Source organism: Wyeomyia smithii, chromosome 2, assembly GCF_029784165.1.
Source record: "Wyeomyia smithii strain HCP4-BCI-WySm-NY-G18 chromosome 2, ASM2978416v1, whole genome shotgun sequence".
NCBI lineage: Eukaryota > Metazoa > Arthropoda > Insecta > Diptera > Culicidae > Wyeomyia > Wyeomyia smithii.
The window spans coordinates 151,210,552-151,498,909 of NC_073695.1; the positions used below are offsets into that span (position 1 = coordinate 151,210,552).

A 288,358-nucleotide genomic window follows, 5' to 3' on the forward strand; every position below is an offset into this window, starting at 1 on the left:
CCAACGAATCTACCTCAGTGTCATCCAATCGACAATTTTCTTTGGGACTTTGAGTTCCTTCGGTACAAAAATAACTGGAAATCAACGAACTGCAAACAGTTTATTGGTAGAATCAAGAGAAGTATTAAAATATGTCGACGTAAAGGTCGTACAACGCTCTTGTTTCGACATCGTAAGAAAGCTTTGTCGGGAGGCCCGTTGCCGACCTTTCTCAAATGTTCAATATTTTTGTCTTTCTCCTAGAAAGGTATAGCAATCACTGCAAAAACTGAAGGTAGGTATAAAAGTCCTCAAAAGGGCCGAATGTCGTATATCCCTCGACTCAGTTCGACGAGCTGAGCATTTTTTGTATGTATGTGTGTGTGTGTATGTGTGTGTGTGTAACGCTCTCCCAATCCCTAGTCTAGTCTAGTTGCCCCATTAGACCCTATTGAATTTTATTGTAATCGGATTTTAGTTTAGAGGTTATGTATCAAAATGTAAAAATTACGAAACAACATTATATCAGAAACTACACAACCGATTTGAACAAAATTAGTTTTAAATGAACGAGCTACCTAGAAAACCCTTAACTTTTGAATTTCATAAAGGTTGAACTTCTGGTTCACAAGTTATTTAAAGAAACGTGTTCTGGAGACTGTTTAATCTCACTCATGTTTCTCAGAGATGGCTGGACCGATTTCCACAAAATCAGTGTCATATGGAAGGTATAGTTACCCCATAAGACCCTATTGATTTTTTTGGAATCGTATTATTACTTTGCCTGTTATGTTTAAAAATGTGAAATTTAGCTATGAAAAGAAACATATTCCGAAAAATACTTAAACTCACTACTGACTTTGATTCTGGTCATCTTCCTGTAACATTTTCTATTTCCCATGAAACTATTTCAAATCCCACTAGATCTGTGTTAAATTATCACAAGACTAATATCGTTCTACGATCGAAGAAAATTTGAATGATGATATTATTTTACAAAATAGTGTTGACATTGACAGAGCATTAGATAATTTTATCAGCTTAATTCTCAATGCCCGAAATTTATCAGTTCCTAAGGCTCGAGTGAAATTAAATGCACCAATTATTGACAGTGAACTTCAACTTCTTATACATTTGAAGAACATACGGAGACGTCAATACCAAAGATCTCGTGATCCTGCTTTGAAAATTATTTTTCAAGAATTACAAAAGGAAATTAAACATAGATTCACTCTCTTGCGAAATGAGAATCATGAGAGAAGTTGAACAACTAAAACCTTATTCAAAACCTTTCTGGAAGCTCTCGAAGGTTCTTAAGAAACCTTCGAAGTCCATTCCAGTTCTTAAAGATGGGGATTGCATTTTTCTAACGAATGAACAAAAATCTCAAAAACTTGCTCAGCAGTTTGAGAGTGTTCATAACTCCAATTTGAACGTAATAAGTCCTATTGAAAATAAAGTAAACCAAAAGTATGACCAGATCACCACCCAAGAATTTTTTTCTGAAGAGGTATTGGAAACAAACTTGAATGAGGTGCGAACTATTCTCAAAAAATTCAAAAACATGAAAGCACCAGGAAATGATGGGATTTTCTATATCCTCATCAAAAGACTTCCCGAAAACTCTTTAAATTTCTTGGTAAAAATTTTTTACAGATGCTTTGCACTAGCACATTTTCCTACGAAATGGAAAAATGCCAAAGTCACTCCAATTTTAAAACCCGAAAAGAATCCAGCTGAGGCATCAAGTTATCGACCAATTAGTTTACTTTCCTCTATTAGCAAACTTTTTGAAAGAATAATTATTAATAGAATGATAACACATATTAATGAGAACTCAATTTTTGCAAATGAGCAGTTTGGTTTTCGCCATGGGCATTCCACTCATCAGTTAGAGTAACAAATATGATTTGAACTCATAAATCTGAAGGCTATTCGACTGGAGCTGCTCTTCTAGATATAGAAAAGGAATTCGACAGTGTTTGGCATAAAGGTTTGATAGCTAAAATGATACAAAGTTATTTAACTGACCGCACTCTTCAGGTTTATTATCTAAATGGTAAATCTAATAGATTGCCTATTACATTAACTTAACTGCGAAAGCTAAAAACATTCAATAATATAAAATATATATATATATATATATATATATATATATATATATATATATATATATATATATATATATATATATATATATATATATATATATATATATATATATATATATATATATATATATATATATATATATATATATATATATATATATATATATATATATATATGTTTTTAGCTTTCGCAGTTAAGTTAATGTAATAGGCAATCTATTAGATTTACCATTTAGATAGTTAACCTGAAGAGTGCAAACTAGCATTGGGCGATACGACGGAGAGTATCGATACTTCAGTATCGATACCCGAGAAACCAGGAGTATCGAGATACCCCAAATATCGGTCAAAAAGTATCGATACCAGAAGTATCGATACAATAGCTGAGATCATTTTTTGAATTTTTGATATTTACATTTACTGAAAACCAGTAATCGATTCAGTGATTCGCGAAAATACAGCAAAACTATTTGCTGAACAGAAAACAGTAAATGAATGTTTGCTGGAATCCAGCAAAAGAATTGATATGGCAAAAAATTTACGTCAAGCTGTCATTAGTAAAACGCGCCAAATCGCTGTGCAGCTGGTACGGGATCATCGCTAAGCCTCTGATAGCGAATATGGGACCATAGCTAAGTCCTTGTTGGGCTAGATGAACTTAAAAGTTGAAATGATAATCATACATCTCTAGTTCAACAGTAATTTGCCTATCCGATGGGCGGATGGAATCTGGTGCCTAACGGAAACATGGTTCCCTTGAACTAACTGGTTAACCAGCAAATTGATTTATGCTTTGCTGAATGAACAGCAAATTGTCATAGCTGACAACCAGCAAGTTGTATTTTGTTTTACTGAACATGCAGCAAACGACCTGTCACTTTTATGCAATTGAGCATTACTGAATAATTAGCAAATTTCATTTTGCTGAACAGATTGCTGAAAGCACAGCACACCAAAAATCAGCAGAATTTTGGTGGTTTCCAGCAATAAAAATTTGATGTGCCGACTTTTTGTTGTTTTTCTGGTATCTATCCGCATTCTCTAGAGCAGCGTGAATCGAATGACTTCACAAACAAATACATACAGGTAATGCAGAAATTCTGAGCTTTGGCAAACAAATGAATTAAACAACTTATATCTTCAAGATTTGTATTCACTGGCTCAATGGGCTGTGAAGCTCCCGTCTTATTTGTATAAATTATTGACACACTTCTTTATTAATTGATGAGGAAGATGATGACATAAAAAGTTAGATATGTTAGCGAAAATAAGATAGTGAAGTCTACCGCTGAATTTTTCTAACTAAATAATATTGCAATTTTATTTTTCACTTGTACTCTAACTTGTGTCGACGGAAAGCATGAGTTAGTTTCCGCTTGCCAATATTCGATCTGAACAGTGTAACCAGAAAACTTATATTTGTTTTTGAAATACAGTCAAATTTCGCTGGTTGGGCTATGTTTAGTTGGGCTACGTTTAAGTTGGGCTCCCGCTCGTTGGGTTATAGCCCAACTAAATCGAAGGCAAACATCATTTCTGATAACGTTGAATTTCGTTTGAGGAGTTTGTGGATGCATTTTAACGCAGAAAGTAGAATTAATTCAAATAAAAACTAATGAAGCTGAGTATAAATGTAAACAAACAATATTTTAATCAATTGTCAGAGAAACAATATAAGTTTTGTGGCTTAATAATGCAACGTAGAGCTATGCCTATTTTTGGAAGTATTTGAGAACACGTTATTATTGAGCACTCCTTTTTGGCTTTAAATGTGTGGCTTAAGTAAAACAAATTTCGAATTTGGCCCTATGCTGCGCTTGGCTCAGATTTTGACAGTTCGTTTGGCTCACAACATTCTCTCTATCTATTTCTCCATCTAAGTTTTGCAAGTGCAAATAGACTTGTGCGATATTTATACTGACAGTGGCAGCTTTTCAGTGGTTCCAGCTCGTATCAACTAGCTGGCATCTCTATCCGATTTGCTTTGCTTTATCGCAGCAAACATCGCAGCGGTTCTACGATATGTGGGCTCCACTGACACTGACAGACAGCATAACATAGCGTATGAAAAGTGGCGGTGATCTCGTGTACACATTGAGATGTTAGCCCTTGTAACATGGCGCGATGTCAGCTAGCTGGTCCGTGTACATAAAAGAATATCGATACAAATATCGCGGTTTTCAGTATCGATACGGTCTGATATCGGACGCTTGTGTATCGATTCAAAAAATCGAAATATCGCCTCGAAAGTATCGATATTTCCGATACCGATACAATATCGCCCATTGCTAGTGCAAACAGTTTGCTAATAGAGGAAAGTAAACTAATTGGTCGATAACTTGATGCCGATGCCGTATATATATATATATATATATTAGAGTGGCCATATTTTATATGGCCGTTTTTGAAACTATCGATCTTAATGAGCGCCGGGCTGAAAAAGTTTCCTTTTGACCTCTACAATAAGCCACGAAAATTTGAAGTTGATCGGAGTTTATTTAATGGACCCACAAAGCGCTTATATTTAAGAAATCGATTTACATGAAAATTGTACGGAGTTTTATTCTTTTTTTAACATATATCTCTTGATAAACGTATCCAAACACACTTGTATTTTTATAAAACCATCATATTATTGTCCTAATTTAAGTTTAAAATAATCTAAAACTTTTGGTGTTTGTTGAAAAGTTCGGATTTAGAATGAGGTGGGTATTTTTACGGTATGAACCAACAACATGCAATATAAACTGAAGTTCGTCTTCATTATGTGTTGGAACACGGTTAAAATTTTTCATGAATTTAACACCATGTTTTGTGGCGTCGTTGAAAGCGAATAATTTTTGAAAGAAGTTTGCTATTCCTCATTATTTTTCTACTCGGCTGGGTCACGGTCGAAAAAATCAACATGAGGTTCAAAACTCGAAAAGAAAGCATTGGTATTGTATAAAACGAGATGGGATTAATTACATACTAGTAACTGTTCAGCATTTTATTGCTTGCGACATTCGACAGCAGCTATTTAAGGCCCAACGGTATTGAAGCCAAAAATGGCCGACTTCGAGCCACCACTTTGAATTTTCAAAGGCACAAGACTCGGTAACAGGTAATGCGTCATCTGTGAAAACGCTGATTTATGTTTGCTGTGGTGAAGCAAACATAAAATAGCGTTTTCACAGGGAATGCATTATTTATTTCCGAGTCCTGGGCTTCTAAAAGTACGAAGTGGTGGCTCGAAATTGGCTGTTAGTGGCTTCAATACCGTTTCACCTTAAGGACCATTCGCTTTTAATCGCCTGATCATTTTTTGTTTAAATTCAAGCTTAAATACCACAAGTGATTCTTCATCTTTTCAGTTACAGCGTCTGAAACGACTATTAATTTCGATATATGCGAAAGAATCACGTAAAAAAATCATAACTTGAATCATACATTGGATAGCATTCGTACACCCGAAAAACACCTGAATGTGAAGTTTGACTATAAAAAGAAACATGTCTCGAATGCGATTTATGGTCAATGATCAGAGCAAATATTTTCTCAGGCAATAAATGTTATTTTTAACCATATAGCGTGTGATAAGTGAAAAAGGGTCACTTTACAACCAAGAAATGTGAATGCTAACTCCAAGAGCACTTCATAATCGCCGCGAACTTGATTGCATAAAATTGCTTGATTTGATTGCAATCTTCATCGTACCATTTCGAGCGAACTTTTGGATCATTGAAGCTGTGAATCATTTCGCTTGATGCTCTTGTAAAATAGTTGAAGAAAGGTGTTTAAGGTCCGATGCTTTGCCATGTAATATATTTTGCATAAAAGTTCATAGATATGAAGAGGACAAGTAATATTGGTTAGTTTTCGAAACTTTTCTGAAATATTCCAATCCACTAGCGTATTATGAACTTCTTAGGTGATATTTTTGCCGGAGATTTAAAAAATTTAAAGCGCGCCTAAGAACTTTGCTGTTCAATCGTAACTCATAAGAATTGCAATTCGATTAACATGAGATATACCGACTATATTTGAAAAAAATCACCGTCCTGGTGAATTTAGATAACTAGTGCTGAACTGTTCCATAGAAAAAAAAATAATAATAATAATACTAAAACTAACATTAAATCCATACAAAAAGCTCTTAATAACTTTAATAATTTTGCTTCACCAATCCGATTGTGACAGTTCACTAGGGATATAATCACTGAATGGCAGCTTCAAATCTTCTAACAAATACAAGAGGTCATTCATTTATTACGTAACGTACTCAGAAGAATAAGATATTCAATGAAGAGTTCCATTGTGCGAGGCCCCCATGCAAAATTGTGTTATTCAGGAATAGAAGGTATTCAAAATTGCTAAAATTAAGCGTTACGTAACATGTGAATGTCCCTTACGATATGGTTTTATGTTTAAAGAGTAATTCGACACAAAATATACAACTATTTTAAGAAACTAAGGCAAAAAACTTCATGAAGAGATGAAAAAAAAGCAATTCTTATGAGAATCTATTTTTTTAAATATAAGCGTTTTGTGGGTCCATAAAATGAACTCGGATCAACTTCAAATTTCTATGGCTTATTTTTGGAGTAAAAAGGAAACTTTTTTCGCCCGGCGCTCATCGAAATCGCATGATGTTACAAAAATGGCCACTCTAATATATATATATATATATATATATATATATATATATATATATATATATATATATATATATATATATATATATATATATATATATATATATATATATATGCAGAGCTGTGGGCCTCTCATAAAGTGCTTGGCGTCCCGTTTTCCAGGACATACCAAGCACTTGAGAGGCCCCCTCAGTCTTTAGCTTTATGGCCAGCACCACTACAACGCCTACATAACTGGCTCCTATCGGGCCCCTTGCATGTCCAGGACTCCGCGCATGCACAAAACGAGGGCACACGAAGAAGACATGCTCAGCAGTCTCTTCCGCATCCGCGCACTCGGGACACATGGGGGACCCCGCATGCCCGAATCTGTGTAGATACTGCCTGAAGCAACCATGACCTGACAGAATCTGTGTCAAGTGGAAGTTAACTTCTCCATGGCGCCTCCCGACCCATCCGGATACGTCCGGAATAAGTCGATGCGTCCATCTACCCTTTACGGAATTGGACCATTCCTGCTGCCATCTGATCATCGAGAATGACCTTCTGGTGCCTCGTATACCCCTTGTGTCACGTTGATCGAAGCATTCTACGTCCTTCTTAATGGCTATGCTGATAGGCATCATGCCGGACAGGACGCAGATTGCGTCGTATGACACTGTACGGTACGCGCTCACAACCCTCAGGCACATGAGCCTGTAGGTACTTTCCAGTTTACGACGATGACTGTTGGTACCTAACGCTTTGGACCACGCTGGCCCACCATACCTAAGTATGGACGAAACCACTCTGGCAAGAAGTTTACGCTTGCTGCCATATACCGCTGAGCTATTCGACATCATTCGAGATAGTCCTGCAGCGGCCGTTGAAGCCCTCTTACAGGCATAGTCGACGTGACTCTTAAATGTGAGCTTATCGTCAACCATAACCCCCAAGAGCTTCAAGGAACGCCTTGAGGTAATGGTGCAGTCACCGACTCTGACCACCGCCTGTTGCTCTAATTTGCGGTTGTTCACAACCGTAACCTCCGTTGTATGGTGCGCTAACTCCAGTTTCCTAGAGTGCATCCAGTCTTCGACCTTGCGTATGCAGTGCGCGGCCGTCAACTCGACCTCTTCGATCGACTCGCCGTAGACCTCTAGCGTGATGTCGTCTGCGAAACCGACGATCACAACTCCTACAGGGAACTTTAGTTTCAACACCCCGTCATACATGACATTCCACAACACCGGGCCCAGGATGGAACCTTGCGGTACCCCTGCGGTGATTGGGACGCACTTCTGACCCTCCTCCGTGTTGTAAACTAGTACCCGATTCTGGAAATAATTTTCCAAAATCTTGTACAACGACACCGGTACGTGGATGCTCCTAAGCGCGAGCGCTATGGAGTCCCAACTGGCGCTATTGAATGCATTCTTCACGTCAAGCGTGACGATTGCGCAATAGCGAATGCCCCAACTCTTACGCTGGAGTGCTACCTCTGCCGTCTTGGTGACAGAGAGAATAGCATCCAGCGTGGATCTACCTTTCCGGAAGCCGAACTGGTTACTTGCCAGACCGTTTACACCCTCTGTGTACTTCACCAGTCTGTTGAGGATAATCCTCTCAAGCACCTTGCCCGTAGTGTCCAGCAGACAGATAGGTCTGTATGCCGATGGGTCCCCTGGCGGTTTCCCAGCCTTCGATAACAGCACCAATCTCTGTCGCTTCCACCTGTCCGGAAAGAGGCAGTCATCCAGGCACTTCTGCATGACTGCTCGAAATAGATCGGGGGCCACTTTCATGGCCGTCCTGATGGCCAAGTTCGGGATTCCATCCGGTCCCGGTGCCTTGCTCACCTTTAGGGAGTTGGCGATCACGATGAGTTCCTCATTCGTAACCCTCACCTCCTCCACAACCTCGGCACGGCTGCTGTCTCTCACGGATTGGATGCCCGGCAGGTTGGCCGACCAACCCTGGTCTGTGTCTGAGATACTGGAACTTCGGACGTGAGACTCAGCAACCGGAGGCCAAGGATTTGGCTCGTGGCGTGGAAAGAGTCCCTCGATGATACGCTCCAGCAGCGCTGGTGATCGCTCTGCAGGCGCCAACACGCCTTTGGTCTTCGCCATTACGTCTCTGTAGGCGTTGCCCCACGGATTCGTACTGGCACTCGCGCATAGCCTATTGAAGCAGGCCCTCTTGCTCGCCTTTATCGCACTTTTAAGCGCCGATCTTGCAGATCCGAATGCTACACGGCGCTCTACTCTCTGTGCATCGGTACGTGCACGTTGCAACATCCGTCTTGCACGGAGGCACGCGCTACGGAGGTCCGCTATCGCGTCGGTCCACTAGTATACCGGTGACTTACCATTCCTAGGTTGGCGGGTCCTAGGCATGGTGGCGTCGCACGCCCGCGATAATGTGGCAACTAATTGGTCAGCACTCGGGCGGAGCCAACTGCCCCCCCTCGCTCTCTCTTCTCATTGCTTCTGCAAATACCTCGGCATCGAAATGCGATGTCTTCCACCCGCGGACGGTCGGAGTATTGGCTCTACCCGTCGCCTGCCGCCTCACGTTATGGACTACGCTATAGCAGACCGACTGGTGTTCACTATAGGTGTAGCCATCGTCTACCCTCCAGTTCACGATCAGTCCTGGGCTGGAGAACGTCACGTCGATGATCGACTCCGCACCATTTCTGCTGAATGTACACTTGGTTCCAACGTTGGCCAGATCTAGGTTGAGCTTTGCCAAAGTTTCCAACAAGATCTGACCCCTCCGGTTCGTGCGGCGGCTTCCCCACTCAACAGCCCAAGCGTTGAAGTCGCCCGCCACTACTAAGGGTGTTAGTCCCGTCAGCTCCATAGATAACAAATCGACCATCTGGGTGAACCTATCGATAGACCAACGCAGCGGAGCATAACAACTGCAGTAGAACACTCCATCCACCTTGGCAACCGCGTATCCTTTATTTGAGGTTGACACAACCTCCTGAACCGGGAACTTGCTGGTCGTGCATATGGCCGCCGTACTGGACTTATCTGCAACCCAATTACCGTTTCCGGGAGGAATGTAGTACGGGTCCGATACGATTGCGATGTCCGACCGCGACTCAGACGCTGCTTGGTATAGCAGCTGCTGTGCCGCATAGCAATGGTTCAGGTTCAATTGTGTCACCTTCACGCCCGTGGTTTCATGGCCGCCTTACCGGCTGGGCACCGTGGGCCTCTCATAAAGTGCTTGGCGTCCCGTTTTCCAGGACATACCAAGCACTTGAGAGGCCCCCTCAGTCTTTAGCTTTATGGCCAGCACCACTACAACGCCTACATAACTGGCTCCTATCGGGCCCCTTGCAGGTCCAGGACTTGTGTCCTCCCTCGAAACACCTGAAGCAAACGTCCGGCTGCTGGAGTATGCTCAGGGGACATACTGACCAGCCAACCTTAAGTTTGGCTGTCTTCAGGGCCAGGGTTGCATCGGCCGATGCAAGCCGGAAAGTGGCCACCTGGGTCCCCGCTTGACCCTTACGGAGGCGAATTACCTCAGTGGCTACTTCCACTCCGCACTTCTCCTTGAGAGCCTGTGCAATATCGCACCTCTCGGTGATTTCATCCAGGTTTATATATATATATATATATATATATATATATCTATAGCACCGGCGAGATGATCCCAGAGCTCCGTAAGGATGCTAAAAACAAGGGCGCTGCCTGCAAGACGGTAGCCGAGCAGGTCCTCGGGAAAGATGTGCACGTTCGGACACTCATCTCAGAGGTGACTCTCCAGCTCAAAAACCTGGATGAAATCACCGAGAGGTGCGATATTGCACAGGCTCTCAAGGAGAAGTGTGGAGTGGAAGTAGCCACTGAGGTAATTCGCCTCCGTAAGGGTCAAGCGGGGACCCAGGTGGCCACTTTCCGGCTTGCATCGGCCGATGCAACCCTGGCCCTGAAGACAGCCAAACTTAAGGTTGGCTGGTCAGTATGTCCCCTGAGCATACTCCAGCAGCCGGACGTTTGCTTCAGGTGTTTCGAGGGAGGACACAAGTCCTGGACCTGCAAGGGGCCCGATAGGAGCCAGTTATGTAGGCGTTGTAGTGGTGCTGGCCATAAAGCTAAAGACTGAGGGGGCCTCTCAAGTGCTTGGTATGTCCTGGAAAACGGGACGCCAAGCACTTTATGAGAGGCCCACGGTGCCCAGCCGGTAAGGCGGCCATGAAACCACGGGCGTGAAGGTGACACAATTGAACCTGAACCATTGCTATGCGGCACAGCAGCTGCTATACCAAGCAGCGTCTGAGTCGCGGTCGGACATCGCAATCGTATCGGACCCGTACTACATTCCTCCCGGAAACGGTAATTGGGTTGCAGATAAGTCCAGTACGGCGGCCATATGCACGACCAGCAAGTTCCCGGTTCAGGAGGTTGTGTCAACCTCAAATAAAGGATACGCGGTTGCCAAGGTGGACGGAGTGTTCTACTGCAGTTGTTATGCTCCGCTGCGTTGGTCTATCGATAGGTTCACCCAGATGGTCGATTTGTTATCTATGGAGCTGACGGGACTAACACCCTTAGTAGTGGCGGGCGACTTCAACGCTTGGGCTGTTGAGTGGGGAAGCCGCCGCACGAACCGGAGGGGTCAGATCTTGTTGGAAACTTTGGCAAAGCTCAACCTAGATCTGGCCAACGTTGGAACCAAGTGTACATTCAGCAGAAATGGTGCGGAGTCGATCATCAACGTGACGTTCTCCAGCCCAGGACTGATCGTGAACTGGAGGGTAGACGATGGCTACACCTATAGTGACCACCAGTCGGTCTGCTATAGCGTAGTCCATAACGTGAGGCGGCAGGCGACGGGTAGAGCCAATACTCCGACCGTCCGCGGGTGGAAGACATCGCATTTCGATGCCGAGGTATTTGCAGAAGCAATGAGAAGAGAGAGCGAGGGGGGCAGTTGGCTCCGCCCGAGTGCTGACCAATTAGTTGCCACATTATCGCGGGCGTGCGACGCCACCATGCCTAGGACCCGCCAACCTAGGAATGGTAAGTCACCGGTATACTAGTGGACCGACGCGATAGCGGACCTCCGTAGCGCGTGCCTCCGTGCAAGACGGATGTTGCAACGTGCACGTACCGATGCACAGAGAGTAGAGCGCCGTGTAGCATTCGGATCTGCAAGATCGGCACTTAAAAGTGCGATAAAGGCGAGCAAGAGGGCCTGCTTCGATAGGCTATGCGCGAGTGCCAGTACGAATCCGTGGGGCAACGCCTACAGAGACGTAATGGCGAAGACCAAAGGCGTGTTGGCGCCTGCAGAGCGATCACCAGCGCTGCTGGAGCGTATCATCGAGGGACTCTTTCCACGCCACGAGCCAAATCCTTGGCCTCCGGTTGCTGAGTCTCACGTCCGAAGTTCCAGTATCTCAGACACAGACCAGGGTTGGTCGGCCAACCTGCCGGGCATCCAATCCGTGAGAGACAGCAGCCGTGCCGAGGTTGTGGAGGAGGTGAGGGTTACGAATGAGGAACTCATCGTGATCGCCAACTCCCTAAAGGTGAGCAAGGCACCGGGACCGGATGGAATCCCGAACTTGGCCATCAGGACGGCCATGAAAGTGGCCCCCGATCTATTTCGAGCAGTCATGCAGAAGTGCCTGGATGACTGCCTCTTTCCGGACAGGTGGAAGCGACAGAGATTGGTGCTGTTACCGAAGGCTGGGAAACCGCCAGGGGACCCATCGGCATACAGACCTATCTGTCTGCTGGACACTACGGGCAAGGTGCTTGAGAGGATTATCCTCAACAGACTGGTGAAGTACACAGAGGGTGTAAACGGTCTGGCAAGTAACCAGTTCGGCTTCCGGAAAGGTAGATCCACGCTGGATGCTATTCTCTCTGTCACCAAGACGGCAGAGGTAGCACTCCAGCGTAAGAGTTGGGGCATTCGCTATTGCGCAATCGTCACGCTAGACGTGAAGAGTGCATTCAATAGCGCCAGTTGGGACTCCATAGCGCTCGCGCTTAGGAGCATCCACGTACCGGTGTCGTTGTACAAGATTTTGGAAAATTATTTCCAGAATCGGGTACTAGTTTACAACACGGAGGAGGGTCAGAAGTGCGTCCCAATCACCGCAGGGGTACCGCAAGGTTCCATCCTGGGCCCGGTGTTGTGGAATGTCATGTATGACGGGGTGTTGAAACTAAAGTTCCCTGTAGGAGTTGTGATCGTCGGTTTCGCAGACGACATCACGCTAGAGGTCTACGGCGAGTCGATCGAAGAGGTCGAGTTGACGGCCGCGCACTGCATACGCAAGGTCGAAGACTGGATGCACTCTAGGAAACTGGAGTTAGCGCACCATACAACGGAGGTTACGGTTGTGAACAACCGCAAATTAGAGCAACAGGCGGTGGTCAGAGTCGGTGACTGCACCATTACCTCAAGGCGTTCCTTGAAGCTCTTGGGGGTTATGGTTGACGATAAGCTCACATTTAAGAGTCACGTCGACTATGCCTGTAAGAGGGCTTCAACGGCCGCTGCAGGACTATCTCGAATGATGTCGAATAGCTCAGCGGTATATGGCAGCAAGCGTAAACTTCTTGCCAGAGTGGTTTCGTCCATACTTAGGTATGGTGGGCCAGCGTGGTCCAAAGCGTTAGGTACCAACAGTCATCGTCGTAAACTGGAAAGTACCTACAGGCTCATGTGCCTGAGGGTTGTGAGCGCGTACCGTACAGTGTCATACGACGCAATCTGCGTCCTGTCCGGCATGATGCCTATCAGCATAGCCATTAAGAAGGACGTAGAATGCTTCGATCAACGTGACACAAGGGGTATACGAGGCACCAGAAGGTCATTCTCGATGATCAGATGGCAGCAGGAATGGTCCAATTCCGTAAAGGGTAGATGGACGCATCGACTTATTCCGGACGTATCCGGATGGGTCGGGAGGCGCCATGGAGAAGTTAACTTCCACTTGACACAGATTCTGTCAGGTCATGGTTGCTTCAGGCAGTATCTACACAGATTCGGGCATGCGGGGTCCCCCATGTGTCCCGAGTGCGCGGATGCGGAAGAGACTGCTGAGCATGTCTTCTTCGTGTGCCCTCGTTTTGTGCATGCGCGGAGCGACATGATGGTAGTGAGCGGGCCAGACACCACTCCGGACAACCTAGTTCGGAGGATGTGTAAAGACTCAAACATTTGGAGGGCGGTTTGTACAGCCGCCTCTCAAATAGTTTTAGAATTGCAAAACAGGCGACAGATTGACCACCGACACGCCAGTGTTAGCTAACGGCCAGTCTCCAGGTTAGTTAGTTAGCTAAGTTAGCAAAGAGACCTACAGAACCAAGAGGATGCACAGAGCACAAAAGCCGCTCCCCGAAGCAATACCTAGCGGTGGTCCCGGGGAGTATTATGGGCTGAAGACTGGAGGGGTTTTAGTGGGTCCGGTTACCGTTTCAAACCAACCCCACACTCCCTGAGGTTGGTCACCTCAGGGGTTTGGATGCAAATTTCCCCTCTACCTGAAACAAACAAAAAAAAATATATATATATATATATTATATATATATATATATATATATATATATATATATATATATATATATATATATATATATATATATATATATATATATATATATATATATATATATATATATATATATATATATATATATATATATATATATATATATATATATATATATATATATATATATATATATATATATTTATTTATATATATATATATATATATATATATATATATATATATATGAATATATGAATATATAAGATTTATATATATATATATATATATATATATATATATATATATATATATATATATATATATATATATATATATATATATATATATATATATATATATATGAATATATGAATATATAAGATTTATATATATATATATATATATATATATATATATATATATATATATATATATATATATATATATATATATATATATATATATATATATATATATATATATATATATATATATATATATATATATGAATATATGAATATATAAGATTTATATATATATATATATATATATATATATTTATATATATATATATATATATATATATATATATATATATATATATATATATATATATATATATATATATATATATATATATATATATATATATATATATATATATATATATATATATATATATATATATATATATATATATATATATATATATATATATATATATATATATATATATATATATATATATGAATATATGAATATATGAATATATATATATAAGATTTATATATATATATATATATATATATATATATATATATATATATATATATATATTTTTTTTTTTTTTTTTTTTTTTTTTTTTTTGTTTCAGGTGGAGGGGAAATTTGCATCCAAACCCCTGATGATTTTAATATTATTTTTAATTTGCAGAGAGTGATAATTTAGTTTGACATAATTAAGATTTCATAAAGATTTGTTTGCTGTTTTCTTTTTAACACGTATTTTTATTGATAAATTTTGTGATTTTTGCCCAAATTTTTATTTTATCCTTACGGATTGAATTCGATATCATTCATTTTCAATAATGTGATATCATGGTTATGATTAAAATTAATCCTGGACGAAATTTCAACTTGAAAAAAATGAAAAAATCTGCTATCGCTTTTTTCACTAAAGTGAAATTTGCGCAGTCTTGCGCTACAGTGGACAGTATGCATTTGAAAGCTTACGTTTTTACCTAAATTTTGAATATAGTCACAACCGTGGCAAAACTTTGAAGCTACTTTTCTACAAAAAATCAGAGGCGTCTCGTCCACCTGTTCAACCTGTTCATAGGACAGGTAGGCAATCTCAGAAAAAAAGGGATTCTTTTCACATTTGTAGAGTGGATGAAAAATCATCCAAGGTAATTTATTTGTAATTTCAATGTTATCCCGAACATCCTTATTTTATTTTATACATAGTGGAAATTTATGCACCGTGAAGAATGTAACCTGATGGGCTACACTTCAGACTACGCCATACAACTCACACGAAACGCAACCCACACGGCCACACACAATAATGACTACCGTTTGTTCAGACCTTTCACCTGAACTAACCGTCGTTCAACACTTCTCTGCACCTTCAAGCAGAGTTGCCGTTTCGAAATCTGTGTTTTGACGACAAAAATCTGTGAAAATCTGTGACCAGAGGATATGAACATTTGTTGGGATATGAACATTCGTTTAAAAACAAAACGAGATTGATTGAAATGCTTAATATTAACATTAAGTTTTCTTCCACTCGATTGAATTAACTATTTAGCTTTTAAAATTATATTGGAACTTGTTCCTCAACGAAGTGTTTTTCAGGTTGGTATTGAGACCAGATAAGCTTCGTATCAGAGAAAGCGGCCATGATTTAGTCAGAAGAAACTCATTCATACGTTAGATATGGTCAACGTCAAAATATCGTAAATTCAATCATAATGAGGTGATTCAAACAGGTCACCTCTCTGCACACTTCATTGAGTTAACTAAGCAGCATATACCGCGAAAAACTAGCATTCCTAGATGGAATCGATAAAAAGGCAAATGTCGGAATTGTAAACGAATTCGAAATTTGAGAAAAGAATGACTCCGGATAGTCGAACTATTTTCTACGGATGATTATTCGAGCTTCCGGAAAATCGTACGTTCGAATTAATGAGTTTGACCTGCAGAAAAAATGTAGGTAATTTGTTATTTCCGGCATTTATGGGAAAATCTGTGATTTTCCAAAAATATCTGACATCTGTGATCACAGATTCTGTGATTTGAAATAGGAAAAAAATCTGTGATTTTATAGAAAAATCTGTGAAAATGGCAACTCTGCCTTCAAGTGCGGCAGGGTAGACGCAGTCATTTATGCTCACCACTACTAAGGGCATCTTCAGCGGTGGTCTATTTTTGAAACAACTTTATACTAGATTTACACCAGCGAAACCTGAATAGAACCAGCTAATATAGACCAACTTTTCGTTCTCCGCACCGGTGTTGTATATCTTGTTGTTTTAAACCGCTAACATCCGTCACACTGTCAATAATTCAATACCCCATGCTATCAGTTAATGAGACTTGTTATAATAAAAAACACTCAATATTTACCAAACGGAAATTCGATAATTTTTACGCACATTAAGCGATTACTTTGGCAGGACACTTCATATCCACAAGACTTTGTGGATTTGACGGTTTGACCCGAGCGTCAGTGACATTTCTCAGCATGGATTGGTATGATCGAAAATTTCTGCTACAAGTAAGGTTTCGGAGGATAGCGAAAAATATTTGATCGCGTAGGTGTTCATCTTCCGTTTTCGTCTCATCAATCTTTCAAAATCTTGCAGTTCACATACCTAAAACGTGATTTAAATTTTTTTCTCTATTGTTGTCCATCGCCTTTTAAATCACGATTTAATACTGCTCGAAATCGCTACAATGACAGTTTGTCCATATACCAACTGTCATTGTAGCGATTTAGAGCGAATTTTTATTCTTCATTTAAAAATCGAATGATAATGATATAAAGTTTAAAAAATCACGTTTTACTCAGAAAAATACACTCTTTCAGAAGATATATGAAAATCGGAAATCCGTGAATCGCTAAACAACCCAATTTGAGAGAGACCACGTGGCCGCGAGAGTTCTTCAGAGCTTTCGTTGTGCAAATGAAAAACGAGCAAATTCATTCATTATTTCTGTCAATGTGGTGGAATTCTTCCGTCGATGTATAGTTTTATTCATACCTCTACACCCATTTCGTTCATTCGAAAACTTGAACCTCGCACAGTCCGCATAGTATACGTTTGTCTGTACGCGCTGCTTTCTTTTTAGTTTAAAATTTTAACATCGTCAAAGGAAACGCTTTAGCATTCAATTAAGATTTGATAAACGAAGATAGGTTTTTTACTCATGCGAAAAGTTTCGAGGCAGAAAGATCATAAACATAATTTTAATTATCGTTGGACAAAACCTGAATGATACTGACATTGCATATCACAACGCCATCCGTCGAGAGAACTTTTCTAGTTCTTCGACGGATCAAGAGTTATTTACGACTGAAACCGATCATTGAGAATCATGATGTGATAAATGTGGATGAAGATTTCCTCTATGAAATGATGCAGATATCATTATTCTACGAGAAAATTATCGGAAAACTTGCGGTCATAATAGACCGTAACTAGAATTTCTTTGCCATATAGAGATAAAAGTTTTCGAAACTGTTATCACGATACTGTTGTTTCAGTGTTGCAAATGTTTATTGAACAGGTAGCCCACTCCGCGTCGCCTCTGCAAAAAATCAAGTTTTTTTTTAATTTTTTTAGTGTCACAATATTTTCAACAACTTTTCCTTTGACTCCAAAAAAAATCAAAGCTATCATTGAAGCTACAGAGCGTTTCAAAGTAATGTACTTTTTTTCAAAAGAAAGACAAAAAACGTCAGTATGCCAAGCTTTGGAAAGTCATAAAAAAATCAGATTTTATGATATTGCGCCCAAATCTTGGATTTAGACACTTGAATATTATAGCAATAAAAGAAAAATATTATGAAACAGCTAACGACAAATTTTTTTTTTGGCTGATGGCCAGCGATTCCCCACTGTACGCCGAGGGGGATTTCGATGGATAACGCTGCTTCGCGACAATTTTATAAAAGGCTTTCGTTCTCAAGTTGATTGGCAAACAGGGAAGCCACACTTACAAATTATCTCTCAAATAAAGCTTTTAAACTTTAGTTTTATATAGCGAGTACATTTATCAGCTATATTGTTGTTTTTGTATTTCAAATATGCTCGATTAAAAAAACTTTATTTTTCAGTTTTCATTCCCAATCCGCATGCCCCCAGTTCGTTTTGATATTTGACATTTGTTGTCTTTTTAACTGGGAACTCTCCCAGTTAGTGAGCGCCCAGTTGAAAAGAGGCCCAGTTAAAGCATGCCCAGTTAGCGAATAGTTACTGTATTTACCATATTCCCCACACACTCGCAGCTACAAGCACCGCAAACAGCCAACGCCACTAGCACCCAGCAGCGTCAACAACAAATTAACAAAACATAAAATTACGCGAACAATAAAACACATGTACAAGTTCTAGTAATTATGACCTTAGCTTTCAAATGATACCTTTCTCACCTTTTCAAAGTTTATTGAAGTCATTGACGTTTCAGAGCTATCTGAGTGCGATACATTAGCGTTGGTGAAAATAACTCGATTTATGTTCTCCTCATTTTTATCAACATATGCTGTAGTATTTGCCATTGCAATCACTTCTTCAATTCCTCGGTCCTGCTCTACTTCTCGATCTATATCAAGTTGCGCAAAAAAAGATGCACTGTAATCCGCAGTTATTCCACTCGGTAGTTTTTCTTTCTCCTTCCGACGACCACGAATCTTCAATGATTTTCGAACCTGAAAATATTAAACGTATTGTAATAACACCGGGCGACAAAAGAAGGGCTTCTAAGCTCAACCTGAAAAAATGAAAGATTATAGCTGTTAAACCGTCTCTCTGAATTTTGATGCCCCTAGCGTATGTACAAGTGCGTCAAAAGTCTCAACCAAGTTCCCACCCACTTACCCGATAGTAAACCATGCGCTCTCTTTCATTGTCGAATCGATATGGAGACGCCAAGTTAACTTTTGCTTATTGTTTTAGAGACAAAATATTTTTTACAAATTTGATATATATGATGAGGCACTTATTTTTATGTTATCACAAATACAATATTCGTATCTTTGTAGACAGAATTGAAGATTGTTCTACAATGTCCTAGCCAATGTTTTGAGCAACTTCGAAGAGAAAAGATTTTTTTTCTATCCATATCATTGCACAATCGATTTAAAGCGCATTATTCATGAGCCATCCTGGCATCCCTGATTCTCAGTCGCCGCAGTGAGAAATGAGCGTGAGAGAACTACCGTTAAATTTGTTCGAACACGTTCGGGTTTTCTAATATTCCATCCTTGTAATCGACGCAAATCAGACGCCACAATAAAGTAGTTTTGTTAAGTTAGATATTAGACCATCCGGTGTTTCATTTCACGCACCTTAAATCATAATAAGGTGACAATGAAACTATTTTCGTTACTATCATCATTCAATTGTGTGGACCAGGGATGTTACGAATGTCATTTTTAGGCAGATGTTCCGCATTTACGGATGCGAATGCGGAAATCCGTAACATCTCAAATGTTTTATTTCGCTTATTTCGCACGACAAATCGCATCCCAGTGCAGTTGCTACAAAATTTTATACAGTGTTATTTTTTTCAACATCCGCATGATGATTCGTGATACATCATGCGGATGCGGATGTCAATTTTCCTGCGGATGTTCCGCATTTACGGATGCGGATATCCGTAACATCCCTAGTATGGATTATCGATCAGCTACGATTCATATTCGTATACCTAAAGTGACCAGACGTCCCGCATTTTGCGGGTCAGTCCCGTGTTTATACAAAATGTCTCGCTTATAAATCCGTCCCGCAAAATGTCTCGCGTTCATCTAGTGTCGCGCACGCCTGTGAAATGTCCCACGGTTTCAACAAAATTGAAATATCCGATAGCATATTTTTTCACTGTGCGGAAAAACAAATCGAACACCCCACAGAGATGTCACATACAGATTAGTTTGTAAAAATAAAGTTTTGAGCAATTTTGATGCAAGATTATTCATATATGAGCCGTTACGGAACAGAGTGGTCTTAATACCATTTTTTCCGAAAATAAGTTTTTGCATAAACCGCATCTACTCAAAAAGCTGTAGTTGGGGAATTACGAAAATTTCGAAAAATCGAACTTTGAAGCTGATTCATATCGTGTTGAAATTTCATCGGAAACAGAATGGCCATTCTGTTTCGACACAGACGTTTCTTTCTAAGTCTTTTGAACCACATAATAAATTAATTAAAAATATATTACTTGTTAGAGACAACCCGTTCGTATGACAGCTGTTTTGTTCAAATAAGTTATGTAATCTTCGAAATAAGTGACTTCTGTTATTTTTACAATTTGATACATAATGAATCAAGTAAAAGTTTGACTACAATAAAATAATTTAGAATCTTTGGGGCAACTTGACTTTTATTCGGCTTTAAGAACGCCATAACCGATCTCCGCGAAAATTGAGTGAGTTTAGAAAGTGTAATGTCGTTGACATTAATTTTGTGAAAACCGATCCAACCACCTCTGAGAAAAATGAGTGACTTTAAGCAGTCTATTTTTAAGCAGTGTGTTTGTTTTTCAAAACGTGATTTCACATTTTCATACATAACGGACAAATTTACAGTCCGATTACAATCAAATTCAATAGGGTTTTATGGGGCATCTAAACCTTTTATACAATATTAATTTTGTGAAAATCGGTCCAGTTATCTCTACGAAAAATTAGTGAGTTTCAATAGCTTCCGGAACACTTTTCTTTCAATAACTTTTGAACCACATTCAGTTTTGTAAAAATTGGTTGCGTAGTGTAGGAGATCATGAAGTTTCGTGACTCACACATTTTGAAACACAGTGCCTAAAATAAAAGTACGATTACAATGAAATTAAATAGCATCATATGGGGCCACTAGACCTTTTATTTGCAACTGATTTCGTGAAAATCGATCCAGCCACCCCTGAGAAAAGAGAGTGAGTTTAAGTAGTCTTTATTTTATAGACTTCGAAAGGCTCCAAAGTTCCTTTTCCAAAGGCTCTTATTCTGCGCTGTATTAGTGCACTGCAGTGGCAGAGCCAATGTTCTCCGGTTTCACATTCGAACCCGCAGAGACGACAAATTTCGTCATTTGACTGACCAATTTGTTTCAGGTGATACTTACTTGGACAGTGTCCTGTAAACAGCGCGGTAATTGTTCTTAGTTCCTATTTATTTGCATTTAGTGAATGGTGAACATGGTAGCTTGTGTACCACTAGTGTCAACATTAAAACAATGTGTGTGAAATCAAGTGCATTAGGTGATCTAGTGCTAATGATCCGACGGCCAAATTGGAAACCTAAACGGATAAGTAGAAGTGTATTTGCATGCTTCCGATTTATTCGTTTTTTATTGATTTAATTTGTGTCAGCGCCGATCATCGCATCTATATCACATAGACGCTACGGATGCTGGTTGAAACATTCATTGTTATATTGACGTATGACTACGTCTTTGTTTACTATACTAGATTACATTTTGTGAAATTGAAAATGAAACTGGCAAGCGAACGACTTAGCATCTTAGTCATGTATATGTCGATGGATAGATAAATTGTGTAACAATTTATTTATATAATGTTTAACATTGTTGCTTTACTGTTTAATAATGAAAAAAGGTGGAAAGTTCCAAGGTTAAGCATTCCCATACATTTTCCTCGCTATTGGCTTGCTTCCCGAGGACGGATAACGATAACATGGACAGAATAAATTCCACTGCCTACATATTTTGACTCAACAAAGTGTTGCTGTTCCGTTTGTCTTTCTCGAAACTGCGTGGCCACGCAGTAGAAAATTCAGCTTCAGAGCAAAATCATTTCAAATCGCCTGGAAATACGCGAAAATTTAATCGACCATTTTTGATTTGAATGAAACTTTGCACACGTATTTGGCTTAGCAAACTGAGCATTTTTCACAGGTGGAGAGATTTTTTACACCCATGAGTTACATTCTAAAAGGGCGTATGTAGCAAACTGAGCATTTTTCACAGGTGAAGAGATTTTTTACACCCATGAGTTACATTCTAAAAGGGCGTATGCCTTTTGGCATAGGTTTTATTCGAAGCATTGTAGCCCAGAAACCGTTGGTTGTATAGAAAAACTGTCTGAGAATGAGTTGTAGGGAATTGAAAATGCACCATAAAAAAATATACAGTACAAAAAAAAAAATTTTTGACCAAAATAAATTAAAAATAAACATTAAATTTCAATTTAAAAAGAAAAGTTGATTTTTTTTTTATTTTTTTTAAAGAAACTTGACGTTAAAACGCAACTTTTAAAAAAAATCCAGGATGGAGAAATGAAAAATAATTTTTTATGGTAGATTAATTTTTTGACGCAGAACTACGTTTTCTTTAGCCTACCACATAGGGATGTAAATAGGAAAACTATTAACGAACAGGGGACGAAATATGTCCCTTTTTAAATGCTTATAAATCGGTTTGTTTTCAACCGATTTCCTTCATTTTTGCAGCAATTGTTTGGAAAATTATACACGCATCCACCCAAATGTAGAAAATTGTTTATTGATTATGCAAACTATTGTACTATTAATAATTGTCGAGCCTTGTTTAAACGAAAATTACGTCCTCTGACTGGTCACTCGCTGCATTTCCCTAAACAGGTCGACAGAATAGTATAACTAGTTAGCTGCAGTAGCGGGTTGCGCCAGTACACAAATCACAGTACACAGCAGCAGCGAGGTAGCACCAAACGTCTCGATTTGCCAGTTAAGGGCTTAGGCCTTCTGCCCGCAATGAAGTTTTGCTTTATCTTAGCAACAGCACATTCTATGCTGAATCCAAGAAAACACAATCTGTCGCGGCCGTCCTATTTACTGAATGCGGTAACAGCATTTACAGAGTTTGAACAGCGAAATGCCTTTCTCAAGGCGAATAATCAAGTAATTGAAGGTTAATAATTTTTGGCAATAACACAATCATGCTGTGCTGGATTCTAGCAATCAAATTCTGTCGCGGTAAAAAAAAATCACTTTATTTACCTAATCATCACCACTGTTGGGGCAGCACAGAGGCATAACCGATATTAAGCAACAAACTGCCCTGTTAGACCGCATTCACAAAGACAGTTCGACGTCAAGTTGTAACAGTAACGTCAAGTTGCAACATGACGCAACACGCAACAACGAGCAAACGAAATCGCTTGATGTTACAAACCACAATAAAATACGGGTTAAAACCGTTGCGTGTGTGAGAGCACCATCGGTGTTTATTCGCTGGAAACAAATATCGAATGCGAATTGTGGAATAATTCGTCTAAAGAATATTAGAGAATTAGACAACTGAACAGAAAGGCGTGGCCTATTACGTAGCACCCTTCGGCTATAAAAGAGTGTTTCTGGGAAAACTAGCTACATCATTTTCTGGAACATTATTATCATTGTCTGCTAGCTTGTTGAGCAGTACAGTAGTTTATTTTCGCTCCGTTCGTTTTGTACGTTCGTTCGTAAGTTTGTGTGTTCGCGTTGGAAGCCGACGCTACGGTGAACCCTAATATGGGTAAATCAAAAACCAGTTCCAGTACGGGAAAAAGGCCTCGGCCCGACAATACGCCTGATCCTGCGGCTAAAAAGCTTTTGGCCAACAACAGATTCGCTGTCCTGGAAAACGCCACGGATCCCGAAGTAGTGAAGAAGGAGAAAATCCCACCTTTCTATGTGAAAGGCTTCCCGGAAGGACTACGTGTAGCAATGGTGTTTTATATCGACAAAGGACTGAAATGCACCATCCGCATGTGCACTGAGGGATACAAACTGATGGTTCCGTCGTTGAATCATTACAAGGCGGTGCAAGTGATACTGCAGAAACACGAGGTGGAATATTTCTCCCATGACATCGAAGCAGAAAAACCCCTCAAGGTTGTTCTCCGCGGTCTTCCTGACATGGAAGTTGACACCCTGTTGGAGGAACTGAAGGCAAAAGGACTCTAGCCAATCCAGATCCACAAGATGACGCGGCATAACGAAACTCGGAAGTACCGTGATCAATTATATCTCGTAAACCTGGAGAAAAATTCAACGTGCCTGGCGGACCTGCAGTCCATCCGAGCACTTTTTCACATCATCGTAGCCTGGGAGCGCTACAAACCAGTGCATCGTGACGTCACCTAATTCTCTAACTGCCTGCTGTTTGGACACGGGACTAAAAATTGCCATATGGCGTACCGTTGCATCAAGTGTGGCCAAACGCACGCCCCCGATGCCTGCCAGCTGATGGAGACCGCCGATACGGTGTGCGCCAACTGTGGGGCTGCTCACAAAGCAACCAGTCAAACGTGCCCGAAACGCGCAGAGTTCATCGAGATTCGTAAGCGGGCCTCTACCAACAAACAACCAGGACGCCGAAAGGTGCCGCCAAACAACACAAAGGAGTTTCCTGCCATTGGCTCCCAGCACCCCATATCTTGCTCGCCCCGCTACCGCTGAATCCAACCACCAAACCAGTCACAGCTGCCTCTACGTATGCTGAAGCAACGAAATCCGGTAGCCGTTCATCCCCACCAGGTCTCCAAGGGAACTCGTCCACAATGACTTTCTCCCAAGCTGCAACTGGCACAACTGAAAACGAACCCATGCTCACCATGAAGCAATACGTTTCACTGGTCGTGGAATGCATCAACGCTTTTCGCAATTGCAAAAGTAGAGCTGAACAACTGCAGTCTGCGATGATGATCGCTTCCAAATATGGACCGTGAAATCCATCAGGAACAAGAATTACGAGCTAGTTGACTTCCTCAACGCACACAAAATAGACATTGCAATCATCACGGAGACGCACCTGAGGTGAACATCTTCCTCCCCGATTTCCGATTTGTACGGCTGGATCGAGCATATTCTTCTGGAGGAGGTGTGGCTATTGCTCTTCGGCGTGAAATAAGCTGTCATCTGCTACCGAGTTTTCAACTTAAGGTCATCGAGGCCGTGGGATTGGAAGTAACCACTGGAGTCGGTCCCATTACCATCATCGCAGCCTACTGTCCCAAGCAAGTCAATGTAAGGGACGGGTCGGCAACGAACCTAAGAAGCGACATCATCAAACTGACTCGGAGGCAGGGGCAGTTCATTATTGCGGGTGAACTCAACGCAAAACACCAAGCCTGGGGTAACAGTCGACGCAACCAAAACGGCCTGATCCTCTTCAACGACCTACAAGTAGGACACTACAACATCCTAGGTCCGGCCGCTCCCACCCGGTTGAGCAGATCCGGAGTACACGCAACCATCGACCTGTTCATCTCCAATATGGGCAACATCACCGACCCGGTTGTTCCTCTGCTAACCGAATCCAAATCTCTCGGCGTAACTACCATCGAGTCGATTGGACGCGGTTCCAGCGACCAGTGTCTTCAGTCCATCGATGAGGCGTTATCCCAGGCTCGGGATCTACATGTGCCGGCTTCCAATCTGGTGAGTAACTCTCTGAACCTAGACAACACAACCAAACGATATATCCAATTCCGTAATACTATTAGACGACAGTACCAGCGCTCTGGCCTGCCTCACCTGAAGACCAATATCAATCGTCTTAACAAAATCATCAGAGCCAGGTTGGTGGATCTAAGAAACAAACATTTTTCTCAACATCTTCGCTCCCTCCCAGTGCGTGGAAAGCCGTTCTGGAGACTTACCAAAATTTTGAAAATCAAACCGAGACCTATTCCCCCTCTATCACCCTCACCCCCAACACCAATCCCCGGTCATTTCCTTCTAACAGCATCTGAAAAAGCCAACGCACTTGGTCAGCATTTTGTCAACTCTCACAATTTGGGTCATGCCATGGTTAGCCCGCACGAGCATGCCGTCCAGGAAGTAATAACTAGAATCGCCGATCTTTCCTCAGTCATTCCCGATGAATCTAAAACATCTGCTGATGAGGTGTTAGCTGTCATCAAGCGCACCAAGAACATGAAGGCCGCCGGCGTCGATGAGGTTCTCAATCTTCAGTTGAAAAACTTGAGTCGAGAATTTTTCGAACATCTGGCAGCGATCTTTAATAAGTGTCTGGAGCTCAGCTACTTTCCATCTCGCTGGAAGTTAGCGAAAGTGATCCCCATCCACAAACCCGGTAAGGACCCTACCAACGCTAAAAACTATCGTCCCATCAGCCTATTATCGTGCATCTCGAAGTTATCCGAAAAGTTGATTCTTAGTCGGTTATTAGAATTCGTAAACCAGAATAACATTTTCCTCCCAGAACAGTTCGGGTTTAGGCAGGGTCACTCCACCGTTCACCAACTGACTAGAGTTACTCAGATCCTAGGCGGAACAAGTCCGTTAGTAAAACATCTGCCATGGCATTGTTGGACATCGAAAAGGCGTTCGATAATGTCTGGCATGATGGCCTGGTGTTTAAGCTGCAGCAATTCAACTTCCCGATCTTCCTCGTGAAGATAATCAAGAATTATCTGTCGAATAGATCATTCCAGGTCTTCCTCAACAACATTCCCTCTGATACGTTTAACGTGGATGCTGGGGTCCCACAGGGTAGCCTTCTTGGTCCCATCCTGTTCAACATATTTACCTCAGATGCTCCTCCCTTTCTGGGTGGCGGCATCCTGTCTATGTTTGCAGACGACACTGTCATCATCTACAAAGGTCGAGTGATTAGAGGTTTGACGCGTAGACTACAAGAGGGTCTGGATGTTTTGTCCGACTATTTCAAAAGCTGGAAGATCTGCATAAATGCAGCCAAGACCCAGGCTATTATATTCCCGCATTCAAAATCAACTCGACTTGTTCCCCCTGCCAATGTGAGAATCCATCTTAATAACACTTCCATCGAATGGTCGAGTGAGGTTGTCTATCTTGGTCTCTCCCTGGACCAAAAGCTTCTATTTCGTTCACACGTAGAGAAAACTGTTACCAAGTGCAACATACTGACCAAATCCCTCTATCCTCTCATTCATAGAAAATCCACCCTTTCTCTCACTAACAAGCTTGCCGTTCACAAGCAAATAATTTTACCGGTCATAAAGTACGCTTTACCTGTCTGGGAGGGCTGCGCTAAAACCCACCATCACAAACTTCAGATTGTTCAGAATAAAATATTACGTATGATCGTAAACACCCCTCCGAGGACACGAAACTCTGAGATCCATCGCCTGGCTGGTCTTCAGGTGCTAGAGGAACGGAGAACAACATCGTTAACTAGGTTCAGAGAGTCCTGCGCCAGGTCACCTCACCAGATCATTCGTGAGCTGGTACCTTAGTTTTAAGTTAATTTTAAGTTAGTTATTAGTAGTTAAGTAGGTTATAAAAATTTACTTTTCAATTAAAAACAAGTCCTATAAAGGAAAAACTGTAAAATTCTACACAAATAATGTAAAACTATAGAAATAAGCAACCAGCAAACCTCAAAACAAAGATGCAGAGCCTTAAAAGGCTAAACAATTATTATGTAAACCATATGTAACCATATAAAAATATGAATAAATATACTTTGAGTTAAAAAAAAAAAAACTAGCTACATTGATTAGTCGGAAGGTGAACTGGATGGACCGTTCACAACGTCGACAGCAGTAGCAGCAGATATCGACACTCAGCAGTAACAGACCATAGCAGCGAGTCGCGCCTGTGGCTGCCTTCAAATTAAACACTTGCCCTGTGGTTGGTCACCACGTCTCAGAAGCAGTGCGGTTCTCCTCAGTGTGTGTCGCCAGACTGCCATTATTCCCCCACTGTTGGGGCAACATGAAGATTGCCATCAGGAAATTCAATTTCGGAAATCAAAGTGCCTTTTTCAAGGCAAATAAATAAGTCTTTGAAAGTTAATAATTTTTGACAACGCAAGCAAGCATTCTGTATTGGATCCTGGCAATTTAAATTTGTCGCATCCGTCTAATTTACTAAATGTGGAATAGCTTCCACATTGCATGTTGTCCGTGTCTCTCAATTCCCCCACTGTTAGAGCAGCACAAAGGTTGGCGATCAGTAACCGATTTTGAACAGCAAAATGCTTTTTTCAAGGTAAATAAACAAGTAATTGAAAGTTGATAATTTTCTGGCATCAACACAAGCAAACATTCTTTGCTGGATCCTAGCAATCAAATTGTTGTAGTTGTCTAATTTTACCTTATTTAGTTGATACCCTCACATTTGGGACAGCACAAAAGCTGCGATCAGCATAACCGATTTTGAATAACAAACTACCCTAGCTGGAAAGGCGTGGCCTATTTCTAAGCACCCTTCGGTTATAAAAGAGTGTTTCTGGTAAAACTAGCTACATTTTTGAGGCGGAAGGCGAACCGGATGGACAGTCTACACAACATTCCGAATTTGCATTCGGATTGAACATACTACTTGAACGGTTGGTCACATGTCTCTGTAGCAGTTCGTTACCTCTTAACGTGTGTGGTTAGAGTGCCGTTATTCCCCCATCAGCATATCCGATTTGGAAAAACAAAATGCCTTTTTCAAGGCAAATAAACAAGTAATTGAAGGGTATATTTTTATAAAACACAAGCCAGCATTCTGTGCTGGATCTAAACAATCAAATTTTGTCGCGGCCTTCTATTTTACAGCACAAATGTTGCGATCTGCAATCGATTTGGAACTTCAAAATGCCTTTTTCAAGGCAAATAAACAAGTAATTGGAGGTTAATAATTTTCTGGCATCAGCACAAGCAGACATTCTGTGCGGGATCCTAGCAATCGAATTCTGTTGTAGTTGTCTAATTTTTACTCTATTTAGTTAGTTCCCCCACTGTTGTGGCAGCACAAAGGCTGCGATCAGCATTACCAATTTTGAACAACAAACTGCCCTGTTCTGTTTGAACGCCTTAACAAAGGTGATTAATTCGACTTTACAGGAATAAATTGAAGTCGATTCAATCAATCAGCATGAACAGAATTTCGTCGTCTCCCAGCTGCTCAGTTGCAACACGATGCAACACGCAACAGCGAGCAAACTAAATCGCTTGATGGTTACAAACCGCAACACGATACGGTTTAAAATAGTTGCGTGTGTGAGAGCACCATTGGTGTTTATTCGCTGTGTACAAAAATCAATAAAACTGAACAAATAACTTGCCCGGTGGTTGGTCACCATACCTCAGGAGCAGCGCGGTTCTTCTCGCTTCTCAGCGTGTGTCGTCAGACTGCCGTTATTGCCCCACCACTGAGGCAGCATAAAGGTTGCCATCAGCAAATCCAATTTTGAGCAGCAAAATGCTTTTCTCAAGGCAAATAAACAAATATTTGAAGGTTAATAATTTTTTGACAACTCAAGCGAGCAATCTGTGCTGGATGGTAGCAATTTAAATCTGTAGCAGCCGTCTAATTTACAGAATGTGAAAAAGCTTTTACAGCTCGTGTTTTCAGTGTCTTTATTACCCCACTGTTGAGGCAGCACAAAGCAAGCATTAGTAGACTTTATGACTCATTAATGAAACACCTACAACAATGCATTTGTTACTAGTGTGCATAGTTCTACGTTAGTTATGCGGTCGTGTCTTGGATACAACCTCCTACTTTTTATGAAAATTCTAATTCAAACATTTTTCAAAATATTTGTATTCTGATGATTTTAAAAGATGCAAAGAGTCATTTTGAATCAAAAAACTCTAGGTAGTAAACATTCTAAAGGCATTTTTTTTTTTAATTAGACGCTTTAATTTCTAAAGGCATTGGTTTTCGAGTTATTTCTAATTTAAGCTCGAAAAATTATATTTATTGAGGAAAATACACGTTTTCCTTAATTTGTCCATGGTTCTCCAGCAAAAACCATACGTTCATTGGAATGCTTGATCAAAAATATACAATTCATTCTTTGACTACAAAATGATTGGGCGAACGGTTCTCAAGAAAAGAGTTAAATGTTCTAAGTGATATAAATATATATATATATATATATATATATATATATATATATATATATATATATATATATATATAAATATATATATATATATATATATATATATATATATATATATATATATATATATATATATATATATATATATATATATATATATATATATATATATATATATATATATATATATATATATATATATATATATATATATATATATATATATATATATATATATATATATATATATATATATATATATATATGAATCAAATATTTATTTTCGAGTTTTATTATCTTAGGAACATATTTTTTTATGACACAGATACTTTACAGAACTAGTTTCACCTTATATTTAATATACATCATAAGCAAATGATTCGTCATTTTTTGAAAGCAGCTTCGTTTGTATCTTATTTTCTGAAATCGGAACAAAAGAGTAATACTTTTGTGTGGCAGCTATTATTATAGATTTTTTTGAAAATATTGCTCCATTCTGTTACTCCTTGTTCATATTCTTCATATGATACCCAACTAAATGACATTGTTGATGAATTTTTATTACTTTTCTGATTAGACCAATCATACAATTCTTTTGCGCTTGTATTGGGATGTTAATGTTCTTTAGCTAAACTTGCATTTCCTGCCATTCGTTTTAATATGCCATCAATTGCATCGCATGGGAACATGAGAAGTCGCAAAAAAATGCCACTCTGCATCGACGTTATATTTTGTTTTGAACTTGCAAATACTTGCAAAGTTTTTTCTATTTTTATATTGTGAGGCAGCTCCATCAGACATTAATATCGCTTTTTTTAACTCTGTTGTTGTTTTCAAAAGACTCATTAATTTGGCAATGAACACCTGAACCGCAACAGTATCATGATGGAGTACTTCCGATATTATGATGAAGCTAATATTCTTAAGTGTTCCAGATTCTGAATAGTAAACAACGAAGGGATGAATGGTGGCTTGACTATCATTCCAATAACTACACGAATCACAAATTGATAAAGACGTATTAAAATGAGCTTGACTGTTCAATATTTTTAATTTTGCAATAACGTTTTCGTTTAATTTGCGTAAGCCTGATGAGCACCGATGATCAGGAAAGGGTTTACAGCATTTGGGCTTGGTGTATTCCATTTTCATTATATTCATCTTCGCAAAATGCAAACTGTTACTAACACATCTGGAGTAGTGCAATCGTATTTATATACGAAAACAGATATTATAGGTAACCCAGTAGTTATTGGTTGCGTACTTTACAAACAGTTATTATTAGTAAACAAGTAGGTAGTGTTGCACGACAAACATAGTTTATCATAAAACATTCGGCAAGGGGGAACGTGTAGGTAGGCTAATGTTTAGCGCTTGATTTATTTATCCAATCGTTTTGTTGTCAAAGAATGAATTGTATATTTTTGATCAAGCGTTCCAATGAATGTATGGTTTTTGCTGGATATCCATGGACAAATTAAGAAAAGCGTGTATTTTCCGAAATATTATTCATTTTTCGAGCTTAAATTAAAAATAACTCGAAAACCGATGCCTATAGAGTGTTTACTACCAAGAGCTTTTTGATTCGAAATGACTCTCTGCATCTTTTAAAATCATCAGAATACAAATATTTTGAAAAATATTTAACTTAGAATTTTTATAAAAAAATTAATCTACCATAAAAAAATTATTTTTCATTTCTCCATCCTGGACTTTTTTCAAAAAGTTGCTTATTAACGTCAAGTTTCTTTAAAAAAAAATTCAACTCTTTTTTTTTAATTGAAATTTAATGTTTATTTTTAATTTTCTTTTGTCAACAAAATTTTTTTTGTACAGGTTATATTTTTTTATAATGCATTTTTAATTCCCTACAACTCATTCTCAGACAGTTTTTCTATACAACCAACGGTTTCTGGGCTACAATGCTTCGAATAAAACCTATACCAAAAGGCATACGCCCTTTTAGAATGTAACTCATGGGTGTAAAAAATCTCTCCATCTGTGAAAAATGCTCAGTTCGCTAAGCCAAATACGTGTGCAAAGTTTCATTCAAATCAAAAATGGACGATATTCGACCATAGGTCGTTTGGCGCGATCTTGCACTTCAGTCAAGTTTGTCACACAATAGCGAGTGGAGTATACTGCCGGTAACCGCAAGTCAGTCCCATCTGTAAAAATGTTAAAACGAGAAAACAGCTTCGAAAGATATTTCATTCACGCTCAGTTATCACTTATTTAAGATGAATTATTTTGACAATATTCATGCTAAAATATAGTTTGCATACTAGCCCGCACTAATTACGTTGTAAAAACCATTGATATAATTGATTTTATGATTAAAACCTTGAGTGTGACTGACTTGCCGTTACATTCTACACCGAAGAGAAAAGTAACCGCAAGTCAGTCACGTTGCCATGTTGGAACTATAGTGCGTATTGACGTGTTGTTATTCGTTGCCGTGAAAAACTGTCAATCCTTCGCTGTTAGGAAGTGTATGTCCATGAGAACCTTTTAAGAAATGTCGACGTTGGAAAATCTCATGATGTACGGAACCGATGAAAGCTTATCCGGTGAGGACTCGGATAAAGAAACTGAAGCCGGGACTGCAGTTGGTTCATCCGACAACAAATGTCAAGATGATCCAAATCCATTTGAGGTTTGAGCATCACCTTTGGAGATTTCTTGGAACGATTCCCTGGATTCTGATGGAAGTTTTTTCGATACTCAAGATTTTGCGGATAGATCCATGAAGAAACGAAGCAAGAAAAAAAATTGACTTGAATTCGTATTAGCAGAAAATTGCTCCACATAAATTCATCACCAATTCAAACTAAAAAATAATCCCAATAATTGATAATTATTACTAAATAACTTATTTTCATCTAAACGGTCGTATCGAACTCTTTTTTACTCCCCATTCATTTTACTGTTGTATTATGCTTTTTTTTTTTTTTTGTAAATCTGGAATGACTTTCGGTTATTTTTCTTCTGGGACTGACTTGCGGTTACTTTGTCTAATGTGACAATTCGACTTGGTATTGATTTCCACTTTTGTTGAACAAACCACTATTTTTTATCGGTACATCTGAAAATATACTCAAAGCTAGGCCAAAATACGATGCTAACTCAAAATTGACAAAATTACAGATGGGACTGACTTGCGGTTACCGGCAGTATAGCTGTTAGAGGTACGCGACATTGAGAAACGAGAGCTGCATACGAGCAAAAACATCATATCAAGAAGACTGGCATCTCTGGATCGATCCCATACAAATGACAAGCGTCAAATCAAACAGCGCACTCCATCTATTTAAGGTGGAAATTTGCATCGCTGCGAAGACAGAGTGGGCTATGTGGTGGTCCAACCTGTGCGATCGGCTTGCATTCGCATCGCCAGCACACACACTAGCATGCCTCAGTTCCACTTTTACTAGTAAGACTGCGCTGCCAAAACTGTCGCTCAGTCTCAGGCAGAGTTCCCAGTCTTCTTGATATGATGTTTTTGATACGAGTCAACTTCCAGGCACTGCGGAACATGTTACCCTGCAGGGTATTTTGCTGGCACAGCTACTGGAGGGCACAGTGGAGAGCAAATTATATTATGGGCGACAGTCAGCGTTGCCACTAAGTTTTGAATGAAATCTGGCAAAACGAAAATAAAAAGTCTGGCAAAAATCTGTCACTCATTTTTGGATAAAATTCCTGCCAGAATTGAAAGTGATGACCTTTTTGCCTTTCTCCTAGAAAGGTATAGCAATCACTTGCAAAACCGAAAGTATAAAAGTGCTCCAAAGTGCCGAATGGCATATATCACTCGACTCAGCTCGACGAGCTGAGCATTTTCTGTATGTGTGGGTGTGTGTGTGTGTGTGTGTGTGTATGTGTGTGTATGTGTGTGTGTATGTGCAGATTTTTATTCTCACTCACTTTTCTCAGAGATGGCTGGACCGATTTTCATGAAATTAATTGCAAATGAAAGGTCTCATTGTCCCATAAAACCCTATTAAATTTCATTGTAATCGGATTTTTGATTTAAAGGTTATGTATCAAAATGTAAAAATCATGAAACATCATTATCTCAAAAACTACACAACCGATTTGAACAAAATTGATTTCAAATGAATTGGCTGCCTAAAATACCCTTAACTTTTGAATTTCATAAAAATTGAGCTTGTGGTTCAAAAGTCATGACAAGAAACGTGTTTTGAAGACTACTTAATCTCACTCATGTTTCTCAGAGATGGCTGAACCGATTTTTATAAAATTAGTGTCAAATGGAAGGTCTAGTTGCCCCATAAGACCCTATTGATTTGTTTTGCAATCAGACTATTACTTTGCCTGTTATGTTTAAAAATGTGAAATCCAGCTTTGAAAAGGAACATATTCGAAGACTACTTGAACTCACTCACTTTCCTCAGAGATGGCTGACCCGATTTCCACAAAATTAGTGTCAACTAGTAAGTCTAGCTGCCTCGTAACACCCTGTTGAATTTTACTGTAATCGGACTGTAACTTCGTCTGTAAAGTACCAAAATGTGAAAATCACGAAACTTCATTATCTCAGAAACTACACAACCGATTTGATCAATATTATTATCAGATGAGCGGGCTAGTTAAGGGTTAACTGATGAATTATGATTGATTGAACACGTGGTTTCAAACTTTGGCTGCCCTACACGTTCCCATTTCATTTGATTATAGTCGAACTTAAGCAACCGTTATGTATTAAATTGTTAATAAAACAACGAAAGTCTATTATCTCAAAGATTACATGACTTATTTGAACATAACTAGTGTCATACGAACAAGTCATCTCTCAAACTTACAAATAACAAACTTCATAACAATTTGATATGTGGCTCAAATGTTATGGAGAGAAGAGAAATTCAAAGACTATTTAAAACTATACCTGCTTTGATCGATATATGTGGCCTCAATATAATTGAAATGTGGTGTCGTACTATTTGAACGTTCCAAGTTCATTGATTCCTTGCGGTTTGTTTGAAGTCTGCAAATGCACGACGAATCGGCCATAGGATATGATCAAAGTCAAATAACAAATCGTTTGAAATGATTGGTTTTATCGAAATGACAACATCCTCGACTTTTGGCTTCTGTACATCGCCTTAATTCTGAATATATTCATATTGCGTGGTATTCGGTCATTTTCAGCAAATTTTATGGCATCAATCTGACACCGGAAATACTCATATTGGGAGGTATTTAGTTATTTTGGTTGTTTTCCACAAAAAGTGGTCGTCTTTAAATTCAAAATGGTGTCAAGGGTCAATGTTTGGTTTCTATGCATCATCTCGATTACGGAAATATCCATGTTGAGTATTATTTGGTCATTTTCGACTGTTTCCTATAAGTTGCCATTTAGCGATTCAAAATGGTGCCTGAGGTCAATTGTTAGTTCATTGCATCATTCTGGTTCCAGAGACACTCATATTGGATGCTATTTGGTTATTTTAGGCTGTTTTTCACAAACCGAAAGTCGCCGTCTTGGATTTCAAAATGGTATTTAAGATAATTTCTGGCTTCTGATTGATTACAACATCAATATTTCAGAACCTAAAGAGTGAATATACATTTATTGGATTGAAGCGTTCTTGTGAATCTATTTTTACAAATAAAAGTTTGAATGAGAAAGGCTGGGTCTGACCGCTAGGTGGATTAATTTAGGTTTTTTCTTGCTCTCGCCGGGCGTAGGTAGGTAAAGGCCAGGCACGGCCAATCTCGCAGTAATGACCTTTTTGCGAGACGACGCGGATAAAATCTGGCAAATATCTGGCTCATTTACAAATTTCTGGCAGATTATGAGGTTTATTTGTTTGTCTGGCGCGCAATCAGAATCTGGCAAAATCCAGATTTATCTGGCACAATGGCAACGCTGGCGACAGTGCGTCTTGAGCTGCCAGACAGGTCAGACGTGTTTTCGGTTGCTTGTGGACTGGTCATTGACTGCCTATAGTTTCAAAGTTTATGTTTTGTCAGTGTGTCTTTTAAAGATTACCTGGAAGTTAACCTACATCAGTCTTTCTTAAGACTACCTATTTCTTTCTCTCTCAAAACTTGCAAGTTGATATTATTTTTGAACTTTTTTCGTATCACCTGAAATGGCAGGACGAAAAAAGAAACCACGCATCGCTACGGGGAGGAAAAGAGAGGCATCTTTTTCTGATACTAGCTTATGCAGTGACAATTTATTTGATATTCTGCCTGAGCAAGAAGCCGGCGAAATTGAAATATTCGAAAGTAAAACTATTCAAAGTGAAATTTCTGTTAAAAAGGATTTCCAACTATTGTGGTAACTATTGCTTCTGAATTTAATATTTTTAAAAGCGAACTTTCTACGTTTCTCTCCGACGTCAAAGTTACTTATCAAATTGGCCGAAGAGGCGAATGCCGCTTACTGGCCCAAACATTGAAAGATTTCAATCGTCTTATTCAGTATTTAAATGAAAAGATGTATAAATTTTTACATATGACACTAGAGGCACCAAGCCGTTCAAGGTCGTATTGAAAGGTCTAACCAACGATCAAACCGTTGATGAGATCAAACTTACTTTAACAGAATTACTTGGCATAGCCCCTACCCAAGTAATTCTAATGAAACAAAAATCACAAGGCGAAAACAGTCAGAGAGCTGGTATTTCCCTTGTTAATTATTTAATTCATTTCAACCGCACTGAGGTTAACAATTTGAAATTTTTTGACAAAGCACATGCTATTTATAATGTGCGAGTGAAATGGGAATTGTATCGAAAGTTTGGCGGAGGTGAAAAGCATATCACCCAATGCAGTATTTGCCAACGTTATGGCCATGGTTCAAAATTCTGTAACAATGTAAAATTCTTCTCACAAAAAGGACACATGCCCTGTGAGAGAGAGAGAGTAAAAATTTTTGCTGTGCGAATTGTAACGGCAACTATATGTCAAATTTTTATCAATGCCTAGCCCGTTTAGCAATTGTTAAGGCAAGGCAAGGTGAACAAAATTCAATTTTCCAATCAAAACAAAATTCTCCAAGCGTGCCAGTACCGTCCACTTCTTCTACCCCTTTGCATACTCGTTTAACATATGCACAGGTTGCAGATAGTTCGAACATTCTACCGCCTAATGTTGGTAGTTCGAAAATGATCGTTAATATTGGAGGTAAGCAAAACACGGTAGAAAATAAAAGTACATCTATTACTAATATTACTACCGAAAATATTTTTTCTAATGTCAACTGCCTGGGGCCTATTACGGCAGGTAAACTTTCTTTTCTGCAACAGGCAATGTTCGATCTTATGAACGCCATGTTGCAGGCCAAATCCATGTTTGAAGCCATTCAAATTGGAACCAATTTTACAATTCAAATTGTTTCTAATTTAAAATTTAGCAATAATTTTAAATGAAGCAATTAAAATTAAAATTGGAATGCTCGCTCATTGAAGGGCAATGAGAATGAGCTTTTTAATTTTTTAACAGTAAATAATGTGCACATTGCATTTATTACTGAAACATTTTTGAAACCTAATATAAAATTAAAAAAAAAGCAAAGCCTTGATGCTACATTCCGATTCGGAACTCGACCTTCTGTTTATTATACACAGACTTCGCAGCCAACTGTTAAGTGCACAGGACAATTGCGGGGCTAGCGCTACGATCCTACTGACACAAACAGTCTCTCCCGAGCCGAGACTCGAACCTACGACGACTGGCTTGTTAGACCAGCATCGTACCTCGAGACCAGCTGGGAGGGTATAATAATACGTAATATAAAGTTAAAATATGATCCCAATTACGGGGTTCGTAGATATGATAGGATTCAGGGTTCCGGCGGTGGAGTTGCAATTGTTATTCATCGCCGAATCAAACATCGTGCTCTTCCTCATCTTGAGACGAAAGTTATTGAAATTTTGGGAATTGAAGTTCAAACTGAACTTAGGATTTTATTTATTGCCTCAGCATATTTACAATTCCAATGCACACGCGTGCACAAAAATTATTTTAAAGGTGATTTACAAAAACTCACAAGAAATCGTTCGAAATTTTTTATAATCGGCGATTTCAACGCTAAACATCGATCATGGAATAATTCTCAAAGTAATTCCAATGGCAAAATTTTATTCAATGATTGTTCTTCAGGATACTATTCTATTTTGTCTCCGAATAGTCCAACATGCTTTTCTTCTGTTAGAAACCCATTAACAATTGATTTGGTGCTAACAAATCAAAGTCATGTATGTAGTAAATTGATCACACATGCTGACTTTGATTCTGACCATCTTTCAATAACTTTTTCTTTGTCACATGAATCAGTTTTAAACCCTGTGAGCTCTTTTTTTAATTATAAGAAGGCTAATTGGGAAAGATACAAAACTCATATTAAGAATAATTTCAGTAATGAGCTGGATTTGCAAAACGAATTGAATATTGATTCTGCTTTGGAAGCATTGAAATGTGCTATTATTGATGCCAGAAATTATTCTGTTTCAAAGGCTCAAGTGAAATTTGATTCACCAATAATTGACGAAAATCTTCAACTTCTAATTCGTTTGAAAAATATCCGCAGACGTCAATATCAACGTTCTCGTGACCCTGTTTTCAAAACTATTTATAAAGATTTACAGAAAGAGAAAAGAGAAGAAGAAAGAAAATTTTGAGACTAAAGTTGAAAAATTGAAACCATATTCAAAACCCTTTTGGAAGCTGTCGAAGATTCTTAAGAAACCTTCAAAGCCTATTCCAGTTTTAAAAGATGGTGAACGTTTTCTTGTATCCAATGAACAAAAGGCTCAAAGACTTGCTCAGCAGTTTGAGAGTGTTCATAACTCAAATTTGAATTTTGTGAGTCCAATTGAAAATGAAGTCACACGTCAATTTAATTTAATTTCTTCTCAGAATTTTTTACCTGCAGAAATAATTGAAACAAGCTTTAATGAGATTAAATCAATTATTAAAAATTTCAAAAATATGAAAGCACCTGGTGACGATGGAATCTTTAACATACTAATCAAACATCTCCCTGAGAGCACAATGGAATTTTTAGTAAAAATTTTCAATTGCTGCTTCAAAATTGCATATATTCCCAAATTATGGAAAAATGCAAAAATTACTCCAATTTTAAAGCCGGATAAGAATCCAGCTGAAGTTTCAAGTTATTGACCAATCAGTTTGCTTTCTTCAATAAGTAAACTGTTTGAGAGAATTATTCTTAACAGAATGATGTCACATATCAACGAAAATTCAATTTTTGCAGATGAACAGTTTGGATTTCGCCATGGGCATTCCACTACTCATCAATTGCTCAAAGTTTCTAATATTATATGAGCTAACAAATCTGAAGGTTATTCCACGGGAGCTGCTCTTTTAGATATAGAAAAAGCATTCGACAGTGTTTGGCATAAAGGTTTGATTGCGAAATTACAAACATTTGATTTTCCAACTTTCCTAATAAAAATTTTGAAAAATTATCTCACTGATCGAACTCTGCAGGTTGTCTATCAGAATTCAAAATCTGATAGATTTCCTGTCAGAGCCTCAAGGTTCAGTCTTGGGTCCAGTCCTGTACAACATATTCACTTCAGATCTTCCTGATTTGCCTCCAGGATGCACAAAGTCATTGTCCTGCGATGACACAAGCATTTCCGTAAAAGGAAAAAGCCTTCGTGTCATATGCAGTCGATTGCAGAAAAGTTTAGATATTTTTTCTTCCTACTTGCAAAAGTGAAAAATCTCTCTCAATGCTTCTAAATTCAAATGATATTTTTTCCTCATAAGACTAGGGCTTCTTTCCTCAAGCCAAACAATAATCACGTTGTCAAGATAAATGGGGTTATTTTAAGGGGGACGGGACACGAGGCATATGGACGCTAGGCATATGGATGTTAGGCATAGTATGCTAGGCATACAGACGCGAGGCATAATGGATGTGAGGCATAATGGATACGAGGCATACTGCCACAAGGCATAACGGACGCGAGGCCGAATGGACGCGAGGCCGAATGGACGCGAGGCCGAATGGACGCGAGGCCGAATGGACGCGAGGCCGAATAGACGCGAGGCCGAATGGACGCGAGGCCGAATGGACGCGAGGCCGAATGGACGCGAGGCCGAATGGACGCGAGGCCGAATGGACGCGAGGCCGAATGCGATGTTGTACGATCGCATGAGATCCAATTATGTAGTTCAGGTGTTATTATATTCCTAAAGAGTTTAAGTTGGGTATAATACCTTTCTTGAAATCATGCGGCGAAGACGCATAATCGAGGGCAAGGAAACGAGGCGGCACTAAGCCGCCGTGGTTTCCGCAGTCCGAGCCGGCCGCCGACCCGCCGTCGGAAGCGGCGGCCTCTCGCACCCAAACGACTGATCTACTGGTTTGCTAGGTCTACTCAAACAGAGTTTTCTTCCCTTAGTTAAGTCCGAACGAGCGGTAGCGAGTAAGGACAGCATTCGATCGGACAGCGAGTCGGCCGAAGGCCGCGAGTGTATTGCTTTTCAAATGACACTTTGAAGCGAAATACATGTTATCGAATGCTGTGTTGATGATGACGATAATAACACATTCCATATCACTTCCCCTTGGCCTTGTGTCCTTTCGGCCTAGCGTTTATTCGGCCTCGCGTCCGTTCGGCCTCGCGTCCATTCGGCCTCGCGTCCATTCGGCCTCGCGTCTATTCGGCCTCGCGTCCATTCGGCCTCGCGTCCATTCGGCCTCGCGTCCATTCGGCCTCGCGTCCATTCGGCCTCGCGTCCATTCGGCCTCGCGTCCATTCGGCCTCGCGTCCATTCGGCCTCGCGTCCATTCGGCCTCGCGTCCATTCGGCCTCGCGTCCATTCGGCCTCGCGTCCATTCGGCCTCGCGTCCATTCGGCCTCGCGTCCATATGCTTCGTGTCCGTATGCCTGCCGTCCATTATGCCTAGCGTACTATGCCTCGCGTCCGTATGCCTCGCGTCTGTATGCTTAACGGGGTGTCATCTATTTTAAGTTGGTCTGACAAGGTTAAGTACTTGGGACTAATTTACGATAAAAAACTTATTTTCAAAGAGCACATTGAGAGTATACAAGCCATGTGCATCAAATTCATTTCCCCGAATGTATCATTTCCCCGAATGTAACATTTCCCCGAAATTTGATTCTCCGAGTGTGAAAATTTCTCGAATTTTATTTCCCGAAAGTGCGTTCTAAGCAATACTAGGATTTTCACCCAAGAAAGTCGGTTTATTGTTTCACGAAGCAGGTGCGAAATAATGTGTAACTAAATAATTACGCAGGTTTTTTTACGCGGATTTTGGATTTTACGCGGATTCCGAAATTCACGTTTTTTAGGCGTTTTCTTTTTACGCGGCACGTATCCCCCGCGTAAAAAGCGGCTTTAGTATATAAGACATTTGCGCAATTCTATCGATGCGAGAGCGACGCGTGACCATCTACCCAACGAGAAGCATACAACAAATGTTACCGAATTCCCATTCCAATAGGTATTCGTATTCCGTACCCATAGGTGTATACTTGATGCGGCTTTGCCGCATAATCGAGGGCAAGGGACTGTGGCGGCCCCCAAGGCCGGCACTGCTCCCGCAGCCCGAGCCGGCCGCCGACCCGCCGTCGGAAGCGGCGGCCACGTGCACTCAGACAACCGATCTGTTGGATTTCCTAGGTCTATTCCAAACATAGGGGTGATCCCCTAGTTCACGTCCGAACGAGCGGTAGCGAGTGTGTTGCATTATATGTAGTTTTTATTATGAATTTATATTTTAATGCAGAAATTGGGCTATTGAAAATTCTCATAGACCGGAAGATTTTTGGAGGTAAACATCGCATGGAAATATACAGACGTTGGCGCCAGTCTGATAGTCAACACAAATAATTCACACAAATGATGAAATCGAAAATAATGAACTTTTTGAATTTCCAGTTTTAAAGATGAATATAATTTAGCTCTAAGTATACAAAACTATACCAAACTAAAATATATGAACATTTCTAAGTAACCTTATTCATGGAATTTGATTATTATATAATAAATAATATAGCTTTAAAAATACAATTGAAAATGTAGATAATATCAAAATTAGACTGAAAACATAAACTACAGTAGAACGTTTCTGTTGTGGTTTCCGAAAAAACAGTACATATGAGAAACATCCTCTGGGAAAATGATACATTCGGGAAACGATACTGTTTACGCCTTCGTCAACACGTAGAGGCGGGTGGGCGAGCGGTGCCTCTAAAAACCGCTATCAGAATCGCTGCCGACTGAAAACTAAATAATCAGCGCAGCTGGCACGATGCTTCCGTACCGTCACACAGTACAAAGCGAAGAACGAAGCAAGCAAAAGACGCGGAAATCGCACACACCGCGCACACACGAAAGGATATTATGTCTAACATGAAACCAGAAGTAAAACTGCATGTCTATGGCAACTTCAACCAACGTAATGCAGACTTTATCGTAGACATTGAAAATGAATCTATCTTACACCCAGTCGTAGGCGAAAACGAAACACTGCAGTATCTTTTTGGTAAATCCTCAGAACTCGGTCTATATCAAATCAATCATGTCAAAAATAAGACTTCTGTGTAGATGCACCATTGACTCCCATCTGGAAAAATGAAGCATTTCACACAGCAATTGAATATTCAATAGTAATGAATAACAGTTCGTACCCTAGCGACTGCGAGTACGAGGATGTACCGGAATACCACAAAACTGACTTCGAACAAGTCAAACCTAGACTACGCATAATAAATTGGTGTAGTATTATTTGTAAAGAAGGAAATGTCAACGAAGAAGTATTAAAATTTTATGAAATAATCAATCAAATTATATCAGATAATGTACCACTAAGAAAAGAAGACGAACGAACACCAACAAATATCCAGTGTGGTTTAATCCACAATTGAAGAACCTAAAAAATAGAAAACAAAAAGCACATAAAATATACAAAAAAGACAACAATAGCGAAAATTTTCAAAATTACCAAGAAATTTGCCGTCAACTTGACGCAGCCATTAAAATTGCGCATGAAGAGCATAACCGTCTTGCCCTAAGAACTTCTTCAATTACGTAAAAACCAAACTAAAAAGTAGCAACTTTCCATCACGAATGCATCTTGACATTAAATTAGGACAAACTAATAATGAAATATGAAGTCTTTTTGCCACTTTTTTTTGAGAAATATACACCACATTTGAAGAAACAAATCGCGACCGCGAATATTTCTCGTATTTTCCTGAATTTCCAAATTCTTTATCTGTCAATCAAATATCCGAATTCGAAATTCAAAACGCACTTAAAAATTAGACGCTACGAAAGGTCCTGGACCTGACAGAATAGCTCCATTTTTTCTCAAAAACTTGGCAGAAGAACTATCTACACCTTTACTACACCTCTTTAATATGTCTCTGAAGAATGGAATTTTTCCAGAACTCTGGAAAACCTCATATTTAGTGCCAATTTTCAAATCTGGCGCTAAATCTGACATTCGTAATTATCGTGGAATTGCCATTATTTCATGCATTCCAAAATTATTTGAATCAATAATTAATGAAAAAATCTTTCAGCAAGTAAAAAACCAAATCACAACTCAACAGCACGGCTTTTATCAAGGCCGATCAACTACCACAAATCTTTTAGAATTCATAACTTTCACTTTGACTGTAATGGACAACGGCAACCACGTAGAAGCTCTTTATACGGACTTTAGCAAGGCATTTGACAGAATCGACATACCTTTATTGCTCTTCAAGCTCGAAAAATACGGAACTGAAACAAAATTCTTGAAATGGCTGCAGTCATACTTAACAAAGAGAACACAAATAGTCCGCTTTCAAAATTCCTTTTCAAACCCAATAAAAGTAACTTCCAGGATTCCTCAAGGTTTTCACCTGGGCCCTCTTATTTTTATATTATACGTGAATGACATTTCCTTTCTTCTTAAATCAATACGTGTGCTTGTATATGCTGACGACATGAAGCTCTTTATAGAAATAATCAATGCAGAAGACTTCGAAATATTCCAGAATGAAATTAATGTATTCTACACTTGGTGCAACAAAAGTCTATTGCAACTCAACATTAAAAGATGTAATTCAATAGCCTTCAGCAGAAAAACAGTAACACCACCTACAAACATTTTCTTAGGAAACCAACCAGTAGAAAAATGCAAAATCGTAAGGGACCTAGGCGTAATCTTAGACTCCAAACTTACATTCATAGAACATTATAATACAATTATCAACAAAGCAAATAGTATGCTGGGCTTTATAAAACGCTTCGGCCACAATTTTCAAGACCCATATACAATCAAACTATTATATATTACATACGTCCGACCAATTCTGGAATACTGTAGCATTGTATGGAATCCCTATATTGTGACACATGAAGAACGCATTGAATCTGTCCAAAAACAATTTCTTTCGTACGCGCTTCGTAAGCTAAATTGGACAGCTTTTCCCTTACCATCATATGAAGCATGCTGCATGCTTATAGACATACAAGCACTTAAAGAACGCCGCAAACTTTCAATGCTTTATTTTATCAAAGACATTATTTCTCAACGCGTGCAATCTTCTAAATTATTATCGCAACTAAATTTTTATGCACCCAGTCGTCAATTAAGAAATCGTAAAATATTTTCGGAAAACTCTCACAGAACTAACTACTCAAAAAATGGCCCAATAAATCGCATGATGCGTCACTATAATCAGCACTGCGAAAATATCGACATCACTATGGGCAGAAATCAAATCAAAAAACGACTAACTACTGGAAATAATGTATAGAATATAAGAAAACATTGTATTATTATAATTGTAGTCCACATTTGCTTGACGAAATAAATAAATAAATAACTGGCTCGGGAGACAGCGCGAATGCTGTTTATTCACAAGAAAAATGAGCCACCACACTAAGGTCAATGCGCACTTCTAGCGAACACAAATAAATACTTTCGGATTAATGATAAAGCACTGAGATCATTCACTTTAACTTTTAATTAAGAACACTTCGTTACAACTTGGATATAAACACTCGGTTCAAAATACACACTCTCGGTTCAGAATACACAATAGGTTCAAAATACACATTCCGCAATCAAAATACACAATGAACTAGCTTGCGCAGAAGCGCGGTATTTATAGTGGTTTAGTAGCGGCGCAGAAAGTTCTCGTTTCCTCTATCATCTTCCTCCATGCGGTAGAATTTCTGTTGTAGCGCAGTCGCTCACGAGTTGTGTTCCATTTAGCAGGAGAATATACCAGAAGCGTCATGAAATGCCCTTCGGTGTGTTCCTTCATTCGTAAAGGACATTATACGTTGACGTAGTGAATGGAAAGAGCATTGTCCTGCAGCGATGATGTAAATCGGTGTGAGATGCTCAAAACCTGTTCGCTGCGCGAACATCCTCCCCCGCGCAATAAGATGTTTCCTGGTCGAAGCAATCCACTTTTGTGGCATGGTTCTCCTATGAACGTACGTATGACCAAGAGAAATCGTCATTGTCTTCAACACGTGTCTGATTGAACGATTTAAGCAGCGAGGGTGGCTTTTTCAACCAAGCCAGAACTATTTGGCTGTCCAACCGAAGACGAATAACGGAAAAATGCATTTGTAAAGCTGGAAGCACTTTACGGGTTAACCGAGTTAACAGCAACGCGGCACAAAGTTCTTTGCGAGGAATCGTCAAATCTTTCAAAGGTGCGATTTTGGACTTTGAACAAAGTAATCGCGAAGTGCAGTAACCTTCGTCATTGATACTGCGAACATACATGCATGCCCCATAGGCATGCACCGATGCGTCAGGAAAGCCATGAAGTTCAATTGTACTGGAACCAGGAACGGAGATAAATCGTGGAATTTCTATTTTGTTAACATGTTGCATTGCAAAGCGCTATAAAACTTAGATCAAGTTTCGAGAAGCTCTCCTTCCAATGGGCAATCCCATGTCAGCTTAGCCACCCAAGTCCTTTGCATCAACTGCTTCGCAAGCACCACAATGGGTGACAGAAATCCTAAAGGGTCGAATAATCTCGCAACTATGGAATATAAACGCCTTTTTGTTATAGGCTTATCATCCGGTATAAGATCAATTCCGAATAGAAATTTGTCACTCGAAGGGTTCCATATAAGTCCAAGAGTCTTAATAACTTGGTCAGCTGATGTCTGATTGAGATAAACTAGCTTCTCACGTTCGTTATCTGGAATATCACTCAAAATTCTGGCATCGTTAGCACACCACTTGTGTATTGGAAACTGTCCCTTTGATAACAGTGAACGGATTTGACATTGGCTTTCGATGGCTTCTTCTATAGTATCAGCACAAATCATCAAATCATCAACATAGCAGTCTTGGAGAATAATGCGTGAAGCTAAAGGATACTGTGAACCTTCATCTTCGCATAACTGTACTAACGATCGGGTTGCCAGGAAAGGGGCTGCTGCTGTGCCATAAGTCACGGTTTGTAGCTCCAGGACTCGTAGACTTTCACTTGGATTGACGCGCCAAAATATGCGTTGAACGGAAGTTTGTTTCGGGTTTACAAGGATTTGTCTGTACATTTTGGATATATCAGCGGTAAACGCGAATGGAAAGCGGCGAAAATGAAGTAATATAGATATCAAATCATTCTGCACAACGGGCCCAACATGCATTACTTCATTTAAAGATTTTGCGGAAGCAGTCGACTTAGCTGATGCATCGGAAACTACTCTAAGTTTTGTGCTAGAGCTGGTTGGGCGCAGTACAGCATGGTGAGGTAGATAATACCAACTTGCCAGGCTGATCAAATTTCTCCTGAATTTCCTTGCAATGGCCGAGAGATTCATACTCATTAATAAATTGGGAGTACAAACGATGTAACTCAGGATTTTGTTGCAATCGTTTCTCGAGGAAAAAGAAGCGGCGGAGGGCTGATGATCGATTATTGTCCAACAGGTCAACGTTATCACGAAACGGTAGGTCTACTATGAAGCGTTCGGAATCATTTCTACGATAAGTTTTACGAAAGATTTCCTCACATGGATGTTCTTCTGCTTGAGGTAATACGGCATCTTCCAACTCTTCCACTTCCCAAAATCGTTTGATCATTTTGTTTAGGGATTCAATTGACACTGCATTCCCTGATTGAGAATTAACAACCGGATCATAAACGTCGTGTACTTCACCAGAGACGACCCGGCCTAATTCTGTTTCACGGAGTTCTGGTAAACCGTGATCGATAACATACTGTCCTGGTTTCATTAACGAGAAGAAGTGTGTAATACCGCTATATCGATGGATCTACACGGCAGATGACTAGTGATTCTGGGAACGACTAGGCACTTCAAGTTTGCTCTCAGTATGCTGAGAATTCATTCTGACTGTAACAAGTCGATTGGTATATATATATATATATATATATATATATATATATATATATATATATATATATATATATATATATATATATATATATATATATATATATATATATATATATATATATATATATATATATATATATATATATATATAAATATATATATATATATATATATATATATATATATATATATATATATATATATATATATATATATATATATATATATATGTATATATATATATATATATATATATATATATATATATATATATATATATATATATATATATATATATATATATATATATATATATATATATATATATATATATATATATATATATATATATATATATATATATATATATATATATATATATATGTATATATATATATATATATATATATATAAATATATATATATATATATATATATATATATATATATATATATATATATATATATATATATATTTGCAAAAAATTCTGGAAACATATGATGCTAGAACGAAGAGACGGGAGGAGACTCCACAGCCTTGGAAGGGACCGGTTAGGACCAGGTTAGGATTTTTGCCATATAATAAGATGGATAGGAGAGATAACTGGCATAGGTCTAATATAAAGCCAGCCGAATGGCGCAAAGGACAGATGTTAGTTAGGAAAAGCAACCCAAATATTATATGCGATTTCTGCGGTGTCAGCGGACACATTAGAAGGAAATGTTTCAAGCTTAAGAATTTGATAAGAGGGTCTGTAAAATTCGTAGATTCTTACGAAAAACCTACACAAAGCAAAAACCTGGAAGATATATTCAACGAGTTAAGGACACAGGATTCAGACAGCGACAGCGACAATGAAGGTGATATATGTTGTATGTTGGTTACTTCGATCAATAAGATTAACAACCCTTGTCTAATTACCGTTCTTATTGAAGGGAAATCATTCCAAATGGAAATTGATTGCGGGTCCTCTGTCACAGTCATGAGTAAATTCTCATACTGTGAACATTTTGAGACACCTCTGATTCATTCAGAGAAGAAATTAGCTGTGGTAAATGGGGAACGCTTGAAAATTGCGGGAGAGGCAAACGTGAATGTTGAATATAGGGGTAAGCAGGTTTGTTTAACCCTAGTCGTTTTAGATTGCAAACATGATTTTATTCCCCTCTTAGGTCGCGATGCATTGGATATATTTTTTTGGGGACTGGAGACGTTTTTTCACGGGTCCATTGAGTGTAAATAATCTAAGTGAAAAAGATGAATCTCAATTAATTCAACAAATTAGACAAAGATTTTCTAATGTTTTTTCAAAAGATTTTTCCTCTCCCATAATTGGGTATGAGGCTGATTTAGTTCTTAGGGACGAGAAACCAATTTTTAAAAAAGCTTATAATGTTCCTTATATATTAAATGAAAAAGACCTTACCTACTTAGAGAAATTGGAGGGAGAGCAAGTAATTACACCAATAAAGACCAGTGATTGGGCGTCTCCAGTGGTGGTCGTAATGAAGAAAAATAATGATATAAGATTAGTTATTGACTGCAAGGTAACTATAAATAAATGTTTAATACCAAATACCTATCCTCTGCCAGTCCCACAAGATTTGTTCGCTGGGCTGGCAGGCTGCAGCATTTTTTGTGCACTAGATCTTATATATATATATATATATATATATATATATATATATATATATATATATATATATATATATATATATATATATATATATATATATATATTTGCAAAAAATTCTGGAAACATATGATGCTAGAACGAAGAGACAGGAGGAGACTCCACAGCCTTGGAAGGGACCGGTTAGGACCAGGTTAGGATTTTTGCCATATAATAAGATGGATAGGAGAGATAACTGGCATAGGTCTAATATAAAGCCAGCCGAATGGCGCAAAGGACAGATGTTAGTTAGGAAAAGCAACCCAAATATTATATGCGATTTCTGCGGTGTCAGCGGACACATTAGAAGGAAATGTTTCAAGCTTAAGAATTTGATAAGAGGGTCTGTAAAATTCGTAGATTCTTACGAAAAACCTACACAAAGCAAAAACCTGGAAGATATATTCAACGAGTTAAGGACACAGGATTCAGACAGCGACAGCGACAATGAAGGTGATATATGTTGTATGTTGGTTACTTCGATCAATAAGATTAACAACCCTTGTCTAATTACCGTTCTTATTGAAGGGAAATCATTCCAAATGGAAATTGATTGCGGGTCCTCTGTCACAGTCATGAGTAAATTCTCATACTGTGAACATTTTGAGACACCTCTGATTCATTCAGAGAAGAAATTAGCTGTGGTAAATGGGGAACGCTTGAAAATTGCGGGAGAGGCAAACGTGAATGTTGAATATAGGGGTAAGCAGGTTTGTTTAACCCTAGTCGTTTTAGATTGCAAACATGATTTTATTCCCCTCTTAGGTCGCGATGCATTGGATATATTTTTTTGGGGACTGGAGACGTTTTTTCACGGGTCCATTGAGTGTAAATAATCTAAGTGAAAAAGATGAATCTCAATTAATTCAACAAATTAGACAAAGATTTTCTAATGTTTTTTCAAAAGATTTTTCCTCTCCCATAATTGGGTATGAGGCTGATTTAGTTCTTAGGGACGAGAAACCAATTTTTAAAAAAGCTTATAATGTTCCTTATATATTAAAGGAAAAAGACCTTACCTACTTAGAGAAATTGGAGGGAGAGCAAGTAATTACACCAATAAAGACCAGTGATTGGGCGTCTCCAGTGGTGGTCGTAATGAAGAAAAATAATGATATAAGATTAGTTATTGACTGCAAGGTAACTATAAATAAATGTTTAATACCAAATACCTATCCTCTGCCAGTCCCACAAGATTTGTTCGCTGGGCTGGCAGGCTGCAGCATTTTTTGTGCACTAGATCTTGAAGGTGCATACACGCAACTATCCTTATCGGAAAATTCCAAGAAATTCATGGTCATCAACACAATTAAAGGTTTATATACATATAACAGGTTGCCCCAAGGTGCATCATCCAGTGCCGCAATATTTCAACAGGTGATGGACCAGATATTACAAGGTATTGAAAACGTATCTTGTTACTTGGATGATGTACTAATAGCGGGAAAAAAATTACAAGACTGCATATTTAAATTAGAACAAGTCCTCACGAACTTGTCGGAGGCAAACATTAAAGTCAACTTGGAAAAATGCAAATTTTTCGTAAATAAGCTACCTTATTTGGGACATATTTTAAGCAAAGATGGGTTATTACCCTGCCCTGACAAAATTTCAACAATTAAGGAAGCAAGTGCTCCGAAAAATGTTAGTGAATTAAAATCCTTCTTAGGACTTATAAATTATTATAGTAAATTCATACATCTTTCTTCTAAATTATTTTACTTTTATAAACTTTTTAAAAAATGATACTCAATTTGTTTGGGATAACAATTGTGATAAAGCCTTCAAGAAGAGTAAAAAGTTATTATAAGAGAGTCAGATTTTAGAGTTTTATGACCCAAAAAAAACCCATTGTGATAGTTCTGATGCTTCGGGCTATGGTCTTGGTGGGGTAATGGCACATATCGTAGATGGAGTTGAGAAACCGATATGTTTCACTTCTTACTCATTAAACTCAGCACAAAAAAATCCAATCCTGCATTTAGAAGTCTTAGCTTTAATTTCAACAATTAAGAAATTCCATAAATACCTATATGGGCAGAAATTCCAGGTATTTACAGATCATACACCTTTAGTGGGGATTTTTGGTAAAGAAGGAAAAAATTCTATTTTTGTAACCAGACTGCAGCGATATATTTTGGAAATGTCCATTTATGATTTCGATATACAATACAGGTCATCTTCTAAAATGGGAAACGCTGATTTTTGTTCGCGATTTCCATTATTGGCGGCGGTGCCCAGGCAACTTGACGAGGAATTAATAAGAAGTATTAACTTTAGTAGAGAATTTCCGATTGATGCAGTGCGAATAGCCAAAGTAACTAAACAAGACGATTTCTCAATGGAAATAATAAATTTTTTAAGGAAGGGTTGGCCAGAAAAAATCAGCAAACGATTCGTTAACGCTTTTTAGCCAATCAGCACGAATTGGAAATTGTTGACGAGTGTTTGTTGTATCAGGGAAGAGTAGTTATACCACAGCTTATGCAAAGCGAAATTTTAAAGCTTTTACACGCCAACCATTTGGGTATTGTCAAAATGAAACAAATGGCTAAGCGCACTGTTTATTGGTATGGAATTAATATAGATATAGAAAACTATATAAAGAATTGTGATATTTGCCTCAGTATGGCTACAGTGCCTAAGCCCAAATTAGAATCCAAATGGATACCTACTACAAAGCCATTTAGTAGAATCCACATATATTTTTTTCATTTTGAGCACCGTACTTTTATGTTACTAGTTGATAGTTTTTCCAAATGGGTGGAAATTGAGTACATGAAAAATGGTACTGATGCAAGGAAAGTCCTGCAAAAACTAGTGGAGAGTTTTGCTCGGTTCGGACTACCAGATGTTTTGGTATCCGACGGAGGTCCTCCTTTCAATTCACTTGAATTTGTCGGTTTATTAGAAAGACAGGGTATTAAAGTTCGTAAAAGTTCGCCATATAATCCGTCGAGTAACGGTCAAGCGGAAAGATTTGTGAGAACAGTTGAAGAAGTATTTAAAAAGTTCATACTGGATCCTGAAACCAAACATTTAAATCTGGAAGACCAGATTAATTTATTTTTAATTAATTACAGAAATACTTGCCTGACGCCGGAAGGTAATTTTCCTTCCGAGAGAATTTTCAAATATAAACCAAAATTTTTGATTGACTTGACTAACCCAAAAAATCATTACAAACGACAAATGTCGTCACCGCACCCACCGCAGAGCTACTAAATTTTCTAACGAACATATCAATGACTGATTCGACAACCTGATAGAGGGTAACGTGGTATGGTATAAAAACCATAACCCTAACCATCATACACGCTGGCTAAAGGCTAATTTTTTGAAACGCTTCTCTAAAAACACCTCTCAGATTACGATTGGAAGCGTGCCAGTGCTGGCACATCGCAATCAAATTAAAATTTGCGACCGTAGACAGGAGGGACCAAGGTTGTTACAGTTGTGGCGACCTGTAAAAGCGGCAGAGGAGTTAAGGCGGTTTCCAAGTATGGAGGAGGAGCAACCCTTCAGAGGTTTCCCGGAGCGAAATGGTTCCAGGACGGATAGGAAGAGAAAAGCGCCGATGGAGTCAACTGATTCCGGTCTTCGGCGATCGAAAAGGAAAAAGCAATCAAAATTAGATGATGATTACATTTATAATTAGGCAAAGGCTTATTGTATAAGAATAAATTCAGATTGAAATTTCAATCATCAATTATAATAATTACTAGATAGATATATAAATATATCTTACGAATTTTATAAAAAGAAAAAGGGAAGTGCTGTTGCATACGCCCTTTCGAAAGGTCATACTATGTCGATTAAATTAGACATTCGAAAATCGATATTCTGGAAACACTGGAACTAAGAATAAACCGACGGCGGGACCGTCCCTTCTGGTTATAACGTTAACTTGTTCAGTTGTGATTTCTCGCATAGTGTTGAAGAATCCTCCTCAATCCAAGGAATTGCCTTCATCGGATCTGCCTCGTTTTGGTCATCACGCTTCGCTCTTTTGGAAACCCAAGCTTGGGATTAGGATAGCTCCTGAGTGATAGTAATTGCGGTAAGTGGGAATCATCCTGGGGTGGGAGAACCCCTGAGTAATTTAAAACAGAGCCCATATGTAGGGACTCTACAGTTGCAAGATAATTCCGTTTCGAGCCAGAAATTGCTTCAGTTTTATACTGGAGTATTCACCACCGCCGTTTGTACGTAGTACTTTCGGTATCTTTCCAAACCGATTTTGCACCAGGGCCACGTATTCACAAATTTTGTCGTAAACTTCCGATTTACGTTTCAGTAAATATATCAGCGTGTATTTACTATAGTCGTCGATCATCGTCAGCACATACCTGTTACCACTAGGCGTACAAACATCCATGGCACCACACACATCCGAATGTACCAAGTCTAGCACAGCGGACGATTTCGTTTCTGACACATGAAAGGGATACCTAGCCAGCTTCCCTTCACAACACACTCCACAAACTGATCGCACCCCGCAATCGCTTATTTTCAAGTCCATACCCATTTGCTTTTCAACAATTTTCTTCACTGCATCAATATGCCGATGGCCCAAACGCCGATGCCACAAATGTTGACATGAAACAGAATGCCCAACTGATGAAAGAAGCACTTACTGAGTAGGTCGCATCACGCAATATAGGCCACCTTTCCGTTCCCCAGCTATTATCACTTTATCATTTTTCATGATACGGCAACCACCATTATCAAAGCAAACACTAAATCCCTCATCGATCATTCTGCTGATAGACAATAAATTTCCAGCAAGACCAGGCACAAAAAGTACACTTTTCATGGTTATAGTTTTACACTCGCCATCTCCTCCTATCACGCGCAGCTTGCAATAGCCTACATTACTAGCAGGAATCATTTTACCGTCCGCAAACAAACGGTATCCGCCGACTTTTCTATTCTGTCGAGGCTCTCCATTTTTCCCGTCATATGCTTTGGCAGCCCGAATCGAGATACCAGTTGCTGTCTACCGGCTCTGCTGGACCGACTGAAAAACATTGCTCTTTATCCGCGGTAACCGAGAAACATATATCGGCTGCTTCTTCAGTTAACTCTGTTACAGTCACTTTGGCTTTCTGCTGTGGACTCGAATAGTTGTCCTTTTTCTGCTTATCAGCGTTCAACCTTGGGCAATCTCTCCGGAAGTGTCCCTCCTGCTTGCAGTAATGGCACGTTTTTCTATTTTTGTTGCTACCACTACTATGAGCTGAAATTTTCAATGCCTTTTCCGCCATGTTGTTTTCATTACGACGTCGCCACTCATCTAGAAGTTTGCCCTTTACATATTCCAGGCTCAAATCCTCCTGTGGCCGACTTTCCAGCGCCGTATTAATAGCGATGATCCAATGCTCACTCATTATTTTCTCACCCATGCCTACCAAACGATTCACCAGCTCTGTCACCTGCAGCAGATTGTCTGACATATTACCACCTTCCGTTAATCGCAGCGACAACAGCTTGCGTAGAACATGTATTTTGTTCGTCAGTGATCCGCGCTCGTGATACTTTTTCAATGCTTGCCACATTGCCATTGCTGTATCAGCGCCCATTACGTGGCACAATTGGTTGTTTTCCAACGCCAAACCGATCGTTGCCCTCGCTTTTCCATCTTTTGCTAACCAAACATTAGTCACCGGCTCCGGTTTCGGCTTCGTTGTCACATCGAACAGCTCCCCTTTCAACAACAGCAATTCCATGCGGAATTTCCAGCTGCTCCAGTTGAAATCATTCAGCCGCTCCAAGACGATTCATTTTACGACGATGAAACAAAGATGACGCAATTCGATAGAATAAAAAATCTTCGATTCGGGAATACTCAAACTTCACTCGCGCCGCGTTGCTGGACCGATAACCTGTGAGACGACAAGGAAACGGAGTATATCACCGAAAAAGAACGATAATCAAACTAGCAAGTACGGTAACAAAATGGTTTTTATTATTAGCGTCCTGATCACTCGAATGTTCGATTGGAAAGAAATGATTATACATAAGTATTTAAGAAAGTTAACTGTGCACGTCTTTTAGTTGTCAGCACTGCTGTGGAGGGGTCAACCAATGGATATTTCTACAGATGCATCCGATGGAATGAAAATAAGAAGGATGAGATTAGATAAACTTGGATAAGCTTCTGGAGCAACGAATAATGTGGTTGTAGGTACGAACGGATAATGTGGTTGTAGCATATTAATTTTGCGAACGATATTTCGATATTAACTATTCACGGATTTCTGGTGTTTTATATCAGCTAAAAGAGTGTAATTTTCTGAACAAACGTGATTTTATATCATTGTCCTTCAATTTTTTAATGAAGAATAAAAATCGCATAAACGACAGTTGGTATATGGGCGAACTGTTATTGTAGCGATTTCGAGCAGATTTCGAACTGTTTTAAATCGGAATTTTGAAACCGAAGGATAACGATAGAAAATTAATAAAAATCATGATTTTATTTGATAGAATATTTAAAAAAATCATGATTTTATTTGAATGTGTGAATGAACCGGTTCTTAGAAAAGAGCGAAAGAATGAACGGCTCACGAAAAAGAGCCACGGTTTTTTGAGCGCACCAGAACTGATGGATTCGCGCGAACCCGAAGTTTACCGAGAAAATACGCACTGTCAACGCTCGTGAATCATGAGCGGTTCATATGAGTCTGTTCGAAACGGTGAGTGAGCGGTTCAGAATCGCTTTTGCAAAAGAGCCGTTACGCACACCCCTATGTGAAGTCTTGCTCTTCGGCCTAAATAACACAGCTATACATTTTGCCAAAGCCAGTCGACATGTTGAGCAGGAGTGCGAATGAAATAGCTTGTCCCCAGGTCGTTTCACACCTCCTGATTTACTAGTCTTATTTCGAAAAATGCACACGAAAAAGCAGGTCTTCTTCACACAGAGTTCTATTCCACAAAATGAATATGCGTCGAAGCGAAACTAATTTAGAACACTTTTATATTAAACTAGCTGACCCGGCAAACTTCGTACCGCCGCCTTGAGTTTTATTGACTGTTGTATTGCAAAAAATGAAATATATAACTGATGCTAAAAACATATGTTTATGTTTCTTCTTTGTTTATGTCGGCTCTGATTTGTTTTTAGTTTTTTTTTTCAATCCTGCGCTCGTAAAATTCTACGTTTTTATTTCATTGAACATTATGAAGCACCTTTCAACCATAATCAAATCATTTCAATACATTTTTGAAAATAGTCATTCTTTTAAATATTCTGAAGGAAATCATTACATTATTTTTTCAATTATTCAAAAGCCTGGCTTAATGCAAATATAGTAATACCCTTCTGCCTGGTCAATCTCACTGGAATAGATTTTATAAAAAACTTCAGAATTCTCAATAATTCAAGCATAAAATTCGGAATATACGAAACATGTGAAAGTGGTCAAGGCGGTCCTAGCTACTAAATTCTATATATTCCACAATGTCGGGGTCAGGGTCACGTGAATATGCGACATAGAGCTGTCCATGTGAGAAGCATGAATACTCGAAGTTTATTTTTAATCTATTATGTTTATTACGTACCGACAGTGTCTTCTTTTTTCTTGAAAAACAGTCACAGCACAAATTAACAGAAACCGACGTTGAATTTAAGTGGCATCAACAGAAACCAATACGAAAATCGCATAGAACTATTCCATAAAATATTAAAAAAATAAAGGCTATCGTTAAAGTACGCCCCGGTGATGAAAACCTGTTTCGAATTTTTCCGATCAAAGGCAACAAAAAATCGTTACTCACTAAAACTCACAGAAAACCTCTCAGAATCTCAGAAGGGCGGGAAATATCAAGGGTTGGTTTTTAACGTTTTATAACTTTTCCAGTTGATTTTCGTTATTGCCATGGCATAGTGACAATATGGTTTTGTCCTGAACAAAAATTCTCGCAAAACCTAATGGCCAACCATTTTCCGGGTATCTTTTTGACGTAGAATACGTCTTACGGCAACAATTACAGGGACCCAATTTCAATACAGGGATCCAATTTCAAAACCGAAAACATCGAGAGCGTCACAAAAATTGTCCAATTTCAAACGTTTTAAACCCAGTCAGTTTCCAACCGATTTCTGTCATTTTTGTAGCAATCGATTGGAAAACCATTTAAGCACCCGTCCAAATGCAGAAAATTGTAATCTGATTGTCCAAACTATTGTAATATTGAGATTGTTGATCATTCTCGAAACGCAAATGTCTACTTTTGATTGGTCGCTTGCTGCCTTTCCCTAAAAAGGACGACAGAATGAAGTACCTAGTTAGCAGGGAATGCACTCTTTGGGCTATATAAGAGACTGTTTATCCTCAAGCAAATCAGTTTACTAGCAGCAGGCAGCAGCAGCGGACATCAACACCGATGGCAGTAGGCGATGTGGATCAGCAGCGGGCAGCAGCGGCGGTGGTAGTGGTTAGCTGCAGTTCCTACCTCTTTCAGTTCAGCTTCCCTTCGATCTGAGTTGGACCCCACCAGCGGTAATCCAATTCAGATATCGTTGGGTGAATACAACCCGAAACTGAAAGAGACTCGCACCGCCAGGTGGTTTGAGATGCCACCATCATCCAGCGTATGTATATATAGGGTGTGAGCACATAACGTATGTGAATATCTGTAGTGTGTTCCTAATATATAAGGTGTGTGACTTGCTATATAGCGTGTGTGGCTAGCGTGCGTGGCTTGCTATATAGCGTGTCTGTGCATGTTTATAGCTTGTGTGGCTTGCTATATGGCGTACGTGGCTTGCTATATAGCGTGTGTGGCTTGCTAAATAGCGTGCGGTGTTTGGTATATAGCGTGTGTATGTCTAGCGTATCTGTGCATGTCTATAGCTTGTGTGGCTTGTTATATAGCGTGCGTGGCTAGCTATATAGAGTGTGTATGTCTATAGCGTGTATGCATGTCTGTAGCGCGTGTGTGCATGTTTATATCGTGTGTGGCTTGCTAAATAGCGCGCGTGGTTTGCTATATAGCGTGTGCATGCCTAGCGTGTCTGTGCATGTTTATAGCATGTGTGGCTTGCTATATAGCGTGTGTGGCTAGCAGTATAGCGATTGAAATTTTTATATATACAGGTCGGACTCGATTATCCGGAGACTCGATTATCCGGAATTTTAGACTCGATTATCCGGAATTTTATTTTTTTGGTGTCCGTTTTCAATTTTTATTCCGAAATATTGTCTTTACCATCCCTTCTGGCATATTTGTTACCATTTAAGTCACTTCCGGCATGTTTAGGACATGTTCCAATTAGGTGAAAATAATCAATGTCCAATTTATTTTTTTTTTTTGCTTCTCAAGATTTTACCCCTTTTTGCCTCAGAAATAACTTCTGGTTACGCCACTGTGTCATACAAGTAAATAAAGAGAAAAAATATTTATTTTATGTTCGTTAATCGCCAAATTTCAGTATTTTTTGTGTGATTCGATTATCCGGAAAGCTATGTCACAAAATATCAAAAAATTGGTCGCAGTGACGAAAATACCCAACGCGGAAAAATCCGGAAAACTCGAATATCCGGAATGAAATTTATTTTGATGTTCCGGATAATCGAGTCCGACCTGTAATTGCTAATAAATCACCTCATGTAGAATTTAATTATCACTGTAAATCATTCAAAAGTAAATAAAAAATTTGCCATGTTGAAAAAAAAATTCAGTTGTCAATAAATGGCATTGACAAACATAATTAACCTCAAAGTTTATCTGAAGAATTTCTGAGCTGGTGAGCCTGAATCACAGAATTTTTCGCGCAAGTCTTACTAATTGCAGCAATCAGTTGTAAAATTATCTACGCTATCGTAAAATGCAGAAAATTGTTATTTGAACTGTCATATCATAGATGGGGAATGCACTATTTGCTCTTGTCTATAGCCTCTTCGTAGCCACTGCCTAAATCAAGATATCTTAGTGCAACTTGATACAAAAGACAGCCTCAAAACAATTCAATTTCATTCTTGTTTTGGATACGGCAGCAAATGAAACCGCGGTGCCGGCTACAGAGGTAGACGTCATCTGGAGCAAAGAGACTATTAAATAGACTACATTGCCTCAATAACGACGCTACAACAGCTTGTCTACCGCTCATAGCCTGCAATCATAGTAATCTAATGACGTTGTTTTTGGAGTAAAAGGCGGGAAAAGGCGAAAATGTATTTCAATTTTTTTAAACTTTATCAGTTGATTATTGTTATTCTTATGGCTTATTAACTCGTCGGAGATCAAGACAAAACAAACACAAAAAAAATCATTCAATGGAGTGAAACGCCGTTATACAGACACCAACTTATTTTTATTTAATAGATTGAAATAAGTCTCAGAATAATCTTTCACATTATGTGGATGTAACCAATCTTCTTTTCAATGGTAGTACAAAGGATTTAGCAAATAGCATATGCAATCTCTCTGGTGCAGCAATACTATGTAAATCGCAGATTCTAAAGCACAGCAAAGCCTTGCTACTACATTCTAAATCGGAACTCGACATTCTGTTATACACCGACTTCGCATCCAACTGTTTGAGTGTACAGGACAATTGCGGGGCTAGCACTACGATCCTACTGACAGTGTCAGTCTGACACTAACAGTCTATCTGAGCCGAGACTCGAACCTACGACAACTGGCTTGGTAGGCTAGCATCGTACCTCGAGACCATCTGGGACGGTTCGAGATCGCAGATTCAATAAGCATTCGAATCCTAATCACTTTTCGTGACGGACGCAATTTAAATATTGCTTTCATCCCCGTACCTTTCAGTAGTAAAAATTTGCAAATTTCCAGATCGATTATATTATTCGTACTCATTCGTCAAAAGTGTAATATAAAACATCTTTCAAATGCTTGTGATAACCATTATTGCTGGGAAACTTGAGAGAATTTAAAAGTAATAATATAGAATAAACACATAACCGCATTAAAAGAGTGCACCTGTAGTGTTTTCGCTTGGCAGATTTATACCAGTGTGTATGACAGATGTCAATAAAAGACGTATTAATTCTATTTATTTTCCATGTAAAATGCGTTCTTTCCACCACAAGGGAGCGCGGCAAAATTCACTGAGCACTCAGCAGTTTTCAAATCTCAGATGACCTTCCGTTCTGTGCTAGCCTCTAGGCATTGATTCATCTTGCCCCACCTTACCCTATCAAATAAATCATATTCAACATTACAAAAACGATAAATTTTGAAATTTCGGTAGTTGCTGGAGCTTTGATCTCTCTTAACAACACAGAATCAGGGTGCCTCACATTACCTAACGGTTATAATAAAATATTTAATTAGAGACTGGTGGTTTTAACAAATCGAGCTTAGTGGCAGTTTTCCTTTGGGCTGTCTGTTTGCAGAATTTGAATATATTTTTCAAGAAAAACGGTAAAAGTTGGAAATAAGTGACACAAATTGTGCATCACGTTGATAAAATTTGACGTGACCAACACTCAAAATATTTTTCACGTTATTGTTACGTGCAATTTCCTGTACTTATTCATTTTCTGTCAGTTTTCATGATTTATGTGACAAACATAACATCTACGTGAAAATCACATGCATACTATGTTTTATCACGTAGTATCTACGTGAACTTGGCAACGTCAAACAGAATGAACTCTCCGTGCGAAAACATACAAGAATTAAAATGGCGAAGCTGTTGTGTAATTCGGTCTCTGAACATAAAATTGATTTAACCCATTCGTTGTTTTGCTTTCGTCTCGATTAGACGCAAATTGTTCATCTCCGTTTGAGTTTGCAAAATAACAATACACGAGTTATCGTACGGGTGTTTTTTTGTCGATTAGTTCTTGTGCTGCGCGATAACAATAGCCGGTAGTTTATCGGCAGAAACATCTTCTGCACACTGGTAGGGGCAGGCTACCCCGCCAGTGATCCGATACGCAGCTGATATATCAGCAAGAATAATTCTCCCGCACCGCTGTTACCCCGCTAGCAGCACGGACCACCATACGATCGAGCGAGTGGAAGTCAACTACAAGTGGCATCTACAAGGTCGCGTGTAGGATACGGCCACTGTGTCACAACACGAAGCTGGATCGTCATTGTTTGTTCTGCGGAGACGCTCGATTAATCCTACTATCAGCCGTGAGGTCGTGACTTAGACGCTCGGTGAAGTATTCACTTTAGAATTTTTATCATTATTATTAATAGTATTATTATTATTGTTATTATTATAATTATTATTACTATTATTATTATTAGTATTATTATTATTATTATTATTATTATTATTATTATTATTATTATTATTATTATTATTATTATTATTATTATTATTATTATTATTATTACTATTGTTATTAGTATTAGTATTACTTCCTTTTTTTTTATTTTGATCCATTGTAGTTTGAGAAATTGTTTTTAAAATTTAATAGCAACTACTTGACCCCCCCCACATTCGAATATTTATCGTTTGTGTGCGGTAGAGCGTAACGCTCCCGCAAAATGGACGACATGCAGGTGCAACTATTCCTGGATGTGGAAACAACTGGGGAAGAGATTGAGATCTCCCCCATCAATTCCCCTCTACCTTCCCCGCTACCTAGCCCCGTACCAAGGGTACCGGCAACACGGGTGAAAGCTTACCCAGATGCTTCGAAAGGTCCGTTCGTAGTTTACTTCAGGCCCATGAAGAAGCCTCTAAATATAATTCAAATCGGCAAGGACCTGGCAAAACAGTTTTCGGACGTAACCGAAATTACAAAGGTTAGACCGAACAAACTGCGAATTGTTGTGAGTAGCTTGAAGCAAGCAAACGCAATTGCTAGCTACGAGCTCTTCACGAGAGAGTACCGCGTGTACATCCCTGCCAAGGACGTGGAGATCGACGGTGTGGTTACCGAAGGAAGCCTCACGGTCGATGACATTTTGCGTCACGGGGTTGGCTGCTTCAAGAACCCCCTGATTCAAGATGTAAAGATACTGGATGTCAAGCAATTGCATTCAGTATCCATCGAAGAAGGGAAGAAGAAATTCTTCCCTTCGTATTCCTTCCGTGTAACATTCGCCGGATCCGCACTGCCGAACTACATCTCTTTGGACAGGGTTCGTCTGCCTGTACGCCTGTTCGTACCGCGGGTCATGCATTGCCAAAACTGCAAGCAGTTAGGTCATACAACAGCACGAGGAAAAAATAAAGCGTTCCCTCAAGAAACGATCAAAGCGCTCTTTCGCAGAAATGCTGAAGAGTGCTGAGCCACCCTCGACAGGAAACATCTTTTCCTTTTTGCCAACCGATGAGGGTACATCTGACGATCCCGTCGAAGGGTGTTCTTATGCCATGCCAGAAGGATCTAGGAAGAGGAGAATGATCAACTCTCCTAATCTTTCTCGCCAAGGTCGCAAGATAACCCCTAGCGGAATGACCAATAAGCCAACACAAAAAGGAAGCGGTGAAGAAAAACCGAAGCAAGTACCTCCCGGTTTTAATTTTAAATCAAACCAGGAGTACCCACCGCTTCCTGGGACACCAAAAACCCCTCGTGCACCCATTTCTCGATCAGAAGATAAAAAAGAAACAGGGTTCATAAAATTTTCTGATATTGTGGACAGGATATTTAAAACATTCAACATACCAGATCCCCTACAAAATATTCTTCTTGCCCTTCTTCCTACAGTGAAAACCTTTTTGATGCAACTAGCAGCAACTTGGCCCCTCATTTCAGCTATCATATCTTTCGATGACTAATACGGCGAAAGAGGTTAGGAATTTTATCACTGTATTACAGTGGAATTGCAGAAGTATCATCCCCAAATTCGATCTATTTTCTCATTTAATAAATGCATACAATTGTGACGCATTTGCGCCCTGTGAAACCTTTCTCAATTCAAACGATCAACTCAATTTCCACGATTTTAACATTATTCGTCGAGATCGAGACTCACACGGTGGAGGGGTACTTTTAGGGATTAAAAAGTGCTATTCCTTCTTCCGAATCGACCTCCCCTCGATCTCGAATATTGAAGTCGTTGCCATTCAAACGAATATGAATGGAAAAGACCTATGCCTTGTTTCGTTATATATGCCTCCATCCGCGCGGATTGAACAGAAGCATCTCACTGATATAGCAGAGTTGCTTCCCGCGCCTTTTTTGATATTGGGAGATTTTAATTCTCACTGTTCGCTATGGGGGTCGCTGTACGACGACAACCGATCTTCTTTAATCTGTAACTTGATCGACGACTTCAATATGACAGTTTTGAATACTGGGGAAGCGACACGTGTACCTAATCCTCCAGCACGTGAAAGCGTGCTTGACCTATCCCTTTGCTCGACATCACTAGCGTTAGATTGCCGGTGGAAAGTAATCAACGATCCCCACGGTAGTGATCATCTTCCAATCGTTATATCAATTGCTAATGGTTCAACTCCCCCGAACCCAATCAATATTTCCTACGACCTTACACGTAATATTGATTGGAAGTGTTATGAGTCTATTATAGCGCAATCTATCGAGACTCACGAGGAACTTCCTCCGGAGGAAGAATACGCGTTCTTAGCTGGCTTGATAATCGACGCCGCGACTCAAGCTCAGACGAAACCGATACCCGGGGTAACGATTAGACAGCGCCCTCCCAACAAATGGTGGGACAAAGAGTGCTCTGAGCTGTACGCGCGAAGGTCCGCGGCGTATAAGGACTACCGGGAGTACGGCACTGTCAACCTGCTTCGAAAGTACGAGGCACTGGGCAGGCAGATGAAGAGCTTAGTAAAGGCGAAAAAACGCGGGTACTGGCGGCGGTTCGTAAACGCGTTGTCCAGGGAAACAGCGATGAGCACTCTTTGGGATACCGCCAGGCGCATGCGGAACCGTGACGTTTCGAATGAAAGCGAGGAGTATTCAGATAGCTGGATACTCGATTTTGCCAAAAAGGTCTGTCCAGACTCTGTACCGGAACAGAAAACCTTTCGCGACGCGTTATTAGTAACTACGGAAGAGCCTCCATTTTCGATGTTGGAATTTTCAATGGCTCTCCTGTCGTGCAACAATAAGGCTCCAGGGTTAGATAGAATAAAATTCAACCTGTTGAAGAATCTACCCGACTCTGCAAAAAGACGCTTGTTGAATTTGTTCAACAAGTTTCTTGAGCTAAATATTGTTCCGCATGACTGGAGGGAGGTAAAAGTCATTGCTATTCGGAAACCCGGGAAACCTGCCTCTGATCACAATTCATATAGGCCGATTGCGATGCTCTCTTGCCTCCGGAAATTAATGGAGAAAATGATCCTCTTACGGTTAGACAAATGGGTCGAAACAAACGGGTTACTTTCAGATACTCAATTTGGCTTTCGCCGGGGCAAAGGGACGAACGATTGCCTAGCGTTGCTTTCTACTGAAATTCAACTAGCCTTTGCTCGAAAAGAGCAAATGGCTTCTGCGTTCATGGATATTGAGGGGGCTTTTGACTCTGTCTCTGTAGAAGTTTTAAGCGCGAAACTTCATTCGCAGGGACTTTCACCAAATTTCAATAACTTTTTGCTCAATTTGTTGTCAGAAAAGCATATGTATTTCTCACATGGCGTTTCGACAACTTCCCGAATTAGTTACATGGGCCTCCCCCAGGGCTCATGTTTAAGTCCTCTCTTATATAATTTTTACGTCAATGACATCGATGAATGTCTTGCAAATTCATGCACGCTAAGGCAACTTGCAGACGATAGCGTTGTATCCATTACTGGTGGCAAGGCTAGCGATCTGCAAGGACCATTGCAAGATACCTTAGACAATTTGTCTGAATGGGCTCTTAAGCTGGGTATCGAATTCTCTCCGGAGAAAACTGAGCTGGTCGTTTTTTCTAGGAAGCATAACCCAGCTCAGCTGCAGCTCCTACTAACGGGTAAAACGATCTCTCAGGTTTTAGTCGCTAAATATCTCGGTGTCTGGTTCGACTCCAAATGCACCTGGGCTTGTCATATTAGGTATCTGACACAAAAATGCCAACAGAGGATTAATTTTCTTCGTACGATTACCGGAACTTGGTGGGGTGCTCACCCAGGAGACCTTCTAAGGTTATACCAAACAACGATATTGTCAGTTCTTGAGTACGGCTGTTTCTGCTTTCGCTCCGCCGCGAACACGCACATTATAAAATTAGAGAGAATACAATATCGTTGTTTGCGTATTGCCTTGGGTTGCATGCAGTCGACCCATACGATGAGTCTTGAAGTGTTAGCGGGTATTCTTCCGTTGAAACATCGTTTTTGGAATCTCTCTTACCGGTTGCTAATTCGATGCATAGTTATGAACCCATTAGTAATTAAAAATTTCGAGAGGTTGGTCGACCTTCAATCTCAATCCAGATTTATGACTTTATATTTTGACTATATGGCTCAAGATATTAATCCTTCTTCATACGATTCCTCCAATGTCGCACTTTTAGCTACTTCTAATAATGCTATATTCTTCGACACCACCATGAAACAAGACATTTCTGGTATCCCGGATCAATTGCGACCCCAAGAGATCCCTAAGATTTTTTCCAATAAGTTTAAACATGTTAGTTATGATAAAAGGTTTTTCACTGACGGATCTAATCTAGATGAGTCCACTGGCTTCGGTGTTTTCCACGAAAATTTTACCGCCTCCTACAAACTCGATGCTCCTGCTTCCGTGTACGTCGCAGAACTTGCTGCTATTCAGTAATTCCTTGGAATCATCGAAACCCTACCCATAGACCACTACTTCATCTTCACAGATAGTCTCAGTGCCATTGAGGCTCTGCGATCAATGAAGCCTGTGAAGCACACCCCGTATTTCCTGGGGAAAATACGGTGGTTTTTAAGTGCTTTAACAGATAAAAATTACCGGGTTACCTTAGCGTGGGTCCCTTCTCATTGCTCGGTTCCGGGTAACGAAAAGGCTGACTCTTTAGCTAAGGTGGGTGCTATTGACGGCGATATTTATGAAAGACCAATTGCTTATGATGAATTTTATAGCATTTTGCGTCAGAGAACACTCAACAGTTGGCAATCATCATGGAACTCAGATGAACTGGGACGGTGGCTACATTCCATTTTACCTAAGGTATCGGCGAAAGCATGGTTCAAGGGGTTGGATGTAGGTCGGGACTTCATTCGCGTGATGTCCAGACTTATGTCCAATCACTATACGTTAAACACGCATCTCTTTCGTATAGGGCTTGTAGACAGTAATCACTGCGTTTGTGGCGATGGCTACCATGACATCGAGCATGTTGTTTGGTCGTGTACCGAATACTGTGGTGTTAGGTCTGAGCTTATAGATTCCCTTCGGGCCCGAGGAAAACAACCGAACGTACCCGTTAGAGACATTCTGGGAAGCGGTGATCTCCAGTACATGATACAGCTATACGTGTTCATAAAACACGCTGGTATTAAAATATGAAACTCTTCTATCTATTTGTTAGATTACCATTCCCGCTACACGCTGAAAGAAGATGATACACTAAGCTGGAGACACTCAAACGAAGACTCGGCATCTTTATGTTCACGCAGACACCTCAGTCCAAACTGCTCAAATAGAACATCACTGCTTAGCCATGTACAAATAAATAAATCGTATAACTCAATATAGTTAAAATCAAAATTGTAACTCCCCTCCTCTCACCTTAAATCCCCACTAGCTCGTAGTCGGCCGCGAGAATAAAGAAAAGGCCTCCCTCTTTTCCCTGCTAATTTAGAATTTAAAAAAAAATGTACTTGGCTCAGTTAAACATAAATTGTATCGTGCCGTGTCAAATAAACTATTTAAAAAAAAAAAAAATTAAATTGATTTCATCGATGGCTTGCCAATGAGTGAGATTTAGAAAAACCATAATTCGACATGGAATCTTTAGCTTACAGATTTTGTACGGACTCAGTTCAAAGATCCAGGAGTTACCTGAACATAAACAGTAGCAGCTAACAGTTATTCTCGACGGTGAATGTCTTAATATTTGTCAGTTTTTATGTCGTTCAATCCATTTGCAAATTGGAAATTTGGCATGCCCGTGCGATTTATCTAGCAACATATTTCAAAAAATTCTGAAATCTAATTTTTCTCTTAAGAATTTGGGAAACCACAATCGAAATTAATACGTTTTATAAAACGTAGAAACTATCCGTTAATCAAATGCTTTTCACTTTACCGGTAGTTAAATTCTACGTGAAAATCACATGAAACGCATATGTCTACTGAATAATATTCACAGGATAAATCATCTCACCAGATCATGATGAACTCAAATGAAAATCACGTAAAATCTACGTGAAAATGACAGTGGAAAATATTCACATAACTTTTCCGGTAATCATAACGTGAAAAATATTTTGAGTGTAAAACTGCCGCTATTCGCATAATAGTCCTATGTAAAAGTTGCGAATCCTATGTAAATTTTGCGAAAATGGGTCCATTTTGGCATGTTTTTTAACCATTAGAAAAGTAAGGTTTGATTCCCACAACCTCGATTTTAATGTCTACTCTTGTAGAGCATGCCAGAATGGACCCATATCCGCAAAAAATAAGAAAACATAGGACTTCTACATAGGACTGTTATGCGAATAGCGGCAGAAAAGATCTTCAGTCAAAAAATGAGTAATTTTATTTTACCAAAATAATAAATAATAAAACAAAATTAGCAGATTATATATGACTAACCAATAGTGATATGATACATTACCTCATCTAATCTTAAGAGCTCCTCAGCACTCACGCTTCCAGGTACACCGAATGACTTAGAGTCTTTGCGCAACTTTTTCTCTTTTTTACGGCGTTCTTTTTCATCACGATCATCTCCCGATACTCCTTTTTTCATGAAATTAAACATGCCAAGCTTTATTCAAATGCAATTATTTATTGTAACGCCTGAGCAAAGATTCACGTGTGGAGAAAAATTCCGAGTCGAAGCCAGTTTTTTTTTATCGGAGATAAATCTGTCTCTCAGCAGCTTAGTTTAATGATTCAGTTGGATCATGATACCAGCCAGCAACTATACACCTATATAGCTAGAATGTCTCGCATTTTTATTTCCATCAGACAACTGCAATATATTTGATTTATTTCACAAGCCCTTCAATTGAAGTTCATCATAGACGTTAAAGTTTAACATTACCAAATTGTCTCTAAACTAAATGCAGCTCGTTTCAACAGTTTTCTTTAACATATGATAAGATATTTAATTTACACGACACACACAAATTGTTTCATTCTAAACTGCAAAACACTCTTGGCCCTGGCGACTCTGTTGATATTGGTTTGGTTTTTACTTGCGAAAGTGAAGGAAGGAAATATTTTTGTTTTTGTTTTCACACATAAATTGACAATTGCATATGAAAATTCACGTAGGTGCGAACAGCCTTAAAAATCTCTTTTACTTGTGTCAGGGCCAGCGTTGCCAACCCTCCAGTTTTTCCTGGATATCGCCAGTTTTTTTAAGAATCGCCAGCGAAACAGCTGAAGGTTCAATCTTTCCAGTGTTTTGAACAGGGGGGATCGATCTGTCAAACATCGTGTAACCAACATATTCGGCAACATGGTGTTTGTTTTGGTTTTTGTTCTTTTTGGTTATGAAATTGATCGATGTGAAATATTATAGAATTGGAACGTTTTTTTTATCAAAACTCGAGAAACCGCGGAAAACTTTTATGAATGTGTTGTGTAGTGATTTTTTCCTCATTATCGTTCATAGTTACAAACGTCACGGACCAACAAACGTCATGGACCAAAGCTGATCTGCGATAACGCACACATATATGAAATTTTACAGCAGTGAATCCCCTCTGGTTTTGAACATTGTTCCAGTTTTTTCCAGTTTTCTTTTCGCCACCTCATTTTCTGAACTCATTCCCCTTACATGTAGTGTTTTTACAGTATTTTGTGTATTCATGCCCCTCGGTTGTAAGATTTTGATCGAAATCCATTCAATTCCGAGTACGCCAGTGACTATAATCTCCACCAGTAAAACACTAGGGGTCTTCACATCGAGCTCGTATACGAATACCCAGCCGTAAACTGTGTATCTTCCATTACTCGTCAATAGAGGTGAGTATTTTTACGGCTGGGTATTTGTTTACGAGCTCGACATGAATACCCATACTATGGGTAGGTGAGTATTTTTACGGCTGGGTATTTGTTTACGAGCTCGACATGAATACCCATACTATGGGTATTCATGTCGAGCTCGTAAACAAATACCCAGCCGTAAAAATACTCACCTCCATTGACGAGTAATGGAAGATACACAGTTTACGGCTGGGTATTCGTATACGAGCTCGATGTGAAGACCCCTACTTACTTTCAGCCTTTTTGGTTACATGCAATAATACGGTTAATTCTAACTTGAAATTTTTTCATGAAACCCTTTGATATTATTACAGACTCGGAAAGTAGACAAAATTTCCTATAAGAATGATGTATAACATCTTTGTTTATATTACCTTGGGGAGTGAAAATGTAGCGTGACGTTACAACGCGCGAGAAATTGAGTTGTCGGGACTTTTCTTACAAAAGTCAAAAACTCTGCTCTGTTTGGAATTTTAAAACAATTTCTTCTTCCACGATTTGATGACAAATAATAATCGAACATTTTGCCATGTTTAGAGTGCCTATAACTGGTAACATCTACAGACGGTGTTATGAACAGATACGCAAAGAGTGAGGTCGAAAACTCCAAGTGAACCGTCAAATCGAGGCTCCAAGTGTGCAAAGTAAACAAACTCATGCGTGTTACTTTTCGTATAGAATGTGTGTTGCGATAAGTTTAAATTCTGTGAATCACGTGCAATTATGGTTTCAACGAAAAATGTGTTCGTCATGCTCATGTTATGAGTGATGCATTGGAAATTATTATAGTTGTATGAACAAGTACTGAAACTCAGTAATATATCCTCACAAAGTTTCGAAATTTCATTACACTTTCTAGTGCGTATGAAAAGTCATGCGAAAATAAATGTGGTTGCCAGAATTGTTTAAAATGAAATATTAGCAAAGGGTTGCCATATTTACTGCTTTTCTCTTTGCGTATCTCTTTATAACACAGTCTCTAGTAACATCTATATTTGAGAAGCTTTTATATGTCGTGACGTTACAACGCTCATTTTTCAGCAAGGGGTATTCTCACTCCGATGTATCGTCACGAAAATATTGTGATTTCAGAGAAAAATTAGAATTTTGCGCTCTAACTGACAACCGCAACTGACAACCGAAAATGACAATCTCAGACAGCACCGATAAAAATACCACTCATGAACTTGTTTGTCAAAGCGTATGCACTCTTAATTTACTTCAATTGAAATTGAATAGCATTGAAGCCCCCTTGATTCCTTGCCCTCGACTATGCTGCAGAGCCGCATTGATATGGTTTGCAATCAGAATGTTCTACGAAAAAACTAGTTATAATCCATTATTTGATGTTGCTTAAACAGTATGCAATATAACATAGTTTTCATTGACTGGTGAATGACCGCCGGCTAAAACCTCAACAAAAAAATGTGTCGATGAGATATATGGGAAAAAGACCTCTGAATTTCGTTCAGAGATTTAGAGGTACGGCACAAGAGTTTCGTCTTCTCGAAAAAAGTCACTATTCTAAATTTTAAATTTTTCATTTTAAAATCGGACTTCGGGAAGTCGTGCGGGTAAAATTATACTTTTTTACCAATAAAAAAATGTTCGATAAAAAAATTGTGATGCCAAATTCCTTAAAGATGCAACAAACGTTAAAATCTAGTGTTTTTTTTGTAAGATTTGGACCACTGCGACCATTATTTTGATCTTTTGTGGTAAAAAAAATATTTAAATATTTTTCAGCTGGGAACTCTCTCAGCTTTAATTTATTTTTACCATTGAGGACATTTTTCGAAAAACCGAAGCTTCTGAGCCCTACCGCTAACCGAAATTCGAAGGCCTAGTTTCCCCGTAACTTCTGTTGGTTCCAGCTTGAGAATTCCTATGCTTCAGAAAGTCTTTTTTTTTTTTAAATTTGTTTCCTGAGATAACATAAATGTCTTCCAGTACCGCAAAAGTCTACAGCGCATCGTTTCTATGTCTGTCTCCTGCATCTTCAAAATTGAGCTTTATAGACATAGTTGTCCCACGACTTTTATTTTATATATCATGGCATTGTTGTGATAAATACATCAAATCACCAAAAGCATGCGAACTTTAACAAACCCGTATCCGATGTTGTCGTATCATATTCACTAACCGATCTAAAAATAGGCGAAATGGTGCCCATCGCTGATGGCAATAAATCGTACATGCCTTTGATGATGAATATGATATTCTTTGCTCGATCAAGACAAACGAAAACCTAAGAAACAAATAAAAAGACTCTAATTAACTAATGAGGTGTAGAGAATAAAACTTATTCGGATATTTTTGTATTTCAATTACGAACATTTCACTATCCCCAGTTGAACGTGTATCGAGTGCTATTCCTTACAGCACTTTTTTACCAGTGTTTGAGATGTCTGTCAGTTGCGGGTGTTGCTTCTTCTTTTTCTTAAAAATACCCTACATTCTAATTTTTTTGTGACAGGACAATATCAGAGTCTATGTGTATATAGAGTCGCGCAAAGAGAAAATTTATCGTTTCGGCAACACAGTTTTTGTGCCGTTCGTTGCCAAGAACCTACACGCTCCTTTAATTTTACTCTAAATTGAGCATCTTTAACTCAATTTTACATTGTTTATTAAAACGTCAAAAATTGAGTAAGTTTCGTTTACCGAACTGAGTAACAGTTACTCAGATTGTCATAATTTTCTGCTTTACTCTTTTTTTGAATGGTATTGGAAACATTTAAAAATTTAAATTTTATTTGTGTATTAGAGTTCCTCGAGATATGAGAATGGTTATGGATTTTTTGGCATGTGTACTATTAAAAACCTAAAGTCACAGTTCCTAAGTAACAGTGAACCGCATTGCTGCGGTTTTTAATGAAACTGTTAAGGCAGTAGATACACTAGTGATTTGATAAGGTTTTTTTTTTATTACATATATGTATATGCAGAATACAGATTTGAAAAAAAAAAAACTTGTGATTTTGTTATAATTTTATGGAACAATCCTCTGGCAGTTTCATTCATCAAAGGGATAAAAAGTCAAAACGAGCAAACTGAGTAGCTTTTACTCAGTTTCATTTCAAAGCGGTTTTGAAGAGGGTGATTCCTACTCAATTTCTGACGCATGGTGACTCTACCCATAAATGAGTAATATCATAAAAACTCTGTTCAGAGTAGGTTCACTTTTAACGAAAGTGAGTGACATCTCACTCAGTTTAGAGTTAAATTTAACGAGCGTGTAAATTGTTCTGTCAGCCTTCCTGTCGATGTGAATAGCTTCACTGTGTATCCGAGAATCGAACAAATAGCATTTCAATTATCTGCACGCTCGTAAATAATAACTCATGAACTGAGCAACTCTGACTCAGTTTAGAACGATGTTCGTAGACGTCAAAAAATGAGTAGAAGTCCTTTTTGATTTTGAGTAATTTTGACTCACTTTCTGGGTTCCCTTCATATAACTTATTTCTGAGTAACGTCGCATATAACGACGTCCATTTTGAAAGATGATTACGATGTGCTTCAGTTTGTGACATATGTTTTTTAATTGTGTGCGCCTCAGCAGGCATTATAACTGTTTACTTTTATTACAAGGTAATTATTGATGAACATGTGGTGTCGTTTATTGGCCGTGGTGGTTTTCTAGCCAGTAATGAAACTGAACTGTACCCAAAAAATGAGTAATGTCGTACTCAAATTTTGAGTAATAATGACTCATTTTAAAGACGCCTAGTGTTACTCAGTTTTGAGTATTTGTGGAGTTACTCAATTTAAGAGTTGTTCCACTTTTTACGAAAATGCGTCAAATGTTACTCAATTTAGAGTGATTATTTACGAGCGTGTGAATTGAAAGGGGCTGCCTAAAGCCTCGCAAACCCCGAAATTGTCTACACCCAAAATAATTTTCATGTCATAATTACGGGAAAAGTTATGTAAATATTTTCCACTGTCATTTTCACGTAGATTCTACGTGATTGTCATTTGAGTTCATCATGATCTGGTGAGATGATGTATCCTATGAACCTTATACAGCACACATATGCATTTTATGTGAATTTCACGTAGAATTCAACTACCTGTAAAATGGAAAGCATTCGATTATCTGCTAGCTACTATGTTTGATACCACGTAAAATTTCCAAATTTTGTTCCCCCAATTTTTAAAATTGTTGAGAATAACATTTCACTCAGTCACTATGAAATGTAAATAAAAGCAATTTGCTATTCATCAGGCGCTTTACTTATATCAGTTAGTATGTAGATTGAGAATGTATCTTGATAAGCCAGCATGTATGCAATATTGCGTGTAAAGCTTTAGGTGGGAGGCTTAAAGCTGTACAACACGTGCGCGGCAGCTCAGGTATGTGTGCTACAAGCAATAGTAGGTAGACAAGTCTAGGAAAGAAAAACACAAAATAAATGTAACAATCGCTAGACGGTCGCTTATTGTGGCGCCAGCACCAAACCGAATAGCGCTACTTCGACTAGCGACACTTTTTTTACTTCCGAATTTTCTGTCACTCACCGTTCTGTCATTTTTATGTCATGTTCGTCGGCACAATTTAGTTGTTTATGATTGAAGAGCTTGTTTATCTTACATCAAAAGAAATTAATATTTCTGCTTTTATTTCTGTATAAAATGTCTCATTTAATTATCCAAAATGTTCGACAACGCCATGCAAGTGAGAATACCATCTACCATGCATTATACGGTTATTATTTTTTGGGAGTGGCAAGAAAAGATGTCGCTAGAATTTACGGGAAATCACTGTCTACCATATGTGAATGGATCAACGGATACGAAACAAACGGATTTTTCCAAAGAAAGAAACGTGAGCAGGTATACAAGAAATTCGGGATCCATATGCGGCAATGGTTAGTTGACTTACATTCCAAAGAACCAGTATTATTCCTAGACGAAGCCAAGGTTAGGTTCCAGTTACATTTTTTTACTACAATAAGTGTTTCGTCTATCTGTGCAATACTTCATGAATCGGGACTCTCTTGGAAAACCATCGAACGGAGAGCAATTCAAATTCGCGAAGATGAAATAGTGCGGTTCACTAGAGAAATGCTATCAATTCCGTGGGATCTCTTCAACCTCGTATTCCTTGATGAAGTGAGTTTTAACAACAAGGACATGTTAAGACGCAAGGGATATGGAGTAGTTGGACATAAAGTTATATATAGAGGGGAATTCTGCAGAAAACCGAGGGTTTCATTGTTGTGCTGTTTGGGTATGAATGGTATGATTGAAAGCTTTCATACTGAAGGAACTTTCAACCGGAAAACTTTTTTCAACTGCTGCAAGAGCTTCGCTTTAGTACATCCCCAAGTGCAACGGTATCCGGGATTTAATTCTGTTTGTATCATGGATGGGGCAAGAATTCACTGCGATCCAAATATAGTACGTTACCTGAGATCGATTGGAATTATTCCAATTTTCCTTCCGGCTTATTGCCCTTTTTTTAATCCCATCGAAATTGTATTTGGACTCATGAAAAGGGATTTCAAAAGGCACCATGTTGAACATAAGCCTGCTTTACCCGAGGTTTGTGAAACGTTGAACCGCTTTAAAGCATATTCCTGCGTCAACCTGTTCAACCATTGCGGATATTTTGCGGGAGGTACTTTCCTACCTGAAGAAGGCCTTTCTCAGGATCCCAAATACATGGATTTGCATATTGTTCCTAAATAAAATATCTACAATCTTTTTGGAATAAAAGTCAGTCATAGTTTTATTTTACTACTGGTACGCACACATAAAAATCATCATACACCCAAGGCGAATTGAATTAATTAAATCACTGATTCAAGTGAATGATCGATGTCGTCGCAGTCAGTCACAGATGCAGACAAATTTTCACTTAGTTCTGTCTCTTCTGGGCGCATTGTAGTTTCTAAAGTTGAACATATTTCAGTTCCATATAGTCCTTTCGATTGCATCGCTTCTACCTTTTGAATAGCATTCTGCAGTATTTTGCAAGCCAATCTCAAATCGCTCTTGACATCCGCAATGCCAGGCATCCAACCTTCATTGATTGTATTCGCCACAACCATTCCTCGATGCATTCGTTGTTTTGCTTTCGTCTCGATTAGACGCAAATTGTTTATCTCCGTTTGAGTTCGCAAAATAACAATACACGAGTTATCGTACGGGTGTTTTTTTGTCGATTAGTTCTTGTGCTGCGCGATAACAATAGCCTGTTATATATCGGCAAAAACATCTGCACACTGGTAGGGGCAGGCTACCCCGCCAGTGATTCGATACGCAGCTGATATATCAGCAAGAATAATTCTCCCGCACCGCTGTTACCCCGCTAGCAGCACGGACCATCATACGATCGAGCGAGTGGAAGTCAACTACAAGTGGCATCTACAAGGTCGCGGGTAGGACACGGCCACTGCGTCTCAACACTAAGCTGGATCGTCTTTGTTTGTTCTGCGGAGACGCTCGATTAATTCTACTATCAGCCGTGAGGTCGTGACTTAGAGGTTCGGTGAAGTATTACCTTTAGAATTTTTACTATTATTATCAATATTATTACTATGTTATAATATTATTATTAATATTATTATTGATATTATTATTGTTATTATTAATATTATTACTATAATTATTATTATTATTATTATTACTATTGTTATTAGAATTAGTATTACTGTCTTTTTTTTTATTTGATCCATTGTAGATTGAAAAATTGTTTTTAAAATTTAACATCAACTACTTGAACCCCCCCCCCCCCCTATATTCGAATATTTATCGTTTGTGTGCGGTAGAGCGTAACGCTCCCGCAAAATGGACGACATGCAGGTGCAACTTTTCCTGGAGGTGGAAACAAACGGGGAAGAAATTGAAATTTCTCCCATCAGCTCACCCCTACCTTCCCCTGTGCCCTCCCCTTTGCCAAGTCCTGTACCAAGAGTACCGGAAGTACGGGTAAAAGCTTACCCAGATGCCGCTGGCGGTCCCTACGTTGTTTTTTTCCGGCCCATAAAGAAGCCATTGAATATTATTCAAATTGGCAAAGACCTGGCAAAACATTTTTCGGCCGTAACCGAGATTACGAAGGTGAGGCCGAACAAACTGCGAGTTGTCGTGAGTAGCTTGAAGCAAGCAAACGAAATTGCTGGCTACGAGCTCTTCACGAGAGAGTATCGCGTGTACATCCCTGCCAAGGATGTAGAAATCGACGGTGTGGTTACCGAGGGGAATCTCACTGTCGATGACATTTTGCGTCATGGAGTTGGCTGTTTTAAAAAACCCCTTGATGCAAAGTGTAAAGATACTGGATTGCAAGCAATTGCATTCAGTATCCATCGAAGAAGGGAAGAAGAAATTCCTCCCTTCGGATTCCTTCCGAGTAACATTCGCCGGATCCGCGCTGCCGAACTACGTCCGCTTGGACAGGGTTCGTCTACCTGTACGCCTGTTCGTACCGCGGGTCATGCATTGCCAAAACTGTAAGCAGTTAGGTCACACAGCCACCTACTGCTGCAACAAGGCACGCTGTAGCAAGTGCGGAGGCAATCATGCTGAGAACGCTTGCAGTGGGGATTCTGAAAAGTGTCTTTATTGCGAGGGAACTCGGCATGACCTTCCGGCATGTCCCGCGTACAAACAGCGCGAGGAAAAAATTAAGCGTTCCCTTAAGGAACGATCAAAGCGCTCTTTTGCAGAAATGCTTAAGAGGGCTGAGCCACCCTCGACAGGAAACATCTTTTCCTTTTTGCCAACCGATGAGGGTACATCTGACGATCCCGTCGAAGGGTGTTCCTATGCCTTGCCAGAGGGATCTAGGAAGAGGAGAATGCTCAACTCTCCTAATCTTTCTCGTAAAGGTCGTAAGATAACCCCTAGCGGAATGACCAATAAGACAACACAAAAAGGAAGCGGTGAAGGAAAACCGAAGCAAGTACCCCCCGGTTTTAATTTCAAATCAAACCAGGAGTACCCACCGCTTCCTGGGGCACCAAAAACCCCTCGTGCACCCATTTCTCGATCAGAAGACATAAAAGAAACAGGGTTCATAAAATTCTCTGATATTGTGGACTGGATATTTAAAACATTCAACATACCAGATCCCCTTCAAAACATTCTTCTTGCCCTTCTCCCAACAGTGAAAACCTTTTTGAAGCAACTCACAGCAACTTGGCCCCTCATTTCAGCTATCGTATCTTTCGATGACTAATACGTTGAAAGAGGTTAGGAATTTTGTCGCTGTGTTACAGTGGAACTGCAGAAGTATCATCCCCAAATTTGATTTATTTTCACATTTGATAAACACATACAATTGTGATGCGTTCGCGCTTTGTGAAACTTTTCTCAATTCAAATGACCAACTTAATTTCCACGATTTTAACATCATTCGTCGAGATCGAGACTCACACGGTGGAGGGGTACTTTTAGGGATCAAAAAGTGCTATTCTTTTTTCAGAATCGACCTCCCCTCGATCTCGAATATTGAAGTTGTTGCCATTCAAACGAATATGAATGGAAAAGACCTTTGCCTTGTTTCGTTATATATTCCCCCATCCGCGCGGATTGAACAGAAGCAACTCCTTGATATAGCAGAATTGCTTCCCGCACCTTTTTTGATTTTGGGAGATTTTAACTCTCACTGTTCGCTATGGGGGTCGCTGTACGACGACAACCGATCTTCTTTAATTTGTAACTTGATCGACGACTTCAATATGACACTTTTGAATACTGGGGAAGCGACACGTGTACCTAATCCTCCAGCACGTGAAAGCGTGCTTGACCTATCCCTCTGCTCGACATCACTTGCGTTAGATTGCCAGTGGAAAGTAATCAACGATCCCCACGGTAATGGTTCAACTCCCCCGAACCCAATCAATATTTCCTACGACCTTACACGTAATATTGATTGGAAGCGTTATGAGTCTATTACAGCGGAATCTATCGAGACTCACGAGGAACTTCCTCCGGAGGAAGAATACGCGTTCTTAGCTGGCTTGATAATCGACGCCGCGACGCAAGCTCAGACGAAACCGATACCCGGGGTAACGATTAGACAACGCCCTCCCAACAAATGGTGGGACAAAGAGTGCTCTGAGCTGTACGCGCGAAGGTCCGCGGCGTATAAGGACTACCGGGAGTACGGCACTGTCAACCTACTACGAAAGTACGAGGCACTGGGCAGGCAGATGAAGAGCTTAGTAAAGGCGAAAAAACGCGGGTACTGGCGGCGGTTCGTAAACGCGTTGTCGAGGGAAACAGCGATGAGCACTCTTTGGGATACCGCCAGGCGCATGCGAAACCGTGACGTTTCGAATGAGAGTGAGGAGTATTCAGATCGCTGGATACTCGATTTTGCCAAAAAGGTCTGTCCGGATTCTGTACCGGAACAGAAAACCTTTCGCGACGCGTTTATAGTAACTACGGAAGAGCCTCCATTTTCGATGTTGGAGTTTTCAATGGCTCTCCTGTCGTGCAACAATAAGGCTCCAGGGTTAGATAGAATAAAATTCAACCTGTTGAAGAATCTACCCGACTCTGCAAAAAGACGCTTGTTGGACTAGTTCAACAAGTTTCTTGAGCTAAATATTGTTCCGCATGACTGGAGGAAGGTAAAAGTCATTGCTATTCGGAAACCCGGGAAACCTGATCACAATTCATATAGGCCGATTGCGATGCTCTCTTGCCTCCGGAAATTAATGGAGAAAATGATCCTCTTACGGTTAGACAAATGGGTCGAAACAAACGGTTTACTTTTAGATACTCAATTTGGCTTTCGCCGGGGCAAAGGGACGAACGATTGCCTAGCGTTGCTTTCTACTGAAATTTAACTCGCATTTGCTCGAAAAGAGCAAATGGCTTCTGCGTTCTTGGATATTAAGGGGGCTTTTGACTCTGTCTCTGTAGAAGTTTTAAGCGCGAAACTTCATTCGCAGGGACTTTCACTAAATCTGAATAACTTTTTGCTCAATTTGTTGTCAGAAAAGCATATGTATTTCTCACATGGCGATTCGACAACTTCCCGAATTAGTTACATGGGCCTTCCCCAGGGCTCATGTTTAAGTCCTCTCTTATATAATTTTTACGTCAATGACATCGATGAATGTCTTGCAAATTCATGCACGCTAAGGCAACTTGCAGACGATAGCGTTGTATCCATTACTGGTAGCGAGGCTAGCGATCTGCAAGGACCATTGCAAGATACCTTAGACAATTTGTCTGAATGGGCTCTTAAGCTGGGTATCGAATTCTCTCCGGAGAAAACTGAGTTGGTCGTTTTTTCTAGGAAGCATAACCCAGCTCAGCTGCAGCTCCTACTAACGGGTAAAACGATCTCTCAGGTTTTAGTCGCTAAATATCTCGGGGTCTGGTTCGACTCTAAATGCACCTGGGCTTGTCATATTAGGTATCTGACACGAAAATGCCAACAGAGGATTAATTTTCTTCGTACGATTACCGTAACCTGGTGGGGAGCCCACCCAGGAGACCTTCTAAGGCTTTACCAAACAACGATATTGTCAGTTCTTGAGTACGGCTGTTTCTGCTTTCGCTCCGCCGCGAACACGCACATTATAAAATTAGAGAGAATACAATATCGTTGTTTGCGTATTGCCTTGGGTTGCATGCAGTCGACCCATACGATGAGTCTTGAAGTGTTAGCGGGTATTCTTCCGTTGAAACATCGTTTTTGGAATCTCTCTTACCGGTTGCTAATTCGATGCACAGTTATGAACCCATTAGTAATTGAAAATTTCGAGAGGTTGGTCGACCTTCAATCTCAATCCAGATTTATGACTTTATATTTTGACTATATGGCTCAAGATATTAATCCTTCTTCATACGATTCCTCCAATGTCGCACTTTTAGATACTTCTAATAATGCTATATTCTTCGACACCACCATGAAACAAGACATTTCTGGTATCCCGGATCAATTGCGACCCCAAGAGATCCCTAAGATTTTTTCCAATAAGTTTAAACATGTTAGTTATGATAAAAGATTTTACACTGACGGATCTAATCTAGATGAGTCCACTGGCTTCGGTGTTTTCCACGAAAATTTTACCGCCTCCTACAAACTCGATGCTCCTGCTTCCGTGTACGTCGCAGAACTTGCTGCTATTCAGTACTTTCTTGGAATCATCGAAACCCTACCCACAGACCACTACTTCATCTTCACAGATAGTCTCAGTGCCATTGAGGCTCTGCGATCGATGAAGCCTGTGAAGCACACCCCGTATTTTCTGGGGAAAATACGGCGGTTTTTAAGTGCTTTAACAGATAAAAATTACCGGGTTACCTTAGCGTGGGTCCCTTCTCATTGCTCGATTCCGGGTAATGAAAAGGCTGACTCTTTTGCTAAGGTGGGTGCTATGGATGGCGATATTTATGAAAGACCAATTGCTTATGATGAATTTTATAGCATTTTGCGTCAGAGAACACTCAACAGTTGGCAATCATCATGGAACTCAGATGAACTGGGACGGTGGCTACATTCCATTTTTCCTAAGGTATCGACGAAAGCATGGTTCAAGGGGTTGGATGTCGGTCGGGACTTCATTCGCGTGATGTCCAGACTTATGTCCAATCACTACACGTTAAACACGCATCTCTTTCGTATAGGGCTTGTAGACAGTAATCACTGCGTTTGTGGCGATGGCTACCATGACATCGAGCATGTTGTTTGGTCGTGTACCGAATACTGTGGTGTTAGGTCCGAGCTTATAGATTCCCTTCGGGCCCGAGGAAAACAACCGAACGTACCCGTTAGAGACATTCTCGGAAGCGGTGATCTCCAGTACATGACACAGCTATACTGCTTTCTGAAAAACGCTGACATTAAAATTTAAAATTTTCTTTGTCTATTTGTCAGATTAAGGATACAAATATGCTATGCTGAAGACACGGAAACGAAGAGCCCGCATCTATGCTTACACGAATATTTTGAACCCACAACAAACAAGAATACAATTGCTCTACCAGTTGAAAAACAAAGTTCCAAAATAGTTTTAAGTCAAAATTGTATCTCCCCTCCTCTCACCTTAAATCCCCACTAGCTCGTAGTCGGCCGCGAGAATAAAGAAAAGGCCTCCCTCTTTTCCCTGCTAACGTAGAATTGATACGAATTGTACTTGGCTCAGTAAAACAGAAAATGTATCGTGCCGTGTCAAATAAACTAATTTAAACCAAACCATTCCTCGATGCACTGCCTGAAGGCGAGCTGCCTCAGAAACCGTTACCCAGCGAAAGTACTTTGCTAACTCAACAGGTGGTGCATCAGCCTGTTTCAATTGGTCTCGTTTATGTGCTGGCGAAGAGTTGATAAGATTTGCCCACAATAGCCAAGAACTAAAGTGTCCCTCGAGGTCACGATGTCTTCTACGCAATTCATTAGCCAGCTCCGTATCATCACGAACCGAGTGTGCACCTGAACGATCCGGTGTTTCTGGAGTTACCAATTTTCGCAGTAAGCTCTGGTACTGTGCATTAGTTACAACATTAGTTGAATATATATACACACATATATTAATTGGCTTTCCACTCCATTTTGTGATTGTTCGATGTTTTAAATCAGTAACAGAATATTTTTTCTTCTTTTCCTTATCCTGCAGAGTGAAAAACCGCTCAATATCGTCTATGTCAGGTTGCTCCTTCTCATCCCAATAAGGGACATCGTCACAAAAACTACTTCCCGACGTACATACTTCTCCACTTTCTGCCAAATCGAAAAAAAAACATCGTGCATGGTGTCTCCTCCGATGTCCTGTTTTGCCACCTCCTTAGGTCGCAGCTGGCTCCGGAATAATCGCTGATAAAAGATTCCTTTGAAGGAAAACAAGCTTTTCTCGCGCGCACTAGTCGGAGGTGAGGAACGAATCACATCCTCCTCCTCAAGATGCTCTTCATCTTCGTATGAGCTGAAACAAAACTTTAATAAAAAGATGTTATGACAAAACAAAAGTTTACTTACTCATCCATCAAAATAAGATTGTTGCGGTTTGTTATAGAAAGCTATTCACATGTATAATAATAATTTAAACGCGTATTCACATGCGCACAAGCCATAGCATATGCCTTAATGTTGCAGAGCTGCATGCCACCACGGGTCGGCGCGTGGCCACCGCCGAGGTCACGTTATATGAGGGCGACCGCTGACAGTACCTAACAGCCCTGGACCAGCAGCGGGAGATTGCCTAGGGGTGGTGAGGGTCGGACACTGGGCCGTCGACTCCTCGTAAATGCCACAATTACCCGGAAGCATCTCTGACGGAGCGAGTAGTGCCGCTCCCATCAACCAAATGCACTCCCTCGTCCATTGGGGCCGACACCAGTAAGGTCCCAATTATGGCAACTGGCAGCGAACGAAACGGATTCGAGTCGGATACGATAAGGAACCATGACCAAGGGCTGGCACCTGCATCGAGCTCCCTTAGTAAAGTCGCGTGACAGCGGCTTGAAACGGCGAGATGGTATCCGGTGCAGGGGTCTCCGTCCCGTAAAACCTGGCAGGCCTTCCAGTACGTTCCGCGTCCATTGCCTGGTGGGAATCAGGCAGAGAAGGATCAGATGGGGGGGAACTAGTCCTAGGACAAGATGCCCCTTTCCTGACTTACGCGGGCGGGGGCGTCATAGTGCTCATAAGGTACTATGGCGACCCCCCTTACCCATGGCCTCACTGTTTCGGCATAGATTACCATGGGACCATACAAGCGACTTCTCATCTATGGACAAGGATAGCGGCTGGAAGGGGGACCCAATTAACAAAAATGAGCTCGAAGAACCAAAAAGAGACGGGTGCGGAGGGGTTACCAAATCCCTTCGCACGAGGTGGCATCCAGCGGTCTCCGCAGAAGAAGGCGGAGACGGATGCGGCGAAGTCTGGAGGTGGAAAAACGGCGAATCCATCGGTGTCCACACCAGACATCTCGGTGGACGGTCCCTTGCTAGTCAAGGCCGTCGAAAGGTGTATGGACACGCGGCCAAGAGTGGCGGCGCTGTCTGAACAACTTGATGCCATAATCGAGTTCTCGGCGAACAGGCGAAACATCGCTGGCGACCTGAAGCAGAGCCTCCTCCTGCTTCGGAGCACCATTGATGAAGCCAGAAAGGAGCACGAAGAACTCGTAGCTCGGGTGAAGGCGGCCGAGAAAGCGGCCAGGACCGGGAGGGCGACTGCATCTAAAGAAGCGCAGACAGACGCCCCCTCGTTCGCGTTGGTCTGCTCCACGGGGCAGGTCGCTAAGCGAACGAAGCAGTCCCCGGGGGAAACGGCCCCCGGGAACACCAAGAAACGATTGGTCGTGCTACTCCCACGGGAACACACGCCAACCGGTTCAAGGTCCACCGCGGAAAAGGCACAGGTGGAGGCTACGGGCAACCCTTGGACTACCGCAGAGGGTAGGAAGCGTCGGGAAGGTGCGATGCGACATGATGGCGGAGCGGCCAGAGGACCAAAAAAGGTCAAAAAGGCGCGGAGTAGGGGTGATGCCCTCATACTCAAGACGGATGGGTCGAAGTACTCAGATATCTTGAAGAAGATGAGGGGGGAAACCCAGCTCAAGGATCTGGGGGCGGATGTGCGGAGTATCCGCCGATCTCGCACTGGCGAGATGATACTTGAGCTCCGGAAGGACGCCAAGAACAAGGGGGCTACCTACAAAACGGTAGCCGAAAAGGTCGTAGGGAAGGAGGTGCAAGTGCGGGCACTCACCTCAGAAGTGACTCTCCAGCTTAAAAACCTGGACGAAATCACTGAGGGGTGCGACATTGCACAAGCCCTTAAAGCGAAGTGCGGGGTGGAGGTGGCTAAGGAGTCAATCCGCCTCCGCAAAGGTCCGGCGGGGACCCAGGTAGCTACCTTCCGACTACCGTCGGCGGACGCTAACCTGGCCCTGAAAGAGGGCAAGTTGAAGGTCGGCTGGTCTGTATGTCCTCTGGGCATACTACAGCAACCAGACATTTGCTTCCGGTGCTTCGAGGGCGGACATAAGTCCTGGACCTGCAAGGGGCCCGATAGGAGCCAGCTGTACGGGCGATGTGGAGGTGCAGGCCATAAAGCAAAGGACTGTGGGGAGTCTCCCAAGTGCATGGTATGTTCCGGGAAACGGGACGCCAAACACTTTATGGGAGGCCCCAGGTGCCCAGCCGGTAAGCCGGCTACGAAACCACGGGCGTAAGGGTGACGCAACTGAACCTGAACCATTGCTTCGCGGCTCAGCAGCTGCTACACCAAGCAGCCACTGAGTCGTTGTCGGACATCGCCGTCATATCGGATCCCTACCGCATCCCTCCCGGAAACGGTAACTGGGTTGCGGATAAGTCCAGATTGGCGGCCATATGTACGACGAGCAAGTTCCCGGTTCAGGAGGTTGTCTCAACCTCAGAAGAAGGGTACGTAGTTGCTAAGGTGAACGGAGTGTTCTACTGCAGTTGCTATGCTCCGCCACGTTGGTCTACCGAAAGGTTCACCCAGATGGTTGGCCTCCTTTCCATGGAGCTAACGGGCCTAACGCCGTTGGTGGTGGCGGGCGACTTCAACGCTTGGGCTGTTGAGTGGGGAAGTTGCTTCTGCTTTTGCAAAGCTCAACCTAGATCTGGCCAACGTTGGGAACAAAAGTACATTTAGCAGAAATGGTGCGGAGTCGATCATCGACGTGACGTTCTCCAGCCCAGGACTGATCAAGAACTGGAGGGTAGACGATGGCTACACTAATAGCGACCACCAGGCGGTCTGTTTTAGTGTAGACAACAACGAGAGGGGGCAAGCGACGGGTAGAGCCAACACTCCGACCGTTCGCGGGTGGAAGACATCGCACTTTGATGCCGAGGTATTCGAAGAGGCAATGAGAAGGGAGCGCGAGGGGGGCAGTTGGCTTCGCCCGACTGCTGACCAACTAGTTGCTATGCTATCGCGGGCGTGCGACGCCACCATGCCTAGGACTCGCCAACCTAGGAATGGAAAGCCACCGGTTTACTGGTGAACGGACGCGATAGCCGACCTTCGCAGTGCGTGCCTCCGTGCAAGACGGAGGATGCAGCGTGCGCGAAACGAAGAAGAGAGGACAGAGCGCCGCGCAGCATTCAGTTCGGCAAGATCGATGCTAAAGAGTGCGATAAAGGCCAGCAAGAGGGCCTGCTTCGATAGGCTATGTGCGAGTGCCAATACAAATCCGTGGGGTGACGCCTACAGGATCGTAATGGCCAAGACTAAAGGCGCGCTGGCGCCTGCAGAGCGATCACCAGCGATGCTGGAGCGTATCATCGAGGGACTCTTTCCACGCCACGAGCCAAGTCCTTGGCCTCCGGCGGTCGAGTCTCACGTCCGACGTTCCAGTATCTCAGACATAGACTAGAGATTGTCGGCCAACCTGCCGAGCATCCAATCCGTGAGCGACGACAGCCGTGTCGAGGCAGGGGAGGAGGCAAGGGTTACGAATGAGGAACTCATCGTGATCGCCAAATCCCTAAAGGTGAGCAAGGCACCGGGACCGGATGGTATCCCTAACCTGGCGATCAGGCTGGCGATAAAAACGGCCCCCGGGCTGTTCAGGGCAGTCATGCAGAGGTGCCTAGATGACTGTCTCTTTCCGGACAGGTGGAAGCGGCAGAGACTGGTCTTATTGCCGAAGGCTGGGAAACCGCCAGGGGACCCATCGGCATATAGGCCTATCTGCCTGCTGGACACCGCGGGCAAGGTGCTTGAGAGGATCATCCTCAACAGACTGGTGAGGTACACGGAGGGTGTACACGGTCTGGCAAGTAACCAGTTCGGCTTCCGGAAGGGCAGGTCCACGCTGGACGCAATCTCTTCCGTCATCAAGACGGCGGAGGTAGCAATCCAGCGCAAGAGAAGGGGAATACGCTACTGCGCAATCGTCACGCTTGACGTGAAGAATGCGTTCAATAGTGCCAGTTGGGACTCCATAGCGCTCGCGCTCAGGAGCATCCATGTAGCGGTGTCGCTGTACAAGATTCTGGAAAATTATTTCCAGAATCGAGTACTTGTTTACGACACAGAGGAGGGTCAGAAGTGCGTCCCAATTACCGCAGGAGTTCCGCAAGGTTCTATCCTGGGCCCGGTGTTGTGGAATGTCATGTATGACGGAGTGTTAAAACTCAAGTTCCCTGTAGGGGTTGTGATCGTCGGCTTTGCAGACGACATAACGCTGGAGGTTTACGGCGAGTCTATCGAGGAGGTCGAGTTGACGGCCGCGCACTGTATACGCAAGGTCGAGGACTGGATGCGCTCCAGGAAACTGGAGCTCGCGCATCATAAGGTAGGTCACGGTTGTGAACAACCGTAAATCGGAGCAACAGGCGGTGATCAGAGTCGGAGACTGCACCATCACCTCGAAGCGGTCCCTGAAGCTCTTGGGGGTTATGATGGACGACAAGCTCACGTTCGGGAGTCACGTCGACTATGCCTGTAAGAGGGCCTCATCGGCTATTGCAGCACTATCTCGTATGAGGTCCAATAGCTCAGCGGTTTATGGCAGCAAGCGAAGACTTCTTGCCAGCGTGGTTTCGTCCATACTTAGGTATGGTGGGCCAGTGTGGTCCAGAGCGCTAGGTACTAACAGTTACCGTGGTAAACTGGAAAGTACCTACAGGCTCATGTGCCTGAGAGTTGCGAGTGCGTATCGTACGGTATCATACGATGCAAATTGTGTCTTGTCCGGCATGATGCCTATCAGCATCGCCATCAAGGAGGACAGAGAGTGTTTCGACCAACGTGACACAAGGGGCATACGAGGTACCAGAAGGTCATTCTCGATGCTCCGCTGGCAGCGGGAATGGTCCAACTCCACAAAGGGCAAATGGACGCACCGACTCATACCGGAGATATCCGGCTGGGTCGGGAGACGACATGGTGAAGTGAACTTCCACCTGACACAAATCCTGTCAGGCCATGGTTGTTTCAGGCAATATCTGCACAGGTTCGGACACGCGGTGTCCCCCATGTGTCCCGAGTGCGTGGAGGAGGAGGAGACTGCTGAGCATGTCTTCTTCGTATGCCCCCGCTTCGTAAGAGCGAGGAGCAACATGATGGCTGTGAGCGGGCCTGGCACTACTCCGGACAATCTAGTCCGGAGGATGTGCGACGACCCGGACATCTGGAACGCGGTCTGTGCGGCCGCCTCTCAGATTGTTCTGGAGCTGCAACGTGTGTGGCGGGTCAACCACCAACACGCCAGTGGTAGCTAATTACCAGTCTCCAGGTAGTTAGCTAGGAGATTATAAGAGTAAAGAGGGTGCATCACGCACAAAAGCCACTTCCCGACGTAATACTTAACCGTCGTTCCGGAAAGACCAGGGCTGGAGACTGGAGGGGTTTTAGTGGGTCGGGACAGGGATAAGTAGGTGTCTGGGGGAATGTAACTACCCCAGCATCTCTCCCCTAGTCTCATCCCCACACCCTGAGTTCTCTTCTCAGGTGTCTGTTTGCAGATTTCCCCGCCACCTTTAAAAAAAAAAATGCCTTAATGTTTGTTTTTGTTTTGACCGCATTCCGGTATTATGTTGCCAGAAAATTTTAAATTAACGTCGGAAGTAGTCAGTGTTGCTAGTTTAAAAGCGCTGAAATTTTGATTTAAATCTAGACAGACAATATAATGACCTGACGAGATGATGTTGAATGAAGATTACCTTTTAAACTGGAATTAAAACCGAGTAGTTTAATTTGGCCTTACATTCCAACATCTGGTTATGGGCCCAGGTTAACTGGTAGCAGCAGCATCACCAGTGATAAACTGGTAGGTGCAAACCAGTGGTGAACTGGTAGCACACCAGTAGTTAACTGATAGCAGACGCATCCCCAGTGGTGAACTGGTAGGTGCAAATCAGTGGTTAACTGATAGCTGCAGCTGTCCTTGGACGGGACTTGGAAAACCAGTGGTTAATTGGTAGCTGCAGCAGTCCTCGGATAGGATTTGGGAAATCAGTGGCTAACTAGAACCAGCAATACTCGGATCGGACATTGGACACCAGTGGTTAGCTGGTAGGACATCAGTGGATAACTGGAAGCAGCAGCAACCCCTTAATCGGATTGGAAATAGGACACCAGTTGTTAACTGGTAGCCGCAGCTGACCTCAGATAGGATTTGACAAATCAGTGGACAACTAGAAGCAGTAGCAGACCTTGAACCGGAGGTCTTAGACCAGTGGTTAACTGGTAGTAGCAAGTCTTGCTAGAGTCGTGATCAGTGGTATACTGATAGTCAGCGAGGACATCGCCTGACGCTCACCAGGACAAAACGACAACTTGACGTAGGAACGGTGGCTACGAAAGGGGAACTTTTGAGCGCACCTTTTCATATGCTACTATCGTTGTGTCAAGAAAGCGTTATTTTATTTGTACTGACGGATTAGAACCTGCACGAAAGTAAGAATACCACCGGAATAAAGCGTGTGCAAAAGCTGGGGAAGACAAGGCGAAAGAGAAGATTCCGTGGAACGTCGCCCTCGTATCGAAGAAGAAGAAGACCAGACGTTGTTTCGGCTGTGACGATACAGGGTATTTTTACAACATGTGCCCTGTCATGAAGAAGTTTAAAGCACAGGAAAAGGAGAAGTACGAGAAGGAACAGAAGAAAAAGGACAACAAGCGAATTCACGCGATGATGACAAAACTGAAGACGATGGAACAGAACAAACGAATTCGTTTCGTGGTCGACTCTGGACCGAGCGACCACATGGTCAACGACCAGCGCCTGCTGGATGACATTAGGGACTTTCCGCTACCACTGATATTCTCCACAGCCAAAAGCGACAAGAATCTTCGGGCCACAAAGATGGGTAAGTTGCGGCTGAAGTCAGTAGTCGGAAAAAATTTAATAAAGGTATTGGAATTGTACGATGTTCTATTAATTCCAAATCTTGCTTAAAATGTACTTTCGGTTAGAAAGGCAAATTTTCATGGGAAAAGGGTCACTTTTTCTGAAAAAGAGGTTATCTTTGAATATCAAAAGAAAGCAATCGGTAAAGGTATTTTCACATATGATGTATTCTACCTTGATTGCATTTGGGATGGACAATCCGAAGAATATGCAAACGGATTGGCATATTCTGGAAAACAGATGAGTCTCGAGACATGGCATAAAAGATTGGGACATCTAGGTACTACTAGTTTGGAGATGCTCATTAAAAGGGGTATGATTGAGGGAATCAACATATCTTCTGAAAGAAAAATCAGGCTGATGTATGCGATGGTTGTTTGGCAGGGAAGCAAGCTGCTTTCTAATTCAGGGTATGAAATTGCCAAGATCAAAACGACCATTAGAATTAGTACATTCGGATGTCTGTGGTAACATGGAGCAACAAACGTACGACGGTTATCGCTGTCGATGACTTTACGCATTTTGTCGTAGTTTACCTAATGAAGCATAAGTCTGAAATCTTTGAGAGATTCAAAGAGTATGAATAGGTGGGAAAAATGGTTCACTATAGTGAGTGGATCAGAGCGGTTCCGCTCACTAAGATGAACTAGTTCTTTTTAACAGCTCACTCGCTCTTTTCGTTCCTACATAATTTTTGGTTTTTATCAGTGTAGCTAATTATCAGACACCGCAAGCGGGAGCCAGGTGAAAGCTTTACACCCGATTTGCCGAGCGCAAGGTCGCGCGCAAAATTACAATAGAACTCCCAGAAACAAGCTGCCACCAAACGTCTGCCCTGATATGAATGACTTGCATTTCTCATCACCCAGCCACCAGCCAGCCGCAAGAGCATGCAAAAAAACAACTTGCAACAGTCCATACACAGGTACACGGGTTGGCTAACGCAGAGTACGCACACGAATGGATGTGCAACGAAAAGAACGAAAGAACTGATTCACTGATCTGGCAATCCGCTCGCAGGCTGATCAAAAGATTCAGTTCTTTGAAAGAGCGAAATCTTTCGCTCTCAGGAGAACTGGTTCTTCCGATGGCTCTATGTTCAGCTCGCAGGCAATCGGCTCGCGATCAGAAGATTTCGATCTTTTAAAGAACTGATTTTCTGATCAGCTCGCGAGCGGATTGTCTGCATAGATCAGATCAGTGAACCAGTTCTTCGCTCTTTTCGTTCCACTTTTCGTTTGCGTCCCGGCGTTAGCCAGCCCGTGTGCTGTGTGTGAACTGTGGCAAGTAGATTTTATTTTTTATTCCCGCGGCTGGTGGATGGTTATGCATAGGAGAGCAGGCAGCCGGTGGCAGCTATTTTCTGGGAGTTCTATTGCAGTGTCGCACGCCGCTTTGCGCTTGGGGTGTAAAACATTCATATGGCTCTCGCTTGCGGTGTCTGATCAACAATATCAGCTTCAGCTTTTTGCTTGAAGTAAGGGGTGAGTTACCGCTCTTTAAAAAAGAGCGATAGATCACTCACTCACTTTGAAGAACCAGCTCTTTAGATCAGTTCGTGAGCGGATTGCTCACCTCTAGTATGAATCCATGGCGTCAGCATATTTTGAAACCCGTATTTCAATGCTGAGATGCGATAATGGCGGAGAATACTCAAGCAACGAATTCCAAAGATACTATAAGGAAACGGAATTCAAATGATTTATACTGTTCCATCTACGCCTCAGGAAAACGGAGTCAGTGAACGGATGAATAGATCATTAATGGAAAAGGTAAGGCAATGCTTTATGAAGCGGGTTACCTAAAGATATGTGGGGTGAAGCATTGAATGCTGCAGCATATCTATTGAAACGATCTCCAACAAAAGGGTTAGCGTCAGATAAAACTCCATACGAAATGTGGTTGGTTCAAAAGACGACCCGGTTGAAACATTTGAGAATCTTTGAATGCAGAGCATTCGAACAAATTCCAAAGGAGAAACGTTAAAAATTGGATCCCAAGAGTAAATCATTGATTTTTGTGGGATACGCAAACAATGGTTTTAGATTGTGGAATGTCGAAACACGTTCTATTGAAATTATAAGAAACATATTCGACGAATCGGTCATAGTTTATCGGGGAAATGGAATGAATGAATTCAAACCTGGGGAACAGGATTTGACACTTTATACACAATTCCAATTCAGAGATAACTATGAAGATCTCGGTGAAGATCAGGATCATGAGAGTGATGGTCAGGAATCAACTTCTGAAGAAGAATGAAAGTCAAGGAGCACCATCCGATGAAGATCAAATAGAGGATGCTACCATAGTTGAACAAAATCCAGATCTAGGTGAGAATCAGGATGCATCGGAGGAATCAGTTGGCGAAACTGATTACGGGAGTGCAAATGATAGTCAAGCCGGTGGAGAGGAAGATAGATACCAACCAGAATTGAGATGAAGCCAGAGGGATAGAAGACCACCTCATAGGTTTTCGGACTACTCAGCGAGAATGGCTACAATCCAAAGTGGTGAACTTCCGGAACAAACATTCAGGACTTGAAGGAACCAGTGGACTGGGAGGAATGGAAGCAAGCAGTTGCATTGAATAGCAACAATACTTCGACAGTGGTTAACTGAAGTTGCATTGAATGGCAACAATATTAGGACAGTGGTGAACTGTAGTTGCATTGAATAGCAACAATACTTGGACAGTGGTTAACTGTAGTTGCATTGAATGGCAACAATACGTTGACAGTGGTTAACTGTAGTCGCATTGAATGGCAACAATACTTTGACAGTGGTTAACTGTAGTTGCATTGAATGGCAACAATACTTGGACAGTGGTTAACTGTATACCAAAAGGAGTAAAACCAATGTACTCAAAATGGATCTTCTCGTTGAAAGAAGATGGAAGGCACAAGGCACGGTTAATAGCCAAAGGATGTTCACAGCGACCAGGATTCGACTATTGTGAAACATTCACACCTGTTGAAAAGCTAGAAAGCGTTCGTTCAGCACTTGCACTTGCAAACGAACATGAATTAATTGTACATCAAAAGCATGTCAAAACAACATTTTTGAATGGACAATTGGAAGAGGGAATCTTCATGAAATTGCCAATCAATGAAAACGGACAAAGTCAGATTGTTCCTCTAAATAAAGCTTGTATGGACTTAAGCAAGCAAGTAGATCCTGGAACAAACGTTTCAGTGATGCTATGGCAGAACATGGATTTGTTCTTGCTGCATCTACAAATCGAAATCCAAGGGGATAATCCTAATACTTTATGTAGATGACATTCTGCTAATTGCCAAGAACATAGATGAGATATCATGGATTAAGGAAAAACTTGGAAGGTTATTCCAAATGAAATATCTTTCTGAAGTGAAGCATTTTCTGGGAATGTAATTCAATCGTGATTTTGAAAATCAAATAATCGAGATTTATCAGAAGAAATATGTTGAGAGACTTCTCGAAAGATATGGAATGGCTGAGTGTAAACCAGTGGGGACACCTCTGGATAGTAGTACTAAATGGTCAAAATCCGAAGGGGAACTTACTGATCAACCATATAGAGAATTGATCGGATGTCTTCAATGTCTCTCATTAACATCAAGATCAGATATCTGTGCTGCAGTAAACGCCCTTAGCAAGTATACAAACTGCGCAACAGATTGGCATTGGTCAGGACTAAAACGAATCCTGAGATACTTGAGGGGATCAAGTAACACGAAGATTGTGTATGCAAAACACAATGATAGACCGGCATTAGCTGGATTTGGAGATGCGGATTTTGCAAATGATCCTGACGACAGGAAGTCGGTATCAGGATATGCATATCAACTATATGGAAATCTGATTTCGTGGTCAACGAAACGACAGCCAACAATCAGCCTACCAACAAGCGAAGCAGAATTAATTGCACTATGTGCTGCTGCAAAAGAAGGGATGTGGATAACAAAACTTCTTAATGAATTGGATGTGTTTATAACACCATTCATTATAATGGAGGATAACATTCCGTGCATAGGCATAGCAGAGGAGCCGAGATCGCACCAGAGGATGAAACATCCGGACATCAAATATCTCTTCATACGGGATCTCATCAAGCAAGGACGAATCAAGCTGCAATTCATCCCGAGTGTAGATCAACCAGCCGACGCGTTCACAAAGGGGTTACCTAAGAACACGCATCGGAGATTATTTAATCTGCTGAATGTGCAAATTGTGGGGAAGTGTTGAGAACAACATTTCACTCAGTCACTATGAAATGTAAATAAAAGCAATTTGCCATTCATCAGGCGCTTTACTTATATCAGTTAGTATGTAGATTGAGAATGTATCTTGATAAGCCAGCATGTATGCAATATTGCGTGTAAAGCTTTAGGTGGGAAGCTTAAAGCTGTACAACACGTGCGCGGCAGCTCAGGTATGTGTGCTACAAGCAATAGTAGGTAGACAAGTCTAGGAAAGAGAAACACAAAATAAATGTAACAATCGCTAGACCAACACGGTCGCTTATAATGACCTGACGAGATGATGTTGAATAAAGATTACCTTTTAACCTGGAATTAAAGCCGAGTAGTTTAATTTGGCTTTTCATTCCAACAAAAAGACGGCAAATAGTTTTTAGAAATTATGGAAATATGTTGCTTGATAAATCGAACGGCCATGCAAAATCGCCGATTCATAAATGAATCAAACGACATAAAAGGCTCAAGGCTCGATGTCAAATTCGTAGGGTTTTTCGAAAGCTCACTTATTGGCAAGCCGTCGAGAAATTCTATTTTATTGTCAGAGACTGATTTAGACAACAGCTTCGCCATTTTGATTTCTGTTTATTTTCACAAAGAGAGTTCACGCGATACTTCTTCTATGACATTCTGTTTGACGTTGCCAAGTTCACGTAGATACTACGTGATGAAACATAGTATGCATGTGATTTTCACGTAGATGTTATGTTTGTCACATTAATCATGCAAAATGACAGAAAATGAATAAGAAGGCAATCCACGGGTGACGTTTAAATGCTTGTACGTTTGTTATTGTTGCTGTTTTTCAAGCTGCGAAACCAAAACACGACCAAAACCGAAATCTTCTAATGTCGGCAATAATATCAAAAGTGATTTGTTATTGTTGTATTTAGGATTGGCACCCGCAATACTAGAGCTACCGACCGGAAAACATTTGTTTTTCACGCTTCTGGATCCGGGTTGCATCCGAATTGCGACCGATCGAACATACGTAAAGCTGTCATAAGTTGAAAACAGACTGAAATCAGCTGATCGCAACTGTCTCGTGGATTGCCTTAGTACAGGAAATTTCACGTAACAATAATGTGAAAAATATTTTGAGTGTAGGTATACTAATTAACTGGCTGCAAAGATTGTATCCAATGAACAGAAAGGTAAAGTTTCAACAGGGACACATTCGTACTAATGCTTTGATTATGACTCAATCCTTTCAGTAAAATGAAATTACTTTCCTTAACATTGTTTCGTTAAAGAGTCCAACGATCCTGTTGACACTAACAGTCTCTTCCAAACTGGGACACTGTGGGGCAGAACCTAGAAAAGTCGCGACAAAACTCAAAAAAACGAAATTCAGTTTTCATGGCTATTTCATCTTGCAGTAGACAGTTTGGAAGAGACTGTTAGTGTCAACAGGATCGTTGGACTCTTTAACGAAACAATGTTAAGGAAAGTAATTTCATTTTACTGAAAGGATTGAGTCATAATCAAAGCATTAGTACGAATGTGTCCCTGTTGAAACTTTACCTTTCTGTTCATTGGATACAATCTTTGCAGCCAGTTAATTAGTATACCTACACTCAAAATATTTTTCACATTATTGTTACGTGAAATTTCCTGTACTAAGGCAATCCACGAGACAGTTGCGATCAGCTGATTTCAGTCTGTTTTCAACTTATGACAGCTTTACGTATGTTCGATCGGTCGCAATTCGGATGCAACCCGGATCCAGAAGCGTGAAAAACAAATGTTTTCCGGTCGGTAGCTCTAGTATTGCGGGTGCCAATCCTAAATACAACAATAACAAATCACTTTTGATATTATTGCCGACATTAGAAGATTTCGGTTTTGGTCGTGTTTTGGTTTCGCAGCTTGAAAAACAGCAACAATAACAAACGTACAAGCATTTAAACGTCACCCGTGGATTGCCTTCTTATTCATTTTCTGTCATTTTGCATGATTAATGTGACAAACATAACATCTACGTGAAAATCACATGCATACTATGTTTCATCACGTAGTATCTACGTGAACTTGGCAACGTCAAACAGAATGCCATCGAAGAAGTATCGCGTGAACTCTCTTTGTGAAAATAAACAGAAATCAAAATGGCGAAGCTGTTGTCTAAATCAGTCTCTGACAATAAAATAGAATTTCTCGACGGCTTGCCAATAAGTGAGCTTTCGAAAAACCCTACGAATTTGACATCGAGCCTTGAGCCTTTTATGTCGTTTGATTCATTTATGAATCGGCGATTTTGCATGGCCGTTCGATTTATCAAGCAACATATTTCTATAATTTCCAAAAACTATTTGCCGTCTTTTTGTTGGAATGAAAAGCCAAATTAAACTACTCGGCTTTAATTCCAGGTTAAAAGGTAATCTTTATTCAACATCATCTCGTCAGGTCATTATAAGCGACCGTGTTGGTCTAGCGATTGTTACATTTATTTTGTGTTTCTCTTTCCTAGACTTGTCTACCTACTATTGCTTGTAGCACACATACCTGAGCTGCCGCGCACGTGTTGTACAGCTTTAAGCTTCCCACCTAAAGCTTTACACGCAATATTGCATACATGCTGGCTTATCAAGATACATTCTCAATCTACATACTAACTGATATAAGTAAAGCGCCTGATGAATGGCAAATTGCTTTTATTTACATTTCATAGTGACTGAGTGAAATGTTGTTCTCAACACTTCCCCACAATTTGCACATTCAGCAGATTAAATAATCTCCGATGCGTGTTCTTAGGTAACCCCTTTGTGAACGCGTCGGCTGGTTGATCTACACTCGGGATGAATTGCAGCTTGATTCGTCCTTGCTTGATGAGATCCCGTATGAAGAGATATTTGATGTCCGGATGTTTCATCCTCTGGTGCGATCTCGGCTCCTCTGCTATGCCTATGCACGGAATGTTATCCTCCATTATAATGAATGGTGTTATAACCACATCCAATTAATTAAGAAGTTTTGTTATCAACATCCCTTCTTTTGCAGCAGCACATAGTGCAATTAATTCTGCTTCGCTTGTTGATAGGCTGATTGTTGGCTGTCGTTTCGTTGACCACGAAATCAGATTTCCATATAGTTGATATGCATATCCTGATACCGACTTCCTGTCGTCAGGATCATTTGCAAAATCCGCATCTCCAAATCCAGCTAATGCCGGTCTATCATTGTGTTTTGCATACACAATCTTCGTGTTACTTGATCCCCTCAAGTATCTCAGGATTCGTTTTAATCCTGACCAATGCCAATCTGTTGCGCAGTTTGTATACTTGCTAAGGGCGTTTACTGCAGCACAGATATCTGATCTTGATGTTAATGAGAGACATTGAAGACATCCGATCAATTCTCTATATGGTTGATCAGTAAGTTCCCCTTCGGATTTTGACCATTTAGTACTACTATCCAGAGGTGTCCCCACTGGTTTACACTCAGCCATTCCATATCTTTCGAGAAGTCTCTCAACATATTTCTTCTGATAAATCTCGATTATTTGATTTTCAAAATCACGATTGAATTACATTCCCAGAAAATGCTTCACTTCAGAAAGATATTTCATTTGGAATAACCTTCCAAGTTTTTCCTTAATCCATGATATCTCATCTATGTTCTTGGCAATTAGCAGAATGTCATCTACATAAAGTATTAGGATTATCCCCTTGGATTTCGATTTGTAGATGCAGCAAGAACAAATCCAAGTTCTGCCATAGCATCACTGAAACGTTTGTTCCAGGATCTACTTGCTTGCTTAAGTCCATACAAGCTTTATTTAGAGGAACAATCTGACTTTGTCCGTTTTCATTGATTGGCAATTTCATGAAGATTCCCTCTTCCAATTGTCCATTCAAAAATGTTGTTTTGACATGCTTTTGATGTACAATTAATTCATGTTCGTTTGCAAGTGCAAGTGCTGAACGAACGCTTTCTAGCTTTACAACAGGTGTGAATGTTTCACAATAATCGAATCCTGGTCGCTGTGAACATCCTTTGGCTATTAACCGTGCCTTGTGCCTTCCATCTTCTTTCAACGAGAAGATCCATTTTGAGTACATTGGTTTTACTCCTTTTGGTATACAGTTAACCACTGTCCAAGTATTGTTGCCATTCAATGCAACTACAGTTAACCACTGTCAAAGTATTGTTGCCATTCAATGCGACTACAGTTAACCACTGTCAACGTATTGTTGCCATTCAATGCAACTACAGTTAACCACTGTCCAAGTATTGTTGCTATTCAATGCAACTACAGTTCACCACTGTCCTAATATTGTTGCCATTCAATGCAACTTCAGTTAACCACTGTCGAAGTATTGTTGCTATTCAATGCAACTGCTTGCTTCCATTCCTCCCAGTCCACTGGTTCCTTCAAGTCCTGAATGTTTGTTCCGGAAGTTCACCACTTTGGATTGTAGCCATTCTCGCTGAGTAGTCCGAAAACCTATGAGGTGGTCTTCTATCCCTCTGGCTTCATCTCAATTCTGGTTGGTATCTATCTTCCTCTCCACCGGCTTGACTATCATTTGCACTCCCGTAATCAGTTTCGCCAACTGATTCCTCCGATGCATCCTGATTCTCACCTAGATCTGGATTTTGTTCAACTATGGTAGCATCCTCTATTTGATCTTCATCGGATGGTGCTCCTTGACTTTCATTCTTCTTCAGAAGTTGATTCCTGACCATCACTCTCATGATCCTGATCTTCACCGAGATCTTCATAGTTATCTCTGAATTGGAATTGTGTATAAAGTGTCAAATCCTGTTCCCCAGGTTTGAATTCATTCATTCCATTTCCCCGATAAACTATGACCGATTCGTCGAATACGTTTCTTATAATTTCAATAGAACGTGTTTCGACATTCCACAATCTAAAACCATTGCAACCTAGAAAAGTCGCGACAAAACTCAAAAAAACCAAATTCAGTTTTCATGGCTTATTTCATCTTGCAGTAGACATGTTATCGACTGGAAATTATGATAATTGACTTTGAAAAATAATTTAGAAAAAGGCGCTATATATATATATATATATATATATATATATATATATATATATATATATATATATATATATATATATATATATATATATATATATATATATATATATATATATATATATATATATATATATATATATATATATATATATATATATATATATATATATATATATATATATATATATATATATATATTGTGAAAGTGAGGATTTACAAGGCTTGTAGAATGAAAGAAAAAAAATTTCAGATATTTTCCAGTAGGGCACGCAACTTAGAAATTAATTAGCTAACTCATATGACTCTCATAAAATAGAGTATAAACTAAAAGGTAATGTGATATTAAGACAGTTTTACTGAAAATAGGTTCGAAGGAGGCATAGTACGTCAAACAAGTTTTTTGTAATTTTTTCTCATTTTCGGCAATATGAAAAACATAAAGTTCTACGTTGTTCTGCTATGCCACTATTATTGTATCAAAATACAAAATATTGCCTAGTACTAAACCAAAAATCAGCTGCTACTAGTTGCGACTTATCGAGTGATTCGAGTTTTCGCAACGATTGTTTTCATGCCAATTAATGTAAAAAATCGTTAATAAGCAGGGTCCGTATCGATGTTTTTCCTACAATAGGCTTTGCTAAATGCCGGTGTATGCAACACGACCATAATCGTGTTCGGGGGTCTTTCAAAACTGACGTCCAGTACTATGAAGACCCCTCAGAAATAATTATTAGTTCTAGGAAACAGTTTGTTATTGGATGAATAGTGTCTTAAACAAAAGTAAGCCTTTAGTGTCTATTCCATATGGAATAAAATATAACAAGGAGAGCTCTTAAGCCTGTATCAGACTAACCGTTGTAGCGGTTGACCGCTACCGTTCCGTTCTTTTTCGACCAATCAGAGCACAGCGGTCGACCGTCGCTTGTTGTTGTTGTAAAAAATAGAATTATTTCTATTTTTGCCGCCAACCGTTCCCAACGGTTGGCGACTGCTGTCATTTACATGGCGAAGGCAAACGTGCCTCTTCACACCTACAGAAAGTCACATATTGAGACTTATCGAAAAAAAATGTGTGCTTCTCTTGTTGGCACACACGACAGCCAGTCAAAACATTAATAGCACCGGCAACGCTGCTTGGCGATGTCAAATTTCGACCAACGGGAAGGAAAAACAAGAAGTTTTATTTTGATTGTGCGCCACTTGTTTTTATTAAATCTGTGTATTTCATTTGTTAAAGTTAAAACTAAATAGTGTAAGTGAAAAAAAACTTGACCGTCCGTGTTCCTCTGAAGGAACATAGTCAAACGGTCGGACTCAGCTTTTTTTCCTGCTGCGGTTGCGGGTTTATGTCGTGTTTGTGTAGTGCCGTAGTGTTTGGTGATGCTAACTCACGCAAGGAATTCATCTTCAGCTTCCAGTACGGTTTTGTAACATTACCGTTGAAGGAAATCCAGCGAATAAATTGGACACCAAATGCGGTCGTCCTCTGGAAGTTACCGTTCATATGAAGGTGAATTGCGAATTACCCGTTACTCTGATAATCATGGATTTCTGACGGTGTTCGCGTATGTATCCGGGTTTGGAGCACGGCATCGGCGCTGGTATCGACTGCATGGTCATGTCCTTCGCTATTGGACCAACCCAGATGATGAAAAACGATTTGCAGAAGTGCGCTGCACTCAGAAAGTAACTATTGCACCGAGACTGGTATGTTCTCGATTGAACAAATTGTTATTACAATTTCGGCGTCCTGCATCGCCGGATGATGTTGAATCGCTGGTACTAGCAAAGCAAGGCAATACTGCTATACAGTGGTAGGTTTGCGTGAATATATGGCTTTCACCGGATACTAATACGTCGTTCTATATTTTTACAGGTATTTGCTATCAGCTGATTGTTGCGACGAGTGGTGTGCTCATCTTAATAAAACACTTGCTCTGCTTGAAGCCTGGGGACAGACCGATAGCAGTACTAGTTGCTAAATACGTTGAATCTGCTTCATATTCATATGTTTTCTGTACAGTTGCCATTGTTAGTAGTATGATTATTAGTAAGTTAGTTAGTAGTAGTAGTATCAGTTATTTATTTATAAAAATTATGAAAATGAAAATGAAGTGAAAATTTTGAACAAAAATTGAATTGAAATAAAACTCAAACCTAATCTTACATTTATCTTTTACTGACTATAATTGAGAATTGCAATGATTTTTTCGGAACTTATTCGACATATTTTGTAATGTTTACACATTAGTAAGCCTATGTACAGGGGTCAAAATAAGTAGAGTAGGCAAGTGCCGGTAGGCATGACAAACCTGCTAATTTTTGGATGGATTTGATAATTGGTTACCTGATAAAAATGCTTATTTGCATCATTGGCATAGATGAAAAAACCATTTCTAAAGTTAATGTTTCATCAAGATCGGGAATCGGCAAAGAGCTCATTGAGAAGTGGTTATTTGCATCATTGGCATCCGGAAACCCCCAGAGAAACCTGTATCAGGGGACATTTACATTTCTGCATAAAAATATAGCGTGAGACAGCTCCATCTTCAGGATTTTCCATCAGGAATCTTTCATATCAGGCATATTTTTAAATATAACCTGGATGCCCCGAAGGAACTCGTAATTGGAGAATTTACATATCTGCAATAAAATATAGCATGCGACACCTCTATCTTCAGGATTGCTCTTCAGGAATCATCCAAAAGACATATTTCTGAACACAGACTGCATTGGCCACTACCGGAACAATCCAAATGCTTCGGAGGAACCCTGAATGGAAAAATTACATTTCTGCATTAAATATAGCATGCGACACCTCTATCTTCCGGATTTTTCTTCAGGAATCATCCAAAAGACATGTTTCAATAACATACTTTTGTCTTCCGGGTCATAGTAACGGTACAAGGTACAAGAGGTGTCACATGCTATATTTAATGCAGAAATGTAATTTCTTCATTCAGGGTTCCTCCGAAGCATTTGGATTGTTCCGGTAGTGGCCAATGCAGTCTGTGTTCAGAAATATGTCTTTTGGATGATTCCTGAAGAGCAATCCTGAAGATAGAGGTGTCGCATGCTATATTTTATTGCAGATATGTAAATTCTCCAATTACGAGTTCCTTCGGGACATCCAGGTTATATTTAAAAATATGCCTGATATGAAAGATTCCTGATGGAAAATCCTGAAGATGGAGCTGTCTCACGCTATATTTTTATGCAGAAATGTAAATGTCCCCTGATACAGGTTTCTCTGGGGATTTCCGGATGCCAATGATGCAAATAGCTACTTCTCAATGAGCTCTTTGCCGATTCCCGATCTTGATGAAACATTAACTTTAGAAATGTTTTTTTCATCTATGCCAATGATGCAAATAAGCATTTTTATCAGGTAACCAATTATCAAATCCATCCAAAAATTAGCAGGTTTGTCATGCCTACCGGCACTTGCCTACTCTACTTATTTTGACCCCTGTACATAGGCTTACTAATGTGTAAACATTACAAAATATGTCGAATAAGTTCCGAAAAAATCATTGCAATTCTCAATTATAGTCAGTAAAAGATAAATGTAGGATTAGGTTTGAGTTTTATTTCAATTCAATTTTTGTTTAAAACTTTCACTTCATTTTCATTTTCATAATTTTTATAAATAAATAACTGATACTACTACTACTAACTAACTCACTAATAATCATACTACTAACAATGGCAACTGTACAGAAAACATATGAATATGAAGCAGATTCAACGTATTTTGCAACTAGTACTGCTATCGGTCTGTCCCCAGGCTTCAAGCAGAGCAAGTGTTTTATTAAGATGAGCACACCACTCGTCGCAACAATCAGCTGATAGCAAATACCTGTAAAAACATAGAACGACGTATTAGTATCCGGTGAAAGCTATATATTCACGCAAACCTACCACTGTATAGCAGTATTGCCTTGCGTTGCTAGTACCAGCGATTCAACATCATCCGGCGATGCTGGACGCCGAAATTGTAATAATAATTTGCTCAATCGAGAGCATACCAGTCTCGGTGCAATAGTTACTTTCTGAGTGCAGCGCACTTCTGCAAATCGTTTTTCATCATCAGGATTGGTCCAATAGCGAAGGACATGACCATGCAGTCGATACCAGCGCCGATGCCGTGCTCCAAACCCGGATACATACGCGAACACCGTCAGGAATCCATGATTATCAGAGTAACGGGTAATTCGCAATTCACCTTCATATGAACGGTAACTTCCAGAGGACGACCGCATTTGGTGTCCAATTTATTCGCTGGATTTCCTTCAACGGTAATGTTACAAAACCGTACTGGAAGCTGAAGATGAATTCCTTGCGTGAGTTAGCATCACCAAACACTACGGCACTACACAAACACGACATAAACCCGCAATCGCAGCAGGAAAAAAAAGCTGAGTCCGACCGTTTGACTATGTTTCTTCAGAGGAACACGAACGGTCAAGTTTTCTTCACTTACACTATTTAGTTTTAACTTTAACAAATGAAATACACAGATTTAATAAAAACAAGTGGCGCACAATCAAAATAAAACTTCTTGTTTTTCTTTCCCGTTGGTCGAAATTTGACATCGCCAAGCAGCGTTGCCGGTGCTTTTGATGTTTTGACTGGCTGTCGTGTGTGCTAAAAAGAGAAGCACACATTTTTTTTCGATAAGTCTCAATATGTGACTTTCTGTAGGTGTGAAGAGGCACGTTTGCCTTCGCCATGTCAATGACAGCAGTCGCCAACCGTTGGGAACGGTTGGTGGCAAAAATAGAAATAATTCTATTTTTTACAACAACAACAAGCGACGGTCGACCGCTGTGCTCTGATTGGTCGAAAAAGAACGGAACGGTAGCGGTCAACCGCTACAACTGTTAGTCTGATACAGGCTTTAGAAAGGGAACATGACCAACTTATCTTTAATTGAACAATGTTCCTATTTGAAATATTTTGTCACAAACAATAACATTAAAATTATATTTTATATTGTTTTTCAAAAATGATTACACATCATAGGTTGGCATAAAACCATATAAAGGCAACTACAAACTTTCAATAATTAATTTCATGATTACTCGGAAATTCGAATATATCTGAAATTGAAACATATGTACTTAATTCCCAGCTATGATTCATTACTGAAATTTTGGGTTTATGAATAATGAATATAATTTTATCTCGTTAACGGTCCGTCCTATAGTTGTAACACAGACTAACAGACGTAACACTGGAACCCAGCTCCATCGCCACAAAAAACGTTCATTTCAAATTTTCAATCGAATAATAGTCATCGCGCGAAAACATCAACATGTCATGCAATCTCATACATATTTTGTAGTTCCCCATTTGACACATGCAGTAACGCTGGCGCTGATGTCTAAATACATGACGCAGCGCGAACACGACAGCAGATGGTGCTAGTGTTACTAACGTGAAGTACTGGAATCACCCAAACGATGATTTTATTGAAAATTTGTTCGACGTGTTATGTCTGTTAGTCTGTGGTTGTAATATGTTTGACAACTTTATGTCAATTGATGATATTAACAACTTTGCCGAAGCGACAAAATGGCTAGCACCATTTATTCAGAAGATAGATGTTAGCGCCATCTGTAGAAAAAAAAATTAAATACATTTATCAAAAAGATGTTTTTACGGTGAACAACATTGCCGAAGACATGAACACTGTGGAAACAACTGTTAAGGAGTTATGAGGTTTTGTCGCGCCAACGGACCAATTTGCCCCACTGTGCGGGAGTCGGACATACGGCGACTAGCTTGTTAAGCCAGTTTCGTATACCAATACCAGCGAAGGCCGAAATTTCTATTCGCCGAAGCACGGAAGGCATTTTTTTGTGAAAACTATGTTATATTGCATACTGTTTAAGCAACATCAAATAATGAATTATAACTAGTATTTTCGTAGAACATTCTGAATGCAAACCATATCAATGCGGCTCTGCTGCACAGTCGAGGGCAAGGAATCAAGGCGGCTCTAAGTCAATGCTATTCAATTTCAATTAAAGTAAATTAGGAGTGCATACGCTTTGACAAACAAGTTCTTGCACGCTCGTAAATAATAACTCTAAAATGAGTAACATTTGACGCATTTTCGTAAAAAGTGGAACAACTCTAAAATTGAGTAACTCCACAAATACTCAAAACTGAGTAACACTAGGCGTCTTTAAAAATGAGTCATTATTACTCAAAATTTGAGTACGACATTACTTATTTTTTGGGTACAGTTCAGTTTCATTACTGGCTAGAAATCCGCCACGAACAATAAACAACACCACATATTCATCAATAATTATACCTTGTAATAAAAGTAAACAGTTATAATGCCTTCTGAGGCGCACACAATTAAAAAACATATGTTACAAACTGAAGCACATCATAATCATCTTTCAAAATGGACGTCGTTTTATGCGACGTTACTCAGAAAGAAGATATATGAAGGGAACCCAAAAAGTGAGTCAAAGTTACTCAAAATCAAAAAGGACTTCTACTCATTTTTTGAGGCTACGAACATCGTTCTAAACTAGTCAGCCTATACACCAGAGAGACGCCGAGACACTCACCGTTAAGGCAACTGTCAACATCAAAACGGGCGAGCTGTATAATTTTGCATTGCCGTTTTGCGTTTTGATGTTGACAGTTGCCTTAACGGTGAGTGTCTCGGCTTCTCTCTGGTGTATAGGCTGACTATTCTAAACTGAGTCAGAGTTGCTCAGTTCATGAGTTATTATTTACGAGCGTGTGCACGCTCGTAAATAATAACTCTAAAATGAGTAACATTTGACGCATTTTCGTAAAAAGTGGAACAACTCTTAAATTGAGTAACTCCACAAATACTCAAAACTGAGTAACACTAGGCGTCTTTAAAATGAGTCATTATTACTCAAAATTTGAGTACGACTTTACTCATTTTTTGGGTACAGTTCAGTTTCATTACTGGCTAGAAATCCGCCACGGCCAATAAACGACACCACATGTTCATCAATAATTACCTTGTAATAAAAGTAAACAGTTATAATGCCATCTGAGGCGCACACAATTAAAAAACATTTGTCACAAACTGAAGCACATCGTAATCATCTTTTAAAATGAACGTCGTTACATGCGACGTTACTCAGAAAGAAGTTATATGAAGGGAACGCAAAAAGTGAGTCAAAGTTACTCAAAATCAAAAAGGACTTCTACTCATTTTTTGACGTCTACGAACCTCGTTCTAAACTGAGTCAGAGTTGCTCAGTTCATGAGTTATTATTTACGAGCGTGTGAGTCGCATTTTTATCGGTGCTGTCTGAGATTGTCATTTTCGGTTGTCAGTTGCGGTTGTCAGTTTAACTTTATTTTATTTATTATTTATTGCGCACATCCCACCAAAATGAACTGCACAGTTTGAAAGTGCAACAACAAAGAAGTGTGCATGATCTCTTCTGATGGCGAACAGAGTAGTTGATGTTATTTTGTGGTGATATATAATTGTTAATTTACGTGTGAAATAGTGAAGTGATTCACGGTAGATATATTCTAACGTGTGTCGGTAGTGAATCTACAAAAGGCTAAGTACAAGAACAGTTGCTTTAAGCAGCAAGTTCGCGTTAAAGTTTGTTAAAATAAAATCCCCCCCGACGCTTTCAAAGCAGCGGTGGTGGCGATCATTTTTTTGCCTCTGTCTCTTGTTTCTCTGCATGTCTATTGGTATAGCGTCCCGTGTTAACGTGTGTTGTGTGCGATGATTTCCTCTGGCTGTGGTACGGCAATTGTGCTATCGGATTTGCCGTTGAAATGTGTGGGCTTCAACTGTGCACGTTTGTTTCACTACAAGTGTACTGGACTCACCAAGGCAACGGCAAAGATAGTTACAGATAATGATAATCTTTGCTTCAAGTGTGACGAATGTTTATCAAACCAGTGTTGTGGTGGGCAACATTTGATACCGGACATCAAGCGTATTGAAGAGAGATGAAGAAATTATCTTCTCTCTCTGATTCGGTCATTGAAATGCGGGATCAAATATCGGCCCAGATAAACAGCGCGTTGAATTTCGGTATGGAACAGTTGAGATTAAATGTAAATGAATCTCTTGAAAAATTATTTTGTGAGAAATTTGATAAATTGAACAATTCGGTTTTGGAATTAAATACGCGTCAAAATAAAGCTGCAATTAATGATGCCCGCGCGCGGAATGGGACGGTTCCTTCTGAATCGGACCAAATCGGCAAGAAGCGTAGAATTGATGACGATAATAGTGATGATGTTTTTGATGACGGCGTGACTTTTGCGCAAGTCGTGAAGGGTCGCCGTAAAAGTATTAAAACGAGTATTAGTAATAATAATAATATTAATGATGGTTTTAAGCCCGTTAAACATAAGACTCGTCCGGTCATTGTGATCAAACCGAAAGAGTCCAAACAAGCTTGCGAGGAAACTCGGAAGTTTTTGAAAACAAAATTAGATCCAAAAACACACAAAGTGAGTAATTTTAGGAACGGTAAAGATGGTTCCATTATTGTTGAATGCGCTGTTGGCGAAAATATTGATAAGTTGAAAAATGGCATTGAAAGCAATCTGGGTGAAAACTACAGTGCTGTTGTTCCCACGTCGGTGCCGAGATTGAAAATAGTGGGCATGAGCGAGAATCTTTCTCCTGATGTTTTCATTGACTTTTTAAAGAGTCAAAATGAAGGTATCAAAATTAATGATGTAAAAGTAATAAACTCGTATGAAAATCCACGCTTTCGGTATAACAAGTATAGCGCGGTAATAGAGGTTGATTTGGAAACGTATAACAGCTTGTTATCTGCTAAGCAAGTAAATGTAGAATTTGATCGGTGCTTAGTATTTCCCGCGGTAAATGTTTTGAGATGCTTCAAATGTGGAGAATTTGGGCACAAGAGCATGGATTGCAAAAATTGTGATACGTGTTCCAGGTGTAGCCTAAAACACAAAACATCTGAATGCAGGTCTACTGTTTTGAAATGCGTTAATTGTTTAAAGACGAATAAAGAGCGTAACATGAATTTGGACGTCAACCATGCCGCATTTAGTTCAGAATGCTTGATATATAAAAGATTATTCAATCAAAAGAAAAGCAGCTTGTGTTTCAATAAATAGCAAACAAGTTCCAAGAAGAATGTGAATAAGTTTGAATTTTTGTATTTGAATATTGCGGGGTTGACAACAAACTACGTTGCATTACGTCAGATTGTTGAAGATAAACGTCCACTTTTAGTGTTCTTATCAGAGACTCATATTGTCGATATTGAAGCATATGATCAATATAGTATTCCTGGATATAATGTGGCTGCTTGTTTATCACATTCTAGACAAACTGGCGGTGTTGCTATTTATGTCAGAGAATCAGTTCAATTCGAGCTTTGCCGAAACGAAGCGAAGGATGGCAATTAGTTCTTGGGCATAACAGTAGTACGTGGTATGAAGGTGGGTAATTTTGGTGTTTTGTATCATTCTCCCAATGCTAGTGATCACCGTTTCCTTGAAATATTGGAAAATTGGCTTGATGAATTTCTCGATTATAGTAAACTGAATATATTGACTGGCGATTTTAATATCAACTGGCGAGATAATACAAATTCGAAACATTTGAAGCGTTTAGTAGAATCTTTCAATTTAAAACAAAGCGTTAATGAATTTACACGTATTTCCCAGCGAAGTAGAACTTTGATTGATCATGTTTATTCCAATTTGGATTCCATTTGTTCAGTAACGGATTCTGATATGAAAATAACCGATCATGATACATTAGTGATCACTGTATTAGACAACTTGAGTGAGAAAAATGATTTAAAAAAATTGAAATGCTGGAGAAAATATTCGAAACAGGCTGTTTCGAATCTTGTTGAAAGAAGCTTGGATTTTCCAATCGCGTCCGGTAATTTAGATGATTCTGCAGCTGTTCTTACTAGTATTTTGAAAACGTGTACGAATCAATTAGTTGAACATAAATTTGTAACCTTAAAGAACGCGAACAGCTGGTACAATTTGGATCTTTTGCTTCTTAAGCGCAAGAGGGATAAATTGTACAAAAAGTTTTGTAGATCAAATAGTCAGAGTCATTGGAATGAGTACACAATCGCGCGTAATAAATATTCACAAGCGTTAAAAAAGACGCGTTGTGAATATATCCAGAGAAAGATTACTCAGCATCAAAAAAATAGCAAAGAGTTATGAAAAATTTTGAAATCTTTATTAAAACCTAGTAATTGTAAACCACGGTCCATAACTTTTGATGGCACATTAGAACAAACAGAACAAATAATTGCTAGTAAGTTTAATGATTATTTCATCAATAGTGTTTCATTGATCAATTAATCAATTGAACTGGTCGATGAACCGGATGAAATAAAACAGCCGACTATCGTTAATAGTAGATTTGATGGTTTTCACCCAATCACAATGGATGACCTTAAAAATATTTGTTTTTCATTAGGTAAAACGGCTGGCGTAGACAATGTAAATGCAAGGGTTATTCAAGATTGCTTTAATGTTATTGGTCACACTCTGCTGAACCTTATTAATGAATCATTGCTAACTGGGCACGTGCCTAAAGTGTGGAAAGAATCGTTGGTTGTTCCGATTCAAAAGGTTGCTGGAACGATTAAAGCCGAAGAGTTTCGTCCCATCAATATGTTACACACGTTAGAAAAGATATTGGAACTTGTTGTTAAAGGTCAGCTGTTAGAATATTTAAATAGTAACTCGTTATTAATTCCGGAACAATCTGGCTACCGGGAAGGCCATTCGTGTGAAACCGCGTTGAATTTAGTTCTTGCAAAATGGAAAGATAACTTAGAAAATAGAGACACAATAGTTGCTGTGTTTTTGGATCTGAAACGCGCTTTTGAAACAATTTCTAGGCTCTTATTGTTGAACACAATCAAGCGCTTTGGAATTTCGAGTACTGCATTCAGATGGTTTGAAAGCTATTTGTCTGACAGAACTCAACGGACTGTTTTTAATGATTCTGTATCTGGTCCCGTGGAGAATGATCTTGGAGTTCCACAGGGAAGTGTATTAGGGCCCCTTTTATTTATTATGTATATAAATGTCATGCGGCGAGTTTTACGTTTCTGTGACATAAATCTTTTTGCCGATGACACCGTGTTGTTCATTGCAGCTAAAAATTTAGAAGAAGCTGTTTCACACTTGAATGAAGATTTACGTTCTCTAAGCAGATGGCTGAAGTATAAGCAATTGAAATTGAATATTGATAAAACTAAATTTATGATTTTCTCGCGCTCCGTGGTAAATGACGATGTCTCTGTTATAATAGATGATAAGACAATTGGTCGCGTTCGGGAGATTAAATATCTTGGCGTGATTATTGATGACAACCTAAAGTTCAACGCTCACATTGACAATGTTATCAAGAAAATCGCCAAGAAGTATGGAATATTATGCCGTTTGAAAAACGAATTAACAATTAGTAGTAAAATACAGCTATACAAGTCAATCATCTCGCCCCATTTGGATTTTTGCCCTACCTTTTTGTATTTGGCCAATAACACACAATTATTGAGGTTACAGCGTTTGCAGAATAGAATAATGCGTTTGATTTTAAATTGTGATAGATTAACTTCCTCTGCTTTTATGTTGGACGCTTTGCAATGGTTATCCGTGAAGCAACGAATTGTTTATTTGTCTATGGTGTTCATTTTTAAAATAATTAATGGTTTGCTACCTCAATATTTGTGTGATCGAATTGAAAGAGGAAGTGATTTTCATAAATATAACACTAGAAACGCGGATGAAATAAGAACACCTTTCTTTTCAACCAGAGCTTCACAGAATTCATTATTTTATAAAGGTATAATTTTTTCAATTCGATGCCAAGACATGTTAAACGTGCACCAACACTTGCGAAGTTCAAGAGACAATGTATTTCACACGTGAAAGTTTCTGTTGTACAGAACGAAATTTAAAAGCTTTTAACAATGACGAGAGTTTATATGACGAAGTTTAAACAACGGATTTATTTTGGATGAAATATTTATTTTTGAAACCTATTTATTTATTTATTGTTTAATTGAAGCCTGTAACTGACGAAGTTTTATACGAACGGATATGATTGTGTTGTAAAATTTTATTTATATTTTATATTGGATCTTTTTTTAACATATAATGACAAAACTACTGTGTTCGTCGCGGTGGTGATGATGGATTTTTTTTCCTTTATGTTGTTGTAGCTTAAAAAATAATTGAAAGTGTCTACATAAGTTTGAGCCTCGCGCGCGGAAGTCAGATATAAATAGATTCTTTTACAATTTAAACTTAATTGTTATTTGAATGCTTAGAAAATATACATGAAGTAGTTGTGGTTAGTCTGACTGAAGGTTATGAAAACCCTGTGCTAGCTTTGTGTAGCTCTACAGCAATTCACGTCTTTACCGATGTGAATCAAGTAAACAGTTTTTGAAGAAGTTCATATCTGGAAATGGAATCAGTTCGTTTTTTTTGTATAACTGATTGAAATTGTGATTACATTAATTATCTATAGATAAATCGTCCAGCTCAAACCTTTGTAGGGGTATGTGGCGGGACCATCATCATCATCATCATATCAAAGTGCTCATTGACACTTATGAATTCGTTTTCGCGACGGTACTACACCGTTCTCAGAGTTACAAGGCAAAAAGTGTAACACGTGTGTAGCTACACCGCAAAAACGAATTTACCATCTCCCATCATACTTTTTGACAGCTTGCTTTCATTCGTGTAAAAAATATATAAATATATAAAAAATTTATAAAAATATTGGAAATTTAAAAAAATCTTGTTTGTGGTTATAATAATTTATTCATGTACGGACATCTAATAAGTGCTACGCAATACATTCAATAAATTCCATGCTTGATTAAACATTTAAAAAAAATTAGTTAGAATTTGAATCAATCAGATTCCGAAGGAGGTATATTAGCGTTACTCAAACTTATCTGGCAACAACAATGCACAAATTCAAACTGTGCTTGAAGAAGTGAGCTGAAAATCCAGCAGTCAAAGCAATAAGCAATATTTGTCGTCAATCATAAGTAGACCATATTAATTACATTTCATTCTTATCTTAAGCCCTATTTAGAGTTCCAAGCGAAGTGAAAATCTCATACAAAATGTTCATTTTTACACGCCCGTGAAAAATGTAACCTGTAAAAATTTCACTTCGCTTGGAACTGTTAACAAATTCGATTCAGCGAAATCGAAGGTTGTGGATCTCATCTTTTTCACTTGAGTTTACAGCAGCAGCAAGCGAAAACTTGATTTGAAGTTTATATTCTGTCAGTTGCAACCAATTTTCACTTCACGCGGAGTGTACTCGTGAATTTCGCTGCACTTAAACTGTAAACTGACGGCTGGTGAAATACCTGCGTGACCCACGAAAGGGTTTTCACGTCAGTTTTCGCTATTTCACTTGTCAAATTTTTCACTTCGCTTGAAACTGTAAACTATGCTTTACTAACCTAAAAAAAATATTTTCTTAAGTGTAGTTTTGTTCATTGTTACATCGATTGATTCACAATATTGGTTATAACATAACATTATTCTATTAAGAGGTTCGTTTTTTCCATTGTTTGTTCGTTGATTACTGATATAAAACAAGTTTCTATTTCTTAGAGAACGAGTAGGAGCATATAAGTTCCAATTCGCCAAGATTTCTGGGCTGTTTATTCTTTGTGTAATTACATCGTTTATAAAAGCTACCATTGCGAACTCTCGTCGCTTTTGAAGTCCATCAAGATTTGTTAACATACAACGCGACTCATAGGAAGGTAAAGGTAAAGTGGTCCAACCTAGCTTTCGTAGAGCATACAACAAAAATTGCTTTTGTACTGATTCTATACGATTTATATGTGTATCATGATATGGCGACCAGACTATGCTACAATATTCCAGCAGGGGCCTGACGTGTGCAACATACAATGTTTTGATGGTGTATGCACAGACAAACAGACGTGCCACTCGATCACGAATTCATCGACCAGAAAAATAACGATTGTTTTGAAATTTTCTTAGTGGGCAATAATGACGCTAGTGTCGCTATAAGCAAGCGTGCAAATTCATTATCGAAGACAAAAACCGTCAGTAATGCCGCTGGTGTTAATTTAAGCAAGCGTTCACACCCATTAGCGAAGACAAAAACCGTTTTAGGAAAATAAGTTAGTTGGCAATAAGCTCGCAAGGTGGCGCACGCTTCGAATAAGGACGAAGATTTTGTCAGGATTTTTCTTCGAAGAGGCACGTCTGTTTGTCTGTGGTGTATGGATCTTCGAAGTGCAAACTGAATCTTTTAATAAATCCGAGCATATTACTAATGTTATTATAATGGTCAACAAAGGTTAATTTGGAGTCGAGCTTGATTCCTAGATCTCTTACAAGACTGCTCCTTTCAACTGTTTTCATGTCTATAGTAATTGTTCTTTGTCTTATGCTATGTTTCCTGGTAAACGAAATGGAATTACATTTTTTCACGTTAAGTTTCAACGGGCTTTTCATGCACTATGTGTGAAAACTATCAACTTCACGTTGAAATAGTTCGAGATCAGAATCTTTACGCACAGACTAACAGACATAACACTTCGAACATATTTTCAATGAAATCATCGTTCGGACGATTCCAGTACTTTACGTTAGTAACACTAGCACCATCTGCTGCCGTGTTCGCGCTGCGTCATGTATTTCGACATCAGCGCTAGCGTTACGGCATGTGTCAAATGGGGAACCACAAAATAAGTATGAGATTGCATGACAGCGCCCCAAGCGGTGTTTTCGCGCGAAGACTATTATTGGATTGGGAATTTGAAATGATCGTTTTTTGTGACGATGGAGCTAGGTTCCAGTGTTACGTCTGTTAGTCTGTGCTTTACGTATTTCCAGAATAAGTTTCATGTCGTCTGCGTATATCGAAACGTTCAGCACCTTTAAGACATATTCTACATCGTTTACAAATAAGATAAATAGTAGCGGACCTAGATGAGAACCTTGTGGCACACCGGATGTCACATTCACCACTGATGATAAGCTACTTTTGAACCTTACTTTTTGTGTTCTGTCGGTCAAGTATGACTGAATCCATTTCAAAAGTCTCGGATCAAACCCTATTTTAGATAATTTGAAAAGCAGTAGAGGGATGTCAACTCTATCGAATGCCTTACTGAAGTCAGTATATAATGTTTCAACTTGATTTCCTTTACCCACTGCGTTTATAGTGAAAGTTACAAAATTCAACAAGTTTGTGGCCGTTGAACGGCCTTTGACGAAACCGTGTTGTTTGCTAGAAATCAAATTTTAACTTGTGCAAAAATACGTTGATTGATGATTGATTCAAATAGTTTAGGAATGCACGATATTATAGCAACTCCACGATAGTTTTTAAATCTGATTTCTTGCCGCTTTTGAAAATTGGGATTAAAAATGACTCTTTCCAAATTGGTGGTATTGTGCTGCGTTCTAGGGAAGAATTGAACAACCACAACAGAGGCTGTGCAAGTTCCTTCGAAACTGATTTTAAAAATACTGACGGTAGCCCATCTGGTCCCGCACCTTTTGATACATCCAGCATATTTAAGGAAGCTGAAACTTCGTCAAGAGCTATATAATCAACTGTGCCATCTCTCAATGGCTCTGGTAGGTATGAGAAAAACTGATAATCACGATCCATGTCGTCATGAGTGGTGTAAACATCCTGGAAAAACTCAGCAAATAAATTACTGATTTCACTATTAGTTTGACCATTCTTATTTTCTAGATGCATTTTGGATGGAAAGTTGCTCGACTTTTGTTTATCTCTGGCAAAATTAAAAAATGACTTAGGATCTGAGTTTATATTGTTTCTAGCTTAGTGTTGTAACCATCATATAGGCACTTTTGATTTACCATGTTCAATTCGTCACATACTGAGAGATAGAATGAAAGGTTTATATCACTTTTGTCTCTTTTGTAAACTTTATGGGCTTTTCGTTTTCTGTTTTTGAGATTGATTTTTATTCTGTTGAACCACACTGGGTTTTTGTATGTGCTTGTATGTTTTCGTTTTCGCTTTGGGACTGTCTTTTCTAATGTGTCGTATATGATTTCGAAAACTTATCCACTGCTTGTTCTATATTCAAATTAAAAATCTTGGTTTGCCAATCGATACAGTTCAGTTTGCTTTTGATAAGCTCATAGTTGGCTTGTTTGAAGTCAAAGTATGATTCCGACATTTCGCTGTCCAGCAGTGTGGTGTTATCATGTATAAATATGGAATATTCAATGGCAGTGTGAAACGCTTCATTTTTCCAAAGGGGAGCTGGTGCCTCAGTAACGCAGAAATCATCAGTCATGTTTGTAAATAGCAAATCTAGATAACGATTGTTATGATTTCTAACAGGATTTACTTGATTAAGTCCTATCACCGCACTTTTTTCAAATAGGGGATGAAGCGTTTCGTTGTCACCTATGATTGGTATCAAAAGAGATTCATTTTTGTCATCGATAATAAAACTAGTTGCCCGTTGATTAAAGATCACCGTAAATGTGAATATTTGTTTCAGGCTCAAATTTTGAAAAAATATCCTCAGCAATATTAAAAAATTTTTCATACGAATCTTTTTTGCCTCTTCAGGAGGAAAATACACAGAAGCGAAAATGTGAACTTGCTTTCCAACAGTGCATTTAACCCAAACGTGATTAAACTCCTTACATTTACTTGATTTGATTGCTTCTGAATTGTATTTATTACAAACGGCAATTAACAATCCACCACCAGAATTTTTGTTAGACAACAAGTCGTTCGTTTCAGTCGATGGGTTTTCAGAGACACGAAAGTCACAGATTTGCTCTTTATTTTTCACGTTTTCTCAGAAAAACTTATCTGAGTTACTCTCTTAGGGCATCCTTAACAGTGCGGTACTATTTGAGTTGTTATGGCGGTTGTGTACAGCGAGGCTATTTTGCTCACTCATCCGTTTTCACACCGGTCGCTGCTATCTTCTCAGTTTGACGTTTCATCCAGCATAAACCTTTAGCAGCGCTGTTATCGGGCCGCTAAATTTGAGAGCGCGATGCTTCCCGGACGCTCGGCTACTATTTCTCTAGCGCATTTAGCAGCGACCGGTACGGTATGAAGTGATGATAGAGCGCTGCCAAACGGGGTATAGAAGCGCACCGTTAAGGATGCCCTCACACGGGAGTTACTCTAATTTACTCAATACTACTCCGAAATTCTCAGATGATTCACATCTTTGGTTACCTTGAGAGCAAGAAATATATATGAACGGTGGGACCGAGCAACATTCATGTGTATATTTGCGGTGGGAAAAAATTTAAGGATGGATATTAAGAGACACGAGAGATACACAGATTTGCTCTTTATTTTTCAGGTTTTCTCAGAAAAACTCGGAAAACCTCAAATTTACTCACTGTCTAACCCCTCGGTAATATCATAAAAACTCTGTTTAGAGTACACTCTGAAAAAAAATGCACGTAAAATTTACCGGGAAAAGTTGCTGATTCTCATCCACCTTCTTTTCACGTAACTTTTGCCGATTCCTCGAAAGCCGTTCATTTGTTAGTGTGTTAGTGTTAACTTCAGTGTCAAACGTCTACGTGTTGGTCAAGTAATTATAACCTGATTTTCACGTACCTTTTTACGTGATATTTCGGTGAAACCATCAACAGAACGCATAAACCCCACATGATTTTCACGTACTTTTTACGTGTTATGCAGATGGAATCTAGGTGAATTTTAAGTAAATAGACTAGACAGCGCATATAAAAAATATAATTTATTTTCAAATATTTTAGTATATAATTATATATAATATAATAATAATTACTTGTTTAAAGTCGAGATTCCAACCGAAAAAAAAACAGGAATGGCCGGAAAGATGTCGACCGTTCATCCGGCAGGAGGTGTTCCGCTCGAAAATGACCGTTGATGATTCCAATCGTCCGGAAAGAATTTACCAACTGAAAATTTGAAAAATGTATATGTTTCCCCTGTTAATCTAAATATTATTGTGGCTACTTACATTACGTGTTTTCCAATATAAAATTAGCTGAAGCAGCTTGGGAGTTTTTTGGACGCCATATTGACTTTTTTTTTACATACTAAATATTCACGTAAATTCCGTTGTCGGAAACGTCACACCACAGTCGCACTGACACTAACAGAGTCAAAACACACAAATACCAACGCGCTCAAAATATTCACATTATAGTTTGACCTATTTACGTGAATTGACAGTGAATCGTACGTGAAATTTAGGTGGAAGTTACTAATGTCACGTAAAATGGCAGATTTTCCGAAGGTCAGTCACTTACACGGTAAGAGTCGAAAACCCATTAATGGGTATTGTTGTACCCATTTTTTTCTGTCATATGCGGCTATCAAAAGAATGGGTAAATTTAAAAATGTGAATGGGTAAAATTGTACGCATTAGAAAGACATGTTCTTAGAAAAAAATGGGTCATTTGTTTACCCATTAATGGGTGAAAAAATACTTCAAGCATCGTTTTAGTTTGCTCTGTCGATTTGTTCGCACGCATTACTTCTACGATCTGTTTTGTTTATTATTTGTCAACAATTGCCATGGAAGGACTTTAAAAGAGATTCGATACTGCGTCGTTTAAGAAGTTGCAAGGTAAACAGTATGTTATATCAAGTATTGAATTTTACAATGTGTTATTTTTTTTATATTAGGTCTAGAATGTTCACTCTCCGTCTGGTATTGGCTTTGTTGCAGAGAATAGCGATTCTGACAACTGATGATAGCAGATAAAATTCTCCTGTTTTCGTAAATAAGAATAATTTTTGCAAATAATTAAAAATAATTGATTTCACTTTCAGTTCTTTTCATTCTTTTGAGTGATAATCACAAAGTTTCCGTTTATTTAATAATGGGTAAAATTTCACCCATTTCCTTGAGAAAATTCATTTCTCAAAATGAGTGATTTTGTACCCAGTTTTTGACGTTTAATCGGTTTACCCGTAAATGTTTAAATCGAGTTTACCCACTAAATGGGTTGGCTCACTTTTTGGCGAAATGGTTGAAAAAGTACCCATTAATGGGTTTTCGACTCTTACTGTGTACGTGATTTTCCAGGTGGATTTTACGTGTCTATTTTTTAGAGTGTAGGTTCACTTTAAACGAAAGTGAGTGAGATCTAACTTAGTTTAGAGTTATATTTGACGAGCGTGCATCTCTCGAGGTAAGCATCGTTGCCAAAATTCTCGATACTGCGACCCCTAGTATCGATACCGCTGGTATCGATGCCAGTATCGCCCATCCCTAGTGTTTGGCCCGTTTGGCCTTAAGATAAATGTTGATCCATCTCGCCAGCTATATAATTTTATTTTTTGTTTCATTCTATTTTAAAATAACAAACAACGAAATGGAGACAAGAATAAAGAAGAAGGGACGAAGCTATCAGGTAGGTAATAAGTTATTAGATAGTTAGTTAGATGCTTGATGTCAAAGAACAACTTGTAGAGTTGACTTTAATGTTTAATTTAGTTAACAACAAAATCTATGGGACCATCCATTAATGATGTCACGCGTGTAGGGGGTGGAGGGGGTTTCATTCGTTTCAATTATTGTGATATTTTGTGACATATTGGTGAGGGGGGGTTAGCTTGAGTGTGACATCACATTTAAACTAAAAAAAAAAAAAAATAAAAAAGTCACATACCTAATCACAGAGTTCAACTCAGAACTATTTATGATATTTGCATCATTCATTTATAGTTCTACGATCCCCTTTTGTTGCTTAAGATTTGCTTTAGATGAAATAAATGACAATTTTTTTTTTCACGTTGAAAAGCATAATGTTCATTATTCTGTTTTACCGTGCATGTTCGTTTATGAATGACAGCGCAATTTCATTAATTTTTAGTGTCTCTCAATTCAATCCATTCTAAAATTGTGACAAAACGTAAATAAAAATGCTTGGCTATTGTAACATGTGGAGAAGATTTGGATTGTGCATTGATTGAAGAAGAGCAACTAAATATTGATGATCTTTCAAAAATCAGCAATGCTGCTGCAGTTACTGTCTCGGCTTTCTATGTCGTCGATATGCGACTCCATCAACAGCATCCTTGGGCTTAGAACTAAACGCCTTTTCTAGTTATCTTCTATAATCTTCTTTTCCTTTTAGTTTCAGTTTTTCTTTCAGTAAAATCGTTCTTATTGAGAAAAAATGCATTCCTAACAAATTTCTCGATTTTCAATCACTTATTACCAAAAAAGGGGGAGGTTTAAAAACGTGACGTAATTAAGGGGGGGGGTCAAGGAAGTTGTGACAGCTTGTGACAAGGAGGAGGGGGGGGGGAGTTAATTTTTTCCAAATTTTGCGTGACATCATTAATGGATCGTCCCTATGTTGCACATTTCAGAGAAAAAAATTGCACTTTCGTTTTCAAAAAACATTTGATTTCACATGTGAGTGCTTATTATTCTCGCTAATTCAGGGTGGCCACATTACCGGGAAAACGGGAAAAGCGGGAAAAAGCCGGGAATTTCAAATCACCGGGAAAAAAATTCGGGAAAACCGGGAAATTAGGCTTCACGCTGGGAAAATCATCCTCCTTTATGTCTGCCGCTTCATTTGTTCAACAGTTTCTGAGGAAATGTCAACATGAGACCCTGTTTTTTTTCATGTTCATCTAACTGGCATGATTCCGCCGGCTAGGGGAAAGCTGGTTGTTGGTTTAAGCTAAAGTCGACAGCGGCTTAGCAGCAAGATCTGCGTCAAATAAAATCAGGCTTGGTCAGGTGGATAAATTTACTGTTCCGTAACATATATTGTCAGATTTTTAAAGAAGTCAAAAAGTTATCAGCGTCGCGGGCGGCGTATTGAAACTTCTTGTGAATAGTGTTCGACATCGCATCGGGGAGAATCCGGTCAAAAGTCAAATAGGACCGGAAACTTCGAGTCTCGATTTTATTCCGAACCGGACCGGAACGGAGCGACCCGGTTTGTACTTTTCGATTTTTGATATGATTTTAACCACAAGCAGCACATTTATATTGCGGATCATTTTAATTGCATTTGCAAGTGACATACTTCAAAGAGAATATATATCAAACTAGTTGGCCCGTAGTGGCTAGCCACTTTCAAATGCGTTTTGAACTATTAAAAGTTAATATTTAATCTAAAATGAATTTTTTTTTGAAATATCGAGTTGTTTAAGATGTAACTATGACACTATCGACGATTCGATGCAGATGGCCAGCGCTGGTTTAAAACTTAATTAATTATCTAAACTGCGATAAATCCTTCGTTCAGTAGATCGTGGATTGATTGCTTACTCGAAAACGAATCTGCATCTCGCTTCTTATACGGATCCACTGCACTGCTGTTTTCTCCAATATCTAAAGACTTTTTCTCCATTATTTGATTATTTTCGAAAATTTTTTTTCTAACGATTTAATTTTTTTTTAAATTTCATAACTTTAATAATAGTTCATTTTCTCAATTGTTTGATGTTACATATGTTATATATATCAAACTAAACTTACAAAATAACTAAAAATGAATGTGATTGAAAAAAAAAACAATTTACAAAAACCATTGCTCAATAAAAAAATACTGGATTGCTCAAAAAAATATTCACACATGCAAAAGTTTGTCTCTGCAATTTGTTATTAACAATAGCAAAGCTTGGAACAACGAAGTACCACCCTCTTTTAGTCATTGATGGATAGTTCAAATCCCTCTCTAATACTCCGATATAACTTCACACATGATAAATGACGCGCATGAAACATCTGTCATCTGCGTTCCATCACAGAAACCTTTTATAGTGTTGCGTAACAGCATCAACAATCCTTATCCCATCACCACCACCTTTCGTCTACTTCTTTGTTTTCGTCTTCTTCTTCATAAACAAACAAATATTATTTGATAAGAAATTAAAAAAGTTGGCTTACTGTAGCGCATTTGCAGGATAGTAGATAAACCTATGTTTAATGTTTAAAAATCTTGAAACTTTTATGTCGATATATCAAAATATCGTAAATCAAAACTGTTGATCAGATTTAACATTATTTTACATTATCGAAAACAAAGTATATTGCTTTAACTTCTTGAGAACATTTTGGTAAATTTTGTTAGAGCTTCGAGTAATAGGGAGAAAGTTGGATAGATTTCAAGTGCGGCTTGTCACGCGCCATAAGCTAAACTTGAAACTCGATAAAATAAAATGACTTTGGCGAGTTACAGCCGGTTCTCTTCAATTTTTTCTAAATGTTCGTTATTAACGTCTTCGGTCGTAATTGATATTTTTAATAAACAAACAACTTTTTGCTATCGAATAACTGTACTATTGAAAAATTACAATTTCGATGCATATAAAAATTGCTGCACACTTTAAAAAACCCAAACTGCTTATTTTATCGAGCAAAAAAGGTTTATAATCCCCAGTATTTTCTTGACTTTATCATAGTCTATCCTCAATGAACTACAACAGGTACTGCTTTATTCCATCACTTGACAACCTAATTTTGATGGTAATGCCATGACATTACAGAACTTATTGGACATATAACTATAAAGTAACGTTCATATTCAAGTGACAGTGGTTTGGCTAACTTTAAATTTTATTTACATGCTTGATATCTTTGATACTATGTCTTTCTTACATCTTAAAACTGCCTTCCGCCCTTTATTACGTTTTTGGCGGTTTTTGCCGATGCACCTGCATAAGGACCTATAGCCATGTGCTAATTTAACACGTGTGCCGAATATTAGTTAAGACGCAGTTAGCTTTGATTTCCTTACGACTGGCTTCATACCAGGCGAGAGGAGGTGAGTGGAGGACTAAAAGCAAAGGTAACTTGTAGTCAGAACAGGAGTGTTTGCGTTGCTACCCACAAAAAAATAACAAACTTCAGTGTACCTCAGCTTCAGAGTTTGCTTAGGAAAAAGGCAATTTGAGTAACTTTCGTTTTTCGAGCGCGTGACTGAAAGACAAGCAAACTATATATATTCCGATATTTTTAACAAACTGTGTTCGTCTGTCATGTTGCGGAAACAAGGTCAATATCTGCTGAAATTTCGTAATAATATAAATAATCAAGACTTTGTTATTTTTAACATTCTCCACATTAAGTGTTTTGCAAAAAAAAAATATTTTTTCAGTCTGTGTTGCACCTTTTTACTACTTGATTTTGTTGGGGAAAGACGCCACCTTGAAGAGCTATTTGTTAAAGATTTTTCAGATTTTTTCTATATCAAAAACAAAGAGTAGCTAATTTTTTTTTCAAATTGTTTATTCAGAGTGTCAGTTGAATTTATTTTACGGAGTATGAGAAAATTTCTTATACATTACATTGACCCCAGCTCGAAAATTTCAAAGTCCCAGGATCGAAGTTTTTCGAAAAAAAATTGTTTTGAAATAACAGATCTCAACGTAAAATGCATCTTGACAGTTTCATGTGCATTTTTTCATTGGTCACTCTGAGGCTCTTCTTCCCAAAGTCCGCTTGAAGTTTTGCCTGAGGACATTTATCTAGAAGACAAAAACTCTATGCCCCGAATCTTAAATTTATCCCACGCATTTCATTGGCATCCTGATACAGAAGCACTGCAAGCTTGAGAGAAGGTTGACAGAGAAAGAAGCAGAAGGAAGCAAAAAAGCGCGAGAAGGCAAAGATTGTCAACGATTTGGAGATAAAGAGGGCGAAAATTGTGCAGCAGATCACCATGAAGGTACTTGCTCAAGTTGACAAACAGCTTAACACGATGAAGGAGGAATGTTTTTCATAGGTTTGTAACACTATTTTTGCAAGGCACAAATAAGCATGTGAAAATTGATTTTTTTCTAATATGTTTAAAAAATAACCGGGAAATTTCACTAAATATCATCGGGAAAACCGGGAAAAAACCGGGAAATTGAAAATTGATATTGAGTGGCCACCCTGCTAATTCGACATTTTCAAGATATTATTGAATACGGACTGAGCTACATTTTGAAAAATAGGCACGTAAAATCCACCTGAAAGATCACGTAAGTGACTGACCTTGAGCTGCCATTTTACGTGATATTAGTAATTTTTACCTGAACTTCACGTACGATTCACTGTCAATTCACGTACAATCTGTCAAACTATAATGTGAATAGCTTCAGCGCGTTGATATTTGTGTGTTTTGACTTTGTTAGTGTTAGTGCGGCTGTGGTGGGACGCTTCCGACCCAAGTATAAATGACAGTTCTAAAAGGTATGCTGTTCACGTCGATGCATTAGTATTAGTGAGCGTTATGAACTTTTTCAGATTTTGTATGAAATTTGAAATGATTATGCATTTTAAACAAAATTTAAAAAACATACTTTCCTGAAAAGTTATAGAAATGATGTAGAAACATGTTTTATTTGTGAGAAATACATAAACACGCTGGGGTTTAGGTAAAATATGCTGTTTTTCATCATCTTGCCGGTAACCTTTTTGCACTTTTCGTTTTTCTTGTACTCTTTTAGCGCTTCTAAATAGAGTCGCTTATGTTTCATACAGTAACAAATGTCATGAGCTATGAAAATGACTAAAATTATGCTCCAACTATTAGAAATAATATAGAAATATAGCATTTTTATATATTTTATTTCGACATATTGTCGCAATTTTTCACACTAAATCTAAATTAATATCAATTTCTAGTGTGTTTCAACTGAAGATTAACTCTCCAACCAAAAAAAAAAACATAAAACAACATAAAACGAGAAATTTTCAAAAATGTTCCAAATTCCATACAAAACGCGAAATTTTTCATAACGAGATTTGTTTGTAGCATACCTTGTAGAACTGTCATCATACTTGGGCTTCCGACAACGGAATTTACGTGAATTTTTAGTATGCAAAAAAAGTCAATATGGCGTAGAAAAGCAGCCTGAGCTGCTCCAACTAATTTAATATTGGAGAAAACGCAATGTAAGTAGCCAGAATAATATTCAGATCAACAAAAAAAAAAAAAAAATAAAACTCGAATTTTCAGTTGGTGAATTCATCCCGAAGATCCGGAACGATTGGAATTGTTAACATCCAGTTTCAAGCGAAACACCTCCTGCGTCAAAACTATAAACAGTTGATAATCATTCCGGCCATTCCTGGTTCTCTCCTGGCGGAAATTTCGATTCTAAGCAAGTTATTTTTTTGTCGAATTTGAAAATAAATTTTATTTTTTATATGCGCTGTGTATTTCATTTACTTGAAATAAATAAATTCACGTAGATTCCATCTGAATAACACGTAAAAAGTATGCGAAAATAATGTGGGGTTGATGCGTTCTACTTATGGTTTCACCTAAATATCACGCAAAAAGGTACGTGAAAATCAGGTTATAATTACCTGACCAACAGGTAGACGATTAACACTGAAGTTGACACTAACAAACTGACACATAGTCGGCAAAAGTTACGTGAAAGGAGGTGGATGAGAATCAGCCACTTTTCCCCGTAAATTTTACGTGCATTTTTTTTCAGAGTGTAGTTATCACACTTCTTGTGCTAGGGGTCGTTACAATCAAATATAACCGAAAACTGAAAGAAGGGAATAATTCTGCAGTAGTTGAATTACGGCCATATGCGTAGAAAGTTTTTTTTTTCACCAAATAGGGCCCTCTATCACCCCTTAAAAAATTTAAGAAAGCTCTTTAACACCTTGTACTTTTATGAAAACTCAATTCTAATCTGATTCGAAAAAGTAGAACCGAAGTTTCCATAATTTCAAGCGCATTGCATTTTACAGAAGCTTTTGGCGTGCCCAAAATTTCATCTAGATCACCTTGAGCTTGTTCAGAATGCTCCTGTGGCTTGTACGACCCATTCTAGGGTAAAAAGACTGACTTGCACTTGTGTCGTAAAGAGAGAAATTCTAGAGAATTGACCGTTTTAATGAAACGTCTCAAAAGTAACTTTCGCAGTAAAGTGTGTTTATCATTCGAAGCAACTTATGTACGCCACCAACAACTCACAGTTTTTGTGAATAGTTTTTTTGTCGCTTCTTTACGATATTAGCGAATGAACGTTTTGAAATCCAAAATTTTAGCGACGCTATCATTTCGCTCAACAGCTAAAAAATTAGCAAACAGGCTAAGCTGCTAACTGAATATTACCGTGACTAATTAGCGATTAGCGAAAGCCAAGACGGTACGCGAACATCGATAATATTTTGCTCCTGTTCGATCAAATATATGTTTGCTGCAGAGCGGATGCAGAAAAACCCAAACTCAATTACAGCCTGTATTGCTGATTGGTAAATTTTGATGAGGTCTGCATGGGCGGTCAAAGTTTCACTTTTTATGACCGATGAAAAATGCACATTATGCGACGCGACGCGAGACCAGACAAACAACACTTATTGTTCTTACAACATAAAAAACGCATTAAAAATTACCTTTAGTCGACCGGTTTCGGGCTGCTACCGCCCATCTTCGGGACTATGTCCAGAGTCTGGACATAGTCCCGAAGATGGGCGGTAGCAGCCCGAAACCGGTCGACTAAAGGTAATTTTTAATGCGTTTTTTATGTTGTAAGAACAATAAGTGTTGTTTGTCTGGTCTCGCGTCGCGTCGCATAATGTGATCGTCGGTTCTTACGTTGCACAAAACATCGAAAATACAATGAAAAATGCTCAAAAATTGTCAATATGAATATGTCGAAATCTAATATTTTTTAAACTAAATGTCTTAGCTTTGCATAAAACTTCAAGGTCTGGTGTCTCAAAAAAAAAGGCCCTACACTGAAAAATATTACCAAGCGAACATGTAAAAACAAATTTTACCTAAACGATGAAATTATGTCACAGAACAGATATGTAACTTCGAACAAAACGCTGCATCAGATCTAAGGGGCGACACCTGGCTTCTTACTCTTTTTCCTCATCCACCTCGATGATCCCTGTTGTATTTTTCGTAAGTGATGTCATTTACTCGGAAAATACTTCAATGTTTTTAATGCTTTTTATCACCATTATGCACAATTACTCCTGCAGGCGATAGTTTTACTGTCTGAGGGTTACCAGAGAATCTGCATCTTCAATATACTTAAAATCGAACGTGTCATCCACCTGGGAGGGAGAAACGGATACGAAGCTCTGTGAGTGTCAAAATGAACCAGAATGAGCTGTCACTGACTGTCAATTTGAACCAAGAGAAAAAAAAGCGTTGTTTTTGTAAAAAGTATTGTTATAACTGAACGGTATCGCGTTGCTTGAAAAAATATTCATTGCAAACAGTTTTTGTGTTCATTGTCGTTTTACAAAATATTTTGGTTTATTTTTACGTGAGGAAATAAATTTCATAAGCTTTAAGTAATAATCATGTTAGCGAACCTCGAATCTTAATCTTGCGTTTTTTTCTGGATTTAAGGCTTTGGTTACTATTTCGAACACAATTCATCACGGCCGAATGTTAATTCTCGTTTCACAAAATAGTGAGATGTAGGATAGTAAAATATTTGCCTCACAGGTTACTCTCTCGTACACATTTCCAGAAAGTCTGCCCAAATATATATAAAAAACAAAACTCAAAACTCTGAAGAAACTTTTATACAACGGCAAATTGAAAAAACGCAGACTTGAAAAATTTGTGTTTTACAGACAAATTTGCACATTCAGCATTTCTGATGTTACGAACAACTTCGTTTGAGTCATGCATGCGTTAAAAAATCAAAAAACGACGCATGTCTGTGTTCTCTGTTTTGAGTGTAGTATTCGTTTCTCCCTCCCAGGCCATCCACCATTGATTATGATTCATTCATTGGCCCATCTGAATTGTACTTTCCGCAAAAGCAATATGCCTCAAAAGGTATGTTCCAAACTCAATCCAGAACGGATTCAAAAGTAGAAATAAGATCACACAACACTATTTACTCCCGACATTGAGCAGCGGTATGCTGTTCTTATGCTTCACGCAAAACCGTAATAACTCCTTGCGTACTTTTGGATCTTTTGGTAATTGATATTAGTGATGATCCAAGTCGGATCTCTTACTACGCCCATATTTGTACTTTTTTTTTAACGTTCACTTGAAATTATTTTAGATTAAAACAGGTGACATCATTAAAAACATAAATCAAAACAACGAACAATGTTGTTCAGCAGCACTGCTAGCAAGCCTGATAATAAATTTTAACGCACTCGGGGTTTTCAATTTCAACCAATCAGCGAGTGGTTCCCAAAGTGGATGCAAATCTATACCCAGTTGTCTCCCCTTAGCATCAGATCGTTGCCCACGTTTCCGCATCAATTTTTCGCCGTTCTATCCGAGGGAATGCCTTTTCCTATCCCTCGCTGTACATTTGACAGAGCATAACATCGAAGATACGAAAACGTCAAACCTGATACGAAAACGTCAAACCTGATACAAAAACGTCAATGTCGGTCGGATTGTTTTCATTATTTTGCTGTTCCGGTTGGGGCTTAGCCCATGCGCTTTTTAAGTAGACGCAATGGATATTATAGATTATACCGAAATCGTATGAAGTGAACTACTATCTACCTTCAAACTTCAAGAAAATAATGTATCTCTTTTGTAACTATTGAAAAGTTCGATGTTTGTTAAGGGCGAAAACTACTTTATATCAAAAGGAAATAGTATAAAGAATAAGCCCTTTTTACTGTTTACGTTAGTGAAAGGCGAAACTTGACTTCATCTTGATGAATGGGCGAAATCAAAGTTTTTAACAAAATAAACAGCAAAAGCAAAGGGCGTACTCCGATACAATAACGTAAACACGGCGTATAGTAAAGCCTGTATCAGACTAACCGCTGCAGCGGTCAACCGCTACCGTTCCGTTCTTTTTCGACCAATCAGAGCACAGCGGTCGACCGTCACTTGTTGTTGTTGCAAAAAATAGAATCTTTTCTATTTTTGCTGCCGACCGTTCCCAACGGTTGCCGGCTGCTGTCATTGACATGGTGAAGGCAACAAATCTCTTCACACCAATCACCAGCGATGGAAACGAAACGATTATGACCCGATTGTCGTTTTGTCCCAAACTGTACAGATTGCGATGTGTTCAAGTAATGAATAAACTTGAATCCTCTCAGTACGTAACAAAATGTTGATGCATTGCTCACTCGGGAATAATAAATACATAACTAGACTATATACAGCTCTTAGAAGAGAATGATCCGCGCAACTCGTTGTGTTTTTTTCTCCGTACGTGGCTCGTCGCACGAGGAAAAACGATAACAAAAGAGAATAATAAACTTGACTTGTCCCCTTCGCATCACAGTGACGCAGTAGCAATGATGTGGTACGGTGACGGCGGGAGGGAGAGTTATTTTAGGCTATCGGACTACTTGGGCAACGATTGTTTTCAGCAGGTTTGCTACACCAATTAATGAAAAACTGTTGGAGTAGTGTGAAACATGATATTATATAATATTTTTTTGTTTTATTCATTTAAAAAAAAAGGCTGCTTAAGCAGGTAATACAGAAATTAATAGGTACCAAACTTTGCTATTATTCAATTAACCGAATTATCCTACGTTAAGCTTGCGGTTATGCCGAAAAATTTATCTACCTCTCGTTTTGGTTATAGTTTGGTGAATGGAACATTTTCCTCATATTAATTTCAGAGGAAGTGCTAAGAGGAGAGAGAGAGAAGGTGGCTACCTGATATAAATAAATTTAAAAAACGCAAGCTTGGCATAGTTTGCGTGATTGATAGTAGACACTCAAATGCTTGAACCTATCTCTTAAAACTAAATTCTTTTTAGTCGTATTGAACTAAGATTTTTAGTAAACATAACAATAATTCTTTTCAAGCAACAATAAGTTTCAGGGTACCTTCGTGTAATATTTTATTTTTTTAACGTTTCCTTTCGGATTGACTTTTTACAAAGAATCACTTCGTTACTTATTGTTACGTAGGAGGGAGGGAGGGAGGGGGGTGGGTAGTAGAGACAGTTACGTAACTATCATGTTTGCTCGAAATTGAAAATTTCGGAGAGGAGTCAGGCTGATTAGTGGTAAGTAATTTTAGGGGGGGGGGGAGTCATGTCGAACGCTACCTACCGTTACATAGGAGGGGGGGGGGGTCTGAAATCTAGATTTTCAGCGTTACGTAATTTGTAATATAACACGTCGATGTTGCACCATCATGTTTCATATCAGAGCAATTCCATCACAAAACCGGGCAATCAATTTAGTCGACCATTGCAAATACAGTGATCACCCGATTATATCACCCCCTTGATGATGTTTGGAGTGATAAAATAGGGAAAGTGATAAAATTGGGAATTTTTTTTTAATTATTATTTTGTTATAAAAGATGGTAAACCAATAATTTAACACGTAAAATCAGCGATTTTGATTACTACAAGAAATCAAATCATATGAAAAAGCAGTTCTATCCGTCTGTCTGCTTCTCTGATCCTTATAGACGTGGGAACTACTGTACTAATCGGCGTGAAAATTTTTATGTAGGGGTTTTTGAGGCCGGAAAAGGTTATTAGAGTAGCTCGAGACCCTTTCCTCTTCTTAAAGGGAGGGCTTCCATACAAATATAACACAAACTTCTACGTAACTTAAAAACTAATCAAGCAAATGGAACCAAATTTGACATGGTGAGGTTATTAGGAGTAAGAAATATGTCAATGGTCACTTGACACCCCTCCCTCCTCTGGAAGAGGGAGGGCTCTCATATAAGTAAAACAAAAATTTCACTACTAGTTCGTAGGATAGGTACTAGTGTTTGCATAAAGCTGTGAAGTTGTTCTCTTAGTGTCATACATATCTCAAGCAGCTCAAAAAATTAGTTTTAGCTATTTTCTAAGGTTACGGAAGAGGGATCAGAAATGACCCAAAATGTGTTTATGTGGTTTACTGATAGCCCTTTCACAAAATATCTCTTCAATACATTTCAAAACACATGAAAATTGAGACTTTTTGTACTTTTTCTTCATTCACCCAGAAGCAGAAACAAATCGATGACGTACGTAACGTATCTAACAGTCACAATCCCTGGCTTTTTGAACCGATAGGCCTGAGCAAAACTAGAGAGGGAAAAAAATCGATGAAGTAGTTGAAACAACACCAATGATTTTAAAAATGAAAATTAATCGAGGATACTGTCTTCAGACATTAAAAGACGAAAGTTTGTATCTTAATTGACAGTGGAACTGGCACTTGTAAATAATTGCGAGATTCGGAGATGGTGGACATACAATGTTATATGATGATAAAATTGGGCGAAAAAGGTGATAAAATCGGGGGCAGATAAAATCGGGTGATTACTGTATTTTCATAGCCAAAAAAAATCGGTTTTCGATGGTTTTTGATGCCAAATGACTTAGAAACGCATGAAACGTCGAGAATTGGTGTCATCTGAAAAAAAATTGCAAAAATCGACTCTCTGGGACTTAATCGTTTTCTCAATTGTGGAAGGCGGAGTTTAAAACATTTAGAATTTATTTAATGAAATTGATTGCTAGTCTCTCGAAATAGCCTGTATAATGATATATACTATAAGTAGCATCGAATACGTCTGACGTCTTCGACAAAGTTGTAGATAATAATTCTATCTTTCCAAAAAAATACATTTAAAAAAATCATTTATTGAAAAATAAAATAAGACGAAAAATTAAAAAACAATTATGTATTCAAATGAGCTCATTTTTTAAAAATCTGATTTTTTAATAAAACCTACAAAAGATTGCCAAAACAATGAAACCAGTCCGACCATTTAGAAGTTAAGAAAAAAAAGTTATCGTTTTTTGAAAAAAAAAATTTTTTTTTTTTGAAAAAACAAGTTGTTTGAATCGTTTTTTCAAAAGGAATATTTTTCTTTTGAAAGGACAAAATATTATCTACAACTTTGCCGAAGACACTATGTCAATCAAACAAACCGTTTCGACTGTAGACATATTTTTAATTTCCAATAGAGCACTGTATGAGGAATTAAGAATATTTTTACGGTCAAAAAGGTTTATTTGATTGTCATAGTGTACCTGGCAAAGTTGTAAATGATAACTTTGTACTTCCAAAAAAGATGTACCCCGTGAAAAAAAATAGCTTTTTTTCTGATTCCTCCATGACCGGTTTCGTTGTTCAGGTAATCTTACGAAGTTTTTATAAAAAAAATCGATTTTTTTCAAATGGGCTGTTTTGGATAGTTAATTTTTAATTTTCTTTTAATTTGTTTTTAAAAAATCAATAATATGTTTTTACAGTCTATATATTTTTGGAAGACAAAACTATGAGTTACAACTTTGCCGAAGACGTCACACCGCTCAAACGAACCGTGTTGGCTCTAAAAGTATTGGTAATCATCAATACCATCATAATAGCATTTTTCAATAGCTTTTCAATATGAGTTGTGTTTCAAAAAATTGAACCTATAGCACAAAAGGGCATTTTTTGCCTATGAAAACGACTATGCAAAGTTTCAGCCAATGGGCACGTTCACGTTCTGATGATGTAAACTTGACAGAAAATGTATGGTTGAACTGTCAAAACGACGCAAACTCAGAAACAACGAGTCAATTGTGTTGCTTATTGATTGAGATCCCTATCCCTGGCGAAGGACATTATTGTGGTAAGGGGCTGTCCACATACCACGTGGACAGCTTTGTGTGATGTCCACGGTCCTTACAAAAATTTTATAATTCATATGGGCATTTGTCCACGGGGGGAGAGGGGGGGGGTCAAAATCGTTAAAAATCTGTCCACGTGGTATGTGGACGGCCCCTAAATAAAACGAATAAATTGTCTGGTACAGCATTCGCATAAACAAGTACAAGTGTCCTAGAGAGTATATTTTTCAAACAAAATCAAAAAAACATATTCCATCAGTATCCACCGTTTCATGTACTTTCAAGACACTTGGAATAGAAAACATTATTCAAATTCCATGCACCTCCCGTGTGTGATTTTGTAAATGACATGGAAGCATTCAACATTTTCCGCGAGACACAATCTTAATTTTGGTTGAGTTATATTTTTTTGAAACATTTTGTAAATTTGTTTTGAAATATCTTGCCATTTTACATGGTATTTTTTTCCAATTCAACATTGCCACCCTAACGACAATGATGTAGCAAATATTATATTTTCAGGAATTTTTCTATTGGTATTGAGTGAAAAGTGATTTTTTTATTTTTATACTCATTTTTACACAATATTATAAACCACTATGTCAAATAAATGAACCACCCTAATGAAACATAATGTTTTCGATGCTAGTTATAGTGTATATCATTATACAGGTTATTTCGAAAGACTAGCGATCAATTTCATTAAATAATTTCTTAATATTTTGAACTTCGCCTTCCGCATCTGAAACCGCCATTCTCTACTGCGAAAACTTGGCGAACTTTTTGCGGATATGTTAACCTTTTCTACCTTTTTGTCCATCCTGACACACGTTTTATACAAGCAAGATCTCTAAACCAACTGGGAACTTGAACCTGCCACCAAAACAATCTCATTAGTAGGTTTAGGAGTAGGAGACAACACACTTTTTTTTCACTCTCTTTTTGACAAAAATCTCAATCATTGGCTGAATGATCATGAATGATCTTTGTTCATCATATGTACATATTGCGACTAACCCCATATACTCAGCTGTGCACATTTAGATACAGATGTTGTTGTTAGCAGTCACGACAAGAGGCGAATAGTGCGAAGGAAGAGAAAGAGAGTACGCCAGCAGGGATACTATATACATGGTGCTCCTTTGCAATCCTCGTAACTCGTCTTACACATAGATCTGCTTGCAAATGTGAGAAGAGTAAATGTATATCGCACACTGACAGAGATGTTAATGCATCACAAAGGAGATTTATATGTATTCAAAAATCGCTAGAAACGATTTTCTTCCATCGCTGCCAATCACAGGGCTGCAAGTTGGTCACTTTTTAGTGACTTGGTCACTTTTTTTAAGCTGGTCACTCAAAAGTCACTTTTTTCATCAAAAAGTCACTAAAGTTACTTTTTTCCGAAAAATAGTCACTAAAGTCACTTTTTACCAACTTGACCAGCCCTCATCAGCCCTGCTTTCTGAATAAAATTTTTGATGCCAAATATCTTAGATATGCATGATACGTCGAGATCTGTTCTCACTCGAAAAAATTTTTTTTTGTGAATAACCGACTTCCTGGTACCAAGAGGAAATTTTCGAAACGGGAGAGTGCATTGAATTTAACATAAAGGATTTGAATGCAATTTCTGAGAAATTCATGATAATAATATTAACCCTCTAGTGCCCAAGTTAATTTCTAGATGGGTTTCGGTAAAATCACTATGAACCATTATAAACACTTTTTAAGTATTTATTGAAGCTTTTCAGAACTTCGACTGAGGCCCGCCAAATGGCGGTATTGGGCACTAGAGGGTTAAAGTGCTCGATATCGAAACGAAATGTTGGGTCTAGAATTTGGTCTTGTCCGTTCTGATTGAAAATCGGAACGAGCCTGATCCTCGTGGTTCTGTGGTTAGCGATGTCGGTCGGCTAGCTCTCCCACACGGTTGTGATGTCGGGTTCGATTCCCGATAAGGTCGAGGATCTTTTCGAGCTGGAAATTTTCTCGAATCAGTACTGGAGCACGGTGTATCGTTGCACTTATCCTACAACATGCAAAATGTGCCAAAAACAATATCGATAACGAATTCTCTCAACTAATAATCTAGTTGATCTAGACCGCATTAGTCCTCCAGGCTAGCGTACGATATTGTAAATTGTTCTGTTCCGGTCCGTTTAGGGTGCATTTCGTTTGGTTTCGTTCCGGTTCGGCTCCAAGTCCGGTACGGTCTGTAATTTGGGAACGAATATTGCCAATGATTTCAATAAACGTTATTTTAGTGAAAGAATCAATCATGAATTCATATATGCATGTTAGAAACTGTTTGACTTTTGAATCAACCATTTTTACTATTCATTTTACTATTTATAACTATTTTTAATTTGATGTATTTTTCGATTAAACAAATTAAGGACTAAATAGTGGAGACGGTCGGGTTTGGCTTTTTTCAAACCCGTACCCGACCCAAACCCGAGATTTTTTTTTCGATCACACCCGAACCCGAAAATTTTATTTTTGTGAAACCCGAACCCGACCCGAAACCGCGATTATTGTTTTTGGGTCCATTTTTTGTACCAATTTGAGGTTGCCCTGAAGCTTTGAGTCTCGAATGGTATTGAAATGTTAGTGATTTTTACAGTTGCATGAAATTAGACATCATTATCTTATGAAAATGCTCACTTGATATAGCCGGGTTTCGGGTTTTCAGACCTAAACCCGACATTTTCAACCCGAAAATTTTTTTTCCACTAAACCCGAACCTGACCCGTACCAGACACCTTCAAAAATTTTCAAACCCGAGCCCGACCCGAACCCGACACTTTCGCAAATTTCCAAACCCGAACCCGACGGGTACGGGTTTGAAAACCCGAAACCCGACCATCTCTATTAAATAGTGACACACAAGGCTGACTCTACAGTTTTCCTAACGAATGATTTTTATTTAGGCCAGTATTTTAACAGAAATATTTGTCGAATTCTAGCTCTGCTCCAGGGATTGCGATGTTTAGTTCTCAATTGTCGATTTAAAGTAATTCCGTCCTTTCTGAGAAAAATTACTTCTTTTTAAATAATAAATACAAATTTCCAATTAAATTTGCGAAAAACAGCCTTTTTCGTTAATTTAGTCCTGTAAAATTGATGACATTTGCAAGCATTTAAAAGTTGTCGCAAGCTGAAGCAAAAACTATTTTGGAATATTGTGAAAAACAACTTTTTACACCTTCTTATTAATTGTTTAAAGTTCAATGTTTGAACGTTTTGATTGAAAATAACGATTTTTGATGTAATTTAATTCAGAAATTCTCATTCCTAAGTGTAGTCGTTTTGAGAAAACAATTGATTCACTGTATTTCATTTTACATACTTCATTCTACAAGGTTTTCTTGTTGTACCTGAAGGATTTCAAAAGTTTGAATAACAGAATTTGATCTCTGACAACAACAAAAATATAGTAGAGGAAATGTTTTCATGAAAATCTTTGAACGGCTACACTCAAGGACATGCTTGTCGTTTCTCCTGGCGTGTAAGAGAATATCTTTCACTGTGAAAACAACTGCTCCCACACGCGTGAGCAAATCGCACGCACTTGCCTGAAGAGAGAAGCGAATCGTGTGTAACTGAGAAGCTTACAAAAACATCGTGATGTAATGTGAATAATCTCTCCTGAGAGATAATAAATTAAAATTAGATTTCTGACACGAAAGGACATTACGCACTATAGCTACACTCAGAGCTGCGATTAATCAAAGCAACATGCTGACTATGACGAGAGAGAAAATATCCGCACTCGTTTCTTTCTCTCATGAATAGCCAGCAACCATCACAGTAAGCGTCGAGATCCGACAAGTGATTCAATATCTTGTCTCTTTTGTTGCCATTTTCGGGTTCTCATTGTCAATCGTCGTGAATATACAGAGTTCACTCGGAAATATCACTGCAATGCAAATCAATGTGATTTTTGGAATATCAAAAATCGTTTCAGTAGCGTGATTATGTCAGTGCCAGTTTGAAGATTGTTGCTATCAGGATTTTTTAAATTTGATTTGCTTTGTGGTCCGTGACGATCCCAACTCAAGATATGGCCACCATGAACTAGGTTTATAATTTCAAACCAGTGGTTATAGGTGTCGCTTGATGGGCTGGCACAACAACCCCGAGTATTCGGAACACAACCGGAACAGGTTCTCATTTTTACATTTTTCAATGAGAGGCATGGTAGGTTACTGAAACATATTCCGGCCATATATCCGAAACCAGTCGATTAACTCCGGCCATCCTCTTCGTTAAAAGAAAATATGAATGAAAACTAGAAGAAAAGCAAAACCGTTCCGAACCGAAATTGAACAGTTTCAAAGTTGAACCGTGCCAAAATTTAACAGGATCTGTATATAAATATACATACCCATACATATTTAAAAGTTTTCTGTTTTGCCACCCGCGATTAATTTTTTGCTGCGAGCTAACACTGTCTTTAGTTTAACCTACAACAAACACAATATTCAAGAATCAAATTAATAAACTCATGCTGTCAAAAAACAAATAAAAATGCAATATTAATTTTCAGATATGAGATCATTTGAAAAATATTTATAGAATGCTTTTTATTACAATTGGTGTTATGAAGAAGCATATTCTCTACTAAGAATAAAAATGAATGATCATACAGATGCAAAATGTACCAAACTAAAATACGCTCAGTTACAAAACGAAGTAATAGTTGTTTATTGACAATGCTTTTAGTCGGCGTGCAGCCACGCCGAACCAAGCGTCGAAAAACATTTACCGCCGTAATTGCTGTGTACAAGCTGTTACAGATAATTTTTGTTATAATATCGTTATCAAATGCTCAAACGATTTCGTTACTTCATAATAGATAGATTAGGGTAAATAATGTATTTTGGACAGGCTAAGGAGTCATTCAGATGAAATTGTAAATATCTCTATAAAATAAACATAAAAATGGTATCTGAAAGCATGCAAACAATACAACAAGTATCATTAATCAAATGAGCATGACATCCCACAATATTATCAGGAGATGTTTCTAATAGAACATAATTTTCGGAAGGTATTTTAAATATATTTTGGACAGGCAAAATATATTGTGGACATTGTCCAAAATATATTTTGGACATCTGATATTTTTTCTATATTTTAACGCATTCAATGAAATGTTTCTTACCCTTGAAAGTAGGGAACCATTGATATACAACGAGGACAAGATTTGAATCATTCAAGACCAATACCAACCACACCCGCCTCCTCAACTGTAATCTACCGCGCACGAGTGCATCCCTATATACATAAACTCTGTAAACGTCGTTTGAATTATTTTTATTTACCAAACGCTTATTTTATATACTGACCACCAGTTGATGTAGTGCCTACGTGGTAACTATTGAACGATTCATTTTCTAATCAAAAAAACATGCAGCGGCGTAGTGAGGGGAGTGATATAAGGGTTCAAAATACACACAGAGCTAAAAAATCTGAGTAGTTTTTCTTTGCGTAATCCTTTTTGAGATTATATAACATCAAGGTAACTTCAATCTGATAAAGACGGTAAACAATGAGCTGTCAAAATGAACAAATCGCTTGCCTGGCAATATAAAATTTGTCGCGCTTTTTTTTTTGTTTCGCAGATCAAAATGATGTCCATAATATATTTCTTCTCATTTTTTTGAATACATTTTGGACAGTACAAATTTAAGAGTTTTGGATGATTTTCTAAAAGTAGTAAGTAAACAAAAATGTGTGTTAACCTAATAGAAGTACGGTAAGTCAACTAGTTTGACGCTGTTTCTGTTATATTCAGATTTATAGCTTCTTGAAGTACAGTCGGTTTTCCTCCGTTCCTCTTGAATTTGACTGAAAAATCGAAGTCTTGAGTCAACAAATTTTAAATTATGATTTTTTTCTGTAATTTTGAAACATTTTGTCTAGATTACCATACAGCCTTGAAAACGACAGTTCAGATATTGGTTTAGAATACTGGTATGGAGATTATATGCTTTAATTACGCAATAAAAGCTGATAATATACCCAGCCTGTCCAAAATATATGCATGTCCAAAATATATTATCTACCCTATTACTTCTCATATCCACTGGGTGTCAATAACTCAATCTGAGAAAACGGCGCTTAGTTCGGTCTGATCGCACGCCGACCATATATCAATATCATACATATCAATTGAAGAAAAATCATTGATTTTATGTTTGCTATCCTCATAACATCATGCTGTCAAAATGAACTTGATATTTCTGCTGGTTCAATCTCAGTACAGCCATACCCGAATGATCGAGAAAGATAGCAAGGAAAAAATGAGAGTGAGAGTTGACGCTAAGAGAATCATTGTTACATCGCAAACTCTTGTAATGAACCATGCATCGTAGTTGGCTGATTCTGGTGTTGCATCATTTTGGCGTAATATCAGTAGTATGATATTGACTTTCCGCAGCTCTGGCTACACTACAGAGCTCAGTGTCTTTCTTCGAGTGGCAGAAGCACAACACAAAGTAGAAGAAAGAAGTGTAGTACGAAAAATTGCTACATGCAGCACTCATGTTCGAAAAGAAGCGCGCGCTGTATTTTAACTTCGCTCTTTTCACATATTGAGAAGAATAACAAGTCTGTTCAAGAATGTGTTCACTAAGAGTATTTCGCATAAACAAATATGAATTTCAGAAATGTACAAAAATTTGTTTTTTATGCTAATGTTTAGTCAGCTACCTGTTTCGCGTGAAAACATTCTTTATGCTGTGATATCTCTGGAATCAAAACCGTTGAAGCTTCTCCATGCGTCACGTACAATACTAATTTTTAAAATATCCAAGACGTTATCAGAAACATAAGTTTTTCATATAATACTAATTTAAGTGTTTTATTATCAAAATAAAAATGACACGTTGTTTCTAAACTACTGAGTTTTGTCTTTTCATTAATTTTGCTTTGCAAATGAATCGCAATGTCGTATATTTTTATTCAATAGTTTCGTAATTTATTTATTAAGCGATTTATAATTAGCCTGAAATGAAAAAAAAAAAAACAAACAATAATTCGCCTTGAAACAAATTAAAAAAGGGTGCGATTACTATAATCAGTGCATTTTTATGGAATAAAAACGTGTAAAACATCGATTTAGTTTTAACAAACATGATCCATTTTAGAATAAAGAACAAGTCAATCTAAATAGTCAATCGAATCAGCTATTTGCAACTTGTACTTCCACCTTCACTTGTAGGTACTCTTCCGCCCTCATTTTGTAGATTTTTTGCCGACAAAAATGTAGTTATGATCATTGTTTATTATCCCGATCATAAAAACTTGACGTTGAAAAAAATATCTTGCTGATCGAACTCTGCAACTTGTCTATCAGAATTCAAAATCTGGTAGATTTCCTGTCAGAGCAGGTGTGCCTCAAGGTTCAGTCTTGGGTCCAGTCCTGTACAACATTTTTGCTATGATAAGCTCTCTTTATAGCCAATAAGTTAGCTGTAAGTTTACTTCCTTTTTTTGACAAGTAGGTTCAAATCCCTACGAATGATAAGCCCTAATTGCGAAAGCAAACAAATCCTGACAACCAACGTTACAAATTTTCTAACAGTGTTGAGAAGTCACCATTTGTAATTGGACACACATACTCATTATTTACTAATATTTATCATGAATACCTAAACTACTAACAACCCCCCTTATTAAAAAAAATAAAAGCTTGACGAAATTTGGACTTAATAAGCGACAGAAACTGATCTTGCGTTCAACTATGCAATCCAGGACTTTTTAGTACAGTTCATGTCGTGTCAACTAAATTTGTTCTCTGTTAGAGTATGAAGCGTGTTTCTGTGACATTGAGTTTGCTGCATTTCAGAGGCGTGGTTAAGGAAAGCGATCGCAAACTTTATTTATTTTCGAACTGCTGTGCTTGTGCTGAATGATTTCAATTTTAATCCATCTCATTAGAGTGCGCAAGGATCGTTGACTCTGTTCTTTTGACGTAGGACTACGTCTAACCGCAGTATATCGAGATACATTCTGAGGAAACTAAAAACCAAGGTGTAACGTCGGTATGAAAGATTTCAAACGGTAATACTGATGTAACCACATGATGGATCACAATGATCAATATGTCGTTAGATTGATAAAATAATGGACAATTTTTTTATTCTTCAGTTATCATTATCAATTCATTGTTAAACAGTGAAAATTTCATAAAAGTTTCAAAGTCGAATTTTCACGAACAATGTACCAATCACATGCGAGCACGCCTAGCACAGACTTCATGAGTGGCCACCAAGGGCCTGCTATGATATCTTGTATAGCAGTGGCAAAAAAATTTTTGACAGAATCTCCCCGTCCCAATAGGTCAACTAATGTTTGCTTTCATAAGCCTAAACTAATTTGATGTCTTGAAGGTGAAGCTTTTTCGGAAAGTTCGTAACCACTTCCACTATCAGACAATCTTACGTTCTGCTGTAAGAATGTCATTAAAACTGATGTCTTGAAAGAAAACATGCTTGCACAGGCAACAGTACTGCACCGAGCAATGTATGAACAGAGCGCTGGCGCTGGTCTGGTATCGATATTCTTTTGTGTGCAGCGAAGCCAAGTGAAGACTACATTGCCGCTGTCGACGCACAGCTAGGCGTGTTTGGTTAATGTGTAGGTATCATTTTGCGATCTGGAACACAATCGAATTACCGTTTGAATTGTCATCTTCTTCTTCTTGTTTGGAATAGTAACAAATATCAGAACTCATTATGATTGTTCAGTTACCGCGAAAGACGCTGCGCTGCCGGGGACAACAAAATTCTATATGTGTCGTTAAAATCAGATAGCAGGGTAAATAAATTTGGTGCATTGTACGAATAAAATGCGCTGTTTATTTTTAAGCTTTACACTCTGATTCATTCAGAATTATTTAAATAACTAAATATAGCGTATTTAAAAAACAATAGAAAACTAAAGTGCTCCTCACAGATCTTTGAATAGATAGTTGAACGAGCTGTACTGATGATTATAGGTAATGCTAGTTAAATGAATTTAGTTCAATATAACAATCCCGCGGTGGCGGTATATAGGAAAACCAAGTTCATTTCATTTTGTTATTAGAGTTCCCACATTTGTATGTTATTTGTCTTTTCCAATTAGTTTTTTTGACAATAGCAGCTTCAAAATATTACCTTACTTGTAACTGTACAGCACCATGCAAACATTAATTGCTGAGGCTAATGTTGCTTATAATTCGAGTCCGGTTTATTTTTAAAGATAAGAGACAATTGACTTTTGAAACTGATTAAATTTTTTTCTGATTCTGTTTACTGATAAAATGTTTAAATTGACCTGAATTGAATGTTAACATGTTCATAAAATTCTATGTCAATGTTGAATTTTCTGTGAATATACATTTTCGACTGAAAAATGTAATTCTTTATCGTTATTTTTTCCACGAACTTGTAACTGCAGGAAAACTTTTTTGTGACATCTTTGCCGCTTTGTGGTCGGTGAGTGAGCTGTCTTTCACAAGACAAATAAATATAGAAAGAAGTTGAATTTCTACTAAATCGTACTCAATTTAGATCTGTATAGAAGGTAACCTTTTCGCGTATTGAAGAAAATTGACTGTATCAGAATGAAAGCTATTCATAAATGTTAAAGAGAATGTTTTTTCTTCTAAACTAGAGTGCTGCAAATAAATAATCGAAATACAGACCCCGTACGATTTTGGCAACACGCCAGAATTTTTGCTGCTGCCAAAATCGAACCATACCAAAAATTAACGGTTCTCTTTTCATGACTATTTTTCTACCATTTAAGTGGCCTATGACGACCTTAACAGTTGATATGGCCACCAATGAACTAGTTTTAGTTCCAAGTCGTTTCAGGTATCGCTTGATGAATTAAGGCTGACGACCTAGATACTTAATATTACCACCCTAAAAATTAGAGGCATAGTACTGCTTTGATCATGATCAGGAACAGGAACCATATTACCGATTCCGGTCATTCGCTTCGGCAACATAAAGAACCAAAATACTTTTCTTCTGGAGGATGTTGAGCTTAAATTGGTGGAAAAAATCAAGAAAACTAAAAAATGTAATTAATGTGTGCCTAAATCGAACCGTGTCAGAAGTAAAACGAGTTCAAATCGAACAGAGCCACAAAAGGACATACAAAACTATTGAAGTCCTACGTCAACTATGCGGTCGTATCCTGGATACCACCCTCCTACTTTTTTTAAACATCCAGTTAGGATCACCGTGCCGATTCGCATACAAAGATACTCATACAAGAGGTGTATTTCTGTGATATTGATATTGCTGTTGAGCAACTACTAGCAACATAGGAAAATTTTAATATTTTTTCAATTGTCATTTTTGATTTGGCTCGGATGTTCCTATAGGCTAAACAGGCTAAACATATCATTCTGTGGTATTATTTTTTTTTTTTGAGTCACGACTAACTTTTGAAAAGGGCTTTTGTAAAATTGGTAAATGGTAATGGATGATTAAAAATATTTTAAAAGCCAGAACGGTTTTGGCTAAGCTGTAGATAATATTTATTTCTTCAAAAACCGAGAAAAAAATGACTGCAAATACGCCTCAATTGAAGTCGTGTCGCATTCCAAATGTAATTTTCAAGCTGTACGGAAAATGTTGACTGTTTACAGTTGTTTAAAACATATTTTTGTAATTTTCAACCTAAAGGACCACCTCGGAGGAAAATGAGGGAATCGTTTCAAAGAAATATCACATATTAATAACGTCCTACGACGATATAAGAAATGATTTTATGCTATTGACTTTAATATCTCAATCAAATTAAATAATGGTTCATTATGTACAATAAGTTAGCCATCACGATAAAATTTTAAATTTCTACAATTTTGTATTTTTTCCCTTTTTTCGACTAAAATTTGCCTTACCCAATACGTTCTCAATTTTTGAAAAAAGAAGGTCAATTGCGTGAAATCAATGAGAATGTTTTTCATGAGTGTCATCTCCATAGCTGCCATCAGGGAGGATGATTAAACTGGTAAACACAGGTTTTGCCTAAAATGGAGATGAGATTCTAGCTTTTCAACCATTCCTTTGAACTTTGATGCTCATAGCAAAGATAACTTTTTCCGAGATTTTAATAAATTTTCCCGTAAGCAACGAACCCGGCGAGAAATTACTCTGCGGCGTTTTGATGCACTTCTACATTTACTAGGGGCCTCAAAACTCTTAGGAACGACCAGAGGAGTGCCGAGAACAAAAAGCTGGCCAAAATAAGAAAAAAGTTTTAAGCTTTTTGGTGCCGCTAAATTTTTCTGCAGCTTGAATAAATGCCTTACGAAATGCAATCATTCGATTCAGTTTTAACTATATTTACATATGCTGAGAGTGCTGTATACATCGACAAATTTTCAAGCTTCTTTTTTGGGAATCGAAATGAATTCTCTATATTCAATTCCAGTAAACCGGTTGATAGAAATTCCGGAACTAAAAATTATAACTACTCTTAGGAACTTTTCGAAATTAGTGATTTTTATGTACTTTCAAGCGTTTTCAATATTGAAAAAGATGTCAAATTCCGTGGAATCCTATCATATAAACTTCGGGGGATGAATGTTCATATCATCACGAACATATTCTTGTTAATATCTCATCCGGAAACGTCCGGATTGACATTTGCGACCCGTTTGAAAAATGCTATTTTTAACAAATTTTGACGTTAAGAGCTTACGCGTACATGGGACATAGAAAAAAATAAAATACCTGGGTCTTTGCCTCATGCTCCAAACAGAGCTGAAAAACAATGATTAAATGAAATCAAATTTATTTTCGCTTCACAATCAAATATTACCCAAAATATTGCTAAATAGGAGCGAAAATAAGTTTGGCCAGGTTTCACTCGAGTTACTCCTCTGTGGAACGGTTAAAAGTTACAATTTTTCATTTTTCCGGTTAAAGTTTAGAAAATTTTTTCTCGCTTTCGTCGACGAGTGTTATCAATTACCAATTGTCAATTGAAAACGACCGTGCTTACTCTACTGATTTTGATGATGTTAATGGACAATTTGCTGTTGCTAAGCCAAAACGTTTTAAAATCTGCTAAAACCATGAATTGGTATTAAACTGAATAAATGCTGTTATTCCCTTCCAGCTGGTCTTGAGATACGATGCTGGCCTAACAAGCCAGTCGCGGCAGGTTCGAGTCCCGGTTCGGGTGAGAATGTTGGTTTCAGCAGGATCGTTGCGCTAGCCCTGCAATTGCTCTGTACACTAAAACAGTTGGCTGCGATGTCTATGTAAAATAAACAGAAGGTCGAGTTCCAATACGGAATGTAGCACCAAGGCTTTGCTTTGCTTCAAATGCTGTTATTATTTCATTTGAAAACATAATAAATTACAATTACTGGCTACAAGATAATTTTACTTCAACCTTGCAGTTGACTTGGAAATTTTCCGCCCGGGTGTTACCCAGCGTTTTGCCACTGATTGTCATGAATATCTCATCAATTGCAATCAAATCCTCCATTTAAAATAAATTTACTCTCCAAGCTCGATAATTTTCTAAGTACAAAGTCGATTTATTTCAAAACCAAACATTACAGACGAAAACCGACTTTCCGAAGTAAAAAAAATTCATGAGAGCGTCGAAATAGATTTTTTTATGCTAAATGCCTTGCATTATAAAATAATAAAATTAATAAAGTGTCTGAGTTTTTTTAAAAAATCGACTTTCTGGAAATTTTTCAATTGGGGCCAATGGAATGTCTGAAAAAATATAGTCCTTTGAGTTTCGTTTAGCGGTAGGGCTTTTCTTTAGTTTCGTGTATTCACCTTTGGATGCAAAATTTCAGCTCAACGGGATTGGGTAGTGATCAATGTTTTATTTTTTGACCGATGAAAAAAAACAGTATCGATTTTTTTTAAAAACATTTTTTACGATAGTACCAGATTTCGATGGTTAAGCATTTTTAGAACATTTTGCATAAAACAATCGATTTCGACAATTTCTTGAGTGAAACCACTGGCTGAAGAACGATCGAACGAAAATTTGCATTGCAATTTTTTATTTGAGAAAACGAAATTTCTGCGCCCTACCGCCAAACGAAATTCGAAGCTCATTTTGTTCCTATACATTCCATTGGCACCCTAATCGATCGGCTGCATCTTGAAGAGTCGGTTGTATGTGCAAGTTTATGCAAGTGTTAGCTTTGTAATTTCCCTAATCAATGTTTTACAGGGTTAGGGTCTTCAGAAAACATTAGAAAACCTGGGAGGTGTTCATTAGTAAGGAAAAAATATTTTTCCTCATTAAACAATAAGTAACTCATCGGAAAACAGTATAAAACAGTGTGCGCTTTAGTGGATATTTTTTAAATTTTCAATTGGGAGAGCAAAAACAGCTTTTTCCTCTATGCTTCAAGTTGGATTCGATTCTCTTTGTTTTAAATTGGAAATGCTCTATAGTGTCTTTTATCTCTGCTTTTTTATACTGAGAGGCCTCCTGAATTGTTGAATTGTCATCACCGCTCTCAGCTTTATAGGTTCACAACATTTTTCATATTTTAGCGTAATGTTCTGTTATGCAAATATTTATTTTAAATTCTTTGGAAAAAACTGTTCCCTTTTGAACGATTTATGCAAGACAATCAGAAAAAGCCTGGTCACTTTTTTCAAGTTTCTAAGTCACTTTTTGATCACTTTTTTCGAGCTTTGAAGTCACTTTTTGGTAACTTTTTTCGAAATTTTGGTTACTAAAGTCACTTTTTCTGACCAGTTTGACCACTTTCAGCCCTGCAATCATAAAATCATAAAATCCATCATAAAATTGCCGAACTGCCTAATCTGGGTATTTCTATGGCGAATATGGCGATTATTAGACAGTAGCTTCAGGTTTCTGGAAACCAGTCCAAAAGAGACAAACATTACGTAATGTGGTTTCTAGAAAACATCCTTCAATTGCCGGTTTCTAGAAAACATCCTATTTGAAATTTGACGTAATATTTGTACTAAATAAATAGTTTTTCTATCATAATGACTCCTAATTTCGAACTTTGGTCAAAGCAGCTAGTTTTTAACAGCCTTTGGGTTTTAATTCTTTGTAAGTTGGAGGAACAACCTGTTCGTTTAACACCTGTTTTCTTTAAAAAAGTCGTGTAATCTTCGAGAGAATAGATTTTCAATATTGTTACAATTTAACAGATAATGGTTAAAATAAAAGTCCGATTACACCGATAAACACAAGTGTGGCTCCGAAGGTCAAACTAGGAAAAAATGAAAAAGTAAAGTTTTCTGCACACGTTTCTTTTCATACCCTCCGAACTACATGTTCAATCATAAAATTCGTTATTTAAGGGTTTTGAAGACAGTCCTACTTTGTTTAAATCGGTTGTGTAGTTTCTGAAATAATAGAGTTTCTTAATTTTTACATTTTGATATATAACAGACAAAGTTACAGTCCGATTATAATAAAATTGAATAGGGTCTTATCAGGCAACTTGACCTTTCTATTGCAATTTATTTCGTGAAAATCGGTCTATCCATCTCTGAGAAAAGTGGGGGAGCAGTCTTAGTAACATGTTTCTTGTCATAGCCTGATTTCCCATTATAATACATAACGGACAAAGCTAAAGTCCAACAACAATGAAATTCAATAGGGTCTTATGGGGCAACAAGACCTTTCATATGACATTTGTGAAAATCGGTCCAGCCATCTCTGAGAAAAGTGAGTGAGTTTAAACAGTCTCTGAAACACATTTCTTTACATAACTTTTGAACTACATATTCAATCATTATAAAATTATTTTACGAATGGTTCAAAAAACAATCGGTTGTGTAGTTTCTGAAATAATGAAGTTTTGTTATTTTCACATTTTGATACATAACCTCGAAACTGAAAATCCGATCACAATAAAATTTAATAGGGTCTTATGGGGCAACTAGACCTTTCATTTGCAATTAGTTTCATGAAAATCGGTCCAGCCATCTCTGAGAAAATCGAGTGAGATTGGGAGACCGTTACATACATACACACACACACACATAAAGAAAATGTTCAGCTCGTCGAACTAAGTCGATTGATATACAAGATTCGACCCTTTGGAGCACTTTAATACCTTTCTAGGAGAATGACAAAAAGACCTGTCAAAACACATTTTTCAATGAAACGTATTTTTTGCTATTTTCTGAGCCTTCACTATGTTCTACAAAGTTATTAGTAGCATCAATATACACAAATGTCTGGAAGATACTATATTCGTATTGTTTAAAAAACTATGAGTTATGGACTATTTTTTAATTTTTTTTGCCATCTTCTATTTATATAAAAGAGAAGTTTTGTATGTATGTATGTATGTATGTTCCAGCATAACTCTCGAAGGCCTTAACCGATTTCAACCAAACTTGGCATACGTGTTCTTTGTACAAAGGAAGTGGTCATAGAAATATTGGATAGAGGGAGGGGTCACCCTTAAAGAAGGAGGGGTTTTTTTTTTGTTCATCTATAATTTATTTGACACGGCACAAATACAATTTAATGTTTAACGGCGCCAATTATATCTGGTAGCTTACTTTCTAAAGTATCTTAATAACTTAAAGCAAATTTTTTATCCTCGCTGCCGACTACGAGCTGAAACTAAATGTAACTTAAAGCTATAATATTTTGCATTAAAAGCACTGGTTTACTGTATGATGGTTTTCATTGCCATAGGTAAGCACATGTTCCGCTGCTGGGCCAAGATATTACGGACTGGCATATTGGGTTGTCTCCCTCGGGCCTTGAGAGTATCGTGCGGGTCTGATTGCTGTTTCCGGATCCGGGGTCTTAACGTGTTCTTGTCGTTAGGCTGGATGCAGGCGGAAGGGGGTAGGACTAAACTGGGGCGTGGATGGATTTCAGGAAAACGTATATATGGGACATGTAGGATAGGTCACGGCTTGCCAAGACATCACGAACAGAAACAGCCGACTGCCTACCTTCGGCCTGCAGGGGAGCTATTAATTTAGACCTGGCGTCACGGTGTACAGGGCATGACCAAACAACGTGCTCTATGTCGTGATAACCTTCAGCACAGGCACAGATACCACTTTCCCCGAGCCCAACACGACGGAGATGCGCGTCAAATCTATAGTGATTGGATATAAGCCGGGACATCACGCAAATGAAATCCCGACCTACATCCAACCCCTTGAACCACGGGTTCGTCGACACCTTGGGGATTATGGAATGTAACCACCTTCCCAGTTCCCCTCTGGTCCAAGCATTTTGCCAACTGATGATCGTATTCTGACGTACAAATGAGAAAAATTCATTAAAGGCAATTGGTCTTTCATAAATTCCACCGTTTGTTGCGCCCACTTTAGCCAAAGAGTCCGCTTTCTCATTGCCCGGTATCGAGCAGTGAGAAGGGACCCACGCTAAGGTAATCTGAGTTGATTTTTCGGATAAAGCACTCAGATGTTCCCGTATTTTCCCCAGGAAATACGGAGAGTGCTTAACATCTTTCATCGATCGGAGAGCCTCAATGGAACTGAGACTGTCCGTAAAGATGAAATAATGGTCCGTGGGCATTTTTTCGATAATCCCTAGGGTGTACTGAATTGCAGCCAATTCTGCGACGTAAACAGAAGCAGGATTATCAAGCTTATGGGAGACGGTTAAATTGTTATTGAAAATACCGAAGCCAGTGGACCCATCAAGAAGTGATTCGTCAGTGTAGAACATACTGTCGCAGTTTTTTTTTTCTCGCTTGTTTTCCGTCGGTCTAGTTCCGCCACTGTTGTGGCCAATCACCGACGCCCAGGGAGGCGACTCCACACCCAGGACCCTAACTCACGACCCGTTTATTAACGGACCGGCGCCAACGGCTTTACTTCCTCATGGGCATTTTTTTCGATATTGTCGCAGTTGATGTTTCGATATTTATTGGAAAAAATTTTGGGGATCTGCTGCACGCGTAAATGATCCGGGATTCCACGAGTTTCTTCTATCATGGATGTATCGAAAAACACAGTAGAATAAGAAGTATTTGATAAGTCGACACGATTTGGAATATTCGAAGAAGGGTTAATATTATGGGACATGTGATTGAAATACAATGTCATAAAACGGGTTTGAGAATTAAGTTCGATTAACCTTTCAAAATTTTCAATCACAGGACGGTTTAAGACCTCACATTTGATAAGAATGCGAGAAGACAGGCTCCAGAAGCGGTTTTTCAATGGTAGTACTCCAGCTAAGACCTCCAAACTCATCGTATGGGTCGACTGCATGCAACCCAAGGCGATACGCAAACAACGATATTGTATTCGCTCCAGTTTGATCAAATGTGTGTTTGCTGCGGAGCGGAAGCAGAAACACCCGTACTCAATGACAGACAATATCGTTGTTTGGTAAAGCCTTATAAGGTCTCTTGGGTGGGCTCCCCACCATTGTCCGGTTATTGTACGAAGAAAATTCACTCTTTGTTGACATTTTTTCATCAGATATCTAACGTGACAACCGCAGGTGCCTTTAGAGTCGAACCAGACACCAAGATATTTGTGTACCAAAACCTGAAAAATCGTTTTACCCATTAATTGTGTTTGAAGCTGAGCAGGTTCATGCTTCCTAGAAAAAACTACTATATCAGTCTTCTCCGGAGAGAATTCGATACCTAGCTGTAAAGCCCAAGCAGACAAATTGTCCAAGGTATCTTGCAATGGTCCTTGCAAATCGGCAGCCTTGGCTTCTGTAACAGAGACCACACTGTCGTCTGCAAGTTGTCTTATCGTGCATGAATTTGCCAGACATTCGTCGATGTCATTTACATAAAAGTTGTGAAGAAGGGGGCTTAAACATGAGCCCTGGGGAAGACCCATAATGCGAAAAGTTGCCAAATCGCCGTGCGTAAAATGCATGTGCTTTTCGGACAGCAAATTGTACAAAAAATTGTTCAAAATTGGAGAAAATCCTTGTCGGTGAAGTTTACCCGAAAGAATGTCAATAGAAACGGAATCAAAAACCCCCTTAATGTCCAAGAACGCAGACGCCATTTGTTCTTTGCGAGCATACGCCAGCTGAATATCTGTTGAAAGCAACTCAAGACAATCATTCGTCACTTTGGCACGGCGGAAGCCAAATTGAGTATCTGATAGTAGACCATTTGATTCGACCCAGTGGTCTAAACGACGGAGTATCATTTTTTCCATCAATTTCCGGATACAGGATAGCATTGCAATCGGCCTATAAGAGTTGTGATCAGAAGCTGGTTTCCCTGGTTTTTGGATGGCGATCACCTTCACTTGCCTCCAATCCTGCGGTACAATGTTTTGCTCCAGGAACTTATTGAACAAGTTCAACTAGCGCCTCTTGGCATTGCCGGGTAGATTCTTCAACAAGTTGAATTTGATTCTATCTAACCCAGGTGCGTTATTGTTACAGGACAGGAGGGCAACTGAAAATTCTGCCATCGTAAAAGGTGATTCTATCGCGTCGTGACCCGGAGACGTATCGCGAACAAAGTTTTGCGCAGGAACAGAGTCCGGACATACTTTCCTGGCAAAATCAAATATCCAGCGACTTGAAGACTCCTCGCTTTCGTTGACCGTTACGCGATTCCGCATTCTTCGGGCTGTGTTCCAAAGAGTGCTCATCGATGTCTCCCTCGACGTCTTGTTCACGAACCGACGCCAATATCCGCGTTTCTTTGCTTTAGCCAGGCTTTTAAGCTTGGTATTAAGCTCCGAATACCGTATATAGTCGTCGGGTATACCTCCCTTCTGGAAGGCCAAAAACGCGTCGGATCTTTGCGTGTAGACATCGGAGCACTCTTTGTCCCACCACGGAGTTGGAGGCCGCTCTTTGATCGTTGCGCCGGGATATTCCTTCGTTTGGGCTTGCAACGCGGCGTCGAGTATGAAGCCCGCGAGGAGGTTGTATTCTTCAAGTGGTGGGTGATGTTGAATCGACTCGACCGCTTTTGAAATCATTTACTCGTATAACTTCCAATCGACATTCCGTGTGAGGTCATACGGAATGTCGATTGGTCGCATGCGAGTTGAACCGTTAGTAATTGAAATAAGAATAGGCAGATGGTCGCTACCGTGAGGATCGAGGATTACCTTCCATGTGCAATCCAACCGTAGCGACGTCGAACATAAGGATAGATCCAAAGCGTTTGGGCGTGCTGGAGGTTTCGGGATACGTGTCATTTCACCGTTGTTCAAAATAGTCATGTCGAAGTCATCGCAAAGGTTATAGATTAAAGAGGAGCGGTTATCATTGTAGGGGGAACCCCAAGCCACACCATGAGAGTTGAAGTCTCCCAAAATCAAACGTGGCGAGGGAAGAAGTTCTATTGAATCAAAGAGCAACCGTTGCCCAACCTGTGCTCTGGGAGGAATATATATTGAGGCAATACAAAGCTCTTTACCTTGTATTGTCATTTGACATGCGACAACTTCGATGCCTGGAATCGAGGGGAGGTTAATACGATAGAAAGAATAGCACTTTTTAATCCCTAAAAGTACTCCTCCATATGGGGTGTCTCGATCAAGGCGAATAATATTAAAATCATGGAAGTTGAGATCAATATTTGAAGTAAGCCAAGTTTCACAAAGGGAAAATGCATCGCATTTGTTTCTATTTATCAAAACTTTAAATGAATCCATTTTTGGTAAAATACTTCTACAATTCCAATGTAAGACAGAGATAGAATCCTTCGTATACGCAGATGAATTAGGCATCGAAGGATACAATCGCTGCAAGGAGGGGCCATTGGGCAGTCAACTGCTTCAAAAATGATCTAACTGTTGGGAGGAATGCTGTAAGAAAAATTTTAATTGGATCGGGTACATTGAAAGTTTCAAAAATCCAGTCCACAATGTCAGAAAATTTCACTAATCCAGAGTTTGTTTCATCAACTGGGAGTGCAAAAGGAACAACTGGGGTTTTAGATGTTCCTGGCAGTGCTGGGAACTCCTTCTGGGACTTTAAATTTGCAAGCCCAGGAGGAGTTTGCTTCGGTTTTTCCGCAGCACTGTTTGGTTTGTTTGTAGCTTTCATTTCACTTTGGGAAATCTTAGGACCTTTTCGGGGAAGTTTAGGAGAGGAAATATTTTTCCTCTTTCTAGACGCCCCAGGATTGGCATAAGTTGTTCCCGCTGGTGAATCGTCAGAATCGGTTTCATCAGAGGACAACAGATCAAAGGGGTTCGATGTTATGGTAGAAGTGGTCACGGTCTTCTTCAGCATCTCAGCGTAAGATCGCTTTGAACGCTCCTTAAGTGACCGCTTGATTTTATCTCTGCGCTGCATGTACACCGGGCATGTGGAGAGCTCATGCTGATTTTCCCCGCAGTGAATACATTTTTCAGCATTTACACTGCAAGAATCGTCCGCATGAGTTTCTCCACACTTGCTACATCGTGCCTTATTGCAGCAGTAGGCGGCTGTGTGGCCTAGCTGCTTGCAATTGGTGCAATTCATAACACGGGGTACATACAATCGCACAGGCAGACGAACCCGATCGATCGAGACGTGGCTAGGGAGAGCAGATCCGGCAAACGTAACACGAAACGAGTCTGACGGAGTGTACACTTTTGTGCCGTTGACAAGAGACACAGACCGCAATTGCTTGCAATCTATGATCTTTACTTTTACGTCGTGACACAAAGCATTTTTGAAGCAGCCAAAACCGCTTGCCAAGATACACTCGACCGACAGACTCGAATCGGTTATGACACCGTCGATCTCCACGTCTCGTGCGGGTATATAAACGCGATACTCGCGTGTGAAAAGCTCGGAGCGAGCAATAGCGTTGGCCTGTTCCAGGTCGCTGACCACGACACGGAGCTTGTTGGGTCTGACCTTGGAGATTTCGGTCACGGCCTTGTACCCCTCCGTCAGGTCTTTCGAAATCTGCAGGATGTTTAACGGTTTCGATTTCGGTCCTGCTTTTGGCCGAAAGAAAACAGTAAAGCTGCCCTGAGATCCGTCCGGGTAAAGCCTGGGGCGAGGGGGGACTGGAGAATTAACAGAGGAAGGGTTGGCAGGAGGGACAGGGTCGGAGGGGTTCGGGGATGCTGGCACGGGAGGCGAGGGATCTATATCCATCGCGCTAAATCTAGCGCACTAGCGCCGACAGAACACGTACCTCTTTACTTCTCCTTTCAGCAGGGTTGGTTGTCCGAACGGTCGAAGCTGCAGCCGTTACAGCCAGCAGCACCAATACAGCAGCTCCAAACAGCCACCAGCAGCGAGCCGGGTGTGTGATCACTCAGCACAGCGACACAACTCGCTGTCAACTGTTGGCTTCTTCTTTTTCCTCCTTTGTGTTGAGATTCTCGTCCACTGCTGTAGCACAAATCACTTAGCAGCCAAATCGGCTTACGCACCAGCAAACAGCCACGATGCGAAACAGTTGCACAAAGGCGGGCGACCTTGAACCTTCACTCGACCAGGCAAACAATGCCAAGATGGCAACAAATCCAAGATGGCGATTTCCGGTTAGTGGGAAGCCATTTTAAACTGTGGAAAACGCTCACAAACCCCCCAATGTTGGTATTTTTGGAGCAAAAATGACTTAAGAACCGATTATCGGTGTCTGACGATACTTCGAACCTTGGGTTGCCGACTTCCGGTTTCTGGAAGCCTGCGAAAATTAATAATTGAATTATATACTCGGCAATATGGGTTTTTTCGGAATCGGAATGACGTCGTCATACGAAAATCGATCATATATTTCCAAATATTGGCCTTTTTTGAAACGTAGTGACGTCTGTTTGCAGCCGAAAATCGGCTTTCGTGCAAATGTTTCTAGAGAAGTATTTAAAAACGTCCAACCCGCTTTGATCCGTTTTTGGAACGATTTCTTGACATATTTCTTGCATAATTTGATAACGGAGAGTTTAATCTAGCGTTTTGGATAAAAAATATGTTTGGAAAAGTTGCTGAAGCTCAACTATTACCGAATAAAAATTTGGTTAAGAGCATCGATCAAATAAGAAGAGCTCCTAAAATCCAGCTCTTTATTACTCTATGACTTCTATAGTACACTCGAATGACTGTACCGATTTTAACCAAACTTGGCATACGTGTTATTTGTACAGAGGAAGTGGTCATAGAAATATTGGGAAGAGGAAGGAGCAACCCCCAAAGGAGGAGGGGGTCTTAATTGGTCAGAAAATCAAGTTTTTTCATGCACTATGGGAACGTTCTGAATGAATACGATAGTTTTTAGGCCTTTGGTCATGTCTGGAGACCGGAAATTGATTTCCAGAGACCGGAATATGATTTCGAACGGTCGGTCATGACCAGAAGTTGATGTTTAATGACCGATGGCCAGAAGTTGATGTTCAATATGGCGACTTCCGGTTTCAGAATTTCATGAAAAACGAATATATGCTCTGCAGTATGTATATTTTCGATATCAAGATGACGTCCAGAATCCAAATATTCATGTTTGGCGCAAATTTTTAAGTCGTACATGGCGGGTTACATTTTCTGGAAAGGTTACTAGAATACAGAAGAAGGCTTGGCCGTAATATTGAAACGTTGTTTTGAAATCAATTCCGCGATTTCTGCTTTCTGTCAAGCTGTGTAAAACTGAGGAAAATGGTTAACTAATGTCAATATTTCTAGAAAGAGAATGTTCAGAAAATGACAACGGGTGTCCCACGTTTTCATTACATTCAAGAAGAAAAATATTCAAATACTCCCTGATATTAGGTTCATAAGTCAGAGCTGACACCCCAAAACCGAAAATTAGTGTCCGAACGATTGGTATAGTGAGGGTTGTTTTTCTGCATTGAAAGTTATTCAAAACTTGAGGGCAATGTGGAGCGTATCTCTAAATTGTTAAATAATTCATGACGACTGATGTTCAACTATAAGGATGATATTGATATTGTTTACATAAAAAAAGTAAAACGAGAAGTCATAGCAAGCAATAATTTCAACTATCAGAGGTGAGCTTAGGCTATTGATTATGTGATTTCAGTGTAATTTGAGTTTATTGTAAGTTAATCGATACCGTCGAAGATGCTGATGAGGCAATCCATTTTCCAACGGAATTTTTCAACTCACTCGACCCAATTGGAATGCCCCCGCATCGATTGTTAATCAACAAAAAGGGTAGTATACAGGCAAGTTTATAACTTAAATGGAAATATTATTTGAAATGATGGGTTGGAAAAAATATATGGAAATATGGAAAATTATAGAAAAAGCAGAAATTTTTACACGAGCAAGGCCGGGTACATTCAGCTAGTATTCCAAATTTCTGTATCTTTCTCAGGGGCAGTTAGATACAGATTCGGTAGTCAGCGTATGAAAGTACACTAAAGTCGCTTTTTTCGCGGGGGATACATGCCGCGTAAAAAAACCGCGTTAATTCTGGAAACCGTGTAAAAAAAAAATACCGCGTAAATGAAAAACAGAAATCCACGTAAAAAAACCGCGTTATTCCGAAATCCGCGTAAAAAAAAGCCGCTTAAATAAACCCGCGTAAAAATATATATATTCATGGTAACCATCCCACCGAGCGTGGTTTGAGTACACTAAGGTCGTTTTTTACGCGGGGGATGCGTTCCAAATTTGTATGGGCTCGCGTAAAAAACGACTTTTTTGAGTTGCAAATATCAACAAAGAAACCGTCCTAAAACGTAAAATTTCGTTTGAATATGGTAATGGCCAATCTAGAAACCAAAATTCAATATTTTTAATTTTGAGTATTTACACCAAAAATTGTGATTTTTTTTTGAAAACTTATATATGACCACTCGTGGCCTAAAACGGAAAACGTGATTGAAATAAGGTCGATATCTAGTACCGTTTTTGAGTAATGAAGGAAAGCAACCCGCGTAAAAAAAACGCGTAAAAAGCGACCTTACTGTATTTCAGAACATGTAAATTGCATATGCTTGTTATGGTTCACCTCGAAGGTTCCCAATCAAAAATAATGAATGTGATATTCTAACACTTAGTTGATAACTGTAGAACAGGCAAAGTTACCATGAACCGAACGAAATTGGAAACAGGATAATTGTTGCCTCTCATTGTATTTTGTTGGGTGCTATTTATTATTTTTAATAGTATTGCATTCAATAGTAACTGTTAATTATTGATGTCGACCACCATACAGTTCTCGGTTTCGACACGTTCATCTACTAACAGCATCATAACATCATCAAGTAATAGATTCTCGTGATTTTTGGCCATCCGTGAATGGACGTTACTATGGGGTCTGATGAAGCAAGCAGTCAGTTTGTCCAATAGTTTTACGAGTATTGTATTCTCGATATCTGTTGAATTGAAGGTTTGAAAAATTACTTGCTATTTTAGTAAGGTAAATTCATGTACCTTTTCCAATTCTTGTTCGTTACTTCCTGAACCTCTTCTAGAAGCTGGCCGATTGGAACATTGAAATGGTTGATTACGGCAAAGATAACTAGAACAAGATACCTAACTTCCATATTTTTCATACATTTTGAACGCGACCGATTTCCGACGAAGTGCTGCCATCTGATAACACAAAATTCTCATTAACTTGTCACTATGAGCAAAACCGATTTATCGTGCATAGTCCGTCATCGATCGTTGAGCTGATCAAGATTGTATATGAAAAAGGCAGTTTGGTCAGATCGACGCTGAAGATAACATGCAGGTTAATGATTTGTCTTTCTTTGCACTTAATTCTATTGCCATATTTTTTGCATTTCAAAGTACGAAAGAAAAGTGTGAAATTGCCTGTCAGAGTGGGGGTTTATTTTGAGGGGTTATATTTATTTTCAGGGCTCATTCTACCAAAACTAAAAGTTTGATATGTCGTAAGCCAGGTTTCAGAACCATTGTGCATATGGTCAGGTTCACCGGGGCACCCGATTTTTGCCTTATTAACCTCGGCAAGAGAGGAAAACTTGGCTGTAGAGCGTGCTCATAGCGGTTATCAGGAAGTTCTGATGGTACGCTTTATTTTAAATGATGCGCCGACAATTCTTGATTCTTTCGGAAAGTGTCATGTTTGAGAACTAAACATTCGTACACATTATTATCATTTTTCAGATGGCAGCACCGTACAGTCGTCCACATGGATACTGAAAAAATTGTTTCACCTTTCAGCAGTCATGTCTTGGCGTTGTCGTCAGTTGATTTTGACGTTAAGTATACATCATATTGACAGTGTATAAATTAGTTCGACTTTTGCTCACGCGCAGCGACAATCATGTCCGATGAATTCTGCAAGTGTCAGGTATCTTGTTCTAGTCATCTTTGATTACGGCCAACCCTTGAAATAATACATTAGGGGCCTTCATTTCAAGCGCGTATACAAATACCCAGCCGTTAACCATGTATCTTCAATCGAGGTGAATATTTCTAAGGCTGGGTATTTGCATACGAGCTCGACATGAATACATGAATATTGTGGACACTTGCTGGTAGATGATCTCGCGGGTACAAACTTATCAGCAGATGAGCAGTTGCACAACAGTAGATTAGTGTTTTCGAAGAGTCTCAGAACATGTTAGAGGTTTATGGTAACTTTACTTGTTCTACAGTTATCAACTTAGTGTTAGAATAGCACTTTCATTGGTTTTGATTTGGAACCTTCGAGGTGAACCACAAACAAGCATATGAAATTTACGTGTTCTGAAAGACTCAAACCACGCTCGGTGGGATGGTTACCACAAATACGAACTTATTACGTGGTATCTTAGTTTACAATATTAGTATTTTACCTGGTTAAATCGTTAAAGAGGGTAAAAACGAGGTTTTTTGTTATGAACATAACTCATTAGCAGAGAGTCGTGGACTAGCGAAAGCTCTATTGTTGTACTTACATATGCTGTGCTGACTACCGAATCTGCATCTATCTGCCCCTAAGAAAGATACAGGGATTTGAAATACGGCAAAATAAGTAAAAAATAGTTCATATCTCATAGTTTTTTTTAAACAATACGAATATAATATCTTCCAGACATTTGTGTATATTGATGCTACTAACAACTTTGTAGAACATAGTGAAGGCCCAGAAAATAGCAGAAAATATGTTTCATTGAAAAATGTGTTTTGACAGGTCTTTTTTTAATAAAAACTCTAAGTCAATTTGAGTAAGAGAAACGAATTTCGTGTCTTTCAAAAAATTGGTCGTATTAATTTCACCTATAACTTCACCGAAGACATCAACCCTGTAATATATTCGATGAAACAGAAAAATAAATTTTGCATCTCCTTTTTAAAGAGACTAATCACAAATCTCAACACCAAAAGATGCAGGGGGTCATACCTATCAATTTTACTGAAGACGTCATAGTTTTATATCCAACGTACGAGGAGTTATCAATTAAGCGCGTCAAAATGGACTTTTAAACCACTGTGCAATGGTACAAATTGGCATCTATTGCCCTTAGAAATATCTATGCAAAGTTTCAGTCAAATCAAAAATGGTTGATTAAACAGGTTGCCCGTTTTTCTGTGGAATTGCTCTGTTTGGTACTGATTTTTATTGATAACGATGACGATACTAATATCACATACGTTATTGTGTAATGACAAGTTAGTGTTCCCATTTCACTAGCTTTTCAATTACAAAAAAAATGTCTGAAAAAAATTTTCCTAGACCCACATTTAAACATTTTAAATTTGGTAACATATTGAAGGGGACACCTCAAGCTTTCGAATGGAGGGTAATAAAGCGATACTAATTTTGCACCGTGTATTGTAGGAACAAAAATCATACATATTTGGTTTAAGGGGGGCCCTACTCTGGAAGGTTGAAAAATAATGCATTTTCTTGATTTGTTTTTCGGATGTTCAGAGAGAGGTGAAGTGTTCGGGTATTTTGGATATTCATTGAGGTGTATTTGAAGATGTATTTTGCATGTCGTGGCTGCAAATATAGTAAGTATTACGCTGTTGGCAGCGTTTTCCTTGTAACTATGTTTTTATAACTGGTGGTAAGTTTTTCTTAGTATCTATTAAACCGATTAGGTTGAAATTTTGTTTTAGCATCAAAAAATGGATTATCTAACTTGTTACTTAGCCGTTTTTCAATATTCAATATGATTTTTTATCAAAATGGCCGCCATTTTGGCAATTTTTGGCTATGTAACGAGTTAGATAATCCATTTTTACATAGTTAAAAACAAAGCCTTGGTGCTACATACCGATTCGGAACTTGACCTTCTGTTTATTTATACACAGACTTCGCAGCCGACTGTTTAATGTACAGGACAATTGCGGGGCTAGCGCTACGATCCTACTGACACTAACAGTTTCTCCCGAACCGAGACTCGAACCTACGACGACTGGCTTGTTAGGCCAGCATCGTACCTCGAGACCATCTGGGAGAATTTTTACATAGAATTTACATAGTTAGTTTGTTTAAAAAGTTTATTTGACACGGCACGATACATTTTATGTTTCACTGAGCCAAATACAGTTCGTATTATTTCTACGTTAGCAGGAGAAAGGCACATTTTTTAATTCTCGCGGCCGACTACGAGCTAGTGGGGATTTAAAGTGAGAGGAGGGGAGTTACAATTTTTACTTAAAACTATTTGATAACTTTGAAAACATTTTGTTTTTCAACTGGTAGAGCAATAATCTTCTTGTTTGTTCATTAAAATATTTGTGTAGTATAGATACAGGCTCTTCGTTTTCGTGTCTTCAGAATAGTGTATCTGTATCCGTAATCTGACAAATAGACAAAAGAATATTAAATTTTAATGTCAGCATTCTTTAGAAAGCAGTATAGCTGTCTCATGTACTGGAAGTCACCGTTTCCCAGAATGTCTCTAACGGGAACGTTCGGTTGTTTTCCTCAGGCCCGAAGGGAATCTATAAGCTCGGACCTAACACCACAGAATTCGGTACACGACCAAACAACATGCTCGATGTCATGGTAGCCATCGCCACAAACGCAGTGATTACTGTCCACAAGCCCTATACGAAAGAGATGCGTGTTTGACGTGTAGTGATTGGACATAAGTCTGGACATCACGCGAATGAAGTCCCGACCTACATCCAACCCCTTGAACCATGCTTTTGTTGATACCTTAGGAAAAATGGAATGTAACCACCGTCCCAGTTCATCTGAGTTCCATGATGATTGCCAACTGTCGAGTGTTCTCTGACGCAAAATGCTGTAAAATTCATCATAAGCAATTGGTCTTTTATAAATGTCGCCATCAATAGCACCCACCTTAGCCGAAGCGTCAGCCTTTTCATTACCCGGAATGGAACCATGAGAAGGGACCCACGCTAAGGTAACCCGGTAGTTTTTGTCTGTTAAAGCACTTGAAAACTGCCGTATTTTCCCTAGGAAATACGGGCTATACTTCTCAGTCTTCATCGATCGCAAAGCCTCAATGGCACTTAGACTGTCTGTGAAGATGAAGTAGTGGTCTATGGGCAGGGTTTCGATGATCCCAAGATAGTACTGAATGGCAGCAAAATCTGCGACGTACACGGAAGCAGGAGCCTCGAGTTTGTAGGAGGCGGTAAAATTTTCGTGGAAAACACCGAAGCCAGTGGACTCATCTAGATTAGATCCGTCAGTGTAAAACATTTTATCACAACTAACATGTTTAAACTTATTGGAAAAAATCTTAGGGATCTCTTTCGGTCGCAATTGATCTGGGATACCAGTAATGTCTCGTTTCATGGTGGTGTTGAAGAATAAAGGATTATCAGAAGTATCTAAATGTGCGACATTGAAAGGAACGTATGGAGAAGGGTTAGTATCTTGAGCCATATAGTCAAAATAAAAAGTTATAAATCTGGATTGAGATTCTCAAAATTTTCAATTACTAATGGGTTTATAACTGTGCATCGAATTAGCAACCGGTAAGAGAGGTTCCAAAAACGATGTTTCAACGGAAGAATACCCGCTAGCACTTCAAGACTCATCGTATGAGTCGACTGCATGCAGCCCAAGGCAATACGTGAACAACGATATTGTATTCTTTCTAGTTTTATAATGTGCGTGTTCGCGGCGGAGCGAAAGCAGAAACAACCGTACTCAAGAACTTAGAACCTTAGAAGGTCTCCTGGGTGGGAACCCCACCAGGTTCTGGTAATCGCACGAAGAAAATTAATCCTCTGTTGGCATTTTTGTGTCAGATACCTAATATGACAAGCCCAGGTGCATATAGAGTCGAATCATACCCCGAGATATCTAGCGACTAAAACCTGAGTGATCGTTTTACCCGAAAGTAGGAGCTGCAGCTGAGCTGGGTTATGCTTCCTAGAAAAAACGACCAATTCAGTTTTTTCCGGGGAGAATTCCCAGCTCAAGAGCCCATTCAGACAAAGTGTCTAGGGTATCTTGCAATGGTCCTTGCAGATCGTTAGTCACGCTTCCAGTAACGGATACAACACTATCGTCTGCAAGTTGCTTTAGCGTGCATGATTTCGCAAGACATTCGTCGATGTCATTGACATAAAAATGATACAAGAGAGGGCTCAAACATTAGCCCTGGGGAAGACCCTATAACTAATTCGGGAAGTTGTCGAATCACCATGTGAGAAAAATCATATGCTTTTCTGACAACAAATTGAGCAAAAAATTATTCAAATTTGGTGAAAGTCCCTGCAAATGAAGTTTCTCGGTCAAAACTTCTTCAGAGACACAGTCAAAAGCCCCCTTAATGTCCAAGAATGCAAAAGCCATTTGTTCTTTTCGAGCAAAGGCGAGTTGAATTTCAGTAGAAAGCAACGCTAGGCAATCGTTCGTTCCTTTGCCCCGGCGGAAGCCAAATTGAGTATCTGAAAGTAAACCGTTTGTTTCGACCCATTTGTCTAATCGTAAGAGGATCATTTTCTTCATCAATTTCCGGAGGCAAGAGAGCATTACAATATAATTGAATTGTGATCAGAGACAGGTCTTCCAGGTATTCGAATAGCAATGACTCTTACCTCCCTCCAGTCGTGCGGAACAATGTTTAGCTCAAGAAACTTGTTGAACAAGTCCAGCAAGCGTCTTTTTGCTGAGTCGGGTAGATTCTTCAACATATTGAATTTGATTTTATCCAACCCTGGAGCTATATTGTTGCACGAAAGAAGGGCCATTGAAAATTCCAATATCGAGAATGGAGGCTCTCCCGTGAGTACTAAAAACGCGTCGCGAAAGGTTTTCTGTTCCGGTACAGAGTCCGGACAGACCTTTTTGGCAAAGTCGAATATCTAGCGGCCTGAATACTCCTCGCTTTTTTTGGAAACGTTACGATTCCGCATGCATCTGACCGTGTTCCAAAGAGTGCTCATCGCTGTTTCCCTCGACAACGTGTTTACAAACCGACGCGTCCGCGTTTTTTCGCTTTAATTAAACTCGTCATCTGCCTATCCAGTACATCGTACTTTCGGAGCAGATCAAGAGTACCGTGTTTTCGGAAGGCCAAATACACCGAGGACCTTTGCACGTACAGGTCAGAGCACTCTTTGTCCCACCACTTGTAGGAAGGACGCTGTTTAATCGTGATCCCGGGTGTCGGTTTCGTCTGAGCTTGAGTCGCGGCGTCGATGATTAAGCCAGAAAAGAACGCGTATTCTTCCTCCGGAGGAAGTCCCTCGTGAGACTCGATGGTATCCACTATTATGGTCTCATAACGCTTCCAATCAATATTGCGTGTGAGGTCGTATGAAATATTGATTGGTTCCGGCGGAGTTGAACCATTAGCAATTGAAATAACGATTGGTAGATGATCACAACCGTGGGGATCATTGATTACTTTCCACTGGCAATCTAACGCTAGTGATGTCGAGCAAAGGGAAAGGTCAAGCACGCTTTCACGTGCTGGAGGATTAGGTACACGTGTCGCTTCCCCAGTATTCAAAAGTGTCATATTGAAGTCGTCGATCAAGTTACAGATTAAAGAAGATCGGTTGTCGTCGTACAGCGACCCCCACAGCGAACAGTGGGAGTTAAAATCTTCCAAAATGAAAAAAGGTGCGGGAAGCAATTCTGCTATATCAAAGAGTTGCTTCTGTTCATTCCGCACTGTCGGAGGAATATATATCGAAACAAGGCAAAGATCTATTCCATTCATATTCGTTTGGATGGCAACGACTTCAATATTTGAGACCAAGGGGAGGTCGATTCTGAAGAAGGAATGGCACTTTTTGATCCACCCCTCCACCGTGTGAGTCTCGGTTTCGACGAATTATGCTAAAATCGTGAAAATTGAACTGGTTATTTGAATTGAGAAAAGTTTCACAAAGAGCAAATGCGTCACAGTTATACGTGTTTATCAAATGTGAGAATAGGTCGGATTTGGGGACGATACTTCTGCAATTCCACTGTAGTACAGTGATCAAATTCCTAACCTCTTTCGACATATTAGTCATCGAAGGATATAATAGCTGAAATGAGGGGCCAAGATGTTGCAAGTTGTTTCAAAAATGTTTGCACTGTAGGGAGGAGGGCAAGAAGCAAATTTTGAAGGGGATCTGGGATGTCAAAAGTTTTAAGTATCCAGTCCAAATTATCAGAGAATTTAATAAACCCTGTTTATTTTTTATTCTCTGATTGAAAATGGGTGCACGAGGGGTTTTTAGTGCCCCAGGAAGCGGTGGGTACTCCTGGGTTGATTTGAAATTAATCCTTTCCCGCTCATGGTGACTCTAGAGCACCAAGAATCATAATCATCATATCTTGACATAAAATAGTTTGTTGTGCTTACGATTGTTCTATTAACTTTCATATGCTGCCTCAGAGCATCACTGGGCATTTTCTTAAAAATACTACAATTGACAGTAATTTTAGTTAGTCTACAAAGTGTTCAGCTTGAAATTTCTCGTGAAGCTATACATTTTAATGATAAATGAGCGGGAGAGGGTTAAAACCGGGGGATTCTTGCTTCGGTTTTTCTTCACCGCTTCCTTTTGGTGTTAATCTATTTATCATTCCGCTAGGGGTTATCTTGCGGTCTTTGCGAGAAAGATTAGGAGAGTTTATCATTTGTCTCTTCCTAGATCCTTCTGGCAAGGCATAAGAACATCCTTCGCCGGGATCGTCAAATGTACCCTCATCATTTGGCAAAAAAGAAAAGATAATTCCTGTCGAGGGGGGCTCAGCTCTCTTCAGCATTTCTGCAAAAGAGCGCTTTGATCGTTCCTTTAGGGAACGCATTATTTTTTCCTCGCGCTGTTTGTACGCGGGACATGCTGCCAGGTCGTGCCGAGTGCCCTCGCAATAAAGACACTTTTCAGAGTCACCATCGCAAGCGGTCTCAGCATGGTTGCCTCCGCATTTACTGCAGCGTGCCTTGTTGCAGCAGTAGGTGGCTGTATGTCCTAATTGCTTACAGTTCTGGCAGTGCATGACCCGCGGTACAAACAGGCGTTCAGGTAGACGAACCCTATCCAAAAGGATGTAGTTTAGCAAGGCGGATCCGGCAAAGGTCACTCGAAAGGAATCCGAAGGGTAGAATTTCTTCTTTCCTTCTTCGATGGATACCGAATGCAATTGCTTGCAATCGAATATCTTGACATTTTGCATCATGGGGTTTTTAAAACAGCCAGCTCCATGACGCAAAATATCATCGACTGTGAGATTTCCTTCGGTAACCACACCGTCGATCTCTACATCCTTGGCAGGGATGTACACGCGATACTCCCTCGTAAAAAGCTCGTAGCTAGCAATCGCGTTTGCTTTCTTCAAGCTACTCACGACAACTCGCAGTTTGTTTGGTCTCACCTTTGTGATTTCGGTTACGTCCTTAAACTGTTTTGCCAGGTTTTTGCCGATTTGAATGATATTCAATGGCTTGTTTTTTGGCCGGAAAAAAAAACAACGTAGGGACCCTTCGAAGCATCCGGGTAAGCCTTAACCCGTTGGGTTGTTGTAGCATTCAAAACTTGAGGGGCAGGTGCGGGGGATACTGGAGAGATTCCAAGTGGTGATGATGTATTTTCATCCATATTATCCCCATCGGTTTCGATATTGACGAAAAGCCCTACCTGGATGTTATCCACCATTTGCGGACGCGATTCGCTCTGCCGCACACAAACGAGAAATATTCGTATGTGAAGGGGTCAAGCAAAAGATTAAATCGAAAAACAATTTTTTCCAACTAAAACGGGTCAAATCGTAAAAAAGGCAATGGAGTTATGTACAAAAACGACAATGAAGTATGTATATATATATAATAAAAATAAAAATGGTACTTCACCAAAATCCAACTTTTATCTTGTACACACACGGCCTCGTTGCCGCCCGTAGTTTCAATTTTTGTTGAGCGTCTTCTATCAGCCGACGACAGCCTGGGCGATCCTTTGTACGCTGCTAGCGGGGTAGCCGGCGCCCAGCGGCGCGGGGGACTTTCTACGTCTGCTAGACGACTATTGTCTGTTTAGCACTGGTGTCCAATAGCACTTCAAACACGCGTACCGTTTTTACACATAGCGTTATTGTTTTTCAACCGGGCAGAATATAAACGGAGCGTTTCGATATTGCTTCTTTACGTACGGAAAGCAGGGAAGCGAATAACCATTTTTACATGCTCAAACAAAATTTCAGCCAAATCGGTTGAGTAGATGCTGATAAAAACTTACCACCAGTTAGGCGACATCCATAAATTACGTAACGTAAAAAACAATTTTTGGAGACCCTCCTCCCTCCTCTAATATGTAACGAAACGTTACGCCAACACTAACCCCCCATAAAAATTATGGAACGCTGTAGATGAATTTGTTTAATAAAAATGCTCGTTTTTGGAAACCACAGATCCACAGATTTTTTTTGTTTTAGTTTTGAAATAGTTTATTTGACACGGCACGATACAATTTATGTTTAACTGAGCCAAGTACATTTTTTTTAAATTTTAAATTAGCAGGGAAAAGAGGGAGGCCTTTTCTTTATTCTCGCGGCCGACTACGAGCTAGTGGGGATTTAAGGTGAGAGGATGGGAGTTACAATTTTGATTTTAACTATATTGAGTTATACGATTTATTTATTTGCACATGGCTAAGCAGTGATGTTCTATTTGAGCAGTTTTGGTCTGAGGTGTCTGCGTGAACATAAAGATGCCGAGTCTCCGTTTGAGTGTCTCCAGCTTAGTGTATCATCTTCTTTCAGCGTGTAACGGGAATGGTAATCTAACAAATGGATAGAAGAGTTTCATTTTTTAATACCAGCGTGTTTTATGAACACGTATAGCTGTGTCATGTACTGGAGATCACCGCTTCCCAGAATGTCTCTAACGGGTACGTTCGGTTGTTTTCCTCGGGCCCGAAGGAAATCTATAAGCTCAGACCTAACACCACAGTATTCGGTACACGACCAAACAACATGCTCGATGTCATGGTAGCCATCGCCACAAACGCAGTGATTACTGTCTACAAGCCCTATACGAAAGAGATGCGTGTTTAACGTATAGTGATTGGACATAAGTCTGGACATCACGCGAATGAAGTCCCGACCTACATCCAACCCCTTGAACCATGCTTTCGTCGATACCTTAGGAAAAATGGAATGTAGCCACCGTCCCAGTTCATCTGAGTTCCATGATGATTGCCAACTGTTGAGTGTTCTCTGACGCAAAATGCTATAAAATTCATCATAAGCAATTGGTCTTTCATAAATATCGCCGTCAATAGCACCCACCTTAGCTAAAGAGTCAGCCTTTTCGTTACCCGGAATCGAGCAATGAGAAGGGACCCACGCTAAGGTAACCCGGTAATTTTTATCTGTTAAAGCACTTAAAAACCGCCGTATTTTCCCCAGGAAATGCGGGGTGTGCTTCACAGGCTTCATTGATCGCAGAGCCTCAATGGCACTGAGACTATCTGTGAAGATGAAGTAGTGGTCTATGGGTAGGGTTTCGATGATTCCAAGAGAGTACTGAATAGCAGCAAGTTCTGCGACGTACACGGAAGCAGGAGCATCGAGTTTGTAGGAGGCGGTAAAATTTTCGTGGAAAACTCCGAAGCCAGTGGACTCATCTAGATTAGATCCGTCAGTGTAAAACCTTTTATCATAACTAACATGTTTAAACTTATTGGAAAAAATCTTAGGGATCTCTTGGGGTCGCAATTGATCCGGGATACCATGGTGGTGTCGAAGAATATAGCATTATTAGAAGTAGCTAAAAGTGCGACATTGGAGGAATCGTATGAAGAAGGATTAATATCTTGAGCCATATAGTCAAAATATAAAGTCATAAATCTGGATTGAGATTGAAGGTCGACCAACCTCTCGAAATTTTCAATTACTAATGGGTTCATAACTGTGCATCGAATTAGCAACCGGTAAGAGAGATTCCAAAAACGATGTTTCAACGGAAGAATACCCGCTAACACTTCAAGACTCATCGTATGGGTCGACTGCATGCAACCCAAGGCAATACGCAAACAACGATATTGTATTCTCTCTAATTTTATAATGTGCGTGTTCGCGGCGGAGCGAAAGCAGAAACAGCCGTACTCAAGAACTGACAATATCGTTGTTTGGTATAACCTTAGAAGGTCTCCTGGGTGAGCACCCCACCAAGTTCCGGTAATCGTACGAAGAAAATTAATCCTCTGTTGGCATTTTCGTGTCAGATACCTAATATGACAAGCCCAGGTGCATTTAGAGTCGAACCAGACCCCGAGATATTTAGCGACTAAAACCTGAGAGATCGTTTTACCCGTTAGTAGGAGCTGCAGCTGAGCTGGGTTATGCTTCCTAGAAAAAACGACCAGCTCAGTTTTCTCCGGAGAGAATTCGATACCCAGCTTAAGAGCCCATTCAGACAAATTGTCTAAGGTATTTTGCAATGGTCCTTGCAGATCGCTAGCATTGCCACCAGTAATGGATACAACGCTATCGTCTGCAAGTTGCCTTAGCGTGCATGAATTTGCAAGACATTCGTCGATGTCATTGACGTAAAAATTATATAAGAGAGGACTTAAACATGAGCCCTGGGGGAGGCCCATGTAACTAATTCGGAAAGTTGTCGAATCGCCATGTGAGAAATACATATACTTTTCTGACAACAAATTGAGCAAAAAGTTATTCAAATTTGGTGAAAGTCCCTGCGAATGAAGTTTCGCGCTTAAAACTTCTACAGAGACAGAGTCAAAAGCCCCCTTAATATCCATGAACGCAGAAGCCATTTGCTCTTTTCGAGCAAAGGCTAGTTGAATTTCAGTAGAAAGCAACGCTAGGCAATCGTTCGTTCCTTTGCCCCGGCGAAAGCCAAATTGAGTATCTGAAAGTAACCCGTTTGTTTCGACCCATTTGTCTAACCGTAAGAGGATCATTTTCTCCATTAATTTCCGGAGGCAAGAGAGCATCGCAATCGGCCTATATGAATTGTGATCAGAGGCAGGTTTCCCGGGTTTCCGAATAGCAATGACTTTTACCTCCCTCCAGTCATGCGGAACAATATTTAGCTCAAGAAACTTGTTGAACAAATTCAACAAGCGTCTTTTTGCAGAGTCGGGTAGATTCTTCAACAGGTTGAATTTTATTCTATCTAACCCTGGAGCCTTATTGTTGCACGACAGGAGAGCCATTGAAAATTCCAACATCGAAAATGGAGGCTCTTCCGTAGTTACTAATAACGCGTCGCGAAAGGTTTTCTGTTCCGGTACAGAGTCTGGACAGACCTTTTTGGCAAAATCGAGTATCCAGCGATCTGAATACTCCTCGCTTTCATTCGAAACGTCACGGTTCCGCATGCGCCTGGCGGTATCCCAAAGAGTGCTCATCGCTGTTTCCCTGGACAACGCGTTTACGAACCGCCGCCAGTACCCGCGTTTTTTCGCCTTTACTAAGCTCTTCATCTGCCTGCCCAGTGCCTCGTACTTTCGAAGCAGGTTGACAGTGCCGTACTCCCGGGAGGGCGTTGTCTAATCGTTACCCCGGGTATCGGTTTCGTCTGAGCTTGAGTCGCGGCGTCAATTATCAAGCCAGCTAAGAACGCGTATTCTTTATCCGGAGGAAGTTCCTCGTGAGTCTCGATAGATTTTTCTATAATAGACTCATAACACTTCCAATCAATATTACGTGTAAGGTCGTAGGAAATATTGATTGGGTTCGGGGGAGTTGAACCATTAGCAATTGATATAACGATTGGAAGATGATCACTACCGTGGGGATCGTTGATTACTTTCCACCGGCAATCTAACGCTAGTGATGTCGAGCAAAGGGATAGGTCAAGCACGCTTTCACGTGCTGGAGGATTAGGTACACGTGTCGCTTCCCCAGTATTCAAAACTGTCATATTGAAGTCGTCGATCAAGTTACAGATTAAAGAAGATCGGTTGTCGTCGTACAGCGACCCCCATAGCGAACAGTGAGAATTAAAATCTCCCAATATCAAAAAAGGCGCGGGAAGCAACTCTGCTATATCAGTGAGAAGCTTCTGTTCAATCCGCGCGGATGGAGGCATATATAACGAAACAAGGCATAGGTCTTTTCCATTCATATTCGTTTGAATGGCAACGACTTCAATATTCGAGATCGAGGGGAGGTCGATTCGGAAGAAGGAATAGCACTTTTTAATCCCTAAAAGTACCCCTCCACCGTGTGAGTCTCGATCTCGACGAATAATGTTAAAATCGTGGAAATTGAGTTGATCGTTTGAATTGAGAAAGGTTTCACAGAGCGCAAATGCGTCACAATTGTATGTATTTATTAAATGAGAAAATAGATCGAATTTGGGGATGATACTTCTGCAATTCCACTGTAATACAGTGATAAAATTCCTAACCTCTTTCGCCGTATTAGTCATCGAAAGATATGATAGCTGAAATGAGGGGCCAAGTTGCTGCTAGTTGCATCAAAAAGGTTTTCACTGTAGGAAGAAGGGCAAGAAGAATATTTTGTAGGGGATCTGGTATGTTGAATGTTTTAAATATCCAGTCCACAATATCAGAAAATTTTATGAACCCTGTTTCTTTTTTATCTTCTGATCGAGAAATGGGTGCACGAGGGGTTTTTGGTGCCCCAGGAAGCGGTGGGTACTCCTGGTTTGATTTAAAATTAAAACCAGGAGGTACTTGCTTCGGTTTTTCTTCACCGCTTCCTTTTTGTGTTGGCTTATTAATCATTCCGCTAGGGGTTATCCTGCGACCTTTGCGAGAAAGATTAGGAGAGTTGATCATTCTCCTCTTCCTAGATCCTTCTGGCATGGCATAAGAACACCCTTCAACGGGATCGTCAGATGTACCCTCATCGGTTGGCAAAAAGGAAAAGATGTTTCCTGTCGAGGGTGGCTCAGCACTCTTCAGCATTTCTGCGAAAGAGCGCTTTGATCGTTCCTTGAGGGAACGCTTTATTTTTTCCTCGCGCTGTTTGTACGCGGGACACGCCGAAAGGTCATGCCGAGTTCCCTCGCAGTAAAGACACTTTTCAGTATCCTCACTGCAAGCGGTCTCAGCATGATTGCCTCCGCACTTGCTGCAGCGTGCCTTGTTGCAGCAGTAGGTGGCTGTATGACCTAACTGCTTGCAGTTTTGGCAATGCATGACCCGCGGTACGAACAGGCGTACAGGCAGACGAACCCTGTCCAAAGAGATGTAGTTTGGCAGTGCGGATCCGGCGAATGTTACACGGAAGGAATCCGAAGGGAAGAATTTCTTCTTCCCTTCTTCGATGGATACTGAATGCAATTGCTTGACATCCAGTATCTTTACATCTTGAATCAGGGGGTTCTTGAAGCAGCCAACCCCGTGACGCAAAATGTCATCGACCGTGAGGCTTCCTTCGGTAACCACACCGTCGATCTCCACGTCCTTGGCAGGGATGTACACGCGGTACTCTCTCGTGAAGAGCTCGTAGCTAGCAATTGCGTTTGCTTGCTTCAAGCTACTCACAACAACTCGCAGTTTGTTCGGTCTAACCTTTGTAATTTCGGTTACGTCCGAAAACTGTTTTGCCAGGTCCTTGCCGATTTGAATTATATTTAGAGGCTTCTTTATGGGCCTGAAGTAAACTACGAACGGACCTTTCGAAGCATCTGGGTAAGCTTTCACCCGTGTTGCCGGTACCCTTGGTACGGGGCTAGGTAGCGGGGAAGGTAGAGGGGAATTGATGGGGGAGATCTCAATCTCTTCCCCATTTGTTTCCACATCCAGGAATAGTTGCACCTGCATGTCGTCCATTTTGCGGGAGCGTTACGCTCTACCGCACACAAACGATAAATATTCGAATGTGGGGGGGGGTCAAGTAGTTGCTATTAAATTTTAAAAACAATTTTTCAAACTACAATGGATCAAAATAAAAAAAAAGGCAGTAATACTAATACTAATAACAATAGTAATAATAATAATAATAATAATAATAATAATAATAATAATAATAACAATAATAATAATAATAATAATAATAATAGTAATAATAATTATAATAATAACAATAATAATAATACTATTAATAATAATGATAAAAATTCTAAAGTGAATACTTCACCGAACGTCTAAGTCACGATCTCACGGCTGATAGTAGGATCAATCGAGCGTCTCCGCAGAACAAACAGTGACGATCCAGCTTCGTGTTGTGACACAGTGGCCGTATCCTACACGCGACCTTGTAGATGCCACTTGTAGTTAAGAGAGTTTATCATTTGTTTCTTCCTAGATCCTTCTGGCAAGGCATAAGAACATCCTTCGCCGGGATCGTCAAATGTACCCTCATCATTTGGCAAAAAAGAAAAGATAATTCCTGTCGAGGGTGGCTCAGCTCTCTTCAGCATTTCTGCAAAAGAGCGCTTTGATCGTTCCTTTAGGGAACGCATTATTTTTTCCTCGCGCTGTTTGTACGCGGGACATGCCGACAGGTCGTGCCGAGTGCCCTCGCAATAAAGACACTTTTCAGAGTCACCATCGCAAGCGGTCTCAGCATGGTTGCCTCCGCATTTACTGCAGCGTGCCTTGTTGCAGCAGTAGGTGGCTGTATGTCCTAATTGCTTACAGTTCTGGCAGTGCATGACCCGCGGTACAAACAGGCGTTCAGGTAGACGAACCCTATCCAAAAGGATGTAGTTTGGCAAGGCGGATCTGGCAAAGGTCACTCGAAAGGAATCCGAAGGTTAGAATTTCTTCTTTCCTTCTTCGATGGATACCGAATGCAATTGCTTGCAATCGAATATCTTGACATTTTGCATCATGGGGTTTTTAAAACAGCCAGCTTCATGACGCAAAATATCATCGACTGTGAGATTTCCTTCGGTAACCACACCGTCGATCTCTACATCCTTGGCAGGGATGTACACGCGATACTCCCTCGTAAAAAGCTCGTAGCTAGCAATCGCGTTTGCTTTCTTCAAGCTACTCACGACAACTCGCAGTTTGTTTGGTCTCACCTTTGTGATTTCGGTTACGTCCTTAAACTGTTTTGCCAGGTTTTTGCCGATTTGAATGATATTCAATGGCTTGTTTTTTGGCCGGAAAAAAAAACAACGTAGGGACCCTTCGAAGCATCCGGGTAAGCCTTAACCCGTTGGGTTGTTGTAGCATTCAAAACTTGAGGGGCAGGTGCGGGGGATACTGGAGAGATTCCAAGTGGTGATGATGTATTTTCATCCATATTATCCTCATCGGTTTCGATATCGACGAAAAGCCCTACCTGGATGTTATCCATCATTTGCGGACGCGATTCGCTCTGCCGCACACAAACGAGAAATATTCGTATGTGAAGGGGTCAAGCAAAAGATTAAATCGAAAAACAATTTTTTCCAACTAAAACGGGTCAAATCGTAAAAAAGGCAATGGAGTTATGTACAAAAACGACAATGAAGTATGTATATATATATAATAAAAATAAAAATGGTACTTCACCAAAATCCAACTTTTATCTTGTACACACACGGCCTCGTTGCCGCCCGTAGTTTCAATTTTTGTTGAGCGTCTTCTATCAGCCGACGACAGCCTGGGCGATCCTTTGTACGCTGCTAGCGGGGTAGCCGGCGCCCAGCGGCGCGGGGGACTTTCTACGTCTGCTAGACGACTATTGTCTGTTTAGCACTGGTGTCCAATAGCACTTTAAACACGCGTACCGTTTTTACACATAGCGTTATTGTTTTTCAACCGGGCAGAATATAAACGAAGCGTTTCGATATTGCTTCTTTACGTACGGAAAGCAGGGAAGCGAATAACCATTTTTACATGCTCAAACAAAATTTCAGCCAAATCGGTTGAGTAGATGCTGATAAAAACTTACCACCAGTTAGGCGACATTCATAAATTACGTAACGTAAAAAACAATTTTTGGAGACCCTCCTCCCTCCTCTAATATGTAACGAAACGTTACGCCAACACTAACCCCCCATAAAAATTATGGAACGCTGTAGATGAATTTGTTTAATAAAAATGCTCGTTTTTGGAAACCACAGATCCACAGATTTTTTTTGTTACGTAACGCTGATCTTACGTCCCCCCTACCCATTGTAACTCATCGTAACGCTCAAGGATACCCCCCCCCCCCCCTATGAGCGTTACGTAATTTATGAATGCCGCCTCAGGTACTAATTCAGAGAGAGCATGCAGCTGCCAACAGCGTAATACTCACTATATTTGCAACTACGACATGCAAAATACATCTTCAAATATACCTCAACGAATAGCCAAAATATCCGAACTCTTCACTATACGTTAAACGTCTGTAAAAAATCAGGAAAATTCATTTTTTGACCTTTCAGAGTAGGGCCCCCCTTTAACATAATCCATACCAAAAAAATTGGGTTGATGTGAGCAACTGGATCGGCAACACGGTTATTGTCACTCAGCTCGCCAGCTGCAGTTATGCTGCCGCTGTGACAGAGCAAAACGTCAGCAACCGGAAAGTGACGAACGACCACCAGTCGAGTTAGCGAGAGAGTCCGAAGCGGTACAAAGTTTGAATGTGTTATATTTCGAGCAATAAATAAAATGTTTTAGTTGTTACGCTGCGTGTTTTAGTTTCTTCTCTCAAGAGAAAAGAAAGGCCGCCTCCCATACGACAAGACCTTAAAGGTGGCGACGGGAAATTGGATTTTTTCTCTCAAGTTCGTTAGTGAAAAAAACTATGTAGAGATGTATGCTCTACCAGTTGAAAAACAAAAAGATTTTTAAGTTCCAAAATTGTTTTAAGTCAAAATTGTATTTCCTCTCCTCTCACCTTAAATCCCCACCAGCTCGTAGTTGGCCGCGGGAATTAAAAAAAGCGCCTCCCTCTTTTTCCTGCTAACGTAGAATTAATATGAATTGTATTTGGCTCAGTGAAACAGAAAGTGTATCGTGCCGTGTCAAATAAACTATTCTTAACCCGTAAAGACCCGGAACGGAACTTGTTTTTTGAAAATGCTCGTTCTCCTCACTGGAACGGCCGATTTGGGAAAACTTGGAAGTTTATTCAAGGGAAATAGTTGCTCTAAGTTTTGGTAAAGATGCCACCCCTCTGGACCCCTCCCCGTTTTCGTGAGACGCAAATATGTCTGTGTTTTTTTCTAATTTTTCAAACAGATTGAACAAACACTGGAAATTTTCCTACGCATCAATTGCTCCATGTATCAAATCATATCAGTTGGATGAAATATGGTATGTAAGAGTGAATTTTGGTGTTTCTAAATTATTTCAGTACAAAATCACAAAACTACGTATTTTCATAAAAATTAAAATAACAAAATCGTTCTTCAAATTTTAAGCTCTACATTTTTGAAGTAGGGTCTCCTGAATCAATACGCGATGAAATATTTATTTTAGCATTCAAATATTGTGAGAAAAACGAGTTTAAATTCACTAAATTACGTATTTTCATGGAAAGCTGATTTTCTCAGTCTCCCACAGTAGCTTTCAACTTGGCTCTTTAATTTTCAAGCTCTATATTTCTAGAGTAACGTCTTCTGAATCCAAAGATGCTGAAAGATTTATTCTATCATGCACAGATTTAGAGAAAAACGAGTTTGAATTCACTAAAGTACGAGTTGTTACGAAAACTTGATTTTCTCCAAATCTGTGCATGCTAGAAAAAATTTTTCCCTATTTTTAGATTCAGAAGACGTCACTCTAAAAATATAAAGCTTGAAAATTGAAGAGCTAAGTTGAAACCTACCGTGGGAGACTGAGAAAATCAGGTATCCATGAAAATACGTACTTTGGTGAATTTAAACTGGTTTTTCTCAAAATGTTTGCATGTTAAAATAAATATTTCATCGCGTATGGAATCAGGAGACCTTACCGCAAAAATGTAGAGCTTAAAATTTGAAGAACGGTTTTGTTGTTTGATTTTTTATAAAAATACGTAGTTTTGTGATTTTGTACTGAAATAATTTGGAAACTCTAAAATTCACTCTTACATACCATATTTCATCCACCTGACAAGATTTGATACATGGAGCAATTGATACGTATGAAAATTCCCAGTGTTTGCTCAATCTGTTTGAAAAATTAGAAAAAAAACACAGACATATTTGCGTCTCACGAAAACGGGGAGGGGTCCAGAGGGGTGGCACCTATATCAAAACTTAGAGCAACTATTCCCCTTGAATAAAATTCCAAGTTTTCCCAAATCGGCCGTTCCAGCGCTGAGAACGAGCATTTTCAAAAAACTAGTTCCGTCCCGGGTCTTTACGGGTTAAACTAAAACTAAAGTATGGAAAACGATCAAACTCATGATGTCGACCCATCCCGGTTCCCACCTCAGCAGCAGCAGATGGATACTTCCCAGGGAACTCTAGGCCAGCCGGTCCGTCAACAGCAGTTCATTCCGATATCTTCCGGACAGCAACGATTTTCTCACCCAGTTCAACAGCATGCAGCGCCAGTATCAGTGAATTCCGTCGAAGGTTTGCTAGCAGCTGTGGTGCCAATGCTGCAAAATCACGATTTGCAGCAGAGACAACATCAAATGCAACAGCAGCAGTTGCAAGTACAACAGTATTGGCAGTAGCAAAACGAAAAGCGGCAGCAGGATTTCTTCCAGAGTATTTCTTCGTCGATAAGGGTGAACGTCCCACCGAATCCGGAGCAAATTTTAGACTCTTTAGCGAGTAATATAAAGGAATTTCGGTATGATGCAGACAACATTGTCGCATTTGGTGCATGGTATTCTCGTTATGACGATCTGTTTGTAAAAGATGCCGCCCGCTTGGAAGACGAAGCGAAGGTACGGTTATTCATGCGAAAACTCGGTTTGGCGGAGCATGAAAGATACGTTAGCTTTATCCTTCCAAAACTTCCTAAAGATTATTCATTCGACGAAACAGTGGAAAAGCTTAAAAATCTTTTTGGTGCGAAAAAGTCCGTTATAAGTCGTCGATACTGTTGCCTACAGATCGCAAGAAATCAGTCTGAATACCACATAGCTCAAGTCTGTAGAGTCAATGAATCGCGTGTGAAATTTAAGTGGAATAAAGCGGTTGCCGCAAACACCTTGTTGGTTGTGCGGATCGATGCATTACATTCGGGACTGCACATTTAAGAAACACAAATGCAATGAATGCGGTCAGTTTGGACACCGTGAAGGCTACTGTGGCAGCGCAATTAAATCTCGTAAATCTACGCGACAAAGGAGGAAGACATCCGTACACAGTAAGTTGGTTGTTGTTAACGTGGGCAGCGTTCACAAGTGACGCAGATTCGTATCTGTCGGTCATGTACGCTTACAGCTTGATACCGCGTCCGACATCACCGTTATCAGCAGAAACACCTGGCGGATGGTGGGAAGCCCAGAGCTTGTCACAGCAACTGTTAATGCGAAAACAGCATCCGGAGACGTTATCCCCATGGATGGTGAGTTTTGCCCTAGCATGACCGTTGCCGGATCTACCAGAGAAGCGGTTATTCGTGTTTCACAACTGAAACTGAACCTTCTAGAATCTGACATATTTGACAGTTTCCAGCTTGGGTCTGTTCCACTTGACAGTATTTGTAACCAGATTCCCGCTGCTCTTCCTTCCGAATCAATCCTGAAGTCCAAATTCCCAGCTGTTTTTAGTGACACACCAGGTTTGTGTACAAAGGTGAAGGTCAAGTTTACACTAAAAGCTGATCACACACCGGTTTTCGTTCAAAAAGACCGGTGGCATACGCGATGTGCGCCATCGTCGATGAAGAACTTAATCCGTTACAACGCGCGGGCATTAACACGCCGAGTGAGTACTCCGAATAGGCAGTACCGATCGTCGTGCGTAAGGCAAGCGGTGCCATTCTAGTTTGTGGCGATTATTCGACTGGGCTTAATGACGCTCTGCAGCCACACCAGTACCCGTTAGGACATTTATGTTAAACTGGCAAAATGTAAAGTGTCTAGCCAAATCGATCTCTCAGATGCATTTCTACAGGTTGAGGTCGATGAGCTTTTCGTGAGCTTCTGACCATCAACATACATCGTGGTCTGTATCGCTACAATCGATTATCATCCGGCGTCAAGGCTGCGTCGGGTGCTTTTCAACAGCTAATCGATACAATGCTGGCAGGGTTGAGTTATACCAGTGGCTACCTTGACGACATTCTTGTCGGTAGCGAAAATGAAGAGGAGCATACGCGCAACCTGCATACAGTGCTTCAACGCATCCAAGAACATGGATTCACAATAACAGCTGAAAAGTGTTCATTTGGTCAACGACACATTAAGTACTTGGGTCATCTTTACGATGGCCAAGGAATTCGGCCAGATCCAGCCAAGATGGACGCTATTTTTCGTATACCAGCTCCCAAGAATGTCACTGGTGTTCGTTCATTTTTGGGAGCTATAAACTTTTACTGCAAGTTTGTTCCTGGAATGCGAACTCTTAGATACTCGTTGGATGAGCTGCTAAAAGCGAGAAAGAAGTTCATTTGGTCGCCCGCCTTCAGAAATCTTTCCAAGCTTTCGAGAACAAATTCTGGCAGCACTGTCGTGACGCTATAGTAACTATTTTTACCAGTCCAAGTTAAAATCGTTTTGCCTTCCGCCTAGAAAGGTATAGCAATCACTTGCAAAACCGAAAGTATAAAAGTGCTCCAAAGGGCCGAATGGCATATATCACTCGACTCAGCTCGACGAGCTGAGCATTTTCTGTATGTGTGGGTGTGTGTATGTATGTGAAGAATTTTTTTCTCACTTCTCAGAGATGGCTGGACCGATTTTCATGAAATCAATTGCAAATGAAAGGTCTCGTTGTCCCATAAGACCCTATCAAATTCCATTGTAATCGGATTTTTAGTTTAGAGGTTATGGTTCAAAATGTAAAAATCAGAAAACATCATTATCTCGCAAACTACACAACCAATTTGAATAAAATTGATTTCAAATGAACGGCTTACCTAAAATACGACGTCATACGACGAGTCATCTCTCGAACTTACAAATAACAAACTTCATAACAATTTGATATGTGGCTCAAAAGTTATGGAAAGAAAAGAAATTCAAAGGCTTTTTAAAACTATACCTGCTTTGATTAATATGTGTGGTCTCCACATAATTCAAATGTGGTTTTGTACTATTTGAACATTCCAAATTCATTGATTCCTTGCGATGTGTTTAAAGTCTGCAAATGCACGACGAATCGGCCATAGGATATGATCAAAAGACAAATCGTTTGAAATGATTGGTTTTATCGAAATGACAACATCCTCGACTTTTGGCTTATTCTGGCCCTTATTCTGAATATATTCATATTGGGTGGTATTCGGTCATTTTCAGCAAATTTTATGGCATCAATCTGACACCGGAAATACTCATATTGGGAGGTATTTAGTTATTTTGGTTGTTTTCCAGAAACTAACAGTGGTCGTCTTTAAATTCAAAATGGTGTCCAGCGTCAATGTTTTGTTTCTATGCATCATCTCGATTACGGAAATATCCATGTTGAGTATTATTTGGTCATTTTCGACTGTTTCCTATAAGTTGCCATTTAGCGATTCAAAATGGTGCCTGAGATAAATTGTTAGCTCATTGCATCATTCTGGTTCCAGAGGTACTCATATTGGATGGTATTTGGTTATTTTAGGCTGTTTTTCACAAACCGGAAGTCGCCATCTTGGATTTCAAAATGGTATTTAAGATAATTTCTGGCCTCTGATCGTCATTCTGGTTGAAGAAACACCCATATTGGGTGTAATTCGATCATTTTCCGCTGTTTCCCAGGAACAGGAAGTCGCCAACCTAAAATCCAAATGGGGTCTGTGGTCGATTTCAGCTGCTGTGTATCATTCTAGATCCGGGAATACTCATGTTAGACGGAAATCGGCCATTTTTGGCTGTTTTCCAGAAACCACAAGTTGCCATCCTACAATTCATAACGGTGTCTGAAGTCGATTTGTTGCTCCAGTGCATCATTACGATTCCGAAAATACCCATATTAGGTGGTATTTGGTCGTTTGCCCCTTTTTTTCGAAACCGGAAGTCGCCATCTTAGAATTCAAAATGGTATCTGTGGTCGAATTTTGCTCCTGTGTGTCTTTCTTTATCCGGATATTATAATATTGGGTGGAAATCGTCCATTTTTGGCTGTTTTCCAGAAACCGGAAGTTGCTATCTTACAATCCTGAATGTTGCCTGAGGTCAATTATGGAACAGATTTGTTACCACTAAAACATTCACCAGCCAAATATGGTTCCATTTAGTTGATTAGTTCGCGAGATGTGCAGAAATTTGTGCAGAAACATGTGCTTCCATAAGAGGGAGGGGCGTCGAACCATTATGGGAATATTTATTACCCTTTTAAAACATCCACATGCCAAATTCGGTTTCATTTGCTTAGTTTGTTATTGAGTTGTGCAGAAATTTATGTTTCATTTGTATTGGACCCCTCCTTTCCAGAAGAGGGAGGGGTCTCAAACTATCATAGAAACCTTTATCGGGACCAGAAACCCCTATATACAAATTTTCACGTCGATCGGTTCGGTAGTTTTCGAGCCTATATGGATCAAACAGACAGACAGACCGGACTACATTTTTATATGTATAGATTACAACATCAATATTTTAAAACCTGAAGAGTGAATATACATATTGGATTAAAGCGTTCATGTAAATCTATTTTTACAAATAAAAGTTTGAATGAGAAAGGCTGGGTCTGACCGCTAGGTGGATCAATTTAGGTTTTGACCTTGTAATCGCCTGTGATTTAAATTATATCAAAGTTTTTCCGTTAACAGTACATCAATTCATCACAATAGTGATAAAGTTCAAGTGTTATTCGAGCAGTAAAGTGTTTTTCGAGCCGCTACTGTCTGTTGGATCGCTATTGTTTATCCGAGCTATACAATTGCTGTCTCCCGCTCGCTCTGGATCTGTAATCTAGACCGCCTTTATTTAGATTCGGCAGGCGAGATACCCCGATAGGCATGGATAAATATTGCGCTGAATGCTCTGAGCCCATTGAAAACTTGAATGTAGTCAAGTGCTATCTTTGCGACCACGTCGCTCATATGAAATGCCATGGATGGGCTCGTTCGAACCTGGATTTTGTTAACAGCCAATCGAATTTATTGTGGTTCTGCCCAGGCTGCATTAAATCAGTTGAGCAATTGAAATCGCATGAACTACCGTTAATAATATGGTTGCGTCTGTTTCGGAACCAATCGAAACAAGTTTGAGCGCTGTAAAAAATGAGCTTAGCCAAACTAACGCTTCAATCAGATCAGTATCAGAAAAACTGCTTGGATCATTTTCTGCTGCACCCCCGTCGAATAATCGCGGCATAAAACGAATGAGAGTTTATTCAAACGAAGCGACCAGTAACTCATTCGAAAATGATAGTTGGTACCAGAGCATCCGATAATGTTTCGAAAGCAATAGAAACAGTCCCCAAGCCGGTGGATAAATTTTGGATTTATCTTTCGCGTGTTGCTCCACATGTAACTGAAGATGATGTTTTTGCTATAGTAACTGAGTGTATACCGAATTGCCAACCTACAGTAAAGAAGCTTGTCAAGAAAGATGCGGACTTAACGTCTTACGCTTTTATTTCCTTCAAAGTTGGAATGGATATGCAATTTAAGGAACATTCTTATGACCCTTCAATTTGGCCAAAGGGAATCTACTTTCGTGAATTTGAAGAGCGCAGTAATCGTCAGATTTTTGGGGACCGAAGCCATCGAAACTTCCTCGAAACAACTCACCGTTCCCGTCGCAATCAACTTTTAACCTTTTCAAGGCAATAGGTGCTGGACCACCGGTGGATTTTGGGGGCCAACGGGCCCCCAGTCCAGTTAAGTTATTGAATTGTACAGCTTTGCAAACAAGTCATGATTCTTTTGTATCCCATAGCTTGGTGTCTGGCTGTATGGAACAATGCGGAAACGATTATGTCGGCCTTCGTCATGCCGCCAACAGCGTAGATGTATTAAGGTGAAACCTCATTGAATCCAAAAATGGCCGACATCGAGTCATCACTTCGAATTTTCGAAAGCACAAGACTCGGAAACAGTTAATGCGTTCCTTGTGAAAATGCTATAATATGTTTGCTGTGGTGAAGCAATGAGTATTTCCGAGTCTTGTGCTTTTGAAAATTCGAAGTGGTGACTCGAAGTCGGCCATTTTTGGATTCAATGAGGTTTCACCTTAACGCAGCAGACGGATATCGATGTTGCAGACGCACGTGTTTTCGTCTCTTGATTTTTGCCCAAATTTCCTTTTCTATCTGCCAAACCCCTTGGAGAACTAGACTTTCTCTCACACAGAGTGAGTAATTATCCACATTTAGGCGTAGAGTATTTCAGTCGCAGAGTTCCTTTTCACTCTTTATCATCACGTGTTAGGGATAAACATTTATTTGCTCTCTCAGTTTAAGAGGGAGTAGTTTTCGTTAGCTTCTCCTTTACTAGAAGAGAAGTTGGCCAAATATCAAAACATTTAGGTTCACATTGAAGCCACATCCTAACCGTTTTCGAATTTAATATTATAGGAAGATTCACATTTCACCATGGGTGCGTATTCTGCAGAAAGTTCGATTTTATACTGTTCTTGCCGCACCCCAAAGCTAAATCGGGTAAATCGCGGGGTGGTGGAGTGTTAATAGCTGTTTCCAACCGGCTGCAGTCTGTGCGAATAGAATGCACTGAAAATGCCATTGAGCAACTTTGGGTAAGCGTGTGTACTGAAGATCGAAATATTTGTGTTGGTGTTGTCTACCTTACTCCTGAAAATGCCATTGACACTAATGCCACTGAGAGGCACCTTGATTCCGTGTCGGCTATTTCTAATTCACTTCGGTCACATGATTTTCACGCTTTATTTGGTGACTACGTCACACTCTGGTTTCGCCTATCCCGATTCGTCAGAATCCGTTTTCTCGCGGTCTAATTCTTCTCTCATTGATGAAATGGACTCGCTAAATATGTTGCAGTTGAACACGGTTAGGAATGAACGAAATCGTACATTGGATCTCGTATTTGATAACGAAACAGCTTCTACAAATTGTGTAGTATCTGAAGCCTCTGAATCACTAATCGAAGCTGACGCGCATCACCCTCCTTTGCTTGCAACATTAACCTGTAGGAAAAATATTCGTTTCGCAGAAGTAGCTGCCGCACCATAAAAACGTTATGGCAAATCAAATAAATTTACCCACCGAAATATACACACACGTTCTAACCCTCTAGTGCCCAAGTTAATTTCTAGACGGGCTTCGGTAAAATCACTATGAACCATTATAAACACTTTTTCAGTATTTATTGAAGCTTTTCAGAACTTCGACTGAAACCCGCCAAATGGCGGCATTGGGCACTAGAGGGTTAATTATTTCATCTGATGCAAATATCCACTAGTAGGGGGAAAGGAGACGGTGACTTTAGACCTTCCTGAGGCTGAGTTTTTGTAAAACTATTAATATTCAATACAAGAATTCAATCCCCCTTTCCCCTTTTCCCCTTTCCATGGAATATTTGTCGAATTAAACGACTTAACTTAGACAAACAGACAGTAGTTAGACAGTCGAGTAAAACGGCTTAACATAGACAATTGCACCTTGTATGGAGTGATGCCAGCTTTTGCAACCAATTGGCAGTTGCGCCAAAACGTTTTTCCAATATTTCTCTAAAGTTTTAGAACAAAATAGTTTTCTTTTCATTTGTAGTGTATGTATCTTAAAGAAAGGAAGCCGAATCAATGGAAAAGTACATTTTGGTCATTTTGGCTCTTACGTCAACTATGTAAACAGGGGCAGTACAGGCGGCTAAATTTTTCTAAAACCGATTTTGAAGGACTGAATTGCTCCCTTAGAAATTTAAATTGGCACCTTTTACTTAATGCTGATGTGAATGCTGCTATTGAAAGTTTCTCTTTAATTTTGAATGAGCTGTTCACTATTCACGTTCCTGTTTCGCGTCCTCGGTCGACCGACCCCTCTTTGGTCGAATCGGCGATACTAAGCACCGCAACCCAGTATCCAAACGCGAGTTTAATTGCGCCAGTAGCAGCTATAGAGATTACAAGCGCTTTCTCTACAAGCAATATGTGATAAAAACGCAATCAGAGCTTGAACGAAATCCAAAACGGTTTTGGAAATTTGTAAACGAAAAACGGAAAGAAACCGGACTCCCATCTACCATGTTTCTTGAGAACGAATCTGCTAGCTCACCTGATGGAATCTGTGATTTATTTGCCAAACATTTCTCGAGCGTTTTCAAGCCAAATTCAGCCACTGCAGAGCAAGTAAAGTAAAGCGCGCTACTAAACCGTACATTTCTGAGGATCAGCATGGTTTCTATCCCGGACGATCGACAACAACAAACTTGCTGTTGTTTACCTCACACTGTATTACGCGCATGCAAGTGGATACAATATACACAGATTTGAAGGCAGCATTTGACCGCGTTGATCATGCTATCCTATTAGCGAAAATTGAAAGTTTTGAAGTTGCATCTCCTCTTGTTAATTGGATGAAGTCTTATCTTATAGATCGATCTTTATCGGTTAAATTGGGAAATGATGAGTCCTACAGTTTTGTGGATTTTTCGGGTGTGCCTCAAGGAAGCAACCTTGGTCCACTGCTTTTCTTACTGTTTTTCAACGATATCTGCCTGGTTTTGCCACTAGGATGCAGGCTGATTTATGCCGATGATCTTAAATTATATTTGGCAATCAGATCTATTGCTGACTGCCGGGAGCTGCAGAGGTACGTTGACCTTTTATGCGACTGGTGTTGCAAAAATCTTCTGACCATAAGTGTGACAAAATGCTCCGTGATTTCATTCACCCGGAAGAAAAACCAAATAATCTGGAACTACACAATTAACGGCGAATTACTTAATCGTACAATTGAAGTTAGACTGTTAGACTATCAAATGTCATTCCATGCACACCACTCACATATCGTTTCAAAAGCGAACAAAAACTTAGGTTTTATTATGCGAATCGCCAGAGAGTTCAGAAACCCTTATTGCCTACGAGCCCTATACTTCTCGCTCGTGCGTTCTGTACTGGAATCATGTGTCATTGTGTGGAGCCCGTACGCAGAAATATGGATCAGAAGAATTGAGTCTGTGCAGTCTAGGTTCATACGTTTTGCCCTTCGATTCTTACCTTGGCGTAACAGGATGGAGTTGCCCCCTTACGAAAAGAGATGCCGTCTACTAGGTATGGATACCCTGGCTAAAAGACGGAAAATATTTGGAGCTGTTATGGTTGGTAAACTGTTGACCGGCCCTATAGATGCCCCTTGTATCTTGTCGCAAATAAACATCAACGCCCCCGCTAGAAACTTCAGATCAGCAGATATTCTTAGACTTGACTTCCAGCGTACTATACTAGTGCTGGGACTATCCGGATTAAAATATCCGGATATCCGACCTCGGATATCCAACAAATATCCAAAATCCGGGTCAACCGGATATCCGGATATTATCCGACAGGATATCAGTATTTTCGGATGGTCGGATATCCGGATATTGTATCCGAACAGTTTAATGAGAAATTATGTAAACAATTACTTACGAGGGGATGAGGGATTGTGGAAAAAGCCATTTTTCGCGTTACATTTCATTCAAACGGGCTTAAAAGACAGAAAAAAAATCTGGATATCCGGATAGTATATCCAGATATCCGACTATTCGATTATCGGTCATCCGAATAGTATTCGTTTACACATCCGTGATCCGAGCTTCGGATAACCGGATCACGAATATATCCGAGTAAAAGTCCCAGCACTACTGTATACGGACAAAATGAACCAATTAGAGCTATATGTAGTTTATTTAATAGTTTGTATGTCCATTTTGACTTTTGTAGTTCTGGTGATAGTTTTAAGAATAGGCTAAGACAAGCTCTTTGACAAATTTTGAATGCTAATGTTAATTGTTAAATGTTAAATGAGGTATGTTGAAAGCTAATTGTTAAATGCTAAATGTTGAATGTTTATCGTTAAATGTTATTTGACGAAATTCTGATGGGGTTTTTACGCCCGTTTGAGACTGACTATTGGTTATCTTGAGTGGGCTTTTCCCCAACCTAAAAAAAGCATCATGACCTTAATGGCTAGATGGTCAAATAAGAAAATAATAATAATAAATAATGATAACATTCTTGCTTCTGATCTGTTGCTAACGCATTATAACCCGGACTTAGAAATTATCGTTTCGGCGGATGCGTCGTCCGTCGGAGTAGGAGCCACTATCAGCCACAGGCTTCCAGATGGATCCATTAAAGTCGTACAGTATGCATCCAGAGCATTGACATCCGCTGAGCAGGCCTACAGTCAACCCGATCGTAAAGTCTCGCTATAATCTTTGCCGTTACTAAGTTCCATAAAATGCTGTTCGGCCGCCGTTTTACACTTCAAACCGACCACGCACCCCTATTACGCATATTCGGTTCTAAAAAGGGCATCCCAGTGTACACAGCTAATCGTTTACAGCGATGGGCTCTCCAGCTGTTACGCTATGATTTTAAAATCGTTTACGTTTCAACCGCAATGTTTGGTAATGCAGATATCCTCTCCCGCCTGATTGATCATCACGTAAAGCCTGAAGAAGACTTCGTCATAGCCAGCATCACACTAGAAGAAGACATCAAGTCAGTTGCAAACGGTTCTTTTAAAAATATGCCTCTCAGTTTCAATATAGTACAGCAGCATACACAGTCCGATCATGTGCAGTTTATACGAAACGTGTGGCTGAATCTAGAAAGGCTATCACCGATCGGGAAGTCCAACGATTTTTCGATAGGCGTGAATCACTTACAACCTTCCAGAACTCCATCATGTTCGGTGAGCGGCTGGTTATTCCATCTGATTTCCGGAAGTGTTGCCTCAACCAACTGCATCGGGGTCATCCTGGAATCCAGCGTATGAAAGCAATTGTGAGAAGTTTCGTGTACTGGCTATCTATAGACGATGATATTGTCGCGTATGTTAGTGCATGCCGCAGCTGCAGCACGAAGTCCACCTAAGCTACTGCCAGAGTTCCTCTCAGCAGATAGTGATCCAGCTGAGCAAGATCGCGCCAAATCACCGATGGTCGAATATCGACCATTTTTGATTTGAATGAAACTTTGCACACGTATTTGGCTTAGCAAACTGAGCATTTTCCACAGATGGAGCGATTTTTCACACCCATGAGTTACATTCTAAAAGGGCGTATGCCTTTTGGCATAGGTTTTATTCGAAGCATTGTAGCCCAGAAACCGTTGGTTATATAGAAAAACTGTCTGAGAATTAGTTGTAGGGAATTAAAAATGCACCACAAAAAAAATATACACTACAAAAATTTTTTTTTTGACCAAAAAAATTAAAAATAAACATTAAATTTCAATTTAAAAAAAAAGAGTTGAATTTTTTTTTTTTTAAAGAAACTTGACGTTAATACGCAACTTTAAAAAAAAAGTCCAGGATGGAGAAATGAAAAATAATTTTTTTATGGTAGATTAATTTTTTTTATAAAAATTCTAATTTAAACATTTTTCAAAATATTTGTATTCTGATGACCTTAAAAGATGCAGAAAGTCATTTTGAATCAAAAAGCTTTTGGTAGTAAACATTCTAAAGGCATCGATTTTCGAGTTATTTCTAATTTAAGCTCGAAAAATTATTTGAGCTTGGTGTATTCCATTTTCACAACTCCGCCTGTTACGATTCTCTTGGTTCAGTTTAGCCTTTACGAATAGACTTGAATTATTGAGAACTGTAGCAGTGGGTCCAAAGCCCCTGTAAAGGAGGATGGTTGCAACAGCTCTTAACCATGGCTGTTGCGTAAAATCCAATGGTTAAAACCCCTAAGCTAAGGTGTTATGCGACCCGTGCCGATGGATGACGTGATGGGGGGGGGGGGGGGGGGTTTAAGAAATACCCAGCCTCTAACGGAGCCTGTGGAGTACCAGGGCACCCTTCACAGTAATTAGCCTTTACTGCATCACGCGGGTCACTGGGTCGATCGAAGCAAGCTGTGATCAAAAACGGACGTGAAAATGTTTCTCGTCGGAATTTTTCATCGTTTTTTCAAGTTTTTATAAGTTATATATTTTCTATCTGGAAAAGGAATGTGTCTACGTTTATTGAATGAAGGCCGCTGTTGTTTCGGTGTGAATTCCGAGTGTTTGATTTGAATCGCGATGAAGTGTTCCGAGGGTTGTCGAGTACGGTTGGGGATAGTGCAATAATGTCGACGTATTTTATTTAGCCTTCCCGTCGCGTAATCGTTATATTTTAAGTGCAAAGGGTGGAGTAAAAGGTAATACGAAATGTGGCGGTTTCGTATTATCGGTGAGAGTGATGTCAATGTTGAAATCCGTGAAAGATTCGTGCAATTTTGTGGCTAATTTGTGAGAGCTGCATTTCTTTTTCGGTGGCGGAGCACGTTTCCCGCAAGCCCTTGCCTTGTCATAAGTGTGTGTGAGTAAGTGCAAGGTGAACAAGGAAAAGCGAGAGAAGTGCGAGTGCAGGATGACCGTTGCTCTTGCGTGCGGCACTTTCTCGCACTAGCATGATGGTTCAGACGTTTTGCCTGTGTTTTTTGTTTGATTTGCATGGCAAAAGGGAAGCAATGTTTTTTTTTTGTTTTTTTTTCTCTGCTTTCATTTTGAGCAGTTTTATGCCCTTGTTTTATGATTTTTCTAGCTTTTGAGTAAATACTGAAACACATAGACAATTTTTAATTTAATTAAGTAGAAATCTTGTCGGTCAGCATGGCAAATAAATTTTGATTGCGATTGTTTTGGCATTTTGTTGAATCTAATTAGTGCTCGGTCTTGTTAGATATGCATATTTGCATTTTTTAAATTTTCTAGCTATGAATGCATGAAACTTTGCCAGTTTTTCGTACTCAGTAGGTATCTTCGCTTCATTATTCAAGAAGTAAGTGGTAATTAACGCGAAATACCGTGTCTCCGCGTATGCGTCGGTAAGAGGGAATAGAGCGGTCGCGCAAAACTTTCCGGGGTAAACGTGTTTTCGGCCCAGGTGAGCTTTGCTCAACTATGGATTTTCGGTGTGTTGTGACTGCCGAGGTGTACCAAACCATTTATTCGCAGACTGTCCACCCGTAAGTTCTATTTCAGCACGCAGTGATTCGGAGTAGGTTCCGTTCGTTCAATAAATATCGTAAATAATTAATCGCGACAAAACATCGTAATCAATCGCCACCAAATATCTCAATTATTTGCAATTAATATCAGGATTATACGCGACTCGTCTGTCAACGCACACATCCTTCTTTTTCAAATAGGCCGTTTTTGAAGTTCTCTTGCTGACCGCTTGCAGTATGTGTTGAGGGCCTAATATTTACTTTTTTCTTGTTTTCGGTTCATGCATATCTGGTTGCTTCGTAACATTGTGTAGTCAGCTGAGATAAATCAATGAGAGATACGTTTCGGTAGTTGCATAATGACTTCATAAACAGATTTTCGAATATTTGAGTCTGTCTTGATTAGGTTATAGGTCCGGTATCCTTGCGTGCGAATTATTTTTGCGGTGTTACATCATCAACCGGAATGAGCTCGGATCGCGTTATGATTTCCGTAAAAGATATAATGAACTCGTACGCGCGATATTTGGTATTATGAACCCGGTATTAGAACTCAGCGCATCGTTTACCAAAACGAAATCTGCTGCAAACCTTACCCTTTTCTCCAACATCCCAGTGATTTCTCGTGGAAGTGCAGAGGTGTTCTCGGCTTCCAAAAAAGCGAGTATCACGTCAACATATTCCTATACACACTCCTTCTTTGACCTGCATTCGGATGCGGCCGGCGCTGGTATTGCCTGATATAAAGATTAAGGTCACCAGTTTTGACACATTGAGGATGAATGTTAATCCCAAGCATCATCTATTGGTTCTCTGTGTAATTACAGCTGATCTGGCAATAACGGAGTAGCAACCGCGGGCGGTCAATCATGCTCATGCTCATGCTTTACTGCATCATGCGGGTCACTGATGCAGCGGACTCTTCTTTACCCAGCGACTCGTGGGAATTTTATGAACGACAAAACTTCACAAAATTCGGCCACCGGCTGCCTTTCTTTGCCGGAACCCATGGACTCATCGGAGCGTAGTCCAATAAAAACAAACGCACCGGGCAGAACGGAGGAGATGGAGCATGAGGATGATTTCAACCTCGACAGCGAATCGCTGGACGGAGGACCCTCTGCTTCATCCTTAATCCTACTTCCTCCACAAAGGAATGACGAAAGTCAAATGGACTTAGTTCCCGGTCCACAGACAAGGCCCGATGAAGAAGGGAAACCCGAATCATCAGCACCCCTTGTCAAGCGACTTTCAAATGCGCAAAGGCGGCGACTGAGCAAAAATCTTCGCTCCGGTCTCTCGTACGAAGAAGCCAGGAAGCTGGCCCTCCTTCCAACAGAGCAGCCTGCTCAATCGAACCAAGTCGCCGTCAAGCGACAGCGGTCGGACGACTTGGTGTCCCCAAACACTAGTACTAAGTGTCCACAGCCTAAAAAACTGCGGAACGGCACTGGTTTGGGGTCATCGGGTTCGAAGTCGCTCCCGAAGGCCACATATAGGGACATGGTGGGAGCTATAAGCCTTGCGGTTACTTCTGCTACCCACCCCAGCTCCCTACTCACAACAGACCAGCTTCAGGCTGTCCGGACCTCCATCCTCGATCACATTGCGGACCAGGAAAATCCAACCACCAAGCCCAAGTTTAACGGTTGCCATCTAAAAAATGGCTTCCTGCAACTTGCCTGTGCCGACAACGACACAGTGCAGTGGTTGGAAAGGGAGGTACCTTCTCTCGTACCATGGGAGGGAGCACAACTTCGTGTATACCACATGAAGGATCTGCCGAAGGCCAGACGGTATGTCGGTTACTTCGCGGACAGTGCGAACTCTCCGGACGAGAAGATTCTTCGTTCACTCCAGAGTCAGAACGACCATCTCTCTACCAAAATGTGGCGAGTCTGTAACCGCAAATTGGTAAAGACCTTGGTCGAACTAGTTCTGGATATTGACGAAGAATCGGCCAAACGCGTTGAGAGTAGAAATAATGAACTGCACTACGGTTTCGGCAAAGCACGCATCCGAAAGGTAAGCGGAAGGCCGAACGTCACAGGCAGGGAAGACTCCGTCGCAATGTCAGGGAAGGTACGTGCGGGTAACTCCTCCGGGAGTACTCTGCCACCATCCAGGCAAAGCGATCCTGCGAATGGGCTAAAGGTTCGCGTGGGAAACTCCTCCGGGAGTGCCCCACAACCACCCAAACGCAACCCTGCGATTGGGAAGGTACGCGCAGGATGCTCCCCCGTGAGTGCCCTGTCACCACCCAAACAACGCAACCCCGCGGCTGCTCGGACGGTTCCGCCGAAGACTCGCAAGAGTGTGAAGCATCAACCACCGAAAAGTCGCACCCCCCGGAGTCAAAAACCGCCACAGTGTGCGCGACGACCTTCTGTTGCCAATCGACTGCTGCAACCGAAGCCGAACAGTGAGGAAGAGCAACTTCCATCAACCAGCCAAACCGCTGTTGGCAGCCGTCAGCCAATACCAGGATCATCTTCCGATCCGGACAAAGACGGCAACTTCACTGCAAAGTGAGCAGCCTTCGCTGCGTTCAAGCGAATCTCCATCACGCAAAAGGCGCCTCGGGTGTTCTTTGCAGGAGATTCGCCAAAGAGCAGCTAGCGGCTGCATTCATCCAGAAGCCGTGGATCAACGAATCCAAAGTTCTCGGACTTAACGCTCCTAACGGTAGGTTAATCTACTGTGACACGCAGTCCAAACCAAGGACTGCAATTCTGCTAAATAGAGAACTAAAATTTTTACCTATTACAGAATTTATCCAACGCGACGTCGTTGCCGTCACGGTTGAAGTACCGACAACCAGAGGAAAGCAGGAAATGGTTGTCGCGTCGGCCTACTTCCCGGGCGACCAAGGTGATATACCGCCACCCGAAGTTGCTGCGCTCGTGCGGTACTGCAAGGCCATCAACAAGCCATTTCTGATCGGCTGCGATGCCAACGCTCACCACACGATCTGGGGCAGCTCGGACACCAACACCAGGGGTGAGTACCTACTTGAATACCTTACTTCTAGCGATGTCAATGTATGTAATGTAGGGAATAGCCCCACGTTTATCAACGCTATCAGACAGGAGGTCCTTGATCTCACTCTGTGTAGCGCCTCTATTTCTGAAAGGATTAAAAATTGGCATGTCTCCGATGAAACTAGTTTGTCGGACCACAGACACATCGTTTTTAATATAGAGGCTAACCCTCTGAAAAGAGAGCTGTTCAGAAATCCTAAGAATACAGATTGGGAATCCTTTAAGGAACACCTGATCGATTCACGAACTTTCAGTTACAGCAACATTCGAAATTCAGTTGACCTGAATTCGGCAGCAAATGATCTACAAAACAGAATCATGGATGCTTTCGACGCTAACTGTCCACCAACACAGCGGTCAGTATGCCGTGACGTACCCTGGTGGAATGATCAACTTAGTGACCTTCGTCGGGAAACTAGGCGGTTGTTCAACAGGGCAAAAGTCACGTCTAACTGGGACGACTACAGGGCGTCCCTCACTTAGTACAACGCCGAGCTACGCAAGGCTAAACGGAAATCCAGAGTTAGTTTCTGTGAAAGAATCCAAACTCTGCCGGAAGCTACGCGGCTCCAAAAGGCGATGTCCAAAGACCATACTAACGGTTTAGGACAGGTGAGGAAAGAGGATGGATGCCTAACTGTCACTACCAAGGAAACGCTGGAGGTTCTTATAAACACCCACTTTCCTGGATCGACAGAGACCGAAGAACTGAATAGTGATGGGTCGCGGCAGGACAATTCGAGACATATGGCGTCTCGGGAGTCCATCCTGCTGGCCCGTCGACTGTTCATGGAAGCTTCAATAGGTTGGGCTCTAAGCTCATTCGACCCTATGAAGTCTCCTGGTCCAGACGGCATACTATCCATCTTTCCACAAAAATCGGCCGCAGTTATCATGTCCGAACTCATCAACCTCTTCAGAGCCAGCTTTATCCTGGGCCATATTCCGGATAACTGGCTGAAGGTGAAGGTAGTGTTTATCCCCAAAGTTGGAAGAAAGGACAAAACCCTACCTGAAACTTTCAGTCCTCTGACTTCATCGCTTCTCAAGCTGATGGAGAAAATAATGGATAAATATATCCGTGATGAGTTTCTTAAAGACTCCCCGCTGAACAGGAACCAACATGCCTATCAAAGCGGCAAGTCAACAGAAACTGCTCTTCACAGCTTAGTGACGTTGATTGAAAAGTACCTGAGTTATCAGGAGACGGCGCTATGTGCCTTTTTTGATATTGAAGGGGCCTTCGATAACACGTCCTTTGCATCAATTGATACGGCTCTTTCTCATAAGGGAATCGACCAAACTTCAAGGAACTGGATACACGCAATGCTCTCTAGCAGAGTGATCACAGCAACCTTGGGAGATTCGTCTGTAACAATGTCAGTGATCAAGGGATGCCCGCAAGGAGGAGTTCTCTCGCCCTTGTTATGGTCACTAGTTGTCGACGCACTTGTCAACAAGCTTTCACAGCTTGGTTACGAGGTCATTGGATACGCCGATGACATCGTCCTCATCGTCAGAGGTAAAGATGACGCAACTCTGTCGAGCCGAATGCAAACGGCTCTGAATACCACCATGTCATGGTGTTTACAGGAGGGTCTAAACATAAACCCCTTAAAAACAGTCCTAATTCCATTCGGCAGACGAAGGACGATCTCCATCACTCCTCCAATACTGAATGGAGTTAGACTGGGCTTCAGCAATGAAGTCAAATATCTCGGAATTATTCTGGACAAGAAACTGAACTGGTCTGCACAACTGGATCATGCCGCTAAGAAAGCGATCTCAGCGATCTGGGCCTGCAGAACTCTGTTCGGTAAGACCTGGGGACTGAAACCAGACTTGGCACTCTGGTCTTACAAGACCATTGCCCGACCAAGAATCACCTATGCTGCCCTAGTGTGGTGGCCTAAGGTGAACGAAGTGACTGCGCAAGCCAAACTCAAAAAAGTTCAAAGACTTGCATGTCTTTCGGTTACCAGCGCTATGCGAACTACTCCAACTGCAGCCATGGAAGCTATGCTTTGCCTACTACCTCTACATCTTCATGTGAAAAAGGAAGCAGAGCTTGGCGCTCTAAGGTTGCAAAGGAGGAAAACCATACTTGAAGGGGACCAAATCGGCCACCTTCGCATACTTAGGGAGTTCAAACTAACTCCGCTATTAACCACAGTCTCCGACTGGATGGACGTTAGGACCAACATGGATATTCCATATAGAGTGATTGAAACAAACCGCTCTATGTGGAACAATGGAGGGCCTAATCTTCCAGCTGGCATCGTCAGTTTTTATACGGACGGCTCGAAAATGGGATCCCTAACGGGATCTGGTATATACGGACCTGGTATCAGGGAAACGTTTTCCCTGGGAAAATGGCCCACCGTTTTTCAAGCAGAGGTATATGCCATATATATCTGCGCAAAAATATGTCTGCAACGCAACTAAGCACTTAAGTCCGTCAAATGCGCTTCCAAACTTGTTTGGGAATGCATTGAAACTCTACGGGAACTTTCCCGACAGAATTCAGTTTTTCTGTTTTGGGTGCCCGGACACTGCGGAGTCGAGGGTAATGAACACGCTGACTACCTAGCAAGACAGGGATCAGCTCAGCGGTTTATTGGCCCCGAGCCGTTTCTGGGTACGTCCATTTCCGCTATCAAAAGCGAGCTACTAACTTGGGAAAGGCTAGAAATAGTATCCCAATGGCAACAGGCACAGGGTTGTAGACAAGGCAAACAGTTTATCTATCCGAACCCTGGAACCGCCAGAAAGCTACTTAGTCTAAATCGTAGTGACCAACGGATAATCACGGGACTCCTCACCGGACACTGTCCCGCTTTTTATCATTTAAAGAAAATCGGCGTAGTGTTGAACGACACCTGCCGATTCTGCAAATCTGAACCAGAGAGTTCAGAGCATTTGCTTTGCTCTTGCGAAGCTCTTGCTTCCTCTAGGTACAACTTCTTAGGAAGTTACCTTTTAACTCCATACCAAGCATGGAGCTCCAATCCCAAGCAGGTCATTAGTTTCATCAACTATGTTGTACCTAATAAGGGGTACAGGTTTACAACAAAACAGTTCTACTTCATCAATGAGTACGAACAATCCGTAACCTGTGCACAGCAATCGGGGCCCGCCACAAAAGACAATCAGTAAGAATGTCGCAGTGGCATTTCAGTACCCAGTGCCCTTCAGGCATACAGAGAAAAAAAAAATTCCATTTTCACTTTATTCATCTTCACAAAATGCAAACTGTTACTAACACATCTGGAATAGTGCAATCGTATTTATATACGAAAGCAGATATTATAGGTAACCCAGTAGTTATTGGTTGCGCACTTTACAAACAGTTATTAGTAAACGAGTAGGTAGTGTTGCACGACAAACATATTATTTTATAAAACATTTTTATAAAACATTCGAACAAACTTATGATGTATAAAAAATATAAGGTGAAACTAGTTCTGTAAACTATCTATGTCGTAAAAAAATATGTTCCTAAGATAATAAAACTCGAAAATAAATATTTGATTCTTATATATATTTATATCATTTAGAACATTTAACTCTTTTCTTGAGAACCGTTCGCCCAATCGTGTTGTTGTCAAAGAATGAATTGTATATTTTTGATGAAGCATTCCAATGAACGTATGGTTTTTGCTGGAGAACCATGGACAAATTAAGAGAAACGTGTATTTTCCTAAATAATTATAATTTTTCGAGCTTAAATTAGAAATAACTCGAAAACCAATGCCTTTAGAATGTTTACTACCAAGAGCTTTTTGGTTCAAAATGACTCTCTGCATCTTTTAAAATCATCAGAATACAAATATTTTGAAAAATTTTTAAATTAGAATTTTTATAATAAAATTAATCTACCATAAAAAAAATATTTTTCATTTCTCCATCCTGGACTTTTTTTTTTTAAAGTTGCGTATTAACGTCAAGTTTCTTTAAAAAAAAATTCAATTATTTTTTTTAAATTGAAATTTAATGTTTATTTTAAATTTTTTTTGGTCAAAAAAAATTTTTTGTACAGTGTATATTTTTTTTGTGGTGCATTTTCAATTCCCTACAACTTATTCTCAGACATTCTGGGCTACAATGCTGCGAATAAAACCTATGCCAAAACGCCCTTTTAGAATGTAACTCATGGGTGTAAAAAATCTCTCCACCTGTGAAAAATGCTCAGTTTGCTAAGCCAAATACGTGTGCAAAGTTTCATTCCATTCAAAAATGGTCGATGATTTTGCTCAGCTGTACCTTTGCCAAGGCGTTCTTCGCGAGTTCGAAGACTACCCCAGTTGTTCGATGCGTACCAGCTTCACTGAACGGGGAGATGTTGTGAGCAACTGGATCGGCAACACGATTATTGTCACTCAGCTCCCCGGACGAACACATACGATTCGCATAGATTCTCTAGGATTCCTCACATTAGATTCGTGAGCGTCCTTGAAAAGGATTCCTGAAAAAAGAATCCTCAGGAATGCCCTGTCTATGCCTCTAGGATTCTTGAATAAGAATCCTGAGTGGTAATCCTCCGGATCGTGTTTGCGATTCCTTTCACGATTCCGTCATCGAGTTAAAGGTATCCTGGGGATTCTTACTCAGGAATCTCAGCGTGTTAGTAAGGGTCGCCAGCTGCAGTTATGCTGCCGCTGACAGAGCAAAGCGTCAGCAACTGAAAAGTGACCAACGACCACCAATCGAGTTAGCGAGAGAGTCTGAAGCGGTACAACGTTTGAACGTGTTATATTTCGAGTAATAAATAAAATGTTTTAGTTGTTACGCCGCGTGTTTTCGTTTCTTCTCTCACGAGAAAAGAAAGGCCATCTCCCATACGACGAGGACGTAAAAGTTGAGACAATTCTCTGGCATTTTTATTTCGAACAGTCTTGATTTCCCTAATTATATTTTGTGTTCATTATTCAAGCTTTCATCAGAACGTAAGAGTAACGTTTATGCAGAGATTGAAAGATCAGGCATATCAAATTCTCCTTTATGCCCACGAATTTTGCAGAAAAAGTCTGTAGAATCGGGATTCACAATAGCTGCAAAAATACCTCAGTTAATGAACGAGACATCATTAAGAGCAACGCCGAGTACAAACAATTTGCGAACTCTGAAAAGCATGACCAAATCTATAAATTTGTTTGTCGCCGATAACACGCTCAATACCTGCGTTCCTAATTATTTGAATGAAACGAACTCGGATTTTTTTGTCATTGGAATCATTGGTGTGCAAGGCACTGGAAAATCAACTATTTTAAATATGCTGGCTGCTTCGAAAGATAAAAACGGTTCTATTGATTCTACTATATTTGACGCAAGCGAAAATGTATTTCCCATCAATAAGGTTTTCGAAACAAGAGAAAATATTGAATTCGATGGCAAGTACAATTACATTATCTATATTTCAAAATCCAATGATGCAGCCTTTCAGAATTTAAAATGTACATAACTCATGACAGAGTAATTTTATTGGACAGCGCACCAGTACTTATGAATAAACAAAAGGCAGATTTTATAGGGAGTGAATTAGAAGATATTAAAAAAATAAGTCTTTTGTTGAATATTTGCCATGTGTTGATAGTGTTGCAAGACGAATATCATAATTTAAACTTTAACAGGTAATGACAGAATAAATAGTTGCCGTTTTTCATGATATAAATAATTATGTTTAATATAGGCGTAACCCGAATTTGGTATAGGGAGGGGTGAGCTCTAAAATGGAAATTTATATTTAAAAAAATAAAATAAAAATACTAGTACTTATGTTTTTTGTTTATTTTTTTTTTTTTTGCTAGAACCAATGAAGTGGTATGTAAGTGGTAATTAAATAAAATCACTAAAATTCTGCCCTAATATCAAGAATCAAGGCAGCTTCTGACTTTAATTAACTTTTCATCACCACAACAAACAACTCGCCTGCCCCCCCTCCTCTCCGGGCTACGCTTGCGATGTTTAAGCTCACTGCTTTTAATTAACATTAATTTCTTTTAGATTATTTATGCACGCAATGATTCAACAGCATCAGAAGATGATCTTCTCACCAGAAGTCTTGTTTTTGAGAAATAAATGGAAACAATATTCTGAAAATCATAAGTGGGCACCACATGATGAGATACTACAGTTTTTTTGCCGTAGAACCAAAAAGGATGCCAATAATCAAATTAATATTACATATTTCCCATATCTTACTGCGAGTAATACGATTATTTTTATTATTGTTTCAGACACCTAAAATGGTATTTATCTGCTTTACAGGTGATCCCAGAACTTTAAATAATATATTGGAGTTGCGACAACGGGTGTTTTCAAAAATGATACATTCATGTTTCAAAAACCAAGAGATTTTGACGGAAAAATCTTGGTATCAAATAGTTGTGAATATAGTAGAAAAACGTCGTAATAATTACTTCCTTAAAAAGTATGACAATCTGAAAGAAAAATATAATTTGCACAACCACGTGAATGTAGTAGAAAACGCTACCAAAGACAAAAAAAAGACGTCCCACAGACTTGCTGACAGCAGATAGTAAACTATTTTGAAATTTTCTACTAATGCTTCTCTTGCTATTTGCAGAAGGTTCGCCTTATCTCCAACTACAGGTAAATAATTTTTAGAACTCTACGTTGAAATAAACACGACTACTATTTCAGATCACTAAATTAAGTGAACCTCAGCACCCACCTCTTCAAAACGCTATTTGCCGTTTGTTGTTGAAAATCAAACATACAGAGGTAATTTTTAATTTACCATTTTTTATCTCTAATTCAACTACTTATATTTTTAGACACTTTCACTGTTAATGAATTGTGGATTAACCACGATATCAAGAATTAAAACTAATTGCAAATTGCTTTATTCCTCTGAGTTAGTGCAGATCTACCCGGAAAAAAGAAACGACATTGCGTAATTTTATGACGCAAGTAAGAAAGAGATGCCAGATAGTTGCTTACGAACTAGGCCCATGCGGCGGTGTGCTAAAACTGGCAAATTTTACATTGCGCTTCAGGCAGCACGCCAGGTTATTATGCTTTTAGTTGAAAACTGGAGTTGTCAACCAGCGACAATCGAATTTTTTCTCATGCCGTACATTATAAATACCTAACATCGGAAGTAGTGCGCTGTATAGCGCAATTAATTTGCTATGCAGCGCACTATTTTCGACGTTAAGTATAATGTACGGTATGTGAGAAAAATCGAATGTCGCTAGTCGAAAAATTTCGACTTTCTACTGGGGCGACAATAATAATGGAAACATTTGTTTTAACTTTCACACATTTGATTTAACTATCTCGTACAGGGTAGCCAACGCTAAGAGGAAGTGCTAGACATGTCATCATACGCACTCATACGTCTTGTTAGTTGAGATCGTAGTTTGAATAAAGATATTGTTAACCCGAACAACTCTTGTATTTCATAAAACTTTAACATGGTTTCAAAAATAGTCGTGTGCTTCTAGTTTCTTTCCAGCGTCATCGAATGAAATCGCGGTGAACTGGTTTTGGTAACCCATCTTTTTGTTTTTCCTTTAACCAATGATTTACTTATTCAAATGGATTGGAAAAATGTTCTTGTAGCATCAGTCTAATATATTCACTTAATTGATGCAAAGCATGACCACACTAAATCAGCAACATCGACTGCAACAGCAAGCGGGATCGGCAACAGCTTCGGTTTCTCAGTCATTAGCATTATCGTTGGAAGGAGATATGACAGGCAGCTTTGACTTTTTCGGAAGAAATTGGCGAAAATATATGAGTGTCATAGAAATGGACAAATGACCACCGGCAGACATTCCTAGAAAAGTGAGTGTGTCGCCTTCGGTCGAAAGCCATTGTGTTCAATGCATAAATTTGTTGTGACATATTACTGTAGAAATATAAGTGGAATTTGTAGTGAAGTAGAAGTGAAGTGAATTTCTCTTAAAGGATGAACTTAAAAAGCACGTTTTATTGCGGCTACAAGAAAACGATAGGCTTTTCCTCCAAGTGATACCGGGGATAGTCAAAATAAGTAGGATAGGCAGAATTTTGATCAACTTTGAAATGCTGTAGCTTTGCCAAATATTGTTCGATTTTAATAATGCGAACACTATTCAACTGGAAACAAATGGGGCCCAAGCCACCGGATGTAGGATATATTTCTGAATTCCAGTAGGCATGTCAAATCTGCCAATTTTTGGATGGATTTGGTAAGGTGTTACCTGATAAAAATGCTTATTTGCATCATTGGCATAAATGACGAGAAATGGCTATTTTTCATCCGAGAGTCCCCAGAGCAACCTGTAATAGAAAACATTTACATTTCTGCACCAAAATATAGCGTGTGACACCTCTATCTTCAGGATTTTTCATCATAGATCTTTCAAAAGACATATTTCCGTATATAGGCCGCATTAGCTACCCCCGGAACAGCCTGGATGTCTTGAAGAAACCTGTAGTAGGGGACATTTACATCTTTAAATAAAAGTGTAGCGTGCGGCACATCTATCTTCAGGATTTTCATCAGGAATCTTTCAAAGACATATTTCTGAATATAGGCTGCATTGGCCACTACCGGAACAACCTTGATGCCCCGGAGTAACCCGGAGTGGGAACATTTACATTCCTGCATCAAAATATAGCGTGCGACATCTCTATCTTCAGGATTTTTCATCAGAAATCTTTCTAGACATATTTTTGAATATAGGCTGCATTGGCCACTTCCGGAATAATGTTTGCATCTCTGGGGGGAACCTGATAATAAAAATTATTTCACAATACTGTTCGAGAATTACAAGACTGTAATTATTTATTGTTGCTTAGTCTAAAGTGTAGTGAGCCACTAAGAATCTGTTCATAACCTTTGAAAGTAATCTCCTCTTTCACGGTGATTGTTGCTCCAACTGATCAATATGACATCCCAAATCATGACCGAATGGTGTAGTTATTTTTCAGGATGACACCAGTTCACACGGCTGACCTTATAAAATCATGTCAGTTTGGTCCACGTTGGAGGCACACATTCGAAACGTATTTCCTCTTCCGTCGTCGCTGAAGAAACTCGAGTCTCTAATAATAATTAATAGAACGGTACTTTCAACGATTTTCTGGATGAGCTCTAATCCATATGAACAGTGATTTGAGGGGCCAGTATACTGCCGTTCTCACGATACTTATTCCATGTTCTTCGCAAATCTTGTCCAAGATGGAACAGGTATGCGTTAGACGACAGTAAAGCATGTATTCTAAAATTTGTCTTTAGGAACTTCCCTGATGGAAAATCCTGAAGATAGAGGTGTCGCACGGTATATTTTATTCAAAAATGCAAATTTCCCCACCATCCGTTCCTTCAAGGCATCCGGATCGCTCCAGGAGTGACCAATGCAGCTTATATTCAGAAATATGTCTTTTGAAAGATGCTTGATGAAAAATCCTAACATAGAGGTGTCGCATGCCTTATGTTGATGCAGAAATGTAAATGTCCACACAACTGTTGCCTTTGGTCAGAAAATAAACTTTAAAAGTTTGCCAGTTGAATGGTGTTCGGATTTAAAATCGAACAATATTTGCATTTCAAAGTTGATCAAAATTTTGCCTATTCTGTTCATTTTGGCTATCCCCTGTACATCTCCAATAGTTGGTATGATATTCTTTCTTCCATTATTTTCAGATATTTGACCAAGAATTTAGAACTTAAAGCATTATGTAGCTATGAAGACGGCTCAATTTCCATCTATTGTGGTAAGCGTTGAAAATTTTAGAAGCTTACCATTCTGAATTTTCAACATTTCTTACAGATGTGAAAGTTAATTTTCAAGTGGCCGCCAAGGCAGAATTCGTATTTTGGCCGAATCTTCTGATGGCCATAAATATTCTTACAGCGAATATTGAAAAGATGTACAAATAATCGTGGCATTAACGTGAGATATTTCAAGGCTGTTTTGAAAGGTTTATCAAATGATCAGACTATCGATGAAATCAAAGATTGTTTAGCAGAACTACTTGGTTTTCCCCCAACCAAATACCAAATTTGATGAAACTGGAATTTATCCTGTACAGATACCACCAGGCTGTTCATATGCTAGTGCCCAATAAGATAATACAGTGATCACCCGATTATGTCACCCCCTTGATGATATTTAGGGTGATAAAATAGGGAAAGTGATAAAATCGGAATTTTTTTTATTAATATTGTTATGGAAGATAGCAAACCAATAATTCAAAAGCAAAATCAGCGATTCAAATTACTACAAGCAATCTAATATAAAAAGGAGGTCTATCTGTCTCTCTGATCTCTATAGACGTGGAAATTACTGTACCAATCGGCGTGAAAAATTATGCAGGATTTTTTGGGGCCGGAAAAGGTGATTAGAGTAGCTCGAGACCCCTCCCTCTTCTTAAATGGAGGGCTCCCAGACAAATATAACACAAACTTCTGCGTAACTTGAAAATTCAAGAAAATAGAACCAAATTTGCCATGATGGGTTTTTAGGAGCAAAAAATCTGTCAATGGTAACTTGACACCCATCCCTCCTCTGGAAAGGAGGGCCCTCATACAAATGAAACTACTAGTTCGTGGGTTAGATACTAGCGTTTGCCTAAAGCTATGAAGTTGTGTTGTTAGCGTCATACATTTCTCAAGAAGCTCAAAGAATAATTCCTCGCTATTTGAGCTATTTTCTAAGGTAACGGAAGAGGGACCAGAAATGGCTGTGGTCTACGGATAGCCCTTTCACAAAATATCTTCTCAAAACATTTCAAAACACATGAAAATTGAGACTTTTTTACATTTTCCTTCATTATTTTAGCATTATCAAAGATACCCGCAAGCAGAAAACAAGGAAAAATCGTTGACGTAGTTGAACAACACTGATGAATTTAGTTATCGTAGATGTATTCTAGTGTATTTAGTTCTTTTTTTTTTTTTATAAAATACAAGTTAACAGTACAACTAAAAATCAATCGTGGATGCTGCCTACCAAGACCGGCGTCACATTTTTTTCTGAGTGGGTTGTACGGAATCGGGCGACCTAGAGATACCTGAATATAATTTAACGAAAAATCAACAGTTCATCAACAATAGGGTGCCAATGGAATGTATAAGAGAAAAAAGATTTTCGAATTCCGTTCAGTAGTAATGTTTTCATAAAAAATGGACTTTTTTCGGATGGTGATAGAAAAAACCTAAATTAATCCACCTAGCGGTGAGTCCCAGCCTTTCTCATTCGAACTTATCATTTGTTAAAATAGATTCACTCCAACACTTGAAAGATACACCTTGATAATTTCTGCTGGGTTTGTTATCCATTCTAAACAACAAATTTTTGGTAGCCAACAGCACAACTATACCGAAAATTTGAAATTTAGCATTCACATACATGCAAATAACATTAAATTCTTTCAAATATATGATGCGATTTTGTTTTTGATCGTGGTATATTCGATTTGTACTCATATAGGGTATCGAACGTCTTCGTCAGTGGTTTTCTTCGGCCCCCTTTTGCATAAGATTGCTGCAGAAAAACTGCCGAAAAAACCACTGACGAAGACGTTCGATACCCTACTACGTATAAATATTTAGATTGTTTATGCCAACTCTAGTCAGTAGATTTCAAATAATGTATAATTAAATGTTGTTCCTTATACATTAACTTGCATGATCTTATCAGTGAAAATGAAATTCTTTAACGCAGTTGATATTACTGATCGTTTCTGAGGGGCATCCAATGAATGGCCAAATACCATTCAATATGGGTTCTTAAAACCTGGATTATACCCAGTGGCCAGAATCCGACCTCAAACCCAATTTTGAATCCAGATGATTACTCCTGGTTGCCTGATAATCATAAAATCATAAAATCCATCATGAAATTACCGAACTGCCTAATCTGCTTATTTCTATGGCGAAGATGGCGACAGTTTTTGATCAACAGCCTAAAGTGACAAATATCATCTAATCGGATTTGGGGAAGCGGTATGATACCCTGAGGCCAGAAATCAGACGCCATTTTAAATTTCTATACTGTAGCTTCCGGTTTCTGGAAACCAGTCTAAAAGGGACAAGCATTACCCAATGTGAGTTTTTCAGTACCCGGGATGATGCTCAGAGGCCAGCAATCAATTTCATACTTCATTTTGAAATCATTGAAATGGAAAACATCATTCAATTGCCAAATACAATCCAATAAAGGTATATCAACTCTTTGGATTCTAGAATATTGATGTTGTATTTGACGGAATAATTGGAGCATAGTATTTGAAATTCGACATAATATTTATACTGAATAACTAGTTTTTCTATCATAATGACTCCTAATTTTGAACTTTGATCAATGCAGCTAGTTTTAAACAGCCTTTGGGGTTTGATTCTATTTAAGTTTGAGGAACAACTTGTTCGTTTGACACTTTTTGCCTTTCTCCTAGAAAGGTATAGCAATCACTTGCAAAACCGAAAGTATAAAAGTGCTCCAAAGGGCCGAATGGCATATATCACTCGACTCAGCTCGACGAGCTGAGCATTTTCTGTATGTGTGTGTGTGTGTATGTGCAGATTTTTATTCTCACTCACTTTTCTCAGAGATGGCTGGACCGATTTTCATGAAATTAATTGCAAATGAAAGGTCTTGTTGCCCCATAATACCCTATTGAATTTTATTGTAATCGGATTTTTAGTTTAGAGGTTATGTTTAAAATTGTGAAAATCATGAAACATCAATATCTCAGAAACTACACAACCGATTTGAACAAAATTGGTCTCAAAAGAACGGGCTATCTAGAAAACCCTTAAGTTTTAAATTTCATAAAGATTGAACTTGTGGTTGCAAAGTTATGAAAAGAAACGTGTTCTTAAGACTGTTTAATCTCACTCATGTTTCTCAGAGATGGCTGGACCGATTTTCATAAAATCAGTCACCCTCATTCTCGTTTACGGCCGTATCGCTTTCGTACGCAAGCAGCACATACGAATCCGATTTGTTCTAACCAATTCGAGCTTTCGAACATCGTTGCTTTCGTACGAACGCGCCATTCTTGTTTACGTACGTATGCGTATCCGTATTCTTTTTGCTCTCGTTCGCAAACGTCAGTCAAAAGTTGCGAATCGCTGTACGTATCGCTTTACGAATCGCCGGCGCCGGTAGTTTTTTCTCGTTTTTCTGCCGTTTGGGTGTTAGTTTTTTAAAAAAAATAAATAAACCGAATAGTTTTTATTGATTCGAGAAGTGTAAGTAACATTCTGAAGAACATTTGTGGAAATCCATTCTCAAAAATCTCCAGTTGATACAGAACACCGTCAGTCGAAAATTCCGAATGGCTGTACAAATCGCCGTCGCCGTGGGATGTTTTGGTTGTGGCCGCTAGAAGCTGATTGAGGTTTGCCGTTAGTTCTGGGAGAATGGCGATAGAAAAAGGAATAAGTCGCTACCATCAAGGTACTACAAAAATCTGCCGAATATTTGGATCGTCTTCCCGGCAACAGCAAAGAGTAAACTAGCAAGCAGATTCTGATTGGCGCAGATAGTTGACTGGGTAACAGGATACAGGATAATTAATTTATCATTACTCAACTGATATATATATATATATATATATATATATATGCCGACTTGTGTACCAGGTGATTATTCAAATTAATAGTGTTTGAAACTAATATTTAAATCTATTGATATTGTAGAAATAATCGATCAGGAGCCACTGGAAAATACTTGAAATCAGATCAAATCACGATCCTTCCGGCAAATATTTATACTTGCTATGAGAGATAACTTTGCTGAGTGAATTAGGCAGTTTCCAACGTTTTTGAAATTACCAGCAAATAAGGTATTTTACTATTTATTAAATTATTAGCATAATTATTTCATGTTGTTATTGTTGTAGAAGACCAAGAATGCAACAAAGCAAACAATTTCCAATGCCTCAATTTTTCACAATTGGGTCAATGAACCACTACATGCTACAAAGGACAGTTTTGAGAGCTGGTTCCGTTTGGTGTTGACCAAAAATACAAATGACGGATAATTTTATTTTATTTTATTTAATTATACCTATTTATTAATATTAAGACTAAGATTTAATAATAAAAATATTTTAAATATTTTCATAATCGATAGTTATGGTTCTGGCGTGAAGCACTTCGGTTTATCTCCCAAGAGCGTTGGTCATTCAAAGGGCTTCAATTGTGGTCAAAATTGCAGACATGGATTTTCGATGAAAATAACCAAACCGCCGTATTTTTTCATTAAGTCGTCAGAGTGACCAGCTCCGAAATAGGGTGACCTTAATAAGAACAGCTTTATTCATTGCATTTTATTCTAAAAACAACATAATTTTTGAACCAGGTGATCGATTTTTTATCTTTTTGGATCAAATCAACGTATATTTTTCTAGTTTCAAGAAAATATACGAAAAAAAGAAATCGGTGTGCTTTCATTGTTTAGAATTAAAGCAGCTAAAACATCGTAAAACAACTTCTTCTATCCATAAAAAAGTTAGATACTTGATTTAATCGTAAATTTAGGTCACTCCAATTTTTAATCATTTTTCAATAAAAGCTTTATCATAAGTAACAACTTTGTAGAAGAAAGTTTTTCTCTAAAACTTTGCTATCGAGCTCTAGATCTAAAATTCCCTATTTATTTCGTTTCTGGACCGCTGCACTGACCAATAACGACGCCGGCTGCACTACTTGGGAAGGAAAAGGATGATGATGCTCGTTCTGTTTATAGACCGCAAGTTCTACTGCATTTCTACGAGTGTCACAAATAGAAATTGTGTTAAAATGAGTGCCAAAATCTGGTTACTTTTTGGAAAGACTGGACGATTAGAATAGTCAAAAAACGTTGCTGTACCGTCTAGTTAGCCTAAGTGTAGTAAATACATCACAAACATGTTACATTTAGAACACTTAACATTTCAAACATCCTCGAGATCGTTTTCCTCCATGTAGCTTGAACAAACGTTGTGCAGAGCACAGCAGACATTCACAATTTTAGCCGCTTTAGCTGGAGCTTAATGGAGCTCTTGAGAACCAAGAATGCACCGGAAGCGATTTTTCAAGACACCAATGGTTCTTTCAATGATGCCTCTACCCAAGCTGTGCCTAGAATTAAAATAAATTTCGGGGCTTCCTGGTTCTGGCGCTCGGTATGGTGTTATCAACCACGGTTCGGAAGGGTACCCAGCATCACCTAAGAATAACAGAAATTTATATGTATCTCTCTCTCTATGTATATATATATATATATCTATATATATATATTTATATATATATATATATATATATATATATATATATATATATATATATATATATATATATATATATATATATATATATATATATATATATATATATATATATATATATATATATATATATATATATATATATATATATATATATATATATATATATTTTTTTTTTTTGTTTCAGGTGGGGGAAATTTGCATCCAAACCCCTGAGGTGACCAACGTCAGGGAGTGTGGGGTTGGTTTGAATCAGTGACCGGACCCACTAAAACCCCTCCAGTCTCCAGCCCATAATACTCCCCGGGACCACCGCTAGGTATTGCTTCGGGGAGCGGCTTTTGTGCTCTGTGCACCCTCTTGGTTCTTTAGGTATCTTTGCTAACTTAGCTAACTAACCTGGAGACTGGCCGTTAGCTAACACTGGCGTGTCGGTGGTCAACCTGTCGCCTGTTTTGCAATTCTAAAACTATTTGAGAGGCGGCTGTACAAACCGCCCTCCAAATGTTTGGGTCTTTACACATCCTTTCGGACTAGGTTGTCCGGAGTGGTGTCTGGCCCGCTCACTACCATCATGTCGCTCCGCGCATGCACAAAACGAGGGCACACGAAGAAGACATGCTCAGCAGTCTCTTCCGCATCCGCGCACTCGGGACACATGGGGGACCCCGCATGCCCATCTGTGTAGATACTGCCTGAAGCAACCATGACCTGACAGAATCTGTGCTAAGTGGAAGTTAACTTCTCCATGGCGCCTCCCGACCCATCAGGATACGTCCGGAATAAGTCGATGCGTCCATCTACCCTTTACGGAATTGGACCATTCCTGCTGCCATCTGATCATCGAGAATGACCCTCTGGTGCCTCGTATACCCCTTGTGTCACGTTGATCGAAGCATTCTACGTCCTCCTTAATGGCTATGCTGATAGGCATCATGCCGGACAGGACACAGATTGCGTCGTATGACACTGTACGGTACGCGCTCACAACCCTCAGGCACATGAGCCTGTAGGTACTTTCCAGTTTACGACGATGACTGTTGGTACCTAACGCTTTGGACCACGCTGGCCCACCATACCTAAGTATGGACGAAACCGCGCTGGCAAGAAGTTTACGCTTGCTGCCATATACCGCTGAGCTATTCGACATCATTCGAGATAGTCCTGCAGCGGCCGTTGAAGCCCTCTTACAGGCATAGTCGACGTGACTCTTAAATGTGAGCTTATCGTCAACCAAAACCCCTAAGAGCTTCAAGGAACGCCTTGAGGTAATGGTGCAGTCACCGACTCTGACCACCGCCTGTTGCTCTAATTTGCGGTTGTTCACAACCGTAACCTCCGTTTTATGGTGCGCTAACTCCAGTTTCCTAGAGTGCATCCAGTCTTCGACCTTGCGTATGCAGTGCGCGGCCGTCAACTCGACCTCTTCGATCGACTCGCCGTAGACCTCTAGCGTGATGTCGTCTGCGAAACCGACGATCACAACTCCTACAGGGAACTTTAGTTTCAACACCCCGTCATACATGACATTCCACAACACCGGGCCCAGGATGGAACCTTGCGGTACCCCTGCGGTGATTGGGACGCACTTCTGACCCTCCTCCGTGTTGTAAACTAGTACCCGATTCTGGAAATAATTTTCCAAAATCTTGTACAACGACACCGGTACGTGGATGCTCCTAAGCGCGAGCGCTATGGAGTCCCAACTGGCGCTATTGAATGCATTCTTCACGTCAAGCGTGACGATTGCGCAATAGCGAATGCCCCAACTCTTACGCTGGAGTGCTACCTCTGCCGTCTTGGTGACCGAGGGAATAGCATCCAGCGTGGATCTACCTTTCCGGAAGCCGAACTGGTTACTTGCCAGACCGTTTACACCCTCTGTGTACTTCACCAGTCTGTTGAGGATAATCCTCTCAAGCACCTTGCCCGAAGTGTCCAGCAGACAGATAGGTCTGTATGCCGATGGGTCCCCTGGCGGTTTCCCAGCCTTCGGCAACAGCACCAATCTCTGTCGCTTCCACCTGTCCGGAAAGAGGCAGTCATCCAGGCACTTCTGCATGACTGCTCGAAATAGATCGGGGGCCACTTTCATGGCCGTCCTGATGGCCAAGTTCGGGATTCCATCCGGTCCCGGTGCCTTGCTCACCTTTAGGGAGTTAGCGATCACGATGAGTTCCTCATTCGTAACCCTTACCTCCTCCACAACCTCGGCACGGCTGCCGTCTCTCACGGATTGGATGCCCGGCAGGTTGGCCAACCATCCCTGGTATGTGTCTGAGATACTGGAACGTCGGACGTGAGACTCAGCAACCGGAGGCCAAGGATTTGGCTCGTGGCGTGGAAAGAGTCCCTCGATGATACGCTCCAGCATCGCTGGTGATCGCTCTGCAGGCGCCAACACGCCTTTGGTCTTCGCCATTACGACTCTGTAGGCGTTGCCCCACGGATTCGTATTGGCACTCGCGCATAGCCTATCGAAGCAGGCCCTTTTGCTCGCCTTTATCGCACTTTTAAGCGCCGATCTTGCAGATCCGAATACTACACGGCGCTCTACCCTCTGTGCATCGGTACGTGCACGTTGCAACATCCGTCTTGCACGGAGGCACGCGCTACGGAGGTCCGCTATCGCGTCGGTCCACCAGTATACCGGTGACTTACCATTCTTAGGTTGGCGGGTCCTAGGCATGGTGGCGTCGCACGCCCGCGATAATGTGGCAACTAATTGGTCAGCACTCGGGCGGAGCCAACTGCCCCCCTCGCGCTCTCTTCTCATTGCTTCTGCAAATACCTCGGCAACGAAATGCGATGTCTTCCACCCGCGGACGGTCGGAGTATTGGCTCTACCCGTCGCCTGCCGCCTCACGTTCTGGACTACGCTATAGCAGACCGCCTGGTGGTCACTATAGGTGTAGCCATCGTCTACCCTCCAGTTCACGATCAGTCCTGGGCTGGAGAACGTCACGTCGATGATCGACTCCGCACCATTTCTGCTGAATGTACACTTGGTTCCAACGTTGGCCAGATCTAGGTTGAGCTTTGCCAAAGCTTCCAACAAGATCTGACCCCTCCGGTTCGTGCGGCGGCTTCCCCACTCAACAGCCCAAGCGTTGAAGTCGCCCGCCACTACTAAGGGTGTTAGTCCCGTCAGCTCCATAGATAACAAATCGACCATCTGGGTGAACCTTTCGATAGACCAACGCGGCGGAGCATAACAACTGCAGTAGAACACTCCGTCCACCTTGGCAACCGCGTATCCTTCATTTGAGGTTGACACAACCTCCTGAACCGGGAACTTGCTGGTCGTGCATATGGCCGCCGTACTGGACTTATCTGCAACCCAATTACCGTTTCCGGGAGGAATGCAGTAGGGGTCCGATACGATTGCGATGTCCGACCGCGACTCAGACGCTGCTTGGTATAGCAGCTGCTGTGCCGCATAGCAATGGTTCAGGTTCAATTGTGTCACCCTCACGCCCGTGGTTTCGTGGCCGCCTTACCGGCTGGGCACCGTGGGCCTCCCATAAAGTGCTTGGCGTCCCGTTTTCCAGTACATACCAAGCACTTGGGAGGCTCCCTGCAGTCTTTAACTTTATGGCCAGCACCACCACAACGCCTACATAACTGGCTCCTATCGGGCCCCTTGCAGGTCCAGGACTTGTGTCCTCCCTCGAAGCACCTGAAGCAAACGTCCGGCTGCTGGAGTATGCTCAGGGGATATACTGACCAGCCAACCTTAAGTTTGGCTGTCTTCAGGGCCAGAGTTGCATCGGCCGATGCAAGCCGGAAAGTGGCCACCTGGGTCCCCGCTGGACCCTTTCGGAGGCGAATTACCTCAGTGGCTACTTCCACTCCGCACTTCTCCTTGAGGGCCTGTGCAATATCGCACCTTTCTGTGATTTCATCCAGGTTTTTGAGCTGGAGAGTCACCTCTGAGGTGAGTGCCCGAATTTGCACATCTTTCCCGAGGACCTGCTCGGCTACCGACTTGTAGGCAGCGCCCTTGTTTTTAGCATCCTTACGGAGGCAGCGTAGGCAGCGCCCTTGTTTTTAGCATCCTTACGGAGCTCAAGGATGGTCCGCACATCCGCTCCCAGATCCTTGAGCTGGGTTTCGCCTCTCATTTTCTTCAAGACTTCGGAGTACTTGGACCCATCCGTCTTGAGTATGAGGGCGTCGCCCCTGCTTCGCGCCTTCTTTCCCATTTTTGGACGATTTGTCGCCTTCTCGTCGTTGCGCTTGCTGTCTTTTTGGCGCTTCCTTCCTCCCACGGTAACCCAAGGGTTTCCCGTAGCTGCCACTTCGGCAGACTTTTCGGCGGACTTGGAGGCCGTTGGTGTGCTGTCTCGCGGGCTTAGCACAACCAACCGTTTCTTGCTGTTCTCGGGGGCTTCCCCCGGAGACTGCCTTGCTCTTTTTGCGGCTGACCCGGAGGCGCAAACCGCTGCAAACGTGCAGGTGTCGTTTGGACCGACTTCGTCGCCCTTCCGGTCACCTCCGTTGCATTCTTCTCTGCAGCCACCGCTCTTGCCTTGAGCTCGGCGTGCTCCTTCTTCGCAGCATCGACGGAGGACCGAAGCATGTAGAGAGCCTGCTTCAGGTACTTCGTCGTGTTGGTGCGACTTTTCGCAAACTCGATTATGGCATCGAGCTGCTCCGACAGCGCTACTAACTTCGGTAGCGTGTCTCGCTGTCTTCCGACCGCCTTTATCAACAGTGGACCAGCCACTGCGATGTCTTGCGTCGATCCGGTAGGCGTACTGCCTTTGCCGTCTTCGCAGGCGTCCTTTACTGCATCCATCTCCGCCTTTCTCGGCGGAGACCTCTGGATGCCTCCTCGTGTAAACGGGTTTTTCAACACATCTGCGCCCAATTGTTGATCTTCATTATTTTCATTGTTCATTTTTGTTAAGTGGGTCCCCCTTCCAGCCGCTATCCTTATCCATACTGGAGTGGTCGCCTATCTGGTCCCATGGTAGTCTATGCCGAAGCAGTGAGGCCATGGCTAGGGGCGGCTGCCATAGCGCCTTATGAGCAACTATGACACCCCCGACCGGCGCAAGTCAGGAAAGGACATCTGATCCCACTCCTGCCCGGTTCCCACCGGGCAATGAATTTGGAACGTACTGGAAGGCCTGCCAGGTTTTACGGGACGGAGACCCCTGCACCGGTTGTTGTCTCGCCGTTTCAAGCCGTTGTCACACGACCTTACTAAGGGAGCTCGGCGCAGGTGCCAGCCCAGAATCGTAGTACGAAAACAAAATCCGACTCTTATCATATGGCGTTGCGACCAGTTGCCGTAATTGGGAACTTACTGGCATCAATCCCAATGGGCGAATTAGTGCATTTGGGTGGTGGGAGCGGCACTATTCGCTCCGTCAGAGCTGCTTCCGGATAATGTGGCTTTTGCGAGAATTCGGCGGCCCAATGCCTGAGTCTCACCACAACCTAGGCTAGCTCTCGCTGATGGTCCGGGACTTGTAGTTGCTTGCAGTGAGCACTTCCGTGGCCTACGGTAATCGCCAAATACCGACCCGTGGTGGCATACAGCTCTGCCATATATATATATATATATATATATATATATATATATATATATATATATATATTATATATATATATATATATATATATATGTATATATATATATATATATATATATATATATATATATATATATATATATATATATATATATATATATATATATATATATATATATAGATATATATATATATATATATATATATATATATATATATATATATATATATATATATATATATATATATATATATATATATATGTATATATATATATATATATATATATATATATATATATATATATATATATATATATATATATATATATATATATATATATATATATATATATATATATATAATATATATATATATATATATATATATATATATATATATATATATATATATATTAGGGCGGTTCGATTTGTAGGGGATCAAAAAAAAAAAATCGCTTAGGCACATATGATTTTCGGATTCTAGGGATTAAAATAAGATACTTTGCTCAAAAAACCATACCTCTAAAATGAATTCTGATGTCCCTTGTACTAACGTGTAGGTACCCAAAAGGTCAAATTTCAAAAAATCCTGTTTTGACCCCATTTAGAGTGCCCCAATCGAGTCCAAATGTATGACCGACCCCCACTAACTTTGGAGGGCCGACCCACCCATGCTAGTGTTACCCCCCTGGGACCCCCATAGGGAGTCTCCCATACAAAAATATCAAAAAATCACCATTTTTGGCACTTTATATGACAAAAATCAGTAAAATGGCTATTATTTTTCCGCACAAATGAAGTTTCTAGGAAAAAAATGTTTTTTTTTGTTTTTGGATTTTTGTTTTCTCCTGCTTCGCATGGGATTCGGTCCTGAGTCTTCAGCGCATACATACACAATTACACATATTTCTGAGCCATTCTCATTGCAGATGGCGTTTGCAGTTGGCGTCCTTTTGAACATAAAATCGTTTATCACTCTGTTACATCATATGTAATATTTTTATTTCGACCAGTCAGGCGAGCACCGCTGGTATGCTACCACAACGGCTACCACGCACGGACGCTCCGTTTCCACTGTTCCCACGCACACTGTAGAACCAGAGTGAATAAATAGAGTGACGCAGAGTCTGAAACCAGAAAAACCAAACGAACACTGCAAAGTCGGGTGTTTTCGTCAATGAAATAGTCTGCTGGGAGGCAACAAAAATCCATCCTCTGTTTCCTCACAATCGGATTCTTCGGGAACCGAAAAAAACTCACATTCCTTACTGTTTTTTGTTATTACACAAAACGCACTTCATTTTATCTATCTCTATCAAACTTTATCAAACGAACTTGTTTTAAATTCAAATACAATAACTATCTTTTCACTCTGACAATAACAACACTCCGTTGAAGTCAACTGTAACTTGGGCAAAAAGGGGCTGCCAGAAAAATATTTTGGTGGATACATAAAAAAACCGTGTTGCTGTTTTGACTGAATTTCTCTCTGCGTCACTCTATCTATTCACTCTGTGTAGAACTAGTGTAGGTTTCGTATAGGATAGAAACTAGCAATGGGCGATATTGTATCGGTATCGGAAATATCGATACTTTTGAGACGATATTTAGATTTTTTGGATCGATACACAAGCGTCCGATACTCGACCGTATCGATACTGAAAACCGCGATATTTGTATCGATATTCTTTTATGCATACGGATCAGCTAGCTGACATGTTACAAGGGCTAACATCTCAATGTGTACACGAGATCACCGTCAGCGTCAGTGGACCCCCACATCGTAGAACCGCTGCGATGTTGGCTGCGATAAAGCAAAGCAAATCGGATGGAGATGCCAGCTAGTTGATACGAGCTGGAACCACTGAAAAGCTGCCACTGTCAGTATAAGTATCGCACAAGTCTATTTGCACTAGCAAAACTTAAGCCTGTATTACACTCTTTGACCAAGCGTCAAATTTTTGGCGCTTTTTGACAGATAAAAATTTGGTCGAAGATAATTATTTGTCACTCTCCAATTTTAACATGAGGCAGACACGGGCAAACAACAACCATGATGTCAAATAAATTTGACCATTATGTCAGAAGGTCAAAATTTGACCATTAGACAAAGAGTGTACTACAGGCTTTAGATGGAGAAATAAATAGAGAGAATGTTGTGAGCCAAACGAACTGTCAAAGTCTGAGCCAAACGCAGCATAGGGCCAAATTCGAAATTAGTTTTACTTAAGCCACACATTTAAAGCCAAAAAGGAGTGCTCAATAATAACGTGTTCTCAAATACTTTCAAAAATAGGCATAGCTCTACGTTGCATTATTAAGGCACAAAACTTATATTGTTTCTCTGACAATTGATTAAAATATTGTTTGTTTACATTTATACTCAGCTTCATTTGTTTTTATTTCAATTAATTCTACTTTCTGCGTTAAAATGCATTCGCAAACCCCTCAAACGAAATTCAACGTTATCAGAAATGATGTTTGGCTTCGATTTAGTTGGGCTATAACCCAACGAGCGGGAGCCCAACTAAAACGTAGCCCAACTAAACATAGCCCAACGAGCGAAATTTGACTGTATTTTAAAAACAAATATAAGTTTTCTGGTTACACTGTTCAGATCGAATATTTGCAAGCGGAAACTAACTCATGCCAGGGGCCTATAAACGTCAACATTTTGCCTACCAATCATAAATTCATCACGGCGGTAATATTTCATTTCAAATGCTCACAAAACTTATCTTATTCAATGAAAGTGCACATTGTCCTGAAAACAAATGTTGAGCTCTTGTTTTTTTTTCATCTAAAACGACATTTACTCGAGAATAAATCTACCGACAAACTGGAACGTTTGCTCTATTTCACTTGTTTTAGGGCAAACCAACCAAAAAGTGGGTACCAGAAACGCTGGTACCAGAATCAATGAGTGGTAGATGGAAAATGTATGGAGTTTGACAGCCACAAGAGCCCCCTGACTCATGCTTTCCGTCGACACAAGTTAGAGTACAAGTGAAAAAAAAAATTGCAATATTTATTAGTTAGAAAAATTCAGCGGTAGACTTCACTATCTTATTTTCGCTGACATATCTAACTTTTTTATGTCATCAACTTCCTCATCAATTAATATGGAAGTGTGTCAATAATTTATACAAATAAGACGGGAGCTTCACAGCCCATTGGGCCAGTGAATACAAATCTTGAAGATATAAGTTGTTTAATTCATTTGTTTGCCAAAGCTCAGAATTTCTGCATTACCTGTATGTATTTGTTTGTGAAGTCATTTGATTCATGCTGCTCTAGAGAATGCGGATAGATACCAGAAAAACAACAAAAAGTCGGCACATCAAATTTTCATTGCTGGAAACCACCAAAATTTTGCTGATTTTTGGTGTGCTGTGCTTCCAGCAATCTGTTCAGCAAAATGAAATTTGCTAATTATTCAGTAATGCTCAATTGCATAAAAGTGACAGGTCGTTTGCTGCATGTTCGGTAAAACAAAATACAACTTGCTGGTTGTCAGCTATGACAATTTGCTGTTCATTCAGCAAAGCATAAATCAATTTGCTGGTTAACCAGTTAATTCAAGGGAACCATGTTTCCGTCAGGCACCAGATTCCATCCGCCCATCGGCTCATAGGCAAATTACTGTTGAACTAGAGACGTATGATTATCATTTCAACTTTTAAGTTCATCTAGCCCAACAAGGACTTAGCTATGGTCCCATATTCGCTATCAGGAGCTTAGCGATGATCCCGTACCAGCTGCACAGCGATTTGGCGTGTTTTGCTAATGACAGCTTGACGTAAATTTTTTGACATATCAATTCTTTTGCTGGATTCCAGCAACCATTCATTTACTGTTTTCTGTTCAGCAAATAGTTTTGCTGTATTTTCGCGAATCACTGAATCGAATACTGGTTTTCAGTAAATTCAGGGTGGCCACTCAATATCAATTTTCAATTTCCCGGTTTTCCCGATGATATTTAGTGAAATTTCCCGGTGTTTTATTTTTAAAACATATGAGAAAAAAATCAATTTTCACATGCTTATTTGTGCCTTGCAAAAATAGTGTTACAAAACTATGAAAAACATTCCTCCTTCATCGTGTTTAGCTGTTTGTCGACTTTAGCAAGTACCTTCATGGTGATCTGCTGCACAATTTTCGCCCTCTTCATCTCCAAATCGTTGACAATCTTTGCCTTCTCGCGCTTTTTTGCTTCCTTCTGCATCTTTCTCTGTCAACCTTCTCTCGAGCTTGCAGTGCTTCTGTATCAGGATGCCAATGAAAAGCGTGGGATAAATTCAAGAGTTGGGGCATAGAGTTTTTGTCTTCTAGAAAAATGTCCTCAGGCAAAACTTCAAGCGGACTTTGGGAAGAAGAGCCTCAGAGTGACCAATGAAAAAAATGCACATGAAACTGTCAAGATGCATTTTGTAAAATGCATAAAACGTTGAGATCTGTTAGTTCAAAACAATTTTTTTTTCGAGAAACTTCGATCCTGGGACTTTAAAATTTTCGAGCTGGGGTCAATGTAATGTATAAGAAATTTTCTCATGGTCCGTAAAATAAATTCAACTGACACTCTGAATAAACAATTTGAAAAAAAAAATAATTTAGCTACTGTTTGTTTTTGATATAGAAAAAATCTGAGAAATCTTTAACAAATAGCTCTTCAAGGTGGCGTCTTTCCCCAACAAAATCAAGTAGTCAAAAGGTCCAACACAGAATGAAATGTTACGGAACAGTAAATTTATCCACCTGATCAAGCCTGATTTTATTTGACGCAGATCTTGCTGCGAAGCCGCTGTCGACTTTAACTGAAACCAACAACCAGCTTTCCCCTATCCGGCAGAATCATGCCAGTTAGGTAAACATAAAAAAACAGGGTCTCATGTTGACATTTCCTCAGAAACTGTTGAACAAATAAAGCGGCAGACATGAAGGAGGATGATTTTCCCGGCGTGAAGCCTAATTTCCCGGTTTTCCCGTATTTTTTTCCCGGTGATTTGAAACTCCCGGCTTTTTCCCGCTTTTCCCGTTTTTCCGGTAGAGTGGCCACCCTGAGTAAATGTATTTATCAAAAATTCAAAAAATGATCTCAGCTATAGTATCGATACTTCTGGTATCGACACTTTTTGACCGATATTTTGAGTATCTCGATACTTTTGGCTCTTCGGGTATCGATACTGAAGTATCGATACTATCCGTCGTATCGCCCAATGCTAATAGAAACGTCAACATAAATCATTCTACATCGTCCGCCAAAGAGTCAACACCTAAAATAAAAACCTGAAAGTGAAAGTGAAAATTGTTAAAGTCAAAATATATTTTTTTAGTGTACAATAAACCCGCAAGATGAAATAGCAACAACATCTTCAGCTATCGAAAACCCAATGAGTCATATACCCAAGCATGATGTTGCTGTTTTTGGTGTGTCTTCTGATTTGAATGATATTAATTTACCAACCGATCTGGATATCTTGAGATATTATTTTTACTTAAGCGAACGTGCAAAAACAGAACAAAAAAAGTTTTCTTATAAACAATTCTCTAATCACGTAACAGATAGGTTGGTTGGAATTTGGGAAAAACTTGGTATGGAAATAATTTCAAAAAAATATGTTGCTGTTTAATTGAATAGATTGGTTGACAAATACCAAGCCGAAATTAAGAAGACGAATAGAGACCTTTTAGTGTTTACCGGTACTCTGAACAAAATTTTTTATATTGGAGCATGTAAATGCGATTTGACGGCAGCTCAATGTAACTGCGGTTTGGTTCCAGAACGCCTCAAAGAGTTTATGCACGATCAACATAAACAGAGAAGACTAACAATTGATGCATTTCTGATGGAAATTGAAGAGCAAGGGACATCGTCATCAATGCCAACAATGCCAACATACGAAGATCCCGATGATACAACATACGTAGACGTACCGATGACGGTTGATGAAGATGTTATGAATAGAAGCACAAGTTCACAATACACAGAAAGATACGATTGTTTTAACTTTGCCTTGATGTGTGACAGATTTGGTGTGTCTGATAGAGTAGCGTCAGCATTGGCAACCAGTCTTTTCAAAGATTTTGAAATGAAAGATCAGCATGGCGAACCTCTCATCATGGATAAATCGAAAGTTCGTAGGGAATGAGAGAAATGCAGACGAATAGTGCTCCGCAAAAGGTTTGATGATTCCAGTTTAATAGCGTTTTCATTCGACGGCAGAAAAGATGATACTTATACGAGAGAAAAAATTGATGGTTAGTATCATAGTAGGATGGTAAAAGAACCTCACCTTGTTATTTTGAGAGAACCGAATTCTCGATTGATTGGTTACGCAAGACTGGTAGAGGAAAGTGTTGAATACAAAACAACAAAATTGAATGAATTTTTCAACGATAAAAACATATCTCTGGATGCATTGTGTAGCCGTAGCATTTATTAGTAACTTCGAAATCAACATAACTGCTGGCGCCAAGATGTAGGCTAGCTATTTCGGTACACTTGTCGCAATCCCATCGCATAATTTCTCTCTAAGTGTCAGCCGCTCACAATCCCGTTCAGGCTCACTTAGCGCGATAGTCTCTAAAGAAACCTCGAAGAAAGGTTGGAAAGGGACAGATAGAGCCAATTCAAGATTCCAAAATGAAACAGCCAAAAGAATCGTAGATTTCCGAAGTAACCCGAAGAAGTTGGCGGGACATTACGTATTTCCTGTAAGTCGTACGGAATCACCTTCCCTTATCTGAGGACCTACATTGCTCGTTCATTTCGTCCTAGTCCGCCAAGCATTTCGGAAGTGTCGCGCGTGTGTCTGTTGTCCGCGTTTTTCCTTTAAGTTTCTAATAGTAAGTCATATAATGTGAACATAGTAGAGTTGTATTAAATTTCTTTATTTTAAAATTAGATAGAGTCGAATAACGTGTGCAAATAGTTTCGCCAATTCAATAAAGTGTGCGAGAAAATTCAGATAGGTAAATGTGCTCATTTCATAATGTCAATGACCCGCTCACGTGCTAATGACCCTTTGTACAATAGCCAGCCGGCTACTCACAATTTATTCGACAGCCAAGACGAACGAGAGGAAAGGGGCAGCGAAAGGCGCACCGCGCACTGGTTTTTTCCCCATCGGACGAAATTCCCGACAGCGCTACATAGTCGGAAGACACGCGGTATTCCCAAAATCCGCATCATCGTGTAACATCGTGTAGACCGGGGCCCTCCGGTGAGCTAGTGTCCGTTTCAGGTCGAGATATCTCCCTGTAAGCGGCACTAAGGAAGCGAGTTTATCCCCGCCGCAGTTCATCCCCCGTCGGCGTTTGCCGACCGATCGCACGACCGTTGCCACATGTGATCGTCATCACCAGCAGCCAGCCGTAGCCAGCAAAGCAACTAACATCATCATCAGCAGCCAGCCGTAGCAGTAGCCAGCAAAGCAACTAACATCATCATCAGCAGCCAGCCGTAGCAGTATCCAGCGAAGCAACCAATAGCAGCAACAACAGCGACCGTCGCAGCAGTCTCGGTGAGTCGTATCGTTCTTTCTATCAAAGAGGCCTCCGTAAAGGACGCCCTATAGATGCTGTATTAATTTTCCCGACTTAAGCCGGCCGCGACCGGCAGGCTACCGCCGTGTCCCAAAATATAAGGTGAGCAGATTTGACGTGCACGCAATATGATAGAACCACTTTTATGAACGCCACCTTACCGAATTAAACACCCGGGTGCAAGCATTTGCTTAAGCCGGTGACGTCACTGCAGATTCATTATAAAGCAGCTGATTGATATATAAAGCACATGGGTCCACGAGCACAGTAGGGAGAAAAAGCACACGAACAATAGAAGATAGGCCTAGAGTTAAGAATACATATACCAATACAACACACATTAAAGCATGCTAGTAATATAAAATACAAACCTGTCCTTTTTGTCTCCAATAAATGGTTTGATTAGTTAAACAAATGATGTAATGTGTTTACTGGAAGGATTTAGTACGTTCTAATATGTTCACGTCATTCGTATTCGTGTAGTTCGGTTCTTTGTGTCTTCCGCGTGGCGGAATTTGAATGCCGAGCAAAGCTCATTGTTCGAGATGTTTGCGCCGTCTAGCGGCAAATAGCGACTTTGCCTGTGATGAAAACATCAAGGTATGGGTGATTCCTTACCGCAAGCTTTCTTCGCGTTTACGTAGGTGTTGAAGATTTCTGCTGCCTGATAAAAGGGTTTTCTACCCGCTTTTGGAGCATTAAATGTATAAGCCTATCTGGTGCGATCCTGATTCCTTTTCTTTATGGCAACTTTGACTGACCCTTAGGGGAGTCTCACCGGGCAAACATAGCGTGGCGTGCAGTCTCCTAACGGAGTGGCGCTTAAGCTGCACGCTGATTAGGGATCGACCAGGGCCGGCTACAATTGATTGGCATATGCACTGACGGTGAGCCAACAAACACTGGCACACACGGTGGAATTATACGAAGATTCGAATTGCTGCTAAAAAGACCATTGCATTGGTTTGTTTGCCTTCTACACTTCAACGAACTTCCGTTTCGACATTTGTTTGGGGTTTTGGATAAATCATCCACCACTGGACCAACATCAACAACCGGGAAACTAAGCAAGCAAATTGAAACTTCTGAAGCTCTTCCGGTAAGTCATTGCTATCACTCATTTATTATAATTTTCTAACATTTTGAATGGTGAAATCATAATAAATTTATTTAATTATTATATATTTTTAGGTGGTGAGCGACTTCCAGAGAATTGCGTTGGAAAATATGGCTCCTGTTGCAGAACAGCACGAATATTCCACCGATTCGCAGTACTTATACGACATGGCACACGCAATTTCTAATGGCGTGGTTTCTGTGGATCTGGCTAACATAAAACCAGGGAAAATTGTACATTCTCGCTGGCTCACCAAGGCCGCTAGATTATTACGATTATATGTGACAATGAAGAAACCACCTAAAAATTTAAGAATTCTGGTTGAATTTATAATTAAGGTTTATGTGCCAATGTATTTTAATATCAAGTATTACAGCTCTGTCGTGTACGGTAGTGTATTATTTTTCAAGTACATTATTTGGGCACAATTTCTGGAGCCAAATTTACGCACTGTTGTCAATCATGTAATTAAAAATAATCCATATTTTGCACATTCGGAAAATATCTTGCTATCAATGTTGTTTGATGATAGGAAAGAGGTGCGCGACTCTGCTATCAAGAAAATTTTACGATATCGAGACAATGTTGAAGACCCATCGGAACTTAGAGAATATAAAAAACCAGATATAAACTTCCATCGCTTCGATTACACGAAAATGATCGATTTGACTGATAAAAATAACGTATTTGAACCACCATTCACGCGAATCATTCCGTATGAAACATTGATAGCATATTTAAATGAAGATGATTCACCATTTACTGATCCGCATATTCCATTACATATACAAGAAACGGAACAACACGTTCAACTGCTAGCTAGCGTTTGACTCCGTAACATAACCGCTGTGTAGGTATACAAGAAAATAGAAATATCAATTAAATTTCGGTTACCTAATACCTAATCATTAATAATTTGAAATATGCCCGCTTCAATTTGTGCACCATTTTCTTAGTCACGAATTGATTTCGTAGAACGTAAGCCAAATCTTTCGCCGAATGCAAATTGTTGGCAATTGTACGGGAAACAAAAATTACAACGCTGGAAAACTGGTGAAGTGAAGAAAAAACACTAACGAAGTCTCTAACCAGAGAGCCATGTCGGGCGTAAAACAATAGCGTGTGAAATCTCTGTTAATTGCCCTCTTTGAGAATAGACTTAACCGCGCCTGAATGAGTTCCCTGAGACGAAGAAAAAACTGACACCTGCTTATAAAAAGAAAAAAATCTGACAAAGTTCCATATATTCAAAGCCTAAATTCTTGAAAAAAGTGCCTATATGTATATGTATGTTTTATTTTAAATAATTTACGTGTGCTGAATTCTTTGGTTAACTACGAAAACCTAAAAACTCAAAGTTGCTTGATTAAATTGGATCGTTAGAGAAACATGTTAAATAGATAAACAACCGCATAGCATTTTGATGTGCAAATCACATACCACGAGTTTAATTTATTTATACATCGAATAATAATAATTCATGTCGAAAAATAGGTGTTCTGATTTTCACCTCCGGCTTGGTAGTATCTTACTTGAAGCAAGATAAGCAGATAAATTTATTTTATTTTCCAAGAATAACTGAAACGGTAAAAAATTAAATAGAAACGAGTAACGTTTAAATTACTAACAAATACAATACCTATGCGGCAATGTTATCCGATTTATCCTGTTTTCCGCGCACTTGTTGTACTTGTTGTTTCTGGAGCTTTTTAAGCAGCAGCAGTTTGCGATGGGACGTAAGTTTGGATGAAGAACGTCGTTGACTGTTAGTTCGACCGGCTTGTTCTGTAACAAAACAAAAACTTGAAAACAACTGCACACAAGTTCGCAAGAAAATCGGTATATATTGCAGTATTGACTAGTGAAAGTAATTATTTCCTCTAGCAAACTTACCTGCTATTCAGGCCGCTTGTTGACCTGGCTGATTTCCTTTTCGGCCGTGCATATTAGTCTCCTTTACAAATCTACTACACGTCCAATTATTACTTATATTCACCAGAATTAAGCAGAATAAACTGCCCACAAAATACAGCCCGACCTGCACAAAAATGTAAGTAGTTTATTTCTTGATGCATCATGCAGGCCCATGACGCGCTTATGTTTTTGCACCAGTGTTTGTAAATTTGGTACCAATTTCATTTTTTGCCAAACAAATATCATTCCTGGAAGGGAAATTTTGAATAGCCTGAATTATCTTGTATTTATGCATACGTTTACCAACGATATTTCTAAGAAGAAGACATCTTTATTATGCAAATCATAATGAAAACATGTTTAATTTTTATTCAGTAAAAAAAATGATTGCCGTCAGGAACCTCGCTCAATCGGCTTGACACACTTGACATTTCTCGCCTGACGTTTAAACCTTTTCTAACCCTTAAGTCTAGACATCAACCGCTCTTGCATAGACATCCACCCTTTTCGCATACGTATCGCATTCGTACGGGATACGAATGAATTCGTACGGCCTCTGTACGTAAACAAGAATGGCATTTTCGAACTCATTCGAATCCATACTTTCGTACGAATGTTGGATACGGCCGTAAACAAGAATGAAGGTGAGTGTCAAATGGAAGGTCTAGTTGCCCCATAAGACCCTATTGATTTGTTTTGCAATCGGACTATTACTTTGCCTGTGATGTTTAAAAATGTGAAATGAGGCTATGAAAAGGAACATATTCCGAAGACTACTTGGACTCACTCACTTTTCTCAAAGATGGCTGACCCGATTTCCACAAAATTAGTGTCAAATGAAATGTATAGCTGCCTCATAACACCCTATTGAATTTTACTGTAATCGGACTGCAACTTCGTCTGTAATGTATCGAAATGTGAAAATCACGAAACTTCATTCACCTTTATTCTTGTTTACGGCCGTATCCTACATTCGTACGAAAGTATGGATTCGAATGAGTTCGAAAATGCCATTCTTGTTTACGTACAAAGACCATACGAATCCATTCGTATCGCATACGAATGCGATACGTATACGAAAAAGGTGGATGTCTATGCAAAAATGGTTGATGTCTAGACTAAGGGTTAGAAAAAGTTTAAACGTCAGGAGAGAAATGTCAAGTGTGTCAAGCCGATTGAGCGAGGCTCCTGACGGCAAACAATTTTTTACTGAATGAAAATTAAATATGTTTCTATTATAATTTGCGTAATGAAAAGGTTTTTTGCCTTTCTCCTAGAAAGGTATAGCAATCACTGGAAAAACCAAAGGTATAAAAGTGGTCCCAATGGCCGAATGTCATATACCGCTCGACTTCTTTCGACGAACTGAGCATTTTCTGTATGTATGTATGTATGTGTGTGTGTGTGTGTATGTATGTGCAACTTTTTTTTCTCACTCACTTTTCTTAGAGATGGCTGGACCGATTTTCATAAAATTAATTGCAAATGAAAGGTCTAGTTGCGCCATAGGTTGCTATTGAATTTCATTGTAATCGGATTTTTAGTTTAGAGGTTATGTATCAAAATGTAAAAATCATGAAACATCAATATCTCAGAAACCACACAACCGATTTTAATAAAATTGGTTTCAAATGATTGGGCTGTCTCTAGAACTCTTAAATTTTGAATTTCGTAATGATTGAACATATGGTTCAAAAGTTATGTAAAGAAAAGTTATCCTGAGGTTGTTTAAACTCACTCATTTTTCTCAGAGATGGCTGAACCGATTTTCACAAAATTAGTGTCAAATGAAAGGTCTAGTTGCCCCATAGGTTGCTATTGAATTTCATTGCAATCGGATTGTAACTTTGTCCGTTGTTCATGAAAATGTGAAATCACATAATGAAAGTAAACATATTGACTTCCTCCTAACGATCACTGGCTAATTAAAAGGTAGAAAAGTGATCCAAATGGCCGAATGTCATATACTACTCGACTCAGTTAGACGAATCGAGCATTTTCTGCATATAAGCATGTATAGGTGTATATGTTTGTGTGTGGGTGTGTACGTGTGTATGTGCACCTTTTTCGCACTCACTATTCACAGAGATGGTCTGACCGAACAGATTTCAATGAAATTAAATGCAAATGAAAGGTCTAGTTGCCCTATAAGACCCTATTGAATGTTATTGTAATCTGATTTCTAGTTTAGAGGTTATGTATCAAAGTGTAAAAATCACGAAACATCAATATCTCAGAAACAACACATCTGATTTGATTAAAATTAGTTTCAAATGAACGGGCTACCATAAAAACCCTTAACTTTTGAATTTTATGAAGATTGAACATGTGGTTCAGGAGTTATGGAAAGAAACGTGTTCTGGAGACTATTTAATCTCACTCATGTTTCTCAGAGATGGCTGGCCCGGTTTTTATAAAATTAGTGTCATATGAAAGGTCTTGTTGCCCCATAAGACCCTAATGATTTTTTTTCAAACGGATTATTACTTTGCCTGTTATGTTTAAAAATGTGAAATCCAGCTATGAAAAGAAACATATTCCAAGACAACTTACTTGGACTCACTCATATTTCTCAGAGATGGTTGACCCGATTTCCACAGAATTAGTATTAAATGAAAGGTCTACCTACCTCATAACTCCCTATTGAATTTTGCAGTAATCGGACTGTAACTTCGTCTGTAATGTATCGAAATGTGAAAATCACGAAACTTCATTATCTTAGAAACTACACAACCGATTTGAACAATATTGATATCAGATGAACGGGCTAGTTAAGGGTTAACTGATGAATTATGATTGAACACGTGGTTTCAAAGTTTGGCTGCCCCATACGTTACCTTTTCATTTGATTGTAATCAAGCTTAAGCAAGCGTTATGTTTTAATTTGTAAAACAACGAAAGTCTATTATCTCAAGTACTACACGACTTATTTGAACATAACTAGTGTCATACAAATGAGTCATCTCTCAAACTTACAAATAACAAACTTCATAACAATTTGATATGCTGTTTAAAAGTTTTAGAAAGAACAGAAATTCAAAGACTATTCAACACTTTACCTGCTTCGATCAATATATATGGCCTCAACATGATTTAGATGTGGTATCGTACTATCTGAACGTTCCCGGCATCGCTCGTGATTAAATTGTTCGAAATTAAGAGTCATTGCTTTTATTTCGCTATTTCTTAAGTACTAACATTACGTCAAATTTCATATTTTATACTTTAATTACAACATCAATATTTTAGAACCCAAAGAGTGGATAAACATTTATTGGATTTAAGCATTCATGTAAATCTATTTTTACAAATAATAAGTTTGAATGAGAAAGGCTGAGTCTGACCGCTAGGTGGATTAATTTAGGTTTTTTTGATAAACATTGATAGTTAAAGTATGCATAAAACACAAGATAATCGTGCCTATCTAAAATTTCCCTTTTAAAAATGAAATTTGTTTGGCGAAATATGCAATTGGAACCAAATTTACAAACTCCGATGCAAAAACATAAGCGGGTCATGGACCTGAATGATGCATTAAAAGTTGACTATTTACATTTTGTAGGCAACTTGAGCAGCATTTTTAGGCAGTTTATTCTGCTAAAATTTGTGATAAGTAGAAGGGTGACAAAGTGTGAGCCGACAGACATGGATAGTGATGCGGCAGGAGTAATTTTGCGGTAAGTGTTCTTTTGTTGTAGAATAGTTCTCCCCGTTCTCAAGCAACCGATTATTTATAGAAGCACGACCAACTGAGCTCGTTCCTTTGAAGTAAATTAGTCCATTAAAAGACGGTCGCCGATAAGAAAATCAGCCTGGTCTACAAGCGGCATAAACTGCAGGTAAGTTTGCTTCTATATTAGAGGAAATGACAAACTGATATTTATTATTTAACTATATCCACTAGCCAAAACTGATACCACCAATGTAACTTTTTCTCGCGGACTTGTGTGCAGCTGCTTTCAAGGTTTTTTTGTGATTAATTGCAGAACAAGCCGCTACTGAAGCATCGTATCATGCAGAACATCATCAATGGCAAACGTACTGACGGGACTTGCGTCAGGCCGCCCTGCATAGTGCTGATGTTATGCGATTCCAGCGACTGGCGACGGCCTATAAGAACAGGACTGGTGGTTCCACTGTCTACGAAAGTGCAGGTGCCACTTCCCAAAAAGGTCTAGTGAGCAAAGGTGGACGATGGATTTGTAATTGTGGTGAATAGGGCCCAAATGCAGATATTTAGTTGGCTCGACTAGGCCATGTATTTCAAATGAGCTGAGCTGCTCGTCGAAGCTTTCGTAATACAGCCCTATGATGTGGGAATTTTCGTCATGCAGTATAAAATTAGAAGATGAAAAATAAAATAATTGTTAAACCCTACTATTCGCAACTTTCTGCTCTTTTGCTTGTCTGAGAACTCTATTGGTTTTTATATGCAAATATGCATTTTTTTCAATGTTCGAACTTTGCGTACATGACACTCCACCACTTTTTCTATTAAATAGGTGCTTTAGCTTTTTCGTCGTATCAGTAAAGTCGTTCAGACGCGCTTTAGTTTATTATCGGAGAGGGCGCGCGTGCTATTGTGGTTGCGTCCAAAACGACTCTTTTTATACAAAGGTTTCAAAGTTTAATCACCACACGATCTAATGGTAATGTGATTAGATGTGTCTCTTGAAGGTCAGTTGCTTAGAGGCTTCGTTCGCGTGATTTTCATTTCACCAGTTTTTCGAGCGCATAATTTTGTGACATAATAAGTAGCACTAAAAACTAGAAGTAGATTTTTTCTTCAAAATTAAAATATGTTTTCGATTTTTTATGTAAAAGTTCCTGAGGAATCCAAAAAAAAAAATCAATCGAAAATTTTGAAAAATGATCATTTTTAGAACCACTTTATTTCAAAAAGTGCCATACTAAGGGCCAAATAAAAAACATATGGGTCCAAAAATTTTCGATAAATAACAATTACGTAGGCTACACACATGTGGTGTATATCTATTATATAAATGTGGTTTGCTAAATCATTTTATTGTTTATAAGGCATCCTAAACTCGATTTTTCAAAAGGATGGTTCAGCTTTGAGGATCATAAGAACAAAACTATGAGCGCTTTGAGGCATCCCTTAATCGTGTACGATAGGGCTGTAATTTTGTACAGGTTATTTCTTTGGTCAAATAAACAAATATAGGGGAAAGGAGCTTTAAAGGACAAATCTTTAGATGCCGCTACTTGGCCGATTGGAATTAGATTCAGAGAATTCATCGACCAGTCAAAAAACTCCACCCAGTAAGCTGCAGCTCCGACTATGACGCATCCTGCACGACTGCACAGAATGCCGACAATTTTGCCTTTCTGCGATGTTATACGGATGGTGGGAACCTTCAGGTTCCCGCCAAAGGCGAGTATCTTAATTTAACAAACAACGACCCAACACTAAATTGTTGCACGTTGCAGCGTACTTCTCCCGATGACAACGATGCCATTTGGATTTTCTATCAGAACGTCCGCGGCCTACGCACTAAAATTGACGACTTGTTCCTGGCTGCTAGCGAATGTTCATACGATGTCATCATTTTGACGGAAACTGGACTAAACAATGACATTAACGACCTTCAGCTTTTTGGTACTGCATACAATGTGTTCCGGTGTGATCGTAGCCCTCAAAATAGTTGTAAATCTCGTCTTGGAGGTGTGCTTGTTGCTGTTGCTCAATGTAATACTAGTAAAACTATATGTACAACTAACGGACAAAGCTTGGAACAGATTTGTGTGTCTTCCGTCGTCAAAGGCAAAAAGCTGCTTATTTGTGCAGTGTATATTCCGCCAGACAGGAGCAGCGACATCTGCACTATGAATGACCACTTAGCAACTATTGACGAAATTAGAACGAATTCTACTCTAGAAGATACGATTCTCGTTTGTGGTGACTACAATCAACCACGCATGCAATGGATGAGTGGCATTGACGGTATCTTTTGTAGTAATGGAAACCAACTTCCTCAATCAAGTAGTATTTTACTAGATGGCATGGATTTCATGAATTTAAGCCAGGCAAATCTCGTACGCAACCGCCTGAATCGTACACTTGATTTGGTTTTCTGCACTTTTGAGCAGAAGTTAAGTGTCAATGTTTGCCCCGTTCCGCTCTTACCTATCGACAGTCACCACCCACCGTTAGAGATGTCTTTGCCCGCCGTCACTGATGGTATCGCACCGATTGTCGCCAATGCTGAGCGAACGCTTAATTACCGTAGGATCAATTTTGCTGCTTTACTTGCGTACTTGTCAACGGTGAATTGGGATCTGCTTTTTGCTTCTAGTGACGTTGATGATATGGCTGATAAGTTTAGTGACGAAATATGCTCGTGGCTGCTGACAAATGTACCAACCAAACGTGCTGCAGCTTCGCCTGCGTGGAGTACACCGGGATTACGTAAACTAAAACGTGAGCGTAACGCATGTCAACGTAGATTGCGGCGCCATCGAACACTCGAACACAAGTATAATTTTCAGATAGCCAGTAACGCTTACCGTCGAGTTAACGCTGCACTCTATAAGTCGTACGTCCTGAGAATTCAATCGAGTCTTCGGCGCAATCCGAAAGGTTTTTGGAACTTTGTAAATTCCAAACGGAATACTTCTTCGATCCCATCGAGTGTTTTCCTCGACGATGAAACCGCCTCGACTGCTGCAACCACATGTAACCTTTTTGCTAGACATTTTGCTTCGGTCTTCAACTCAGGTTGCACATCTCAGCAGGAGGCCGAGTACGCTGCCTCTGACGTCCCAGCTGATTTGGTCGATTTACGATCTTTCGTCATTACAAATGAAATGGTTGTTGAAGCAGCGAAGAAATTGAAGTGCTCCTATTCACCTGGTCCAGATGGAGTTCCAGCTGTGGTTTTGACCCGTTGTATAGCTGCATTAGTAGATCCACTGTGCTGTATTTTCAACCGCTCGTTCAATGAGGGAAAGTTTCCACTTTTGTGGAAGCAGTCCTACATGTTTCCTGTATACAAAATGGCGATCGTAGAAACGTGTCAAACTACCGTGGAATAACAAGTCTCTCTGCTGCATCAAAACTTCTCGAGATTATTGTGTGCGGCGTACTGTTAGAGCGAACTAAAAATTACATCTCTTTTGATCAGCATGGTTTTATGCCCGGCCGATCGGTGGCTAGTAATTTACTGCAATTCACTTCCACCTGTATTGCGACCATGGAAATGAAGGCTCAGATGGATGTGATATATACCGACTTGAAAGCCGCTTTTGACAAGATTGACCATCGAATATTGCTCTGTAAACTCTCTCGACTCGGTGCCTCAAGTAAACTAGTTTCATGGTTTGAATCGTACCTTTCGGATAGAGCACTGCGAGTAAAAATTGATTCCTGCACTTCTGAACCTTTCACTAATGCGTCAGGGATTCCTCAAGGAAGCAACCTGGGTCCACTGCTTTTCATACTATTTTTTAACGATGCCGCCATATTGCTTGAGAATAACTGTAAACTGATTTATGCGGATGACCTGAAACTCTATTTCGTTGTGCGTTCCGTGGAGGACTGTGAACGTCTACAATTATTACTCAATATTTTTGCTAGTTGGTGCCAAAGAAATAAGCTAACTCTAAGTATTGGCAAATGTGTAGTAATTACATTTCATCGCATCTCCAAGTCTATTGAGTTTGCGTACGAAATCGATGGCGTTACACTAACGAGAGTAGATCAGGTAAACGACCTTGGCATCCTGCTAGATTCGAAATTGACGTTTGACCTTCATCGCTCAGCGGTTATATCCAAAGCGAGTCGTCAACTAGGATTTATCTCGAAAATAGCTAAGGATTTTTCCGATCCCCACTGTTTTAAGGCACTATATTGTGCTCTAGTTCGTCCTCTTTTGGAAACTGCTGCTGTTGTATGGTGTCCACATCAAACCTCGTGGAGTACAAGAATCGAGCGCATACAGAAACGTTTCCTCAGACTGGCTTTAAAAGATTTACCATGGCGCAATCCATCGGAACTTCCTTCGTATCCTGACCGATGTCTACTCCTGGGTTTAGATACGCTGCAACGACGACGATCAATTCAGCAAGCGATTCTTATTGGAAAGCTTCTCAACGGAGAAATCGACTCACCTTGGCTGCTTTCGCTGCTTGATTTGCGAGCACCGCAGAGAACGTTGCGCAACGATTCGTTACTTGTGCCTAGATTTCATCGAACATCTTATGGTTATAATGAACCAGTCGCCGCGTGCATTCGTGCCTTTTCATTAGTTGAAGACTTATTTTTATTCAACGAACCTATCCATCGATTCAAAAATAGGCTAATTAGTTCGACTTTGCTGTAATTTAGTTAAGGTTTTCAATTCATTAAAACTTAGTGTCAGATGAATTTAATCACAAATAAACAAATAAACAAATAAACAAGTAGGTAAAGACGGACACTGCGGGTAAGATGGACACTTTTAATATTTCACAGACTAGAATGTATTATGATAGTTGAGTGATGCGAATACCTTATTTATAGTGTTTTAATGCTTTTGAGTTGCATTATCGGTTTTCAGCAAGCATACTGTCAAATTTGTAAGTAAAACAAAGAATATTTTCGTGAACGCGCAATTTGTTGTAATTTTTATTCCACGGAAAATAGTGAAAAACTCGTGAAACTTACGTGTTTTCATTTGTTCACAATAGTAAAGTGATTAATTAGTCTTCCCTCGGTTTTCTAGTGGAAATCCAGCAGATTTTCGATGTTCCGATGAAGAGCTACGATCGTTTGAAAAATTTACAACCAGGTCGGGCAAGACGGACACACTAAGGTAGGGAAAGATGGACACACGGATTTTCCGAGAATTTTCACATATAGCATCTGTTGTGTATAACAGATGTTCACAAAGTACACCCGCGAGAGAAACCAGCAGGCGGAGAATTTTCGCCTTCATCGAAACCCATCCTCTCAAACTGTGCACGTGATGTATAGATGGACTCTAATAACGTAGAGTAATGTATGGCCATCACTTAACACATAAATCAAAAGAATACTTAACGTACTACATCTTTTTTGTGAGTGTCCACCTTTACCTTCGTAGTGTCCATCTTACCCACCCTAAGTGTCCGTCTTTCCCAACCATGACAAAAAACAGCAATTTTTAGTCTTATTTTTGAAGACCCAAAACACATAAAACTTGGAGGAAGTTCACAAAAACCAAAAATGATTATGAAAACAAATGACCTTAAGTTTCAATTTGTGCGACTACTGCGATCTAAATAGCAATAACTGTGTAATTATTTAGATTAAACCTTAGGGTGTCCGTCTTTACCTACTTTCCCCTACATTTATTGGATTGAAGCGTTCATGTAAATCTATTTTTACAAATAAAAGTTTGAATGAGAAAGGCTGGGTCTGACCGCTAGGTGGATTAATTTAGGTTTTTTTCTTTAAATAAGTCGTGTAATCTTTGAGAGAATAGATTTTCAATATTTTTACAATTTAACACATAATGGTTAAAATAAAAGTCCGATTACACATTACAAGTGTTACCCGATGGTCAAACTAAGGAAAAATGAAAATCGGTCCTTCTATCTATGAGAAAAGTGGGTGAGTTCAAATAGTCTTAGAAACATGTTTCTTGCCATAGCCTGATTTCCCATTATTATACATAACGGACAAAGTTGAAGTCCAATAACAATAAAATTCAATAGGGTCCTATGGGGCAGCAAGACCTTCCATATGACACTAATTTTGTGAAAATCGGTCCAGCCATCTCTGAGAAAAGTGAGTGAGCTTAAACAGTGTTTGAAACACGTTTCTTTGCATAACTTATGAACTACATGTCCAAATATTATAAATTGGTTAAATAAATGGTTCAAAAAAACAAGTCCGTTCTTTTGATATCAATTTTGTTAAAATCGGTTGTGTGGTTTCTGAGATAATGAAGTTTTGTGATTTTCACATTTTGATACATAACCTCGAAACCAAAAATTCGATTACAATAAAATTCAATAGGGTCTTGTGGGACAACTAGACCTTTCATTTGCAATTAATTTCATTGAAATCGGTCCAGCCATCTCTGTGAAATCGAGTGAGATTGGGAGAGCGTTACATACATACACACACACACACACACACACACACACACACACACACAAATACAGAAAATGCACAGCTCATCGAACTAAGTCGTTTGATATACGAGATTCGACCCTTTGGATCACTTTTATACCTTTGGTTTTTTCAGTGATTGCTTGCTGATTGCTGATAATTGATTTAAATGAATTTTCCATGGAAGGTTATTATAAAAGCTTTCTTGCAGAAGCAATTCCACGCCCTTGCGGGTGGCCTTCCGGGAGATAACCGGAACATTCGCCATGGTGGACGAAAACATGCGTGTAGGCATATTTTTGGGTTCTTTGTTCGTTTTATTTATCAATTCCTCCTCAATTTTCACGACAAAATTTTTGGAGTAAGTCTTACGCTCCTGGTTCTCCCAGAAACTCTAGATGGGACGCAGTTAAGGGACGTTGGATCAGGCATGGGGATAACACAGCACACCAAAGCGCGTGGGGCCCATCTGCTAACACACTACGCAGGACTATCCGTATTACCCTCCGTCGCTAGCTGAAGACAAAACACTGGAGAGCCATTCGTGAACACGCGAGCCGAGGGTTTTTAACTTCGGCACATGAGGCAACCGAGGGCTCGCAGTTTCGGGGAACGCACAAGCATTGGTCGCCACGGTGAGATCGACAATGGTATAATATTGGAAAGCTTGACGGTAGTCATCGCATACAACCACCTGCAATATTTTTTTCATATGTACTTTTGTAAACATGATGCGTTTGAGAAAACACGTGTTAGCAAGCGGGCTTCCGAGGGCTCACGAATTCGGGAACACTCGGGCATGTGTTTGCCGAAGCTTCTGAAGGGCTGTTTTATTTAGAACACTGTGGGTTTCCGTTTTGTATAAGCACTGAAGGGCAACGAAAATACCCTCCGTGGCATTGCCTAAAACACACACGCAGTATGCATGTTATCTTAAGCGTCGAGCTGACCAAACTGCTACACCTTTTTCATATACAATCTTGAACAGCTCAACGATCGTATTTGTAACGAAAGTATTGTTCAGAGGAATTGTTAGGGCACACAAAACACACATTTTTGCCAAAGGTCATATATCTCCAGGACTTTTCCTTACAAAGTTATATCATATTTTAGCTTATTTTTTCGATAACTTCAAGAACTTATAGGTTAAAAAGGGGCAAAAGTAATCATGATGTCAATACTTTTACTTGAAGTTAAGCTGAAGTAATATAAACTTCTTTAGGTTCCATTTGTCCCAATCCACCCATATTAGAGTACGGCGAGCATATGTTACAGTAGATTTACATATATCCAAAATACTAACTTTTTTGTGTTAAGAGATAGAGTAATGGTTAATTCGGCAAAGTTTTAGAACGTGCAAAAATATGAATCTTTGCTAAACAAAGAAAAATTCTATCTTCATTGGGTACAGAGTTACAGAGTATTTTCTGTAAAAGTTACTTAAAAGTTAACTTTTTGCACTTTTACAAGAAAATGTTGTTCTAAAGAAGCATTTGGGCATACAAAACACATGTTTTTTTTTGAAGACCACACATATCCAGGACTTTTCCTTACAAAGTTATAGCATGTTTTAGCTTTGTTCAAGTTGTTCAAGTTATCAAAAAAAGTAGGAGGTTGTATCCAAGACACGACCGCATAAATGACGTAGCACTACGTACACTATTAACAAATGCATTGAGTGTTTCATTACCCTAGTAACACAACTGTTTTTATCAATGTTTTATAGCGCTGTATTAAGCATTATAAAGCTTTGATAAAACCAATATTTTTACTTGGGTAATGAGTTATAATGTCTACTAATGAAGGGTTGTGAATTTCGTGAACCGGATTCAGCAGTTAGCAGATCGTGCCGAGTTAAAACCATACACAGCACACACACACACAAATCATACCATATCATAGACACACACACATCATACCATATCATTATACCATACACACAACATACCATATCATACACACATACACATACACACATGATACCATATCATGCACACACAGCAAGCAAGCGACCAATCAGAGTACTTTATTTTTATTTCAACAAGGCTTGATAATTTTCAATAGTGCAATAGTTCGTAGATTCAAACAACATTTTTCTGCATTTGGGCAGATGCGTGTATAATTTTCCAATCGATTGCTGCAAGAATGAAGAAAATCGGTTGAAAACCAACCGACCTATAAGCATTTGAAAAGGGACAAATTTCGTCCCAGTTTTTCAGTTTGCATCCCTGTGTGGTATGCTAAAGTAAAACGTAGTTCTACGTCAAAATACTAATTTACTAAATGTACAGTAAATAGAAGAGTTTTATGTTGTATTTCAAAGGGTAAATCACATATTTATTGAACAGTCATAGTAATCGCCCATTGAATATTGGAAATATTTCGCAATATATCAATAGTATCAGTATCAATATATCAGCCTGGCAGAGGCCCTGGTGTCAGTAGGATCGTAGCTGTCGAACAGTTGGCTGCGAAGTCTGTATAATAAACAGAAGGTCGGGTTCCGATACGGAATGTAGCACCAAGGCTTTGGCTTTGCTACTAGGTTGGCCATCCTTATTTGTGATGTCGTTTCCTGTAGCACGAGAGATACTCCATCCAACATCGTTTTATAATTTAAACGAGAAATAGAGAGACCTGTCGTAGAAAAAAGAGACTTTAAAGACTAGCTTTAACCCTTTATACGGCAGTGGCAACTATATTGCCACCAACGAAAAACAATTTTTGTTGTTGTTCCAAGAATTTTCTCTATAAATTTTGCTTAAACAAGGTCTTCTGGGGGTCTCTTGCAACACTCCAAGTTTCCTAAAACTGCTAGAAGTGTGCAATGTTAATTTGGGGATAATTTTTACATTTAACCCTCTCCCGCTCACAAGGTTTATCATTGAAATTTATAGCTTCACGAAAAAATTCAAGCTGAACACTTTGTAGACTAACTAAAATTACTGTCAACTGTAGTATTTTGAAGAAAATGCCCAGTGATGCTATGAGGCAGCATATAAAAGTTTATGGAACAATCGTAAGCACAACAAACTATTTTATGTCATGATATGATGATTATAATTCTTGGTGCTCTAGAGTCATCATGAGCGGGGAAGGGTTAATTTACGTTTTACTGAACTTGTGTCGGCTCCAAGTGCAGTTTTCACGGCCTTATAAAGGGTTAAAATAGAAACCAAGTCTCTAAAAAGAGATCTGCTACCAGCCCTGTGCAATTTAAAAGCATTCATATTTCAATGTTTAGCAATAGAACAAGAAAAACGTATGAAAATAAATACTTCTTTTATTGTACTTGATTGCAATACTTTTGCATGGTGTTGTTTGTTACCTCTCTTGAGGCTCAAAACATTCTCTCTCCTGAGTATTGCTAGTTTTGCCTCTAAAATTAAAAACACGGAACAGACCAATTCTTACTCAATTTAGAGTAAAAATGACCGAGTGTGTAGGTATCGCGAATCGCAAAATTTTAATATCGTGTAGAAAGCATTGATTTATTTGATATCGATACAATATCGCCCAATGCTATAACTTAACTATTTCTTTGTAAAATTTCTAATGACATAAGAATCCGCCCTTCCACAGGAATAATTTTGTGTGGTAGTAAATATGATATAGAAAAGGTACTAACTAAATAAATGCTTTAACTCCCCTTTGAAGTGGTTGGTCGTCCTGAAAAGGACGGATTTTTTTTAGTAGCGGGGTCAATATGAAATTTAAGCCTTCTTTTCTGTCTTCTTGGGCAGCAGCACGGCTTGAATGTTCGGCAAAACGCCTCCCTGGGCAATGGTAACACCAGACAAAAGCTTGTTCAATTCCTCGTCGTTACGGATGGCCAACTGAAGATGACGCGGGATGATACGGGTCTTCTTGTTGTCACGAGCTGCATTTCCTGCCAATTCCAAAACTTCAGCAGCCAAATATTCCATCACTGCTGCCAAGTACACAGGAGCACCAGCACCAACTCGTTCGGCATAGTTTCCTTTCCGCAGCAGACGGTGGATACGTCCTACCGGGAACTGCAGACCAGCTCGAGACGAACGGGACTTTGCCTTTCCCTTAACTTTGCCGCCTTTACCACTAACAATTCTCGTGAGGTTCAGACCTCTGTCCGTTTGTTGTTGCCAGGGGAATTGACCAAACACGCTGTCTCTGAGGGTACCAAGGCGGTTACCAAGTACACCAGTTCCAAGTAAATGCTGTAGATTATGCTTTCATCAACAATCGGCCACCAAACAATAAATGGAGCGGAATTTGAATTTTATTATCTCGGTAATACAGACGAAAAAGATTGATTTATTATACTACCAAGGAATAAGAATAAATAATTTATTATTCTCTAACACTTCGCGTAGATTTATTTATAAATAAATGAGTTAATGCTACGAAAATCTAAAATACAGAATTTGTCTTAGATGTCTTCGAATGTAAACAATCACCTACATTTCCAGAAACTGCTGAAACTTTATAGTAAATCACCTAAAAACAAATTCAAGTGAAAAATAAGTATTAATCTGTGAAAAAGGCTCATGAGTTTTAGAATATAATTTTTTTCCTTTCGAAAAAGCATTGATAAATGAATAAACTTTTGTAGCATCTGTATACTGTTGTGTTCTCCAATTGTTCGAATGTTTATTTTATCAGAACTGCGCCATTATTATGTTAAGAGCAACGCTGGTCATTGGAAAAAAGCTTGCCACTTTTTCAACTTATTTTCTCTAACCCGTGCACAATAATACTCCTTGCAATATCGCCTGATAGTTCAAAATGAGAAATGTTAAAATATTTAGGTAAAAACGACAGACTGTTATTGAGATCTAATCCCTCTCGATTAGTTAGCCTATACACCAGAGAGACGCCGAGACATTCACCGTTAAGGCAACTGTCAACATCAAAACGGGCGATCTGTATAATTTTGCATTGCCGTTATCCGTTTTGATGTTGACAGTTGCCTTAACGGTGAGTGTCTTGTCATTTCTCTAGTATATAGGTTCCCTACTCTCGATAGTAGGTATAGGTAAACAAAATTTGTGTTGAATTGTTGATGAGGAAATACTCCAGATGCTTGAAACAAATCCAAATCTTCATTAACATTATTTGTGGCCCTGATAAGGCCGTTTGTTTCAGAAATTTAGAAGCAAACAAAAACTGATGATAACCGTTTTAAGCACGTTCACCACGAATACGACGAGCCAGCTAGATGTCCTTTGGCATAATGGTCACACGCTTGGCGTGGATGGCACACAGATTGGTATCTTCGAAAAGACCAACCAGATAAGCCTCACTAGCTTCCTGTAGAGCCATAACGGCAGAACTCTGGAAACGCAAATCGGTTTTGAAGTCCTGGGCAATTTCACGGACCAAACGCTGGAACGGAAGCTTGCGGATCAGCAGCTCAGTCGATTTTTGGTAACGACGAATTTCACGCAGAGCGACTGTTCCGGGACGATAACGATGAGGCTTCTTTACTCCACCAGTAGCCGGGGCACTTTTACGAGCTGCCTTGGTGGCCAACTGCTTACGAGGAGCTTTTCCACCAGTGGATTTACGAGTGGTCTGCTTTGTACGGGCCATGGTTAAGCTCTTTTTTCAGTCGATGTTGACACCCTGAGAGTAGAACGAATAATGAAAAAAAAAAAAAAATTGTCAAATCTTTTAAACTGCACCCTTTTTGACAGTTCAACCAATCAGGAAAGAGACATTTTTACCCCCGCCAGCATAAAAGCGATTTTCAGGGCCGCGTTTGGCATTAGTTTCAATCCATCGTTCGAACGGTTAACATCTACTGAAAATGACTGGTCGTGGTAAAGGAGGAAAAGGACTTGGCAAAGGAGGCGCTAAGCGTCATCGCAAGGTTCTTCGTGATAACATCCAGTGAATTACCAAGCCTGCTATTCGTCGTCTGGCGCGTCGTGGAGGTGTAAAGCGTATTTCTGGTTTGATTTACGAAGAAACTCGAGGCGTGCTGAAAGTTTTTCTGGAGAACGTGATTCGAGGTGTAACAGCATGAACATGCCAAGCGAAAGACCGTCACCGCCATGGATGTCGTGTATGCACTGAAACGCCAGGGACGCACTCTATACGGTTTTGGAGGTTAAAAAAAGTCGACCTACAAACAAAACAAAAAGGCCTTTTTCAAGGCCACCAACATAATAAATAAAGGTTTAATCGAATTGAATTCTACATTTTCTAGATGTTGAATGATTAAGATAAATTATAAAATGCCAAAGCAATACACCAACCGTTTTTTTCTTGTAGTTACAATGCGGAAAAGTACAGTTGCATGGTTTTAAAGGGAATAAGCGTTATATTTAAACAATTATACTGTACGCGGAGGAGCTCTAAGATAATTATTACCGTAGTTTAATTTTCTGCAACATCGAGTTCGAAGTTTTGCTAATTTCTTCTCATATTCGAGAACACCGAATCTACCTTCCATTGCCTCATGTCTAAAACGTATTATTAAATAATTTAAGGGTCACTCATTCATAGATGCAACCTGTGATTGCACACGGGGACGCCAGACATGAAGTATATTTCAAACGCAAATTTATATTTTAATGATTTTTAAATTCACTTTCAAACGTAAATCAATTGAATAAAGATATTTAATTTAAAAAAAGCTGTTTTCACACATAGTAAATTTAGATTGCTAGGCTAGCTGGATAGCACAGCATGCTGTTGTTTGCCAAAATAAGACCAAGCTTAATCGTAGGGAAGAACCGGTAATCCGAAACGTTTGTTGCTACCGCGCTGCTGCTATGATATGTGACCAATAGGGAAATGATTTTTTCAAGCCGAAAGCAAATTCGGCAAACTAGCTGATACTGGCGCAAACTGCTACGCTACGGCTAACTAGGTATGTCGACCTTTTTAGGGAAAGCCAGCAAACGACCAATGAGAGGACGTTATTTTCATTTCAACAAGGCTTGACAATTTGCAATAGTGCAATAGTTCGCAGATTCAAACAACATTTTCCTGCATTTGGGCAGATGCGTGTATAATTTTTCAATTCAGCAAATAAAAATAATTATATTTGCTAAAGAAAAAGTTATAAATATTAGAGTTAGCATTAAAATTATTGAATAATTAATAATAATAAGTATACTGAACAAATAGGATTCGGCAACCGGAAAACACGAGTCTAGTCTAGTCTACACTAACACAGCCAGTACTTGAAAGGATCCTGGAAAATGATATCCACCATTTAAAAAAATGATTTCCATACATTTTTCTTGTCAACGGCCAGGCCTACTGTGTAGCGGATTCGGCTACAGGAAAACACGAGTGAGCAAAAAGAGATAGATTTCGAACCAATAGACGGCAATTGTGGGTGCACGAAGGGAAAAAAATGGGGCGAAACTATTCATTGTGAGTAGGAAAAATATACATTGCAACCAGAAATGATACAAATAACTTAATTTAACTAAACCTTTGTTTAAACTAATTTGAATATATTGTAATTCTAGTTTAAGCTGTGCTACAAAAAGAAATGCTGCGAAAATTTGACTTCAACGTTCTTATCCGAACAATCTCAAAAATAAATAAAGAAGAAAACTCGGTTCGGAATCCCTTCAAAACACCATGAGCGAGTCTGCAGAACAAGTTCTGGACCTCACGCAAACATCTTGCATAGCATGCGGCGAGATTCTGACATCCATTAAGAAGATGGTCGGGTGCGATGGCTGCCAATCATGTACCACAATCGTTGTGTGGGAATTATTGACGAGTCGAAGTTGGATAAAAGATAGTTCTGCACTTCTGAACCTTGCAGAGCACTTGCCTTAAAGTCTTGTAGTTACAATGCGGAAAAGTACAGTTGCATGGTTTTAAAGGGAATAAGCGTTCTATTTAAACAATTATACTGTACGCGGAGGAGCTCTAAGATAATTATTACCGTAGTTTAATTTTCTGCAACATCGAGTTCGAAGTTTTGCTAATTTCTTCTCATATTCGAGAACACCGAATCTACCTTCCATTGCCTCATGTCTAAAACGTATTATTAAATAATTTAAGGGTCACTCATTCATAGATGCAACCTGTGATTGCACACGGGGACGCCAGACATGAAGTATATTTCAAACGCAAATTTATATTTTAATGATTTTTAAATTCACTTTCAAACGTAAATCAATTGAATAAAGATATTTAATTTAAAAAAAGCTGTTTTCACACATAGTAAATTTAGATTGCTAGGCTAGCTGGATAACACAGCATGCTGTTGTTTGCCAAAATAAGACCAAGCTTAATCGTAGGGAAGAACCGGCAATCCGAAACGTTTGTTGCTACCGCGCTGCTGCTATGATATGTGACCAATAGGGAAATGATTTTTTCAAGCCGAAAGCAAATTCGGCAAACTAGCTGATACTGGCGCAAACTGCTACGCTACGGCTAACTAGGTATGTCGACCTTTTTAGGGAAAGCCAGCAAACGACCAATGAGAGGACGTTATTTTCATTTCAACAAGGCTTGACAATTTGCAATAGTGCAATAGTTCGCAGATTCAAACAACATTTTCCTGCATTTGGGCAGATGCGTGTATAATTTTTCAATCGATTGCTGCAAGAATGAAGGAAATCGGTTGAAAAACAACCGACCTATAAGCATTTGAAAAGGGACAAATTTCGTCCCAGTTTTTCAGTTTGCATCCCTGTGTGGTATGCTGAAGTAAAACGTAGTTCTACGTCAAAATATGCTGAAATGTTCTATAACTTTGGAAGGAAAAGTCCTGGAGGTGTGTGGTCTTCAACAAAAACGTGTGTTTTGTATGTCCAAATGCTTCTTTAGAACAACGTTTTCTTGTAAAATGTAGCTAACAAAAGTTAAGTGCAAAAAATTAACTTTTAAGTAACTTTTACAGAAAATACTCTGTTACTCTGTACCCGTTCGGTTCGTTCAGCAAAGGATTATATTTTTGCACGTTCTAAAACTTTGCCGAATTAATCATTCCTCTATCTCTTAACACAAAAAAGTTAGTATTTTGGATATATGAAAACCTACTGTAACATATGCTCGCCGTACTCTAATATGGGTGGATTGGGACAAATGAAACCTGAAGAAATTTATAGTACTTCAGCTTAACTTCAAGGAAAAGTATTGACATTATGATTCCACTTACCCCTTTTTAACCTATACGTTCTTGAAGTTAACGAAAATATAAGCTAAAATATGATATAACTTTGTAAGGAAAAGTCCTGGAGATATATGACCTTTGGCAAAAATGTGTGTTTTGTGTGCCCTAACAATTACTCTGAACAATACTTTCGTTTAAAATGCAACTAACAAAAGTTAAGTACAAAAACCTAACTTTTAAGTAAGTTCCATGTAATATACTTAATAGCTTTGTACTGAAAGAAGATAGGATTTTCATTTGTTCAACAAAGTTTCATATTTTTGAATCTTCTACAACTTTGCTGAACAAACTATTCTTCTATCTATTAACACAAAAAAGTAATTTTTTTATTTCTAGTATAGTAAACTTTTCATACTTTTTGACAATTTGCGATTATGCGGGTCATTCATACAAACAATTGCTCCGAAGACTTTTTTAAGCTAGGATGAAGGTAAAAGGCGCTATGGAATTAAGTTCCACTTTTTGCCTTATTGGACCATTGTGCGACGGTGTAAGCGCCGACGGCAAAATAGTTTGAACACTTCCAACTGGCAGCAGCTTGACAGCGGGGAGGAAGCAATAGAAACAACAAAAACAACAACAAAAAACAACAATTTAGTAAAGTGTTGATAGCCTTCAATACTTATCGGATTATATTTGCTAAAGAAAAAGTTATAAATATTAGAGTTAGCATTAAAATTATTGAATAATTAATAATAATAAGTATACTGAACAAATAGGATTCGGCAACCGGAAAACACGAGTCTAGTCTAGTCTACACTAACACAGCCAGTACTTGAAAGGATCCTGGAAAATGATATCCACCATTTAAAAAAATGATTTCCATACATTTTTCTTGTCAACGGCCAGGCCTACTGTGTAGCGTAATATAATACAATATAATTCTAAGATCGGGGAGGATTCGGCTACAGGAAAACACGAGTGAGCAAAAAGAGATAGATTTCGAACCAATAGACGGCAATTGTGGGTGCACGAAGGGAAAAAAATGGGGCGAAACTATTCATTGTGAGTAGGAAAAATATACATTGCAACCAGAAATGATACAAATAACTTAATTTAACTAAACCTTTGTTTAAACTAATTTGAATATATTGTAATTCTAGTTTAAGCTGTGCTACAAAAAGAAATGCTGCGAAAATTTGACTTCAACGTTCTTTTCCGAACAATCTCAAAAATAAATAAAGAAGAAAACTCGGTTCGAAAACCCTTCAAAACACCATGAGCGAGTCTGCAGAACAAGTTCTGGACCTCACGCAAACATCTTGCGTAGCATGCGGCGAGATTCCGACATCCATTAAGAAGATGGTCGGGTGCGATGGCTGCCAATCATGTACCACAATCGTTGTGTGGGAATTATTGACGAGTCGAAGTTGGATAAAAGCTAGTTCTGCACTTCTGAACCTTGCAGAGCACTTGCCTTAAAGTACAGGAAAGAGAAGAAGGGCAAGGGTAGTGGTAAGAAAAACCCCGAGCATTCCGGCGTCAAATCCGTCGAACAAAGGCTGAAGGAGATGGAGGAAGAACAAAAACGGCTGGAGAAGGAAATGGAAGCGGATGCGATGCTGAAGAGAAAAGAAAGGGAGGTAAAGCGAGCTTTGGAACAGAAGCGACTGCTACTCGAGCAAAAACTTCGTGAGGATGAGGAAGAAGAAGAATATGCTCTACAGGAACGCGTTCTACTTGAAAGAAGGTTGCAGGTTCAACGAATGAGAGAACGGCAGGAAGAATTCCTGGACGAAATGGCGAGTCTGGAAGACGAAATGGAGACACTGAAAGCTACTGGAAAAAATTCGATCTGATGGAAGGGGGTTCTGGCGAAAAACTGAAGGCACAAGTTTCGAAAAAGCAGAAAACACCGCTGCGCAAACCGAAAGCCCAAAAGTTGCCAAAGGGGAATCAAGACAAGCTTTGGAAATGGTCCGCGGTCAACTACTTTTGCCTAAATCCGTTTCAAAGGTCGTCGAGAAGCTACGTACTTTGTACGGTCGTCCGGAACTGCTTCTCCAATGTCAACTGGAAAGAGTTCGAAAGTTAGAGCCACCGAAGGTGGGAAAGCTAGCGAGTTTTGTTCCGTTCGGTATTGCGGTGGAGCAGCTTTGCGAGCACCTGGAAGCAACCGAATTGAAGCAGCTTCTCGTGAATCCGTTACTCATCCAGGACCTAGTGGACAAACTTCCCGACAACAACAAGCGCGATTGGGTACGGTACAAACGCGGCAAAAAGCGGGTGACATTACGAACCTTCACCAATTTTATTTCGATGATAGTATCGGAGGCCTGCGAAGCGAACGTTTCTATAGATTCAAGGCACCTAGCAAACCAGTCGCAGAATTTCGACCAGGAAAAGGAAATGCGAGAGAGAAAGGTGCAGTTTACAACCATGGCGAAGGTGCGAATGGAGCTGATAAGGAGGAGTGGGAGAAACGAAAACCGTGCAGGGCATGTGAGCGCACGGATCATCGGTTGCGATACTGCGAAGATTTCAAGAAGCTGGCGTATGCTGACCGGATGAAAATAGTTGATAGTTTCAGACTGTGTCAAGTATGCCTCAACGAACACGGAGCAGCTCCATGCAAGTTCAAGCTGCGGTGCAACATCGGCGAGTGCAGAGAAGCACATACAGTCGAATCCCTTTATAGCGACATCGCAAGAGACTGTCATTATAGCGAAATGTCGCAATAATACGAAGATACAAAGAAATATGTAGAAAAGAAGGTACCGTTAAGAATGTCGTTATGAACTTAGCAATGTCATTATAGGGAGATTCGTCTGTACTATTGTCGCAATAAAAAATGACAAGTATGAGTTTTGGTATGCTGTTATAGAGGATGGTCGTAATAGCGAAATGTCACAATAAAACGAAAAATTTTAGTATAAAACTGAGGGAACTTTGAGAATGTCGCTATAGCGAGATTTGTCGTTATAACAAATGTCGTTTTAGAGGGATTCAACTGTAATCCACTCCTACATTCGGTGCAGGGTTTAGTTAGTGCGCATAATCGGGCTGACAATGTGACGTTGTTTCGGATGATCCCTGTGAACCTTCACTGCGGCGAACGGTCGATTACAGTTCTGGCGTTCCTGGACGAAGGAGCGTCGGTGACTTTAGTGGAAAAAAGCTTGGTCGATCGGCTGGGAGCTGTCGGCGTCCCGGAGAAATTCACAATGAAATGGACGGCCGATATCGCGCGAGTGGAGGAAGAGTCCCGGCGATTAAACCTCTGGACATCGGCGATAGGAGCGAATGAAAAACTATTACTGAAAACAGTCCGTACGGTGAGCAAGTTGATGCTGCCCCAACAAAAGCTAAACGCAGAAGAACTGTCGCACGAACATGCCCACATGCGCGGACTCCCAATATCGTCGTACAACGGCCGGCCGGGAATGCTGATCGGGCTGAACAATATTCACACGTTCGCCCCAATCGAGACCAAAATCGGTTCAGTGGCGGATCCGATTGCAGTACGATGCAAACTCGGCTGGACAGTCTATGGTCCGAGACAAACAAACGCAGTCGAAACAAGCGAAGTTTTCCTAAATGTCCACCAAGAAGTTACCGACGAAAATCTTTACGATCTACTGAAGACTCACTACGCTTTGGAAGAATCGGTTGTTAGCGTGCCGCGAGAGTCCGCTGAAGACGAGAGGGCACGAGAAATTTTGGAACAAACCACAAAACGAATTGGTGACCGTTTCGAGACCGGACTCCGGTGGAACAAGGATGATCCACAGTTTCCTGACAGTTATCCGATGGCCCTAAAGAGGCTGCTGCAACTAGAAAAGAAGCTAGCGAAACACCCAGTGTTACGCCGAAACGTCTTCCGGCAAATCGAGGAATACCAGGAGAAAGGATACGCACACTTGGCAACGGCGGAAGAACTTTCAGAAACAGTACCCGGTAAAGTGTGGTATCTACCCTTAAACGTTGTCAGGAATCCCAAAAAGCCAGATAAGGTGCGTCTTATTTGGGATGCTGCTGCGTCCGTACAAGGAGTGTCCCTCAACTCCAAATTACTGAAGGGACCCGACATGCTCGTTCCGTTGATGTCCGTTGGCTTTCGAGAGCGTAGGATTGCCTTTGGCGGTGATGTACGCGAGATGTACCACCAGTTGAAAATGATCGCACGAGATAAGCGTTTTTTACGATTCCTTTTCCGTGAAAACCCTCATAATCCTCCAAAGGTCTATGTCATGGACGTTGCAACTTTCGAATCGACAAGTTCACCCTGCTCGGCCCAATTTGTGAAGAATCGCAACGCGGAAGAGTTCACCGGACAGTACCCAGAAGCAGCGGCAGCAATTATCCAACGCCATTATGTTGACGATTACTTCGACAGCGTCGATACCATCGAAGAGGCCATAAATAGAGCGAAGCAGGTGAGGTACGTACACCAACGCGGTGGGTTTGAGATTCGGAACTGGGTGTCCAACTCGCCAGAAGTACTGCAAAGTTTGGGCAAGCATACCCCAGCTTCAGAGATCCACTTTACCCGGGATAAATCAAAGCTACAAGAACGCGTGCTTGGTATAACGTGAAACCAGGTAGATGATGAATTTTCCTTTTCCACACAGCTTCGTAATAAGCTTCTACCATACCTAAGTGGAAACAAACGGCCTACTAAACGAAATGTTCTCAGCTGTGTGATGAGTTTCTTCGATACACTGGGTATGCTTTCTCCATTCACTGTCCACGGGAAGATAATCGTTCAACATTTGTGGCGAAGCTGTTGTGACTGGAATGAAGAGATCGGGAACGACTGTTGGGATTTATGGAAGCGGTGGACGGGTTCGCTGTCGGATGTAGAAAACATTCGTATTTCTCGGTGTTATCTCGGAAATTCTCTCTTCTCCAAGGTTGAATCAATCGAGTTGCATGTCTTCAACGATGCTAGCAAACATGCGTACGGATGTGTCGCCTTCTTGCGTGTCGTTGTTGAAGGACTGGCACGATGCAGTCTGGTCATGTCTCGGTCCAAGGTAGCCCCGCTGAAACGCCAATCAATCCCTCGGCTAGAACTGATGGCCGCCGTATTAGGAGCTCGTCTAAGCCAAACTGTATTGTCAACGCACTCTTTGAAAATCAAACGTTCGGTTTTCTGGTCAGATTCCAGAACCGTGTGTAGTTGGAACCCTGTTCAGATCAACACCAGTTTAAACAATTCGTTGCGTTCAGGGTTGGAGAAATCTTAAAGCTGACACGAGTGACAAATTGGCGGTGGATACCAACAAAACTCAACATAGCCGACATATTGACCAAATGGAATCGAATTCCATTTTTGCAGAGCGACAGTGAATGGTTCACCGGGCCATCATTCTTGTATCAGTCCGAAAATCAATGGCCAAGTTCCGACACGCAGATCGGAAACACTACTGCAGAAGCAAGAGGTGTAGTTCTGTTCCACGAGGTGGTCACCGCCGTCAGATGTTCCTGATGGACAACGTTGCTGAGAGGAACGGCATATGCCTTGCGTTTCATAAACAACTGCAAGCTCAAGAAGAAGGGTTTGCCGATCATCACGACAAAGGCGACCGAAAAACAACGGCTGCTGATCAATGCTCAGTATACTTCGGTGCTACAACCTCTTAGTCAGGAAGAGCACCAGAAGGCCGAAACCATTCTGTGGAAGCAAGCGCAATTCGACGGCTTCCCAGACGAAATGAGGGTGCTGAATAAAAACCTGGAACTGAAACCCGGACAGAAACCCGAAAAGATAATGAGATCCAGCAGCATTTACAAGTTAACACAAGGCATAGACTACTTGGGCCCCATCGAAGTGGTCGTCGGTCGGAAGAAGGTAAAAAGGTGGGTCGCAGTCTTCACCTGTCTAGCCATACGCGCGATTCACTTCGAGGTCGTCCATACGCTCACAACCCAGTCCTGTATGATGGCCATCCGGAGGTTCAGTAAGGCGCACGGGGTACCGACGGAGATCTTTTCTGACAATGCCACATGCTTCCGAGGTTCCGCCAACGAGATGCATCGAATCCACAACGAAGGTGCAGAAGCTCTTAACAGTGCAACGACAGCGTGGCATTTTAATCCGCCAGCAACGCCGGCCATGGGCGGAATATGGGAGCGGATGGTACGGTAGGCTAAGGAGAGCATGAAAGCGTTGGACGACGGACGATCCCTCACGGATGAAGTGCTACTGACAGTCTTAGCGGAGACGAAAGACATGATTAACTCTCGACCGTTGACGTACATGCCTCAAGAGTCAGCCAATGGAGAGGCGATTACCCCGAACCATTTTCTCAGGGGAACAGTAACGGTAGCTGATCTGAGAGTAGATCGTTCCGTCAATGCAGCCGAAGCCCTGCAAGACGCCTACAAGCGGTCCCAGGACATGGCCAACAACGCTTGGGAAAGGTGGACCAAGGAATATTTGCCAACCATCAATAAGCGAACCAAGTGGTTCGAAGACCAGAGGCCATTGAAGGTGAACGATCTCGTGTTCATCGTAGACGGGAAAAACCGGAAGTGCTGGACCAGAGGCATCGTCGAACAAGTGTTCCAGGGAGCGGACGGCCGAGTCCGGCAAGCGAACATTCGAACATCTGGCGAAGTTTTTCGTCGTGCTGTAGCCAACTTAGCGGTACTCGAGGTAGGTGACAGTAAATCCGGGACTTCCAGAGAACCTACCGGATGTTACAGGCTGAGGCATGTTGAGACCACTGTGCAGCCCGACGTTATAAGCGCCGACGGCAAAATAGTTTTAACCCTTCCAACTGGCAGCAGCTTGACAGCGGGAAGGAAGCAATAAAAAACAACAAAACCAACAACAAAAACCTAAATAAATCCACCTAGCGGTCAGACCCAGCCTTTCTCATTCAAACTTTTATATGTAAAAATAGATTTACACGAACGCTTCAATCTACAGACACAACTCACGGTTTCTGGAAAACAGCATAAAAATGGCCGATTTCCACCCAATATAATAATATCCGGATCTAGAATGATACACAGGAGCTTAAATCGACCACAGATACCATTTTAAATTCTAAGATGGCGACTTCCGGTATTGGGTGTTATTCGATCATTTTCGGCTGTTTCCCAGGAACATGTGCTTTTGGAAGAGGGAGGGGCGTCAAACCATTATGGACATGTTTGTTACCTCTGGAAGCATTCAGAAATTATCTTAAATACAATTTTGAAATACAAGATGGCGACTTCCGGTTTGTGAAAAACAGCCTAAAATAACCAAATACCATCCAATATGAGTATCTCTGGAACCAGAATGATGCAATGAGCTAAAAATTGACCTCAGGCACCATTTTGAATTGCTAAATGGCAACTCCTACGAAACAGTCGAAAATGACCGAATAATAATCAATATGGATATTTCCGTAATCGAGATGTTGCATAGAAACCAAAAATTGACGCTGGACACCATTTTGAATTTAAAGACGACCACTTTTAGTTTCTGGAAAACAACCAAAATAAATAAATACCTCCCAATATTGGTATTTCCGGTGTCAGATTGATGCCAGAAATTTGCTGAAAATGACCGAATACCACCCAATATGAATGTATTCAGAATTAAGGCGATGTTCAGAAGCCAAAAGTCGAGGATGTTGTCATTTAGATAAAACCAATCATTTCAAACGATTTGTTATTCGACTTTGACCATATCCTATGGCCGATTCGTATGACATTTGCAGACTTTAAAAACATCGCAAGGAATCAATGAATTTGGAACGTTCAAATAGTACGATACCACATTTCAATTATGTTGAGGCCACATATATCGATCAAAGCAGGTATAGTTTTAAATAGTCCTCGAATTTCTTTTCTTTCCATAACTTGTGAGCCACACATCAAATTGTTATGAAGTTTGTTATTTGTAAGTTTGAGAGATGACTCGTTCGTATGACAATAGTTATGTTCAAATAAGTCATGTAATCTTTGAGATAATATTCTTTCGTTGTTTTAACAATTTAATACATAACGGTTGCATAAGTTCGATTGTAATCAAATGAAATGGGAACGTATAGGGCAACTAAACTTTGAAACCACACGCTCAATCATAATTCGTCAGTTATTCCTTAACTAGTCCGCTCATCTGATAATAATATTGATCAAATCGGTTTGTAGTTTCTGAGATAATGAAGCTTCGTGATTTTCACATTTCGGTACATTACAGACGAAGTTACAGTTCGATTACAGTAAAATTCAATAGGGTGTTATGAGGCAGCTAGACTTATTATTTGACACTAACTTTGTGGAAATCGGATCAGCCATCTCTGAGAAAAGTGAGTGAGTCCAAGTAGTCTTCGGAATATGTTCCTTTTCATGGCTAGATTTCACATTTTTAAACATAACAGGCAAAGTAATGGTCAGATTGCAAAAAAAAATCAATAGGGTCTTATGGGGCAACTAGACCTTCCATCTGATACTGATTTTATGAAATGATTTTTACAAAACGTACATTACCTCTAAACTAAAAATCCGATTACAATAAAGTTGAATAGGGTCTAATGGGACAACAGGACCTTTCATTTGCAATTAATGTCATGAAAATCGGTCCAGCCATCTCTGAGAAAAGTGAGTGAGAATAAAAATCTGCACATACAGAAAATGCTCAGCTCGTCGAGTGATATATGCCATTTGGCCCTTTGGAGCACTTTTATACTTTCGGTTTTGCAAGTGATTGCTATACCTTTCTAGGAGAAAGGCAAAAACATCAATTTAGTAAAGTGTGGATAGCCTTTAATACTTTATCGGATTATATTTGCTAAAGAAAAAGTTATAAATATTAGAGTTAGCATTGAAATTATTTCGGTGAAAGGAAAATAAAAGAATTAAAATTATTGGAAACAGGGTGATTCTGGTTAAAACTATTTAGCATTCGAACTAGCATCTGTCTCATCCGCGGCACCTGTGAAATAACCTAGAAAAAGGAAGAGATTAATGTAATAAATAAAAAAATTAATCGTGAGTTATTTAAAAAATAGTAGAATAATTAATAATAATAAGTATACTGAACAAATAAAATGGGCGCATTCGTTGTTTTGCTTTCGTCTCGATTAGACGCAAATTGTTCATCTCCGTTTGAGTTCGCAAAATAACAATACACGAGTTATCGTACGGGTGTTTTTTTGTCGATTAGTTCTTGTGCTGCGCGATAACAATAGCCGGCAGTTTATCGGCAGAAACATCTTCTGCACACTGGTAGGGGCAGGCTACCCCGCCAGTGATCTGATACGCAGCTGATATATCAGCAAGAATAATTCTCCCGCACCGCTGTTACCCCGCTAACAGCACGGACCACCATACGATCGAGCGAGTGGAAGTCAACTACAAGTGGCATCTACAAGGTCGCGTGTAGGATACGGCCACTGTGTCACAACACGAAGCTGGATCGTCATTGTTTGTTCTGCGGAGACGCTCGATCAATCCTACTATCAGCCGTGAGGTCGTGACTTAGACGTTCGGTGAAGTATTCACTTTAGAATTTTTATCATTATTATTAATAGTATTATTATTATTGTTATTATTATTATTATTAATATTATTATTATTATTATTATTATTATTATTATTATTATTATTATTATTATTATTATTATTATTATTACTATTGTTATCAGTATTAGTATTACTGCCTTTTTTTTATTTTGATCCATTGTAGTTTGAAAAATTGTTTTTAAAATTTAATAGCAACTACTTGACCCCCCCCCCCCACATTCGAATATTTATCGTTTGTGTGCGGTAGAGCGTAACGCTCCCGCAAAATGGACGACATGCAGGTGCAACTATTCCTGGATGTGGAAACAAATGGGGAAGAGATTGAGATCTCCCCCATCAATTCCCCTCTACCTTCCCCGCTACCTAGCCCCATACCAAGGGTACCGGCAACACGGGTGAAAGCTTACCCAGATGCTCCGAAAGGTCCGTTCGTAGTTTACTTCAGGCCCATAAAGAAGCCTCTAAATATTATTCAAATCGGCAAGGACCTGGCAAAACAGTTTTCGGACGTAACCGAAATTACAAAGGTTAGACCGAACAAACTGCGAGTTGTTGTGAGTAGCTTGAAGCGAGCAAACGCAATTGCTAGCTACGAGCTCTTCACGAGAGAGTACCGCGTGTACATCCCTGCCAAGGACGTGGAGATCGACGGTGTGGTTACCGAAGGAAGCCTCACGGTCGATGACATTTTGCGTCACGGGGTTGGCTGCTTCAAGAACCCCCTGATTCAAGATGTAAAGATACTGGATGTCAAGCAATTGCATTCAGTATCCATTGAAGAAGGGAAGAAGAAATTCTTCCCTTCGGATTCCTTCCGTGTAACATTCGCCGGATCCGCACTGCCGAACTACATCTCTTTGGACAGGGTTCGTTTGCCTGTACGCCTGTTCGTACCGCAGGTCATGCATTGCCAAAACTGCAAGCAGTTCGGTCATACAGCCACCTACTGCTGCAACAAGGCACGCTGCAGCAAGTGCGGAGGCAATCATGCTGAGACCGCTTGCAGTGAGGATACTGAAAAGTGTCTTTACTGCGAGGGAACTCGGCATGACCTTTCGGCGTGTCCCGCGTACAAACAGCGCGAGGAAAAAATTAAGCGTTCCCTCAAGGAACGATCAAAGCGCTCTTTCGCAGAAATGCTGAAGAGTGCTGAGCCACCCTCGACAGGAAACATCTTTTCCTTTTTGCCAACCGATGAGGGTACATCTGACGATCCCGTCGAAGGGTGTTCTTATGCCATGCCAGAAGGATCTAGGAAGAGGAGAATGATCAACTCTCCTAATCTTTCTCGCAAAGGTCGCAAGATAACCCCTAGCGGAACGACCAATAAACCAACACAAAAAGGAAGCGGTGAAGAAAAACCGAAGCAAGTACTTCCCGGTTTTAATTTTAAATCAAACCAGGAGTACCCACCGCTTCCTGGGGCACCAAAAACCCCTCGTACACCCATTTCTCGATCAGAAGATAAAAAAGAAACAGGGTTCATAAAATTTTCTGATATTGTGGACTGGATATTTAAAACATTCAACATACCAGATCCCCTACAAAATATTCTTCTTGCCCTTCTTCCTACAGTGAAAACCTTTTTGAAGCAACTAGCAGCAACTTGGCCCCTCATTTCAGCTATCATATCTTTCGATGACTAATACGGTGAAAGAGGTTAGGAATTTTATCACTGTATTACAGTGGAATTGCAGAAGTATCATCCCCAAATTCGATCTATTTTCTCATTTAATAAATACATACAATTGTGACGCATTTGCGCTCTGTGAAACCTTTCTCAATTCAAACGATCAACTCAATTTCCACGATTTTAACATTATTCGTCGAGATCGAGACTCACACGGTGGAGGGGTACTTTTAGGGATTAAAAAGTGCTATTCCTTCTTCCGAATCGACCTCCCCTCGATCTCGCATATTGAAGTCGTTGCCATTCAAACGAATATGAATGGAAAAGACCTATGCCTTGTTTCGTTATATATCCCTCCATCCGCGCGGATTGAACAGAGGCATCTCACTGATATAGCAGAGTTGCTTGCGGCGCCTTTTTTGATATTGGGAGATTTTAATTCTCACTGTTCGCTATGGGGGTCGCTGTACGACGACAACCGATCTTCTTTAATCTGTAACTTGATCGACGACTTCAATATGACAGTTTTGAATACTGGGGAAGCGACACGCGTACCTAATCCTCCAGCACGTGAAAGCGTGCTTGACCTATCCCTCTGCTCGACATCACTAGCGTTAGATTGCCAGTGGAAAGTAATCAACGATCCCCACGGTAGTGATCATCTTCCAATCGTTATATCAATTGCTAATGGTTCAACTCCCCCGAACCCAATCAATATTTCCTACGACCTTACACGTAATATTGATTGGAAGTGTTATGAGTCTATTATAGCGCAATCTATCGAGACTCACGAGGAACTTCCTCCGGAGGAAGAATACGCGTTCTTAGCTGGCTTGATAATCAACGCCGCGACTCAAGCTCAGACGAAACCGATACCCGGGGTAACGATTAGACAGCGCCCTCCCAACAAATGGTGGGACAAAAAGTGCTCTGAGCTGTACGCGCGAAGGTCCGCGGCGTATAAGGACTACCGGGAGTACGGCACTGTCAACCTGCTTCGAAAGTACGAGGCACTGGGCAGGCAGATGAAGAGCTTAGTAAAGGCGAAAAAACGCGGGTACTGGCGGCGGTTCGTAAACGCGTTGTCGAGGGAAACAGCGATGAGCACTCTTTGGGATACCGCCAGGCGCATGCGGAACCGTGACGTTTCGAATGAAAGCGAGGAGTATTCAGATCGCTGGATACTCGAGTTTGCCAAAAAGGTCTGTCCGGACTCTGTACCGGAACAGAAAACCTTTCGCGACGCGTTATTAGTAACTACGGAAGAGCCTCCATTTTCGATGTTGGAATTTTCAATGGCTCTCCTGTCGTGCAACAATAAGGCTCCAGGGTTAGATAGAATAAAATTCAACCTGTTGAAGAATCTACCCGACACTGCAAAAAGACGCTTGTTGAATTTGTTCAACAAGTTTCTTGAGCTAAATATTGTTCCGCATGACTGGAGGGAGGTAAAAGTCTTTGCTATTGGGAAACCCGGGAAACCTGCCTCTGATCACAATTCATATAGGCCGATTGCGATGCTCTCTTGCCTCCGGAAATTAATGGAGAAAATGATCCTCTTACGGTTAGACAAGTGGGTCGAAACAAACGGTTTACTTTCAGATACTCAATTTGGCTTTCGCCGGGGCAAAGGGACAAACGATTGCCTAGCGTTGCTTTCTACTGAAATTCAACTAGCCTTTGCTCGAAAAGAGCAAATGGCTTCTGCGTTCTTGGATATTAAGGGGGCTTTTGACTCTGTCTCTGTAGAAGTTTTAAGCGCGAAACTTCATTCGCAGGGACTTTCACCAAATTTGAATAACTTTTTGCTCAATTTGTTGTCAGAAAAGCATATGTATTTCTCACATGGCGATTCGACAACTTCCCGAATTAGTTACATGGGCCTTCCCCAGGGCTCATGTTTAAGTCCTCTCTTATATAATTTTTACGTCAATGACATCGATGAATGTCTTGCAAATTCATGCACGCTAAGGCAACTTGCAGACGATAGCGTTGTATCCATTACTGGTAGCGAGGCTAGCGATCTGCAAGGACCATTGCAAGATACCTTAGACAATTTGTCTGAATGGGCTCTTAAGCTGGGTATCGAATTCTCTCCGGAGAAAACTGAGCTGGTCGTTTTTTTCTAGGAAGCATAACCCAGCTCAGCTGCAGCTCCTACTAATGGGTAAAACGATCTCTCAGGTTTTAGTCGCTAAATATCTCGGGGTCTGGTTCGACTCTAAATGCACCTGGGCTTGTCATATTAGGTATCTGACACAAAAATGCCAACAGAGGATTAATTTTCTTCGTACGATTACCGGAACTTGGTGGGGTGCTCACCCAGGAGACCTTCTAAGGTCATACCAAACAACGATATTGTCAGTTCTTGAGTACGGCTGTTTCTGCTTTCGCTCCGCCGCGAACACACACATTATAAAATTAGAGAGAATACAATATCGTTGTTTGCGTATTGCCTTGGGTTGCATGCAGTCGACCCATACGATGAGTCTTGAAGTGTTAGCGGGTGTTCTTCCGTTGAAACATCGTTTTTGGAATCTCTCTTACCGGTTGCTAATTCGATGCACAGTTATGAACCCATTAGAAATTGAAAATTTCGAGAGGTTGGTCGACCTTCAATCTCAATCCAGATTTATGACTTTATATTTTGACTATATGGCTCAAGATATTAATCCTTCTTCATACGATTCCTCCAATGTCGCACTTTTAGATACTTCTAATAATGCTATATTCTTCGACACCACCATGAAACAAGACATTTCTGGTATCCCGGATCAATTGCGACCCCAAGAGATCCCTAAGATTTTTTCCAATAAGTTTAACTGGCTTCGGTGTTTTCCACGAAAATTTTACCGCCTCCTACAAACTCGATGCTCCTGCTTCCGTGTACGCCGCAGAACTTGCTGCTATTCAGTACTCTCTTGGAATCATCGAAACCCTTCCCATAGACCACTACTTCATCTTCACAGATAGTCTCAGTGCCATTGAGGCTCTGCGATCGATGAAGCCTGTGAAGCACACCCCGTATTTCCTGGGGAAAATACGGTGGTTTTTAAGTGCTTTAACAGATAAAAGTTACCGGGTTACCTTAGCGTGGGTCCCTTCTCATTGTTCCATTCCGGGCAATGAAAAGGCTGACTCTTTAGCTAAGGTGGGTGCTATTGATGGCGATATTTATGAAAGACCAATTGCTTATGATGAATTTTATAGCATTTTGCGTCAGAGAACACTCAACAGTTGGCAATCATCATGGAACTCAGATGAACTGGGACGGTGGCTACATTCCATTTTTCCTAAGGTATCGACAAAAGCATGGTTCAAGGGGTTGGATGTAGGTCGGGACTTCATTCGCGTGATGTCCAGACTTATGTCCAATCACTACACGTTAAACACGCATCTCTTTCGTATAGGGCTTGTAGACAGTAATCACTGCGTTTGTGGCGATGGCTACCATGACATCGAGCATGTTGTTTGGTCGTGTGCCGAATTCTGTGATGTTAGGTCTGAGCTTATAGATTCCCTCCGGGCCCGAGGAAAACAACCGAACGTACCCGTTAGAGACATTCTGGGAAGCGGTGATCTCCAGTACATGACACAACTGTACTGTTATTTGAAAAAGACTGACATTAAAATTTAATATTCTTTTGTCTATTTGTCAGAATACCCGTATGCGACGCTGGAGACACGAACACGAAGAGCCTAAATCTATGTTTAAAAAAACAAAAAATCACAGGAAGGTTGTGTGCAAAGCCACGACCGCAAGGTTGAAGTAGAATACTTTTACAAGAAAGATAACCCGGCTGCTTGCGTGTCAGTCATTTTTTCTAGTAAATAAATGTTGACCGCTCATTGGCAGTATTGAAAATTCTGTGCAAACGAAGTTGAAGTACTACTCAATTTCAGTTTGCACATATAAATACGACCTCACTGAACAGGAAAAGTACAAACTCTTTGCGGCGCAAACAAGTTTCAACAGTCAGAGTATATGTACATGTGAATTCAAATTAAGATAATTAACTTTTGGTTAAAGCTCAGAACAAGAAAATATTAAATCTTCAATTCATTTGTTTGGTTGTCCTAAAAATGGTTCGATTTCTCCTACCTCTAGTAGAAGGCCCTTCTCCAGCGTCCCAACCAGAGGTTGGACACGTGTTACCTCTGGCTGCTTTTAAATTGACCTCCATACTGGTACTTGGTTTCTTCGATGCACTTCCACCATGCTGGTCCTTCGCGCGTTTCCGAGCATCACGCTTGTATTTGGCGTTCATATATTTAGACATAGCACTGAATACACTTCCGATGGATTTCTCAATAAATGCAATAAATGCACTCGTAGTCTCTTACCCGAGAATAATAAAACACTTCCAAGAAATGTTGCACTTACTAGTAAAAAGACAATTTCCACGTATTGTAACGTGCTGGAGCACGAAATCTATGTCTGTGATAGGGAACCTTCACGTGCACGAGGCATGACTGGAGAAACGCGTTTAATAATGCGGTAAAATTTTTAATGTCTTTTTGTGCAAATTATTGTACTCAGACAAAAACCTGTTTTGAATTGGATGAATTTTTAGTGAATAAACGTTAACCGTTTGTTATTCAAAGTTGGTCATGCTGATCGCAGCCTTTGCGCTGCCTCTACAGTGGGGAGTTTACTAAATAAAGTAAAAATTGAGCAACTACAACAGCACTTGATTGCATCCCGCACAGAATGTCTGCTTGTGTTGATGTCAGAAAATTATTAACCTTCAATTATTTTTTTATTTGCCTTGAAAAAAGCATTTTGCGGTTCAAATTCGGTTGCTAATTACAACCTTTGAGCTGCCCTAACATTGGGGGAATTAAGATACACGGACAACATGCATTGTGGAAGCTATTTCACATTCAGTAAATTAGACGGGTGCGACAAATTTGAATTGCTAGGATGCAACACAGAATACTTGCTTGCGTTGACAAAAATTATTAACTTTCAATGACTTGTTTATTTGCCTTCAAAAAGGCATTTTGATTTCCAAAATTGGATTTCCTGATGGCAATCTTCATGCTGTCCCAACACGGGGGGAATAATGGCTGTCTGGCGACACACGCTGAGAAAAACCGCGCTGCTCCTGAGACGTGGTGACCAACCACAGGGCTAGTGCTGCTGCCAAGGAAGGACGACTGCTGTTGTTGCTGTCTAGAACTATTATGAGCGGCTCCGGCTGAAACAGGCTCTTATATAGGGATGAAAATAGGAATGAATTATTTTTCGTAGGTGGTGGAATGACATAACTTGAAAAATATGTGTGACTTCATTCCGGCTCAGAGCGATCATTTGATAAGCTCCACCTTTTTTTTCAGTTTCTAAAGTTTTTCCTCAGTTTCGTAGCACGGATGCACAAAAATGATTTCTTGTCGAGACGGACCGATAGCACTCTCATTGAAGCAACAAAATAACATGTTTTGTGTCGTGTTGTGCAGCTTCGTTGAAGAAAATGTTCCCGTCCCCGTGTCGCATGTAAGCAGATTATTGCGTTCAGTAGACAGTAGATAGTGTATCCAGCGAATAAACACCGATGGTGCTCTCACACACGCAACGGTTTTAACCCGTATCTTATTGCGGTTTGTAACATCAAGCGATTTCGTTTGCTCGCTGTTGCGTGTTGCATCATGTTGCAACTTGGCAGCTGGGAGACGACGAAATTCTGTTTATGCTGATTGATTGAATCGACTTCATATTAGCTCTGCATAGTCGAACTAACTGCTTTTGTGAATGCGTTCTAACAGGGCAATTTATTATTCAAGGTCGGTTATGCTGACCGCAGCCTTTGCGCTGCCCCTACAGTGGGGAGTTTACTGAATAAAGTAAAAATTAGACAACTACAACAGAATTTGATTGCATCCCGCACAAAATGTCTGCTTGTGTTGATGCCAGAAAATTATTAACCTTCAATTATTTTTTTATTTGCCTTGAAAAAAGCATGTTGCAGTTCAAAATCGGTTGCTAATTACAACCTTTGAGCTGCCCTAACATTGGTGGAATTAAGATACACGGACAACATGCACTGTGGAAGCTATTTCACATTCAGTAAATTAGACGGGCGCGACACATTTGAATTGCTAGGATGCAACACAGAATACTTGCTTGCGTTGACAAAAATTATTAACTTTCAATGACTTGTTTATTTGCCTTAAAAAAGGCATTTTGATTTCCGAAATTGGATTTCCTGATGGCAATCTTCATGCTGCCCCAACACGGGGGGAATAATGGCTGTCTGGCGACACACGCTGAGAAAAACCGCGCCGCTCCTGAGACGTGGTGACCAACCACAGGGCTAGTGCTGCTGCTAAGGAAGGACGACTGTTATGTTATGACTATTATGAGCGGCTCCGGCTGAAACAGGCTCTTATATAGGCTAAATAGCATGTTTTCAATTGCAAGGTATATAATCCTGTCGACCGTGCTTGGGAAGCAAGCATATAACGACCAATCAGAGGTCGAATTTTTCGTTTTGACAAGGCTTGACTATTTTCAATAGTACAATAGTGTGAATAATAAAATTTCAATTATCTTATTTTGGGAAGAATTTTAGAAGATTTTCCGATCTATTGCTGCAAGAACGAAGGAAATCCATCGAATACTAACCGATTTATCAGCATTTGAAATTGGACATATTTTTCACTTTTTTCGGTTTTAGATTTTCATTTCACATCCCTATGTAGCCGAACTTCCTGAGAGAAGTATTCTACTTCAAAAGTACACCAGTCGAAACACAAATAGATCGTATATCTTAATTAGTTTTAAGCAAGAATTGTATTTCCCTCCTCTCACCTTGAATCCCCACTAGCTCGTAGTCGGCCGCGAGAATAAATAAAAGGCCTCCCTCTTTTCCCTGCTAACGTAGAATTAATACGAATTGTACTTGGCTCAGTAAAACAGAAAATGTATCGTGCCGTGTCAAATAAACTAATTTTAAACCGCAGTGAGGTTAATAACTTAAATTTTTTTGAAAAAGCACATGCTTTATATAACGTGTGTGTAAAATGGAAAGCTTATAGGAAGTTTGGCGGAGGTGAAAAACATATCACTCAATGCCGTATTTGCCAACGTTATGGCCATGGTTCAAAGTTCTGTAACATGGACCAAAAATGCCTGATTTGTGGAGACTCTTCTCACAAAAAGGACACATGTCCTGTGAAAGAGAGTAAAAATTTTCGCTGTGCGAATTGTAACGGCAACCATATGTCAAATTTTTATCGATGCCCAGTCCGTTTAGCAATTGTTAAGGCAAGGCAAAGTAAACAAAATTCAATTTCCCAATTAAAACAAGCTTCAAAACAAAATTCTTTAAGCGTACCAGTGACGCATAGTTTACCTACTCCTTTGCATACCCGTTTAACATATGCACAGGTTACAGGTAGTTCGAACATTCTACCGCCTAATGTTGGTAGTTCGAAAATGACCGTTAATATGGGTAAGCAAAACACGCTAGAAAATAATCGTGCACCCCAGCTAATATTACTACCGAAAATAATTTTTCTAATGTCAACTGCCTGGGGCCTATTACGGCAGGTAAACTTTCTTTTCTGCAACAGGCAATGTTCGATCTCATGAACGCCATGTTGCAGGCAAAATCAATGTTTGAAGCCATTCAAATAAGTACCAATTTTACAATTGAAATTGTTTCTAGTTTAAAATTTAGCAATGATTTTAAATAAACCGATCAAAATTTTAAATTGGAATGCTTGCTCATTGAAGGCCAATGAGAATGAGCTTTTTAATTATACTGAAACATTTTTGAAACCTAACATGAAATTAAAATATGATCCCAATTACGTGGTTCATTGATATGATAGGATTTAGGGTTCCGGCGGTGGAGTTGCAATTGTTATTCATCGCCGAATCAAACATCGTGCTCTTCCCCATCTTGAGACGAAAGTTATTGAAACTTTGGGAATTGAAGTTCAAACTGAACTTGGGATTTTATTTATTGCCGCAGCATATTTACCATTTCAATGCACACGCGAGCACAAAAATTATTTTAAAGGTGATTTACAAAAACTCACCAGAAATCGTTCGAAATTTTTTATAATCGGCGATTTTAACGCTAAACATGATCATGGAATAATTCTCAAAGTAATTCCAATGGCAAAATTTTATTCATTGATTGTTCTTCAGGATACTATTCTATTTTGTCTCCGAATAGTCCTACATGCTTTTTTTTCTGTAAGAAACCCTTCAGCAATTGATTTGGTGCTAACAGATCAAAGTCATGTATGCAAGGGTGTGCGAAACTGGCTTTTCTGGTGTCGAAACGAAACGAAACGAAATTAACCCTTAATTTCGGTTTCGCCAAATTAGTCGAAACGAAATCAGAATGGATTTCGAGTTCTCGAGACGAAACGAAATTGGTCTCTAAATTTCGCGAAATTTCGAAAAATAAAATAAATGTTTCTGAAACATAGCATTACAATGATTCGAATCGCAAGGTGCTTACCTGGTCGACGAAGAGTAACGTAGGTATTCAGATATCGAAAAACCGACAATGACGAGAATATCAAAAATGGTAAAAACTAAAATCTTGAAGCATATATCCAATTATATAGAGAAAATTGCAGGTAATTGTAGCGCGATAGATACAAATGATATAAAGTTCACACTTGAAATGGCTTTGTAAATAATAATTTAATAAACTTCTGAACTGATTCTTTTGGTTTGAATGATACTATGTTTATAATAATAATCCTTCTTTCATAGCACTTTCATCATTCAAAATCCAAATTTTGTCCTAGAGCTCAAACTGGAAAACATGAGAGATGGTAAATAGGTTTTCAACCATTCCTGATAGTTTTAGTGTCCCTAGCAAAGATAACTTGTGATATTCGTAAATGTAAACGCAACGAGTCTCTGGTATAGAATGATTTATTTCTCTCTCAGACGTGTGTCTGTGTCTCAGTATTGAGTGAAGAACCAAGGTATATACTATGTGTAGGTGATAGTGAATACACATCTAATAATATTTCGTAACTTACGTCACATCTCCCCTTTTGAGCGGATTAGTAATATTCGAAATTGCAATCGCGTTTACTGCGAACTACTCGTCCACTCCTGGTGCGTATGGGATCAGCCGGTGATGATCCGCTGGACTCATTGGGCGGATGGTCTTCTTCAGTAGGCTGGAACACTGTTGATTCTTCGTCGTCATCAGGATCGTTAAAGACTTCAGGCAACAACTGGTACGACGGTTTTCCACGATGCTGATCGTCTACGTTGGTCCTTGATATCTTCTTGGGTTTGATATCTCTTGCATTTCTGCGAAAAACTCGGTTATCTGCCGTTCTTACTAAGTACGATCTTGGCTGCTCAAGTTTCTGAACTATCCTTCCTTCCTCCCAAGTGCGCGATTTGGTGTCCTGGATCACGACCCTTTGATCTTGCATATATTCCGGCGCCTTAAATGCTCCTCTATCTGCATACTCTTTTTGCTGATATCGTCTTTGATTCAACGCCTCCGTCACCTGGTTTATCACTTGCGGTTTGAGTACATCTTCTGATACTGGAATTGTAGAACGAAGGATACGGCTCATTAATCGGTGATTTGCTGATTGTAATTCACCGTCTCTTGGTGTATTCCTCAAGGACAGTAAAGCCAACTGAATATCTGACCCGTCTTCCGTACAGCTTTTTAGCAAGTTCTTGGCAGTTTGTACAAACCTTTCCGCAAAACCATTGCTTCTGGGGAAATGAGGGCTAGACGTTACGTGATCAAACTCCCACTCTTTGGCAAAGTTTGCAAATCCAAAGTGAAACAGGTCTGAAGAAACTATTTGGAACGGTAACGTAGGAACTTGGTTGTTGATTAGCTCATGTTTAACATTTGATTTTTGGTACTTCTGGCAGACGGCACAGCTCTCCACCATTCTAGTAATTTCTGCCGACATTCCAACCCAAAAAAGCGTTTGTTTCGCACGGCGTATGCATCCTTGAATCCCGGTATGTCCTACGTGAACTGCTTCGAGCATTTTTCGTCTTAGACTGTTCGGTATTAGAACTTGGTGTGATCTAAAAACCAGTCCTTCGTAAACTGCCAATTCGTCTCGGAAGGACCAATACTTCCGAAGTGTATCAGGAAGCAATCGCTTTTCCGCGGGCCAACCGTCCATGATAACTTCTGCCAGTTTAGCCATTTCTAAATCCCTTGAGCTCTCCAAGACAATCTCTTGTCTGGCTGATTTCGACATTTGTAGGACAATGTGTACTTCTAATTCATCTGACTTTTTTTTTGAAACCGAGTTTTAAACATCCCTGCTAAGTATATCTGGAAGAGGAATCTCTGCCCCTTTTTTGTATTTAATAATAGGGCCATATTGCGTGACATCGAGTAGAATCCGTTTCAACCGAGGTGGAGCTCTGTCTAGGGATTTTTTGAAGATCGATTCCAGGGGTTTGTGGTCGGTTTCGTTCTCCAAAATTTTGCCATATATGTACTCATGGAATCTGTTACAAGCGAACATAATAGCAGCAGCCTCTTTTTCTATCTGTGGATAGTTTTCTTGAGCTTCCATTTTGCAGAAGAACTGCCCCAAATGCCTTTGAACTGGCATCGACAGAGAGTGTGACACTTTCGTTCACGTCATAAAATGCAAGGACCGGGGGATCAGCATGAGTTGTTTGATCTTTGTAAAAGCCTGCTCCTGAGGATAATCCCATACCCATTCCGTGTTCTTCACTAACAGCTTCTCAGTGGGTCTGTAATTGCTGACAAATTTTCAATGAACTTCCCCAAATACGTGACTGTTCCCAATATTCTTTGTAACTGCAGTTTATTTTGTGGGTGTTTTAACCTTTGAACCGCTTCCAGCTTTTCTGGATCCGCTTTAAGTCCTTCTTGGGTAATTAGGTGGCCCAGAAATTTCACCGTAGGTCGGTTGAAGAAGCATTTGTCCTTGTTTAACTTGAGACCAGCTTCGTTTAATCTTTGCAGTACTCTTTGGGTAATATTCTTTAATATTTGTTCTGACGGAGCGTGTATAAGGATATCATCCATCGAACTTTCTACCCCGTCTAGCCCTCCCAACAATGTGTGTATTAATTTTTGAAACACTTCGGGAGCGGAAGCTAACCCAAAAGGCAGCCTTTTGCAGGTAAATCTTCCCCATGGTGTAGCAAAAGCCAAATATTTCATCGTGCGTTCCGCTACGGGAATTTGCCAAAACCCCTTTTTCATGTCCAGGATAGTAAAATGCTTGGAGCCACAAATGCGGGCAGAAATTTCCTCAAGGGTCGACAGCGGATATATTCGACGGAGTAAGTTTTTGTTTACTTGCGAGGGATCTATGCAAATTCTGAGCTTACCTTTTTGCCTTACTATAAACATTGCGTTGAGGACTGGAGTTGGCTCGATGATCGGTTCGATGACTCCCATTTTCACCATCGAGTCCAGTTCCCTCTTCACTGCTGCACGGAGTGCATGCGGAATCCTTCTTGGTGGATCATTCCGAAACGTTGGGTTCTCCACCAAATCGATATCGTAAGTGAATCCTTTTACACAACCGAGACCATTAAATAGCGAATCTTGTATGTTAACTTCATCAATACGTGTCACGAGCTTGAACCGAACACTTGTTTTACGGCCCAAAATAGGCATCACTTCTCCATCAACTATCTTGAACGTTGCACTTTCCATTCGGCCTCTAACGAGAACCGAAAATTCTGCTTCGCCTTTCACACTCATTTTATGGTTACTGTAAGACACTAATTTCTTGGTCTTCGATTGTTTCAAAACTCTTCCAACTTTGCAAAAAACATCCCACGGGAGAACATTGCAGGCCGCTCCGCTATCCAACTTTAGTTTCACTTTTTTATCATTTATTTTCACAGTTTAATACCACACTTCGTCACTGGTTTCATCATCGTCATTAACGGCGTTGATATATAGCTCCTCTACTGACAGTTCTTCATCTTCTTCTAATTCCACTGTTTTTACATACCGGCTGTTCTTTGGAGCTGCGCTCGAAGCTCCAACACCAAAGCACTTCTCTGCAAAGTGACCTTTCCGTTTGCATTTCAAACATGTTTTATTATAGGCTGGGCACAGTTTCTTGCGATGTGTGTATCCGCAACGATTGCACTGGAACGATGCATTACTCTGAGCTTCCCTAGTATCACTTTTCGTTTGCCATACCGAGTCTACTTCCACTGCCGGTTTTTCCAACATCACTTTTGACTGCTTCACGGACTGCTCGTAATTTCTGACTATATCGATCGTCTTTTGCAGATCATTATCATCGTTCAGAAGTTGCGGCACTAAATTTGTGTGAATTGTACCCGAAATCACTCTGTCTTTCACCATCGAATCGTACAAAATACTAAACGCACATCGTTTTGCTTGTTCGCGTACCCGAGTAAAAACTGCATCGCATTGTTCGCTTGAATTCTGTGTTATTTTTCCAAACACGTAACGTTCGTATGTCAAACACGATTTAGGTACAAAATGGGATTCGAACTTTCCTTTTAGCACTTGGATATCCGCCTCTTGCGTCTCGCTCAACCCGAACGTATCCAAAACACGAACACAATCTTCGCCGATACAGTTCAAAAACGTCGCAGCTTGTATCTGTGGTGGTTTGCTAGCGAGCTCCGTAGCAACTGAATACCAGTTAAATTGGCGCCACCACTGCTTCCATTTAGTCGCCATATTTTCTTCGATGGCGAGCGGCTTCGGTGGTTTAATCGACGCTGCGTGAGCCGACATAACCTTGATTTCATCATTCGTCATGATGATACTGACACTTTATTTCGCTATTTTCCAGGCTATTTCACTTGCTGGCACCAATCTTTAATCACTTCATTCTAGTTTGATTAAAAGAAATCAATTGAAACGACATTTTCGCAATTATTTTCCACTTTTGACACCATGTGATATTCGTAAATGTAAACGCAACGAGTCTCTGGTATAGAAGGATTTATTTCTCTCTCAGACGTGTGTCTGTGTCTCGGTATTGAGTGTAGAACCAAGGTATATACTATGTGTAGATGATAGTGAATACACATCTAATAATATTTCGTAACTTACGTCACATAACTTTTCCAAAGACTTGACTGAGTTTTGTCCTAAGCAAACATAAAAGCGACGAATCCGATAAGCAATTACTCGGCGGCCTTTTGATGCATTTTTGCATTCTCTAAAAGCAGCAAAATTCACAGGAATGGTTAAAAAACTGTAAAACCTTTTAAGGGCAACCATTTTGAGTTTTAGGGCAACTTTTTTTTCGCTTTTGTCGCCCAGTGTCATTGAATTTTTTTAACACCGATGAGTCAGACTAGACCGAGTGACATCTCCATCAATTCGAGGAAAACAAACTAGGTTAACTATTCTGTAAACTTTAAAGTTTTCAATAATTTTGCGCATTTTTTAATATAAGTTTAAGTTAGCTCGACAAAAAATGCAATTTGGGAGGACTATTATGATTACAAACATTTTCAGAGCCAAAAGTTTTTTTGATCAGTGTGACGTCTCCGGCAAAGTTTTAGATAGTAATTTTATCTTTCCGATAAAAAAAAACACTTAAATTTTTTTTTTTAAAGTAAGAGAAACATTGAAATTAATATGAAAAAGCTTATTTTTCAAAAAATCTTTTTTTTTTGTATAAAAATTACAAAAAAAAATTACCGGAACAATGAAGATATAAAAAAACGTTATATTTTTTTCAAAAAAAAAAAAAAAAATTTTTTTTTCACAGCGTGTTTATTTTTGGAAGGACAATATTATTATCTACAAAGACAGTATATCAATCAAACAAACTGTTTCGATTGTAAAAATATTTTATTTACCCACAGAGTGCCCTACTGGAGATTAAAAATATTTTTCAGCTAAATCGGTTTGTTTGACTGGCATAACTAGTGTCTGTGGTAAAGTTGTAGAAAAAAAATTATCCTAAAAAAATATGCCCTGTGAGTTTCTGCGACACCAAAACTAAACAAAATGCATTTGGGGCCATTCCTAAACTACATGCTCATATTTTGATCCCTTTTATACGTACCTAACCCCCCCCCCCTCCCCCGTGGTCTTTTGGACAATATATGCTCGATTAGAAAAACTTTAAGTTTTTAATTTTCGTTCCCTATCCACATGCCCCCCGTTCGTTTTGATATTTGACGTTCGTTGTCTTTTTAACTGGGAATTCTCCAAGTTAGCGAGCGCCCAGTTAAAGCGTGCGCAGTTAGCGAATAGTTACTGTGTATGTACAATAAAGTATGAAAAATTTATAAAAATTAAGGTTTAAGAAACCTGATTGTTAGTCATTGCGCAAATTGTAAATAGAATTTTCGATTATATCATTTTCTCAAAAACAAAAATAACAAATAGAAAATGGTTGTTTAATTTTTAATAATATTTCATTGTCTTTAACAACTATAATAATTTCCTTACCTGAAAGTAATTACAATACGCTATTCTGTTTAGTATATTTAGAATGATTTTCAATACAATTTGTTGCTGAGTATAAAAATAAATAAAATTTGTTTGAACAGTTTGATCATCTACGATAAATTTTTCGCTCATAGCTGCTCGAAATGCCTTAAGTGACAGTTCTCTCTTATACCGTACATGGGCGAAACGTCATTTAAGACCTTTCGAGTAGTTTTTTTATTCTTCATTTAAAAATCAAAGGAAAACGATAAACATTTTTTTAAAATCACGTTTTGCTCAGAAAATTACACTCTTTCAGCTGATATATAAAAATCAGAAAACCGTTTGAAACTTTAGGGCCCAATTGGAGTAATTTTTGATTTCTTCCATAATTTGGGAAAATATGCAATTTTGAAGCAGCAACTGAAAATTTTCACTAAAAATACCATTGTGCTCTCAGGGAGATGTTTGATTAGTATATTAAAGATTCCACCGTCACCAGGTGCTTTCATATTTTGGAAATTTTTAATAATTGATTTAATCTTATTCAAGTTAGTTTCAATTATTTCTGCAGGTAAAAAATTCTGGGAAGAAATCGACCCTCCAGTGCCCAAATTAATTTCTAAACGGACTCCAATAAAATCACTATAAACCATTATAAACATTTTTTAAGTATTTAGTGAAGCTTTTCGGAACTTCGACTGAAGCCCGCCAAATGGCGGCATTGGGCACTAGAGGGTTAAATCAAATTGACGTGTGACTTCATTTTCAATTGGACTCACAAAATTCAAATTTGAGTTATGAACACTCTCAAACTGCTGAGCAAGTCTTCGAGCCTTTTGTTCATTGGATACAAGAAAACGTTAACCATCTTTGAAAACTGGAATAGGCTTTGAAGGTTTCTTAAGAATCTTCGACAGCTTCCAAAATGGTTTTGAATATGGTTTCAATTTTTCAACTTTAGTCTCAAAATTTTGATTTCTCAGAAGAGTAAATCTATGTTTAATCTCTTTCTGTTAATTTTTTATAAATAGTTTTGAAAACAGGGTCACGAGAACGTTGATATTGACGTCTGCGAACATTTTTCAAACGAATTAGAAGTTGAAGATTTTCGTCAATTATTGGTGAATCAAATTTCACTTGAGCCTTTGGAACAGAATAATTCTGGCATCAATAATTGCACATTTCAATGCTTCTAAAGCGGAATCAATCTTCAGTTCGTTTTACAAATCAAGCTCATTATTGAAATTATTCTCAATATGAGTTTTGTATCTTTCCCAATTAGCCTTGTTATAATTAAAAACAGATGGTCAGAATCAAAGTCAGCATGTGTGATCAAATCACTACATACATGACTTTGATCTGTTAGCACCAAATCAATTGTTGATGGGTTTCTTACAGAAGAAAAGCATGTAGGACTATTCGGAGACAAAATAGAATAGTATCCTGAAGAACAATCATTAAATAAAATTTTGCCATTGGAATTACTTTGAGAATTATTCCATGATCGATGTTTAGCGTTGAAATCGCCGATTATAAAAAATTTCGAACGATTTCTTGTGAGTTTTTGTAAATCACCTTTAAAATAATTTTTGTGCTCGCGTGTGCATTGGAATTGTAAATATGCTGCGGCAATAAACAACTTTCGTCTCAAGATGGGGAAGAGCACGATGTTTGATTCGGCGATGAATAACAATTACAACTCCACCGCCGGAACCCTGAATCCTATCATATCTATGAACCACGCAATTAAGATCATATTTTAATTTAATGTTAGGTTTCAAAAATGTTTCAGTAATAATTGCAATATGCACATTATTTACTGTTAAAAAATTAAAAAGCTCATTCTCATTGGCCTTCAATGAGCGAGCATTCCAATTTAAAATTTTTATCGGTTTATTTAAAATCATTGCTAAATTTCAAATTAGAAACAATTTTAATTGTAAAATTTGTACCTACTTGGATGGCTTCAAACATTGATTTTGCCTGCAACATGGCGTTCATAAGATCGAACATTGCTTGTTGCAGAAAAGAAAGTTTACCTGCCGTGATAGGCCCCAGGCAGTTGACATTAGAAAAAATATTTTCGGTAGCAATATTAGCTGGGGTAATAGGTGTACAATTATTTTCTAGCGTGTTTTGCTTACCAATATTAGCGGTCATTTTTTTTTTTAATAGGGGGATGTGTTAGTAGCTTAAGTATTTATGATAAATATTAGTAGATAATGAGTATGTGTGTACAATCACAAATGGTGACTTCTCAACACTGTTAGTAATTTGTAATTTTAATTGTTAAGATTACCATTCGTAGGGATTTAAACCTACTTGTCAAGAAAGGAAAGTAAACTTACAACTAACTTAAATGCTAACTTATTGGCTATAAAGAGAGCTTATCGTAGCAATTGAGGATTGCAACGATTTTTGTCGAAAATTGTTAATAATTTTATTTGACATAGCTTCTAATGGTTCAACACCAGTAAGTCTATGTAATTCGAGTGTACCAAACCAAAAAGGACGCTTCAAAATCATTTTCAGAATTTTATTCTGAATCCTTTGGAGCGTTTTCTTCCTTGTTGAACAGCAACTTGACCAGATCGGTACTGCATAAAGCATTGCTGGTCTAAAAATTTGTTTGTAAATCAAAAGTTTGTTCTTTAAACAAAGTTTAGAATTCCTGTTAATGAGAGGATATAAACATCTCGTATATTTGATGCACTTGGCTTGTATACTCTCAATGTGCTCTTTGAAAATAAGTTTTTTATCGTAAATTAGTCCCAAGTACTTAACCTTGTCAGACCAACTTAAAATAACCCCATTCATCTTGACAACGTGATTATTGTTTGGCTTGAGGAAAGAAGCCCTAGGCTTATGAGGAAAAATTATCATTTGAGTTTTAGAAGCATTGGGAGAGATTTTCCACTTTTGCAAGTAGGAAGAAAAAATATTTAAACTTTTCTGCAATCGACTGCATATGCCACGAAGGCTCTTTCTTTTTACGGAAATGCTTGTGTCATCGCAGAACAATGACTTTGTGCATCCTGGAGGCAAATCAGGAAGATCTGAAGTGAATATGTTGTACAGGACTGGACCCAAGACTGAACCTTGAGGTGCACCTGCTCTGACAGGAAATCTATCAGATTTTGAATTCTGATAGACAACCTGCAGAGTTCGATCAGTAAGATTATTTTTCAAAATTTTGATTAGGAGAATTGGAAAATTCTCCTAATTTCGCATCAAACCTTTATGCCAAACACTGTCGAATGCTTTTTCTATGTCTAAAAGAGCAGCTCCAGTGGAATAACCTTCAGATTTGTTAGCTCGTATCATATTAGTAACTCTGAGCAATTGATGAGTTGTGGAATGCCCATGGCGAAATCCAAACTGTTCATTTGCAAAAATTAAATTTTCGTTGATGTGTGAACTTCTGGTAGAAGAAGAACAATCTTCATAACAATTTGATATGTGGCTCAAAAGTTTCAAAAAAGGAATTCAAAGACTATTTAAAACTATACTAGCTTTGATCGATATATGTGGCCTCAACATAATTTAAATGTGATATCGTACTATTTGAACGTTCCAAAATCATTGATTCCTTGCAATGTGTTTAAAATCTGCAAATGCACGACGAATCGGCCATAGGATATGATCAAAGTCGAATAACAAATCGTTTGAAATGATTGGTTTTATCGAAATGACTTTGGCTTCTGTACATCGCCCTAATTCTGAATACATTCATATTGGGTGGTATTCGGCCATTTTCAGCAGATTTTCTGGCATCAATCTGAAACCGGAAATTCCCATATTGGGAGGTATTTAGTTGTTTTGGTTGTTTTCCAGAAATCAAAAGTGGTCGTCTCCACATTCAAAATGGTTTACAGGCTCAATTTTTGGTTTCTATGCAACATCTCGATTACGGAAATATCCATATTGAGTATTATTCGGTCATTTTCGACTGTTTCCTAGAAGTTGCCATTCAGCAATTCAAGATGGTGCCTGAGGTCTATTGTTAGCTCATTGCATCGTTCTGGTTCCAGAGATACTCATATTGGATGGTATTTGGTTATTTCAGTCTGTTTTTCACAAACCGGAAGTCGCCATCTTGGATTTCAAAATGGTATTTAAGATAATTTCTGACCTCTGAGCGTCATTCTGGTTGAATGTTTTTAGAGGTAACAAATATGTCCATAATGGTTCGACGCCCCTCCCTCTTCTAGAAGCACATGTTCCTGGGAAACAGCCGAAAATGATCGAATAACACCCAATACCGGAAGCCATCTTACTTACTTTACTTTACTTTTACGGTGACAGATCATTAAGATCCTATGCCGAATCCAGAATACGTCCCCACAAAACTCGGTCTTGGGCTGCTATTCTCCAGTCTCCCCTTACACCCGCTGCTCTGGCATCCTCGTCGATAGCACACATCCCGCGCGTGCGCGGTCTGCCTCGAAGTCGTCGGTGCCGGTCGCTCATCCGCCATCCATGCTACATGGCCAGCCCACTGTAACCTGCCGTGTTTCATCAGCTTGACAATATCAGCGTGCTTGTATACTTCGTACAGCTCGTGATTCATGCGCCTGCGCCACACCCCGTTCTCTAGTTTGCCTCCGTGTATTGATCACAGGATTCTACGCTCGAAGACCCCAAGCGCTCGTCGATCGGCCTCCTTCCACGTCCACGATTCATGTCCGTAGAGCGCCACCGGAAGGATCAGAGTCCTATAGAGCGCAAATTTCGTACGGATCTGTAGGCTACGGGACCTAAGCTGGCTACGCAATCCGTAATAAGCCCTATTCGCCGCCGCAATCCGCCTCTTCACTTTGCGGCTCACCTCGTTGTCACATGTCACGAGAGTACCAAGATTTATAAATTCGTCGACCACTTCGAAAGTATCCCCATCCATCTCCACCGCAGCACCAACACCCGTAGAACTACCACGCTCTCTGCCAGCCACCATGTACTTAGTTTTGGCAGTGTTTATGGTGAGTCCAATTCTCGCAGCTGCCCTTTTGAGAGCCGTAAAGGCCTCCTCAACTGCTCTACGGTTAACACCAATTATATCAATGTCGTCCGCAAAGCCCAGAAGCATGTGAGACTTAGCGATGATGGTGTCGCTCCTCTGCACACCTGCACCTTCCAAAGCTATGTTGAACAGCAAGTTCGAGAGCCCGTCACCTTGCTTCAGACCATCTAACGTCACAAACGCGTCCGAAAATTCGCCCGCTGTCCTGACGCATGATGTGAAACCGTCGAGCGTCGCACGTATCAGTTTAATCAGTTTAGTTGGGAAACCATGTTCTAGCATTATTTGCCACAGCTCGTTGCGTTTCACTGTATCGTACGCCGCTCGAAAGTCTATAAACAGATGGTGTGTCTGCAGGTTGTGTTCTCGAAATTTGTCGATGATCTGTCTCAAGGTGAACATCTGGTCCGTTGTAGATCGCCCCACTCGAAAACCGCATTGGTATTCTCCAACAAAGGCTTCCTGCAACGGCCTCGGTCGCTGGAACAGGATACGGGAGAGAATTTTGTAAGCGGAATTGAGGAAGGTTATGCCTCGATAGTTACTACACTCGAGTCTATGTCCCTTCTTGTAGATAGGGCATATGAGTCCTTCCAACCAGTCCGTAGGTAGTTGTTCCTCAGACCATAACCTTAGGATAATCTGGTGAATTGCACTACACAGCCGCTCGCTCCCAACTTTGAAAAGTTCGGCCGGTAAGCCGTCCTTCCCAGCGGCTTTGTTGTTTTTTAGCTCTTTGCAAGCATTCTTCACCTCGTCCAATGTTGGTGGGTCCACAGCTTGTCCGTCCTCCCCAATTTCTATCCTGTTCCCCTCGACGACTCTCCTCCCTTCCTCGCCGTTTAACACCACTTCAAAATGTTGCTTCCAACGCCTGGCCACCTGCGATTTCTCGGTAATCAGGTTCCCCTCCCTGTCATTGCACATGGCAGGTACTGGCACGGTCCGGTTCCTGATTCCGTTGATCGTTCTATAGAAGCTCCTCGTGTCGTGCCTGGTGAAGCGATTTTCCGCCTCCGTGCTCACGTTTCTTACGGCGATGAAGCCTCTTTTCGGCAGCTCTTGCCTCCCGGTATTTCTCCCGCATCTGACGCGTTACACGATTAGCTGCTACTAACGTTGTCATGCCTATCACCTCTCGCGCTGTTCCGCTGACCGCATCATGGATGTGCTTCCACTGCTCGTTCAGGTCCACTCCAGTTGGTTCACCGATCCGTCTATCAACTTTCCGAGTATACTCTGCAGCAACTCCTTCCGCTGATAACCTCTGGATCTCGATTTAAATACATTGGACAACCGGGCGCGAATCTTGCCTACCACGAGATAGTGATCCGAGTCGATGTTTGGCCCCCGAAAGGACCGCACATCTATGACGTCTGAAAAGTGCCGGCCGTCGATCAGAATGTGGTCGATCTAGGAGCAGGCCTCTCCATTGGGGTGTCTCTAGGTGTGCTTCCGAATATTCAGACGTGCAAAATGGGTACTACAGATGGCCATTCCTCTGGCCGCGGCGAAGTTCACTAATCTCAAGCCGTTGTCGTTGGTGGTAGAGTGAAGGCTTTCCCTACCAATAACGGGACGAAAGAACTCCTCTCGTCCGACTTGTGCGTTCGTATCCCCGATGACGATCTTTATATGGTGCTGTGGGCACTCTCCATACGTTTTCTCGAGGAGCTCATAGAACTCCTCCTTTACGTCATCGGTTTTATCGTTTGTCGGCGCGTACACGTTGATAAGGCTGTAATTGAAGAATCTGCCCTTGATCCTCAATACGCATAGACGGTCATTAATAGACCTCCACCTAATAACACGCTTCATTTGGTTTCCAAGTAGTACGAAACCAACGCCCCGTTCCGCTCTATCGCCGCCACTGTAGTAGATGTGATACTTGAAAGAAGTGCCCGCGGTCGGATCGACCGCCCGGAGTTCACGTTCCCCGGTTTTAGGCCAACCCACCTCTTATATGGCTGCTACCTCCACTTTTGCCTTCCGTAGCTCTCTGGCCAAGATGCCCGCGCGTGCCGGTTCGAGCAGAGTCCTAACATCCCAAGTACCAAGTTTCCAATCGTTGTCCTTTTTCGTTTGCCTAGGTCTATAACGATGTTTCCGATTCGTATCATTCTCTGGATTGTTCGTAGTATGTTTATTTTCAGCATGCTGCCTTACTAGAGCTGCGATGCCTAGTCTAGCGACGGGGCTGCCGTCTTGGGTGTAGCTGGCGAGACACCGCATTTCATAGTTCAGCCGTCCGCTCCGGATCAGTCGCTGTTTGAGCCGCCTCTGACCTGGGGAACAGACGCTCAGGCAAGCTGCTCTCCAAGGAGAACAACTCCCCCTTCCCTGTCAGCATACGACCAAGTTCCCACCGGTTCACCGATCTTCCCTTGGTTGCTCGTATCCCAGTCGGTATCACGAGGAGGTAGGGATAGGAGTTGCTGGGCATTATGATGTGGACCACACTGGGGTCTATCTTATGCCAACTAGTACGGGTGTACTGCTGGTACGCATTGCCCAGCCGTTTACCAACCAGTCGCCATCTTAGAATTCATAATTTTGCCTGAGATCGATTATGAAACATGTTTGTTACCTCTAAAAACGTTCACCTGCCAAATTTGGTACCATTTAGTTGGTTTGCTCTCGAGATGTGCAGAAATTTGTGTTTCATTTGTATGGCACCCCTCCCTTCTAAAAGAAGGAGGGGTGGCAAAACATTATTTGTTACCACTAAACATATTTGTTACCACTAAAAACATTTACCTGACAAATTTGGTTCCATTTAGTTGATTAGTTCTCGAGATGTGTAGAAATTTATGTTTCATTTGTATGGAACCCCTCCTTTCCAGAAAAGGAAGGGGTGTCCAACTATTATGGACATATTTGTTACCTCTTAAAACATCCACAGAACTTGAGTTCTTGAGTTGTGCAGAAATTTATGTTTCATTTGTATGGGACCCCTCCCTTCCAGAAGAGGGAGGCTTCTCAAACTATCATAAGAATCTTTGTCGACACCAAAAACCCCTACATTCAAATTTTCACGTCAATCGGTTTGGTAGTTTTCGAGCTTATATGGATCAGACAGACAGACAGACAGACGGGACTGCATTTTTATATGTATAGATTACAACATCAATATTTTAGAACCTAAAGAGTGAATATACATTCATTGGATTGAAGCGTTCATGTAAATCTATTTGTACAAATAAAAGTTTGAATGAGAAAGGCTGGGTCTGACCGCGAGGTGGATTAATTTAGGTTTTTATTTTTGATTCTATCAAGACTTGGTCTTCCAACAGTTAGGTCTTTTCGAGGTGCATATTTTCTCTGAATACTTGAAAGCGCTACCTCAATCCCAAGAAAAGTTATTAGGTTTTTCCTTTTCAAAATACGCCCTTTTCAAATGTTTATATCTAGTTAAATAGCAAACACAAATTAAATCTATTGATTGCGTTTGAAAGGTCGTACTTTTTTGTATAGAATATCTAAAATTTGGAGGGTGGATATTTTTTTATCGCAAATAAATCCAATTTGAACTTTGCGTTTTTGGTTGGATTTCGCGATAGATGTCACATGCATGCTACTTTTTTTTATTTTTTTTTGTATTTGATCGAGCTATATCACTAAACCCAAGCGTAAGATCATAATAAATAAGGTGTTTTTTAATAGTTTCATGACTCATGAGAGCCGTTTTCATAGAAGTTTGCAACACTCAACAGTATATTTTTATGTTCTGTTTGTGTTGTGTTTTCAGCATGGTGTGCATTACTTCAGCACTAAATGCAATGTGTTTTCTGATTTCGTATGGCGTAAACGGCTTGAATTTGAATTTGTTTCGTGCTTCCTGTGTCTCGTCGTTGCACAGTCCAATTTTAAAAGCGTACCTATGTAATTTAACGAGAATGTGAAAAAGAACGAGACCTAACAGTTTCACAGAGGCTTAAAAAAATATGTTCATCATCATAGCGTTTGTTCGATTTTCTCAGTATATGTTTCATACTCCCATTTTATTGTTGATTAACGTTAGGATTATATTTCTTCAGTGAGGCTTGTGATTTTCGATACTAATTATATATATATTGACAAATCTGCGAGGTAAATTCAGTTATCCTCACCATCATATAGAAGCTCACTAATTCACTTCCAACGCATTCCGAATGGCGATTTCTCGTGCTTTAGAAACCAGGTTGTCGCCAGCGTTGCAAATCGAGCGAAAAGCAAAACCTTTCTTCTCCTTTCTGCTTGTGAACGAGACATATGCTACGCTTCTCAAGTCTTTTGTACACCCGCTTTGGAGATACTCTTTCTTCTTCATGCATTCCCCTGAGTAGCAGCAAGCACGCACCGACACGAACATACTCTTTCGTATTGATACTAAGCTACCGTGAAGGGGTACGCGAGTTCCTGCTAGTGAGTAGGAGTACTCGACTAAAATTGCTTGACTAGGAGGAGTGCTTGAAAAACTGTGCTCGAAAACGAAAATGCTTTCTTCCTGACATGCACCGACAGCCGACAGTGGGGCAACGTGTAGGGTATCGGACTGCTTCGGTAAGTTTTTTACAGCAGTCTTATGCAAAACCAGCCGAAGCGAACCGCTGCCAAAGTAGTCCGATATCCTGTCATTTTTTGTCCCTCTGCAACCATCGCAAAGCATTTCGAAAAAATTGTCTTCGGCTGGCCGTTATCGCGAGTTGGGGAGTAGGTACACACGACTACACACGAGGGGAGTAGACGAGAGTGTGTGCATATGATCTCGGGAGTAAGAAAGAAAACGAGAAAGAACGAGAAATAGCTTGAATGGAGAATTCTCTACTGTGTGAAAGCGGCGACACCGAGAACCTCACATGAGGTGTTGCATGCTGCTTACGAGCGAGACCAACAACACTGGTTGTCGCTACTCACAACTCACAATGATTTAGCCATAGTTGAACGATAGCTTGCTTTCGCCAAGAAATGCATAAAGCGAATGTAGGCGTGTGAGGGTGACATACTAAATTTGTATTTTTCAGGATCGTAAACGTCACGATCGCTTTTCAATGTTCTCCCTTAACGATGGATTTATTTGAGATAGAAAAATTTCCACCCTCCAGATTTTAGATATTATTTATATACAGAAAAGTACGACCTTTCAAACGCAATCAATAGTTTTAGTTTGTGTTTGCTATTTAACTAGATACAAACATTTGAAAAAGGCGTATTTTGAAAGGGATAAACTTAATAACTTTTCTTGTGAATGAGATAGCGCTTTCAAGTATTCAAAAAAAATATTTTACGTAGATCAGACTATTTTCACTATTTCTATTTTAAAAATAGGCCCTTTTGATATATTGATGTCTCCGTTTAGGGCAAACATAACTAATATCATTGGTATCATTTGAAAGACCAAATTTTGTATAAATATTGTGAAGAAATACCGAAAGTTGCTTAAAATTAGTCGATCTACAACTGTGCCGATGAATGTATACATTTATTTCTGCAAATAAAAAAGTTAGTTTTTATTTAGTCGATTTCAGGACCACCCTTATTTTCATTTGCACAAAAAAATAGACTAAATATAAGAAACAAGTTCTTAGAAAAAAACTTTACTCTAAAACCACAAAATCGCATCGAAAAACTCATGTCCGCCTACATTGCCTTACTGTACCACTGTACATTGTTGTTGAATTTCTGTGAGCGTGTAACCGCCATTCTCACACACGAAACTGAATTTACTCAATTTTAGATTTAGTTGACTCAATTTCATACTTTCACAGAAAAAAATATGCTGCAGATTTCGTGCGTATATTGTTTGTATGTAAAACTAACGCCATTCCGGGAGTTAAATATTGATAATATAATAGATGTAGCTTATTGAGGCACGAAGAAGAAATATTCAAATAATCGGGCCACGACGTGTAAATGGTAAACTAATCCCAAGTTGCTATACACGTGGTTCCCTGTGTAACAACACTAGCTCAGATTCATCACGGGAAGCAACATCGAAATGTGCGGCCGTCTCAAGCTCAATAATCAGGCCACGAAGTGTACAATTAAATGAATGTTTCAATTACCTCGTGAAAAAGATAAAAGGAGAAACCGCACAATGGTTGTCATAAGTCGTATATGGTTGTTGTGCAACTTTTAGCTTAGATAATACTTGAATGTTCTATCAATTTAACAATTTAAGTATGGATACATATAATGTTGTAATTGGTTTAAAAGCTTTATTTTATGTTATGAACAAAAGTTATTCAACAAAACAAACATTATTAGTGATAACAACTGTTATGCAAAAACTATTATTTAATGTTTAGTTTTCTTCGTTTTGAAAGTATTTTTTTGTTTTTTTTATCCCTCCGAATTTTTTGCTCTCGAGTTCTAATCTTCGTATTAATCACTTGCAGCTTTGCTCTAACCAGCATATTTATGTATTTACTAGCTGACCCGGCAAACTTCATCCCGCCTATTTTTCTGTTAAATTTGATAATTATCAACATTCCACATTCATTGATTTCTTGCGATTTGTTTATATCGTTTGAAATGATTGGTTTTATCGGAATAACAACATCCTCGACTTTTGCCTATATTATATCACCTCTATTCCGAAAACACTCATATTGGGTGGTATTCAGTTATTTTCGTTGTTTTCCAGAAACTGAAAGTGGTTATCTTCGAATTCAAGATGGTGTCCAGGGTCATTGCTTGGCCTCTTTACATTATTTCGATTACGAAAATATTCATATGCAGTAGTATTCGTTTCCCAGAAGTTGTCATCTTACAATTTGGTATTTGGTCACTTTAGGCTATTTTCCAGAAACCGGAAGTCACCACCCTGGATTTTGAAATGGCATTTGGAGACAATTTCTGGCCCCTGAGCGTCATTCTGGTTTAAGAAACACCAATAATAGGTGTTATTTAGGCATTTTCGGCTGTTTTCCAGAAACCGGAAGTCACCATCTTAGAATTCAAAATGGTGTCTGTGGTCGATTCTAGCTCCTGTGTATCATTCTGGTATCGAAGCATCTCATATTGAATGGAAATCGGCCGGTTGAAGAAATACCCATATTGGGTGGTATTTGGTCATTTTCGGCAGTTTCCCGTTTACTGTCGTCATCTTACAATTCAGAATGTTGTCTGAAGTCGATTTGTAGCTTCAGTGCATCATAACAATCCCGGAAATACCCAAATGAATGTTATTTGGTCTTTTGCCACTGTTGTTTAGGAACCGGAAGTCACCATATTGGATTTCAAAATGTCATTTGGAGACAATTTCTGGCCTCTGAGCATCATTCTGGTTAAAGAAACACCCATATTTGGTTGTTTTGGGTCATTTTCGGCAGTTTTACAGTCACCAAAAGTCGCCATTTTACAACTCAGAATGTTGTCTGAGGTCGATTTGTGGTTTCAGTGCATCGTCACGATTTCAGAAATACTCGTATTGGGTGGTATTTGGTCATATCTCGCTGTTTCTCAGAAACCGGAAGTCGCCATCTTGGATTTTAAAATGGTATTCAGAGACAATTTCTGGCCTCTGAGCGTCATTCTGGTTAAAGAAACATCCATATTAGGTGGTGTTTGGTCATTTTCGGTAGTTTTCCAGTCACCGGAAGTCGCCATTCTACAACTCAAAATATTGTCGGAGGTCGACAAACGTACAAACCGTGGAACACCACCCATGGATTGCCTCATACATAGGCGAACTTAAGCCGAGTCCACTTAACAATAAAATGTGCATTTTTTTCAGTTTACCCATTAGGGTAATATTATTGTCAGAAGTTACACTTTTTCGCATGTCGTGTAAAACAAAATCAGAAGTGGCACACCTAGCGGTCGAAAAGGTGACTAACGCTTCTGTCATTTTCAATTTGTCTTCATAATTTCACGTAAGTGAACTATATTGGTATTTAAGATATTTGATTCTTGAGAAACCTTCAAAGCCTATTCCAGTTTTAAAAGATGGTGAACGTTTTCTTGTATCCAATGAACAAAAGGCTCAAAGACTTTCTCAGTAGTTCGAGTGTTCAAAACTCAAATTTGAATTTTATGAGTCCAATTGATAATTAAGTCACACGTCAATTTGATTTAATTTCTTCCCAGATTTTTTTACCTGCAGAAATAATTGAAACTAACTTGAATGAGATTAAATCAATTATTAAAAATTTCATAAATATGAAAACACCTGGTGACGATGCAATCTTTAACATATTAATCAAACATCTCCCTGAGAGCACAATGGTATTTTTAGTGAAAATTTTCAATTGCTGTTTCAAAATTGCATATTTTCCCAGATTATGGAAAAATGCAATAATCATTCCAATTTTAAAGCCAGATAAGAATCCAGCTGAAGTTTCAAGTTATCGACCAATCAGTTTGCTTTCTTCAATAAGTAAACTGTTTGAGAGAATTATTCTTAACAGGATGATGTCACACATCAACGAAAATTAAATTTTTGCAGATGAACAGTTTGGATTTCGCCATGGGCATTCCACTACTCATCAATTGCTCAGAGTTACTAATATGATACGAGCTAACAAATCTGAAAGTTATTCCACTGGAGCTGCTCATTTAGACATAGAAAAAGCATTCGACAGTGTTCGGCATAAAGGTTTGATTGCGAAATTGCAAAATTTCAGTTTTCCAATTTTCCTAATTGTAAAAATATATCTTACTGATCGAACTCTGCAGGTTGTCTATCAGAATTCAAAATCTGATAGATTTCCTGTCAGAGTAGGTGTGCCTCAAGATCTTGGGTCCAATCCTGTACAGCATATTCACTTCAGATCTTCCTGATTTGCCTCCAGGATGCACAAAGTCATTGTTCTGCGATGACACAAGAATTTCCTTAAAAGGAAATAGTCTTCGTGTTATATGCAGTACAGAAAAAGTTTCGATATGTTTTCTTCCTACTTGCAAAAGTGGAAAATCTCTCCCAATGCTTCTAAAACTCAAACGATAAAAGGGCTTTTTTCCTCAAGCCAAACAATAATCACGTTGTCAAGGTGAATGGGGTTATTTTAAGTTGGTCTGATAAGGTTAAGTACTTGGGACTAATTTACGATAAAAAAACTTATTTTCAAAGAGCACATTGAGAGTATTCAAGTCAAGTGCATCAAACATACGAGATGTTTACATCCTCTCATTAATAGGAGTTTTAAACTTTGTTTAAAAAATAAACTTTTGATTTACAAACAAATTCTTAGACCAGCAATGCTTTATGGTGTACCGATCTGGTCAAGTTGTTGTTTAACAAAAGAGAAAACGCTTCATAGGACTTAGAATAAAATTCTGAAAATGATTTTGATACGTCCTTCTTGGTTTGGTACACTCGAATTACATAGACTTATTGGTGTTGAAACATTAGAAGCTATGTCCAGTGTTGCTGATTATCACTTCATTACACTCAACTACGTTACTACGTTGTCTGCAACCAGAAGTACTCAGTTCAGTGGCAACAAAGCATGCACTCATAAATGAAACGAACGCGTTGATTGTCCCGTGCCATGGTGAGTGACTCACGTATGAGAAGTTTTCTTCGCTTCGGACCCGAAGCACCATCTTCGCATCGGACCCGATCAGATCAATAGGGAAGACAGAGGTTTTTTTTTCGTGGTAATCTCATCACTCAGAATATTCAGATGATTCGCATCATTCACTTCATTTGCATCGTTCGCACCGTTCGTACGATTTGCATCAGTCATATTCTTCGGGTCTTTTTGTTTTGGGTGAACCGAAGCGATTAGCTAGTTTTAAAAAATAAAAAGAGTCTAGCAGTGATGAACTGCCACGCGTTAAAAACAAAGCTGAAGGATGTTGTTAAAAAAAAGGCTGCTGCCACAGGGGCAATAAAATATTGGTGCCTTATCGATGCTTTCAGTTTTGTTTAATTCATTTTGAATTTCAAAAACCTATAATCAGTTGACTTCAAGGAACATAAAAATAAAAACATACACTGAAAGAATGTCATTTTTTTCTTTTCAAACATCTCGAACAATACGTGCGAACATGTAAACTAATTCCTTAAACTATATTCCGCAAAATTTATTCTGTCAAGAATACATCCCTTCTCAGATGAATCGAACACCCCGAAAAAAAATAACATCAAAAAAACCTTAAAAGTTGCTGTAATTGTACATAGTTATACAATGATTTAACTACGTTTTTCATTGTTAATACATCAATTTTACATTGAATATCATTGTCCAGAACAATAAAAAACATTGTTTCTGTCATTTTTACCATGAAAAAGAGGTGTTGTTATGTATCCTAACAGCATTTTTCAGGCATTTCCCCATACATTCATAAGTCACTGACAATGTTTTTCATTGTAAAAATATTGTCGGTGGTAGATGCAACAACGAACAACGTTGTTAAAACATGGTAATGATAAAAAACGTTTGCAAGCTTACAGTAAAAATACCATGTTTTTTATGGTTACAATACAAAACATTGTCCGTTTACTGTTCTCACCGCAAAATACATCGTAAATTTTGTTTCGGGACCCTTTTCGATAAACAGAGAATTCGCTTGCCCACCCTAGACGGCGACGTTTGTTTGGGTCTTGCACGAATGTATTCTATTCTAACCAACGGTGTTTTTTTTTCCTTTGTAAACGTCATTGGTCTTTCCCGACGCTTCGTTCGCTTCGTTAGATTCGTTCGCTTCAGCTGTAAGTCGAATTGATGGTGAGTAACTTTTTTTCGGGTGGCCGAATGTGGTAACTCAGTGAGATACAATAGCAGGAGAAGAAGTAAAGGATAGTGTTTGGGAACAACTCCAAAGATTCCCGGGGTTGGTTCTGTTTCCTTAAGGTGGACTGTATCCGAAAACCGTAAACGTGAACAATTTCTCCTGGCGGCAATTTCACTTTATATCTGCTAGAAGCACCGTTGCTTCTCTTGGGGGTTTTCGCTACCAAAATGAATGCCACTTCACTATCCGAAAACTACAACTTTATTTAAGCACAGTCTTTACATTTGCAAACAACTTTTATTCAACTAATCTAAATTATATATTCTCTAATGATTCAAATTTTGGGTATTCAGCATGCTAGCTGTTTCCTGGTGCAAGTAGTGGGTTGTAATGGCTTCTTTTTCGTCGTCTCGTTGGTTTTGTTCTGCATCAGACGCCACCGGCGCCAACGAACTCCGCTCCTCCTCAGGTGAAACATCGCGAAACTCGGCCGCTGTTAGCTTTCGGATATTGACCTCGATGATGCACTGGTGATGATGACAGCTCTGCCGTGTGTTGTTGATTGTCACCTCACGACCCTCCCATGCAGCAAATGTTGTTAAATACCGACAGGGGTGTGACGGTGGGTTTTGTGATATTCATTATCGAAGTTGCCAACATCCTCGTCCGCGCTGAAATTGCTCAATTTCTGAAAGAAAAAAGAAAACCTTCCGCGCACCATGTGAACGGGCTATGCTGCGTCAACACTATTGGGCGTTGTCCTCTACTGCTGTTGATAAGGGGAGTAAACATAATTTCTCGACGGGTCTTTTCAACAATCCAGCTGCAGTCTTTAATGTGACAACTCTCACAACTTCATCGTCTCCAAGATGCACCTGTTGTATTCTACCAAGCTTCCACTTAATCGGTGGTAGGTTTTCCTCCCGTATCACGACCAACTGCCCTTCGGTAATTGGAACTGCCGGCCGCCAACGCTTGGTTCTTCCTTGCAGCTGGGCTAGGTACTCCAAGTGCCACCTCTTCCAAAACTCCTGCAGCTTCTTTTGAATAACCTGCCAATGCCTAAGTCGGTTCATGGGTGTAGTGGCATAATCTGGGTCTGGGAGTTGCTGTAGAGACGTTCCAATTAGGAAATGCCCTGGAGTCAGCGGTTCAAAATTGTTAGGGTCATCAGACATGGGTGTCAGCGGTCTCGAATTAAGACAACCTTCAACCTGAGCCAGAAGAGTGCACATGTCTTCGATTGATGCAGCATGCTCTCCGAGAACACGCACTAAATGAAATTTAGCCGATCTGACTACCGCTTCCCATAAACCGCCGAAATGAGGGGTACTAGGTGGGTTGAAGTGCCAGTGAATTCCCTCGTTAGCGCATTCCTTAGTCACGCGCTCTTGATGTTCCTTATTGCGTAACAGCTCGAACAATTATTTAAGCTGGTTTCGGGCACCAATAAAATTCGTACCATTATCAGAGAATATATCCGAACATCTACCTCTCCTCGCGATAAACCTGCGCAATGCTTTCAAAAAACATTCCGTAGAAAGGTCAGTGACCAACTCCAAATGTACTGCCTTTGTACACATACAAATAAACACTGCGACGTATCCCTTAACAGCTGTGCGGCGAGGCCCCGGGCGAACATAAATAGGCCCGAAATAATCCACTCCAGTTTTGGAAAATGGTCGGGCAGCGGTCACGCGTGCTGCTGGCAATTCTCCCATAAACTGCTGAATTGGTTTTGGTTTCACTCTGAAACATCGTTGACAATTGTGTATAATTTGTCGTGCTACGGTACGACCACCCAATGGCCAGTATTTCAATCTAACTGCACCAAGCAGTAACTGCGGACCTGCATGTAGTAGTTTATGATGATAATATTCGAGAAGCAACCTCGTGAATGGATGTCTTGCTGGTAGCACTACAGGTTGTTTAGTGTCCTCGCTATTCGATGCATCGGCTAGCCGTCCTCCAACTCGAATCAACCCTTCCTCTGACATCACTGGATTAAACCAGCGTAACGGCGAGTTTCGTTGTACGACTGAACCACTTGAGAGTGCCTTCCATTCGTCCACAAAAACCTCTCTCTGTACGCAACGAATTAACACCTGTTCTGCCAATTTTAGCTCCGATGCCTTTAAGAAGCCACTCTGCTCATTTCGCTCAACTCCTTTGGAACGATTCAAACGTCTACAGAAGTATGCGGTACACCTCACAAGCGCTGTGAAAGTCGAAAATTTCCGCACATACCAAGAGCTAAATGCAACCTGCTGACTTGTGCTATGCCCTACCGTACGACGAGCCTCTCTGCTTATATCCTCTGCGATTGACTCGGCTGGCTGCCTTGGCCAATGATCCCTTTCTGCCTTGAGCCATGCCGGGCCTTCCCACCATTATTCGTTGTTTTGAACTTGATTCGGGTTATTTCCCCGAGAGATGAGATCGGCAGGATTGTCTAATCCTGGAACGTGCCGCCAGCGTTGTTAAACTCGCTCGCAAAAAGCATGCGATACTCCAAGTGGCGTTCTCGCCGCTACCGAAATCTCACACTAGAGATACTCCTGTCGTACTGTTTCTCATTCTCTTTTCCTTTTTTCATTTCACACTACCGAGCGTTGATGCTTGCGAGTTTTCTCATAGGCCGACACGCACTCTCGCTCGCGTACTTTCCCACTCGCGTGTACCTCCCTTTCTCGCGAGCACAACCGTCAAGACGCATTATGACGATACGGAGTGACAAGGTACGACAAAGCGGAGTGGCGAAAAAATATTTCGATGGGTAGGCAGGGATGCCACATATACAGATTTTTCAGTACTTATACTCTGGAAATAGTACAGAACTATACAGATTTTTTTTTTTGATTTTCGTGGATCGCGAAACAAACTTTTCGATATAGTTGAAAATCGAAAAAGAACTCAAATGCTATTGAGCGTATTGGAGGTTTCATTATATTTATATGTTACGCATAAACGTGTGCATAATTGTGTTTTTTATTTTAAGGGATATGTCCAGTACATATGCAGATATTTATACAGATTGAAATACCACAAAGGTGATTTTCTGAGATTCGAAATACAGTTGAAATTGTGGCATCACTGCGAGTAGGTGGTCGAATATCATACACGTTCAAGCATGCGATTCTATATAGATTTATCACCCCACTTTCGCTCGTCGGTGCACGATGCAAAACTGCTTGGCATCAGTTTAGCGATGGACAAGCCGCATGCGTGAGTCGGTGAACGAAGCATTTTTTCAAGCACTCCTAGTCAAGTACTCTTATTCGAGTACTCGCGTATTTGGCGTGAGTAAAAAAGCAAAAGAGAATTTGCGAGCGGCTGTATGCTGGCTGCTGCTCTGGCAAATGCATGGATAATAAAGAGTTTCTCGAAAGTGTGTGTGCGAACGACTGGAGAAGCGTAGCACACATCTCAGTCTCGAGCAGAAAGGAGTGGATATGTTTTGCTTCTCGCTCGTTTAGCAACGCTGCGTGCCGCCATGTCTTGTTTTCGGTAAGCGCTTGGATTTTCGCTACCCGATTAGCCACAAAAGTTGACCATGTTGACGGCGCAGCTTTGATCCATTGTAGGACGCAGGTGGAATCCGTCCAAAAGGTCATTTTCACGTCCATTTTATAGTCTCAACCACTTGGTTCGACAGTTCTGCCGCCATGCGTGCCCCGCACAATTCCAACCTTGGTATGGATTGGCATTGCAGCGGTGCCACCTTAGATTTGGAAGTGAGTAGTGCGACTGAAACATTTCCTCCTGTATCTATACTTCTTACATACGCACACGCGCCATACGCACGCTCGGACGCGTCTGAAAACACGTGCAGCTCCACGTAGACTGCTTTTGGTCGAATCACACAACGACTTATCACCAGCTCGTTTAACGATAGTAGCTGGCCGTGAAAATATTTCCAATCACCTTGAACTTTCATTGGTAGGGGGTGATCCCACCCCAATCGGTTATCCTTTTCATCCTTCAAGCACCACAGCAACTGCATAAACACTTAGCAGTTGTTATCACCTCTCCAATCAAGCCAAGCGGATCAAAAAGTGTAGCGATGATCGATAGGACCTTTCGTTTGGTTAATGTTTCGCCTTCAATTAGATCGGGTATCTTGAACCGAAATTTTAAAACGTCTGTGTTTGGATGCCAGATGAGCCCTAACGTTATCACCGCTGGGTCGGGATCTAATTGGTATCCTTCATTTTTTATCAGTGCTAGATTGTCCTCTGACATGCCTTGCAAGGCTGAGGGACAATTTGAGGCCCATTTCCTCAATCGGAAACCGCCTTTCTGTAGCATTTCCTCTAACTGCATTCTTAAATTTAATGCTGTTTCCTCACTATCGACCCCAGTCAAAACGTCGTCCATATACACGTCTTGCTCCACAGCCCTTGCTGCGAGAGGAAAATGTGTTCGCTCATCCATAGCGAGTTGTTTGAGAGTCCTGGTTGCTAAAAAAGGTGCGGGCCTGGTTCCGTACGTCACCGTGGTTAGCTCATAGGTTTCGGCATTCTTGCTGCTATCTGTACGCCACAAGATGCTTTGAAGCGGCCTATCCGCTGCGTTAATTTCAATTTGCCTGAACATTTTCTCGACATCAGAAACTAACATGAATTGCTTCGTTCGACTCCGCAAAATAATCGATCGAAGATCCTCCTGTACTACCGGCCCCGTCAGTAGTACATCATTTAGCGACACTCCGGTTGCCGTTTTACAAGACGCGTCGAATACTACCCTGACCTTAGTAGTAGTACTCTCTTGCTTAACCACCGGATGATGTGGTCAATAGCAGTGAGTTATCTGCTCTAGGGAACGCGTTTCTACCTTACGCATATGTCCCAGTTGTAGGTATTCCTCCATAAACTGATCGAATTGCTGCCGCAGCTCTACGTCCTTCAGTAACCTACGTTCTAATCCCAGCAGTCGCCGAAATGCGATGTCCCTTGACTCGCCAATCTTTGCCAATGCGCCTTCAACCTTGGGTAGGGAAACTGTGTACCGACCATCGAATCCTCGTTCCACAGTTTGAGCAAACTGCTCCTCGCAGCGTAACTCTTCCGGAGAATAATTTGTGGAAGACCCAATCTCCTCACAGGACCAAAACCGACTTAATAATTCTTCCAGACCGATCGCCATATTGAAGGAAGTAATCGAACTATGCTGGAAATTATCCACCGCCCCGGAAACTACCCATCCAAAGACTGACTCAGTAAGCATCGAGAGGTTTTCACCCAACCGAACCTCATTTCCGGTATTGAAAAATGCAAAAAAATGCTGTATGCCAAGCACCAAGTCGACCGCCTTCGATACGAAAAAGGCTGGGTCCGCTAGTTCGACACCTGTCGGGATTTTCCATCCAGCCAAACTCACATTTGTTGTTGGGAGATTTGCTGTGACCTTCGGTAACAGTAGGAATTCCATCCTACGCGAGAATTCTGATACTCGAGACTTGATGGTAGTATTTGTCGTTTGTTTTACCCTGGAAGTAGATTCGCCAATTCCACATACTGCCACGTCGGACCTTCGACATTTGAGTTTCATTTTCTGCGCCAAACCTACTGTCATAAAATTGCATTCGGAACCGGAATCCAGCAAGGCTCGTGCTGGAAAACGAAAGCCTCGGTCGTCTTCCACCAAAACGACCGCTGTAGCTAGCAGCACGGATGATATTCGATGACCCGATACACGTCCTTAGTTGTACCACTATCCTTGCCCACTCTTTCCTTAGCAGCATGATTGCTCTCAGCTCTGAAACACACCAAGGTGTGATGCCTTTCCTTGCAGATGCGGCATACGTATTTTGATGGACAATCCAGGGCCCTATGCCCTCTTTTAAAACAATTTCTACACAGAGAGTGCGTTCGAATTAATTTATCCCGAGCGGAAACCGTTAGCCGTTTGAGCATTGATACAACAGATGAGACTCTGAACACGCCACACATTTCTCAGTCGTATTTTGAGTTACGTTGTGGCTACGAGGTGGATTCAAAACCTTCCTGAACTGCCGCGAAAACTCTGCCTTAGTTTCCGTGGGCTTCGTGTGTAATGCACCAATGACTCGTACTCTTCTTTGCAGAAAGTCAGTTAAATCTTTTACCGTGTCATTCTCCTTCGTTGAGGAATATTCTTCCCAGGCCCGTCTCGTTGCATTGTCTAATCGTGTGGATAAAATGTCCAACAGCAGCATATCTTTGTAATCTACTGGTTGAATAAGCTGATCTAATGTCTGTACGACCCGATCAAACCCTTCCAGCA

General features: G+C 39.9%; 10 protein-coding genes, 1 long non-coding RNA gene and 1 pseudogene across 14 annotated transcripts; 8 read left to right on the plus strand and 4 right to left on the minus strand.

Moving 5' to 3' along the window:
* Nucleotides 1–16,968: 16,968 nt before the first annotated feature.
* Nucleotides 16,969–68,677, minus strand: LOC129720762 (uncharacterized). Its single transcript, XM_055672469.1, has 4 exons — nt 68,439–68,677; nt 68,007–68,366; nt 18,900–19,175; nt 16,969–17,118 (listed from the first exon to the last, which is right to left on the minus strand). The coding sequence occupies exons 2-4, from the start codon at nt 68,151–68,153 to the stop codon at nt 16,984–16,986; spliced, it is 558 nt and encodes a 185-aa protein (XP_055528444.1). The 5' UTR covers nt 68,154–68,366; nt 68,439–68,677; the 3' UTR covers nt 16,969–16,983.
* A 5,349-nt stretch (nt 68,678–74,026) lies between these two features.
* Nucleotides 74,027–75,085, plus strand: LOC129725956 (uncharacterized). Its single transcript, XM_055682420.1, has one exon. It carries the CDS (start codon nt 74,027–74,029, stop codon nt 75,083–75,085), a length of 1,059 nt encoding a protein of 352 aa, XP_055538395.1.
* Nucleotides 75,086–99,612: 24,527 nt separating this feature from the next.
* LOC129726005 (anillin-like) lies at nt 99,613–100,442 on the plus strand. Its single transcript, XM_055682516.1, has 2 exons — nt 99,613–100,260; nt 100,323–100,442. The coding sequence occupies exons 1-2, from the start codon at nt 99,920–99,922 to the stop codon at nt 100,426–100,428; spliced, it is 447 nt and encodes a 148-aa protein (XP_055538491.1). The 5' UTR covers nt 99,613–99,919; the 3' UTR covers nt 100,429–100,442.
* A 1,665-nt stretch (nt 100,443–102,107) lies between these two features.
* On the minus strand, nt 102,108–103,016 carry LOC129725474 (anillin-like). The gene is made up of 2 exons (XM_055681362.1): nt 102,368–103,016; nt 102,108–102,305 (listed from the first exon to the last, which is right to left on the minus strand). The coding sequence occupies exons 1-2, from the start codon at nt 102,706–102,708 to the stop codon at nt 102,191–102,193; spliced, it is 456 nt and encodes a 151-aa protein (XP_055537337.1). The 5' UTR covers nt 102,709–103,016; the 3' UTR covers nt 102,108–102,190.
* A 14,696-nt stretch (nt 103,017–117,712) lies between these two features.
* On the plus strand, nt 117,713–198,259 carry LOC129721813 (uncharacterized). Of its 4 annotated transcripts, none has more exons than XM_055674821.1 (8): nt 117,713–117,889; nt 195,277–195,733; nt 195,787–195,973; nt 196,347–196,549; nt 196,611–196,955; nt 197,007–197,087; nt 197,141–197,374; nt 197,654–198,259. In XM_055674821.1, the coding sequence occupies exons 1-5, from the start codon at nt 117,779–117,781 to the stop codon at nt 196,880–196,882; spliced, it is 1,230 nt and encodes a 409-aa protein (XP_055530796.1). In that variant the 5' UTR covers nt 117,713–117,778; the 3' UTR covers nt 196,883–196,955; nt 197,007–197,087; nt 197,141–197,374; nt 197,654–198,259. The 4 variants fall into 4 exon arrangements, with proteins under 4 accessions (XP_055530796.1, XP_055530797.1, XP_055530798.1 ...); XM_055674822.1 differs by having other exon boundaries at nt 197,813–198,259; XM_055674823.1 differs by having other exon boundaries at nt 196,611–196,773; nt 196,930–196,955; nt 197,141–198,259.
* Nucleotides 198,260–219,510: 21,251 nt separating this feature from the next.
* On the plus strand, nt 219,511–221,423 carry LOC129724546 (uncharacterized). Its single transcript, XM_055679533.1, has 2 exons — nt 219,511–219,766; nt 219,859–221,423. The coding sequence occupies exon 2, from the start codon at nt 219,895–219,897 to the stop codon at nt 220,612–220,614; it is 720 nt and encodes a 239-aa protein (XP_055535508.1). The 5' UTR covers nt 219,511–219,766; nt 219,859–219,894; the 3' UTR covers nt 220,615–221,423.
* A 2,906-nt stretch (nt 221,424–224,329) lies between these two features.
* On the plus strand, nt 224,330–226,085 carry LOC129722840 (uncharacterized). Its single transcript, XR_008727662.1, has 3 exons — nt 224,330–225,375; nt 225,436–225,537; nt 225,685–226,085. It is a non-coding gene; the product is annotated as an uncharacterized LOC129722840 (long non-coding RNA).
* A 915-nt stretch (nt 226,086–227,000) lies between these two features.
* On the plus strand, nt 227,001–228,754 carry LOC129720074 (uncharacterized). Its single transcript, XM_055671484.1, has 2 exons — nt 227,001–227,093; nt 227,150–228,754. Exons 1-2 carry the CDS (start codon nt 227,001–227,003, stop codon nt 228,752–228,754), a joined length of 1,698 nt encoding a protein of 565 aa, XP_055527459.1.
* Nucleotides 228,755–235,507: 6,753 nt separating this feature from the next.
* Nucleotides 235,508–236,885, minus strand: LOC129720075 (histone H2A-like). Its single transcript, XM_055671486.1, has 2 exons — nt 236,791–236,885; nt 235,508–235,943 (listed from the first exon to the last, which is right to left on the minus strand). The coding sequence occupies exons 1-2, from the start codon at nt 236,883–236,885 to the stop codon at nt 235,508–235,510; spliced, it is 531 nt and encodes a 176-aa protein (XP_055527461.1).
* Nucleotides 236,886–236,987: 102 nt separating this feature from the next.
* On the minus strand, nt 236,988–237,392 carry LOC129724850 (histone H3-like). The gene has a single exon (XM_055680089.1). It carries the CDS (start codon nt 237,363–237,365, stop codon nt 236,988–236,990), a length of 378 nt encoding a protein of 125 aa, XP_055536064.1. The 5' UTR covers nt 237,366–237,392.
* A 190-nt stretch (nt 237,393–237,582) lies between these two features.
* Nucleotides 237,583–237,889, plus strand: LOC129722907 (histone H4-like; annotated as a pseudogene).
* A 4,949-nt stretch (nt 237,890–242,838) lies between these two features.
* Nucleotides 242,839–247,015, plus strand: LOC129720076 (uncharacterized). Its single transcript, XM_055671487.1, has 6 exons — nt 242,839–243,128; nt 243,191–243,522; nt 243,865–245,300; nt 245,496–245,978; nt 246,206–246,340; nt 246,413–247,015. The coding sequence occupies exons 1-6, from the start codon at nt 242,839–242,841 to the stop codon at nt 247,013–247,015; spliced, it is 3,279 nt and encodes a 1,092-aa protein (XP_055527462.1).
* The last annotated feature ends 41,343 nt before the right edge of the window (nt 247,016–288,358 follow it).

What these genes read in the sequence shown, in the direction of transcription:
- LOC129726005 (XM_055682516.1), top strand. Translation starts at nt 99,920, where the DNA reads ATGCGGTCGTCCTCTGGAAGTTACCGTTCATATGAAGGTGAATTGCGA. An exon ending in GGCAATACTGCTATACAGTG is followed by an intron (nt 100,261 to 100,322) that starts GTAGGTTTGCGT and finishes ATATTTTTACAG; the next exon opens with GTATTTGCTATCAGCTGATT.
- LOC129720074 (XM_055671484.1), top strand. Translation starts at nt 227,001, where the DNA reads ATGACGCATCCTGCACGACTGCACAGAATGCCGACAATTTTGCCTTTC. An exon ending in CCTTCAGGTTCCCGCCAAAG is followed by an intron (nt 227,094 to 227,149) that starts GCGAGTATCTTA and finishes TGCACGTTGCAG; the next exon opens with CGTACTTCTCCCGATGACAA.
- LOC129720075 (XM_055671486.1), bottom strand. Translation starts at nt 236,885, where the DNA reads ATGTTAATGAAGATTTGGATTTGTTTCAAGCATCTGGAGTATTTCCTC. An exon ending in ACCTATACCTACTATCGAGA is followed by an intron (nt 235,944 to 236,790) that starts GTAGGGAACCTA and finishes TGGTACCCTCAG; the next exon opens with AGACAGCGTGTTTGGTCAAT.
- LOC129725474 (XM_055681362.1), bottom strand. Translation starts at nt 102,708, where the DNA reads ATGCGGTCGTCCTCTGGAAGTTACCGTTCATATGAAGGTGAATTGCGA. An exon ending in GGCAATACTGCTATACAGTG is followed by an intron (nt 102,306 to 102,367) that starts GTAGGTTTGCGT and finishes ATGTTTTTACAG; the next exon opens with GTATTTGCTATCAGCTGATT.
- LOC129720762 (XM_055672469.1), bottom strand. Translation starts at nt 68,153, where the DNA reads ATGTTTAATTTCATGAAAAAAGGAGTATCGGGAGATGATCGTGATGAA. An exon ending in AGCTCTTAAGATTAGATGAG is followed by an intron (nt 19,176 to 68,006) that starts GTAATGTATCAT and finishes TAATATTTTCAG; the next exon opens with GTTCGAAAATCATTGAAGAT. An exon ending in CTTCAATAAACTTTGAAAAG is followed by an intron (nt 17,119 to 18,899) that starts GTGAGAAAGGTA and finishes ATCACGTTTTAG; the next exon opens with GTATGTGAACTGCAAGATTT.
- LOC129720076 (XM_055671487.1), top strand. Translation starts at nt 242,839, where the DNA reads ATGGTCCGCGGTCAACTACTTTTGCCTAAATCCGTTTCAAAGGTCGTC. An exon ending in AACAAGCGCGATTGGGTACG is followed by an intron (nt 243,129 to 243,190) that starts GTACAAACGCGG and finishes TTTCGATGATAG; the next exon opens with TATCGGAGGCCTGCGAAGCG. An exon ending in CCATAAATAGAGCGAAGCAG is followed by an intron (nt 245,301 to 245,495) that starts GTGAGGTACGTA and finishes TTTTCCACACAG; the next exon opens with CTTCGTAATAAGCTTCTACC.
- LOC129721813 (XM_055674820.1), top strand. Translation starts at nt 117,779, where the DNA reads ATGTTGATCCATCTCGCCAGCTATATAATTTTATTTTTTGTTTCATTC. An exon ending in CATAATTTAAACTTTAACAG is followed by an intron (nt 195,974 to 196,346) that starts GTAATGACAGAA and finishes AATTTCTTTTAG; the next exon opens with ATTATTTATGCACGCAATGA. An exon ending in TTTCCCATATCTTACTGCGA is followed by an intron (nt 196,550 to 196,610) that starts GTAATACGATTA and finishes TCTGCTTTACAG; the next exon opens with GTGATCCCAGAACTTTAAAT.
- LOC129725956 (XM_055682420.1), top strand. Translation starts at nt 74,027, where the DNA reads ATGTCTCATTTAATTATCCAAAATGTTCGACAACGCCATGCAAGTGAG.
- LOC129724546 (XM_055679533.1), top strand. Translation starts at nt 219,895, where the DNA reads ATGGCTCCTGTTGCAGAACAGCACGAATATTCCACCGATTCGCAGTAC.
- LOC129724850 (XM_055680089.1), bottom strand. Translation starts at nt 237,365, where the DNA reads ATGGCCCGTACAAAGCAGACCACTCGTAAATCCACTGGTGGAAAAGCT.